This window comes from Dermacentor variabilis, chromosome 4 (genome assembly GCF_050947875.1).
Source record: "Dermacentor variabilis isolate Ectoservices chromosome 4, ASM5094787v1, whole genome shotgun sequence".
Taxonomy (NCBI): Eukaryota; Metazoa; Arthropoda; class Arachnida; order Ixodida; family Ixodidae; genus Dermacentor; species Dermacentor variabilis.
The window spans coordinates 84,321,759-84,572,215 of NC_134571.1; the positions used below are offsets into that span (position 1 = coordinate 84,321,759).

General features: G+C 47.8%; 2 protein-coding genes across 3 annotated transcripts; both read right to left on the reverse strand.

The window, feature by feature from the left end:
- Positions 1-212: 212 nt before the first annotated feature.
- On the reverse strand, positions 213-45,851 carry LOC142578263 (acid-sensing ion channel 4-A-like; the record flags this gene model as incomplete). Its single annotated transcript, XM_075687664.1, has 9 exons — positions 44,947-45,851; positions 42,012-42,124; positions 39,852-40,015; positions 38,120-38,248; positions 36,816-36,924; positions 36,213-36,297; positions 5,223-5,402; positions 4,175-4,250; positions 213-401 (listed from the first exon to the last, which is right to left on the reverse strand). Coding segments are annotated over exons 1-9 (1,950 nt in total), but the record flags the coding sequence as incomplete, so codon positions are not given.
- Positions 45,852-60,042: 14,191 nt separating this feature from the next.
- On the reverse strand, positions 60,043-171,410 carry LOC142579452 (protein croquemort-like). Of its 2 annotated transcripts, none has more exons than XM_075689629.1 (13): positions 170,814-171,410; positions 115,660-115,820; positions 109,632-109,773; positions 93,543-93,746; positions 91,343-91,434; positions 89,539-89,585; positions 89,320-89,392; positions 87,127-87,293; positions 84,800-84,918; positions 82,528-82,601; positions 73,284-73,338; positions 70,153-70,320; positions 60,043-65,784 (listed from the first exon to the last, which is right to left on the reverse strand). In XM_075689629.1, the coding sequence occupies exons 1-13, from the start codon at positions 170,988-170,990 to the stop codon at positions 65,740-65,742; spliced, it is 1,524 nt and encodes a 507-aa protein (XP_075545744.1). In that variant the 5' UTR covers positions 170,991-171,410; the 3' UTR covers positions 60,043-65,739. The 2 variants fall into 2 exon arrangements, with proteins under 2 accessions (XP_075545744.1, XP_075545745.1); XM_075689630.1 differs by having other exon boundaries at positions 70,165-70,320; positions 170,814-171,400.
- Positions 171,411-250,457: the final 79,047 nt, after the last annotated feature.

A 250,457-nucleotide genomic window follows, 5' to 3' on the forward strand; every position in this document is an offset into this window, starting at 1 on the left:
TAACCCAGATAGAGCGGCCTCCTCGTCGGAGCTCCGGCAGGTGGCGGTGCGTAATCTCTGGAACTCGAGTAAACGGTGCGGAAGAGAGGAGAGCGCGACGGGGGCCTGCCCAGCACGGGGTACTCCCGATCGCGGATCAGGAAGGACCAAGGCTTGCGCCATTGCTGTTGTTCGCCTCCCGTGCGATACTCGTCAGCTTTCTCGCCTCGCGCGGGCGGCGGGTGTCTCCATTCGGCCTTCGGACGCTGCGAGGCGCGCTGCCTCTTGTAGCAACCGCAGTGCTTCTCGCACACGTGGTTCACGAGCAGGAAGAGGTGCTCCAGGAACTCGAATATGGTGATGGCCGACACGCCGATGTAGAGGCCCAAGCATCCGCCCAGGTCGGCGAACAGCTGCGGCAGCTGCGGCAGCGAATGGCAGAGAGGCAGGCCATTAAAGGATCGCGTTCGAAACTACTGTACTGTCGTTGTGTAAAAAATGCGCGCGTCGCTGCTAGAGAGATTTATAGCCTATAGCGGAGGCGCACCAGCGTATAGACGCATACCAGAATGTTGACAGAGGCAGACGCGAGACGACGAAGAAATTAAATAAGATCTAGCCTTCCAAAAGCTTATAGTAATGGGCGATCGCGCGAAGCGCGCCATTATAATGATGATAACGAAGATGTGTTTATTCATATATTGTTGGCTCGGAGGCCCGTTATTTGGTGGTCTGGCAAAAGGGGAGTGCTCATGGGGTCGAGGTGCCCGAGGAACTGCGCGTCGATCCTCTTGGCGAAAACCAAGAGCGAGTCCCAAGATGGCCCCGACAGAATCCGCGGATTCGTTCGCCGGCCTAATCCATGCCTCGTAGGACGAGACTAGCGCGGCTTCCAGGGGGCGCTGGCGCAGCTGAGCGTCGCTAGAGTCATGTGGCGCTAGATTGGCGCTGGCACGTGCTCCCAAGAGGTCGAACATGGCGCGAATGTGCACCGGTTCTCCATCTAGGGGTGCACGAACTCTGTGCGTTGCGCGACGCGAATGCGACCGGACGGTGTGGACGTCGGGCGCCCACGTTTCGAGGCGTTGGTCTGGCGTCAGCGACGGCAGAGACATCCCACGGGAAATTTCGGGCGGAATGGAGGGGGAGGGAGTGGGAGGGCAAGGCCGATGTGTCCTTTCCCGTGAGTAGAAGTATGCTGCCCTGACTTATCCGATGAAGCACGTACGCTCGCCTGTTAGTCACCTTGCTACACTTTGTTAAGTATATTTATACTTAAAAACGCGGAGCCTTTATTGCAACGGCACTGCGTATTCTATTTATTCGCCGCCGCAAACGTGTAGAAAGAGGCAATGCCCAAAAATGGTTTTTAATTTAACAATTTAATAAAGAAAGACAGTCGCAGTCAAAGTTACTAACTTGCTTAGAAGCACTGTGCGCTGCTTCTCGCGGATACGTCCCGCTATTCTGGTTATTCGCCAGCGCTAGCGCAGCGCCATTATGCTAAATCTCTCCAGGGTTGTTCCGACTTATTAACTCCTGCCGGATTATAGTTTCGAATTTTATGTGTTAACCTTTATGTTAACCTTTATGGTAACCTTTAGGCCGCTGCTCAGCTTGCGTTTTTTAACAGAATCACTAAGTGCATTTGTTCACTGCTGGCATATGAATTTCGGCTTTAACTGTATACGTGTGCTTCTTAAGAGACAGGCCATGAAGGTGGCCCTGCATTTATGACGCAATTAGTATTGATACGCTTATGCATTTTTTTAAATATTGTCACGTTGTCGTGACGGCATAGAATAGCACACTGTGAAAAGCGCCACTTCAAAGCGTTAACTTTTTACTGGGCGAACTTGTGCCCAACAAAACAAATGGCACTCACAGCACAACAATAGCGGCCAGGATAGTCGGCGGTCGTCGAAATTTGCGCTGCGGGTCAAGCGCGTCGGCTCCTATACATGTCTGTAGTCGAAGGTTCCAGCGTAATCGCTGGCAATTGCATGCCTTAGAGAAAGTACAACACTGTTCGAGCCGCGCATACGATCTGATCGCACAAGGTTCGGCGAGAATATACATGAGTAGAACCAACGATAACATTCGAGTAGCTTTCCAAATAATGCAAACCGTCGAGGCTACTTAGTGGCTATGGTGTTTGGCTGCTAAGCACCAGGTCGTGGGATAGAAGGCCGGCCACGGCGGCCGCATTTCGTTGGGGGCGAAATGCGAAAACGCCCGTGTAATTAGATTTAGGTGCAAGTTAAAGAAACCCAGGTTTTCGAACTTTCCGGAGGGCCCTACTACGGCGTGCCTCACAATCACAAAGTGGTTTTGGCACGTAAAACCCCATAATTTTTTTGCCAAGTCATGCAGGCGCGTTTTGCACTGAGCGATAACTTGAAAATGTTAGCGGTTCAGATGATGTCCCCCGAAAAGTGGCAAATAAGTATACACGTGTTAATATACCGTTCTCCAATACGAGCTGTAGGTGTACAGTAAGCAGTCATACCACAAGGCCTGCTGAGAGACGTTGCGAAACGTTCTATAGGCAACCATGCTAGCTTCTCTCACAAGAAGGGCTACCCGTAGAAAAATCACAATTAGAAACTATTCATTAACGAGTGAAAGTGTTTGGCACTACATAGTCATGACAGAGTGAATTGCAAAAGTTCTATTTTTGTTTAATATATTTAATATAGAAGGACGGCTTACGTATTCCAGTGAGTTGTGATCGCAAAAGTTTCAGAACAAGTCATAACGTTGTCGTACAACTTTTGAAATGCGTTTGCATTTGTAGCGGCCATTGCCTCGCATCGTGTTCTCGCGCACCTGATCCTTGAGAAACGTTTGTAGAACTACAACATTTCAAGGTTTCGTTTATAACGTGCCGTTTTGCCAGGTATTAAGTTTTCGGGAAAGAACGCGCCGTTTATGAAATGAATCGTCGTCACTGTTCCCCAAATTTGCCACATAGGCTCAATAAGTGCAACGCGCATGCTGACGTGTACGTGACGTGTACGTGACGTGTACGTGACGCACGCGTACGTAGCAGGTATATGGCGGAAAATGGCCAGACGGAACTTACAGCAGACGCATCGAGGCTTCGTCTCCAAACTGAGTACCACCCACTTCATCACACGAAGAATGCGACGTTATTTCCCCACTAATAGTCAAGATTGCACACCCGCCATAGTTGCTTAGTGGCTATGGTGTTGGGCTGCTGAGCACGAGGTCGCGGGATCGAATCCCGGCTACGGCGGCCGCATTTCGATCGGGGCGAAATGTGAAAACACCCGTGTACCTAGGTTTAGGTGCACGTTAAAGAACTCCAGGTGGTCCACATTTCCGGAGTCTCCCACTGCGGTGTGCCTCATAATCAGAAAGGGGCTTTGGCACGTAACACCCTGTAATTTATCGTCACGGTTACCCGCCTTCATCATGTATATATAGGTCACTCCTTCTGCCGATAAGATCGCGAGACATGCAACTCTTTATTTGTTTTCTATTATTCTGTCCATATTCTACGGCGTTTTAATTCTTTCGCCCTATTATACCTTCAGATTAGCCAATATACACCGGCTCAGCATTCTGAGTCTCGATGATGATATTTCTCTTTCGTTCGAATGCCGCAGTTGAACTAACGGGTTATATGCTGCACTTTGCATGCGAGGCATTGATACGTTGAGTGCGGGACATTTAGCAAATACATGCGATAGTTGAGGTAGCCTAATATGTTTTGTCTTACTTGGGGAATTGGCCCAGGGGATAACGGTGAAGTGCGGCTCTTTTTTAGGCGGTCGTAAGTCACGAACTCGATTAACATAGCGGTGATAGTGCATATTTGTCTATAAAGTGTTGCATAAGGAATGTTGACCTCGATTGAGGCATTTAAATGTAAATATTATTGTATCACTGTGCGAGGATGTCACCGCTTTGCAAGAGGCGGGAGCAACGTCAAACCGCGGTTATATGCGGCTTTCTTGGTCTTCGCTCCAAACGTGACAATAAGCCTGAACTTCAGCTGACGTCTGCAACGGGAGGGGTTCTTCCTTTCGCACACGGCACGTCCGACATGGCCGACTGTTTAACGAGGTACTAAAATACAGTGCTGCAAGGCCCCAATACTACATTGTGCTTTGTGAGAGTGAGATGGAACTCTTTGCGAGATGGAACTTAGATATAGTTATTATCTTACGGGGTATGCAGGAAGATCGCGGACGGAGAGGTAGTTCATTTCCTGGATATATATATGCACCCTCATGAAGTTGCCCCTGTAACGACAAAAGCGGGAGAGAAACACTTCAAAACATACAGCCAAAATATTTATCTCACTGGTGATTATTCGAGTCCCCCATTCATGCAAGCATGAAACAAATAGCCAAACTTACAGTTCAAATGCAGGGTAGCTTCTCAAGCGATTGGAATTAATGGCGCAACGGTCTACAATGTTTGTGTGCTGAGGTTGCAAACAGTGCTTTTCAGAGAAAGCACGAAGCCATTTCGTTAAATGCCGCCACAGTGGCGTTGGACGTCCTGAAGATGGCTTTCTTTTCTTTTAAATCAGTGAGCACTTCTTGACGCCACCGAAATGTGAGGTGCGATCTCTGATGTCGTGATTCCAACTTTCCGACAGCACGGGCTTGGCGCGCAGCTATACCTGGCACGGCCCACCTGAGTCCCCGTTTTGTCGGGTTCTGGACAGACCATCGAGCTCTTAGAAAAAAAAAAATCCTATATAAGTATGGAGCATAGCGGAATACATTCCGTAGGTGCTTGATTTGCAACATAGCGCGCTTGACTAACTGCCAGAATGCGTGCTGTACCTTCTCTTGAGCAGACTATACGTGCACCCAGGAATAAAAAGAAAAAAGAAAAACCTAGTCATTATCCGCTTTTCGGACCTACCAAATTTGGTGACATCATTATTTTGTGAAAATTTGGTCCTTCACTGAGGGATATGAAGAGAAGTAAGCGAAGCAACCCAATCGAATGTGTGCGGTACACAATTCAGGATGTGGACGCAAAGTGGTTACAGCAATGTCAACCTTCGTCACACGTGTCATACTTCGTCCTTCTACCACATTTGCGCAGTGCCCCTCCAGTTCTTAAATAAAAGCAGGGTGTTCGAAGTAACTTCGCTCAGTGGCAAATGCTCTGTCCGACTTTTCTATGCAGATTTATGGAATTTTCAAACAGCGTATCATCGTATACCCGTCACCATACACGTCAGTCTGTCGACCGACCTGAAGGCTAGCAGTTCGTCCATGAAGGTGCGGTCATTGGTGGTGTTGAGCACCTCCTGCCAGCGGATGCCAGCGTCCTGCATCCTCTTGTTGAGTAGAGGCCACCTCTTGATGGCCCACGCCTGCTGCCGGAAGTTCGGCCACTCCGATTGGGAGGTCGTCAGGTCGTACCGCACCTCCCTGTAAGTGAACACAGCTCTCAGATATATATATATATATATATATATATATATATATATATATATATATATATATATATATATATATATATATATATATATATATATAGACTCTTCTGTCGTCGGCGTTAGCAGGAACTGTAGTACAGCTGTCGACCGATGCACAAGGAAATCTGCGCGCGGCTAGTACTCACAAACGCTCTGCGGGAATTAGCTATATGTGGCGAGCGCGTGAGACGGTTACCTTACGCGGTAAATTGAAGTTCGAGCTCTATTCTGGTTCTCCTCTCGAAGACGAAACAGCCTCCGTTTGAGAGCAAGACGATAGCCTCGAACATGTCAAACCACATTACGCTTCCGAGAAGGCGGTAGGACGGCATGAAAAAAGCCCAGGCGTATCCAGCTTTTCTGGACATGAGGGTTTAGTTCGCGTGAGTGCCACCACGTGGCGTACTAACCTTAATCTTTTCAAACTTCCCGCGGTGACGCGTGATGACGTCAACCAAACAAAATAAAAAAAAATAAAAGCTATCCCTGCGCATTGAACTTCGCCACAATGCTTGTCCCGCCGGTGTTATCAGTGCTCTTGATCAAGCGTATTCGCTCGTCGCCTAGAAATTACTCGTCATCCTAAGAGCGTTTAGTTGCGACGAGCAATAGTTGATTCTGGGCTTTTGATGCGGTTCTTTTTTTTTCTTTTTTTTTCTTTTCCTTTTCTTTTTTTCATTCTACGGAGTAAAGAAGCTAGCCTAATCGTCAGAAGTACTTCGGGGCAGCCTTTCTTCAGTCGGCATACATTGTTAACGTCCGAACATCGCACAGCGCCTACTAGAGACGCCGTCGTGGATGGATTTTGATTTTCCACTATCGAATTCGTTAAGGTGCACAAAATTATTTCACTAGCGACATTGCAATGCGCACACATGGGCCACCGCCGCAGCTGCAAATCTAGATGTGCTTAAGCATTAAGACATATGCATGGATAAGTTGGTTTTTCACCTTAACAAAAAAGTCACGATACAAGAGTTGAGCAAACTGTCCCTGTGCCGTCGCAGGCTGTGAGACCGGGCTAGTTGGTATTCCATGCTAAAGTGACTAGCGCAAGAGTGGACACGGGACACTAGAGGCGACAAGGATAAGCGCGCAAACATCCAACTGGGCGCTTGTCCTTGTAGCGTCTTTAGTGTTCCCTGTCCACTCTTGCACTAGTCACTTCAGTTTGTGTCGTTGTCCGTTAGCACGCTATAGCCGAAGCTATTCGCAATATTACGTCTCCATTTACTGGCCACCAGGCCAGGTACACCATTGGGTACGACATATACAGTACTTGCAGTTAGTTTCCATAGTAGTCTCCTATGGCGGTTGTTCACGTGCGTGAAGCAAGAACGATATTTAAAATTATTGTGCAGTAATATATGCGGGATTTGTGTGTTCTCCCCATTCTCTACCATGTTGCCGTTCCGCCTTTATTATATAGCCGCAATGTAGACTAGCAGCTATCGAACGCCATAGAGGCTATCCACATACTCAAAGACCTCGCGCACAACTCCTGACGCTTAATTGTATTCAAGAGTTGTGCGACTGCCCAGGACATCCTTAACGAATGTTACATAACACATTATGAGGTTTTACTTGCCAAAACCATGATTTCATTAGGAGGCACACCGTAGTGGAGCATTCGAGAATAATTTAGACCACTTGGGATCTTTTAACGTGTGCCTAGCCCTAAGTACGCGGGTTTTCGCATTTCACACCCATTGAAATACCGATGCCGTGGTTGGGATTCGATCTCGAGACCTCGTGATTAGCAGCCGAACCCAATAAAAGCTAAGCAACTACGGAGGGGAAGGAATGTTGGCAGTAGGAGAAAGGTGACAGCCGGAAGGTGAGACAATTTGTTCCAATCCTCATTACGCGAAAATCGGTACCATCTGTTTTGTCGAAGAATGACACCGTAGAATGCAATGTATTCAATGAGTGAAAAAATTATGCGAATCCTATGTATGTGCGAATCGATGTAAGCAAAGCTTTCTGCGTTTGATGTCATTGTCATGCGTAATCTCCACAGAGTACGCAGGCACTCTCTAATGAAATGCTGTCAATGTTTGCCTGGTTACGCCTGCCATTGTGATGCAAATAAACGGGCGCCTTCAACTCTTTTTCTCAGAAAGAAACGCTGAATGAAATGCTGACGTGATCCTAAAGAAGATCAACAAGCGCCGAAGTGCTCGATCTTATGACGCCCATATTCGTAAGCTTATATTCGTGATTTTTTTTTTTTTGGGGGGGGAGGTTGTGCTCTTGTACCCTAGAAATGTCCCTCGGACGTCTCTGACGTGCTCGTTTTTATTCTCAAGTACGCAATGAAAACTCTCATCACTGCAAGTTCATGATGTATTGGTGGCAGGCCACCATGGCGTGTCGCGCAAGTATGACCACGCTGATTCGTTTGGGTTGACATATACTATTTTGTGCGTCATACTTCCCCACATTCATTTTTCAAACTTTGCCAGAGCTCGAAAAGGGCGGCCAACTCACTACGTCCCTTTCCTCTGTTTACTTCCGCAAAATGTGTGTTTATCGCTGTGGTTACCAAATACGCCCAGCGGTATGCTACGACACAAGCCTTTCTGGCGGCTGAGCAACTGAAGTCGCAGGCTTTATTCAACATGGCATCGACGTTCTATATGGCTATCCTCAATTACTTTTCGCGGACTTCGCTCACCGCCTTCTCTCCAGTGTCATCTCTTACGCTACTAGCTCCTGCTAGACACAACACAAACACGCAACGACCTTAATGAAGTATCAATTACACGCTAATTGACACACTGTCGACGTATATTTCCGCTGAGCACCAGGATGGGAGCGTTGTCCTGTCTATGGTGACATTATCCGTCTACAGCCTCGCTCAACAACACCGCTCGTTACTCATCACGTTTTTTTTTTTTGTCGGCAAGAGTATAGTGTATTTCCTCCGAATGTGCTTTCGGCTTTAGACTTGACCTTGCACGCCCGCTTATTCTGTTACGTTGACGGCGACCGTTGTCGTCAGGATGCCGCCTCATTCTGAGCTTCGCAGTCACCAAAGACCACAGAAAGCTGTCTTCACAAACAAACCACCGAGATTCGAGCCCATCTCCCAAATGCTCCATCTTGCATTTGGGAAATGGGCACGCTAACCATTACGCTACCACCTGCCTCCACCAATTTCTGTTTATCTATCTGCCTGGAGCAATTGCCGGACTTGTTCGCCAGGCTAAACCCGCCTGCTGCTACAATTCACCACCACCACCACCACCATCCCACTTCACGTTTTTGCCGCAGACGCAGGCAGAATGGATGCAGAAACGAAAAAAAAGTAAAGATTGCTTGAGCGGCCAGCTGACACATGACCTTAACTTTGGCAGGTTATTCTCAGTGGAGCGCATGTAGGCTTGCGGCTGTGTGCAGATTGTGGGTCGCCTTAGCTTTATTGTAAATTTGCTTTCACCGACTCTTTTCAGCTAGAACTCAAATGCCGGACAAAAATGATACCTACCGTTGAATATTTTTTTCTTGGTTTCAACCAAAAACGCTGATTTACACAAATAGTGATCGTTTTAAGAAATGGCATAAGGATACTACATTTCGGGTCATGTCGTTGTGTCAGTACGGGCCGGCACCACGTATCGACGAAAGGGCATCACAATGCCGATGCACGCGGCAGGTTACTGAATGAAGAAATCAGGAAGCGACTGTTTTTCAGTTCTCGCAACACATTGTAACAGACACGAAAGGCACGGACAAGAAGAGAAGAAAGAGAGGACGAAGAAAACGAGGAGTTAGAGAGGCCGGGCTGCGCTACGATCACGCTACCATCATCGTCCAATTCTCCTGTAAGTAAAACCATTTCTTCGCAACTCCTCGTAACAGTTGTGGTGAAAGGTGCTGCGTAATCGACACCCGAAGACGGAGGCTGAACCACAAGTTCTTCGACGGAGCCGTCGCCTTGCTGGACTCCCACCGAATCTACCGGAGTTGAATATGTCCCACGACGCAGACGAACAGCGGCCCATTCCGACTGCTGCCCCAAGTTCTGCTCTGCAACTGAGAGATGCGCGTCCCTTCGCCGGAAGATCGGACGAAGACGTCGAGGAATGGCTCATCCATTATCACCGGGTGAGTGCCGCCAACAGGTGGAACAGCGCTTCTCAGCTTTCGAACGTCGTGTTCTTTCTAACCGATACTTCATTGGTGGGGTTCGACAACCACGAGGAAACATTCACAACATGGGGAAGATCTGTTTCGGAAATCAAAGAGCGATTCGGTGACTCCGCGACGAAAAAGAAAAGGGCAGAACAGACGCTACTGCAACGTGCGCAAGTACCAGGCGAAACCTGCACGACTTACATTGAGGCAGTAATAAAGCTGTGTAGAATGGTGGACTCTGGAATGTCCGACGAAGACAAAGTCGGGCACATCCTAAAAGGAATTGCCGAGGATGTTTACAATTTCCTCATTGCAAAAGACAGCCTGGCTTCCGTCGCTTACATCATTCGGCACTGTCGTACTTTCGAGCAACTAAAGACGAGGCGCATAACGCCGAAGTTTGGCAGGCTAGCCAATGTAACGACAGTTGCAAGCGTGGACAGCAACCAGCCCCTTGATCTTGAATCAACGATCCGACAAATAGTTCGGGAAGAACTCAGCCTGCACGCGCAAGTGACATATCCAGGCACTCGTAGCTTCCGCCTACCACCAGATTTTGAGCCAAACGTGGCATCCTTCTCCCCGTATCCTGCGGCAAGGGGCACTGAGGATTATGAACTCGCGCCCCAACGGCAGTCACGTCTCTACGACAGAGGCCCTACTTATGGCGCTCGGCCACAACAAGAGCAGCCGCGTTTTTACCCCCGAGGCCCTGCGACTTCTGTCAGGCCACGACAAGAACAGCACCGACCCTACTACCACGACGCGACTTATGAAAGATATAACGGATTTCAGCAAGCAGCAGAGACACGTTATCCACATGACCACGAACTTTCTCGCCGCCCGCAGCCGTCTACCATTCGTTTCGAGGTAGACGCTGTGAACCGCGACCCTCCCGTGTGCTACAACTGTCGTTCCACAGGCCATATAGTTCGGTATTGTCGCCAAGCCCGTCAATCACGTAGGACACCATCGATGTTCTCGCCACCCAGAACCCGTACTTCATATGACCTGCGGACGACCGATTTGCGTCCAAGGGATCACTTCTCACACGAGACCAGACGCAGCGATTCGCCAGCATCTGAGCAGAGTTTCACGCCTCCAAATAGCCGTCCCCGTCGCTCTGCGTCCCCTCGGCGCCGTTCTTCCTGACCGCCCCCGGGAAACTAGCATCCGCGGCCAGTGGATGTGTGGTCGCCGGACGGTCTTTGCAAGAAATACCTCTGCCTGTTGTGATGTTCAAAAACACAGTTAATGTCTCGATTCACGGAAGACCGACCATGGCGTTAGTTGATACTGGGGCGGCTGTGTCTGTGATGAGCCTCGCTTTGAAAAACCGGCAAGGCCACAAAGTTATGTTTTCTTGGAACGACGGTATTACCTTTCGTGGAGTAGGCGGCGAGTGGTTTCATCCCCTTGGTGTTTGTGCTGTGAGTGTTTTGTTGGCTGGGAAAGTGTTTGTGTCGGAATTCCTTGTTCTTTCTCGCTGTTCGCACGACGTTATTCTTGGTATCGATTTTCTTGAACAGTGCGGCGCTTCCGTGGACTGTGGTTGTGGCGAAATCTCATTGAACAAGTTATTTATATCAGCACATTCTGAACAAAGCTTGGGTAGTGAAGACAAGGACACAGACACAGTCAGTGTTCTTGATGAAGTGATTGTACCATCGTGGTGCCTGACGCCCGTTCGTGTTTCTACAACTACTGTTGATACTGATTGTGTTGACCTTGTAGTTAGGCCTTTCCGCATAAACGGTGCTAAAAAATATACTTGTGCCCTGCTCTGTCGTGTGAATGACGAAAGGAGTCGCCACATTGTGGGCGCTGAACTCTTCCGCCACGCCGGTTGTCCTTCCTCGCGGTATGAAAATCGCTCTTTTCGATGAAGCCGCATGTACTTCAATAGCGGCACTAACTACGGACGTTTCTACAGCTTACTTTCCTTGCGATAATCGCCATTCTGAAGAGCTAATGCTTGGCATGATCAGCAAGGCTCTCGGTACATCGGACCGGCAAGCACTGGTACAAGTCCTTGCCAGGCATGAGGCCGAATTTGATTTCACGCATGGAGATGCACCCCTTCATTTACCGTCATACCGCGTCCTGCGCTCGTCACAGAATAGATACTGGCTCAGCACACCCCATCCGCCAGAAGCCCTACCATGTGCCATCGTCCGAGCGCAAAGTTATTGCCGAGCAAGTCAAGGAGATGATGAACAAAAGTGTCGTTCAAGAGTAATCTAGTCCATGGGCAGCCCCAGTAATCCTGGTCCGAAAAAAAGATGGCTCCTGGAGATTCTGCGTGGATTACAGACATCTAAACGCAGTGACGAAGAAGGATGTCTATCCACTACCGCGAATCGATGACGTCAGTGATTGCTTACACGCTGCTTCTTACTTCTCAACACTTGATTTGCGATTGGGGTACTGACAAATACCTATGGACCCTGCCGACAAGGAAAAGATCGCTTTCGTGACTCCAGATGGCCTATTCGAATTTAATGTTATGCCTTTTGGCCTTTGCAATGCTCCTGCCACCTTTGAAAGATTCATGGACACAGTACTACGCGGTCTAAAGTGGGAGATATGCATGTGTTACCTCGATGATGTTGTAATCTTTGGCCGCACGTTTGAAGAACATAATGAACGCCTCAGCCTCGTTCTCGACTGCATTGAGAAAGCTGGACTGGTCCTAAACTCAAAAAAGTGTCGGTTCGACGAACGTCAAACACTGGTCCTGGGACACTTAGTCGACAAGGATGGCGTCAGACCCGATCCTCGTAAGATTGAAGCAGTGAGCTCCTTCAAGCCACCGCAGTCAACATGAGAACTCCGCTCATTCATTGGCCTATGTTCGTATTTTCGTCGTTTTCTTCCCCGGTTTGCCGACATCGTTTACCCGTTGACAAGTATTTTGCGACAAAATGCATCCTTCAATTGGACGCCAGAGTGTGACGCATCATTCTCTCAACTGAAGTTTATACTAACGTCAGCACTCCTCTTGCGTCACTTCGATCCATCTTGCCCGACTGAAGTTCACACTGATGCGAGGGGAATCGGGATAGGAGCGGTGCTTGTACAACGTCACAGTGGTGCAGAACAGGTTGTCGCATATGCCAGCCGTTGTCTGAGCAAATCTGAACGCAATTATACGGTCACGGAACAGGAATGCCTGGCAGCCGTTTTCGCCGTACAAAAGTTTCGATGTTATCTTTACGGTAGACCATTCAAGATTATCAACGACCATCATTCTTTATGCTGGCTGGTCGGTTTGCGTAATCCCTCTGGTCGCCTCGCACGTTGGGCACTGCGCCTCCAGGAATACGACTTTGTGGTGTCGTACAAGAGTGGCCGTCGTCACGCTGACGCAGACTGCTTCTCTCGGATTCCTCTTGCGACTACCGACTGCGATGCTGAGAATTTTGACGACTGTCTCGCTGCTGTTACTCCTACGTTCCCTGACGCGGCAGACTTTCAGCGAGAACAACGGGATGATGTTACCCTTGATCCGCTTTTTGTCGCCGCCCGTACTTCTAAAGGCAGCGGTGGCTTTACTGTCCGTGATAAATTGCTGTACAAAACTAATTACTCCGGGCATGGAGCGCGTTTTCTTCTTCTTGTCCCCGAGAGCCTCCGCTCCGAGGTTCTATGCGCCATGCATGATGATGTGACATCCGGCCATTTCGGCTTCGTACGAACGCTGCACCGCACGCAGGAGCGCTTTTACTGGCCCAAGATGTACGAAGCAACCAAGCGCTATGTCGCTATGTCGCTAGTTGTGAAACGTGCCAACGTCACAAGCGACCGACCACCGCAGCCCCGGGTCCCCTTCGGCCATTGACACCGCCCAGTACGCCGTTCGAGCAAGTAGGCATTGACCTTCTGGGTCCATTCCCGCCATCTAACAACAGGAACCGCTGGATAATTGTCTGCGTAGACCATCTTACACGGTATGCAGAAACTGCAGCCATACCGTCTTCCACCGCTGCTTGCGTGGCGGCCTTCCTTCTCCGTTCCGTGGTCCTTCGTCATGGCCCACCACGTGTTATCATCAGCGACCGTGGTCACCGTGGTCGCCAGTTCACGGCTGATGATATTGAAGAGTTACTTCGTTTGTGCACTTCACAGTTCCGTCATTCCATGCCATATCATCCACAGACCAATGGCCTCGTTGAAAGGACAAACAGAACGCTGACTAACATGCTTGCTATGTACGTCTCCTCCAATCATAAGAACTGGGACGACGTGCTGCCCTTCATCACTTATGCATACAACACTGCGAAGCACGAAACCACGAATTATAGCCCATTTTACCTCCTGTATGCAAGGTTACTGCGAAGCCCTCTGGACACTTTCCTACCCTTCGTTCTGCACAGTGATGATTCTGTATCGAAGACTTTGTCTCGCTGAAGAAGCGCGTCGAATAGCTCGTCTTCGTACTCTGGCCTCGCAAAGTCATTCGAAAGAGCGATACGACGACCGTCACGTACAAGTATCGCTGCAAAAAGGTGACTTATTCCTCCTTTGGACACCGCAACGCAAGCGTGGATTGTACCAAAAGTTCTTGTCACAATATTCAGGCACATTTGTAGTTGTGGACCGCCTGAGCGAACTCACTTACGTCATAGCTCGCCTCCTGTGCAATGGTCGGCGATCAAGCAGAACTCAGCTGACTCATACTGCTCGCCTGAAGCCTTTCTACCCTGCTTGTACATCCTGACTCGCCCCACGGGCTTCGTCTGCTTGCGGGGAAATTTAACAGATACGAAAGGCACGGACAGGAAGAGAAGAAAGAGAGGACGAAGAAAACGAGGAGTTAGAGAGGCCGGGCTGCACTACGATCACGCTACCATCATCGTCCAATTCTCCTGTAAATAAAACCATTTCTTCGCAACTCCTCGTAACAATATTGTACACAGCACACTAGGCAGCCACCACCATGACATTTTATTTTTGACAACTGCGACACCAAATGGCGGACTGATATACTTCCTAAAGGGGTTTAACTTTATTTTTTCATCGCAGAACCGCAAGCACAGGTTGCGTCGCGCGTATACCGCAGCCACGTACTGTGGCCGCACTCCTTTTCCTCTAACAATGTGGCCCCCGGCGGCTTCACGCGCTCCCGTAGGTGGCGGATTGGACTGTCACTCCAGAAGTTTAAATACACAACCTCTTTGCATAGAAACGACGGCATGATTGTTAACATATTGTTGGCTTGTATATGTTTAACACGAGGCCCAAGACCCTGTCTTCTAACACGTTCTTATGTTTGCGTTCGCGTCTCTGTCTTGAAGGGACTCACACCGTGACATGCTACAATGGTGCTTGCGTTGGGCGTATGTAAGGCGAAAAACGCGGTTCTAAAATGTCTGTTCACTAACTTGTGCAGTAAACCCATGTTTATAGTATTCGCGCAGTATAGTAGTAGTATAGTAAGAGTCACGAGTATGGCATCCGTAACCGCAAGTGCCACGTTATGGTCGTAACTTGTCGGGACAGCGTAGATGTAATCCACAGACCCTGCCACTAAGGAATACGTGGCTAGGCATGGCTGATGAATAAGTAATTGCGAAGGTTGGTTTTCAGTAAAGGTTTGTTACCAAGAACGGTGGGAGCTTATACTGCCGCAAAGGACGGATGCTGGGCGGTGACTCCAATCATTTACTCGGCACATCACACATCTACACTGGAATTCAACTGGTTTCGCCGACTCTTGCTTATATTCTCTCGCCTCTAAGCTGCGACTTCGCCTGCCACCCAGGCCCCAGCTTTTCCTCTTTGTCCCCCGCTTCTTTCCCAGTCTGCTGAGACGTGCTTCCACTGAGTCTTGCTCCTCCTTTTTCTCAATAAATAAAGGCATTCATCCATGCATGCCTAGGTTACTGCAGAAAATAGCGTGTCTTTATCTCCATAACCACCCCGTCTCTCACCTGGACTCTCCCATCGCAAAACAAAGTTGCTGTGTTCCAAATGGCTGGGCGTCACATATACAATTTTCTAGGAAAGGCCAGTAGCACGGCGGGCAATTTTCGGTGGGTGACGAGACATTATATAGAACACCTTCTCTGCCATATCCACACTCAGTGCTCTGCTTCGTGAGCTACTATTAGCCGCTACGACGATGTACGATATGAAAGAAACCTAGCTGGGCTGGTCGCGCGCAGCTCTTTTTGGATTCGTGATGCGTCGGTTTAAAATAATATTTCTTATGTAAGCCTAAATGACAGCGATATAGGCGAGGTGAGTTACGGTAGCTAGTTGGCTTGGACTAACGACGCTCTTCAAGCAGCACTTTCGTCTTATGCGTGTTTGCGAACGGGAATGAAAGACAGGAGGGTAACACGCCTTCCTGAAATGAAACATTCGGAATGACCCTTTCTTTGGCGGTTGGACATATGTCGAGGGTGCCCAATACGAACAATCTGCAATTCTGTATTACCTTGCAAGGGGGAACTCAGATGAAACGCTGTCAAACAGATAGGCTTTTATTTATCGTAAGTAGATCTTTATTGGAATTCTTTACCATGAAGTGAAAGCCGACTAATAAGCATTTAAATTTTCTTTGTTAATAAAACATCCTGTTAGTAAAAGGTTGCTGTGCTTTACAGCCCCCTAAATTAAAACGTAAGTTATGGAAAATAAATTGGTGTGGTTAATGTGTAAACGCATACGCAAGAAAAGGCCTAGTCCATTTCCCAGTATTCTCTCAATGAAGATGGAGCACCTCTATACTCTCACGTTGTAGTGATGTGAAGAACAAAACACTTCCAAAAGAGTCAGTCACGAATGTTACTCATTATAAGATGAGCTTGCGCTGGAAAGCAAAATAACACTCAAAGATACCGATGGCTGCGCGCAAAGTGCTTCCTCTGATTCCGATCTACGGATCAAGGCGTCGGTTCGTCAGATTGGAATGCTCGTACATCGCAGCGCAATCTCGGGTCGGCAAATGTGATGGAGAATGTACGCCAGTATTCGCTTCACGCGCGCAATCTGATAAGATAGCGCTCTTTCGCTATTTTATCTGTGCCAACATACTGGATATTAGAAACACATGCAGGCGCATCTTGAGCTAACTGATAACTTTGGAACTGTGGTTAGACGCTAAACCCCCCCCCCCCCCTTAAAAGAAGGAATACAGTTGCTTTCAATATTAGCTGAAACATAGTGCTGGTGGTATAAAAAGGGCCCACAACACTGCACAGCGGCGCCGATTGACATACAGGAAATTCAAGAGCGAACCACTTTACAATTACTGGTGTTTATCAAACCAGCATATCGTGGTTTAATGTAGCCCTGTATTCCAGGGGCCAGTTCCAACACGGGTACTGTGTTGGAGCTCATATTTCATGTCAGCATTATTTGTCACAAAATCAAAGCATTTTTTCTTTAGATCTTAACATTAGACAGCCAAAATACATGCAGCGAAACCCTCACCTTAATATTTCAGTACTTTTCGTTCTAACGTACATATCCGTGCTGATCCATATGTTACAAAGTGCTGAAAATGTACCCAATGCTTTCCTCCAGGAAGCTGTTTTTATTCCTTATGATGCCAGGAAACCGAGTCTGATGCCACCAACGCTCAGAAACCTAGTCGGGAGCGCGCACAATGTTCTCGCACACCTTGTGGGATGTACCGTAGCGCTGAGGTGCTTCTTGTATATTGTATGAGAATCGGTTGTAAAGACAGACGTGCAAGGTTGGGTCATGTGCTTAAGCTCATGAAGTTGATTTGTGCCAAGATAACCTGTCCAAACATTCACACTTACTTTATAAGAAGTCTACAGCACCATCAATATGCCGGCTGCTTTTAACTGCACAAAACAAAACCATTCGAACGATGCAAACAATGTTAACATCATTTTATCATTCAAGTGTTCAGATTGGTAACCTCTAGATGCGGAGTAAGTTGAGAAGTTGTTTGCGTAATTAACAAAGCTACGTAATTAAATTTTCAGTAAGGGTTTTTACGTGGTTAAAGAAAATGAGCAGTTTGGAGCCCGTCCTCGAGATTAAGCAGCCAAACGAACAAATTTCGACTAAATATGCTTCTGTAAGAGCAATGCGAACAAAAATTTTCCAAGTAAACACTCTTGGAAGACGTAACTGACGCAGAAAAAGAACATCTGTGAAGTCAAAGAAAGAACAGCACTTCACGACGGGACACACACAGGGGGAACCACACACAAACTGCGCTAACATTAAGTGCTGTTCTTAATGTGATAATGAAGCAACTAGCCCGTCAGTCTTTCCTTCAAAACCTGTAAAGTCAACCTGAACACATCTAGCCTTTTGTGGTGCTGTCATCAATAGTATGGCCCCGTGAACATGTTCCCCATGGTCACATAGTCGCGTTCCATTTTTATTCACGCTGCTTTCTCGAAGGCAAGCATTTTAAAGTTTTAGTGTCAATACGGCAGTGAACGTGTGCCGCCGAAAGCTTGCTTGGTCGCAGAAGCGATGCATGACGGAATGATGGTGCAGATTTAGCGTGTCGTCGGCATCAAGACAGTGCACTGCCGCCGAGCGAAGGAAGATAACGAAAGGGAACAGCTTGGTAGCTGCTCAGGAAGCCGTGCCGATGGTGGCGGTGCCATCATGACAAAATCTGAGGCGGCGATATTGACGGCTGAGGCGATTTTTTTTCTTTTATTCTTTTATTACTTTTTTTACAACGAAGTCGTTAAGAGTATGCTTTAACTCGGGCCCTATTCCGACGTGGCCTTTTCACATAAATGTAGAACGCCGAAACGATTTTCTGAGATAACCCCTGGGCCGATTTTAATAAATTTTGCTGGATTCGGGAGAAAAAGGTAAATTCTAGTGACTATTAGAAGCGCAAATTTCTATTTAGGGCTTGAATTCTGGTAAAAGATTTTCAAAAATTCAAAAGTGCGAAAAATACAGAAGCACGAAGTTTACAAATTAATAACTCCGCATCAAGAACTGATATCGCGGTTATGTAAACAGAATCCTTTAGACAATTCAAAGCGGACAAATCCAATATGCCGATTTATATCTTACGTGAAGTCGTTACGTTGTGAACAAGGGTTGTGGAAAAGCTGCATTTCCACATTACTGAATTTTTTTAGATTCATGCGTATTATATCAATTTTGTCCGCTTTAGATGTGCTGTTAGATGAAATGTTCAGAATTGTGATATCAGTTTTGATTGCCGAAAGACAGAGTTGTAAAGTTGGTTTCGTTTTCTAAAAATTTGTGATTTTTGCCAATTTTGAATAAACAAATGATGACCCAAATAAAAGATTTTAAACCAACAGTCACTAGATTTTAAATATTTCTTTCAAGTGCAACAAACCTTGTAAAATTTGATGCAGTGGTTGTGGAGAAAAACGAGTTCTCCTTTTACATGTATTTATATATGACCACCAGAGCTAAAGGTTCCTCTTAAGGGCTACTTTCCCCACTATCGCGTCCGCGTATAGAGCAAAATCCCGAAGATAGCATAATACCGGCCTGACCCGCAGCAGAGGTGCAGCAAACGTTCAGCTCTCCCCATACGTGGGCTGATCCCGAATGTAACGCCATGCCAGGCCGACCAGCGGCGGAGGTGAAGCAGGCATTAAGCACTCCCCATACGTGGGCCGATCCCGAAGACAGTGCAACGCGGTGCCGACATACGGCGGAGGTGCAGTTCGCCATTGAGGGGCCCACATACACAGCTTTGCGGGTCGTATTTCTTCAGAGAGTGGGAGGGCACTGAGATTTTTTACTTATCAAACATCAGGTCATCGACGGCGAAACTAGGGACACCAAAGCCGTCCTCGGGCTCCACCTAGAAAGCGCCTTCGACAAAGTTACGCACTCTGCCATCCTCGCGCAGGTATCGCATCTAAACCTAGGCGAGAGGTCGTACGAATATTTCAAAGGCATCCTCACCGGCAGATGGCGGAGCTCAGACTCGGCGACCTGAAGACGGACGAGAAGACATTAGGGAGCCAGGGCACTTCCCAAGGCTCCGTCATCTCACCCATGCTATTTATTCTTGCTATGATTCAAGTTGCCAAAAGACTACGCCAGCTTGAAGGACTGAAGCACACGATATACGCGGACGACATTACGCTGTGGGTGGACGGTGGCAGTGATGCCCGCACAAAATCCACGCCACAGACGGCAGTCGACACGATCGAAGAAAGCTTGGAAGGTACGGGACTGCGTTGCTCCCCAAGTAAGTTGGAGCTCCTGCTTTACCAACCGATCAAAACGCACAGAATCAAGAAGCAAAGGAAACACGAAAAGATCAAGATCCGCACCAGGGATGGTAACACAATACCGACGGTCAGCAAGATCCGAGTCCTGGGCATGACGATCGAAGTGCTCGGCAGGAACGAAGACACCATCACCCTCAGCATGGGTGAGGCGTCCAATGCCAGCAGACTGCTCAAGCGCGTTACCACCAAGAAGGGAGTCATGAAGGAGGAAAACTTCATCAGGCTTATACACTCCTTCGTACTCTGCCAGTGTACGTGGCAGCCTTCCACAAGTGGGTGAAAAGCGAAAAGAACAAGCTAGACATCCTAATCCGGAGGGCTTACAAGACACCCCTCGGTCTACTTGAAACTACCAACATGAAACGTCTCCTCCAGCTGGGCATACACAACACGCTCGACGAGGTCATCGAAGCGCAAAGAGCCGCTCAGTTGGAAAGATTGTCATCAACAAAGGCCGGCAGAAAGATCCTGTGCAGTCTAGGCATCGGTTATCATGAACAGCAGGGACCAAAATGCCCCGTCCCCGACCACGTACGATCAAACGCGCGGGTTGACCCCTTGCCGAAGAGCATGCATCCGGAATTCAACGAAGGCAGAAGACGCGCTATAGCCAAGGCACTAACGGACCTGCCCGCGGAAGACAGCGGTGCCAGGTACGTGGATGCAGCCGAATATGCCGGCCTCAACTGCTTCGCGATCGCGGTGGTCGACTCCGTGCGGGCGACTGCCAGCACATCGAGCAAGCAAGTGGAGGAAGCAGAAGAAATAGCCATCGCCCTGGCCATCGTAACCCGAGAATGCCACATGATCCTCAGCGACTCCAGACAGGCGGTGAGGAACTACGCCAAAGGAAGAATTGCCCCAACGTCGGCACGCGTCCTGCTCCGACAGGCATACCGCGACAAGAGGACTCGAATCAAGTGGTTCCCGGAGCACGCAGGACAAGCGTCGGAGAAGCATGCCAATCGCAACGAAACGGCACATGCCCGAGCGCGAGGATTAACCGACCGCGCCCAAGGCAATGGCTGCCCGCTGTGTTTCAGCGCCAAAGACCGGATGACCACCTATAACGAACGGACCAAGGCTTTCGGCTGCCCCGTAGACTTCTCCCGCCGCCCTGCAAAGGGCTCAGCAGGTCGCAGGCCGTGCTGTTCAGGTAACTACAAACGAGAACACTTCCAAGCCCGGCGCTATTGCATAGGATGTAACCAGAATCGCACCACCATGACAAGTGCAGAGCGTGCTGCAGGGAGAAGGCCACATTCGAGCACATGCTATGGGATTGCTCCAAACATCCAAGCCAAGCTAACTCAGGACATATACCGCCGCAGCTTGAGGAAGCAATGTGGAGCGAAGACCAAGAAATACAACTACAGGCCGTCGAGCAGGTCATCGAGGCGATGGCTAGGCAGGAGCCTGGTGAGCCGGCAACGGCGAGCGGGGATCCTCGCAGAGCACCCGCTGTAAGAGTCGGCAGTCGTAGCCGTAGGGAGGACCTTGTGGCGACAGGACTAGGCGAGCAGGATTTATTTACATATTAACATTTTAAGGAAGATACATTGGCAGTTTAGCGCGACTCCCATATGGAGCCCGCAAGACTATCATACAGCAAACAGCTTACGAGCACACAGCTCACTAGTACATTTCTAGCATGACAACGAGCACTCAGCTCCCGACGACGAGCACGCTCTAGCAGCCGGTAAACGCTGCTTATAAGCTCTCCGCTCGACGTCATAGTTCGATGTCCCCGTGGACCAGCCCTTCTGGCGGAGGGCTCACAAACACGTGCCGCACACACGCACAGGGGAAAAGGGTCCGGAGCCGACGTCAGAGGGCTTCGTAGAACTCTGCTTTGTCTCGGGTGGCGCAGCCGAGTACCACATTCCTGAGTTGACCGCGCGCCACGTGGCTGCCGGTCATCCGCAGTTCTCTGAAGTGCGCCCTGTCTGGTGGGATTGGAACAGGTGCTGCGGGCTGAAAGCTGGCACGTTGCCACCCCGTACGGCCATTCCTAACACCACCACGATGACGACGTAGGTCACGCCCGAAGCGCGCCTTCGCGCTTTACTGCAGGCTCAATAAACGTTTTCCCAATCTAATCCAATTACTTATCCGCGTTTGTCCTGCATGCGTGTGCAATAGAAACAAGAAGCAGGTATGCATAGAAAATCTGAGGTGGCGGCGGCGGGTCGTAGCGCAGAAGTTAGCATGCCCAGCCCCTCCAGGTACTTACATCTGCATTGACATGGGTTCGTGGTAGTGATAGCGACCACAGCTCTACTTTTTCTGCGCGCGATAGCCATTGTGGCAGCACGCGCAGAACTGGCAGAACTTTCGAAGTTAATCAACAAGCGTAAGACAGCTGACATAAGGAAATATAATATGGATAGAATTGAACATGCTCCCAGGAACGGAAGAAGCCTAAAAACAGTAAAGAAACTAGGAATTGGCAAGAATCAGATGTATGCGTTAAGAGACAAAGCCGGCAATATCATTACTAATATGGATGAGACAGTTCAAGTGGCTGAGGAGTTCTATAGAGATTTATACAGTACCAGTGGCACCCACGACGATAATGGAAGAGAAAATAGTCTAGACGAATTCGAAATCCCAAAGGTAATGCCGGAAGCAGTAAAGAAAGCCTTGGGAGATATGCAAAGGGGGAAGGCAGCTGGGGAGGACCAGGTAACAGCAGATTTGTTAAAGGATGGTGGACAGATTGTTCTAGAGAAACTGGCCACCCTATATACGCAATGCCTCATGACCTCGAGCGTACCGGAATCTTGGAAGAACGCTAACATAATCCTAATCCATAAGAAAGCGGACGCCAAAGACTTGAAAAATTATAGACCGATCAGCTTACTGTCCGTTGCGTACAAACTATTTACTAACGTAATTGCATATAGAATCAGGAGCACCTTAGACTTCTGTCAAGAAGGGACCAGGCAGGATTCCGTAAAGGCCACTCAACAATAGATCATATTCACACTATCAATCAGGTGATAGAGAAATGTGCGGAATATAACCAACCCTTACATATAGCTTTCATTGGTTACGAGAAAGCGTTTGATTCTGTCGAAACCTAAGCAGTCATGGAGGCATTACGGAATCAGGGTGTAGACGAGCCGTATGTAAAAATACTGAAAGATATATATAGGGGCTCCACAGCCACCATAGTCCTCCATAAAGCAAGCAACAAAATCCCAATAAAGAAAGGCGTCAGGCAGGGAGATACGATATCTCCAATGCTATTCACAACGTGTTTACAGGAGGTATTCAGAGACCTGGATTGGGAAGAATTGGGGATAAAGGGTAATGGAGAATACCTTAGTAACTTGCGATTCGCTATATTGCTTTGACTATTGCCTATTGACTCAGGAGACCAATTGCAATGCATGCTCACTGACCTAGAGAGGCAAAGCAGAAGGGTAGGTCTAAATTATAATCTGCAGAAAACTAAATTAATGTTTAACAGTCTCGGAAGAGAACAGCAGTTTACGATAAGTAGCGAGGCAATGGATGTGGTAAGGGAATACATCTACTTAGGGCAGGTAGTGACGGCTTATCCGGATCATGAGACGGAAATAATCAGAAGAATAAGAATGGGCTGGGGTGCATTTGGCAGGCATTCTCAGATCATGAACAGCAGGTTGCCATTATCCCTCAAGAGAAAAGTATATAATAGCTGTGTCTTACCAGTACTCACCTACGGGGCAGAAACCTGGAGGCTTACGAAAAGGGTTCTACTCAAATTGAGGACCACGCAACGAGCTATGGAAAGAAGAATGATAGGTGTAACGTTAAGGGATAAGAAAAGAGCAGATTGGGTGAGGGAACAAACGCGAGTTAATGACATCTTAGTTGAAATCAAGAAAAAGAAATGGGCATGGGCAGGACATGTATTGCGGAGGGAAGATAACCGATGGTCATTAAGAGGAAGCTTTAGCTCGGGCCCAACTCCGACGCGGCCTATTCAAATACATGTAAAACGCAAAAACGTTTTTATGAGATAACCCCTGGACCGATTTTGATGAAATTTGTTGCATTTGAAAGAAAAAGTTAAATTCTAGTGACTGTTGGAAGCGGAATTTCGATTTAAGGCTTGAATTTTTTTTAAACGATTTTCAAATATTTGACCGTTTGAAAAAAATAGAAGGACGAAGTTTACAAATTCATAGATCTGCATAAAGAATTTATATCGTGGTTCTGTAAACGGCATCCATTAGATCATTCAAAGCGGACAAATTCAATATGTCATTTTCCATCTTACGTGAATTTGCTACGTTGGTTACAACGGTTTTGCAAAAGTTGTATTTCCCTATGAATACATTTTTTTATATTCATGTGCAACATATCGATTTTGTCCGCTTTGGATGTACTACTAGATGCCATTCACAGAATTGTATTATCATTTTTAGTGGTTGAGTTACGGAGTTGTAAACTTGATAGTTTCGTTTTTTGAAAAGTTTCGGTTTTCGCCAATTTTTACCTAACTCGAAAATTCGAAACCAACAGTCACTAGATTTTATGTTTTTCTTTTAAATGCATCAAACCTCGTCAAATTTGGTGCAGTGGTTGCCGAAAAAAACGAATTCTCCTTTTACATGTATTTAGATAGGAGCACTCGAGCTAAAGCTTCCTCTTAAGGGTTACGGACTGGATACCAAGGGAAGGGAAGCGTAGCAGGGGGCGGCAGAAAGTTAGGTGGGCGGATGAGATTAAGAAGTTTCCAGGCACGGCATGGCCACAATTAGTACATGACCGGGGTTGTTGGAGAAGTATGGGTGAGACCTTTGCCCTGCAGTGGGCGTAACCAGGCTGATGATGATTATGATGAGCCATTGTGAAACTAAGGATGTAGTTAGCATGCCCAGCCGTAACTGCTGCAAATTGCAGCAGTTACGAGTGGTGGAACCCCGCTGGGGCTGATAGTGAAGAAAGCTTCCTTTCTCTGCGCACTCTCGCGATGGTGAAGCTAAAATGAGGAGGAGGCCACCATAACAGAATGGATGGACCACCTGCGGATAGGACGAAGCACACCAAGTTTTTAGCACTTGGCCTGGAGTCAAGCGCTACAATGGCTAGTATGGCCTCACGGAGATGATAGACCGAACTGCTTCGCACTGCTAACACTGGACTGATACTAAGAAAATACTCCGTTCGCAGACACCACGCTACACTGAAATTAGCAAAACAAAATCAGTTTATAAACTGACAGTGTCAATTATCTGGTGTCCTTATTGTGCGTGTGAATGGCATAAAGGTCCTCGCAATGAAATGGTAGTATCTTTGTTTTTGCTGCAGTTGCACACAAACAAACTTCGTTGAAGTCATCGGACAGCAATCTACCAGCAGGGAAGACCAACCCGCAAATTAAAAATAATTGCTGGTTTCAGATCTTCCAATGTACTTTGCGCTCAGCTACTACCTGTAATATTTTTTTTTCTTTTTGTGCTCTTATGAAGAGGAAAACTCTACATTTCTACAATATCAACAACAGTACACAAAATAGACTGGCTTTGAAGCTGTGACCACGCACCGCACTTTTCTACATTCAGCACATGTAGTATTGGGGCAACGCGTTTGAGCAAAATGATTAGGTTTTCGGTGAAAGCGCTGTGACAGGCGGGACGAAATCGTTGTCATGCCCGGTCTAAATAATACCATCTGAAATCTTATTTACCTAACATATTTTTTGAGAAATCGCTATAACCCTTTATACGTTTGATGATGATATGTGGTGTTTAATGGCGCAAGGGCCAGGTGTGGCCAAAGAGCGCCATGACAATGGCGATGTTGACGATGTATTATGGAGATGTGACTTGGCTGTAAAGTGGCCTAAATATAGTTGCTGTAAAGTGCATAAAATCTACGTGATATAAAATTATGGCGACGACTAATGACGAATACTGTGAACATTAAAATCCATCGTAAAAGAATGACATAGCATTGAAAATATATGAGATGGTAAAAATGGCTGGAGCACTGTTGCCTCGCCGGAGCCCTTGAAACACAAGGGCCTAGAGGCACGTGCTATACGAATGAGCTATCACAGCGGTATCCTCTGAAGAGAGGACCCGCTATGAACATGTGGGGCTAATAACATGCAGGACAACATCTTTCAGGAAACTTAGGACTGCGTTGGTATCAAATAGCGGTTCTGGGCCGAGTAACATTGCGGGATGAAGGGGGATCTGCTGCCGGTATGCTAGGGGAAAATGCTTCTTTCTCTCAGATTCAGCTGCCCGACACTCCAGGAGGACGTGGAGGACGGTCAGCCTCTCCTCGCATCTACCGCAGGTCGGAGGATCATTTTCATGGAGTAAAAAATTATGTGTGCCAAATGTGTGTCCTATTCTGAGGCGACAGAATAGGACATCTGTTCGCCGTGATTTTGTTACGGAGGGCCAAGAACCTAATTGTGGCTTTATCACGTGCAGTTTGTTATGTACTTCTGCGTCCCACTTACGTTGCCAGTGGTTTCGCAGTTTCCTTCTTAAAAAAGGCTTCAGGTCTGTGACAGGGACCGAAGCAGTAGGATTAGCTGCATGCAATGAAATTGATGTGGCCATCTGGTCTGCTAGAACGTTACCCTCAATTCCCCTATGCCCGGGCACCCAGCATATAATGACATGCTGGTTAGACATGTATGCTCTACAGAGAATGGAATAGAGCTCGATTATTGCGGGGTTTCTGTGTTTACAGGGTGACTTCAAGGCTTTAACGACACTTAAGGAGTCTGTAAATAAAATTGTTTTTTGAATATTTGATTTTCTGATATGTTTCACAGCCGACAATAGTGCATGGGCCTCAGCCGTAAATATACTTGTTTCAGGGTGCAGTACACCGGATTCCGAGAAGGACGGACCGATGGCTGCGTAGGACACCCCGGCATGCGACTTAGAAGCGTCTGTGTAAAACTCTGTGCACGAGTACTTGTACTGGAGCTCCAAGAAATGCATTTTGATATGTGTCTCTGGCGCATGTTTAGTGACCTCTACAAAGGATGTGTCACACTCTATCAGCTGCCACTCCCAGGGCGGTACTAGCTTAGCTGGAGGCATTAGGCGTTGTTCGAGAACTGGGACATCCTTTTCCGTGCTAAGTTCTCTTGCACGCAGTGAGAAAGGAAGTCTCATAGAGGGTCTGTTACGAAAAAGTGTTTCACACGTCAAGTCGTTAGCGATTGTGAAACACGGATGTTCCTTATTAGAGCGAACCTTGAGAAAATACGTTAAGCTGATGTTTGTTCTCTGAAGATGGAGTGGCCACTCATCTGACTCTACATATAGGCTTTCAACAGGGCTTGTCCTAAATGCGCCAGTGGCCAGACGGATGCCCAGATGGTGAACGGGGTCTAACATCTTAAGTGCGCTCGGTGCGGCAGAGTGATACACTACGGCACCATAATCTAACCGTGATCGAACTAGGCTCTTGTAAATATTCAATAAACACTGTCTGTCGCTACCCCACGTTGTGTGGGATAGGATTTTAAGTAAGTTCATTGTTCTAAGACATTTTTCTTTAAGATGTTTTATGTGAGGTATGAAAGTGAGCCTGGAGTCAAGAATAACACCAAGGAATTTGTGTTCTTTGTTGACAGGGATTGGTTGTCCGCCCAGTTCTACACAAGGATCTGGGACCAGGCCTCTCTTTCTTGTGAAGAGAACACAAGAACTTTTGTGGGGGTTGACCTTAAATCCGTTTTCGTCTGCCCACTTGGAAACCTTGTTCAAGCCCTGCTGTACCTGTCTTTCGCATACTGTGAGGTTGCAGGATTTGAAGCCTATTTGTATATCGTCTACGTATACGGAATAAAAAATGGCAGGTGGTAGTGAAGCACGTAGCGTGTTCATTTTAACGATAAAGAGAGTGCAGCTGAGCACGCCTCCCTGGGGTACACCAGTTTCCTGCGTAAAGGGACGTGACAGTGCATTGCCGACTTTTACTCGGAAGGTACGATTTGACAAATAGCTTTCAATTGTGTTCAGCATATTTCCACGGATGCCAATTTCCGACAGGTCTCGCAAGATACCGTAACGCCATGCCGTGTCATATGCCTTCTCCATATCGAGGAATATCGATAGGAAAGACTGTTTATGTATAAAGGCATCGCGGATATTTCCTTCCATGCGCACAAGATGATCGGTCGTCGACCGCCCTTCTCGGAATCCACACTGATAAGGATCGAGCATATTGTTGACCTCGAGAAAATGTATAAGTCTGCGATTTACCATTTTTTCAAAAAGCTTACACAGACAATTAGTTAGAGCTATCGGACGGTAACTTGCCGCCAAGGAGGAGTCTTTTCCGTGCTTCAGAACAGGGACTACAATCGCTTCTTTCCATGTGGATGGGAGGTATCCGGAAGCCCAAATAGTGTTGAATAGTGTAAGTAGTGTAACTTGTGTGTCAGTATGTAGGTTTCTGATCATGTCATACATGACTCTGTCAGGTCCCGGTGCAGTGCTTTTGCATGTGTTCAAGGCAGCTTTCAACTCGGCAATACTGAAAGGCCGGTTATACGGTTCATTCTGCCTGGATTTTCGTATGATTGGCTTACGTTCTATTATTTCTTTATGTTTAAGAAAGGACTTGGAATAATTGATTGAGCTCGACACACGCTCAAAGTGCTCCCCAAGTGAATCTGCCTGGTCTTGCAGAGTTTCGCCTTGTGTGTTTACCAAAGGGAGGGGGTATGTTTGTCGCCCTCTTATCCTACTAACCCTGTTCCAGACTTTCGCCTCATCTGTGTACGAGTTGATGCCCGATAAAAAGTTCTGCCAGCTTTCTCTTCTAGCCTGTCGGCGGGTTCGCCTGCCTTCGGATTTTACTTTTTTAAAGTTGATAAGATTTTCTGCAGTGGGAGAAGCGCGTAGCAAACCCCACGCTTTGTTCTGTTTTTTACGTGCGATCCTACAATCGTCGGTCCACCACGGGACGCGCCGTTTGCACGAGAGGCCATTTACTTGTAATATGCATTTAGAAGCGGCATCTATTATAAAGGCTGTAAAATACTCCACAGCAGCATCAATTTCTAACGAGGAGATGTTATGCCATGCGATACCAGTAAGAGTTCGAAATTTGTCCCAATCAGCTGTCTCAATCTTCCACCGAGGTGCCTGTGGTGGATATTCGTTTTCTTGAGGTGTTCTTAGTAGTATGGGGAAGTGATCGCTTCCATAAGGGTTCTTTGTAACTTCCCATTCAAGTTCAGGCAGAATAGAAGGAGAAACTATGCTGAGATCGATTGAAGAAAAGGTTCTGTTTGCTAGAGAGTAATATGTCGGGTCCTTCTTATTCAAAAGGCACGCACCACAAGAAAAAAGGAACTGTTCAACAAGACGACCTCGCGCATCTATACGAGAGTCGCCCCACAGGGAGCTGTGCGCATTGAAGTCGCCAAGAACAACATAGGGTTCTGGCAGTTCATCTATAAAGGACTGAAATTCATGTTTAGTTAATTTGTAATGCGGGGGTATATAAAGCGAGCAAATAGTGATGAGTTTGTTTAGCAGAACAACTCGCACCGCCACTGCTTCAAGGGGCGTTCGAAGCTGTAAAGGTTGACATGCTATACTTTTATGAGTGAGAATCGCAACACCACCCGATGATGCGATGGCATCATCGCGATCTTTGCGAAACGTAACATACGTACGGAGAAAGTTTGCGTGTCTGGATTTTAAATGTGTTTCCTGTAAACACAGCACTTTTGGATTATGTTTGTGGATGAGTTCTTGCAAATCATCAAGGTTTGTAAGGAGACCTCTAATGTTCCATTGAATGATTTGTGTATCCATATTTAAAATAAATTGGTGCTGTGTTTACGGAATCGGACGGGATGCTTTAGATTACAGAGCCCTTTCGAGGCCCTGTAATAGGGGTTTTGTTCTTTCTGGAGCGTTCGAGGGAGCCTCGCCGCTCCTTAGGCGCTTGGTGCGCCTTGAGGATGGGTGTAGTGTCCATTGCCTCTAGTGAGGCGCCGGACACGTGCTCTTGAGAGCGGGAAGTTTTCAGAGGGAGTCCCGCCTTGGAGGGCAAGACCCCTGCGCCCACCAGTCCGGAGGTCGATGGGGCTCCCAGAGGGATTTGGCTACGCCGGCCGTTGCCAGCACAGGAAGGGACCTGGGAAGTTGAGGCAGCCTCGGCTGCGCTCACCTTCGGGGTCGATGGTTCCTTCTCCTCGGTTGACGGAGCAGCGCTAGCTGCAACCGTCGCGGGGGCAGATGGCGTGACTGCCGACTCACTGCTTGTGGGTCGGACAGCCGCCGGAGTCCGTTGTGACGCTGCCCCCTGACGCGCCACTTCGGCAAAGCTTTTCTTTGGCAGGTATGCTACCCGCCTTAGTGCCTCTTTGAACGATATATTCTCTTTTACTTTTATGGTTACAATTTCTTTTTCCTTCTTCCAGGAGGGGCACGACCGTGAGTACGCGGCGTGATCCCCATCACAGTTTACACAGTGTAGAGAGTTCTTACATTCTTCAGTTGCATGTTCAAGGGCACTGCATTTCGCACATGTTTGGCGGCCTCGGCAGCTCTGCGAGCTGTGGCCAAAACGTTGGCATTTGAAACATCTCAAGGGATTTGGCACATACGGTCTTACACGGAGCTTGATGTACCCGGCCTCGATTGATTCGGGCAGGACACTTCAATTGAAGGTGAGGATTAGGTGCTTGGTCGCAATTTCTTTACCCTCGCGCCTTATCTTGATTCTTTTGACATTTATGACATTTTGATCGCTGAAGCCCTCCAAGAGTTCAGCCTCAGTGAGCTCAAGCAAATCATCATCTGACACAACACCACGGGTGGTGTTCATTGTACGGTGCGCGGTTACTGTTATGGGGGTCTCTCCAAATGATACTAGTTGCGGTAGTTTCTCATACTGTTTTACATCGCGGAGCTCCAAGAGGAGGTCGCCGCTTGCCATCCTCGACACTTTGTAACCTGGACCAAAAATATCAGTTAGGGACTTTGAAACAAGGAATGGTGAGATGTTTCGCACTACCTTGTTTGGCTTTTCGGAATGAATAACATGGAAGCGGGGAAAGTTCTGGGTTTGGCGTCCAAAAAACTTGAAGACATCTTCGGTGCGCCCTCGTTTCTGAGGGCGATCAGTAAGGGAGGGGAAATAAGTTTCCATGAAAAAGTGTATGCTTTCGGCAACAGCGCCGACCGCCCACCACGGAGCCCAACGAGGGGACGCGGCAGAGCTTGCGTACAAGTCTGCACGACGCCAGTCGTACGCCGTCACTATAACCGAATATGGTGTACCCAAGGTTGGATAGCCACACAGGGTTAACCCTTGCCGCCAGGAGAAAGGAAGTAAAAAGAAGAGAGAAGGAGACAGGAAAGGTCAAAAGTGAGAGATAAAGACGAAGGTTCGAGGAGGGAGCGACAGGAAAAGGCGACTGCCGATTTCCCCCGTGTGGGTCAGTCCGGGGGTGCCGTCTACGCGAAGCCGAGGCCAAAGAGGTGTGTTGCCTCCGCCGGGGGGCCTTAAAGGTCCGAACACCCGGCATCGGCTCAACCCCCAGGATCCCCCTTTCCCCGGACACGGCTAAGCCGCGCACGGCTACACGCAGGAGGGTCCAACCCTCGTGTGCTCGGGTCCGTGGTGTCGCAACACACCAAACGCCTGCTGACGCAGACGCCCCTGCGGGGCCTTTATACGTTTGCTTCGTATGAGTTATGTACTAGCTTGCCTCGTCAATCTCAAAAATGTATTGTCTTTGTGGGAAAGGCTTTCGTGAAAAACGGCCCAACATAACAGTGAAACATCCAGCATGGTTTCTATCCAGATGATTGACGAAATTCTGCACTGAGAACGTGTCGACTAGCGTGCGATTGAAAGTTTAATTATGATCGTTGTAAGCTTGTGTTGCGTCTAGCACGAGCGAGTAGTGTTAGCGATGTCATTGGTGTGAAAATGGTCAGCTCGGTCTGCGATTTGTTTTTGTGGATCTCCACATTGAACGTCGCAGTCGTCACGATGAGAGCACACCCATGACATCATTAGCTCAGTGGGCTGGGAAGGCTCGAGTGGTAGCTCACCTTGAGGGATATAGGTAACAAGTATAGACGTACGTACTTTGCGATGATGAAAAATATGCAGAAACACCACTGGTGTTGTCTAACTATTCGTAAACAGGCCCCCAAATTTCAATTGGCCCACCCCAAACAATAAGTAGGCCCACACTCAAATTTCAAGTTGGCACACCCTCAAATTTAAATTGGCCCACCCTCAAGTTTAGTCGGCCACGCCCTATTTTCTTTTTGCCCAGCCTTAAACCTCAAGTTGGCTTAAACCCGAATTTCAATTGGGCCACCCCTAATTTTCAAGTTGGTCCACAGACGAATTTCCATAAATCGTCCTCCAAATTTCGAGCCGACGCATCCCAAAATTTAGGTTGGCCCACCCCCATATCGCCCCCAAATTCAGATTGGCCGACCCCGAGATTGCTCCCACATTTAGGTAGGATCACCCCCAAATATAGATTGGCCCGCCTCCACAACACCACCAAATTTAGATTGGCCCACTCCAATACCAACCGAAAATCTCGGTTGGCCCATCCCCATATCAGCCCCAAACTAACGCTGGCGCAACCCTCGATCACCTCAAATTTAGGATGGCCCACTGCAAATCGCCCACCAACTAAGGTTAGTCCACCCATATTTTACCCTCCAATTCAGCTTGGCCCAGCCGCGCATCACCCCCATGGTTAGGTTAGCCCGACCCCATGTCAGCCCCAAATTTAGGTTGGCCCACCCCCATATCATCCCCAAATCCAGGTTCGCCCACCCCCATATCAGCCCCAAACTTAGCCTAGCCCAGCCCTCTATCACCTCAAATTTAGGATGGCCCACCGCAAATCACTCCCACATTTAGTTTAGCCCACCCCCGTATCACCCCCGATTCAGCTTCACCCAGCCCCATATCAGCCCCATGGTTAGGGTGGCCCACCCCCCATATTTCTCCCAAATTTAGGTTCTCCCACCCCCGTATCCTCCCCAAATCCAGGATGGCCCACCCCCCATATTCCCCCAAACTTAGGCTTACCCACCCCTATATCACCTCAAATTTAGGTTGAGCCACCCCCATATCAGCCTCACATTCAGCTTGGCTCACTACCATTTCACCCCAAATTTAGGTTGGGCCACTCCCATATCACTACCACATTCAACTTGACCAATCCCTGTATCACGGCCAAATTTGTGCTGACGCCACTTCCAATTTCAAGTTGGCCACCACACCCCCTTTTATAAAGACCTATGTATTCATATGGGAAATGCGTCAAGTTTTTTGGCGTTACAGACACGATTTCGCCCGATTTTGCTACCAGATCACTGGGGCACTCATCAAAGAATGCTTCGCATTAAAAGCAACTGCACCGAACGAGTGACGCCATATGTTTATCCTAAATACTGACGGCTAGCCAAGCTAGCTTCTCTGTAGAGCGACCGGGGCAGACACAGCACGGGACATTTATTCAAATTGTTTTTTTACGGCCACACCTACGGATTCATACCACTTGGCTGTAGGGGACACATTACCAGTAGCTATTAATCCACACGCTGCACATCTCCTATTTGGTGCATTTCTTAATTGGATGAATCTTTAGAAATAATTAACGTTCGGGCAGCGACTCAGCTTAGCAGACACTTTGTTCCGCACGAATGTTGCGTAGGAATGGCACTGGCCACCGGGTGGCATTGTGGCCCAGGTTGACCTCATTCGCTCGGAGTATTAAAGACATGGGAAAGTCGAAGAAAACGCACCTTCCAGAAGGACGCAATAAGAATGGCCATTTTGTTCTCCCAGGTGCCACGCTACAGAGCACGAAAGCTCTTTTTTTTTTTGCGTAGCACAAAGCTTTGCGCAAGCTTCTAGTTATGATGTCCAATGAATAAAGCCTTCATAAATGCGATGACCTAACAAATGAACACAACATTGCTGTGTTTTAGGAAGGAAAAATAGAAAACATAATATTTCAAGAGAACGACTGGAAAACCAGAACCGAAAGCAAATCATGAGTTTTGTGTTTCTTCCATCTGGTGGGAGACTATAAAACTAAGTCCTATGCGGCTGTAAAAAAAAACTGCGCCGCTGAAAAACCAGAACCGAAAGCAAATGTTGGGTTTTGTGTTTATGCCATCTAGTGAGAGACTACAAAACTAGGTCCTATGCGGAAAAAAAAGAAGACCGAAGCGAGAATCGAACCGCGGCCACCGCGAAGCGTGACTAAAGGTGCGCGCAATTCTACCGCTCGGCCACGGCTTCCAACGGTTCGCGCAGGCGTACGAACGTCTTTTTATAGACACCACGTAAATTTTCACGACAGTGTTACAAAAAACGCTTTTGGGAACAGTGTTACACCGTGTGTGGAGAGTCGAGCTAGGCATCAGTCGAAAGCTGAGTCTCCGGACTACATACGCTGCACTGCGTATTGCGATAGAAGCCGTAGTGTAATCACAGCCGCGGTTCTTGCCTCGAAAATGGAGTACAAATTTTCGTCGTTTCCATAGGCTTCCATTGCTAAATCTTTAACCGCTGTGGGAACAAAATTCTTACGTGCCATAGGGTGATCACTGCACTTGGCTCGTGTGGATTGTCTTCCAGAACACGTCTGTCAACTGCGTTTTTTGATAATCGACCTGCAGCTTTTGTTATTCGCGAAAAACCCGCTCGTTCCATTGAAAACGCGCTAGCTTCGTGCCGGGGCCGCTTGGGGCGCTAGTTGGTACGTGTCCAGAAAAGCTGGATATGAGCCAGCACTTCTCCTGCCTCTGCTATTGCGTACATTGCTTGATATTATAAGAGTGCACGATTCTATTGCGTGCCAGCTTTAGTACAATTCGGCTATAGAACGCACCGCTTCGTGGCTTTGCAAACATTCCAATATTTCATTGATATAATTTCTTTGAACACACACACACACGTGTGTGTGCGTGTGTGCGTGCGTATGTGCGTGTGCGTGCGTGCGTGTGCGTGCGTGTGTGCGTGTGCGTGTGTGTGCGTGTGTGTGTGTGTGTGCGCGTGTGTGTGTGTGTGTGTGTGTGTGTGTGTGTGTGTGTGTGTGTGTGTGTGTGTGTGTGTGTGTGTGTGTGTGTGTGTGTGTGTGTGTGTGTGTGTGTGTGTGTGTTTGTGTGTTATGGGAACTCTGGCATTGGAGCCAACAGGAAAAACGGACTAGGGAGCGCGAGCGGCGGTTCGAGGCTCGGCTGGGCGCTCTTGGGCGCGGCCGGCCAGGACTGGGGCCTGCTATCGAGACCGCACCTATTCCACATTGGCGCCCAAATTGGATATTGGAATTGGAAATTGGCGCCCAATTATATATATATATATATATATATATATATATATATATATAGGGTGTTTCAGCAAACACTTTCAAAAATCTTTTTAAAAAGTTGCCTGTGGCAGATTTCACAATTCTAGTTCATGAGCTGGTCTACTCGAAGCAGTGGACAATACCTGCACAAACGATTGAGATGCAAAACCAACGAATTAATAAACATTCACTTATTAAATTTTAAACTAATTACATTATGGCCCATATTGCAACTTAGAAATTAAAGCCGTGGAGTTCGCAAGGCGGATCCACTTGGGACGAATTTTCAAGGTGACACCAGTTTCGAGATAGAAATTCCCGAACTTTTCGGAGAAATGCATTGGCGTTCCAGTTGATCTGTTAACAAAACGCCGTTTATGCAATGTAGTGTAGTAATGTTATGCAATGTGTGTGTAGCCAATTTCTGCTCATTGATGCAGTATTCGCCAAATCTTGATTTCCACAGGAGAAAAATTTGTAGATTTTCGTAAATTCCGTCATGCCAAGTCCACATGCGTAGGCAAAATAATTCAATCGCAACAAACTGCCGCTGCATACGGCATGCGCCGCAAGCATGTGGATATCTGTTTCCTCGAATATGCTCTAGCACCTTGCTACTGCAATTAGATATTTGCGAAAGAACAGACGTTCAGTGCTTTCAGCTCCTGTTTTCTGATTTTCAGCTACTATAGAGAAACTATAGCTGCGCATGTAGCAACCGACCGCTTCCCTCGAGAACAACAGGGGCCTGAGTTCACGAAACGTTTTGGGCACTCCCCGATAAAGAATTGGACGGGGGGCTTTCAACGTTTAATGTTCTCGGAGGACCCAGAGTTGTTGCAAGTGCTCGATCTTCAACTCGTGTTCTTTCACGATGCCAATTTTCAGGTCACTTCGTGAATCGCGTTTGTGTGCAGGTAAACAGCCGCTCAGGTGGAACGACTTGCGACTCCCTTCTATATTGTAGACAAGCCTGTATAACACCCACCACCGCCATAGCCTGTAAACAATAAATATAGAGACAAAAAAAAAACGAGCGCAAAGATTCACTTACACGCATTCGGGAAGGCAGAGCGCCTTGCACTGCTGGCCTCCGCTGGAGGACGTGTAGGAACGCAGGTAACGTGTACGGCACCGAGCTGTAAACGGATTTGCGGCCCATTAGCTGGATTCTATGAAACGTAACTCAGAATAGTGATAACACGAAACGAGATGTGGTGGTTAACGTTCTAATATTTCCCCTTTCTGGTTATCCGTCACTGTTAGCGATCTAAAACTGCCCATTTGCTCTACGTTGTGTATAAAATCCGTGTGCAGGGAGACGCGGTTACGGAACATCACACTAATGTTTACCATGTTTGCGCGCCAGTGTGTCACGCAGTCGTAACTCAAGCTGGCATTTATTGATTTTTTTAAGGAAGGAAGGGAGGAAAAAGTGGAGAAGGAAGGCAGGGAGGTTAACCAGTTTAGTCTAACCGGTTTGCTACCCTACAAATGGGAGCGGGATGGGGGGATGAAAGATGGGAGGAGAGAGAGAGAGAGCACATAGCACAGCGGATTTTCTTAAGCAGCAGCAGATTTTCTTAAGAAAAATTGTGTAACGTCGTGCTGCGCACGATATACGCGCTGAAAGAAAATGATTATCATCGCAGCTTACCTTGAGTGACGTTGCAAAGGTCGCAAGGGGCCCTTCCCGAAGTCGAAAGTTCGTCGAGGCAACCGCATGTTCGAAGAAGTGCCGCTTCGCGGCACAGTGTCTGGCAGAACTGTAGAACAAGGAAGAACAGAAATCACAGACACTTCTGAAGAAAGAATACGCACACAGAGCGCTTGTAAAAATGAGCGGAAGACAAAACGGCAAGCTTTCAGATGATGATGATGATGGAAAACTTTATTGATCCCTCTTTAAAGGGAATGGGGCAGCAGAATAGAGGGAGATAGCATGCAGCAAGCTTTTCCGCGAGTGACAAATGTGTAGCACTGTTAACCTATTTATTTTTGCTTTAAAATCACGCACAACAACAACTTTTGCGGGTTTGAAGCTGTCATCCGATAGCATATGAAGAACAGAGCGTGTGTTCGGCCAGCACAAGCAAGTTGCCTGAAAATGAAGTTCTGTCTCAGACAAGTGTGTCCGTGTGCCTATTGCAAACCTGGGCACTGGGCGCGCTTACTATTGCGATATCAATTATACGGACACCACATTCGAGTTCCCGGCCGTTGCCATTGGCGCCATTTCGCTGTGCTGGATTCTACGGCGCACTCGTGGTTCACACACACCGTGTGTGTGAAAGGTCACGTGACCGGCTGCAGGTGCGAGGGCGAGCATGCGCGTCGTCGAGAGCGGGCCGATAAGGCTGGCGCCGCACCGTGTTTATGCGTGCCCCGTATTGGAGACCACGTGATGTGCCGAGTTTCGAAGGCGCGCACCAGTAAGGAGCAGCGGCAACACGGAACGCTCGACGCGAGCACGTGCGCTCTGCCCGCTGCCGACGCTTCGCATCACGCTGCAGTGTTGGGACCGCAAGTGCTCGCAGTCATCGAGTTCACTCTCTTCATGCGAGCCTTCGGGCACGAGGCGCCATGCGTTGGTAGGCGATATCATTACGTGTTGCAATTTATACTGTACATAAATCTTACCATTACTTCGTGTAATATCAAGTACCTTGCTATCGCTGTCAATTCTTTGAACTGCGACATTTTGTTTTTCGACAGTTACAGGCCTAACTAAAAGCCTGACCGAAATTTCTTGTCTCTTATTACAGTCCTTCACGATGATTGACATGCCCTTTGCGGCTCGACAGGGACACGTACGGGCCGTTCTTCTAAGTGCCTTTGATGTCACACATGTACTGTACGTCTGTGCGCACCCTCATATCGGTCTGCACCATTCAACCTTCACAAGTAAAGCATGAAACTATCCTGACAGTGAAAAGGCAACAAAATGAAATCCTTGTTTACGTCGAACGTGTAGATGGAGCGTTGAATCAGGTCGTCGAGGCCCACTCTGCGGAGGTACGGCGTGATCCTGCTATCGTCGAAACTCATGCTGCATCCACGATATGGTTCAGGCAGCCTCTCGATCTTGCGCTGCACACAGTAGCATGCAGTGAACTAAAAAAGAAGAATTACTCCATTCTTTTCACTGTTAAAGCGAATTAACAAGTCAAGTAGCCAAGCTGGAATGGCACCGGGTGGGCATTGCGGTAACATTTGATAAGTTTGGGGACTGTTGTCTATCTGTTCGTGACTGCTCAGCGCGTATCGTACTGCCCTCATACGTGCATTTGTTGAAGCAACGGCCATGATGCAATTTAAGGGAAAATAACTTGCTCGCTAAGTGAATGTTGTATCAATAGCTCGGATAATGTGTGTGTCATTAGGTGCGGACACTTATGGTCACATGCATGAACGAATTCTGGTGTTTCACGTGCCGAAACCACGCCGTAGTGGGGGACTCCGGATTAATTTTGACCACCAGGCGATCTTTAACGTGCCCCCAATGCACGGAACGCGAGCGCTTTTGCATTTCGCCACCATCGAAATACGGATGCCGCGGCCGGGACTCGATCCCGCGAGCTCGTGCCTATAGCAGAGCAACACTATAGCGGCGGGTTATGGTCACATCAAAGCATCTCTCTGCCCACAGCATACTCCCATAGAAATTGCGCGGGACAGACGCATATCGCAAGACATATACACGCATTTTACCCCACATGGCCGAACGAGCGCTCGCTCGCTCACTCGTATTTGGATCTCTCCAGGTATAGAGAGAGGTACGTGATTTCCGCAGTAGTAAAAAAAAAAGAAAAGTAAGGCGGGGCAGTGGAAGTTAGTTCGTTTTTTAACAACGACCAGAAACACTTCTACAAGAACAAACGAAATCTTTGATTGACCTGCTAGAAATCTTTGCCTTCACTCATACAAAAGCATTACACACTACTACATCGTGCTTTTTTCACCCGATACACTACTGAAGTCCAATTTCATAGTCTTGCTGGTCCCTCCGATGAATTTCAGTGATCCACAAAGTTGCATGGATAATTAAATCAGCGGTCTCAGAAAGCTATTCGCTTATTACGATAATCAGCTTCGATGGTTTCTGCATAATTTTTTGTTGCAGCTACACATTAACACCGTGACGAAACCGAGAGGCCCGTAGAGCCAGAGAAATGAAAGATAGGAATGCCAGGAAGGTAAACCAGACGAGCATATGGTTTCCTACCCTACACTGTGGGTAAAGGAAAATGGGAACAAAAAGAGGAAGAGAGTGAGCCCCAAGCACCAGTGATCGCAAGTCCGAAAACTGCAGCAGTAACGCTGGTAAGCACTCTCCTGTGACAATTTCTCTAACCAAAGCACGTTAGACACATTTTCGTGTTAAATGAGTATTCTTTTCGAAGCAGACAAAAATAAAAGAAAACGGAGGGCGCGTGTTAACGAATACGTCGCTGCCGAAAATTTACACCAGCAGCTATGTATAGAATATACAGTTACTGCAATAATAACTCTGTCTCTGCTTAAATTTTGCGCCATCGGGTAGCGCCACCAGGACGACCGCTCCCGTTTACGTCTCCAATAGCCCTGCGTTTCGCAAAGGGCTATACGTTTACGGACAAGCTAAACCTCCCTTAGCCATATGGCGCCAGAACTTTAGCTTGACGCGGTAAAGAAATGCGAGAGAGAGTAATACCATTCTTATGCTGATGTAGCTCTTGCTCCCAGGTGTCAGTGTTATTCCACCCCGTTCAAGGCTGGGCAGCGTGCCCAGCGGGTGAATCAGAATCCGAGCTCCAAACTCGGGCGAGATTATGTCCAGGTACTCGCTGCGCTCGATGTTCAGGGTTAAGCGCATTCCTGCAACGAACGTAACAAGAAGTCCCACATTAAGGTAAGCATGCACACTTACTTGGGTGTCATGTACTCCTCGAAGCTATGATACACCAGAAATTGTTAGAAACGAAATATTGCAGAAATTATAATAATTAATAAACTTGGATGAATATTTGCTAACAGCGAGCGGCGAAGGGCATTTGTTTTCCGCTGCCCCTTGAACCTTGTATGTAATGAATGCGCGCGAGCATATGAGTTACCATATTTACTCTTGTAAGATCCTCCCTCGAGTAAGACTCGCATCTCCGCCTTGCAGTGTGGAAAATATTGAGAAAAACCTTCAATGAGCGTCACGTGCATACCAACGTGCCGGTTTATTTCCCCAAGCCGCTACTAGATGGCTCTAATTTTCCTGCCAACTGTGGCATTATCGCCATCACCGAATCCCGTACGGAAGCGCTGGAGTAACTGAGGGCGAACCGAACCCAAACCGCAACTTTGGCCATCGACTGTGATGAACCGGTGCTTGTTAGGCCTAGCCGTCAAGTTGGGCGGACGGCAAGCCGTTGTGGTAAGTTCACCGTTAAAATACTTGTACCGGTGGTCGAGCACGGGCTGGCTTGGTGCCCGATCACATGCACGGTCAGGCTTAGTGGCCACGTTCGTGAAGCGGTGTTTGAGTTCGCGGGTGATCAACCAGCAACTATTGCGAACGCCTATACTAAGTTCGTGTGTACCCTCGTTGGACGGAACGGCGTAAGACCCCGGTGCGGGCATAAGGCCAATAAAGTTCCAAAGTGATTTTGCGCAGCACAGCCTAAACTGACAGTGTCGTTGGACCAAAAGCGTGTGCGTGGTATGCGCTATTTACATGGTGAGCTGCGACGAATATCGCGCTTGCGTGATGCGTGAACGCGAAACGCATCTGCGGCTTTCAAATTTCAAATGAATGTTATTTTAATGGAGCAGAACAGTGAACAAAAGTTTGTAAGCAAATTTTATGCTCTGCTGGCGCTCTAAAAACAATAAGATCGATTTTACCGTCGCAATTAGTTCTTTTTTTTTAGAACTACCTGGTTATTAAAACCTTGACAGGGGAACAGCAAGTGTGGGCCTTACACGAGTAAATATGGTATTTTAAAGTTAAGAACCTCTCCAAGTGCCACGCGGTGCCCGTTTATGACCTGGCACGGGCATGAGTTTTGAAGAATGTCAATTTTTCTATACGCGTTGTAGAGTTTGTCACAAGTTTGGCTTACGAAAATGTACAAATTAGATGTTGTCGCCCCAGTTAATCCGTATTACGTGTAATTTCCCTTGGCGATGCTACTTTACTTGCAGTTTCTTCTAGGAAAGAGTGAATGGTCTACATTTGGCATTCTATCGGCCATCTGACAAAATAAAATTTGCTGCTCTTATACGCAGAGAGAGGCTCTAGACACATTCGGGTTGTGAACTTCAGTTGTGTCAGATTTCAGGTGAATTAAGTTGAAGGAACTTCAATCGATTGTTTCTTTCAAGGAAACCACGGCATGCACAATTTGTTTATTCACAAAGAGGAGGCCCCGCCCTGCTGTAATATTTTGTTGAACTTGAGTTTCAATTTCAAGAATGCGTATGGCGGGGTGTTGATAAAAAAAAAAAAAGCTTTTAACTTGACAGAAGCGGAAAACCGATGCATAACAGCAATGCCCGCGTGAACACGACGAAGGGCAGAAAATTTAATTACAGGCGCAATAAAAAGCTCAGCAGCATACTGTGGAACGAGACGCTACGAAAAAAAAGAATACATTTTTAAAACTAGCCAAGGAAAGCAGTAGAAACCTATGATAAGGACAAAATGAATTTGAATGGTTCATTCAGTTGATGTTCGACTGAGGGCTATTTCCTTCTGTATAGTGCTCGCCATGGCTCCTACCCAAAGTCGTCGCTGGTAACACATCAGCCTTGAGTAACAGTCATGGGGAACGCTATAAGCCGTTTGTACAGGATAAAGTTAATCTCTCTCTCTCTCTCTTACCCAAAGTGGGACCCGTCTTCCGAACTTTTCGCATGGAATCATTGGCCAAGCGGATCGTCTGGCAGAGTCCGTATCGAGGTGAAGGGTACGCTTCGACACGCAGGATGGAATGGCTGCAAGTCCACACATTACACGGTCAGCAAACGACATCTGGCTTCTTGTTATTTGTTCCCAGCACCTGCCATTTCCTCGCTCGTACCCTGGCACCTCTTAGCAATGCTCAAAGGAGAAAGAAAGATGCTCAGGGTCAACTTAAGGAAAAATAGAGCTCCGGTCGACTTGGGGTGGCTTATCGCTTGAATGCTGTGTTAGTTACCCGCGCCAACAAACATTCTCGAAAAGGTAAGCTTTGCCGACTCCGAGACTTCACTGAGGAAACGGAACTGCAACTGAGAAAAGCAATAGCGCACATCATAATAAATTATAAAAACACTTCTGAATTTATCTCAATTCGTAGGAAGATAACAGCTCTTGTGAGGAATGTCGCCGGCTACAAAATGGGAAGGCGCTCACGGCATAAGCATTCCGCAGCACTTTTCAAGGTTTGTTATGAGCACACAATACAAGATAACCTCTTTTTTTCTTGTTCTATATGTACCGACAACATCAGCTATACACGCAGGGCTGGGGTTTCTGAGCTTCTATAAATATGTTCCGACTATAGCAAGAGAGCCCAGGTTTTGAACCAACAAACTTCAAACATACCGCAAGGCCAGTAGATGGCAGCGCTGGGCCGGATCGAATATGGTACCTATATGATCTACAGACGCGGTATTGAGACACCCTAGGATCGGAAATGGCAAGTGCTCGAAGTATATTAGTTCCTCGTAAGCCAGCGAGATACGTGCAAATAAATACTGTCATCGACCGGACAGTCAATTGATTAGGTTAAATTTAAGCAACAATAAGACTATGAGAAAGGCCGTGTATAGAGAGGAGGGTTCAGGAGTAATTTCGCCCACTTGGTGTTCCTTAAAGCGCCCCTCACCAGGTCTGGCCATTTTGAGCTGACAAGCGCAGGGCATACAATGCGCGCTAACGATCGTGTTTGCAAAGAATTGCATCGCTACGCGTCGCGGAAAGGTCTAAAATTTGAATCCGAACGCCGTTTTCCCTTTCCCCCACGGCGACCGCGCCCGAAACCGCACGGTGACGTAGTCATGTTCCTGCGCCTACGTAGTTGTGTCCGCAGTGTGACGTCACTCGTGGATACACGTGACTTCGAGAATTATTCAAGACAACAACCGCTATTTGTGTGTTCTGTTGCTTGAATTGACGAATTGAAGTTTAGAGAAATAATAAAACACACGTGTTTTTTGTCTCACTTCGCACCGAATCAAGAGAGATGTACTCCCTCTTCGTCTGCTTGTTCCCACCGACCGCGCTTCCTCTACAAGAATCCCTACGGCCACAGGGAGGCTCCCGCTACTCACAACGAGCTTATTAAATTCTTCTACATGTCTAGAAGTGTCTTTCCACCCCCTCACCCCAAGTTGAATAGGGCGCAAGCCGTTTCGCTTAGGCCTCTGCAGACCAGTACGTATCCGTGTCTGTCCGTTCTCCACGAGGCTTACCCGGACGTGTATCGCGACGACGCCTGCCCCTCCTGCGGCCAGACCTCCACTCTAGCGCACATGCTGTGGGAGTGTGGGTCGACATACCCCAAGTTCATCAAGGAGGAGTGGAACTCGCTTTTGCGTAGCCCCGCTCTAGAAAGGCATGTCCTGGCCGTCCAGCGTGCCCGCGACCGGGCCGGTGGGCTAGACCTGCCGGTCCCGACGTGGGACTAGCCGGGTGCGCGACGAGTTCGCGTCCTCGCCGGACCTACAATAAAGTTTATTCACTCACTCACTCACTCACTCACTCACTCACTCACTCACTCGCTCGCTCACTCACTCACTCACTCACTCACTCACTCACTCACTCACTCACTCACTCACTCACTCATTCACTCACTCACTCACTCAATCACTCACTCACTCACTCACGTGTGCATGCACCAAAACTATGCCATTTTCTACCGCGTTCCAGCACGTGATTATGCGCTGCGATCCGTTTATTCTGCCTCAGTATTCGTGTAGCACTGAATTATACCGCTAGCCATGTGTCCTTGTGCACAGCGCGCAAAATCGGGCGCTGCGCGAAACGAGACATCACAACAGCTCGCGCGCAACGCTATCAGCAATCGTGCGCAGCGCCGAAAAAAAAAAAGAAAACGAGGAGAAAAAAAATGAAGGCAGGGTCAGTGACGTGTGCTTCACGCGATCCGCGAAGTCCGGTATGGGAGAACGCAGGGAAGGAATTTCGCTTGCGGAGGCTAGACGGAGCGAGTGGAGAGAGTGTCTCGCTATGCAGTGGAGCTCGTCTTCTGAAATCATGGGTTCACGGCACTGAAATATTTCTAGCTCGGCTATCAATGAGCCGATTTGAAACATTTTTGCGGTAGAACACTCCCTAGAGGACACGTAACAAGTTCCAGCGTATAACCAAAATTTGCTATGGGGCCTGGTGAGGTCCCATGGGGCCTCCTAAATACAAGTATATTAGCGTTTTCGGCTTTCACCCGCATCTAAACTGCAGCCGCGCGTATCACGGGAACGCCATGTTTACTGATGCACCATGGCGGATGGCCAAGAAGGTAAAGGGTAGAGCTGAGGCAATCGCGCTCTATATAGTTAATTATGAATTCATATATTCAATGAGACGCATTGAGAAGTCATATTATGTATAATCGCATTGTTCAGACATAATTAACAGCTTGGTCTTAGTCTACTTTTGGTAGGCCCCACACTCTTCCTGTTTGGGCTTCTTTTGTGACAGTCGTACCATACGTCGTATAGCCGCATCTGGACACACCGCTCAGTGTACTTTACTAAAACGAGCTAATGCGAACGAAGTCACCGAAAAATGCGCTCTGAAAGAAAACCAGTTTCACCTCTCGTCGAAGCAGTTGCGTGCGTTGTAGGTGCACTGCACCACGAGGTCGTTGGCCTGGTGGCCGAACTTCTGCAGCTGGTCCTTGGTGGCGATGAAGTTCATCCACATGTCGCTCAGGTCCATGGTGCGGCTGCTCTTGAGGAACTCGTCGACCGACTTGTAGCAGACCTCCTCCTCGTCGTCGTCCACGCCGTTCCCGCCACTTCCACTGCCGGAGTAGCCCTTGGACGCGGGCGAGAACATGTCCCGCGTCTTGCCGTGCGCCGTCCTCACAGCGGCGCCGCCGCCGCCGCCGCCGCCGCCGCCACCGCCGTCCGGCACAGCGGTCGTCGTGGCGGCGATGCTTGGGTTGCCCGCCCGGGCCGCGATGTCCTTGAGGTAGTCGTCGAAGGAGCTCTTGCGCAGCAGGTTCAGGTTGCACACGGTTATGGACGGAAAGTGGAGCTCTTCGGCGTGCACTTCTTCGGTGGCCGTCATGATCGGGTACGAGAAATAGTTGGCGGTGAGGAAGCTGATGTGGTAGAGGAACCCACCCACCGCCACCACCACGACGGCGACCCACAGGAAGCGGCGCAGGTTACGAGTGGACGCGATGCGGTTGAATCCGTGCGCGGTGCAGCGCTCGGCGAACTGACGGTTCAGCGCGCCGAAGCTGCGCTCCTGCTCGTCGTCGCCTTCGTCGTCCGTCTCCGTGCGGTCGGCAGTCATCGTCAGGTGCGCTTTCGCCAGTTTGTCGCGTAAGCGCCGGACCGTCGACATGTCCGGCACGGCGTTCCGGGAAGCACTGGCGGTGGGGGCCGCGCCGCCTTTCAGGAACGCACATTTCAGGAACGGGTCAGCTCCGTGGCGTGCTCCAGTGTCGTGAGACTTGGCGAGCACCGTAATTCGAGTAATGCAGTCCATCTTCTAAGTACCGATGACTCCGCGACGGTAAATATTTGTTGGCTCAGGACAGCGGGGTCGTCATTTATTCGGTGCTCAGAAATAGGAAAGATCCGCACAGGAGCATGCTGTACCGAGTAGAAGCATAACGCATTTGAGACGTTGTTAGCGTAATGGGGTTCCCCTTAGAAATCAGCGGAGCCAGTCCTGAACCCCGAACGGGCATTCACGTGAGCTACAACAACGTGAGCTTGTATGTTGCAAGCGGCGTGCACTGAAACACTTAGTAGATGCAATGAAATGCGCATAAACTGGCGCCGTCGGAAGCGCTACTATTGCTAGAATACATTTATACGTCGTGCATCATGGCGCAGCTATGCCTAATTGCCGTATGTTTCGTTCTATGTTGCGCAGCCTATACATCGATTCATAAGTCTAAAGAAGAGGTGTCCTAGAACCGCTTTTGTTCCAAATGAGCCATAAACGCGTATTTATTTGCTTCTTAACGTACCTGTGAATGAAGGTTTTTGAATGATGGGGAAGAGATAGGCCATTTATTTATGGAATGTTTTCTTCAAGCTATACAGTTTTTTTTAGTAAGAAGGCTATGAGCGCAGCAAATATAACTTTGTTTTAGAGGTGCACACATACTCCATCTCACAAGTCGTTCGACGCACTGCTGAAGGTACGAGGCGTACACAGCTAATACCTTTGGGCAGTGCAATATAGTTCAGGGCTGTTAAGAACGGCCAGCTGCAGTGCAAGTTTTGCCGGCCAGTTGCGACTGTGGCGGCAACTTTCCTGGAACGTCGCCGCACACCTCTAGCCATGGCGTGACTAAGTCGACTGTGTGTGAACAACAACACGTGCGTCCTCGGCTCTCCGTCGCTGGAGCCGAGTTTGACGAAGTCGCCATTATGACTAAACGGGCTCGGCGGACCAACTATTGTTACTGAGCCGCGGGAACGTCTACTGACACCCGTTCCCACGCGCCGACCAAGACGCCAGACAATGGGCGGCCGGCGGGCGCGCTGCAGCTCGGGGAATAAATGCCCCTACGGTGCCGGGTCGACTCCCCTACGGTGCCTCGTATCCCCTACGGTGCCTCGTATCCCCTACGGTGCCTCGTATCCCCTACGGTGCCTCGTATCCCCTACGGTGCCTCGTCTCCCCTACGGTGCCTGGTCAACTCACCTACGGTGCTTGGACGGCCGTTTCCATCACCTGGGTATCGGGGGAGGACCGAGTGTTTATAAACTGCTGTTGTGCGGCTGCTCAGGACACTCTCTCTCAAGCAGTCATGTTAGACTGATGTACTTTCTCAAACAGTCATGTTAGACTGATATAAATACTGTAAATAAACCCATATTCCTCGTTCTCGATGAGAAGCAGTCCTTCCCTTCATAAACGTCCTCAGCGTGGATAAGTTGGACGACGGCATGGGCCAGCTACCTTCTAATTCATGCCCGACTCCAATCTTGACAACGGATCACGAGCGATGGGACTGAACCCCCAATCATAACAGGGCGCAACTCTCTTTTATTGAGGAGAATAAATAGTTTTATGTTTGCTTGGTACATGATGCGTAACAGCGATACGGGACATATTAAGATCTTGGCGCATGCGTGTCGTATACCGCGAATTACTGTGGCGGCGAGCGCACGACGTGACGCGGACAAAACATCTCGAGCTGTATTCGGCGTTCCTATAAGAAGTCCCGCAACTTCCACAGCGTTGCAAACGACTCTAGAGATTGAGCACAGGCGAGGCAGACATACTTTGCCGCTAGTAACGCGAGCTTCAGAAGAATAATTACCAAAAAAATTAATTACGTTTTTTTTTATTAGAGACTTGGGGGCAGTAGCTTACATGACAAATTTGGATGCAGTCCCATTTGATCATCATCAGCATCATTATCAGCCTGGCTACGCCCACTGCAGGGCAAAGGCTTCTCCCATACTTCAGCTACCCCGGTCATGTGTTGATTCTGGCCATGTTGTCCCTGCAAACTTCTTAATCTCATCCGCCTACCTAACTTTCTGCCGCCCCCTGCTACGCTTCAGTTCTCTTGGAATCCAGTAGGTAACCCTTAATGGCCATCGGTTATCTTCCCTCCTCATTACATGCCCTGCTCATGCCTATTTCTTTTTCTTGATTTCAACTAAGATGTCATTAATTTGCGTTTGTTCCTTTTTCTTATCCCCCCTTAACGTTACACCATCATTCTTCTTTCCATAGCCCGTTGTATTGTCCTCAATTTAAGTAGAACCCTTTTCGTAAGCCTCCAGGTACTCGGCTACGCCCCGTACGTGAGTACTGGTAAGACGCAGCTGTTATGCACTTTTCTCTTGAGGGATAATCGCAACCTGCTGTTCATGATCTGAGAATGCCTGCCATACGCACCTTAGCCAATTCTTATTCTTCTGATTATTTCAATCTCATGATTCGAATCCGCGGTCACTATCTGCCCTAAGTAGAGGTATTCCCTTACCACTTCCAGTGACTCGCTACCTATCGTAAACTGCTGTTCTCTTCCGAGACTGTTAAATATTACTTTAGTTTTCTGCTGATTAATTTTTAGACCCACTCTTCTGCTTTGCCTGTCCAGATCAGTGGGCATGCATTGCAATTGGTCCCCATTTTGTAGTACCTCCATTTTCAAGGGCCTTGATTATCGCCCCTAATTCGAGATGTTTATTATGGAATTTCAACGCTCAATCCAGCCAATATGCAAACCGAGTGCTCCGGGAATTCATACATAGCCTACCCAGTTCGCACAAGAGATACGTAACCTTTTCGTGGCGTTTATCCAAGACGATAAAAACTGTTTAAAGAAGACACGAATGAGAGAACTTCGTTGTGAAAACGTCGTATGTCCTAATGTCCGGCTTAATTATTTTTTGAGACGATCCAGAACAGGTCTTTAGGACGTATTCGAGAAGCTGGTCTAGAAATAGGATTGGCAAAAGGCACAAATAATCCCTTTGCCAAAGCTATTCATATCCAATTTCTAAACGTTTTGAAGACGTTATCAAGAAGCTGGTCTAGAAGTGGTCTTGAAAGGTTTACGATAATCTGAAGCTAATTTTCACGGTTTCCGGGGGCACGATTGGAGATTACTGTTCGAAACGCGCGTTCAGTTTCGCCTCACGCAAGTGGTCTAGGCCGCGCCGACGTCGTCAGCCGCGCCCGTCGGTGCGGCCTAGGCCAATCGCGTGAGGTGAAACTGAACGCGCGTTTTGAGCAAAGATCGCCGATAGCGCCCCACATGAGTGGAAGCGTCGGTGTTGAGTGTAACGGAGCCTATGGCGCAGTGTTGCCTGAATGCGTAATACCGCCTTTAGTACACTACAACGATGCTTACAACCAAAATGGGAATGACATCCTGCAAAGAAAAAATGGGCATGTCTTGGCAGGCGGCCAGGCCAAGGACTTCATGCCAAGAGGGCACGAAATGAGAACATTGTTAGCAAAGAACGCTTTATTAAAAAGTAATGCTTATGCAAGGTTTCGGCGAAATGTGTGAGAAATGCAAAGTAAATAGAAGTAGAAGTACATCAACAATGACAAAAGTCGCAGAAAAAACTCGTAATGAACTCGAAAGTGAACAACGTTGACTAGTGCATAAACAAAATTTCTAAGTACATGTTGCAACTAGGGGTCCGAACATGTGGGAATGTACTTTGCCCGTGGAGGTGTAAGGGAACGTGAGGCTGAGCCCAATATTCAGGACATTTGACAAACACGTTTATATTTACATATTTACAAGAAAATTCAAAGTAGTACAGAGAAAGTTTATGAAGAAGTTGTAGCAGCTGTTCAACTCCAGGCGTCCGTCGCTCCTTTCTTGCCCTTCGTGGTCATTGTTCAGTCATTTCCCCAAATACGGCGCCAGGAGACCGATGACGTCAGGTCCCGCCAATTCGGACGTCTGCTGCCCTTTCCCTTCGAAGAGAGTTTGTCGGAAACGCACGCACATCACTGGGCACAAATAGGGGAAGGGGGATCGTTCACTGACTCCGCTCGTCCACTGTCTCCGATCGTGCACCGACTCTGCTCCGGCGTGGACGTGCCAATTTGGGTGGCTGACAGGTGATGGCCGCATCCTTGCACTATTTGCCCAAACCTCTCCTGACCGAGGTGCTCCCGTGCTGGCTATAGACGATTTTATATAGGATTCATGGTCGCCGGCATCTTGGGCTGTTACACAAACAATGTCTGTTTTATCAGACGTAAACTGACGCAACATGGTCATGAAACGCTGAACGCGCTTATACAACCATTTTCATGCTTGTGAATCGAGTGTAGTAACGCACGCTTCGTTGTTAAAGACAGTAAACAGCAGTGTTAACAGCCCAAGATGGCAGCACCGAAACGCTTCCGTAAAATAGTAATCTTTTTTGAGAACCATTTTGACGAGGCCGTCGGCCCGTTTCCCATAATCGCGCTGTCCGTGACCGGAAGTAGTCGCGGGGTGAACGGCCGATCAGAAGAGTACACATACAAAAATGAACACGAAAACATGGAGCGTACTAAAGTTTCTTATTTAGCATAGTAAAGAGCACGTGCTATCAGATGAACAAGTGCTATTTAGAAGCGATATCGCAGCGAATGCAAGAAGTAGACTGAATATGCAAGAGTTTGAGTCACATGGTAACTGCCTCCAAGCAATGTTACTAATCATCTAGAAGCTTGAAAAGAACACAAAAAGAAATACCACTGCATACCATCATAAAACAATCCTGTGACGAAAACCAAACAATGCGAACGATTCAAGATTGAAAATATTGCCTTTAGGATATATGAAAGGATGTAATAGCGAGAGAATTAAAGAACCGTACAACCAAAAAATAACAATGAAGTCAAATTAGTATAGAATACTCAAATGGGGGAGTCAGTGTAACAAGTGAGCACCACTCTAGTACAGTGAACGATGAGAGTGAGTAATGCTGCACAAATAATCTTGGCTTTCCAGAACATGAGAAATGAATGTGTAAACTTCATATTAGAAACTTACATAAACCTGGAAATAAACTGGAATGCACTGGAAGCTGCATTCCAGTAACCAAGGAAGCAATGCTCATAATAAATACTGATTGGTTTATCTAAAAAGCCCTGTAAAGAGGCAAACACTTACCACTCTGGCAAAAACAAAGTTGCAATGAATAATTTGTAAACCGGCGAATACATTAATACACTGACATGTTACATTTTGCACATATCTCCAGTTTCCTAAAGTAAAAAAAAAGCACTCTGAATGACAAAAAGGTTTAGCACATGTAGCTTTACCAGTTCACCCCCACTTTCTCATCCAAAAATATTTGGCACACAGCCCAGGGAGAGTTTCATCGATGATAGCTTGAGAGCACACTACTGAATATTCTGCAGTCCCACTTGCTGTGGTTGCTTAGTGGCTATGGTGTTGGGCTGCTAAGCACGAGTTCGCGGGATCAAATCCCTGCGAAAACACCCGTGTACTTAGATTTAGGTGCATGTTAAGGATACCCAGGTGGTCTAAATCTCCGGAGTCCCCCACTACAGCGTGTCTCATAATCAGAAAGTGGTTTTGACTCGTAAAACCCCACAATTAAAAAAGAATTCTGCAGTCCCGCTGGCAATGGAACAGCCGGACATGCTGGTAGTTGAAATGGTTTCAGTGTAGACACAGTTGCTGCCCTGGACAGGTATGCCCTGATATCTGCACTGGTGCTCCATTTTGTCGAAGTGGACACGTTGCTGCACTACGCTGGTAGTTGAAATGTTTTGAATGTACTTGCAGTGGCTTCAACAGAAAGACTTGCCCATATACCACTGCTGGCATATATATGCACTTGCTCTTCACTGGGTATAACTGAACTTGAAGTGCTCCCTCTAGGTGCGCTTGCTAGGTAAGTGGGCAGGTCTACAGATTCTTTCAACTTAATGCAGTTTAATTAAACAAATAACATCACAATTAAGCTACAACGTGGAAGACATACTAGATTTTATTACGACTTATATGAAAGTGGTGTTTACACAAAATATGCAACTAAAACAATGTATCCAAATCATAAAAACAAACATAGGCAAGGCTACATATAAAGAAATTACTTCAAAAATGCAGGATGGTTAACGAAATGGGCACACACTATGTAGATTCTATCAGTGCGCTGTAGCGCGAGGGAAAAAAACAGGGCGGGCACTTGACCTCACCTCTTGTGATGTCGTGCTCGTAATGAATCATTAACAAAAAGCCCGTTTGTACCAGTTCTGTGGTCTACAACGATCTTGCTAAACGGGAGACTAAAATACCACGATTGCGGCTCTATTGCAAAGATCGGAAAGCTGCGCAGAGACAGTAATTTGCCCGCCTTTCTTCGCATTCTGCAAAATGCGACTTTCTTGATAGTTTCACGCATAGCAGCCGATCCCGACGCTAGGGACACACAAGCACGATTTCGTCCCTCTAACTCTCATCCTTGTACTGCTCTTAACGCCTTAATTACAGCGTAATTGAAAAGGTGCCTCACATAGCAACATGACAATGAGCCTGAATAGTATATTAGTGCGCTCTCAAATTGCAAACACTGCTGATTTCCAAGTTAACACCATACAAGCTAATCGCACAACCAAACTAATCACAAAATATCGTTTCCTTGACAGGAAAACGCTGCAACACTTACATGACTAATAATAATAATATTTGGGGTTTTACGTGCCAAAACCACTTTCTGATTATGAGACACGCCGTAGTGGAGGACTCCGGAAATTTTGAGCACCTGGGCTTCTTTAACGTGCACCTAAATCTAAGCACACGGGTGTTTTCGCATTTCGCCCCCATCGAAATGCGGCCGCCGCGGCCGGGATTCGATCCCGCGACCTCGTGCTCAGCAGCCCAACACCATAGCCATTGAGCAACCACGGCGGGTCACTTACATGACAAGGGGCAGCGTATATACGCTATCATATTGGACAGAAACACCCGATGAGGAATAAAGTCCACTACGTTTGAAACTGAACGTCGCTGCCTGTCACGGCAGGTACTGACAGGGCACGTTTGCCTGGCAAGCATATGTCGTGACATGCCGCAGCAGTATCTGCCGCGAGATGCCATCGTTAAAACTTTGCCACGCACTTCGTCACAGGGCGTTATCGTCTGGCGTAGTAACTGGGTACGCTCAGTTTCACTATTGCCTTGATTGAGCGTTGAAATTCCATGATAAATATCTCTAATCCGGAGTGATTTTCAAGATTAAGTAAGATCTTCGCTACCTTTCATTATTAGATGCAACGTATGTCCGCCTCGTCCAACAGCTCCTCTACAAGAACGCCGCGTTCGCTGCGCTCATGTGGCCTTTACGTAAAAAAAAAATGCTACTGATACTGATTCTGAGATTGTAGCTCAAGGAGCTACTGATTAGACGCAGGAATCATCCACTGACGAACGTCAGAAACATACGGCCTGTCGCCACCTGCTCAGAAGCCGTGTTGTCGCAGCAAGACTTATTGCCGCCGGACTTCAAACCCGCATGACGTACCAGAGGTTCCACACTGGACGATGGCAAAGCCAACGGTGAAACTCTCAATCCCCGGAATAACGAAGAAGTCGGAAATGACGCTTGCTATGCTCAAGCATTTCGCGTTATCCTACATTGCGCACATGTATGGGTATACCGAACATGTTTTTGCATATGGTTCTGTGACACAGACCTCTTCCGCACCAACTTACACGGTACCTGGAATGGGGACCGCTCAACGGTTCAAGATAGGACACAGAACGTCGTCTACAGCAGCTGAGTTGACCGGAGTTTAAGACGCAGTTCGCCGCATACTGCAACAAAGCCTCGAGAAATGGACAGTGTTCTGTGACTCGAAACCAGCACTGCATCATCATCATCATCATCAGCCTGGTTACACCCACTGCAGGGCAAAGGCCTCTCCCATACTTCTCCAACTACCCCGGTCATGTACTAATTGTGGCCATGTTGTCCCTGCAAACGTCTTAATGTCATCCGCCCACCTAACTTTCTGCCGCCCCCTGCTACGCTTCCCTTCCCTTGGCATCCAGTCCGTAACCCTTAATGACCATCGGTTATCTTCCCTCCTCATTACATGTCCTGCCCATGCCCATTTCTTTTTCTTGATTTCAACTAAGATGTCATTAACTCGCGTTTGTTCCCTCACCCAATCTGCTCTTTTCTTATCCCTTAACGTTACACCTATCATTCTTCTTTCCATAGCTCGTTGTGTCGTCCTCAATTTGAGTAGAACCCTTTTAGTAAGCCTCCAGGTTTCTGCCCCGTAGGTGAGTACTGGTAAGACACAGCTATTATATACTTTTCTCTTGAGGGATAATGGCAACCTGCTGTTCATGATTTGGGAATGCCTGCCAAACGCACCCCAGCCCATTCTTATTCTTCTGATTATTTCCGTCTCATGATCCGGATCCGCCGTCACTACCTGCCCTAAGTAGATGTATTCCCTTACGACTTCCAGTGCCTCGCTGCCTATTGTAAATTGCTGTTCTCTCCCGAGACTGTTAAGCATTACTTTAGTTTTCTGCAGATTAATTTTTAGACCCACTCTTCTGCTTTGCCTCTCCAGGTCAGTGAGCATGCATTGCAATTGGTCCCCTGAGTTACTAAGCAAGGCAATATCATCAGCGAATCGCAAGTTACTAAGGTATTCTCCATTAACTTTTATCCCAAATTCTTCCCAATCCAGGTCTCTGAATACCTCCTGTAAACACGCTGTGAATAGCATTGGAGATATCGTATCTCCCTGCCTGACGCCTTTCTTTATTGGGATTTTGTTGCTTGCTTTATGGAGGACTACGGTGGCTGTGGAGTCGCTATAGATATCTTCCAGTATTTTTACATATGGCTCATCTACACCCTGATTCCGTAATGCCTCCATGACTGCTGAGGTTTCGACTGAATCAAACGCTTTCTCGTAATCAATGAAAGCTATATATAAGGGTTGGTTATATTCTGCACATTTCTCTATCACTTGATTGATAGTGTGAATATGGTCTATTGTTGAGTAGCCTTTACGGAATCCTGCCTGGTCCTTTGGTTGACAGAAGTCTAAGGTGTTCCTGATTCTATTTGCGATTACCTTAGTAAATACTTTGTAGGCAACGGACAGTAAGCTGATCGGTCTATAATTTTTCAAGTCTTTGGCGTCCCCTTTCTTATGGATTAAGATTATGTTAGCGTTCTTCCAAGATTCCGGTACGCTCGAGGTTATGAGGCATTGCGTATACAGGGTGGCCAGTTTCTTTAGAACAATCTGACCACCATCCTTCAACAAATCTGCTGTTACCTGATCCTCCCCAGCTGCCTTCCCCCTTTGCATAGCTCCTAAGGCTTTCTTTACTTCTTCTGGCGTTACCTGTGGGATTTCGAATTCCTCTAGGCTATTCTCTCTTCCACTATCGTCGTGGGTGCCACTGGTACTGTATAAATCTCTATAGAACTCCTCAGCCACTTGAACTATCTCATCCATATTAGTAACGATATTGCCGGCTTTGTCTCTTAACGCACACATCTGATTCTTGCCTATTCCTAGTTTCTTCTTCACTGTTTTTAGGCTTCCTCCGTTCCTGAGAGCCTGTTCAATTCTATCCATATTATACTTCCTTATGTCAGCTGTCTTACGCTTGTTGATTAACTTCGAAAGTTCTGCAAGTTCTATTCTAGCTGTAGGGTTAGATGCTTTCATACATTGGCGTTTCTTGATCAGATCTTTCGTCTCCTGCGATAGTTTGCTGGTATCCTGCCTAACGGCACTGCAACTCGTCAGCAATTATATGAATCACAGAACCGCATATAAACGAGAAGAAAGGGTGTTATCCGAGGGGCCTGCTGACCGCATATAGTCATTTGGTTTATGATATGTCTCTACTTGCTGAGGCGTCTCAATCTGGGCTAAAGGCGCGCACTGACGGGAAGACTATAAAACTTAAATTTTCCCGGTATGACATCAACGCCTTGCTCCATAACTCCATGAAAACCTCTATGGCGCGACAATGGGACGACCCCGAACATCAAGAGGCGCACCTCCATAGACTTTAAGCTGGTTTGCGATCCCGGTTTCCACTTCGGTTGCGGAGAGACCAGAAAACACTCATCCGTCAATTACGGCAGGGTGTGGCGTATACACTCACGGATACCTTCACAAGATCAGACAAGACTGGGACCCCGACTGTAGCGTCTGTCACCCGCCGTGGTTGCTCAGTGGCTATGGTGTTGGGCTGCTGAGCGCGAGGTCGCGGGATCGAATCCCGGCCACGGCGGCCGCATTTCGAAGGGGGCGAAATGCGAAAACACCCGTGTACTTAGATTTAGGTGCACGTTAAAGAACCCCAGGTGGTCGAAATTTCCGGAGTCCTCCACTACGGCGTGCCTCATAATCAGAAAGTGGTTTTGGCACGTAAAACCCCATAATTTTTTTTTAGCGTCTGTCACAATCCCGGGACAATAGCTCACGTACTTTGCGTGCGCCCTCTATATGCGGCAGAGCGAAGAACACTTAAGTCTAGTGTTGACTGCTTGGACTCCTGTCCCTTTCGGAAGAAAAGATTGTAGGCGCGTTGAGAAGAGTTGACCATGCCGAACGTGCCATAAAGTCACGCTTGAACTTTCTACGTGAGACTGGTTTAGGCGATCGCCACTAGAACCTGTGAGAAGTGCACACAGTGCGAAATGCGTTTTCGCGATAACTTTTTGTGTGGACAAGATTACTCTTGCGTCTATTGTGTCTACATCGCGCATCCACGTATTGGACAACGTGTATATAGTAGCTCATTGTACCATGAAATAATCATCCGCCACCTACCATTCACTGTATTTCCCATTTCCCCTTACCCCAGTGAGGAGTAGCAGAGTAGAGACACGCTCTCCAGGCCGACCTCCCCTCCTTTCTCTTAATTAATATCTCCTCCCCATCCTTTACCAAGAGACGCGACACGTTTCGCCTAGTAGTAGTATAAAATTTATTTAGCTTAGGTGTATTGGGGGGTGGGTGGGTCCCTCAGTCCAAGGCTCCACTTGTCTCTGTGGATAGCAGGGCTTGATCGAGAAGAGCTCTCTGGCTCTCTGGATCTTCGCTAGTAACATAAGCCTCCCACTGCCTGTAACTCGGTATTTGCACCGTAATGGGCGAATTGTAATTTGGAGGCCCTAGTGTAGACGTCCACGTGACATGGGCAAGAGTTGGCCGCTCCCCGCACCAAAGACAGGTGCGTTTCGCCTAAAGAACTTGTAACTCACAAGATTAAAAAATATAGCCTCGTCCCACACCTTAGAGGAGCCTTAGCCCATTCCTATGCGCATAGTGTGTGCCTGTCCCTGTCGTACGATGGACAACGTAGTCCATCGGAAAGTGCTGCAGGTATACAAACCTTTCTTTGCCAGCTAAGATAGTGTACATTGGTGCAGGAGAAGCATTCCTTTCTCATCGCCCCAACCCAGATAATGTGCCATACGCGAAGCAGTCGACGCTGTTATTCGCGAGTGACTCGACGAGGTCGAACTGCGCTATGCTGCTCCATTAGTGAGATTTGTACGTTTTCGTGTTGCGTAGAATCAAATGCTAGGAGAGCGGAGTAGATACAGCACCCAGTAAGTAAATATTCGCAAGAACCAAATGGAATACAGGCTCTGCTTTTTTGATGGGGCCAGTCACGACAGCCACGTGTTCCGAGGCTCGGCGATGCGTATATTCCACACGCAGCCGCATGACCTGCGGCGTCTCTGCACAGCCCAATCGCTGGCAGCTCGGCAGTGCTGGCGGCTTTTTTTTCCCTCTCTCTTTCTTCTGCTCAGCGAAAGGTCGCGGACTAGGTGCACGGTCGACGAGGAAACTGGCGCCTGCGCCGAAGGAATGTTGGAAAGCCTGCAATCTATTACATTTCAGCGCCCGTTCTCAAGTGGTTCAATTTAAATGGTAAGCCATCATCCGTTGACGGTGGGTACACCGTCATCGGAGGCAACGGAAGCTGAAGCTTGACCCAGTGATGCAGGTTGTTTCTGACTCAAATATTATAGAGCCGTCAGACAATCGTACTTCTTACTGCCATTGCTAAACACAACTCGACTGCGTTAAGTCGTCTATACCTTGGCGCTTTATTGAGCGTCTGCACCACATATCGAATGGTCAATCGCTCTCTTGATCGTCTGATTCACCGCCCGTCTTCTCGCATGGGAAAAATGGCGGCATTATTTATGAACATTGCTGACATTTCTGAACATGCTGCTGCAGTTACGCCTCCGCCCCCGAAAGGTATCAACAAGCACTTATACCCCATTTACATCAAAGTCCCTGACAGACACAAAAAGTCTGGCATGACTGTTTAGGCAGTATTACAGTTGGCTCAGTCACACATGTTCGAAAGATTTCCAGGTTATCTTCAAGTATTCAGTGATGCATGTGCACGCAGTGACGGCCAAGACACCTCTGCAGCTTTTTTCTGACCTTCGACTAAGGTACGACTTATATTTCATATACCTCATTAAACTTCGTCAAGAACTTCGGAGCTAGCAGCGATTAATGTAGCACTGAAATGCGTGCAAGAGGAGTTAACCGCATCAAAGACTGCCATATTTACGGATTCCTGCGCTGCCCTTAGCAGATCACAAAGCAATCAAATTGTTTGCCAAGTTATGCGCAGTATTACTGACTCTGGAAACAAAATTTCATCACGTGGGGTACCTCTCGTTACTCAATGGATACCTTCACACTTAGGCATCGCCGGAAATGAAGAGGCTGATCCGCTGGCTTCAACTTAGGCTCATAACAACTGTGTCTGCCCTGAAATTTCGTGCAAGCTTGATATGACGCTCGTCTGCTGATTCGTCGCCACCTACTCAAGCAGCATGGCTGGTTCGCTTTGCAGTTGCCTGTCCCTGTTGGATATTTTGGGGCGGTGTCATCGTTTCACAGCTGGTCGCTGCAAGCCAAGGCATCCTCCCCCCCCCCTTGCCACCAGCCATCCTCTTCCTGCCCAGCGGTTATCAGCACTCGCCAGTGGAGATTTTCCGGGCCATGGAGGAGCTGTTACGATCGGCCTGCGGGGGCTGGCGATCTTCCGAGAAGCGACCTCTAAACGCTTCCCAGCCCACGGCGATGACTCGCTTTGTAAAGACAACAATGCCCTCCTCAACAGCCCAACGGCGCCGGCATGTCTAGCCACGTTCGGCGGACCGAGTATTGTTAGTTGATTCGCTGTCGCCTTCACGGTTTGCTTGGAGCAAGAAAACTCCTGGGAAAGGATGTTTTGCGGTGCTTTCTCACGGGCCCCAGAAGTCGTCACAGTCAATGGACAGACGCGGCGGCTACTGACTGCGGGGTCAGCTCTGGGATCAAGAGGCTAGACCCCTGTCTACGAGAACCCTCTCTCCTCGGTGTGTTAAGTGAAACCAAAGTGCGGAAGTATGTGAACCCTCCCCCTCAAAGGCGGGTCGAGCACGATGACTTTGGACGCTCCCGTTGTAAGAAGGTTGAACGGCAGTTTTCCCTCACCTAGGGATCTAGGGAGGACAGAGGGTATCTAAGCAGCCGTTGTCGGCTGTTCGGGCTGCATTCTCTTTCAGTCATGTTAGACAGATGGCATGTAACGTTATCCACCCTTCCTGTAGATTTTGTAAATAAATCCCGTATTCCTCGTTCTGGATGAGAACCAGTCCCTCCCTTTAACAACGTCCTCAGCGTGGATGAGTCGGACGACGGTATGGGCCATCTACTACTTATTTCATGCCCGACCCCAACTCTTACAGCCTGCGTTGTACGACACTCGACGAATGTCTGTACCCTAGTGGTTATGCGTCTCGACGCGATCAGGCTCATCGCACGCTCCTTACGTTTCTAGAATTTGACTCGGACACTATTTCTTCTATAACATTTTTGAGTAGCGTGACCTGCAGTGACCGGCCCTAATGTGCGTTACCTGTACTGTGTTCTACTTTATTCTTTTAGATTGGTCATTTTGCCCTTTCTTCCGTCTTTCCTCCCCTCGTTCCTATATCTTCTATTTTTATGTTTCTGTCCCTTCCTTTCTGAAGAGTAGGCAGGCGTTGTGGCCCTTGCGGTGACAGGTGCCAGCCTGATCCTCGCTTTGCCTTTCCGGTCAGATGTATATAAATTTTCAAAGCAAGTAATAATATAATAATTCCACTTTCACGCGCCGACAAAAGAAGAGAAACAAATAAAAGAAAGACACCGTACGCTGAACTCTTGAGCATGTTTTATTTTTATTCAGGTTCTAGACAGCACACAAAATGACACAACAAAATTGCCTCACGCGAGAGCTAACGTAACATCAAGGCAGTGCCAATGACAAGATGCGTGTATATACTTTCGGACATATAATACGTAGAACAGAAAAAACAACTGCATTATGCATGTTATCGGAGGCCTATGACATACGGCTCGCAGTATATTCGTGGGTCCATGGGCTTTCGCAGTCCTTTTTTTTCAGCACACCGACCAACGAGGGTACATGGAAAAATAATTGACTCTTTTTGGCACGCGTGTCCTTGCGTTGTGCAATTTGTGCAACTCGCACGTAACGCTACAGAATTAAACTAGCCTACACGTCGCGCCAGCTTGCTCACGATAACTGGCAGAGGTACGAGCACAAATAGTGCATTTTGCCAGAACAATGAATGGACAGCAGTAAGAGAGTCATAACTAAACTGTCCGTATTTGTTTTGCGTATGTACCGACAACACTTAGACTCCCTTGTCTGTTTTCAGGAAAAAATAAAACACGTTTCTAACGCAACAACGGCACGTGCCAAACAGAGCCACAGCATGCAGTATCTTTTGCGATATGGTGCAGCGCAGAAAGAATATAATTCGTCTGCAAGACTTTCCGTATACAGAAGGCACTGTGGGCACGACGGGACTTACTTTAGGCACACTTGTGTCACTGTATTCGTGGTATTGCGGTATATAAAACGGAGTATATTCGAGGTAGGGAGCACGACAGCCATAACATTTCTCCGGCTGCCGTGGTTCACACGTGGCTGGCTCATCGCACTGCGCCGATACAGAGCGCACACTGATCACAACTAGCACGAGTCTTATCGAGGCACTTGGTCATTGGACACTTTTTGACGCATGGGACTAGCGTGCGACTATACGTAAGCGTATAGCATAAGAATGCCCCTCGCAGCTATAAACGAAGGTTTGGCAACAAGCCTGCAGAGACGTACACACAAGGCAGCACCGACTGTTTCAGTCAAGGCTTAACAACACAAGAGTTCTCAATAACACTGCACATGATAAAAGGATAAAGCTGGCTTAAGAGTCTCACTTTGAGCGTCGCTGCGATGCTGTGTTGTATATCTGAAAAAAATTAAAGGACAACAAGGCACTGCTCCAATATTAGAGCAAATTTTTGGTAGTCGTGCTTTTCTACGCCATGTTGCTCGTTTTGAGCACATAACCTATTCTACTCTGATTTGCAATTGGCACCTCTTTAATTCTTTGCTTCCCGCGGCGCGTCATGAACTCATCCCAATGTGGCTCGTGTATATGTCTTCGTCTTAGAAGAGGTTCGTAAATTATTAATGAGCGGCAGGTGGTTCTGGTTGAGCTAAAGAAACCTCTCGGTTGAAGGAAACGTTTATCGTTATTTATCCGGCATCTTGGTCAATCGCAACGCTTACCCTCTCGCATAGATTCAAGCCTGAATCAAGAGGAACTACGTCAAAGCTGCAGGAAAGGAACTAAGAAGCACAAGAACGAGGTTTCCGTGAATACCGAAAACACGCCCTGACGCTTCAGCCGAACTGTTGAGAAGCCAGTGACACCAATTCTGACGGGGAAGAATTTATGTACGTCTACGCCTGTATCAGACCTTTCAGACGGTAAATAAATGAGAGAAAAAGATGGGATCAAACTAGCATATTACTTAATTGTATAAAGCTCAAAATGTTACCGCAGAAAGTACTTTCACAAACACCGAAATTGCTGGGGAGATCCCCGGATGACGTGCACGTCAACTTAACACTTCTGTGACGTAATTTATAAGCACGTCCAGAATAGAAGCTGTCGGATTATTTTCGCAATGAACTACGTGTGGATGACGAATCATAGCGTAAGCAACGAGCTCACTTCCTTGTGGCTATTCTAAAGCCAATATAGAAAGCTTCGAACTGAACGCTTTGTCGAGCAAATAGATTACTTAAAAGTAAATTGGGCTTTCGTACTTTATTGCATATAACGGCTTAACTCAAAAGTAAGTTACCCACACTCGGCCCGTTTGCATCGCGGGTTGGCTCGTTCGGGTAACTGTGGGACGTTGTGGGGAGGCTGGCGGCAGCGCGCCTCTTCCATTTCAGTTGTTGGTGGAAATAAATACCGCTCGTAACAACACGCACCATATTATATCGCTGCAGAAAGCCAGAAGAACACAGAAAGTACGAGTTCTTAAAACCGGCGCAATTGTTCTGGGCTGCCTTCACGCAGGCAAAATGTTGTTCGCGACTTGAGCACAAAATAGACGCACAAAGCATCAGTGATTGGGTATAGTCAGAGTGTGAAGTGCTGGAGACCATGAGCCGAGCATAGATTTCTGCTTGCGTGGCTGACTTTGGGCTCCTTAGTTCGCCGTGCTCGTATAAACCTAGAGTTAAATGTTTAACGCCTTTAATCAAAGCGCCAGAGTATAGGTATCACATGCATAATATACGACTGGGCTAAAAAGTTCGCGCCGCAAAAGGTAATGCCGCTTTAAGCAGCCTTCGCAACTTTATCACTTGGCATCCCGCAGTCTATACGGTGAGGAACCGAGTTGTTCACTTAGCTAAGCTCCCGGCTTTTGCCTTTCTGTTCTCCGTCTCTCAATACTCGAGTACGCGCCATTTGTAAAAGTGTTGTCCTTATGGCAATTTCCTAACATATTTATATTATTTTACTGTAATTGAAATAGAAAAAGAAAACATATTCTAAGGACTGGGTTGTTGGACATGTTTTCTATCTTGATCCCCAGACATATGTTTCGGAAATGGGCAAATAATGATAACTTAAACGAGAACCATACCCCAGGAATAAAAATTGCAACTCTGCAAAAGAAGTACGGATATAGCTTTGTGAGCGGGTCTATTAAAACATTTAAAATGCACAAGAACGATACACTGCACAGGATTATTGTAATTGCCAGCCTTTTGCAAATAGCACTTTCGCAGAGTTTCTCCTGACCAAACCAAAGAAGCGCTTTACGCAAACTTTATATAGTAAAAAAGTTGTTCGCATTAAATGCTGCATTTGTCGCTGCTGCTAAAATTGGGAGATCTGTTCTGGTTACTGAGTTGCGAAGTTGCAACCGCGCTGTTCAAATTTTCTTGTGATATTGTGCTTGTCGGGAGTTTTCGAGAAAAGAAATTTAGACCATTTATGGAAAACAATGCCTAGGATTATAATTTTTCAGTTAAGTGTCACCTACAACTTCTTTTGCAGAATCGGTTAACCGGTTACCTAGATAAAGCAGGCCGAATTCGCAAAGCTTTTTGTTCGTATCTGTTCTTTGCCAGCGACCAGCCGCACTCACCAATAATTTGTTCAACAGCGTAATTGGATGGCCACTTGCTGCTACGAACAACTTCGTCTGAAGAAATTCCTGGGGGGGGGGGGGGGAGGGGGGCATACAGGCCCTGATTTTGCTATGTATCCAAATGAGAAAGAAGAAAACTTCTAAAGCATCTTTTTTAAAGACTGCACCCGGTCCACAGTGGCACGATGAGTGCGCTAATAGCACTAGAAAGTTAACACAACGATATCTATCTAGGTGAAAATTATTCAGAGCGAGACCTGCATCGCGATTATTGGAAACAATGACGCCGCCCAATTCGCATGTGCCCTCTGCTGACTAAGTGCGCCTGCAAGGCAAGATAAATTTTACTCTCGCTAGCGTAGCATTAATCAGAATACAGAGATTTCCTCAAAAAAGCCTATATACAGCGCAGTAAGCAACAGCTTCTCTGAGCACGTGTTTCCACAAGCTTGGTGGAATAAATGTTTCTTTGATAGGCACTTGATCGCTAACGCTCGAGAGCTTTCCTGCAGAAAGGAAATAAGATGAGAAAGGTCAGCACTCGCTCCTACTACCGCACCATACCTTTTTGTAAATGCCACTAATTCTCTAAAGCTCAGTAAGAAACACGACATATGACCATGTGATAGCATGAATTTTTAAACTCAAGTTGAGAAACTCATGCGCGTTTCATATAAGCCAGCAGTAGTGGTCTTCCTATGCCAATAACTGACTGCAACGGAGGTTTGGACCTGCAAATGCAAGCTAGTTGTAATAGTTTTTCATTTTATAGAAAAAAAGAAATGAAAATACGCGCCATGTCGTTCACTGGGTACGCGTCACTGCTTGCCATTTAAAACGGCGTATATTAATATAAGCACCGGATAATTCAGGGTACTGGGGCGATAATACGGCAATCTTACTTATATCAGATTATCTGGTTTGTAAGAAAAGCGCGAACGGTATAAGTACCGTGCGTAGCGCAAGATTGAACTTCGCTTACGAAATACGAATTCTCAGAACAGGGCGCTGGATGTTCGAGGCCTTTAAAGAACTTATAAAGCCGAGGAACGGTGACACCTTGTGTATGACACATATCCAATCGGAAAGACGAAATTAGTTCGCATTGTCAAACCCTGCTTCTCGATTCTTGGCACACATAGCTCGTACAAGAAATAACGCCAAGCCGCAAGACTTCCAATGCTTGATACACCACAGCATGTGCGAAGCTTGAACTTTCGCACTGCTATTGGCCGCTTGCATACGGGAAATACGAGGAGCGTGATGAACATGATGACCCCTTTCTTCGCTGTGTAGGTCCTTAGTTGTATTTCTTTACATTTAAAAGCGACAAGCTTGAGCCTCTAGCGAGCGCATTTCTTGAAAAGCATAAAAACAAAAACCCCGACAAGCAAAAAGAAAGTGGCACACGCAAAAATGGAACCTTCGGTGACCAGTCAAATATAAAATCTCGATTTGTCTCTTGGTCACGTAGCCAACACAGTGAAGCTTACACAACTTTGCACAAACAACGAGCTTCACAAATACGCGGAATGCCAAAAGAATCGCCTCACAAAAGCAATGCAGTCTTGATAAAGTCAGAGACGAGTCGTGTTTTCTTTTTTTCTTTTCTTTAGCGACGACATCGACTAGACATTCACACATCGTTGCCCGATGTTCAATATCTCCGCTCATCTACGCGCTATCCCGTATGACGAAGGTGTTCAAAATAATAATGATATATAAAAAAAAAAGCAGACGTGAGCGATTCGGTATATACAAAGGGAGACGCACCACAAAACACACATAATTTCACAACAACGCATTGAGCATTCACAAACCGCCTCGCTCCGAACACGCATTCGCTGCTGTCTTCCCAGTGGTTAACCTTTCCTCCGGCGTCAGTTCCTGTCTTCGACCGGATATGACGTTGCGCGTGCGTCCGGCGCAACGCGCAGCTCAGCCCGAGCCCGGCTGAGCGGTTGACCGTGGCTTGTGATGAGCACATGTTGACAACGACTTTCGAAGTCGACCTCGGCACTGGTCTACGGTTCCCACCGACACCAAGCTAAGAACGTTCACAATACTCTTGGCGTGCGGGTAGGGGGGGGGGGGATCCAGCAAGGAGGAACAAAGTTATGGGAATGCTGACGTATGATCACAGGCTGGGCGTGTGTGTGTAACTTGTCCGGAGGGCTTAATAAACACGCTCCTTGCGATAGGAATAATGTCGAGAAGAAAGAAGAGGCCGTCTCTTGCGAGCAGAGTCCGTGCGCGCGCAGTTCTTTCGTCAATGGGAACCAGTCGGCACCGATCGAACCGGTGGCCTTCTTGGGAGTCAAGAGCGGTTGGCGCTGGACATCGTTATTTCGAACAGCCGGCCGCTTCTGCCTCACTTGAGCACGCGCACTGGAATGTATGTAGGCTGCACCGGTTTCTGTGTGGGGGAAAAAAAGCGAGGTGAAAAATGAATTAGATCAGCCAGTTATGCTTACGACATCCACCGTGATACTCCAGCTAGCTATAGCTGCAGACATCTTTGCCCATATAAAGGGTGAACCAAGCAGGCATTTGCTCTGGCTAACGTCTTTATATTTCACCTCCTATTCTGATGTAGCTAGTCTAGGGTTTGGTGGAAAGCCGTCCAACCAGGTAAAGCCATATAACCATAATAAATCTTGTCACTAATAATAAAACGATGAAATAGACGCATACCCGTAAGGCACCTAAACGTCAATTTCGTCTTCTTCTTGTTTATTTTTTTGTCAGTGACAATATATATAATTGATTTTATATCCATGTCTCCTTTCATCCGCCACATCTGCGCCACAGTTTGTATTATTTTACTATTTTAATTTTTGTCCCAAGAACGCGGATATCTAATCTACGCATGTGCTTTCCAAGACAAATCAGAGCGAAATCAAAGCGCCTTCTTTGCTTACACAAATATCACCAATGCCTAACCGTCATCTCCAGCCTATCTGAAGCTCCTTATATCTCATACAGCTTCCACCACGCCAGAGACTTAAACCCTTCATCCTCTAATCTTCAAGGTCTTTTTTAAATAGCCTGTTCTAAGCCATAACTTCTAGAGCACTTCCGCACTTCACAATGAAAACATGGGAACATGTACTGAAGCAAAGGCGTGAAAAAAGAAATGGATAAGATTTCTCAGCGTGCAGTTCACTGCACTTCCTCAAGCATGCCTCGAGCATGCAGTTGCACATGCACAGCATGCGCTGTCCTGCAAGTCAAACATGCGCGAAAAACAGTCAAGAGAGAAAACAAAGCGAACAGTTCTTGTTCTGCATGCGCTACTGCGAAGATGCAAGCAGTGTGTTGCCATTAACACAGTAAAGAAACTGATCAGAAGATTCGATGAGCGAGGATACCGGTTTTATCGATAACGTTTCCGCTGCACTCCTTCCTTTTGGCTCCTTATTCATGGTTTGTTCTACTCCTATCGGAGTGCCTCTTATATGCGGCGACATGTTGAATAATGCGACCGATTGCGACCAATGAGCGAGGACATTAAGATGATCCATGGGACTCGATTTCTCGTTGGTGGCAGCCATATATGAAGAAAACAGATAATGAAGCCAGAGAAAGGGAAGTGAAAGTGGACGAAAGGACAACTTGCCACAAATGGCTGCCGAATTTCCTATAACGTATAACGTGAATTTCCTATAACGTCCCAATTCTTGGGTATTTAATCTACTACGTGTACAAGATTTAGCTCCGGGAGTGTCAGCCAGCGCCGCTGTGGCGGCGCTACTCGCTAACGCGGTCACGAGCTACTATTTCGGACATTGTCAAATTCCACCCATATCCTCAAATTCACCATCTTGCCAGCTCTAATTGGCCTTGATGGCTGCTACAGCCTCTCTGATTGGCTCAAGATGCCGCCGTTGCAGAATTGGCGCTATGGTGGAATTTGGCGATGTCCTGAATGTAGTACCTACGGTTAGCCACCGCCATGACGACGCCGTCAGCAGCGCCGGCTGACACTCCCAGTGCAGGTCTTGTACACGTCGTACATAAAGACCTGCTAGTGCGGAAGGGAGGACGGCGCCGCGGTAGCTCAAATGGTAAAGCAAAGCACACGTAATACGAAAGACGTGGGTTCGGATTTCGCCTAGCACAAGTTAGTCTATCCGTCCACTTTTGTTTCCCTTTTCTTTACTATTTCTATGCATTGCAATTAAACGTAGCGATTAATTTCGGCTATGGTTTCTCTCGTTTCATTTCCTGTGTTCTTCGTATACTGTGGCCGAAGTCCATTCCGTAAGACAGTGAGGTGGTCCTTCCCACCCAGAGAAGCAGCAAGGTCTCGTTCGCAAACAACGACCCTCTGCTGTCTCGGTCATTTCCGCTCGCTCAGTCGCGCCGGCAGCGTCGCAGACAGTGGACGCGGTCGCCTCACAGGAGTGCGTTCGGTGGCCCACGGCACATTCCGGCGTCTGCTCTCAACGCGCCTGCCGTTATTTCTGTAACGCGCGCGCGGAACTTGGCACGCGACGCTGATGAACGGCGCACTATGCACGCTCGCGCCGGCGTGGCGCATTAGGGCAGGCGGACGAGTGCCTCCTGCCCTCTCGGCTAGCTGTCTGCCGCCGCGTCGCGAACAGTGAGCGTGGCGCGCCACAATCTACGATGTACGGAGGAGATGCCTCTTTGGCGTTACCGAGATATGCGCTTGCGAGCATATATCTTATGCGCTTAGTTATAAGGGGACACTTAAGAAAAATATTAAGCCGGGCTGATCGACAGAGTATTCGCGTTCAAGTCGATTATCATTTTTCTGTATCAGTTTCTTGCGTGGGAAGTTGCCATCGAAGGTCCCGCGGCTGCTCCTCCATTTGGACCACCGGCGCCATAACAGAGGACATCACTTCATCTCCACGTGACAACCCTTTATGGTGTTGTTATCTCTTTTGAAGACTCTTTATTGAGATCTGTGTAAGAAGCGTACTGCTTAACGGGGGCAGGTGTTCAGCTTGCGTGAACCACTCTGCGGCTCTGCTTGGGTTCAGGTTACGGTCAGTTGAGCCTCCGCGGCCGGAGCCAGCAGGTTGCTCAATTTACCACACGTTTCCGCCTCGACCGTTGTACACAGAGAAAAGCGACGCCGTTCGCAGTGGCGGGTCGCTTCCGCTCTATGTGAATCAGAGGTGCTTATGACACACATGAGAGGCACCACAGTCGACAACAGGTGGCGCTACTTGGATTTTCTATGTTCGTAATTTTTTCGCTTGCAAAAGCTGAGTTTTCGTTAGGAATGAATGATTTGTTATCACAGGAGCCCAATCTCTCAATATAGCTACACTTAACATTTGCGTTTAGCGCCCCTTTAAGTAGCGTGACTGACGACTGGGGCGATGGGCGCGTCTTGCTTTCACCGTCCCATTGCCATCAGCGTCACGGCAACGGCATCTGTCAAGAGAGGGAGTTTCCTCACCCTTATTGTTGTGCCTTAGCTATCATTCACCGCAGCAGTAGTCACCTCCGTCATAATTTTTTGGCCACAAAATAGCAATTGTTTAGCGTACACGACTCAATTTCAATGCCAAAAGGAAGGCAAAAAAACGATCGGCGAAGAAAAACAAGTTTTATAAAAAAGCGGACAGTCCAGTGCTAGGGAACTATACAGAGAAAAAGAGTAACGGTGACGACAATGACAAAAGCAGCACTGGAAGAGAAAGATTTCTGGGTACAACATTCAAGTCGAAGGTTCTAGCGAAAAGCGACTTCAAGAAGGCTCGCAGGGAGAAGATGGCTTCGCTCTTTCCATACACGACGTTGTACTTACTAGTTCCCGAGTTCATACGTGAGCCATCGTGCCGCCTTCTCCGACATTCTACTTGGGCTACGAGAAAAACGGAGGAACGAGCTGCAGACAAAACAACCTCTCGCGGCGACATTTTCGGCGCCTGTGTACAGAAGCTACAGCCCAGCGTCGCGTTTCCATAATGCAGCCAAAAACTGCATGGGCACTGAGGACTCGTGAAATTCGTAGTGTCAACTGGGATTCAGTCTCTACATGTGCTCACTGCGCGGTGCTATGCTGTGGCACATCAGTGTATGAGCTGGAACGCAGTAGCGTCGTGAGCGATTTCGAATCGTTGTGGCGAGGGTCGCGTACTCTGGCACCGCCTATTGTGAAAATTACTGGGTGGCTAAAGGAAACCCCAATGTCACTGGGCTAGTAGCGTCATGTAACGGCTGTAATATCTGTCAGCAGGATGTTTGACTCATGTTTGCAACGATACGAGATCTCTGCGCGCTAAAAAAGTGCATAAGCTTGGGAGTCGGCGAGCAAGGCACGAATACCTGCGCAAGGACTGATCCTCGAAGGATGATAAGCGGAGGATAACACAACTCGAACTCGCATGGCGTATTAGGTGCAAGGACTATTTCTTTGCAACGTGGTGACGATCCCAAGAATGCCTCTGGAACATCCCAAAAGCGCGTTTGCCCAAGCTGCAGCCACTGTTAACCGATTCCGAGTTTCTCGGGAATCATCGTCTGCATAGCCGAACGAACAATTGTTCGATATGAAGCTGAGGCCTCTTTTTTTTTTTTTTAGTAGCGCTACATAAAACATCGTTACCATGTTAGTTAACTAATGATTTGCGCTCGCTTGCTCACCGCTGCAGTATGGCAACCGCCAAGCCTCCACTGGACTCGTGTTCTCCCTCCGTTTTCGAACGCTGTCTGCTCATGTCGTGCGCTAAGATCTCTCGTTGCAAAATGCACTTCGTTGAAGTGGATTAAAGTAATGCGAGCGAACAAAGTTAGAACCAACGTGACTGCTTACCGGCCTCTTCACGTATCGGATGGCGTACACCAGCGTCGCAAGCAGGATGATGCCGCCAATGATGACGGCGCCGAAAGCGCCGACCGTGACGTACTGCGGAAGTTCCTCCGTCACGAGACGCAACCTGGACAGCATGTCCTTGTCGGCCGACGCAAGCTGCGAGTGCAAACACAGGGTCGTTAAGAGGACGCTTTAGCTCGGGCCCAACTCCGGCGCGGCCTATTCAAATACATGCAAAACGCAGAAACGCTTTTCTGAGATAACCGCTCGACCGATTTTAATAAAATTTCTTACATTTGATAGGCAAAATTAGATTCTAGTGACTGTTGGAAGCGGAATTTCGATTTACGGTCTGAATTTTGTTAAACTAATCTTCAAAAATTCTAAAGCGTGAAAAAAAAAGAATAGAACCACGAAGTTAACAAATTCATTGCTCGACACCAAGAACAGATATCGCGGTTCTGTAAACGGCATTCATTACATCATTCAAAGCGGACAAATTCTATGTGTCAATTTATACCTTACGTGAATATGTTACGTTGTGTACAAGGGTTCTCCAAAAGTTGTGTTTTCATATTACAAAGTTTTTGGACAGTCACATGTAACATGTCAATTTTGTCCGCTTTAGACGTACTATTAGATGTAATTCACAGAATTGTGATATCATTTTTAACTGTTGAGTTACAGAGTTATAAACTTGATAGTTTCGTTCTCTGAAAAATTGCGATTTCTGCAATTTTTAATAAAAAAATTGACCACTTACATCAAATATTCGAAACCAACGGTCACTAAATTGTAAGCTTTCTTTTAAATACGACAAACCTCGTCAAATTTAGCGCAGTGGTTGCCGAGAAAAACAAATTCTCATTCAACATGTATTTAGATGGGAGCACCCGAGCTAAAGCTTCCTCTTAACAACCGATTCCGAGGCAATAGCAGGTTTAGCGTCGATTTGACAGAACGCGGGCACGTATACTATGTTCACGGCAGAGTGGAAAAACTTGCGTAGTATGAAAGGCAAAGTTGTCACGATGCATCGAGAATTGTCGTGGTAGAGTGACCTCCGCGAATTAATCCCAGGTTGGAACTCCCCCAGACGGGGACGAATCTTTCAACTGCGAAGATTTCGGCTGGATGGTAATTCTTCCCTTTCAAGAACCTTCCTGCATATTTCAGTTTTTCCGCAGAATTGATTTGCTATACCTCCTATCCTGTGGACAAGAAGATTTCTAAAGCTTTAGCGGACACAACACCGTAACGGGAGGGGGGGCTTAGCATGCATTTTTCTTTTCTTTCTTTCTTTCTTTTTGGAAGTTGCCCTGAGCCGCCACATTATGGAGGATACAGCGTTAAAGACGCACCACATTAACTGTGAATTACCTTTAGTCGCAGCACACGAGCAACTGCAAGCTCCAAACTGTACAGTACAAACTGGCAAGCAACGTACAGCGACATTTTCAACGACTTTGCTGTTGCCGATTTCCTTTGCTCCATTAACTGCTTGCTCGAATCAAGCTCCTCTCTATGTCCTTTCATACTCAGAAAGATATTCAAGGGTATGGCCGGTGAACAAAAGGCAAAAGCCGTCGAGAATGCGTCTACATTCTTAAACTAAAAGACCAATGTGAAGTTTTCCTTCACTGTTTCTGTGGGCTGCATTTATTGGTTGTTCGTTTTTATTGCTCAGTGATAGTACCCAGTGCAAGTCGGTAAAAAAATTAAGTTTTTATTTGTTCTCTTCTATATAACGAAAGATTATTCTTTTTATTCGTGGTTCTGATGGACATGCTTTTCCTGTGTTGGTCTGTCCATGCGTGATTTTGGTATCTGGTTCGATCGCGTGTCACCAGTTTCTGAATGTCGTCAGGCTGCGTGATACGGCAGTGTTCTGCACATAAAAAGGCTGGGGCGCTATAACGTAAAACTATTCCAAATTTTCCCTTTCCAATTCTGCCATCAGCCCCCCACGATTGGTCAAACACCTTTTTGACCACCCCCACTTAACCTGTCTGTAACGCGACGCCACGAAAACAGCGATAGGTTCCCATCTGATATGACGTGTACACACTCATTATGCATGATTCGATCGAACAAAAGAGAAATAGTTAATTCTGATTCGACCCCTTTTCGCCATTAGCCCTCGGCTATTGGTCAAAAGTTTTTCGGGCTGCACCCACTTCACCTGCCTGTCACGCGGCGTCACAAATCCGTAAAAAACTCGCCGCGTGAAAGAGACGTGCACGCATTAAAGATGCATTAATATGCCGAACAAAACGGAATTTTCTTCTGAATACCTGCAGGCTGCCCCGTTCCGAAAGGAATAAAAGATGGCTGCCACCGATCGCTCAGGCACTGGCGACTCGCACCTGCCGGAGAGCATGGGTTTAATTGCGTATAGTAAAACCTTTTGCGTGGCCGTGTAACGTTTTCGAGCTCTTTTGGCACGTTTGCGACCTCGTTCTGCCAACTATTCTTTGCTGAGGATCTGTTTCAGCGTCATTCTTAAGCTTCTGTTGCATGCCGCCGCGATTTTCGACGAGCCACCGCAAGCTAAGTAAAAGAAAGCGGACCAATAGCAGACGCCGGCACCACCCTCTTCATCAGGTTATCGATATTCAGTGCAGTCGCTCGGCCCCATGAAATCCCTCTACACTTGAGCATGCTCCTCGCCTCTTGTGAGCAAATTATATAAGACAAGCCGCTCAGTGTAGGCAATGTTATTCGTTTTTCAAGCAAACAAAAGTGACCTCCTATGAACGAGGAAGGCGTTTGATTGGTCTATTCAGACAACCCTGCGGGTCACCGCTCGATCCTTGCGTCGGCTGTTACGCAAATTTGACGTCAGAAGATTGGAATAAAAACATATTGGAATAGTTTTACGTTAAAGAGCGCAATAAGAAAACATTTGTTTGTCAGCGTTCGCATGATGTTTCTTCTTTTTTTTTTCTTTTTTTGCCTTTTGCCGTCGTTCCAGTCGCACTGCATTTTAATCCAGTATAGACCTGCTCGCTCAAATCAAATTTTTACTGCAAGGCGCTTTGCTGTCGCACGCGGATGGTACCGATCGGACTACGACAAAACGCGGTCATTGAAAAAGACGGGACAGTACAGGAACTTACATTCTCAAACCAAAACACAGGGAAGAAACGCCGTTGCGTGATGTCTTCGAAGAATCTGCAAGAAGTGAAACAAAAGACACTGCACTCAGAAACGCTGTAAGGACCAAAGTCAGTTTACACTGTTGGGATATGTGACTATAAACGTGACGTCATTCGGGCGATTCGACAGTCATGCGTGTTTTTTGACGTATTATCAACGCCAGGCAGACAACGTTGTAGTCGCGTGGTACATATTTATTACTGCTGTCGAAGGAGTATATCCGTTGCCACTGCGACTAGGTCTCACTATTGTTCTTCTATTTTATTGACTAAAGAAAAAAAAATATCATAAAACAGGACAGGCACACGTTCTCAGTAGCTACCGCTTCACCCGATTACGTTACAACCACAGTTACTGCGCGGTTTCAAAAAAGGACACGACGGGGACGCGACGAAAACACGTTCAAAGTGCGTTCTATGCAGTTGACACCTTTTTTTGGAGGCGAGAAGATATCACAACTGCCCGGCCATGCTCTTTGGAGAGTTACGTTGCATCGAGGCGCGGCCTAAGTTATTCCGGACAAGTTTTATATTTCCGTAGAGAGAGAGAGAGAGAGAGGCAAAGGAAAGACAGGGAGGTTAACCAGAGATTATCTCCGGTTGGCTACCCTGTACTGGGGGAGGGGCAAGGGGATGCGATAGGTGAGAGAGAGAAAGATTTAAAAAATAGAAAATAAAGAAAGAAAACTACACACACATGCACGTACATACAAACTGCTCCTGTGGGCACTGTTACGCAGCCCGCAAAGGCGTTCCTAGTGTTATGCAGTGTCACCGTACAAGCCTGCGCCACACAGTGAAGTCACAATCTGTCAGAAGGTCCAGTGTCTTTTAAATACCGCAGCAGCGCCTCCTTAGCCGATCGCAATGATGTTCGCGTAGGCCTGTTTCCAAGTATCTTGTTTTCTGTCATTGGGCGCTTGTCCAGTTTGTCAAGGGTGACTGAGAGGACTGCTCTTTGCGGGTTGAAACGCGAGCACTGACAAGGAAGGTGCGCGATTGTTTCATAGTACCCGCAGAAGTCACAAAGTGGGCTGTTGGATATTCCGATAACAAAAGAGTACGCATTTGAAAATGCTACTCCAAGCCATAGACGAACTAGAAAGGTGCAGTCGCGTCGTTGAAGCTCGGGCGGAATACGGAGTTGTAAATTAGGGTCCAGGGTATGAAGGCGTGCACTTGTGAAATCGGATGAATTCCACTGAGCTAATGTCAGGTCACGTGCAAGTACGGCAAGTTTTTTCGCTGCGTCGGCTCTCGAAAGAGGAATGGCAACGCAGTTGACGCCGTCATGGGCAGATCGGGCAGCTGCATCTGCTCGATCATTGCCATGTATGCCACAGTGACTAGGCAACCACTCATATAGGATATCGTGTCCTCCGTCAACTATGCGATGGTGTACTTCTCTGATCTCTGCGACGAGCTGCTCATGTGATCCATGGCGCAGTGCTGAGAGTAAACTCTGTAGGGATGCCTTGGAATCACAGAAGACTGACCATGCATGGGGTGGTTCCTCCTGAATGAAATGAAGAGCCGCATGCAAGGCTACCAGTTCAGCAGCTGTCGTTGATGATACATGTGATGTTTTTAGCTTTATTTTGACGGATCTTGTTGGTATCGCCACAGCAGCAGCTGAACTCGCAGATGTGACTGAGCCATCGATGTAAACGTGTACGCGGCCACTGTGCACCTCATGTAAATGTTCTAATGTGGCCTGCTTCAGGGCAAACGACGGCATGTTAGCCTTCTTCGTGATTTCTGGGATGGTGAGGCGTATTTCAGGTCTGTGCAGGCACCATAAAGGTGAGGATGGTCTTGCTGCGGGCATGTAGTTCGATGGCAATGACGTAAAAGCTTTGCGTCAGCAAACATGGCGGCACCCATCGAAGCGACGGCTCTAACCTATAGCACCAAACTGGGTTCGATTCGTGGTAACGCGTGAAGTTCGCAAGCTAGGAGAAGTGACTGCGGTTATCGCTTTCTCTCAACTAGCGTGTGTTATGAAGATTGATTCATTAGACGCCGCTGATTTCGAATTCGATTGTGGATTTTATGGCTCGTAGGCCTAACACGGCTAAGCTTGGCTGGTGAAGGCACGTAAAGTTAGTTTGCTCAAAACTAAGCGCAACTAATTGTTTGCTGCTTACAGAACTAATCACGTTTAAATTGTAGTTAAACGCGAATACACGCAAGTCAAAATTACTATTCCTATTATAAAATGGTATATTTTATTTAATTATTTCTAAACGTTCTTCATTGACACCGTAGTGGCGCTGTCAGCGCAAGACGCTATTCGCAAACACAAAGCCCTATTCTAAGACTCTTCACTCCTGCGTGTCCCAACGCCCACACCCGCAAAGCTCTTTGGGGCCCCAAACTATTGGGGCCCCAATTTTAAAACTCTGTATTGGATGGCGCGGTATATCTGTCTCGTGCGACGCGTTGCAAACGGAGCGAAGTGTGGCGCGACTGCCTCGCTAATCTGTAGATCGAGAGAGCCAGCTCGCGGGTGACGCGCGGGCACGATCCACAGCAGCCGCCGCAGACGGACCCCCACGCGGCGCGCGCTACTCTGTCGCCATCTCGTAGCCATTGTCGCAGCGTTACGTTTTTCATCTCACGTTTTTGCCATACCCTGCTCCTCTTTTCGCCTCGTGGTTCCACTGCACCTTCCTCTCCGCTTTCCCCCTCGCGCCTCTTCCCTGTCGCCGCTTTTGACTTTTTCATATTTTCGCTGCGCTTGTTCGCTCGGTTACGCCGCCGCCGCCGCTCGCCGTAGGAACGGGCGCCTATGAGCTGCGCTGTAAAATTTTTCAGCTTTCTTATTTCTCAAACGTCGGATATTCTCTTTAAATATGGCGGCGGCGCTGATGATGACGATGGTGCTTCAGGTGAGGTTAGCGTAGCAGACTTGGCAAGCAAGTGCTTCGCCTGAGCGCCTCTTTCTGTGTCGTCAGTATTGACACGTGTACTTCTTTATCTTTATCGGGTGACCACGTTTCACCGCCTAACAAATGTTATCGCACAGCGCAGGACGCGTCTGCGTGTAGAGGAAGTTTCTGGAATGTTATCGATGGTTCCATCCGCTGTCTGTCACCGAACCTTGTGTAATCTGATTGCATGTATGTGCGACGCGAATAATGTAGAACTTTGTGGAAGACACACGGGTCCCAGCATTGGACACATTGGAACGTTCGACGACTGACGTATAAAAGCTGACGCGCTTGACCCGCTGATCAGATTTTCGACGATCGGCGACGGTGTTCGCCGCTGTCGCCGTTCTTTGAGTATAGCGTGTCTTTTGAGGGCACAAGTTCCCCCAATGAAACGCGAGTTTCGTCATTCCCAGTATTGTTGCTTTCCTCAGCGTCACTACTACGTGACAATATCTGTCACCATGAGTCAATGAGCCCATTCTCTAGCAGAAATGCGAGTAGAATGGGCAGCGCTTTCTTGCGCACTTTGACCGGTCCTTGGGGAAAACTGACTGTTCTGCATGCTCGTGAGGAAATCCCGCTTATTCTCATGCCGTCCAAAAGCTTCTTCCTTTCAGAACAGAAACGCTTGCAGGATCAGATTAAGTGCCCTGTGTAGCCCACTTCGTCGTACTCAGTGCAGTGTGAAGAAGCAGCACGGAGGACCTTAAAAGCCCATGCAGGAGTGTAGGCCGATCCTGTTCATACTCTGTATAGGAGCAGTCTGAAACCGAGAGCTACGAACTTCTTTAAATATGCTTTCGTGAAGAATTAGCAGTAATTTCCCCGACACACAGAGAGAGAGAGAAGGATAAACAGAAAAGAGGAAAGGCAGATAGGTTAATCAGACGCACGTTCGGTTTGCTACCCTGCAGTGGGAGAAGGGTATTTCCCAGGAATTGCACATTGCTTACGATCTTGGCCGTGATCTTCCCTAGAAATCGTTTATTCATCCCAAACTTAGCAGTGTATAAGTCTTTCCCGCAGCACGCTGACGGCAATCATTGGTTCGTCTGTGTCGCCGTTCGCTCCAGCATTCTTCCCTCCCAGCAGACTCAGCTCGACGCGAGATCCCACCACTGCGCCACCGCGTCGTCATCCTCCGTTTTCAAAACAAGTTGCTGTCCACAGACGGCGTTTCACGCCTTCACCTGAGATCAGACGCTATTGCATAAACAGGTGACAGACGCCAAAAGTCTGACATCGCCATAAGGTGACCGGAGCCTCCCGGAGGCGATGACGACCGTATAGAAGTCGTCCTCGCGAACACCAGGGTGGCAAACGCCCTTTCCTATGCCGCCACAATCACTCTGCTCTTGAAAGCGAGACAGGCACCACACAGAATTAGTACACACGGACAGCGCATTGCGAGTGGCTTGGCTGTTCTCCGGCGGCCCGCTGAAACACCGATTGTTGTTGCAGGGACTGCATCTGCGCCGACTTTCTCGTCCCGCCGGCGCAGGCGCCTGGACTTATGACGCCGCAGGCGAGTCCGCGCAGTCGCACTTTCATTCTCCAGTCTGCCGACCACTGTTTACCCCACTTCGCGGGAAGTTCGGGAGGGCTCGTTGTCTGTACCACGGCCTCTCGATGGAAAGAAGGTGCCTGCACAATGCGTTGGGCTTGACAGTGTGCTTGTTCAATGTGTCAGATGTACGGTCATTCCATACTCCACGAGCAGCGGCATCGGGTCATCGAGGTGACGTCATGCTGGTCTCAACCCTTTCAGCAACCGAAAGAAATAATAATTGATCTCTGTGAATAACGTCAACATATACCATTTGCGACGTTCTTACCCCTTTCCCAGAGCAGGGTTGCGGACTGGATATTTATCCACCGATTAACAAGCCCGCCTTTCGCATCTCACTTATCTGTCTCCGTCTCTCTCTCTCTCTCTGTTGTGCTTGGTATGTTTAGCTGCGTAACAACTGAATATAAAGGATGCATGTAAAAGAAGAAAACAAAGGGTACTGACGTGCAAGAACACGTGCATTCTTCCTTTTTTAGTTGGGGGGAGGGAGCATGACGTGCAAGGACATCCCAAGGAAAACACAGGGAAAGCGGGAGATGGAAATTCAAAACGACGAGCAAAACGAGAACCAGGTGAAAACAGGAGCCAACGTTTTTACAAGTAGACTTGTCTTCTTCACGGACACGCCCAGGAATTCATCTCTACAGTATACTGCTTTTCGTGCGCTGTGGGCACTTCGTTACTGAGTTACAGGCTACTGCAGAGGTTCAGTGACCGTATAATAAAGCTAAGCCGCAAGCAGAAGAAAACTTGGAACAATTCTCTCTCTCTCTCTCTCTCTCTCTCTCTCTCTCTCTCTCTCTTTTCTTCACTACAAGCCTTTACTTTTTCTCTGAGGAAACTTTATGAAGTTTCCTTTGTTGCAACATGTCACGTTCAGAAACACAACTATTTCCTAAATGTTGCGGGAACTTTTTGTTCGCAGTCGATGATCAGACACGGATGAAAAACGCGGCTGTAGGAACTCACGTGTTATCATGATCGTTCGCCTTATTCGCATGACGCCATTTAAAGCTTTCGTACAACCTTTTGTCGAAACACGATGATAGACGAAGAGCTGGCCAGCTGAAGACACGCAACAAGGCTGCTGGCGTCTTTGCTCAGCCGGCGACAGGCATTTCGAACAGGAAGTGCGCGCTCCATTTCCTTGGGGCGCCGCGTTTTGTGGCTATTTCTGGAAGGAACCGCCAATGTGCAGTTTGCACGGGCAGGCGGCGGCACACGTTTCTATAAGAACGGTCTTAGTCAGGCCGGTCAGGCTGTCAGTGAGGCCTTTTTATTGGTGAATTCATTTTCTTCCGAATGGGCTACCAGCGAACAAGCTCTGACACACTAACCAGCAGAGTGTTTTGCCAACGTTAGCATACCATATTTTCTAGAATCTAAGCCACTTGCTTCCGGTACATGACGACGGAGGTCCATACGGGCTCCACGATACAAAGCAAGTAAAACAGGCTGTCAACTCAAGAGTTGCCATTGCTTGTCGGTGGAGGATGGGAACGCGTCTTCCCTTATAACGCTGTTCCTGCTACGGTGCGGCATGATTCGTTTGATGACAACGTAAATGCCGGTCAACTGTGTCCGCTCGTCGGCAGCGACGTGAAAGGTTTCAGCAGGAGTGTAGCTCAGACTTTTTGAAGATCTTAAATAAAGGTCGTGAAACACGACAACCACTGAGGCAATATTTGGTGAGGCACAGCTTTACAGGAGCAAACATTCAAAGAAAGCACGTCTGGTCGGATTTCACTCATTTTACGTACATTAGCGAAATAAAGTACTGCTACTTCTTCGTCCGAAGGCGGTTATTGCATTCTCAGACGAATGTAAATGTTTCACCTTTTCCTACCTTTCACTTGAGCACATAGGCGACCGTAATTGTTACCTGTGATAATGGTAAAATGCCGGCAACGGCGGAGCAGCTACAAGTGGTGCCCAACAGTCTCCGCTACTTTAGCCACAATACGCGTCAGATAGCCTATAAATTTCTAAAGAGGGAATATGGCTTATCGTGGGACACTGTCATATATCTTCGCATGCCTGGCCGCTCCTGCTTACGCTATGAAGCACTTTAGTAGAAGATCGGATATCGGGACCTTGGCCTGGTATAATCTAAGGACAGGATTCTTCTCGCACGATTATATTCCTTCCTTATCACCCGTCGCTCACCGCTGGTTGATCCTGGCGATAAAGTAGGCGGAGCGCCGCTCACTCCATTGGCGAAGTGCGGGAAGGAAAAGAACTGGAATATAATCGTTGCAACATCCCGCGGAGCTTAAGCCTCATAAATGATTTGAATAGCAGTGCTTGAGCACTTATTTAACAACTCTATCTTTACTTTGAACCGTGTGTGGTTTTAAAACAACGTATTGTGGCCGTTGCCATGGTCAATCACAGCACGAATAATGTGCCTCGCATCATTCTACTGTCGGGGGATCACAAATTGCCGGTTAGCTACATGGAACAAGAGTGACGTTTTTCTTTTCTTTTTTTATTATCTCAAGATACACTAACCGAATCAGCCGTCTTCTGCACCGCAACATGTCAAATGACCGAAAAATGAAACACTGACAGCTAGCCCCCTCAAAAAAAGAAAAAAAGAGCTGCAATCACGCGCTGCTTTACCATTCCTAAAATGGCGAGCTTACTATACTAGCCCAGGTTCTGGTCAACCAAACGTACTGCTTCTGGTGTTGTAAATAAGGATGATGCAAAAAACTGAAGACACTCGTGAGTAAGTCATTTGATTTTGTGGGACCGTTCGACTGTCTCGCGCCCCCTGATGTTGTTGTCCCTCCTTGGCTCTCTCGTCTCCTAGAATCTGGCTTCCCCGCACAGCAGCTGCGGCACCTGTAGTCGGTAGTTGCGCAGCGCTACGAGAGATGGCGCAAGTGCTCCCATACTGACGCTACCTGACGGCGGGGATAATCGTGCGCGAGATGAACTATAACTTTTTTTATTATAATTGACTTATCTCCGGCTGCGGGAACTCGGCGCGCGCTCGTGAGGCAATCGGCAGGACCATCCTACAGACGCTTTGCCGTTCGCTCGTATGTGCCAGCTAGGTTGCTTATTACCGCGACAGCGCCCTGTGTCGCAGAAAATCCGGCGTCGGCGTCCAGCGTCGGACGTCGTTTCGGCAAACATATTTTCATACCACTCATACCCAGGCCCTGTGTGTGGCGCAAGGAAGCTACTGAAGTAATCGGATTTCTCAAGATAAAATACATAGAAAAATCGTAAAGTACGACTTAAACTCAACCTGCAGACATGATAACGTCGGACTGTAATTTGACTATACGGGAAAACATAATCCTGTTACGCGAAAATTCAGATAACCCTTTTCCAGCGTTTCTATCATTTATCGACCGGTCCCGGCGTCAGCCATTTGCGCGCGCCGGCGCGTGACTATCTCGGAGACCACGGAGCGGCGCGCCCGGTTCCTTGCAATACCTCCAGATGGCGCACGTCTCCGCCGCATCGCGGCCCATGCAAGAGGCCGCGTTTCTACCAGAAAGCCCGCCTTCGTGCATAGCGTTCGCGGCCAGCGTTTCCCGGTAAACATTAGAGTTACATACGCTCCAGTTGCCGGGAAGCGTGAGAATCAGTCAGGCATCTTTGAATGCTATCGCGTTCCACTATTAAAGGCGGAGCTTAAGCGTCATCCGTCTCTTTTTATAAAAGGTGCAATAAGGGTCTTTGGTTTGTTTCTACTACTATGTTGTTTTATTCCCAACAGCACACGTGGGACCCCACAATATTTAACGGGATTTTAAGGACAAGATCGCGGTAATTTCCTTAGGGAATATATAACAGCCCATGTTTTTTTTTTAGGACGTGGAAAGGATTCACGTGCGAGGTTAGGCATTAAATGCAAAGCGCGAAATAAGCAACGCATTTCGGCAAACAACCATAGAGCAATAATAACATGGCGGATTGAGTCCCCGATTTAGTCGGTGGACAGCCGTGACGTGGCTCAGTAGAATCGAATGGTGTCGGGCCATAAGGGTGCAGGCAAGTGCCCACACAGATACCCCTACGTTGTTCATATTACAGCGAGGCTGTATAGCTCTACCGTCCAAGGAAATTTTCGTGCCGTAAGCAGAAATCTCCCGTTACGTGGGCCGATCCCGAAGATAGTGCAATGACGGGCCGACCCAGGGCGGAGGTGCAGTTCGCCATTAAGGGGCCCACATACACCTTCGCTGGTCATCCTTCTTCACAGAGTGGAAGGGCACTGAGTTTTTTTTCAGCCGCTTTCTTTTTATTTAATTCCTTTCATTCATTTTTCTTTCTGCCATCTTCCCCAGCACAGGGTAGCCAACCACAGATATAATCTAGTTAGCCTTCCTGTCTTTAATTTTATGCATGTGTCTGCTCGCGGAACGGCTGGTGTAGCCCAGCCGCGGCGCTCTTTCGGTCGCCTTCTACGTCACAGTACATCGGAGCCGCTATAGTAAGGAATTTGAAGCATAACGCACGTGCGAATTACGGCACTTAATCACAAGACGCATTGGAGGCGTCGCTTTCAGCGGATTTGTGATGAAACACAAAACGTGGTAGATGTACTCAGAAAAATGGTCAACTGCATTAGTCCTCGATCGTGCCAGAGATTTCACGAACGTGAACATGCAGAAAGTGCGAGGTACAATGTGTTTGCAAAAAGACTTGATCATCAGAAAGAAAGAAGCTTCATTCTTACGGAACATCAGGAATGTGGTCGATCCAAACGTTGACTTGAAATTTCGCCACTGCGTTCACGGTAATGCCCATTTTCTGAAAGAAACGATAGAGAACGAGAGCGCTCAGCAATGCCCAGACATTCTTCCGACGACAGCTTATAAATGTTTGCGAAAAAAAAAATAATCGCCAAGAATTTGTCGACACAGCGCCGAGGCTGGCTTTCAACCTCTTCACATTTTCATTCCTGCTCCACGCCTGTGACTGACTCAGTGGTGCGCGCTTGTGTGCGTAACAGTGGAGAGTGTGACCTTATTTCTTCCTACTCCTCTTTCAATTCCCTTTCCCGCTTCCCCAGTGCAGGGTAGCCTACCGGGATCAGCCTGGTTAACCTCCCTGCCTTTCTCTTATGGCTTATCTCTCTCTCTCTCTCTCTCCACACATGCAATTTGCATGTGTCAATTGCCAATTTAGCTTGCCAATCGCGCTTGTTATGCTCTTGCATTTGCCGCCCGTACCACGACCACGTCAGCACCAGAAGTGACATCAATTAAAAATGTATGGGTAACCTTTAAGCAACTTTACAAAATCTGCAATTGCATAACGTTTACACATGGATTCAACAAACCACAGTAATTTAACGTGGAATGACTACGTTTTGCTCGACTGGCTCTCACTCTTATAAAGCACATAAGAAACAAGATATGCGGCTACTCACGGCGATATCAAGCTACTGGTGGCAGCGTCATCGCCGCATTATGTCAATAGGTGCTCGGCGGTACGCATTGGCATGTACACGTCGGCACTTCACTGCGAAAGATTTTATGGTAATGAACCATGCTCGCTGCAGTGAACTGATTACATACTGCCCTCCGATGCAACATATTTGCACGACATGCGCGGGAACTTCTTGCTTACTTGAAAGAAGCGCAAGCTGTCATTCAATGGGGGACTCGCGCTGAGCCGAACAATGTTTGCTTCGGCACTTCTTTGGGATTGTTTTTGTGCTTGTTTCATTGGCGTTCCACTCGGTTAATATTGATGTGCAACTTAAGTATTACCGCATTCTCTGCGAATATTGCACTGGTTATAAAGAAGTCAGCATCTCTCTACAGCGAAGTTATAGTAGCAAGGTAATGCATTTTACATCAACGATTTGAGGCATGTATCCATGTATTATTTTTTCTACTTTTCTTGCGAAATGCAACGACTTAAAGAGTTCACTTAAACAAGGTATAGGCCCCTTTGAGTGAAAACACGATAGCCGGATCGGTATAGTTTGCTTCAGACGAGAATATTTTTATCGCAGTAACACTAAAACCCATAATTTAAGCACAAAGCATCCTCACCATATCTAATAACCCTCACCAATATCCTATTTTAGCTTTCCTTCTGTAGCAACTAGTCAAAAAACGAAAGCTCACGCTTTACTTGCGAGGCAAAATAGACTTACCCGCGTGGCATCAGAACCACATAGGAAAAGAAAACATCAGAGCACGCCGCGTAATCACTAAGCGAGAGTTCTGCAATTTTCGCAGTTATCATAATATAAAGTCTATGACGCGATGATGAGTTCCTCACATTCTCTTTGTTCTTTTTCTCTCTCTCTCTCTGTTTTTTTGCTGCTGTGTGATATTCACGACGCCTTGTTAATGTTGCGTGGTATCACAGAGATCACGGAACGTTCACCACAGAAACAGTTCTGTATTGCGTGTGAGTGTTTTTTTTTAATTTACAGCGAAGCTGTTTATGACTAGGTTCCCGTGCATTTTTGTTCTGCGTTAACAAAAACTATCATCATCGGCAATGGCTCATACCCCTCTATAAGGAAGCAAAAGATGCAATGGCTCATCCCTCTCGTAATGCAGAGGATATATATATATATATATATATATATATATATATATATATATATATATATATATATTTATATGGCGGGCGTAACAGACAACGCGTGGCGCAATCCAAACTAACCGTTGTTCAGCCAGCGCCCGCCAGGCGGCAACTTTGCTCGATCTCACAGGCAATCGGGGCGGGCGTAAAGGCTGCCGGTGAGGGCGACCGTTTCCACCCTCCTCCAGCCCTGATGTTCCCGACAGGTATCCGATATCCGAGCTAGTCCAGAAGATTTCGCTACCTGAAAGCAACACCTGATGTGTTGCACCGATAATTTACCGTTTGTACAATAAAGTTCATCTTCCTATCTCTCTCTCTCTCGGAGCTAACAAACAGAATTAATTTTTGGTTGGAAGTTTCTAACTTGAATGCCATGAGAAGGAACGCTGCTCACTCACCGGCTCAATGTCCAAGTACATCTGATGCTTCTTTGGGTCCGGTTTGATTCCCTCCAGGCGCATCTGGTAGATCGGATGTGCGTACAGGTAGTGCGGGAAAGAGATGATCACCGGCGCTCCTGCAGGCGCGCGACAACATTAATTTACGAGTACAACTTCCCCAAAGGAATTAGGCTTGAAGATGATGAGGCGCATCAAACAGTGTCGGGCTAAATAATGCAATTTTCTTATCGAAAATGCACATGACCTGCCCCAGCCGGCGCCCATTCCTACAATTGATGCAGCTGACTGCACTCGACATCGTTTTTCGATGGGGCCGAAATGCGAAAACACCCGTGTGCTTAGATTAAAGTGCACGTTAAAAAACCCCAGGTGGTCGAAATTTCTGGAGTCCTCCACTATGGCGTGCCTCATAATCAGCAAGTGGTTTTGGCACGTAAAACCCCAGAATTCAATTCACTCGACATCGTTCATCCACGACATGATCGGAGCGCAAGTGATTGACACCAGCGTTGTCCCCACAGCTCTACTGCCTGGCGCATTAGATTGCCCCTACTCGTGCCGTTATTACATTGTCCTGTTTCGCCGTTGATTTTTATGCGAATCAAAGATTCTTGTGAACACCGCTGCGATCTACTTCTTTCTCTATACAGCACGATGATGAAAAACTTGTATTCCCCGACCTAACCGCAGTATGTCGCCTCCTAGGCGCTCCTGTGCTGGTCGGCGATACGCATACTTCGTCGAACCCTCAGTGGTATGAACTGGTCAGTATAGTGATACCTGAAGAGCGATGCAAACCGAACAGTGTCAACGCCGCTTGTCAACTGTCACTCCCAGTGTCCTTCTTGCCAACTAAACATCGCGCGTTCGCAGTCTTTGTCACGTCGACGGGTCTTCCAACGTCGCGACGGACTTGCATTTGTTTCAAGCTGTATGTGCGTGCCCAGATCCCGGTCACCCCATAGTTGGCTTTCCAAGTCTCCTCGACCATGCCGAGGGGGGTACGCTCTTTCACCATCCTGCGTTTATGTAGCCTCTTTGTTTGCCCGAGCTACTTCCCCCCCCCCCTAAAAAAATATTTCACGATTTCCATGGGAAACAGCTTACTGAACGATTCTCATCCGCCAGCATGGTACCAACCATCGGAACGTCCTTACGCGCATAAAGGCTCATTATAGAATTCGCGTAAGCGAGCTCAGTGCACTAGGACGCCCACGCCAAATGGGGATGCACCACCTCTGTCCAAGTGTCCCATGCAGTTTGCGCCAGTCAACGACGCCAGACCGTCTCGGAGTGTTCGTGGGACTTTGGGGGCTGTAGTGGTTTTCGCGGTGGGAGCGGTCGCGAGTTATTCTGCGCCGTGCGAGCTGATCGCACCATCATTCCTCCCTGCATTTCATACGAGAGGCGGGTTTTAACAGTTATAGACAAGCACGTACTTTTCTATGCCGTGCGGTGCCAGTAAAGAAACCAGCACGTAGGCCTTGTTTGAGTCACTTGTTCAGCCTAATATGTACGTGAGAGCGTTATTACGAAGTTGCAGAGGCCGTGTGGCAAATTATACAGTGATACCAGCAAATCACACTTCTATCACAAGAGTGCCACTTTCTCCCATTTGAGAATCGCCGTCTGCTGTTGAGTGGAGCGAATGACAAAACAGTTGCATCAATATGACGCCCATTCCCCGGCTTTAAATCCACTCCTGGAGATAATGCGTCTTGGACTGCCCGAAGACACGTGAACCCTTCTCGGCCTGGGATAGATGCGTCAGAAGAGGGCGAGGCCGTGAGTACAAGCGTTCGAGTCGGCCATACTGTGGCTTTATACCAGAACAAGGTGTTCGGCTACGATTTGTGGTGCGGTTCTGCAGAGGCATACAGCGTACGCACGAACGCGTCCAGGCCCCTTTGGGGACAAACCTTGCACACAAGTGCCGCCCGCACATACAAGGGAATTTACGTCCGCTTACATCGTGAATCCGTCTCTGCCACCCCACAGTGATGACACAAACATTGGCGTGTTTTTACATGGGGGGCACAGTTGAATCTGTACTTTTTCCTATTCAGGGCGTGCAGAAGGTGTGCAGAACACAATGAATGTCCAGAGGTCGTAAAGGTCACACGTCCCCGTGTGCCTGCAAATGCTTGAAATTCCGGGGAACCGACCCATGCGCAAAGTGCTATACCTCGAAGGACCAGACAGGTGAGTCTCGGTAAGCTTCTCGTGTTGCATTAGCAAGCTCGAGCGAGCTGAACACGGCAGAACACTGTACAGTAACAACCCGCGCTCCCGGAGAGCTCCCCGAAGGTCACGACCGCACTCACCCTTGACGCAGGCGGAGACGTTCAGGGCACCATTGGGAAGGCACGTGCTGTCGCAGAAGCAGTGGCTCTCCTGGGAGCTGTAGTTGAACATCCGGGGACTGGCGTAGTAACGACGAAGCTTCACGCCACGGGTCTCCACGTCACCCAGAAACTCCATATCGATGGACCTGTCGTCATGCACCGTGTTGCATCAACGTCAGTGAAGTGAAATAGTCGCTTTAATAAGAATTTCCCAAGCAAGACGTCCCAAAACGCGTTTGAAAAAGAAAAAACGATGTCAACAAGTTATAACACCGCGTAAAGTTGAAGCGCAATGGTTCCACGCTGAATGCTTCTCGGTAGGTGTGGGGAATCTAACGATTATGGGGCACGTAGAATAATCCAAGCGCACGGGCTGAATCGCTGAACCAACACCCACTTCAAGACGGGAACACGACGCGATGCCACTGTTTTCAAGTGACCAAGTTTAAACAATACCTCACATACAATACCATGCCGCTATGATGTACGTCACCGAAGAGCCAACGGAGAAATGGGTCGTATTTTGTGACTCTAAGGCAGCCCTTCACAGCATCAAGTCTGCATTACGTCACAAAACTTCCGAGCAGATGATATCTGACATCAGGGAAGTGCACCACCATGCTCTGGAAAGAGGGCACACCATCATATTTCAATGGATTCCTGCTCACTGTGGCATCGTCGCAAACAACCTAGCTGACAAGGCTGCCCGGTCGGCCCACGAAGATACGCATACGCGTTCAATACCTTTGGCGAGGTCGGACGCTGCCAGGGAACTTCGCCTATATGCACGCAAAAAGTCGCAAGATCTCTGGAGTTCAAGTGCCTTCAATTGCCGATTATATAACTGGACCCCACGCTACGGCTACAACTACCACCTAGCCTTTCCTGCGGCGAAGCAACCTTGCTGTACCGCTTGTGGCTGGGAGTAGCGTTCACGAACTCATACTCCTATCGTTTAGGAATGGTCGAGAGCCCGATGTGCGATTCCTGTGGGTGCGAGGAGACCATCGAGCACCTATTGTGTACTTGTCCTCGCTACGATGTACAACGACTCTCTCTCTGTGAGCAACTTTACACCGAATGGACTCAAGACCGTTCACGGAGTCAAAGATACTCGGACCGTGGCCACACCCGTCACTGGAAAGAAAAGCGAATCGTGCATTAGTGCAATACTTGAAGCGCACCGGCTTAAGAGATCGTTTATAGTGTCCCTGTGCATAGTGTGCCTCTCACACGCACTCAGTGCTTACTCTCTCCCTTTTTTCCTCTTTCTATCCCCCTTTCCCCCACCCCCGGTGTAGGGTAGCAAACCGGATGCTCTTCTGGTTGACCTTTCTGCCTTTCCTGTCCTTGCTTTTTCTCTCTCCTCGCACGCCGACAACTCTGCGCCACCTTCATTCTGATAGCCGCAATGTAACTGGAGTATAACTTCAACTGTTATGCCCCATTCTGTTCAACTGCACCTTTCCTGGTGTCCTTTGTAAGATTATCGTTGTAAAGAACACATAGGTGTTGGACTAATCATTTCGTTCATCTGTGAGCTACATATAATGCAACGACCCTGCAATCTATGCTACGCAGGCGTAATTAGTGACTATTCATGTGGTTTTAGACATTTCATAATGGATACTGCATACTAGAAAAAGATCAAAGGTTGAAAGAGCAGCACAAAGTCAGCCTTTAGAGTCAGTTTATCCCTGAGCAGAGAATAATATTCACGGGAACAATAATGACCGTACTAGTTAAATATCACAAAAGCCGATCTTAATTTTCTCAATACACTTGCACACACTATACAAGCACCATACCATCGCTAAATATTACGGAGACCTCAAGAGGTAATTGCCGTTGAGTATGAGCCCATAGCATGCTGATATCAAGTGCAACGGCTCGAGCGCGAATGCACTATACAGGATGTGCAATGCATGTCACGCGCATTAACTCACCTGACCCGAATAACCGGCCAGCTGCAAGGACAAAGAGCTTGTGCTTGTAAACGCGCGTGTCGCTCCCGACTACAAGCTCTGACTTTGCAAGGGCTCACTTTATCCCGCGCGCAGCACGTAACCGACCTTCTCCGTTTTCGCAATGGCCTCATCTCCATGGACTCAGGAAATATACGATACCGTCAAGACTCAGGCGTAACCCTGTTGTTAACTATCTGACACTTACCTACAGAAATCGGAGACGAACAGTGTTATGTTGTCCTTGTTTTCCAAGGCAACTGGGGGCCACATGTCTCCAACTGAGAACACATAAAAAAGAAAGAACAGGCGGTGTGTCATTATTTTACTCTGTCGTTGAAACGCTTTACTCATAAATATTTATCAATACATTCTTTCGACAAACGTTTGTTAGTATTCCTTCGAGGTTCGAGGTAAAGCGGCGTACCTGTTCCGTTGACCATGTTGCAGTAGCCGCGGTAGGCAGACGTCTCACTGGTGTTGGAGAAAACAAAAAAAGCGAAATTCGTGAAATTAGACAAGTGCGAGGAAAAATGCAATCAGTTTTGCTTTATTCCGCCACCAGTCTAAAGGCTTCGCCCAAAATCCCGGACTAACAACTGTTCACGCTTATCAAAACACGACGAGTTCTGCGTCGAACGAACAACTGGTGTCGAATTCACGAAACTTCACTTTCGTAAGTGAACTTTGCCATTGGCAGATCGCCTCTGCTAATAATACGTGTTCAGCATCAGGACTGGCTAGATTTTCTCTTATGAACAATTCTAGCGTTAAGAGCTTATACAAGTTCTGGCCTTTCTTTTTTGGTCTCTTTATGTACATCTGCTCTCTTGATCATGGTCAAGGATCACCAGCACACGACAAAATGTAAGAAACTCGCGAACACGCGCAAACTGCCTTTTGAAGAGCGTAAACAAGACGCAGCCACATTGGGGCGCATGGAATAACTTGCGCGAGTTACTAAGGGGTGTGCGGGCGCTAGGGTATAGCAATGACATTAAGCGAATGCACAAGCGACATTTCATCTCGAAAATTACAAAGCTTGCAGCCTTAACTTACGATACAGCTAGTAGGGGTGCTACGGTTTAACCTTGCAATCGTGCTCGCTCTATATTTGTAGTGGGCTCGCTGCGCGCGGACAAAGGTGGTGAGCCTTCCTACACGATCCTCTTCACGCCATTTCTGGACCCTGCGCGTGTAACGCGGGGGCGCCATAGCCGAGTGTGCCGTCAAAATCCTGCAACCAATTGCGCGCTTGTAAGCCTTACAACTTCTAATGAGTACGCAAGCTTGAGTTTGGTGAATTACACCTTCCATAGCAGAGTGAACTCCCTCACACGCTATACACCACGCCCGTTCGTATCGACAAACTTACTGCCGAGCTATTTATAGCACTCTTCTCTGAATGCCGAGCGAGAGGCTAAACGATGCTCCGATAGCGCCATGCGTGACGCAACATCGACGCAACACTTGCACGCGACACATGCATGCTCGAGTAATGGCTTCTTTCCTCTACACAATGATACCAACGTAAAGCGTGCGAGTGGTAGAGTTGCAGCAAAAAATATAAGCGATATTGGTGTTACATGTTCTCGTTACGTTTTGTTGTATGCCTGTAACGTCACATGCTGTGTCAGCAAGGCGAATCCCTATGCTGACAAAAACCTGACCGTTGTTTCAAAGTCGAAAACCACGGCTTCTCACGCTAGAATATTTCGTAGGAGCGAATTCCTGCCAATCTAGATGCTAAACGTATCGTCAGCGAAAGCGGCCGACCAATGGAAGATAAAATTTACGAACGAAAAGCTTTGTGAATTCGGCCGCCGAAGAATTGTTGTTTGTGGACACAGGAGCGCGCGCGCACGCACACGCATGCATGCACGCACGTACGAAAACACAGAGGCATCGTAAATCACAACCTTCTTTTGAAGTTCATTGCGATCCACTTATAAAGCACGTTAAAGAGGTCCAAGACTAATCTGAAAGGCGTGCTTACTTTAACTGCATTCTGCAAGAAAAAAGAAAAGCACCAGCAGGAAGAACTGGTTTCCGACATTAAGCAGCTTGAGCTGTCGTTTCAGCGTCAAGCTTACCTCATACATATACAGTACTGCCGCAGATAACAAACACTGAAACCCACCGAAACACGCCTGTCCTCTTTTTTCTGACGTTCAGCCAATTTATTTTCCCGCGGTCTGTTTCCCTCCGAGTTATGGCAAAAGAATGCTCACTCTCGTCCGTTGAATTTGTCCATCGCTCCGTAGTTGTCCATTCCTTTGGCACCCGTGAAGATGGTGTACTCGCCGTCATCGGTGTCATTTTTCTGCATTAAAAATCAGAGGTTCACACATCCCATACTGAAGCAGCCGGCCCCGTATTAAGACAGACAGATTAGCTCACCAGACTTTAATCGCCGAGAATAGACGAATTTTCCTGTTATTTTGGAGAGACTATCAATTAAGGCAAGTGCCTGCAATGTGTATTGTAATTAAATCATACTGAACTTCCAACTAGACAACGTCATTTTTAATGGAACAAGTAGAAATATAACGTTCTGTTGGATTGGTAGATGGCAGTTTTGACAAAACCAGATGTCTACTATAATATACTGTAAGCAAACATGTGGCCTGAAAAAAAAAAGGAAAGGGGGGGGGGAGCAGTTAGAAAGAAGAATGGCGAAATCCCCAAACCAGCACCCGGTTACGTCACATATTTTGACAGCGTCGTAACGAAGCTTAGTAAACTGCTCATTTCCGAGGCATTAGTTGGACTTGCTTCGAAACTAACCTGAACCTAAGCCTACAAGCTTCCTTTGTGAATCTTCATCCACCAAAATGGCTCAAATATATGAGACGGTGCTACGGCTTCGGCACCAAATAAAAACACCAAATAAAACAATATGGCCACCCCTAATTTTTTTCCTTTGATATTCAATTTTTTTCCCCGCCGAATAAACACTAGTTTTTTTTTTTCAGCTATAACCAATGTATGTGAATATAGTGTTCCTCTGTTTATATTTAGTGTCAACGTGCACCTTACAAATAACTGCGCGTACTTTGTGCAGGCCTTTCATTAGTTCAACAAAACTGATAAGAAACCTGTAGTCAGCGCCAACGGCAGATTCTCCCGCAAGGGTCATTCATCGTGATACACGATATCTCCTTGGTCACTAGTGTCATTTTTAGACACGCTATAAGATAAATCTTTACCTTGGGGGCAAACTACGATTTTCCTGTTGAAAAGTGGCAGCTTCACTAAAACGGCAATATTTTCCGACTAAGTATAACTCCTTTTTTTTTTTTTTTGTAATGAGGATTTCTCTTGCTAGCTATAGTCAGCGGCGGCGCTAAAGTAGAAACTTAGTAAGAAGCAGCTTTCTAATCAGACCTGCCGCAACTGTCATCTGCTGTTGATAATAAAGTATATCTTCCCCTTTTAAAAGAGCCCCTTGTGTATACCCTTGAGCTCTGTCTCTTGGTAGAGGAAGGTCCTGTTAAACGGAACTAATTTCTCTAGTACCTTGAGGGAGTTCCGTTAAACGAGAGTCCGCTGCAAACGTTATTTCCTCCTCCTCCTCCTCCTCCTCCTCCTCCTCCTCCTCCTCCTCCTCCTCGATGTGTTCAATATATACAGGACCTTCAGCCCTAATCTAGACGAGTTGACCGTCGTCTCAAGCGAAGATTTGTAACTGCCCGTCTGTGTTGCGCCACTGTCGCATTGTATGCAGACATCGTGGCCAGAAAAAACACGCGACATAACCGAGGCTCGGCACATTCATAAAGAAAAATACAGAACACACCGTTGCACAAAAAAGAATTTCTGCCTTTTTTGAAATGGATAACATCATTTCATGGTACCACGTGTTGCCATTATATTCTGTCTGTTACTCAATAAACCTTTAAGTTGAGAGTCGACGCTTGTGCACGCAACGTCTTTTTTTCTATTTCCGCCCTATTGAAAAACCCATATGCCCCATATACAATAATCCCAGGCGAACATGTGGGGCTCTCATATAAGAACCGGTAAGTTCCCATAATTATATCGTATGAGGCCTGTCCCATACGATCCTCATATCTAGTGCACGATCATATAAGGATATCCCATACGAAAACCCTTTATATTCTCATATGTGCCCCCGTCTGATGATACGAAGATCCAGTGTAAAAACTCGTATGTTCTTATATATTGTACGGGGTATGTGCCACGTGCACCTATGATGTATGGGAACCCTACTACTATATGATATCTCCACACGTTCATGCGGTATTATTAACTATGGGGCATACGGTTTCCTCTTTTCTTTTGGCAGGGCACTTACTTTCTGCAGCGCCATTTCAGCAGAAATGAACCCATACCAACTAGCCCAACTTTCACTTCCGCCGGAGTTATGCCGCAGCAGCCCCTGGCAAGTCGACGATAGCGCGCACTCACCCCGTGGAGCCAGCCGAAGCGTTCGCTGGGCACTGGGTACCCCAGACGCTTGGCAAACTGCAAGATGCTGTCCTCGTAACCCTCGAACAGCAGCTCCCGCATCGTCTTGCTCACGAACAACTTGCTTTCCGTGTCGCTGAAGATCTCCGGCAAGGCGTCCGAGAAGAAATCGTCCGGCGCGTGCCGCACTGAGTGCGCCGACGACTGGAAGAAAGGGGAGCGAAATTCGCCACGTCATTGCCTCGCGACGCGGACAACGGCACACATTTTTTTTTTCCTACTCGCTCGGACCTGGCACTAACGTCAAGCTTCGAGAGCGCGTCATGATGGACAATTTCTGGTAAAGTATGCCGTCGTTCTTTAGCTGGAGCCGTTTGCGCCGCGGATATGTTTGCCAGTAAGCAGCAAATTAACTACTGAATCTACGAGAAAAGAGAACGAGGAAGAACAAACTTAGATGAGCAATCTTTAGAGTGCCAAACGAAGGGAGTACTTAATAACGCTCCTGAAGAGGGACGCTAACGGCGACGAGCAAACTTTGACGTGAAGCCGTGACGCAATGCGCAGTTCAGGCATTAGATATGCATTTCCACGAAACATTTACCATCAACAAAATTATCTTTTATAAGTGCGAAATGTGCACTTTATGTGCCTCTCTACAAAAAAAAAAAAAAACTTATTACAAGCCGCCTTAAGTGCAAAATGCCACATGTTAGGCATGGGCGAATATTCGAAGTTTCGAATACGAATCGAATACTGCACGCTAACTGGTCGTATTCGAAAAATGAACTATTCGAAACATTCCAATATAAAAGCTAACCAAATATTTCGAAACAACCAACGACTTATAAATTCGGATTACTAATGTCCATCTGCTAAACAAAGCATAGCAAATTATTGGAAGTGAAACAACGACAAAAAGAAAAATCGAAGCAATGCGGAAACTAACTTGACAACGCTAGCTTCGTTTTCGGTATTGCGGCTGAAGCCTACATGGCAACCAGTGAGTTCTGCCTGTAGTCTGCCACTTAGTATTCTTTCCAGTCACGTCGTTTAGCAGTTTTACTTTTTACGCCAGAACGAGTGCAACAACAGGCCTTTCTACAATGTCCACGCCACACAAGTTCTTCAACAGCTTTTTCTTTTCTTTCTCCAGAACTTTTGTTTTATTTTTTTCAATAATAATTTATTTAGAGTTTACGGAAAGCTAGCGATACAGCAGCTCTTCATATTTGGAAAGCTTCTTTGCAACCAGGCTCTAATAATACTGAGAGGCTATTCGCACAATTCTTCAATAACAAGTGTTGATGTTTTATTTAAAACTGAGCCTAATTGTGCGCGATAGTTAACTGTCGCTTCTTTAATTAATCTGCACAAGCGTGGTACCTAATTATACTGAAATTTAGCTGTATATATATGCATGTGCGTTTGATTTCGATATCGCACACTTACCATTCGCACTCGATTCGTATTCGAAAAAAGAAACTGCTGATATATATTCGCTCAGTTCTACCACATACACAAAAGCACAGGCGAATTTATGAATATATAAAACGTAACAATGCGCTTGGCCTGATGTCGAACCTGGCGCGTTCTGACGTCTACAGTGTACCCCGAGCTTAACACGACGAGTCGGTACATCGACGACGCAGTTGATGGAGGCGCGTGTATCGGTAAGCGCGTACACAGATAATTTTTCCGGGAACAATTTTCAGTTTTCCAGGCAGCGTACAATTTACAAATGCAGCCTCCACATAGGAGCACGAATATCGCAAGCCACCTGTAGATGTGAAGCCACGTGCCTGAGAAAAGTTCGTTTACTCAATGAAATTATTACCTCCATAATTGCTCTCACTTGTATGATAACCTCGCTGTCATACAGTAAAGCGAGACATATTTGGGCTCCCAGCAAGGGCGCCTTTTTCCGACATTTATTTGCCATGCTCTGCAATGCGTACGACGACGACGACGACGACGAATGAAGAGGTGGTACGAGAGACGTATCCGTCTCAACCAATTACACTGAAAACTTACGGCTAACGTCTCTGCTGAGAATAAGACAATCATGCTGACTTTGATTTTCTTCACAGTTTCTCCGGTTCAACTGACTTTCGAGGAAAGTGCTTCTAATTTTTTTTTCCCTGGCCATCTAATCTACGGCTATCGGAGCGCAATCGAGAGCGGCCTGGGGAAGAAAGCATAATCACTCCGTGTACAACCATGTGCGAAGTATGCGATTGCCAGTTACCACACCACTGCTGTCCAGTTCGCCTTGCGCGCAAAGCGCCGGCACATGACGTGCCTCTTTATTTTCCTCGCAGCTTCGTCGTTAAAATTCGCACGTTTCGAGAGTCTGCATTCTGCGAAAGACGGGAAAGGAGGAAAGGTAGTGCTCACACGTGCACCCCCAGCATAGCATGACGTCAAAGACGTCGTCCCAACTTCCTGAAACCATGTGTGTGCCGCTTTATCAGCGCGGAGAACCTGGCCTCCAGGCATTCGCCACACGTGTGCTGTATATATCCACGCTTAAAGCGCTTAGTTGTTGCACACTCGGACCTTCCTGACTTACCAACGCAAAAACAGAAAACACACACACACACACACACACACACACACACACACACACACACACACACACACACACACACACACACACACACACACACACACACACACACACACACACACACACACACACACAGCAGCAGCAGCAGCAGCAGCAGCAGCAGCAGCAGCAGCAGCAGCAGCAGCGAAATGCGCAAAACTCATGAAGAACGACTGTCCCTAGCTTAAAGGTTAAAAAAAAAAAAAAAAAAAAAAAAAAGTACCCGCCGTGGTTGCTCAGTGGCTATGGTGTTGGGCTGCTGAGCACGAGGTCGCGGGATCGAATCCCGGCCACGGCGGCCGCATTTCGATGGGGGCGAAATGCGAAAACACCCGTGTGCTTAGATTTAGGTGCACGTTAAAGAACCCCAGGCGGTCAAAATTTCCGGAGTCCTCCACTACGGCGTGCCTCATAATCAGAAAGTGGTTTTGGCACGTAAAACCCCAAATATTATTATTATTAAAAAAAAAAGCACAAATGAGATGCGCCGGATGTGCACTAACTGAGCCGAGACATCGCTTTCGCATAAATTACAAATAGATTACATCTGCAAACATGACTGCTCGAGCGACTTTTAACCCTTCTACTGCCTGGACCGTAACCACAGTAATGGCAGGAATAATCTTTCTGAACATCGCGAGTTGATTGTTTGATATAACACCCGAGCTAGCAGTGCAATAGATGCTTGGACGGAACAATTCCCAGTCGCGATTTGATTATGTCGCGAGCTGATTGTTTGATATAATACCCGAGCTAGCGGTGCAATAGATGCTTGGACGGAACAATTCCCGGTCAAGAGCGCGAGGCTAAGCCCGCTTGCGGCACCAAGAACATCCTAGAAAAAAAAATCCTATAGTGCGCAGAAGTGTGCGAAACCAGCATGAATACTGACTCGCAAGAACGTGTTTGTATTGCAAGGGATGGAGGAAGTAATGGTCCGCGATACTCTCAAAGAGCACTTTCCTCGGCGACTTTCCATGGCCAAAGCTGACACACCTCATTAGGACGCTTGTACCGTGCGTTTCGCTCATTTTGTGGCGAATGTGACGTACGGGCAAACAACGCTGCGACGCCGACGCTATAGTCTGGTGCAACGGCCGCGATACCTATGCACACGGCCGCATTTGCCGCGTTTCCGTCAGATCAGAAGAGATTTATGCGTGAGCCCCGCGATTTCCCCTCCTGCTGAAGAAAAAGGTAGATCACGACAAATCAGGACGGCGCGGGCCCACACAAGCGTTTTAGCCACGTCGGTGCAGACGTATATAGTTTATTATTTGTCCTTCAGCCAGATAGTCAAGGTGCATCAAGCCTTTACCATAGGAAAATGCGAACAATACTGCCGTTGTTTTTGATGGTGTTTTCAAAGTTGCCCGCGTGGAGTGAGATATATTAGAGTCCAACTGATAGACGAACGTTAACTATATAGGGTTCTGATAGAGAGACAACAAAGGTGAGCGCTTGCTAAGCGGAAAGTGCAGGAATTGAAAACCGCGCGGCCAACAGCCGCGCTCAATTGGTGACTGCGAGAGACGGCGAAGCGATCGCAAGACAGAGGAACAAGGCCACTATAGCACCCTGCATCTGCGTGAAACCTCCGGTCACTCCCGCCGTGGTTGCTCAGTGGCTATGGTGTTGGGCTGCTGAGCGCAAGGTCGCGGGATCGAATCCCGGCCACGGCAGCCGCGTTTCGATGGGGGCGAAATGCGAAAACAGCCGTGTACTTAGATTTAGGTGCACGTTACAGAACCCCAGGTGGTCGAAATTTCCGGAGTCCCCCACTACGCGTGCCTCATAATCAGAAAGTGCTCTTTGGCACGTAAAACCCCATAATTTATTTTAAACCTCCGGTCACAGTAGAAGTGCCGGTTTCAATCAAGTTCGGTGCCCAGCGATACCACTGCGGTTTTCATACGCCGCTAAAACAAACGCTGACGGAGGCTTTTGCCCTTCCGAGTCCTGTCGTGGAAGCTAATGCACACGTACGACAGAGGCACGCGGCGTAGGAAGTACGTACGAGCGATACACAAAAAATGCTGAGAATTTCCGCCGATCCTCGAGTAATCGCCCATTATAGGCGCGGACTACTATATCCACCCGAGTGCGATCGCTCACCGTTAGCGCCCTGGATACTTGTTGCCGCTCCAAGGTCGCAAAACATCCGTGTCTACGGGTCCCCCGGGCCATAACGCATGCAATTACGCTTACGTAGATCATCAACGATGACAGCTCAGCGGGAAAAGATTCTCTGATGACATTATTATGGCGGCATGTAGCAAATGCAGATTGCAAGTACCCCGCCTCTCATAGTAGAGTCATAGCCGGCGTGGGCTTAGCGATATAGAGCAAAGTGAGGTCTTCATTATATGATTTTCCTCCTCGTTTGTGATATTGCTCGCCCCCGTCATTCGCATAACGCGGATATATTTACACGGCGCGCTCGCCAATCAAGAAAATACGCCACAAAATGCGGCGCACGCATTATCAAGGACGTCAGGGCTGAAAAACATGGCCGTTCAACACCGACCGCAACTTTTTTTTCTTCTTGAAACAGGCCTCACTAAGCTTCCCAGAGGAACCCAGACAAATATATATCTCATAGCTAGCGTCTGCGCAATCACTGAAGTATATGCCAACGGCGTACGCCTGGTGGTTTCGAGTTAACAGTCTTTTTTTTTTTTTTGTCAGTGTGCTATTTGCGCAGCGTTCTATCGGTGCTACGCACTTTGATTGTGCATTGCAGAAAGCCGTAAAAGCACTTGAGGCTACAGAACGCGCCACAAACAACGCTCTTAATGCAGCCTAACGCTAACGATAACGATTGCCAAACGCTATTACAGCCATGTCGACGTAAAAAATTAAGTGTAAAAAAATACGCAAGTGGGTAAAACCAACGCTTCTCTTGACACTTAGAGCCGAAGTTTCCTCCAGAGAATTGAAACATTCGCCGAGATAACGTTACGGTTCAATTCAACATATTTCCCTCTTCACGTTTCGCCAGCGCCTGCTGAATGTTTCTGCGAAGCCTTCTCAAAAAAATTTTAGAGGTCACCTGTGGAAGGTAGCACAATTCTAGTCCTGGAGCTGAATTAAGCAAAGGAGCGGACACTATTTGCAGACAAGAAAAGAAATGCTTAATGGACTATTTACTAAAATTCACGAATTTTTAACTTACTACCTTAGGCTCATATTTCAACTTACAAATTGTCGCCGAGGAGTTGGCAAGGTGGACCCACTTTGAACGAATTCCCAGGATGACACTGGCTTCGAGGCACTAATTCACGAACTTTGCAAATAAATGCACTGGCGGTCCATTTACATTTGTGCTTCAGTGCATCAAGGGGCGTTGTGTTAAAAAAAAGATTAAATGGAACGACAGCGCATTTTTCCCGCAAGTTTGATGCTGTCATCCCCAGAATTCTTTCAGAGCGGATATGCCTTGCAGACTGCAATCTCACCGGCTACAATTTGTAAATTGCGATATGTGCCGTAAGGTAATTAGTAAATAATATAATTAGTGAATTTTAGTAATTAAGTCCTTTACGCATTTCGATTGCTCGTACAAATAACGTCCGCCTCTGAGTAATAAAGCTGTAGCATTAGAATTGTGAAATCTTTCATGGGTGATTAAATAATTTTTAGCGACATTCGCAGAAACACCTACATCTTATCACCAGCACTGGCTGGCCATCAGCGGTAGGTGACAAGAAAGAAAGATTATCGACGCGAAAGGAATCCCCACATTATACCGGCCTTCACCTCAAAATGCTGGCTAAGCTGTCAGCAGTGTTTTGATTCCGACTCATCATGGCACAAATCTAAAGCGAATACTTTATAAATTAATACTCATAAAATAGTCACGCATGACTCGTCTGAAAAGAGCAACGCGTTGGTTCGGACTAGTTGATAATTCATACTTCATATTGTTTTAACACTGAATTTACAAAAACCACAAATGGACACGAGCCGGACAGACGCCAACTTCCTACTAACGTTTAATGCCAGATGTTGTGAATATATGCATAAAAACAGACAATAGAAAATACAGGAGAGAACATAACTAATCATTTGATCATACTAACATTTGTGCGTTACTGAGCACTTGTCACCAATTGCCCTCAAGAAAATTTATTTATTTGGCAAATAACAAAAAGAGAGAGAGAGAGAGAGAGAGAGAGAGAGAGAGAGAGAGAGAGAGAGAGAGAGAGAGAGAGAGAGAGGAAAGGGGAAAGGCAAGGAGGTTAACCAGAGAAAAAGATCCGGTTGGCTACCCAACCGAAGTACGGTGAGCTGACGGCCTCATAAACATCAATGCTCATTACCGCAGCTTCCACGATCTCGCGCGTGCACCGATCTTTGTCTCTAAACAACAAGACTGCAGTGTTGTCCAGATATGGCTTGCACTCGTCTCGGCAGCGTAACACCAAATGTCCCTGTCTCCCCTCTGTCACGTTCCTGTCGTGCTCCCTTAACCGCTCGTTTAGGCATTGTTCCGTCTGCCCAACGTACGTTTTGCCACACGATAGTGGTAGTCGACAGACAACACCTTCGGCGCATGTAAGGGATTCTTCTTTGTGCTTTACTTTGCACCCCTTCTTCTGACTTTTCACCGGCGATGCCATTCTGCACAACTTGGGTCAGTTTGTCTGGGGCTGGCATGACGACTTTCACGCCTGCATTTTCCCCAATCTTCACGAGACAACATGACATCGTGTGCAAACATAGAATGACGGCCACCTTCTTTCAACCAGACTTTTCATTTCCGTGCACCTGATGCAGCCACGCGTACTTGCTTCGTCTTGCGCAGAATAGCGACAGCCGCCGCAACTGTCAAGTTTGTAGGATCACCTGCTGAGGCTAGGCGCTGCATTTGTATTTCGAAGCTTTCGTTTACACGATGCACACGCGACTTCTTAAGTGCATTACGTAGGCACATCTGAGCGATTTCCCTTTTTACCAGCTTTGCGTAAGCCGTCAGAAATGGCAACAGGGGTTTCTTGCTCCTCGGCTCGTATGTCCAGAAGAGTTGCGATCTGGGTGGGGTCAGTTGCTACATGTTCTTGAGATTTAAACCAGTAAAAAGACGAATAACAGGAGAGAGACGCCTCTTAGCTTTTATCTAAGCAATAGCTCTCTTAACGAGTGATGCCCTATGTACATAAGGTCTCCCAAAACGCCAAAAAACGTTGCTGTGAGGCAGGGCATTAACGTCGTATTTTCTGCTCCATGCAAACTTTCAAGCCTTCCTTCATGCCTTACGCGTGGCAGCACTATAGACCCCCCGTGTGTACGACACTGCATAAAAAAGAAAAACGTTACATTGCATGTGCTACACGAGTGGCGCACGAGTTCCCGCTGAAATGCGTTTGCATCGGCCAAACAGGCCGGCGTATCAACGAGAGGCTGCGAGAGCACAACACTTCGAACACTTTTGATGGAGCAAATCTGCCTAGCCATTGTCGGGAATGTGGCTGCGTCCCGCTTTTTTCCAATTCTAAAATTTTTGGTGGAGGCAAGAGCAAAGAAGGGGCGTGAAATTCTCGAAGCGTATCACATCAGCACTTGCCAAGGGGATAATTGCATCCGAGAAACTTCTACATCACTGATGCAGAAGGATCTAAATTTCCTATCGAACTGGCGCTAGCTACTTGGCCTATCTTGCAATCAACGTTGTTTTGTGTGTGGTTTGGCTTTTCAGCTGTGCATGCTCGCCTGGTTTTCCTAGGAGACGCTTTTTTTTTTTTCAATAAAGTACAGTTGTTAGACCAGTCGTTGTGTGTGCCAGATCTCTCCTTTGTTCTTCGCCTTTTGACTGGTATAAATCTCAAAAATCGTATGTCCAGCAGGCATGGCTTGGGGGAAAAAACTAGCCTTAGGTCAAGAAACCTAGCATGTTGTTTTCAAGCGCCTTGTGCGTGATTTGTAGAGGCTGTAGGCACCTTTCAAATGTGCGGACAACGCTCGCCACGTCGCTGTCGATGTGCTTATCGTCACTTCTTATCAACACAAGGAAATCATCCACAAACCTGAAAATTCTTATGACATTGGAACGGGACAGCTTTTTGTTTAACTTTCTGTCGAGAGAGGCCAAATTTAGCTCGCCGAACACTGGCGCTATGCAGGAACCTATGCACACTCCTGTTTTCTGCAGAAAACACCTGACCATCCCATTGCACATAGGTGGACGTGATGTACAAGGACAGGAAATCAAAAAAACCGCAGTGGGGCCACCTTACAGTTGTCTTGAAAAGAAATAAATAATAAATTTATTCAAGAAACATGTGCCAAATAAATAAATCTTGACGGCAGTTGGTGGCAAGCGCTTAGTAACGCGCACTTGTTAGTACGATCAGATGATTAGTTATGCTCTCCCTTGTCTTTTCTTTCTTTCTTTTTGTCTGTTTTTCTGTAAATATTCATGACATCTGGCATTCAACGTTAGTTGGAAATTAGTGCCTGTCCCGTTCGTGTCCCTTTGTCGTTTTCGTAACCTGCGCTAGAACAGTACTAAGTAGTGTCTGAAAAGGGCAGCACTCTCTCTTTTTACTGCTGCGAGCAGAGGCGCTAGTCCGAAGGCCATTGAAGCATTCCTCGCTTGGGAAATTACGTATCTGCTGTCTACACGCGCTGTTGGCAGTATAGCGAGGGAAAAAAATGGGTGTGGGGTAGGTAAAGGGGGAGGGAGGATTACACGGCAACATTGGCGATGAACCGACGATGGGAAAACCCTTCGCTTAAACGCTCGCTTTCTTTCTCCACCGGAATACGTGCGACGCCTGTCCACGTTTACAATTTGATGCGCGCACGCAGTGTCGTCACAACGCTGTCAACACGTCGGGCACACCTCCGAGAGAAAAAGTATGAATAAATACAGAAAAGAAGAATTGAGGAAGAGGCTGGACTGCTCGCGATGAAGGGAGAAATGAAGGCCGTCGCGGTTCGAAGCAAATTATAATGTGAAGAATTGCTTCCTGGTTTGGTTTCGCTGATTAGTTTAGTGTTCTCTCCCTTTATACTAAAGAGCTAGGGCCGAATTCACGAAAGGTTTGTCGTTCGTGAGCGCTTTCTTCCATTGGTCGGTAGTCTTCGCTAATAATATGTCCGGCACTCGCTAGCGTTGCTTAAAATTTGGTGTTAGAACAATTCTAGCGTAAGAGCTTTCTGTGAAAACGGGCCTTGTAGTGCAAAGCTGATCTGCAAAGCTTCGGTCGCCTCAGATTCGTGTTCCGTGCGAGTGAAGATCGCGGTTCCGTGGTTTGAGAGTTAGGGGGCCCGGAGTGACTTGTCTTGCTTATGCAGGCGTGCAGCGTAGGTTAGAAGAGCAAGTATACACACATCACATTTAGTTGGCAATGCAATGCCTATGGCACCACGCGGTTTGTGGCAACGCTTGGTCTTGGCTACTTTGCAATGCACAGTAGATGGGGGACATGGTAATAGACGGCTTCAGATTTGTTTTTACAGCGAAAGCTGTATACGACTAACCTTGCGTAGTTCTTTCGGCGTCCAGCCACAGAAACGGGCTTGGCGATTTGTAACAAACCCATACACAATTGGTTTCATTGTTTGCTTTGTGTCTCATCACGTACGGGTGCATTGCAGCGGCGCAGGTGTCAAAATGCGAAACAGATTAGAACGCTCGCCGTGAAAAATAGCGGGACGTCAAGGCTACCGCAGTGTATAAGCAGGAGAGGCATCGGCGCTAAAAACGGCGGCGCTATGGATAGGGTGGACACGTATAGTTCGTACACCCGAAGAACAACATGCGCACGTGGAGCGCCGGAGGGAACAACAACGAGAATGCAAACGTCACGGGCTCGAAACAACCATCGACGAAGAACGCTCCCGCGATGCTGGACGAAAACGACAATCGCGAGCCCGGGCAACCATTCCACTCTGTGAACATGGAATGGCAGCGAAATCACTTTGCTTTTCGTTTGAGAGTTTTGACTGTCGTCAGCTTTCGCTGCCATTCTATCTTCACAGAGTGGAATGGTTGTCATTTTTTTACCACTACGGAGGCGCGCGGAGGGGGGGGATGCTATCAATTACGAGGTGCTATCAGTTCTTTAACGAGCGCCCAAATCCTATACCACAGGAGGGTTTCTGCATTTTTCGCAAAACTGAACATGCGGAAGCAGCGACTGCCAATCGAACCCACGACCTCGTTCTCAGCAGTAGAACGCCATACACACCGATCGACCCACCGCGGCGGGCGCAGGAGGCCGAATTCATAAAGAGCTCTCAAGCTAAAACTGTTTGTCAGACAAATTCCAGCCAATGCTGGTACTGGACATACTATTAGCGAAGATCGCTCGAAAAATAGCAGAGAACACTTACAAACGAGCGGCCCAATTCACAACGCATTTCGTTCGTAAATGACCTTTGCCATTCATCTGACTGGCTTCGCTATTAATATTTCCGACATCATTATTGCCTGGAATTTTATTTTAGCCAAGAATTTTGACGGAAGAGGCTCTTCTGAATACGGGCAGAGAAAATCTGTGAATTTGACCCCAGATGCGTACGCCCGTTAAAGCACAGAAGCACATGGCATGCCCACTTTGCCATCTTACTCAGATCCACCGGCAGGCTGGCGATATTCGCTATCTTTCTTACTCGCCGATAGGCTAGCACCAACGATTTCTAGAGCACTGCCACCCGTGCAACCTGGTAGATCTTTAAGAACACGTAATACGAACCTGGGGTAGAATTGGCGAAATTTTTCGTTTGTAACTGACGTAAGACATTGGCCGACCACCATCCCTAATAATGTGCCCGTCATCACGACTGGCTCGCATATGCTTTAGCATAGTTCGCATAGTTCTAGCTTAAGTACCTTCTTGCAAATATACGCGCCCTAATTCACAATGCTTTTCATTTGCAAGTACTTTGTCCGACTCAACGTGCGCCTTTGTGACCATTTCGTTCTTCATATCACGATCGGCCAAATGGCGTTCGAACGAGCGTAGTCTCTGGGTTCAGGCCCCGATGACGGATAACTCGAAACTATAGGCTCTCAGAAATCAGCGCACGTTCTCTTTCCCGTGTAAACTTCAAGATGAGTCAGCAGCCCTGCAGCGAGCCGATGCCAATCACCGCGAGGGTGTGACTCGCAAACTGCACGAGCATGTGACCAACACTACCACAAAAAAAAAGGGGGGGGGGGGGTTGCTGCTGTCGAATTGGCGATCGAAAACCACTACAGAACTGACAGGGGGACGCGCCGACGCTGGGCTATGTCACGCCGAAGATCCGTTGCGTGTAATGTCGTACGTCGTCATTGTGGTCTCGTTAATTGCAAACCGGTAAGGAACGAGTCATTGCTTAAAGCACTGCAACCGTAAGACGCAGCGGCAGCCCCACTGTAGCACTGCCGCAAGTGACACGAACGACATGAATGACGACAAAATGACATGAATGACACGAACGAGAACAGCGAGTGCAGACGACTTTCAAGGTCGACGCGCGGAGCACCAGGGACAGGTGCCGGAAGAAAGAAGCGTACATACTGAAGACGAGGGCAACGACTCTAAATAAAGCATAGATTGAATCGGAGTGCCGACTATGCATGCGTTCTGGGAACATATTTCATCGAAAGTTTTCTACTTCTAGTTTCAAAGATGGCACTGCATTTAATTCTTCAACGTGCATCACCAGCTATGAACCACTAAGATTGACGGCAGCCTAACGTATCGACGGAGCACTTGCTTTGCCTTGACTGATTTCCAGGCGCTTTGCTGCGTGCACAGACAGTGTTACCTCTATCCCGCTTTCCTCTTTCTGTTGCCCCTTTCCCTTCCCCCAGTGTAGGGTAGCAAACCGGACGCCCGTCTGGTTGACCTCCCTGCCTTTCCTCTCTTTGCTATATATATATCTCTCTCTGTCGGCAAAGGAAAACGCTCGTGTAACGAGCTTTTCCCTACGGTAACGGAACCTTTCGCTATACGGTGTCTCGCTCGTAGCCATAGGATGTTAAACCACATGCACTGCAGATCGCATTGCAGCGCGTATTCGAAACCAGTTCTATCTTCCTATTTTTCTTATTTTTCTTTCATATATTGCTGCCACCACTTCCAGGAGACACTCGCCACAAGAAAGGACACGCAACAGAGGCTGATATCTAAAACATGAAAAATACTAAAATCTGACGCGCTTTCACATACTCGCTTGCCCTGTGCTGGATCTCTTCCGGGAAAGCGCGGCAGACGCACGCTTCCCCCGCGATAGGCAAAAGACGTTGAAAAGTGACCGCGAAGCTTTCGGTGATGTGTACAGCACAGAACCCCGACAACATCTCAACGTTCTTAAAAACAGCGCTCCGACGGTAGTTCTGGTGCATTTCGCAGCCTTCCGCAATCGGCGAAGCTCGGTGGAGCGTGTCGTCACAGCGAGGAGGGCCTTGCCGAGTACACGGACAGCTAGGCAGACCGGCGAATTTCGTACCCACGGCGAAAGCAACGACGTAACGCCCTTGACTGGCGCACGAATCCGCCGACGGCTCCTGCCTTTTTTTTCCTTTCGGCTACCTTGGCGATCAAGGCTAACAACATGCACGTGCGTATACGTAAATACCGCCAAGAAATAAGAGGACGGCTGTGCAGTGACTTCCACGGAGGCCGGTATGATTCCGGCCCATGCAGTATGTATAGCGTGCGGAAGTCCACGAGAAACGCCCTTCGAATAATGTTTTGCCAATTTTTCAACGAGCGCCCGACCCAGCGGCTACAGCCTTTATAATGTTCGCTGAAGCTACCCGAGGTTGAGAGTTCGACTCCCGGTTCGGCGACCGCATCCCTATGTAATAAGCGAAATGCAAAAACGGCGGTGTATACCGTCGCATGCGCTCCGAAGAACATCGAGCGATCAACATTATTCGGCGTCGCCTCCACAGCCCAGGTGTTGCTTCGAAACGTTAGACGCCATCCCTCCCAATCAATCATTTCCCGACATATTTATACGCGCACACTGATGCGCATTTCGGCGATGAGAGTGCGTGGGCGCCGTCTACGGATACGCTCAAGGAATGTCAGTCTCCAGTTGTGACCAGAAATTGCGTCGTCCATATACAGGGTGTCCCAGCTAACTTTAGCCGGAGTTTAAATATATGCGAATGCCACGCAGCTGCACAGAACCAAGGTAATGTTGTTTGCCGTCGCTTGGTGATACTTAAATTATTATTTTTTTCACTGCGCTTAACTGGATAATTAGTTTTCATTAATCAATCAAATTCTTTAATATTATAATTAGATGAAAAGTGTCAATCAGAAAATTGTAGAGCGACATGAAAAACTCGCGATACAACTTTCTGTTGCTCAATACGTGCTACATAAAAGTATTTCACCGAGCGTGAAAGAATCCCGCAAATGCATGTAAAATTGCCGCGCGAGTGCATACCGCTCGAGGCGCTTCCCAAACTTCCTTGCAGCTTACAGCAGCTATAGTATGCGACCCCTTCTATGCCAGCAAACCTCTCTGCATTTCATTAAAGAGTTTTCTTGCGCGCACATAGACACTCTTAGTTAAAAGACGCCGACGAATTGCGTTTTATAACCGGGTTTCATCATCACCAGTAGCGAACCGCGCAGACACATGGCAAGAAGATGTTTTGAGTTTCATTCCTTTACTTCGACAATCAAGGTTGAAGCCTGCGCGTGACTCCCAAAATACCTCAACCGAATACGCGGCACACTTCCTGCTGACGTCATCAGCCGCAGGCCTGACCGTGGCGCGAGTGCGTATAGAACTTGACACAAAACAGAAAGAAAAAAAGAAAGAAAGAAAGAAAGAAAGAAGGAAAGAAAAAAGCACGAGAAAGAGAGATGTGGAGCTTCGTAAGACGCGCGATGGCGCCGCTGGAGGCAAACGGCCGTCCGACATTTTTTTTTCTTTTTTTTTTCCTTCTACCGGAATTACGTTCTTATTTGGACTCTGAACCCTTGTTCCTATATGCCAATGTCTGTTCTTATCGCTTAATTTTTTTTTAAGGTTGCAGGTAAAGTGACCGCGGATTGCCCGCTCAGACCATGTTTGTCCGGCGCGCGATCCAGTCGTTTTCTCGCTTCCTTGTTAGCTTTTCGTTTTCAAATGGTGTTTTCGAGTTCACCGCCTCCTTTCACTGCAAGGCCGAGACAGGAAAAGTGAACGAACACACGCACGCACGCGGGACGCTCCCATCTCACCTTCTGACACTGCGCGGATATTCTAAGCCAGCGGAGTAAAAAAAAAAACCTTTTCCATACAAATAGCCTAAAAATCGCTGCAAAAGGTTCGGGGAGACTAAATGGAAAAGTTCCCGCGCGCCGAACGTATACTTGGCCGAGGACGATTATATACGGACGGAACGAGATAAGACGAGAGCACGACGGAGTGCCTGCCTTCTTCCACGATTCTGCACGAGGTCACGACCGTGCAACCGGCTGACTGAGCTTCTCGTCTTTTACTTTCCTTCCCGATTCATTTTAACGAGTGCCCGAATTGCCCACTTGATGGCGGAGTTACCTGCCCGATTGCGACATGATTCCTCAGGAATGAAAGTTTTTTTTATAGAAGGGTCATCTACATTTATCTCTGTGCACTTTTTTCTTCCTTCTTTTTTTCTATCCGACACGCAAGCCCCCAACGAAAGGCGAACGAAAGTGCGTAGGTTTTCTCGTACCGTCTATAAATCACAGCGTCCAAGGAAAAAAGAAAGAAAAAGAAAGAACAACGCTCCGCCCTGACAACCATCTTGCCTGTGAGGAAAACCTGTTTCATAGGGCAGAAAAAGTGCACAAGCGTTCTAAAGCAGAGGTCGACGTATGACTGATTTCGCGTTGCTTACGTAATGGCAAGCCTGGCAATGGTCTTGAAGCCGCCGATTAGTTGAGAAACAGAACATCAGGGCTAATCGACGCCTGCTTCTGTAACGTGCCGTAATCCAAATGTTTAATGGATTTTCTGACGTTGTTGACAAGGGCCATCGACAACAGTTGGAAGCAATCCGCGTGCTGAGACCTTTACGAATTTAGACGGGAGCAGCAGTTCGAAACAGAAGACTGGAGGAAATAAAGAATTGCAACGAACGTTTCTCCAAACGCCAGATCTCTGTACTCGCTCCGTCCATTTTATTCATTTTTTTTTTCGCGCTACTGTTTTTTCTTCTCAGTTATGAACTAACTGGCCCAAGAAAATGTTTTACTTCTCCCGTGTATATTTGCAACGCAGCGTCGCTACGTCTACTTCACACCCCGGGACGTTTATGTCACTTCGACTGGCTGCCTCGAAGATGAGGGGGTGGAATGACTGCAGCGCAAAGGTAGAGATGACAAAAGATTGAAAGAGGAGACAGGGAGAACGCGAGAAAGAAACCCCAAACTCTAGTGGTTGTTTCACTGCCCTAAGTTAATTACTGCTACCAGCAGTCTCCTCGATACCTACAGAAAGTCCTGTGCCCAACCAGAATGGAGGAAGATAGAAAACGAGTACTTTCGTATACTCACGATCATGGGCATGTTGAGGGTGGTAATTACGTCATCGAGCGACCCCTTGGTCATGTCCGGCTGGAAGTAGTAGCGCTTCACTTGTCGGTACGAGACCGTGCCGTTCGGGTTCCACGTGATGTTCACCTTCTCTCGAGTCTCGCTGCACAAACAAGCGTTGGCAAGGTTTAAAAAAAGAACTAGAGCGGCCCGCAGCTCTGCCCTAGGGCAAAGCTTCTCAGGACCTTGTAATTAAAGTTCTTTGTCTGTCTGTCTGTAAACGCAAAGTTGTGGATGGAAAATCTCGAGAAGCCTCGACGACAACAGCAAAGGCGAATGCCACAGGATGCGGCTACGGGCACAGAGAGCTCGGACGAGTAAACTCCGCTGTGGTTAGTTGCTCGTAACATGTGGGTCACAAAGCAGTCTCGCGTTAGATGAAGGTCAGTTTGCGTAAGTGCGCTTCTAGTTGAATTTAACGAAGCGAAATACTTGCCTCCTAAGCGCAAACTTTCAGAACAACCTTCCACCGTCCGTGTTGTCCTATCAGCTGTAGGCGATGCCTTTTAGCTACAGGTCCTTAACCAGCGGTATGTCGTAAGAGAGGCGAAACTGAAATTCCTTCGCGAACGAATCCACTTGTGCTCCGCTGTGGGCTTCAGTGCAATGTAGCCGCACTTCGCTCAATGAACTGCAAGGAATTTCATAATGCCCCGCTGTAATGGTTTCGAAGTACGTCTCTCGTCGCACGAAGCAGTGTTCCGTAACTGCTTCTTTTCCTTAACGACGACGTCTGGCTGATAAGTACAGAACGCCGAGTGTCTTTTCCTGCTAAATCTACCACCATATGAAGCAGTAATTTGCAAAGGACTGATGAAATCGGCGTGCAAGGCTGCGAACCTCGCACTATGCTATGGACGCATGACGAGTACTGAAACATTGCAAAACACGAGACATTTCGCAAACGTAGCTGTGAATTCTTGCAATAGTCGTGGCATTCAGCAGAAAAGAAACAAAATAAGCCAAGAAAGAGACGCCATACTACAGCTTTTCCTTGTGGCCGTGCACGCCCCATGATATGTTAGTGCCCACCGGACGGCATCAGGCGCGGCACTGCGCTTGTCGCCAACTTGGTCTATACGCCGGCGCCTTTTCTCCGCCGTTGCAACACTGTTCTCATTCTATGCACAGTTACGGAATCCCGTAATCCTCAACTGAGAAGTTGCGTGACTCTAAAAAAAATTGTCCAAGAGAATTGTTACACTTAGTGCTAGAGCAGGAGTGTACAAGTGCGAGCACGTTTAGGCCACATGCTATCATTGCTCCCCTCGTGTGATCTCTGGAAAAAAGAAAAAAAGAAAAGCACACACCGAATGCAGCTGTCCCCCGACCAACGACCCGCCGAGTCAGTGCCAATCAGACTGCACCGGAAGCTCCAATGTGCACGGCGACGTCGTATACACGCAATTAATCCGCAGATATATTTGTTGGACCTACACAGAAAACATGTATGCGGCTTACAGTGCCCAGCGAAGAACAGAGTAAACTTTATTTCAATTTATTTTCCGTTCGGAAGAACGAGTGACCCGGCTGACGGCCAGGTTTCCGGTTCTTGTCCGTTTCTTCAAAGCAAAACCTCTCGCAATGCTGTTTTAGCAGCACATTCCAAGCTCACCGCAGGAGCCATCTTACACTTACTTTTACGAGAAGCTGTTTATGGGGACCCTGTGCCGTCGTTGTCGGACTTCGCTAAAAAGGGGCCACGTGACCTAGCCGCAGAGGAACAGAAGAGCTCAACAGGGGGAAAGGGGTTGGAGTGACCCCTTTCCCCCCGTGAGAATGCTATCTTAAAGGGACACTAAAGTTTACTATGAAGTTAAGTTAAAGGGATAAAGCGATGCTCTAGATCGTCTAAGGCGTCAATATAATCGCGAACAGTGCTTTGGTAACCGAGAAATTGAGGTAAATGCATGACACAATTTGAGACCCCCCCCCACAGCGACATTCCTGTACTAGCCCGATGACGAAGGCACTCCTCATCATAATTTATGTCACTAGTACTCAACTACTCGTATTAAAAAGAACATTTCATTAGGTTCTAAGACGGAAGGAAATGCTACTTGTCTACTTCTGTTCGATTCTAAGAAAATAACTTTTTGACGTTACCCTTCAGTAGTATGGTTGGTCGAAAGGTTTCGTTTTCGCTCGACTCTGCGCGCTCGACTTCGCGCCGCGCGCGCTTTGGAGTTTCAGTTGTTTCGTTATCGCGTCGTGCTGCGCTGGTTCTGCTGGCTCGCGAAACTTGTATTTGGAACAAGCAGCGAGAATGCCACGTCCATGTGATGTCATGGGATGCGCGAACGGTCCGCGGAACTTGGCCAAGGGCAGTTGCAGCGGTGAATCCGACGTTACTTATCACTGTGTGCCAACGAGTGAACCTCTCCGTTCGAAGTGGTTAAGTGCATGCCGTACCTCTGCCACAGCGCGTTGGCAAAGAGCCGAAAAATCACATAGTGCGCTCGCTGCACTTTCGTCCAGACGATTACGAGTTCAACGCCGTCTTACTGAAGTCGTGTGGAGTGCCTTTCAAAGCAATGCTTTCCCGTAGCGCTTCTCTCGGTCTTGCCTGCATTCTCCGAAGCGCAAGAACTGCAGGTCGATTCCGGGGCGGTGAGTGCGGCATTTGGTTTTCACGAAGGAAAAGCAACAAATGTGCGAATATGTACAGCCGTGACATACAGTTGTCGTCGTAGTAGTACGCAACGACGCCGGCAACGTGAGCCCTCAGCAGCAGGTCACGTTAATCAGTGCTTAAATCGCTGAAATCGAGCCCAGCAGCCAATGTGTTGTTGTCAGGGTCTTCCATTGCAACGAGCGTCAAAGTTGGCGTCATAAAATAAAGAACCAGCTTATCGTCGTGCGCTGCTTTCCTTTCCGCTAGCCACCATAGTTCCGCTTTGGCGCTGCTGTCGGCTTTGTCATGGCTCTGTTTCTGCCGCGCGTTTGCGTTTTGCGCAGAAAAGGCGTAGCGCAGTCTACGGGCGCCATTTCACTCACCGACGGCGCAACGTCACTATGAGACCATGACGTCACCACTCCTCGATAGGAGGGCGGGCGATTTAAACTGCGCTAGAGGTACGCGGACACTTCAGAACGCATTTTCTCTTAAAATAAGTCTCTTCTTCGCATGAAACAAGCGTTTCGAGGTTTATGGGATGGTATTTCAACAGTCCACGTTGAATTAATATTAACTTTTAGTGTCCCTTTAAACGCGAATCTTATACGGTTGTCACACGGTGCATTTTCGGCGATCCATCCAGATCGGCATCGAATTTATCGACGATTGATTCCACCCTGCCGCGGAAGAAACAAATGCTATGCTGGCGGTTTGCGGCCAACGAACAGTGCCCCACGATTCCAAACGCGATACTAGGGCTGTGTTCCAATACTCGCCGTAGACTGCAATCTAGACGGCCAAGTGGACAGCGGCCATCTTAAGTCTCCTTCCAATTCTCACGAAGACGTCAAAGTAGACAGCTTCGGGAAGACAGCATTGAAGTCAAAAACGATGCAGGCTACTTTTTTATCCAAACAAGGCGGCGGCTGAGCAGGAAGCTTGGAAAGCCGAAAAGAAGGTTGTCCGCTCACAAGAAAACGTAGACACGCTATCCTGCGCCTTTAATGTAAGCTAAATCGTGTTTTTCATAGGTTTGCAGGCGCAAAGACTTAAAATACAGAAATAACGCGTGCTTTTCTTAACTTTTTTTCTTGTGGCCGCGAGGTGGCGTCAGGTCGCAGGACCGTCTTCCGTACATTTTCCAGGTGGCTACAAACGCGTTCCATTACATCGCCTCGAAGCTATATCTCGGCTGTTCATTAGGAGTCTACGTAGACTGTCTCCGATGCTAGTCAGAACTGGAACACACCCTAGGAGCGCGTCCTGGCTGCCGGCACTTGCGCCAGCAAGAAGTGCTGATAGCCACGTCAATCGTCAAACCAATCCAACCAATCGTCAAAACGATTGCAGCGCCCGCATATCCAGTGGTGGGCGTTGCGACCAGTATACGGAGCTTTGGATGAGTGGTTCCACACATTCCATCCCAGCTACAACTATGGGGAAAACTACGAGTATAGTGCCTACACCTGAGGAAGAAGCTGCCTACCGCGAGCGTCAGCGAGAGTTGGCACGCGAACGGGCTCGTCGTCGTATGGTGTAACACTCGGTGTAACTAACACAGCTTCGCTGTTCGACCATCTTCACGGACTGGAAGGGGCGGTGATTTTTCTTTTTATTAATTCATGCGGCGGGATCCTGACATTTATACAGCAGTGCGAGTAATAATCATGGCTAGTATTCACAAAAACAACTTATGCTCAAATTGTTCGTAAGAGAAAATTCCGGCGAATTGTGATGTTGCACATACTATTAACGAAGGCGACCCGACCCCCCAATGATAAAGAGCTCTTGCGAACGACAAGTTACGTGAATTCAAAACCATATTTTGCAGCTGCCAAGTACAAACCGCGAAACTTCCAAGGAGCGGCAGGGGAACAAACTCTTGTTTCACATCTTGCCTGGCTATATTTCGGCGTGCTGTGAGCAGTGTGACTTTCAGTAAAAGAATCAGCAGAGTTATAAAGATGATTTGTGCTAACATTATGCACAAGGGGTCGAATTCGCGAAGCTTTTCGTTCTTAAGTGCTGTCTGTTATTAACTGGTCGCCTTCGCAACTATCATGTTGAGCATCAGGACAGGGTAGCATTTTCTCTTACGAACATTCTTGCGTAAGTGCTATTTTTGTGAATACGGGCGAAGGTTACGTCATGAAGATGGCACGGAGCTGCCGTGACTCGATGCGTAGGCAAATAGGGAGAAGGAGGTGGCACAGGGGGAGGGGCCAGGTGCATAAAGGAAAGCCAGAGATGTTGAACGTAAGGGAACGTGCGGTTTGCTAGCCTGCCCCAGATCATAAATAGAGTAGGACGAAAACTATGAGGAATGTAGAGTACGAAACGATTACGGAAAGTACCAACAAACAGTACTTCGGCCTATGAATCTGACACCAGGTGGGGAAGCGCATGTATCACTGTGCTTCCCAGGCTCAGGAGCGTATCGCAACGTGGCTGGCCTCATCCGAATGCCGTCGCTGTGGCCGCTTCGTCATAGCCGGCGAGCCACCATGGTTGGTCGATTATTCAATATCACCACCAGATACCTTACTTAACGTCCTGACGGTTTCATCCTAACAACAGCTAGGTCTTTTTTTTTTTTTGCCCTGCACTAACTGCACAAATAAATATCATTTCGACGACGGTTATTACTGGACTTTGCGGGGACGCACACGGTCGCGGCAATTTTTTGCTGTCGTTGCTGGCTGCAGTTGAGAAATAAAGATAGGTTGTATTGAGGGCGATGCAGACCTTCAGGAAAACTGTAGAAACTCGTTAGGCCCAGCCACCACACGCCCGACATGCTACCTCATAGCAACAGCTCGCAAGTTCACTTGTTGCCAAGAGCTTCGAAAACTATACTGCGTGCGACCTGACCTGTTGCCCGGCTTCGTATTCACGTCCTTCAAAAACTTTCGTTACTCTAAATCCCCGGAGATTAAGTGGGACAATGCTCCACATCCTCCCGACCTTTCGGAGCACTATAGATGCGCGACAAGCCCCCCTCTCCTCCCCCCTGCCACAGGAACAGGCGTTAAGATCCTAAGGGGTGATTTAAAAAAAACGTGGCGTCCATGACGTGTTTACGGCTCTGCAATCTTTTCCGACCCGTGCAGTCAGCAAGATCATAACCCTCGAGATTAGTTACTCTTATTCGGAGGGAGCCGTCGCTAGGCGAGTGAATTTTGGCAGCAGCTAAAACCGCCGCGAGGTGACTCCGAAATGGTTAGCAAAGACTGCAAGCTTCTCGTTGGCACACCTTGCCAGGCAAATGTTTTTTTTTTTTTTTTTTTTTTGCTCGTTAACAAGTGCCTGTTGTGATGTTCGGCTCCAGCTGGCCAGCGCTTGGTTCGCGCATGGCTCAGCCGAGGTACTCACAGGAATGTGTAGGGTCCGACCTCTTGCAGACGGGCCTTCTCCGTGCCAGCCAGAATCTCGTCCGGATTGGTCATGTTGAAGAAGTAGTACTTGAGGTAGATGGGTACAGGCGCGCGCTGCCAACTGCTGTACACTTCACTGCTGGGTTCCAGCACAAGGTTCTGCGTAGGCGCGAGAGAAAGAATGACGGGTCACTATCACCTGCTTACCAAGCAACAAAAGAAAGTTCAAATGCAGGTGTCGTGCAAGAGGGGTCACCCGCTTTAATGACCTTTCGCTTATCGCTCTAGTAGTTGAGAACAGTTCGCTTTGGCTCCAGTCACAAAACAATAACTGTAGTTTTCAAAGAGGCAGGAAGCGTCCTCGCTCTTGATCATTTTTCAATTCCCTTAAAAAAGAGCACCTCTCTTTACAAATTGGCCCACAGAAAACTATTCTGAAATCCGAAGCCTGACAGGAACCAGCTTGGCCGAGAAGATGAGCGTCGAAATACAAAGCAGAACCATGCGCTGACCAAAAACTGCCTAACTATTCCACGAGAAACGTTACATCAGCACACTTGTTGCTTACGACCGCAATGGACTTGTTAGCGTTCCTCGGTACTAAATATTTGCTCCACTGCATTGGACCATCTGCGCGACGAATGTCACTCTTGGTCATCCGTAGCTCATTGCCGACACTTCCGAGGTATATACCGACCAGACAGTCTTGCAGGCTTCATAACTTTCTTTTTTCGCAATATGCGGAAGCGGTTGCCGTGACGACGCTGAAAGCAAGACTCATACATTTGCACTTTACACTGCACCGACGTTGGCCGGTTCTAAAGCACCGCGTTCGTTCGGAAATGTCACATAAAATTCCAAAAGTGCCCCGCACTCGATAATGAAACATACAATTAGCGAAAACGCAAGCCACGCATAAGCGAACCCTCAATGGTATGTTTATATTGACTGAACTGACGTGACACATGAAAACACCCACGTCGAACGAAGAAGTACATGTGTAATCGAGCAACCTGCCCGAGATAAAAAATAATGAGCTCGTTCTTTTTTAACCACTATTACTGGCAAGTTCTGTGACAACCTAACAACCAGGAGACAAGGACTCTTTGAAGCAGTAATGACGCTGAAGGGCAACGCGCACAAGCGCATTTTTGTATCCGATCAACTATCCGGAACGAAGCGCCCAATACCGGTACGTATACATTCCTACACCGAGATGTCAATGTGCGCTTCCTCACAATATATACGAATCCGTGCACGCCTTGACTTCTTGTGTCGCGCTTCCTTTTGTCTCAAATCCCAAGCTCACACGTCATCAGTAGTAGCCACGCAGGGAATTCCCGAAGTCCTCACTCACCACTAGGAAGTATACAGAAATTTGACGGTCCCGTAGACGCAAACGGAAGCGGGAAGCGCAAAATATATATATATATATATAGATTGAAAAATACAAAAAATAAAGCAATGCACCATAAAAGTAGAGTCGGCACGGCACAATTATTGCGCTTCCGCTTGGGGTTTATCGCAGCTGAGCCACACAGCCGACGGCTCTCGACGCCTTTGTCTTCTCGGGCGCTGTACCCGCAAAGCGAGAGCGCTGTTGGCGCCGTTGCCAGGCGACCGCCCGTGCGCGACTGTATGTTTTTCTGGCTACCTGGTACGCACAAGCAGTTGAAAACGAATTACGGCTCGACCACTGTGCGCATCGGGGGGTATAATTGGATCGCGGACCTCGCGGCGAGTGGAGAAGAACGCGTACATCTGTCTCGGGGCAGCTTGAGCGCATGCGCGCGGCAACAATGGTTCACGCCCACCCGCACCTCCGCACATTTTCACCTGGTGCTTCAGAAAGCGTGTGGCCATTATACTTAGCGCTTTATATACACTTGCTACTCACGCACGCTCGCAACCTGTAAGCACTCGAACATAGGAAAGTTAGGTACATCTTATCAGCGCACCATTCGAGCGCCACCAGCCTAACTATAGGAACTAAAATCACGAAGACACTATAAAGAAACTTTATAATTAGACGAAAAAGAAATCTGTAACGGACTACGTAAGTATATATTATATAGTCAAAAGAAAGGAGGCCAGGACACCGACAAAAAGAAAGCTTTGATAGCGCTTTTAACGTTTTAGCGGGAGCCTTGTTGTTCACAACGAGTGAAAACCGACACAGTGCGCAGTTTTTATGCACAAGGCGCATGGCATGATTAAGGCATCTTGCATGCACGGGCGAAAGATTGCCGTCGTATATAAGTTTATATGTATATGTATAACAGTGACACCATATATATATATATATATATATATATATATATATATATATATATATATATATATATATATATATATATATATATATAAAGTTTGTGTTGTGCGCGCCCACTAGCCATTTACCGCTGTCGATAATATGATATGCTGGAGCCGAGGGTTGGCCATCTAGGACCCATCATAACGAGCATGTATACATTTGCGTAGCTGGCCCTTCACACTAATGCGGCGGCGGCAACATAGCATGTATTCTCGCCGTATATATTTACTTACACCTCGCGATATTATCTCTTCAATTGGCGGACGCTATCTGTAGATTCCACAAGAACGCTAGGTTTTAGTGATAAAAGCTAGAAACTGAAGTACAGTTGCGTAGCTGGTAGCAAGCAATCGCCATTGTCGCGCCAAGCGGTTGGACCAGTTGCGTAGGTGCGGTCAAAGTTATCTTCATTAGGACTGCGTCACTAGCACAGAACATTTCGTTGTTGTTGTTTTTAAACACCAAAGTTGTATTCGCACCAATGAAATACACAGCAGCCTTTCGAACGATGCTATAGGTAGCGTGCCAAGGAGCAAGCCGGTCCGACTCTAAACAAGCGGTTTGATGATGACCTTGGAGACGTTTGACTTTACAAATAAATGGAAACTTTCGCAGGTGTAAAAGAGAAAGAGTTGCGGCCGTCAAGCCTAACGTAAGTTAAGACAGAGGAATAAAAATGTTGATGGACAGCGCTGATAAAATTTCGCTGAACGCTCGCTATGACATAGAAACCCAATTATGTATCATTGCAGACCTTGCGGTACAGTAATAAAATTTCACTCTGGCAAGGACTGCAGCACTCGCCCGTTACCTTATCCCATTTTGAAAGAGAGGTTGTTCTTGATTATTCGAGACAAGCAATTCCCTACAGAAAGTGTGGCTGATTCCGTGCCTTATTTTTCAGATCCTCTCGGTTCGCTGTGAACGTAACGAGAGCGGTGGTGAGGCCGGGGCCTGCTCGCTTGTACCGATTACACTCTACAGCCACAGAAGGCAAGCTATGTACACGAAAGACTTGGACGAAACGAAAAAGAAAAATCAGATCGAACGCCAGCTGCCGATCTTTACGGATTAAATGTCGTTTGCCGTTTAGTTTCATGTTCACTTTATTTCAACACCATTGCTGGCAAGCCCTTGATGCACTCCGCAGCTCCGTAGCATTGCGCCCGCCTTTTTTTTCGCCATGTTTGAACATATATACAGCACCCCTCACGATGATCTGTAGTTCAAGCAAAAGTTCTGCAAGGACCCTGTACCGTCACGCCGCCTCACCAGAGCTGCGCGGAGGATTCGTGGAAAACTTTGAAGCACGTGCAACCCTCGTCGAAAGTAAACGGGGCAGCGCGCCCTTCGATGCCTGTGCTCGCCGGGTTTGTGATGGGAATTCTGTGTTGACGGCCTCCGGAAGCCTTTATGTAAAGTTAAAGCAACAGTCAGTCAGTATCTGTAGTACTTTCCAGCATTACCTGGAGCATGTTATGCAGCTACAGTAGGTGCGCCGATGAGAACTTCGGTGAACTGCGCGCTGGCCTTCTGATACACGACGCGCATGTCTTGGGCCATTGATCATTGCATAAGCTACCAACAAACAGTTTTGAGCACCGAAACGCTGCTGCACTGTTGAAACTTCAGCGTTGAAGAAATGCTGCGCTTCCGTGAGGAAACCGAAGTGTTGACTGTTTCCCCGGCGCTAAAATTCGGGTGTCCAAAAGGTGTCTCATTAACCGAAACGTGTCCGAAATTGAAACAAAAAGCAGCGGCGAGAATTCCTAAGCGTTGCTTATGAATTATATATATATATATAACGTCTCCGTCTCCGTAACGTCTCCGTCTCACACTCCGGAGACCCTGGTTCGATTCCCACCCAGCCCATCTTGCAATATATATATATATATATATATATATATATATATATATATATATATATATATATATATATTGTGCACATTTGGCGCGCTTCATGTACAATAAATATTCCGGCGCCGTGCACACCCACACCAAACACGAGCGCCGGCGTGCAAAAGGTGCATCATAATCCGTGTGAGCTACATAACTGCGCTTCTTCGAGAACTTGCTCAGCTGCGCGTTCCATGCAGCAAGTTCACTGGAAATCTAACCACCGTAGTCATCGCTTCTGCGAGCAACTCCGCTAGTCTGATTCTCGGCAGCCCCCGGTGGACGCGCGTGTATGCGGAGGAAGCAGATACGCAGAAGTGCCCATGTGGCGATGACGCTTTGGCAAACCACCGCGACGACAGACAACCGCGACGACAACACCGCCGCAAGATTTTGGCGTACCATGGAGGTTGCAAAACCAATGAACTGCTTATTACATTTTCTTTTTCTTTTTTTGACGCGGACGTAGATGTGGATACTGCCACTTCAAAACAGGTCCAGCTTCCCTCCTGCTCTCGTCGACACACAACCACAAAAAAAAAAAAACGATGCAATTGTCAAATTCAAGGAGAATTCAAAATGACTACACCTGAAGTCACGAGCGGACGACCACAAATTAATGAACGAAATGAAAGCATTTGGTGTAGGGTGGGAGCGTTCAATGTCCCAAAGACACACAGGAGCTATATGAGAGACGCCTTCTGCAGAGCTCCAGATTAACCGAGTGAGGGAAACTTTTTGTTTCTTTTTTGGGGGGGTGCTGGAGATGTGCGCCTCCAGCCATGCGCCTAGAATGTTACTCCAGGAGACAAGGGCGACACATGCGAAGCATGGAATGACACACTTATCCGTGTTACCCAGTCTTTTATTTCTTCTCTGCACTAATCGCTGGAGCTGCGTACCCGCGTAATGTTACAAACTCTCGTTCTATTTGTGTTCCAATGTCAGATGCACCCACTGGTAATACCTGCATAGTCACATCGTCATATGGCGCCGTGCCTTTTGCCAAACTATTTCTGAAAAACTTACAAGGATGGTGTGCTGGGGAATATGCATTCCATTCTCGAGGCAAGCAGAGCGAGAAAATGACAGAAATGAAGAGAACGCTGTGTCCGTATTCATCTCTATGGTACTAAACTGTATTTCTCTCTTTCTCTCTTTCTTTCTTTCTTTCTTTCTTTCTTTCTTTCTTTCTTTCTTCGCGCTGCGTGCCTCGAGAATCGAAACATTATTTTGTGTATTAGATGCAACTAGTGTTGAAGAGCAGGATAGCAATAAAGTACGATTCAGCGTCAACAATATTATTGAAGCAGATATTCACTGAAAAAAAAAAGAAGAAAGAAATAAAGAAAACTATAAGCTCGACGCGCAAAAATATCCGCTGAAAGAAGACGGTGAGATTTCACTTGAAGAAAAGATATATTCATAAAAAGAGAAACGTATGTTGGGTGGAAATAAAAACCAAGGACGTTGAACCCTATATATGTAACCAAGGCGTGCAGAAACTTCAGTGTTGAACTGAGGCGCGTTAAACACGATTGAGAATGCGTCCCCGTAGTTCGCCTGTGGCGCACGGTTCTCGATATTCTGTGTCGCAACGGCGGCAGTTAGGTGAGGGAACCGCGCGCGATTAATCGATCCGGCGGGGTATACACCGGTGGTATACCCGGGGGTTATAGGCCGATCTCCGGCATGGTATGCAGTATAACCACACCCTCTAACAGCCGACAATTTGTGCTCGAAACGGCACGTATGTAGGAAAGAGCTTCCAAGAATCGTTGAATGCTGGCGGCAACACGCGGCAATATCCCCCTCCATTTTTTTTTTTTTGTTCTCGTATTCGAGTTCGCAAAAGATTGGTTCACCTGTGAGGAAAAAGCCAGAGGCTCTGGCTGCAGGCAAGCAGGGCTGTAACCACGCACTGAAGTTAAATCGAAGCTCGACTAGCATGTCATAAGTCTACGATCAGCCACAATGGAGCCGCGTTAAGACCGTGAACACAAACAATTTCTTTCTTTTATTTCGTTTTTTTTTATCTATTTCTCTCAGTGTGCGTAATTCCATTTTCACTCAATTCAAGTTCATGTGTATAACTGAATCCAACTGTCGTATCAACCACTGTATGAAAAGACAAACGCAAAAGGCTTAAGCCATAGAGGCTTAAATTCCCACAAAAAGAAAGAAAGAAAGAAAGAACAAGGAAGTGATTTAGGCAGGAGAAAGAAGACAATTAAACACTGTAATCGTTGGAGTGGAACGGGATCGAAAGGAAATGCAGGGTATCAGTCAGGTACGCCTGCCACTTTTAAATTACGCCGCGATACCTTTTAGATTTCATTTCCCGACCCGACGCCGACATTCAGGCACGCACTTCCTTCCCTTATTGACGTCAGCCGACTGTTTACACAGGCCGAGATCGGCATGCTGGTTCGCTGCAGCTGCCTGCCGTCAGTCTTGTGCCAAGGCCGCAGAAGCAGGTAATGAAATGAGGAAAGAAAACGAAGCCATTAGAGAACCCGACTTCCCAGGACACGTTTCCGTGGCCTGCACGTTACGAAATGTTGCGCCATTGATTTCATCGGCTAAACTCATCCAACAGCCTAAGAACATTTCGTTTTCTTTTGAAGACGCTTCCTTCATCTATTTGTGCCCAGTCTGTCTGCGTCACTCCAAGTATGAGTCAACCGCTCGACCGGGAAGGGAGCGACACAAATTGTTCATACGCGCATACGATGTTTACCAGGCTGCTGTGATGGATGGCGTTTCGTGTGCGGATTGCAGACGCGTTAGAGGGTGCGCTGCGAAGATCCAACAGCCATTGCGAATCCGACAGCTCTGTCGATGCCAGCGCCAATTCACTCTTACATGTTTACCTCCGAAAATATATGAAATCAGTTCTCACCAAACCGTCTTCAAAGCCATTAAAAAACTAAAAAATAAAAGCGTAACGTGTTTAGTGCTGTAATTAGTTTTATACCCCTGTAATATCTCCCACAGCTACAAAAAGTAAACTGAAAGCTAATTCCCGCTTTGCGTTCCCTATATACTTTCATAAAGCGATCATGTTAACGTTCCCTCTAAACTTGCAGTCCCACTTCAGTTCATCGTAGGCCAGCCTCTTAGTGCAAGCCACAGATGGGGTCAGCTGGCGGAAACTGATGGAAAGGTCGGAAATAACTCCCTTTCACGTCTGAGAAAAGAAAACGCAATAACACCTACGCGCACTGACGCTAACCTATGCAACAGCAACAAACGTGAATTACGACCTTTTCCCAAACAATGACAATCCCAAACAATGACATAGTTTGGGATATCATTGGCCTTAGCGAGATTAGAAGAACTGGGGAGGCTTATATAGTGCTGACTAACGGCCATGTCCTCTGCTATAGAGGTCTCCCAGATAAGAAGCAATACAGGGTAGGATTGAAATATATAAGGACATAGCGGGCAACATTGACGAATTCTACAGCATTAACGAGAGGGTAGCAGTAGTCGTAATTAAACTTATTAAGAGGTATAGATTGAAGGTAGTACAAGCCTACGCTCCAACATCCAGTCACGATGATGAGGAAGTAGATCAATTTTATGAAGATGTTGAATTAGCGATGAGAAAAGTGCAAACTCGGTGTATAGTAATAATGGGTGATTTCAATACAAAAGTGGGGAAAAAGCAGGCGGGTGTACAGGCAATTGGCAACTACGGCGTCGATTCTAGAAACGCTAGAGGAGAGATGCTGGTAGAATACGCAGAAAGGAATAAACTGAGAATAATGAACACCTTTTTCGGAAAACGTAGCAATTTAAAGTGGACCTGGAAACGCCCTAACGGTGAAACAAGAAATGAAACTGGTTTCATACTTTCTACCGATACCAGCATAAGGCAGGATGTAGAAGTGAGAGGCAGGGTAAAATGCAGTGATTATAGGTGAGTGAGGGCTAGGATTCACCTCAATTTGAACAAAGAAAGAGTAAAATTTGTCAAGAAGAAACAGGTCAACTTAGAGGCAGTAAGGGTAAAAGCAGACAAATTTAGGCTGGTACTTGCAAACAATTATGCAGCCTTGGAACAGATAGATGACGATGCTGACATAGAGGTAATGAATGAAATCGTAACGAGGCGAGCCTCAGAGGCAGCAGTTAAGTGGGAGGCAAGGTACCAAGGCAACCAGTAGGCAAGCTCTCCCAAGTAACAAAGGACCTAATAAAGAAACGACAAAGAATGGAAGTGTCCAACTCAAGAGATAAGAGATAGAATTCGCGGAACTGTCAAAACTGATCAACAAAGCGAAAATAAGTGATATACGAAATTATAACGTGAGAAAGACTGAAGAAGCCGTAAAAGAACGGACGCAGCCTGAAATCAGTGAGAAGGAAACTTGGCATAGGACAAACCAAGATCCATTCACTGAAAGATAAGCAGGGTAATATCATCAGCAATCTGGAAGGTATAATAAAAGCAGCGGAACAATTCTATACTGACCTGTACAGTACTCAAAAGACTCAGGAGTACTCCATTCGAAACAATAATGAACAGGATACAGCAATTCCTCCTATAACTAGAGATGTGGTCAGAAGGGCCTTGCAAGACTTGACACGGGAAAAAGCGGCAGGAGAGGATGGAATAACAGTCGATTTAATCAAAGATAGAGGAGACATAATGCTAGGAAAACTGGCGGCTCGCTATACGAAGTGTCTATGGACAGCAAGGATCCCAGAACACTGGAAGAATGCAAACATTATACTAATACAGAAAAAGGGAGACGTTACAGAACTGAAAAATTATAGGCCCATTAGCTTACTCCCAGTATTACATACAATATTTACCAAAATAATATCCAATAGAATAATGCCAACACGGGACCTTAGTCAACCAAGGGAACAGGCTGGCTTCAGGAAGGGATACTTTACAATTAATCACATCCGTGTCATTAATCAGGTTATCGAGAAATCTGCAGACTAGAATAAGCCTCTCTTTATAGCTTTCGTAGATTACGAAAAAGCATTTGATTCAGTAGAGATACCAGCTGTCATAGAGGCATTGCGTAATCAAGGAGTACAGACCGCTTACGTAAATCCCTGGGAAAATACCTACAGAGATTCCACAGCCGCCTTAATTCTACACAAGAAAAGTAGGAAGATACCTATAAAGAAACGGGTCAGACAAGGAGACACAATTTCTCCAATGCTATTCACTGTGTGCTTGGAAGAAGTATTCAAGCTATTAAATTGGGAAGGTTTAGGAGTAAGGATCGACGGCGAATACATCAGCAACCTTCGGTTTGCCGATGACATTGTTCGATTCAGCAACAATGCAGACGAATTACAAGAAATTATTGAGGACCTTAACAAAGAGAGTGTAAGAGTGTGGTTGAAGATTAATATGCGGAATAATGATAAATAACTGGGCAAGAGAACAAGAGTTCAGGATCGCAAGTCAGCCTCTAGAGTCTGTGCAGGAGTACGTTTACCTAGTGTTGCGTTTCGCCTGCGACACGTGGTTTTGCCGGCGCGACTGCGGCGGGGCGGCAGACATTTTGGCCCGATCGTCGTCGCCGCAACACTCATCGCCAGGTGTTTCCAGGCGCGTCTGCGGCGATGCGACCGCCTAGGGATCTCGTTCCAGTCATTGTGCCCGAAACAGGCGATGCCAAAGCAGGGATCTCATTCCAGTTATTGGGCCCGAAACAGGCGATGCCAAAGCAGGGATCTCGTTCCAGTCATTGTGCCCGAAACAGGCGATGCCAAAGCAGGGACCATCTTCTCGTTACAGTCATTGTGTCCGACCGGCAGCGCCACGACAGGGTGCTACGAGATCGTGCGCAGCGCCACGACGGGGTGCTTCGAGATCGTGCGCAGCGCCACGACAGTGTGCGTCACCATTAGCCCATTGTACATTCACGTGCTCGTCTTTTGAGGGGTTCCTTCTTGCCCTCAACTGCGAGAGTATAAAAACAGCTGCCCCCGGACGCCAAAGGGAGGGCTCCGATTTCTTCTGTTGAGTGAAGTGCTCTCCCGTCTCTCTACTTCGGTCAAACCTGACCGCCAACTCTTTGCGATGTTAAAATAAACAAGTTGTTTCGTTGTTACCAGTCGACTCATGCTTTGCCGGGACCTTCGGATGCTTCGAGTTGTACCCCAGGCCGCCAGGCCAACGCTACCCTTGGGGCTTGCGACCCAGGTACAACCACGGGCGTCAGCGCCGAGTTCCCATCCGATCGCTCCAGTGTCGCGATCCAAACATCTGGTTGGCAGCGGTGAGATCGCCTACGACTCCAAACAACGGTCTGCCAGCGGCGAGATCGCGACAACGGAGGCCAGCAGAAAAGAGATGCAGTTGACTGTATGCTGAGCAGCTCAACGACGATCCGGGAGCAGTGCAACGAGCCCTGTGTGACGACTGGTTGCCTGCAGCGGAACGACTGCGCGGAATTCCTGCCTGCGAGGTTTGGTGAGTGCGGGACTTTCTTCTTCTGAGCTTTGCCAGGCTTTTGTTAGTGTTAGAAACAGAGCTGGTAATTGTGGTTGTCGTTGCTGCCGGGTTAGTTGCGGCAAGACAATAGTAAGCAGTAGAGAAAGCAGCATTCAGAGCAGCCATGGATTTGAAGTCGTTGCGCAAACCGAAATTGTTGGAGCTTGCAAGAGAGTTGGGTCTGGATGTCTCAGACAAACTAAGAAAACCGGAACTGATAAAGGCTATTCTTGAGTTAGAGGCTGAGGATGACGAGCTGTCGGAATGCCTTGAGACCATTGAAGAGAGGGAGACTGCAAAAAGACAGGAGCGCGAACTTAAAGAGCAAAAAGAAAAAGAAGAGCGCGAACGTAAAGAACAGAAAGAAAAAGAAGAGCGTGAACGTAAAGAACAGAAAGAGCGAGAGCAACAAGAGCGTGACCGTCAACACGCTTTGGAAATGAAGCGTCTTGAGGTAGAGATGGAACGCGCTCGTAATGGAAGTCAGGCACACGGTGCAGGAGAACGCGTATTGTTCAAAATGACTGACCTGATGCGGCCGTTTAAGCTTGGAGAGGACATTGGTTTGTTCCTGGTTAACTTTGAGCGAACGTGCGAGAAGCAGGGGTTCTCTCGGGAAACGTGGCCACAGCGCTTGCTCACTTTGTTACCCGGCGAGGCGGCCGACGTAGTCGCTCGCTTGGATAGAGAGGAAGCAGAGGATTTCGACAAAGTAAAATCGAGTCTGCTAAAAAAGTACCGGCTGTCTGCGGAGGCGTTCCGTCGGAAGTTTCGGGAAAATGAGAAAGGCAGAAGTGAGTCATATACAGAGTTTGCGTATAGGCTTATGTCGAACATGCAGGAGTGGCTCAAAGAAGAGAAAGCGTTTGGTGACCACGATAAAGTTCTGCAGTGCTTCGGGCTAGAACAGTTTTATAGTCGGTTACCGGAGAACGTGCGATACTGGGTCTTGGATAGGCCAGACGTTTGTACGGTGGCTAAAGCCGCTGAGCTAGCCGAGGAGTTTGTGACGCGTCGAGCTCGCGGAGCTAAGGACGGTCAAAAGGGTGAATTTGGCTCCAAGTCTGAGAGGCCAAGGTTCACGCCCATGAGATTTAAAGGGGACACGCGTAGTGCGGATGCGAGCGAAAGCAGTCCGACCAAACGTAAAGAGACGGCGGCAGCCAAACGCAGAAAGCGGTTCGAGATGAGGCGAGCGCGCTTGTGTTATACGTGCCAGAAGCCGGGTCACTTTTCGGCGCAGTGTCCGGAAACAACACCAAAAGTTGTGTTCTTTTCAATAGGCAGCACTGACGAGAACATGAAGCTTCTCGAGCCTTACATGCGAGACCTCCTCGTGAACGGGAAAGAGTGCCGAGTGCTTCGCGATTCCGCAGCTACGATGGATGTAGTTCACCCGTCTTACGTAGAACCCCATATGTTCACGGGCGAGGGCGCATGGATCAAGCAAGCCGTGGAAGCTCATAGCGTGTGTCTGCCGGTAGCAAAAGTGCTTATTGAAGGACCTTTCGGAGCGCTTGAGACAGAGGCGGCAGTGTCATCTATGCTGCCACCCCAGTACCCGTACCTATTTTCAAACAGGTCCGATCACCTCCTGCGCGAGAAGGGGCTTTTGTTTGGTGAAGCTAGTGTTCAGGCCTTAACCAGATCGAAGGTTCGGGAGCTCGCTGCAAAGGCGGTAGTTGCGGGGCCGACGTTATCAAACAACGAAAAAGGGTCAGAGGCGCAGCAAGCTGATATTCCGAGCACGCCCGAACTGAATAAACTTGAGTCTGTAACGTTAAAGGCGCCAGATACTGGAGAGGAAATGCCCGACACGGGAAAGTTAGAAGAGCTATCTACTGATTTGCTCATCGCGCCTACGTCAGACGGACTTGATAGGTTGCTAAAAGTCAGCCGGACGGCTTTGATAGCCGAGCAAAAAAAGGATGGCAGCCTGGAAAACGTGCGCTGCAATGTCAAAGAAGGTATCGCCAGGAAAACTGCGCGTTTTGTGGAAAGGGGTGGAGTCCTGTACCGGAAGTATCTAGACCGCCGAGGAGTGGAGTTCGATCAGCTGGTCGTGCCTCAATGCTATCGTCAGGATCTGTTGCGCTTGTCACACGGGGGTTCGTGGTCCGGACACCTAGGAGTTAAGAAAACTAAGGACCGTCTCTTGCAAGAGTACTATTGGCCAGGGTGTTTTCGGGACGCAGACCATTTCGTGAGGACATGTGACACTTGTCAGCGGGTGGGCAAACCAGGGGACAAATCGAGGGCGCCGTTGAAATTGGTACCTATCATTACGGAGCCTTTTAGACGGCTCGTTATTGATACTGTGGGACCTCTGCCGGTAACAGCCACGGGGTACAGACACATTTTGACTGTGATCTGCCCAGCGACAAAGTTCCCTGAAGCAGTGCCGCTTAAAGAACTCAGCTCAGTTGAGATAGTTAATGCACTACTGTCCATATTTGCGCGAGTTGGTTTTCCTGCAGAAATTCAATCAGATCAGGGCACAGTGTTTACTAGCGCTTTGACGACAACTTTTCTCGAAAGGTGTGGGGTAAAGCTGTTACACAGCTCAGTGTACCACCCACAGTCGAATTCCGTTGAGAAGCTCCACTCCGTCATGAAGCGCGTGTTGAGAGCATTGTGTTTTGAACATCGAACTGACTGGGAGCTGTGTCTGCCTGGGGTGATGTTTGCTTTAAGGACCGCGCCGCATGCGGCTACGGGGTTTTCGCCAGCTGAACTGGTGTACGGTCGCTCGCTTCGATCTCCGCTTCGCATGCTTCGAGAATCATGGGAAGGTAGGGGCGACGACCCAGTCGTGGTGGAGTACGTACTTAAGCTCCTCGAACGCTTAAGAAGGGCACAGGAGTTGTCAGGTGAAGCAATGGCAAAGGCCCAGCAGAGGGCCAAGGTTTATTATGATCGGACAGCCAGGGCCCGTCGTTTTGAGGTTGGCGATGAGGTCATGATATTGCGCACATCGCTAAACAACAAACTAGACGTGCAGTGGGAGGGCCCAGCACGAATTGTTCAGAAACTGTCGGACGTTAACTACGTGGTAAGTCTGCCAGGAAAGCGGAAAGCACAGCAAGTTTACCACTGTAATCTGCTCAAACCTTATAGACAAAGGGAAGCAGTGGTGTGCATGATGGTAAACGTTCCTGAAGAGCTTCCGATCGAGCTTCCGGGACTAGGCTCAGTGACGAACAGGGAAGACACCGGTCAAGTCATTAGTGACCTTATCAGTAAAGCACCGCTGTCGCCCGAGCAGAAAACCGAACTACACCAGCTATTACAAGAGTTTCAAGGTCTGTTCTCTGAGAGGCCTGGTAGGACTTCTGTACTTACTCATGATATAGAACTTACCTCCACAGAGCCAGTACGATCCAAGGCGTATCGGGTGTCACCCCGCCAGAGCGATATTATGGAGGCTGAGGTAAAGAAAATGCTACAGCTCGGTGTTATTGAGGCAGGTGAGAGTGATTATACCTCCCCTTTGATTTTAGTTGAGGTACCGGGCAAGGAACCTCGTCCTTGCGTCGACTACCGCAGGCTTAATTCCATCACTAAGGATCAAATTTATCCGATCCCTAACATCGAGGAGCGCCTTGAGAAAGTTAGTAGCGCTCAGTTTATTTCCACCCTAGATCTTGTCAGGGGTTATTGGCAGGTTCCACTTACAGAAGAGGCTAGTAGGTATGCGGCGTTCATTTCACCAATGGGAACATTCCGTCCTAAAGTGTTGAGTTTTGGTTTGAAGAACGCGCCATACTGTTTTTCAAGCCTCATGGATAAAGTGTTGCGGGGACAGCAAGCATTCGCTTTACCGTATCTAGACGACGTAGCGATATTCTCCGCATCCTGGTCTGAGCATATGACACACTTGCGGGCAGTGCTAACCCGCCTGCGCGAAGCAGGCTTGACAGTCAAGGCTCCTAAGTGCCAGTTAGCACAGGCCGAGGTTGTCTACCTCGGTCACGTGATTGGTCAGGGTCGTCGCCGCCCCTCTGAAATAAAAGTGGCCGCTGTGCGAGACTTTCCGCAATCGCGCACCAAGACCGATATTCGGTCGTTCTTGGGTGTCGCCGGCTACTATCAGAGGTACATCCCTAGGTACTCTGATATCGCGGCTCCCCTGACGGATGCTCTAAGAAAAACAGAGCCTCAAACAGTCGTCTGGGACGAGACAAAGGAAAGAGCTTTTAGCGCCCTAAAGAGTGCCCTAACAAGCCAGCCTGTGCTACGATCGCCAGACTATACAAAAGGGTTCATTGTTCAGTGCGATGCTAGTGAGCGAGGCATGGGCGTTGTACTGTGCCAACGGGAAAATGGAGAAGTAGAACACCCCGTCCTGTATGCTAGTCGTAAGCTGACCAGTCGTGAGCAGGCGTATAGCGCCACCGAGAAAGAGTGTGCATGTCTCGTGTGGGCCGTTCAGAAATTGTCATGCTATCTAGCCGGCTCGAGGTTTATCATTGAGACGGATCACTGCCCTCTCCAATGGCTGCAGACCATCTCTCCCAAAAATGGCCGCCTCCTGCGCTGGAGCCTCGCTTTACAACAATATTCCTTTGAGGTGCGTTACAAAAAGGGGAGTCTCAACGGTAACGCCGATGGCTTAAGTCGAAGCCCCTAACGTAGGAATCAGCCTCAAAATTGTTTGTTACTGATGTTTTTCTTCCTGAGGCAGGATTTTTTTTAACATATTGCTTTTGTTTAGTGTTTCAAAGTGATGATATGCTTTCTAGTGCAATTTTTCAATTTGTGGACGCGTTCTGAGTGATGCTAGACTACTGTAAGGAACTAGGCAGTGGTATAAAAAGGGGAAAGAGCCTGGCAGGGCTTAGTGAGGGTTGTGCCGTGCTTGCTGACTGAGCGGTTGAGTTTTCAGCGTAGTTCTAACGCTTGCCGGGAACGAGAACAAAAATGTGAACTCTCCCGAAGTCACTTTGCAGTGTCCCGTGCGAACCTGAACGAGAGAACGAGGCCTTCTCTGTGCGCTGCGCTCAAGAAACGTCAAGGGACGCCCGACTTCGGTTATGAGCATCATCGAGCGACATCCCTCCGGACAGCGGATGCAGTCCCCTGTCCATCGGGATCTCCTTCCCCCGGCGGGGCGGTCTGTTGCGTTTCGCCTGCGACACGTGGTTTTGCCGGCGCGACTGCGGCGGGGCGGCAGACATTTTGGCCCGATCGTCGTCGCCGCAACACTCATCGCCAGGTGTTTCCAGGCGCGTCTGCGGCGATGCGACCGCCTAGGGATCTCGTTCCAGTCATTGTGCCCGAAACAGGCGATGCCAAAGCAGGGATCTCATTCCAGTTATTGGGCCCGAAACAGGCGATGCCAAAGCAGGGATCTCGTTCCAGTCATTGTGCCCGAAACAGGCGATGCCAAAGCAGGGACCATCTTCTCGTTACAGTCATTGTGTCCGACCGGCAGCGCCACGACAGGGTGCTACGAGATCGTGCGCAGCGCCACGACGGGGTGCTTCGAGATCGTGCGCAGCGCCACGACAGTGTGCGTCACCATTAGCCCATTGTACATTCACGTGCTCGTCTTTTGAGGGGTTCCTTCTTGCCCTCAACTGCGAGAGTATAAAAACAGCTGCCCCCGGACGCCAAAGGGAGGGCTCCGATTTCTTCTGTTGAGTGAAGTGCTCTCCCGTCTCTCTACTTCGGTCAAACCTGACCGCCAACTCTTTGCGATGTTAAAATAAACAAGTTGTTTCGTTGTTACCAGTCGACTCATGCTTTGCCGGGACCTTCGGATGCTTCGAGTTGTACCCCAGGCCGCCAGGCCAACGCTACCCTTGGGGCTTGCGACCCAGGTACAACCACGGGCGTCAGCGCCGAGTTCCCATCCGATCGCTCCAGTGTCGCGATCCAAACACTAGGTCAACTAATCGCAGGGAAGCCTGACCATGAGAAGGAAAATCACAGAAGAATAAAAATGGGTTGGATCGCATACGGCAGACGTGGTGAGCTCCTGACTGGGAGCTTACCGTTATGATTGGAAATGAAAGTATACAATCAATGCTAGGCATAACTTTAAGAGACAGAAAGAGAGCGGCTTGGATCAGAGAGCAAACGGGTGTAGACGATATTCAGAGAAAAAAAATACAGCTGGGCAGGTAATTTAATGCGCAGATTAGATAACCGTTGGACCATTAGGGTGACAGAATGGGTACCAAGAGAAGGGAAGCGCAGTATAGGACGGTAGAATACTAGGTGGTGCGACGAAATTAGGAAATTTGCGGGTGCTAGTTCGAATCGGTTGGCGCAGGACAGGGGTAATTGGAGATCGCAGAGAGAGGCCTTCGTCCTGCAGTGGACATAATATAGGCTTATGGTGATGATGATGAGATAGATAGATAGATAGATAGATAGATAGATAGATAGATAGATAGATAGATAGATAGATAGATAGATAGATAGATAGATAGATAGATAGATAGATAGATAGATAGATTTAATATGGCTCTCTAATATATAGATAAAGTGTGAACACAAGGCCGAGGACCCGAGCTAGTCGAAAATCTGCGTTATTCGCCGCATCAGAACTGTCGTCGGACAAAAAAATCGTTCTCGCGCATCCGCGCCTCCCTGTTGTGCGTAAACACTCGCCCCTTGAGGTCGCTACAAGCGCGAAGGCACAACAGACAACGAGGCGTATCGGAGACCGATTGCGGCGAGCCCGAGGCACATCTCAAGGTTTCGATAAGTGCAGCATGTGGGGACAGATGGTCGGTCGCGACCGAGCGGCGGCCGCAGCTGCGAGCGCGGAGTGGCGCTCCGGTTGCATGTGAGTTAATGTGAGTGAGCGCGCACGTAATAGTCACGTCCCCTCCGTCTCCACAGGGGGGGGGGATACCTCCCCCTTCTTTCCGGTGCGCGTGCACTTGAGCCGCAGCATCACTCCTGGGTGACGTCACACGCTCGCACGAGTGCGCCTGCACCGAAGCGAGCGCGCGCGCGCCGCCGGTGCACGGACGACTGGGCGAACCCGCCGCCACCCCGGCTGCTTCGGAGTCGCTCTCCGCCGCCGCCTTCCGCGACTGCCGAGCGCCGAGCGGGAAGCGTTCAAGAAAAGGGCGGCAGGGAACGCGTCGGCTTCTGCGACCTCGATAGCCTGCGTGTTGCAAGTCCGCTGCCGTGCTACCGGGGGCTGGCCAGTGCAGATCGGGCGTGCTCTCCCTTGCGCGAACTCGCACGAGCGTGGACTAAAATCCACAGAAAAATCGCGCTTGTTGGAGAGACACTGAAAAGAAACGCTATGTTAATCCCAAACAGATATCTTTTTCCCGGCTCTATCTGAATCAATTCGACGGAGGCGCCGACAAAACGTGCAGGAAATGAAAGTCAAGATGTCCCTTTTTGAACCTCGCGCCTAAACAGAAACGAGGTACTTTACGTCAGACGGGTCGCCACAATGCATTGGCGTGACGTCACGTATTTGAAGTTAGTTTCGCAAGTTGAAGAAGCTTTCGTATAAAAATCAAAGAATTAAAAAAATACCGTATTGAGAGTTATCGCTTTTTTGGGAGCGCGATGAAATCGCCATTTCATCGAGATAGGCAGTTCGGCAGCCCCCTGCAGACACTATAAAAAATTGTGACGTCACGGGAAACTGGTGTGGGACCACGCAGACGGCGTCGGAAGGGGCCACTCGACTTTCGTCTTCTTGCGCCTTTTCTGATTTGCCAAACCTGAGAGCGACGTTGCTGGTATTCTAAAAGTGCAATTTATTCCAATCAATATTAAGTTACTAATCTTCCTTAATGTGATGGGAGGGAGACATCTCCTGCAGCGAACACCGCAACTGTCACGCTGAAGGTTGGCCCTTCGTTTTCTTTCCGCGCTAGAACAGAGAGAAATCGAGTAGCGGAGGTAAATTTGCCTCAAACTGACACAACACCGTATACTTAGCAAATATACAAGCGGAGCAGAAGCAGAGAAAAAAACGTTAACAATGAAGGCAGAGGGGTCGGCCTGAGGTACTAAATTCGTTCAGCCAGCTAGGCTGCAGGCGTGGGAACGGAGAAGCGGCAAAGAAAGAACAAGACGGGTGGCGGTAACGACAGAGGAAAGAGGCAAAGTACATAACGGGCAACTCCTAACCTGTGTCCTATAGTCCAAGTCTGTAGCTTTTTAAATCGCTAGACAAGGCCTGAACGGCCAGAAAGCTAGATTTATGGTCATTACAAAGGCCCGATATAACGTCATGTGCAAACGGTTGGCTGTCGAGACGAGCAAAGGCATCAGTGAACCTCGAACTTCCGTGTACTGAGGGCAGTCACAACGCAGACGCTTTGTGACTGCCCGTATAGTGAAAACACTACGTAGTGAAGACGTATACTCGTATGTAAAACATGAAAAAAAAACATAGTGTATGCTCATGTGTATTGCTAAAAAACCACACATCTCATGATGGAAATGCCTATTATATTGCGCGGGTTCCTCGATTATGCTGATAACCTATGATCCAGGCGTGCGCAATGTGCCACTGGACTTGCGGCCATGCTTGGTCGGTCCAATAGAATGGGTAGGTTCCCCTATGATAGAGGAGGTATTGAGGTCTTAACTGCATGCACGTGTGCGTGATAATGTCACACACAAAGTCACTAGAGTAAACAGCTTCTTTTGCCGAGTTATGCCATAAATCTTATGTAATATAATCTAGAAATTCCACGCCCTCTGTAATTTTTCTTGTTGATTATCTTGTACATTTTGCCTTCGACAACATTTACCTACTGGCTTTGTGCCTTGCGTGAGTGGAAGAACATAATTGTTACCGCCTAAACCGGCCTTGTGTGAGCGTATGGCCGGCTCACCTAAATGTCATGGGACATACCGGAGCGGATCGCGTGTTTGCTGTGATTTCGAGGCAATCAAACTGCACCTTTGCACCACGTAGACTCCTTGCGACAGCTGAACAAAGAACGTATTCCCGGCAAGATGAATAACCGATGGAATCATGTGATGACACATGATTCCAAGTCACAAGTAAAATTTTGTTAACCAAACGGCTGAAAATTTCACGACGAAATGACTCACGATTTACTTTAACTGATACTATAACTTTACTATACTACTGCGCAGAAACGTGAAGACGGAAGTTGAAAGGCGACCACGCCAGTGTTTATATAGCATAATATACATAGCCATCACCAATCAAGCTTCGATTCATATAGATTCCAACATGTCCGTTGAATCTGCATACCTTTTTAAAGCATTCTTGGCTATAATATACTTTGAATACAAATGTCAAATGTCAATTGTAGACAAAAAAAGTAATCACCATAGGAGATATGCGAAGTTTCAAGTGCGCTTGCTCGCACATCTCGTCTGACCGACACACGATGGCAGATGGCACCTAAAAAAATCAAGATGAACGAGGTTTGCAGGAGCTGGTGGTATAACCACTGTCTCTTCGTTATACTACATACACGCTGTTTCCTAGCCTCACGACGGCTCAAAGATGCCGCGAGCGGGAGGTCGGCCGTCTTGCGCACAGCCGCTGAATAGTGCGTAAAAATCTACTTCCAGTATTTCGCATATCTCCTATATCGTTACAATTGTAATGAAGTGACACAATTCGTGACTACAGAGTGCAGGCAAAACCCGTAAAATTAAGAGGAAAAAAAATGTAAGGGCAGGTTGTCGTGGAGTGTGCTACATGTACTTCAGCCAGCAGAGCTACACGAACTGTGTTCGTTATCTGGCGCGTACGAGTAGAGGAAAAGGAAAACCTCGCACGGCGGACAACTGCGTTCGGCCGCGTGGTTGCGTAAGAGAACAGAGTCGTTCCAGTTTTTCCACCAAGTAGTGCCGCCAGGAGAATCAGTTAGGCCACAGCACGTCCTTTTAACTATTTCAAATTCCTGCTGTACATCCGGGAGACAACTAGAACGAACAAAGGGGCCCCGTTCCGGCATTTTGCGCGCTGCTGTGGGCGCTTGGCTAAGTACGAATGTGTACAAAGGCCACGGCCATGTAGACAAGCTGTTTACATGCCACGTCTTATCGCAAACAAGCACACCTTCCGTGAGCTGCTGCGCACGACATCGCACGTTCCTCCTACACCCTCTCTGCGCACACCCCACCTCCGGCGCCGCCCCCAACGCTGTTACTTTTTTCTGCAAATATGCACCTAGTGATGCACCCTCCATACATACACTGATCTCTCCAAGACTGCATGCAGAGAGGTAATGGGCCGCCCAGTCCAGAACACGCTTGCGATAACTGCAAGATATGTTTGAAGAGGTGGCGCCTTATCAGATAACGCTAAAGGCCCAGAAAGCCACGAGTGGTGCTGACAGCGAAGGATGGCAGGAAGTGCGGAAAGGCCTGTCCAATAGTGGGACCATGTCGGGCTTGCTTCACTCATTGCCGTGCTACTATACGCTCACAAAAGCGCACGCAATATATCTATATTTCGCTTATGTGTCGAGGACTAACCCGAGTACAAGGTTCTCGTGCCAGCATCTCGTCATTTAGTCATGCTAATAGGAAAATTTACTTCGCAGATGTATCTCCAGCTGACCAACTGACACACCAAAGATAGCGACAGTGTACGGGTGAGTTCCCACACCCTTCGGACACGCTATATAGTCGGTGACACCATAAGAATTACAAATAAGCTCCACCCACAAAAGAGCAGTGCACCTGCCTTTCCATCTCTGAAGGACAGTCGAGCCAGCTGGAGTTCGCTCAGAGCTTAGTGACGTTGTTCTGCTAATGTAAATTCTAGGCTAATTGGAAAATAAAAGCTGGTTGTTTCAAGCTATAATGTTATACCTTTGGCTGAGAACAGATATCAGGATCACCCATAAAACTTGCCCTAGACGTCCACGTTTCATTCTTAAACCAGTGACACGAAGGCCAGTCTGTACAGAGAAAACGGCTGTTCTGAATACGCGAACCCGCTTGGCGTAAGGTAAATAAGCAAATCTGCATGGAAAAGACAGTTGTTATGAAAATACTCCAAACCGCTTGGCGTCAGGCAAATAAGCAAACCTCATCGGCTGTCGCAGCAAATTGTGTTTGAGTTGAAGAGCGTACATATTAACCTTTTAGCTCTTAGGTTGTCACCGACCATAGGGGCATGATGGATGGCTGCTCAGAGGGGTAATTTATTGCGTCCCGTAACATGTTTTCAGTTTACACACTCTTAATCTTTCGCGATGTTTGACTAAATATTGAACAATCATATCGAATCACATACGGCATTCTACAATTACACAGTATTCGTAGCACACTCTTTACATACTATCCTGTCTTCTATCAATTAGAGCACGACACAGTCATCACTGCTGCGTTTAGCATCACAGCCCTAGAAAGTTCTAGCTGGCCTCCAACACGGAGGAAAAGAAACGCGACGTGAAAAACTAAATTTACTGATTAGAGGCTAAGAAAAAAAAAAACCTCGTAAATAAGTTGTGTATTTGAATAAGGTATGCGAAAGGCAGCTTTCACTTTATAATTATTTATAATTCCCTTTCAAAGCAACACTTTTGATTGTGGCTGTTTCTTTTTTTTTTTCATTATTAATGCGTAAGCATTCTTGGAGAGTACCCCAGCATAATCTGTCTGTCACGCGAAAAGTGTAATGCCTTTTATCTGCACAAAAATGCGTAATTTTCGAAGTTAAGACATTTAATCGTTATAATAGTGTAAATTTAGATGATTGGTAGCTTTATAAGCGATAAGGAACAATTGAAAAAAAAAGAAAAGAAATTTGATCAGAGAGAAAACCGTTCTCGTCAGGCCGCCTTGAAAGCTTACTTTCCCGCATTACAAATATTTGTGCAGAGAAGCCTTGTGTGGTGCTGTTGAGTATAAAAATAAGAATAACTGATTGGTACACGTGATAATAGTGTGACAATAATAATAAATTATTGGTTGTGGTAAATAAAAACTGGTGAAGTCCTCGTGAGCGCATAAAGGTTGAAACAAAAAACGAAAAATAAAATTTTAAGAATAAAAAAAAGAAAAGCTGTTGTGAAACCGGTTGTGACGGCGTTCCGGTTCATTCGATGCAATCGCTTTGAAGCGAGCCATGAAGCCCCTGGCAACTCATCTCCACACCGCTCAGTACACGGGTTTCATTTCTTCTGGCATCGGAAAAGCGATGCGTAGACATGCATACGCTAGGAAAAGCAAGTGAGCAAAAATGAAGTAACAGCCGAGCCAAAGAATGCTTACGAATTAGTAGACAGTCCTCATAACTTCTGTAGCACGTTGTATTTATTATTAAAATTTCACACCAAGCACGCCGCGGCATCAAAACGGCTGTGGTGTTAAGCAGGTTCGCTGCGAAACATAAATGAGAATGAGGTGTGGAGTTGCACGTGGTTCATTGGCCTGAAGAACACACAGACGCGGGTTTGCGGAGAAGCACACTCCAGGGTTTCACACGACGGCATCTCGTGAAGCAAGCCTCCAGCGTTGTTTCTCCATAGCTCCAACGCCATGACAGTCCTGATCAATGGTGTACTGTAAAAGCCGTAAATAACTTTCAAACGACAACGGCTCCCTTTGCTTGCTCCTCTCCTTCATGTACACACCACTAGTACCGCACATCAGTTCTCCCGTCAACGTCACGTTCAGCAAGGACAGATACCAGAACCAGGGCGCTATCATATAAAGCTATTCCACATGTTTCTATTCCATTTCTGCAATCAGCAAAATTTTTCGGGCCACCCCAACTTCACCTCTGTGTTCCGGAACGTCACGAAAACTGCGAAAACTCCACATCTGATATGACGTTTGCACACTGATTATGCACGATTAGACGAAACAAAAGAAAAATAACTATTTCCAATTCTCCGCCTTTTTTAATTTTTTTGCCATTAGCCCTCCGCTATTGGTGAAGAGATTTCAGGCTGCGCCCACTTCGCCTGTCTGTCACGGGGCGTCACAGAACTACGAACACTCAGCGCGTCAACGTTAAGTGCGCCCATTAAAGATTTCCTTATTATGCCGAACAAAACTGAACTTTTTTTTCGGAATAGCCAGGAACTGCCGCGTTCCGGAAGGAATAGAAGATGTCTGCCTACCGCTCACTCAGGAACTGGTTACTCGGAGTTGTCGGGTAGCCATGTGTTTCTTTGCGGAATAATAAAAATAAACACTTTGGCGCGGCAGTATAACGATGTCGAGCCCTTTGGCACGCTTACGACATCGCTGTGCTAACTCTTCTTCGCTGCGCATCGGTTCTTAGCGGCATTTCTAACCTTCGGGTGCATGCCAGCGCGATTTTCGACCAGCCACCGCAAGCTAAGCAAGGGGAAGCGGGCCAATCGCACACACCGGCACCACCATCCTCATCGGGTTATCGACTTTCACTGCGATAACTCGGCCCCGCCGAAACCCTCTCCACTGCTGCGTGCTCCTCGCATTTTGTCAACCAATTAGGCAAGAAAAGCTTGTCAAGATAGGCAATGCTATTGGTTTCGAACGCAAACAAAGGTTACCTCCCACAAACGAGGAGAGAGTGCGATTGGTCGGTTCAAACAACGCTGCACGTTACCGCCCGACGATTGCGTCGCCGGTTCCGTAAGTTTACCGTCAGGAGATCGGAATAAAAACAGATTGGGATAGTTTGACGTCATACAGCCCGAAGTCTGTATAAAGCCGCCGGCGTCGATAACATAAGGTGCACCGGTCGGTATTTCTTAATTAAAACGAACAACCTGTATAACCAAGTGCCGGTCTTTTGCTTCTCTGCCGCCGCTTGCGCATTCCCAAATCCATTCGTCATGCAAAATCGGCGATTTAGACAAATTATTACAAAGCAGGCGTTAGCCTACCTCGGGGCTTCGCTCTCATTTATTACGAGCCGACTAACCTGTTTTTACTCGTGCCGTATGGGCCCCAATGACCGCTACAGAGTAGATATTAGCGTCGCCAAGGACACGTATTTCTCAAGGCTCGCATTAACAGACGCGCGAGGAAAATGCGCTGGGGTCCCCCTCAACTCGCTGTCTCCGCGGTTCTGCAGTTGCGCAAAGTTGTGCAAAAGGCGACAGCAGTGGCTGCCGAGCCCTGTTGACGATTCAATCAGGGCAAATGATGAACTCGAGAAATCATTTGATGCCTTTAGTTATTCGCTCCCTTGAAACGTTCGTCTAATGTCCAAGTTTTCCCATTTCCTGAAGGTTGACAGCAATCACCATGTGATTATTCCATGTGGTCATTTTCATTTCCTCCATCTTTCTTTCTTTCCTTGAGCACCGAGAACTTTTGGCGAGCCTGGATACTATTCAAGACCGCGATGCTACAGTTTTGTTCCGCCACGTCCGCCAAATTAGTCATGTCGGCGCTCTGAGCCAATCAGAGAGGCTCACTTAATGCTCACGTTCCCCGTTTTCTGGAGGTTGGCTGCAATCAGCGTGTAACTGCGTGTGGCGCTTTTCATTTCCCCCATATTTCTTTTTTTTTTAATAGACCTTTAGAGCCCAGCACCTGCGGAGCGCCTGGGCACTGATTCTCGACGCCGGCAAGTTCCACCACGTTGGCGCTTAGAGCCCATCAGAGCAGCCGCAGTAGCCATATGTGAGCCAATTGAAGACGACAAGATGGAAAGTTCGACAATATGGTGAAGTTTGACCACATAGTGTCCAGGGCCCGTTCTCAAAACAACGTACTTACGCTAGAGTTGTTCGTAAGAGGAAGTTGCCAGCCGATCGGTATGACGGACATATCATTATAGCTAAGAACGGTCAGCCAACAGCACACAATTAAGAACGAAAAACCTTTGTGAATGTGGCCCCTACAATATCACACCCCTTCTAAGCGTTTTCCGTTTGTTTTGTTTTTCTTCTTTATACAGAGGTGTGCTTTTTTTTTAATTCGGCGTGAATAAATAAGTAGATGTTGATGCCGAGAGGTGATGCCGGCTACTCCACCTCACACCAAAAAGCAACAACATAGAAATACTACATCCCACGAAAGTCGCCGAGGCATCTTAAAATGGCATTATGGCAATTCATCAAAGCACGAAATGCCCCCACAGAGAAACACAACTTACGATGTTACGATTACCACGGAATCCATATGCACTATGCAGACGGAGATGTTAGCGCCTTCAGATCCCGCAATGCACATACTCTTCGTCGCATGGTGCGAAAAAGATTATCAACCCGCCTTCACAGGGGTTTCTTGACAGCAAGACTATCGTCACATTCCGCGTCCATACAGGAAAGAGCACGCAGCTTCCAAGCTCGTCGTTGCGTATCCTTCATGTAATCGCCGAGCCGATGTAATATGCGGGGACCCTTCGGGGTAATGAGGCTCCGTTGTCTTGTATCGGCGCTCGTCGAGCGCTCTCCTATGGGCACGCGTGGACGCATGTGCTTGCAATGCGCGTGCGTATACAACCTAGACCTGACGAGAATTTACGCAGCCGCGGATCCTATAATGCGGGCTATTTCTTGCTTCGGTTCTTCTTTCCTCGACGCTCTCCGATGCAGCCGCTCCTCCCTTTGGATTTATTTTCCGAATAACCCGGCACAGACATGCATAGACACGACTGCTGGCGCGTGGTCGAACACACACGCGCCTGATCCTGGCTGCCGTCCCGCGGAGATCTCGAGATTTATCGAGCAGCTCGCGGCGATCTCGGCATCGCGTGGCACAACTATAGACGGATATGCACCGTGCGCTGAAAACGATACTACAGCACACGAAATATGAAACGAATGGAAGCGGTCTCCTCACGTATACTTCCTCATGTTTATGGCACGGCATATGCCAGCTAATATATCCCAAGCAGCTTTACTTGGCCACGTAGCAGTATACGACCCCACAGCGTGCGGAGAAAAAAAAAGCGAGCGGTTAGTGTTGCCGTTCGTTCCCGGAAATCGATAAGCGCGAAGTTGCAGCTTGTGGGACGCGGCAATTAGCGAGCTAAAGCCGTTGCTACGAAGATTAACCCAACCCCAATTAACAGCTGCGTTTATAGCGATAAGTTCGCACAGCTTTTTGAGGCAAGCCGCAAATACGAAATGCTTACAATGCTTTTAAATATATTGTTTGTCGGGGTGCATGTGGTGCCATTTCCTTCCCTATGACAATAAAGAAGCATCCACAGCGGCGATTTGTCTCCGCATGCTTATCTGGTTGATGTCGCGAGGGGCCTAGAAAGTCTCTCTCACGTTGTGCAAGTTCATCGTCAGAAAGCAATGAGCCGAACTTTTGTGTAAGTGGTTGAGTGAGGCTACGTCGCTTCAAAAGCGCACGAACGCGCGCAGGCAGAGCTGAAGTTACTCAGTCCATGAGTTATTTAACGTCTAGTCTAACTACCGCACCAACGACATTCCGAAACGTTGCCTGCTAGGCGACTGGTGAAGCATGACAGGAGCGCATCCCACAGCATTGCCTCATCACTGCAACCTATAGCTTGTCCCATACCCGCACGCAACGTTACTGAGTGTAAACAGTGCCAACTCATTAACGAAACTTAGCAACGGGTAAAACATTATACCATTAGTATATATATACCTAATGGAAGTAGTGTGCCCATCTACTAACCTTGAAAGATGTTGGGAAGCTTCAGTCAAGGACAGCATACAACAGCGGACGAGGAAACACCGTTTATATAACCGTTGACTTCGTGAGTGACCAGAAGCCTTTGTGCGTGCGCGTGCGTGCGTACGTTTGTGTGTGTGCGTGCGTGCGTGCGTGCGTGCGTGTGCGTGCGTGTGCGTGCGTGCGTGTGCGTGCGTGTGCGTGCGTGTGTGTGTGTGTGTGTGTGCGCGTGTGCGCGCGTGTGTGTTTCTAGCAGACAATTCTAACGAAATTCCGATGTTCGATACGAATCTACAGCGACGAGGATGCATCACGCTTCCGGAACTGTCCGAAATAAGAGGCGAAGAACCGGAGACCGTGATCGACACAATGGGAATGTACGGGCGACGTAGAGACGCAGGGATATGGTGCGAATTTCCACTGAACTCATGCAGCTTATACGCATCTGGGAAGTCCGTATAGGCGAAAATGTGAGAACACAGGACACGTATTAAATGCACGAAGCGCGCAGGGCGTCACCGCGAATCCACGGACTCTGGACATTTTGTTGAGTTGCCACGCCCTTGTTTCTATTTAGCGATGCTGTGACACGGTATTGCAATTTTCAGTTTCACCGAGCCGTCCACAGAACTTTTTTTGTGTGTGTTTGTGCTATGAAAAGGCTTCATTCTGTAATCTGCCGCTTGTAAGGCGCTATGATTCGCCACTTATTACGCGCGTGTCGTAAGAAAAAGCCTTGGCAAATTTTCATCGACAATGTTGACACCTAAATGAAACTTTATAGTTAATTTGATGCACTAAATTAGTGCTATTACGCGGCACTCGCCGTGGTTGCTTAGTGGCCATGACGTTGCGTTGCTAAGCACGAGGTCGCGGGATCGAATCCCGGCCACGGCGGCCGCTTTTCGATGGCGGCGAAATGCGAAAACACCCGTGTACTTAGATTTAGGTTCACGTTAAAGAACCCCATGTGGCCCAAATTTCCGGAGTCCCCCATTACGACGTGCCTCATAATCAGAAAGTGGTTTCGGCATGTAAAACCCCATAATTTAATTAATTTTTTTTTTTTTACCTGACGCGGAGAATGTCACGTCTGATCAATCCGATCCGAAACGCGTGTCGGCGCTGCAGCGTACCCCGCGACTGTTGACCTTGTTGAGACGCCGTCGAAGAGAGAGAGAGAGTAAAACATCTTTATTAATAATATTTGAATGGCGAGAGCAGTGTGGGAGGAACCCTCAGTCCAGGGTCCCTAAGATGATTCCGGCGATGTTTCGAGCCCGTTGTATCACAGCTCGGAGGACCTCGGGAGGTCCGTCGCGGAGGGCATCGACCCACAGCTCTTTGTTGCGTAGCGCGTAAAGGAGAGTTGGCGAGGGAGCAAAGAGGTTTGCAGCGCACTCAATCGTGACGTGGAAGATTGTGGGCGAGCTGCCACAGCCAGGGCAACGATGTGCATAACAGTGTGGGTAGAATTTATTGAGAGAGACAAGATTAGGAAAAGTTGCGGTTTGTAACTGGCGTAATGCCACTGCTTACTCCCGCGAGAAGGACGGCGGTAGCGTAAACATTCCGTGGCTCTGCACGAAACGCAACGCGTTTCATCGAAGCGGCTGTCTTCATCAAAGCAGTCGACAAGCCGATTCCACCCGCTTTCGTAACGTTCATGTTCAATGAATTGGTTCATATCAAACTGCACGTGCCACATATTTATTTATTTATTTATTTATTTATTTATTTATTTATTTATTTATTTGTCTTCTTCGCCGCAGATGCACTGCTAAATGTTTGCTTATCTTTCGTAAAAAGAATGTCAAACGCGGCCTCGATGTTCATAAAGGATTAAGTGTGATTAACGACGCAAAAGTCTCAACGAATGTTTACAGAGGACCGATATAAATGGCGAAGATCACGCGTTGCGAGAACCGCGAACTACACGGCACTTTGGGGTCGAGCTCACAGTCTTTACTTATTTTTATTTTTTCGCAAGAACTGTCCATCTTTGACCGGCGCTTTGACGCAAATCATACGCACGGCTTCGTAAATGTGGCCTATCTTGGCGGTCCACTTCCTGCGCACGTGCAAGGTCTTCGCGCTGTCCTCGAACTTTCAAGCTGGCGATTACAACGCTCGGCGAAGCTCTCGCCGACAGCAATCTGTGGCACTGAATTCGCATAGATAGCAGACGCTTGAAAACGAGCCAGCGTTCGGCTTCCAAGAAAGGCGAAGGGTCCATGACGCCACGAGGATTCGCGCATCGCCACGCGGTCTCGCACAGGTTTCCGCGTTCGACGATAAAAGAGAGGCGCGAAATTCGGCAAGGTCAACCGCTGTTCACGTGCCGATAGCTCGACCTAGAGCCGATGCAAACGCCGGCCTCATTATATGCGGGCAGCGGAGAAGTGGGCCGTGGTCGCTGACAGCTATCCAGCCGCGATCCACCATAAGATTAACGAGTTTGCTGTTGGTTTCAGGCGAAGGAAGAGATCAACAGAACGCGACGTTGTCGAGGCATACATGCTAGATACGCCCGTACGACTTAAACGGAGAAAAAGAGAAGCGCACAGTGGAAAGATGGTTATCCTTTTCTTTCTTTCTTTTTTAACTCGCAGGCGTCTGATACCGTTACAAGCCCCGCGCTGGAAGCTGCCCCGACGCCGTGTGCAACTGGGCTCCCACGTTTATCTGTCGTGGGCGTCGGCTAAACGTTCCACTTAAGATCAGACATCTAACGCTGCGTACTAGTTCGTTGGGTTTATCACCACCGCCGAGGGTACTGTAAGAATGAGTGGTTAAGGTACGTGCGGCCTCAACCTAGATCTCCATGCGCACCAGGCGATTTGGTACAGCGCGCAATTTGTCTTTCCATAGGATAATAGGATACTGTTGCTTTTTTTTCTTCTTCTTTTTGTATGTGCACGCGCGTATATCTACATAAAGTGAGAGTCTGCCGCCGGAATATATATATATATATATATATATATATATATATATATATATATATATATATATATATATATATATATAGAGAGAGAGAGAGAGAGAGAGAGAGAGAGAGAGAGTAAATTAACACTTCTTCAGATCATCAGTTCTGCTGAAGGTGTCAAGCTATTATGGCTTTAACAAAGTAAGCAACACGAACATTTTCACAATTCCATAGTTCCGCAAGAGTCGCACGTGGGCGTATCCCCCATTCCAATGCGGAACGAGTAAGCCTTCGTAAATGCCACCCCGAGCCAGAGGCGGCACAATACTGTCGTCCCAGAGCGGGAAACTTTTGATGGCCATTGTAGCTTTATGGATGTATCAAATCTATGAAGATGGCGCTTCGAGAGGTTGGGAGAAAACCAGTATTTGTGTGTCACAGCTTTAGCCACGATACGAAGCTTTCTTGCAGCGTCGGTTCTTGATAAAGGGATTGGAACCGTCGGGGCTTCCAGATGGGCAGACCGGGCGGCTTCGTTGGCGAGGTCATTACCAGCAATGCCGGTGTGTTCAGGTAGCCACTGGAATATAATTTAATGCTGTTTATCAATAGCTTGACGGTGGTCTTCTCTTATTTCATATGTCATCTGCTCCCGAGTCCTGTGATATAGGAAAAACGCAGACTCTGAAGTGCTGCCGTATACAGTTGCAAAAGATGGCCCACCTCTGAGCTTGTCGGTTGCAGGAAGTATTTGACGGCAGTACGCAGGGCTCTGCCGCCGTTGATGTTGCCATGTGTGACAGTCAGAATTTCATAGTAGTTTTCGTAGCCGGAATGATAACGGCTCCTAAAGAGCTGGTAGATGAGACCTAACCATCGGTATAAATTTGTATTCTTATGATGTGTAAATGCGAGCGCATTACTTGTCGCTGAGAGTGTCGCTGAGTTTAGTGCTACTGCGTCATGTTTCCGAGTGTAATGTTGCTGCTTATGAGACCGCAACAGCACAAGAAAGCAAACCAGCCATATTGCGATCTCAGCTGAGTTTAATTAGCGGAGTTTTCGTTAAAGTAGTGCTTCAAGCACATTGCATTGAGTGTTCTTTCTCGATGACACCACTTTCAAGCACGATATTTTGCGAGCGATGACAGTACTTTTCGAAGCGGCACCATGGTTTTGACACTGCATTTCTTCATCGGGTTCGTAGGCGAACTCCACCTCGTATACTTCGGAGAACGAGTTCTTGGGCGAGTTGGTCACTTATTGCAGGCATAACAGCAGCGCCAAAAAACACATGCAAAAGAAAGGAACTTTGACAGACACGGACAAGCGCAGCGATTGCCCGTGTCTGCGATTGTTCCTTTCTTTTGTGTGTGTGTGTTTTTGGCGCTGCTGTTATACCTCCACCTCATACTCTGGGGTGATGTCGTAGTCGTCGCCCGGCTGGTACCTGAAGCGCGTTGCATCTTATTCGTTTCCATCGTCGATGGGCTCCGGCGACGTCGTTTGCGGGCTTAAGTTGACCGACAGTAGGTAGCATGGCCTTGTGATCGGAGGCCTTGTGGTCGGCCTTTTGCGTTGCGTCCGTCTCGTACTGCGTGAGCAGACAACTGGCGCCTCCGGCTACGCTTTGCTGTCTCGCCTGATGATGCAGACGCGAGCGATTCAACTTGGGATGACGAAGACTCCATAGCGCCGTACGACGGACGCATTGAACGCAACATGGTTTCAGAGGTAGCATGCGCATATCTTACGTAGCACAATCCGAATCCATTCTATCCACAAGAAGCGTTTAGTTCCTCAGGACCGTGAAACCGCGGCTGCGCGAAGGCGAGCTTTCTGGTTCTTTTTTTTCTTTCCCCCAAACGGCCGGCGTCGCCGCTGCTGCGGATGCGAGCGCCATCTGGACGTTTTCTTTCAGTTAGATGAAGATGACGTAATTTGTGTGTCGTTTTTCTGCCACGGCTTTCTGACGACGGCGGGGTCGAACAATGAGCCAACTAATGCTCTCGCATTAAAAAGGGCATTGATGTTGTGAACGTGCGGCCGGCTTGACAAACGCTTCCTGTTTTGTTTTTTTCGATGTGTGTGCAGGAGAAAGGCTTCTTGTTTCTACGAACACATTGTCATTGATCGGGCACCTCTAGTATAGTGTCCACTGTCGCTACTGGCAGGTATTCGTTCTGAAGACCTGATCTAGGGTAAGAACTTTTTGTGAGTACGGGCTTCTTGTGGCTTTCACCGTGCGATTCAATTCGCTTGCGCATGATGTCGCACCCGCTTTATTTAAGCTTTTGTGTTAAATAGTACAGTATAGCTTCAATGTAGCTAGTGCTGATACCCCTACTAGCTCTTGCTATAGCCATGTAACAAGCATAAGAAGCGATGATATTCGGGAGAGAAACTCATGGAACGGGGCAGGTCACAAACCGGCGAGAAAAAAATATGACCGACCGACCGACCGACCGACCGACCGACCGACCGACCGACCGACCGACCGACCGACCGACCGACTGACTGACTGACTGACTGACTGACTGAATGAATGAATGAATGAATGAATGAATGAATGAATGAATGGTGTAACCGAGCTTGCATGAAACACAAGTCACAGGGTGCAGCTCCAATAACCACCTGCCTCGAAATTGCACAGCCACCGCATTTGAAAAGGCGCGTCCGGCATGACCTTCGAGTCGGGCGAAGGCGGAGGCGCATAGCTGGGGAGCAATTATGAGGCACCTAGCAAAGGAGTCCGCTAGCGCGATGCACCATTGTATACACGCGGACATCGCGGCCTCTCGGACACAGCGTGACGACGCCGCCTGCCCAGAGCATACCTCGAGCCGGTTCCCTTACGCCCAGGTAACGTCGTGGAGCCCGATCCTTCTCATGGCCTTGACTACACTCTCGGGGAATAAATCGCGCCGTGAGACACCGTCGGAAAAAAAAAAAGGGGGGGGGGAATAGGTAAACGCGTCCACACTGTTCACGGTCGCGTGGTCATGACGGCGCACGAAGGACAACTGCCGATTCTTGAGATGACTACTAATGGCGTATGCTGATGTCATAACAAGTAATGAGGATGACGGACCCAGCCCTCGACGAGGAGGGCGTACAGACGCCAAGGTCGCAACGCGATCGCCCCGAGCGCGATTTACAGTTATTAATTGCAGTTGTGTACTCGCGCTATAGTAGCAGTTCCTCGATAAGGTGTAGAGGAAAGCGGTGCTTCGTTATCTCGGCAACTGATGACTGAGATGACTCGCTTGTTCTCTCGCAGTTTCTTATCAAACCTACTTCCAGTAACCTCTGATAGTAAGTGGCCGATGCAATTGTGGTCTGCGTAGTCTTGTTAGCTCTAATCTTAAGAACGTGCAGGGCTGGATGGCATGGAAGGATATTACGAGCGTCCTCTTTGAAATGGGGTAGTGGCAAATGCCACTAGGCTCGTCCCTTTTACCTTTAATCTGCACCTACATTTTAGGGTTTTAGGATTCACAGTTCGTGTTAATAAATCATGGACCCTAAGGGAAGCTTACTGTGCTAAGATACTTTATCTTGCCTGACATTAGGCAGCCAATACTCCAGTAGTCTTGAACTATTCTCTCACCGCGGATTCAGTAACATTTACTTTACTACCACTAAATTCCATCGCCTTTCGGCGCCGCAAACATCGATACCACGCATCAGTTAACGCGCTGTCGATTTCACAAGGCGGTCGCAAGCAGCGTTTTTAGATCTTAAAAGGTTGGTCGCAAGCACATGTCGAACAACACAACATCCTGTGCCCCCGGTAAGCGACCGCGAATAACTTCGTCGAAGGGAACGCATTTTGCAATACCGCATGTTGAAAAGGTGGAAGAGCAACGTCGAATGCCGGATCCGTGCGATCTGGCAACCGTTACCGCGGGGCTCAAAAGAACCTTGACTTCTCAGACTTTTTTCTCTTCTTTTTTCGCCCAATCCTATCGTGTGATCGCCTGTTTCAAAGGGTAGCGGTTAGATCATCATAATCATGATCATCACGACGAACGGTGCCTCGATACCACTTGAAGACCGGCAGCCTTAATGCGGTGTCTGCTTTCGTTGCATGATGCAACCGCATGCTTATTGGACGCTTGACTACAGATGAATGAGAACGTGTCGCAATACAGATACATTCTCATTCATGTATTCGTACAGCCTAACCGTGAAGCCCCGTGTCGCCAAGCCACTTAAGGGCACGGAAACAAATGGATTCGGTCGGAGAAAGACATCCGACTGCACTGTGCTTACTTAGCCGTGAGGGCGAAGAAAGCGGGTAGCAAGAACGAACGCAACAGCCGCGCAAAAGCCTTTCGTTTTACTCGTTCTTTTGAAGTGAACCCTGCCAAATGAAGCAGACAAAATGAGAAATTGGACTTAATGAGAAGCGGAAAAGTACTGTCGAGAGAGATTTAAAAGCCACGAAGTGAGTTAACGGCAGGGCGAAATAAAAACGAAGCTATACCCATATAGCGACCATGCGTATAGACTGGACTCGGCTGAAATAAGAAGCAGCATCGAAAGGAGCACCGAGTAAATGGTGAACGCTGAAATGTGTGGAAGTGCATGGTGGAGCCTCACAAGCTCACATACAGTAAGCGCACTTCTCTGTTTGTGAGAACAGCCATGACGAACATAACGTGTACATTTCCTCCATATTTCATACGATTCCGCGGGCCCCCTAACATATTATCAGTGGAATTAACTCGAAGCATGTACAAACGCACGCGTCCTTCACGCCCTGGATCCTGTCTTGCAGCTTTGTCCTTCCGTTCGGCTTGTCGCCACGTGACTGCATTCTGCTCATCCCGTCCATGGCTCGAAGTAGCATATTCAAATGCGTACTCCTTTATCATCAGGGTTGCAATGTGGGCTTGTTGGTAATGCATCTTCAATGGGAGTATGGTAGCGCGATTCAAAGACGGGACAAGAGAAGACACAAAGGGACACACACAGCGCTGTGTGTGTCCCTTTGTGTCTTCTCTTGCCCCGTCTTTGCATCGCGCTACCATACTCCCCTTGAAGATCCTTTATCATCGGAATGGCCAACAGCCCACTTTGTGACTTATGCGGGTGCAGTGAAACGGTCCCGCACCTTCGTTTCTACCAGCAAAGAACAGCGCTATCCTCCACACCAGACCAGCTGGACACGCGCCTGCTGAAAGAAAGCAAAATTGTTGGACAACTGGCCTAAACGGACATCAGCGCGATGCGCTATAGGGTGCGCTGCCGCGTTACCTAAAAGGCGAAACTATACGCGTGTACGCTTGCCGGCGCGCGAAAGCTCGCGAATAGCGAGTAATTGCGGCTTGAACCTACTAGACGTGCGCCATCGCGCGCTCATTTGCCTCACTATTTTCGCCACGCGGTAGACATCGTTTCGCATTTTGGCGAAACGCATTTTGGCATTTTGGAGAAGAGAGAGAGAACGCTCTGGGGACCTGCTACTAGCTCGGCGTTGGGGCAAGGTGAAAGATTGTAGACAAAGAATATAGAAGACGTTGCTTATGAGGATGAAGATGGTGGCGAAAATCTTGCACGCTCCAAGGCTCGCGCCGCGCAGCGACGCGTGCGATCTGTCCCGCACCACCTGCGCATGCGTACAGGCGCGCGCGGGCGGGAGCTTTCGCTCGCCGGCAAGCGCACCCGTGGCCTTAAATGAGATACCGGACTGTGCGACAAATGTAGAGAGCGTGCGACACTGTGCACGGTGTAGCGTCGAATGCCTCGTCGGGACATTAACACTGCGTATGACTACGTATGCGTCGCTTTCAGAGACTGACAACGCCCCACACTGAGCTTTATAATGTTCGTTATTCCCTTCTTTTCCTCTCTCTCGTCTTTCGTGTCCATCTTGCCCTTGCCCAGTGCAAGGGGACCAACCGGTAATATCCCCCGATTATAACCTCTGTGTCTTTTCTCACCTTTTACCTCTGTCTCCATCTCTCCCACAGGGCTCGTCCGTATCGGATCTAGTTGAAATGCACGTCAGGATCGTCGTTCAGCGTATAAAGAGGAGACTTTAACAATGAGCGCGAAGTGAAGAGACAAACCTCGACACGGCTGTATTGTGCTCGTTACACGCAACGCTCGTGTGTTCGGTAGGAGTGCGGGTAAAGTGTCCGTATACGTGCTTAAATTGACTGCAAGCTTGTTACACGGATAAAATTACTCTGATTTTTAAAGAATACGGGTTCCCGCAGTGTTACCTGAGGTAAACTCAGGAAAAGGTCACCAGAAACTAGAGACGCTATGGGGCACACATCTTGCGCAGATGTAGGTGTGGAGCCTTACGTGCGCGTCTTCTGCAAAATTCTTCTGCAAAGTCTTCTGCAATCGCCGCAGTGCCCTGCGCGCAATGTGCGACGGGACATCGCACACTTAATCTGCAACTACAGCCTGTTGGTACTCCAAAGGATCGTTTTAATGCACGCACTAACCGTACCTCAGGGTTTACACCTTGAGCTACAACATGTAGTTGGACCCTGGGCTGTGCAGTATAGTGCCACCAGTGCGATACGCGCTACGAAGGCGCTTTTGGCTTTTTTGGTAGACCCTGTTCCAATGAGCTATTTTAATTTACATGTGGTGGGCGCTGTGTGTTTTGTTTTCGTGTTCTGTGTCTGTCGTACCTCGCATGTCCTGCGTGTGTCATTTCTCTTACCATCGCACTCACCTGGAGGCTTGCCACCAGGCATATCTCTCCGCATTTTTAATTGAGGAGCATTTCTCTCTTATACGTGCGTTTTACAACGCGGGAACGACGGACTTCGACTTCTTCTCTGGCGAGCCTCAATGCCACACGCTGTTTTGTTTTACTTAGCGTTCGTTGTGAAGGTTATACAGCTGATTACACCGCAACTATTGTGAATAATATTCAAAAGTAAATGCCACATAACTTCGCCGTAGACCGGGATTCTGGCGAACTTATTTTGTTGATCGGGCGGCGCACACAGTACATTCCTCAAGGGCAGAATATTCTCTCATTGCGCCACGCAAGGTAACAAGAGAGAGAGACTGCGCCTTATTGACTCCTTGAAATTGATCGAACAAATCGAAACAGGAATGCTAATAAATGGCGTTGTACGCGCAAACGACGCGGTAAAAACCCCGCTGCCTCGAGCGTGGAATTAATTGGCGTTTTTCACCGTCACGCGCGTATTAAGTCGGACGGGTGTTTGTTTTCAAGCAGCGCTGAAAGATACGAGATGCGGCCTCATGCCCATGCGTGGATGTAACAGCAGGTGCATGCTCTGCCGGTTCGACAGCGGCGTCGATTATCGATCGCGCGTTGCGATCTGCCCATCCGATAAGCTGATAACGTAGGTGTCTAGGTGTTCATCGTTCGGGCAACTCTTGCAGAGATCTGGCGTATGCAACAGTTAATGTATGACTACTTCAGCTGGTGCCCGTGAACTCGGAGTGAACTGAGGCAAACTGGACAAGTGCCACTGCCATTATTATTCAGACAGCGACTTCGCTAAACCATGCCCACTGATATGAACGCCTGCGTAAACTAGTCCTAGTTATCCTGTATATTGCGCCAACCTTCTCTCATTATTTTTCTTTTTTTTTTTTGCATTTAGGAGATGCAAACTCCGTGAAAGCGAGCCAAGCAGATAACGGTAATCTTCGGTGTTTGTTGCTGAGACACGTCCCCATAGAGAAGGCTATAAGTTATAGAAGTTTACGATTTAGAGGAGGTACTAAAGTATGCTGAAGGCCATGCATTTTATGCGCGATCAAGCACACATCTAAAAGTAGCTGCAGCACGCTGTCACCAGTCGCGCTTTCTCAATATATCTGCACTCGACGACAACCTCAGAATTCAGTGCAAGCTCCGCGCCTACTAAACAGCACAGCGCCCCCCCCCCCCCCCCCACCAGCGTTCTCTGCATCCACACTCCGAAACGTAGTACCCGAGAGGCGCCGGCAGTTTGCTTTCGCCACGACGTCACGGAGATGGGCGAACCTAATTGCTTTGCGCGTCTATAGAGATTTTCTTTGTATGGATGCGCAAAGATACAGCGCTGTTCGACCTAGAACAGCGCTGTATTTGCCACAGCGTTCTTACGTTGCCACCGTGGGTAACACACGTTATTGGGAGTACATCGCCGTGGCCATGTTATCGTAATCAAGCCTGTCGTTACCACGAGTGGCTCGTGCATCTACTATGCGCGTGAACACGGGTCACTGGCCTGTATTCACGGAAAAAGTACTGACGCTAAATATCTTCGTAAGCGCAGGCCTCAGCCAATCGCGATGCCGGATGGATCACCAGCATGGCCGGCCGGCCACTTGCTAACGCTTAGGAACGAAAAGCTATATGCGAATTCGGCTCAAAGATTTCGTTAGGCTCGTTGGTTGACCATGATGCGATAGCGGCGCTAGGGGCAGATAAACGAGGCGAACACGACGCAATACGCTACTGAGTTGGTCTGCGCCCCCTATAGCGCTAGTATCTCACATCTTGTGAGTTCGGCCCACGGTCCCTGGGCCCGTATTCGCGAAAACCCCGTACGCCATAAATGTTCGTCAGAGAAAATTTTAGCCATACCTCGCGTCGGAAGCATCGTTGGCGAAGGCGCGGCCTACCAGTGGGCAAAGATCACACGCGAAAGTAAACCTTTGTGAATTCGGTCCCGCGTTCTCCTAGATCGAGGGAAACGGCGGTGGCACTAAATGAGCGGCCTCGGACTGCCGATCGTTGCCGCAGCTAGATGCAGCTGCCCGACCTTTCGCCGCCATCACCCTTTGCGCCAGGCAGATATGGCGACGCCCAAGATCCCCAGGGTATTGCCCGATAAACTACCGCACGCGACGCGGCTCGTTCTCGACTTGAAGATGTTTGGCAAGCAGGAAGCACCCACTGTGCTCCAATCGGAGGCTTCTTGGAGGCGAGACGCGTAGCCCCAACTTTCGCCTGTTCCAAACTTTCTCCCGAGGCGGCCGGCTTTCCCTTGTAAACGGCGCCTCGATAAGAAAGATACCAGGGACTCGGACGCGCGGCAGAATCTCCATTCGTCCAATGCGCTCGCGCGTGACTGAACCTCGCAATTGGCAGATTTAGCTTTGCATAAGGCCTGTGCGTGTGGGCAGAAACAGTTCGCGCTTGCTATAGCGTAAACTCTGGCGGATGAAATATCGACGGGGACACTGCAAGGCTAAGCCACTTCGGCGTCAAAGGCGAAGCCAACAGATTGGCTCTAAATGCACTATATACGGGATCTTGTCGCGGACGGCGGTTTGAGCAATTCACTGTGCACAGTAGGACAAGCGCATTTTAATTTTCTTTTCTGTGTTTCCATTACTTGTAGCTTGTGCTGCTCTTGTGTTGTTACATATTATATTCTCCATGATGTATTGGTGCATGAACTTGCTCCGTTGGTGTTTTGCTATTTCGTGACATAGACTTGTTTTGACATTGTGCCGTAATTTGTTTGTTTTTGTTTCACATTTATTATTTCTTTTAGCTATATGATTTCACAACAGCCGGCCCTATCTGTCCCTAAACTTCCCATAATTGACAGTTAATTAAATATAAGGACTACCACTATACACACCGTTTAACGAGGCACTGCTTTTCATCCTTCTTTGTGCAATTTCAGGCAGAGTGTGCAGCCTCATGCCTGGCATCAGAATCTTAGACAGCACTCGTTGCAATTCATGGGCAGTACATTGTAAGGGTTTTTATCACCCGATTCTCTTCATATCTTTTATCATCCATGCCGCTGAGTGACCAATGATAAAGGTCAAGAAGGATGTAAAATGCAAAAAAAAAAACACATTATCAAGAAATACGGCCCCAGTACGCCTCGTGTTTGAATGCTTCCCTTTTAACATACGCTCAACTCGACGACGAAGGACCAGCAGATATTTGTCAATTCTGACTTCGCGTCTGTTTGTTAAAGCAATGGCGAAAGCTTGCCTATAAACGTTTTTTTTTTTTTAATTTATATCGCCTAAATGTGACAAGCCAGACTACAACTATATATGCGGGGAGTCGCCGTCGAGGTTTTACAGCATTAATTTTCTTTCACCGGCAGCACAGGACTTGAACAAACTTGATGGACGCGCGGCTTAGGGGGCGCACGTAAACACATTAACGGACCCGTGTCAGTGTCGCTGTGTGTGCCACCTGAGCAGAGCAACTTGCACCATCGAGTCAAGTGCCCGTCGGAGCGCTTCTAAAAAGGTTTGAGCTGCAGAAAGGTAAACGTTTACAAATAGGCACGAACGTTCTACCGACTGACTTCTTCCTCTCGACACCAATCGTTTGCATGCGCCCCACACAGTGTATACGTAGAGCCCGGACCGCCGCCCCTTTCTGTCGAACCCGCGTTCCAACCCTTACTCTTAATCTGGGGCTCCGCTCTGGTTTGTAATCTCTCTACTCGTGACTCATCGTCGCAAGCCGACACTCTCGCACACGCCAGGGAGTTCGACTGTTGCTGACTTTTCCTCGCTACAGGAGAAGCGGCCCATATATAGGAACGATCTCGGCCGTTTCCTCCGTTTTGGTTTCCTGCGTTCATTTGTCCTCATTTGCTAAACCGAGCCCCGCCGCTGGGCTCAGCGCCCGCCCGCATTCGGAAGTGCCCCCGAATAAGCGCGTTTAAGGGTCCTATCAAAGGCTTGAATAAGCTTGCCACGGGTGTTTGTCCTGCAGACGGTCCGGTTTCGCGGTTGGGCATGCAGTCGTCTGCCGTCGTCGGAACTTTGTAAACTCGGGGGCGACCGTGACACATCTAGCGCTCACGTTTCACATCACACGAACGGTTCTCGCTCGCGAGAAACTGAAATGCAGTGTATCTAAACTGTCAAATGTCGAATCGCTCGTGGAATGGCGATCAATATACGATGCGTAAGCCGGAGTAGTGTGCAGAATAAAGAGAAAAAAAAGGAGAGGCAGGCAGGGGTCAGCCAGGTTGGCACCCGGTTTCCAAGCCAACACCGGCGGAAAGAGAGAAGCGGGAAGAAAGAAAAAAATTAATAAAATGGAAAAGGGAAGGGGTAAGCAGTGATGCGCGCTCGGACACACACAGCAAGCACGTCAAACAGGCCCTGGTTGATTTCTGAGCGGATGACGGGCGACTCAATGCGGTATCTTCCGTGAACGCTCTCTCTCGTCAAGTCGGCTCAGTGTAGCACGCTAAGCGTATCGCGATCCACATTATGCCGAAAGAAGTGAACGACGTAACCACAAAAATTCCGTTGTCTTGCGCTGCTTCAATAATAGCATGCATCGCAAACGCAGAGTCTGCAGCCTTCGGGACAACAGCGTCGACAATTTGCGAGTGTATAGACGAATACGGGAGGAAAGTCGATCGGAGTGCAGGCGCTGCTATAGCCCGCGATAAAGAGAAGAGAAAGTGGACGGGTCGAAAATTACGGTTGAACCGGCAGCCGAGAAAGTGCAGCTGAGAGCAAACAGACATTCGCTGTCTTCTGACAACTGATACCTTTTCAAGGATATCTTCCAAGGAAATACGGAGAAGAAGAAAAAAAAAACATCTCGACACGGATGTTCACTTCAACTCGGGCTTGTATATTTCTTTCTTTTTTATTGAAGCACTCCAGCTTTTTCTTGTCAGCTCCCTCTCGACGCTCGAAACGTGCGACCAGCTTAACTAACACGGAAGCAATGTTGTTATTGCGGTAGCCTCGTAATAAGGTTAATCTCTTACAGCGTAAGTGTGACGCACTTCAGTCACTTTCGCAACTGCGCAGATGAGGAAAGCCGTCGAGATAGACAGCCGATATTGCGGCTGCAGTCCAATGCACGAGAAAATAGCCGTCATGTGCGGAGTATAACGTTGTCACAATGAAAAAAAAAGAATGGAGAGAGAGAGAGAGAGAGACGACGTCTCAGGTGATGGAAACTTCGCATTGAAATCCAGTATACTTATATGCGTTGCTGGAAAAAAGTGGTGCGTAAGCACGCGTGTGTTGAGCAACGGATTTGTTTGGGAATTCAAGTCGTGCTCGGCGACCTACGTTAGGCGTATTGCCGAGAGGACTCTTCCGTGTTGGTAATCAGGGTTGCCGTGCGGAGAGAACTGGCGCGGCTTTGCGATGAAGAGGAAGGGGCAGAAACCGGCGGGGATCGCCGTCGGCTTTGTTAAACCGATTTCATCACCGAAATGACGCGAAGTCTCTTACCGAAGCTGAGCGACCGCCAATAATGAACACCGATAACCTATACAGCCTGAATTCTTAGAAAAAAGCCGCGCTGCCTGCCACCACGAGTAATCCCATAGCCATCACAAGTGCAGACATTCGACAGTCTATTTCGCCGGTACCTCTACCCCACCCCCTCCCCTCTTTCTTTTTTCTTTTCTTTTAAACCACCGCGAACGGCTTATGTCCACCAGTGCGTTGCTGTAAGACAGAATACAAGTATGGTGCATCGCCATTTCAACCTTAAACTCCCAACGCGCATTAATCCGTAAATGCAACTGAGATTTCGTTTCGGTATAACTATTCTCTATTGCCCGCCGCGGCGACTCAGTGGCAATGTCGTCCTGCTGCTGAGCAGGGCCGAGGTAGCGCGTTCGAAGTAGCGCCTCCGTCGGCAACGTTATTCCATTGGGGGCGAAATGCCAAAACGTTCGTGTTCCGCGCCTTGAGTGTAGCACGTTAAAGAAGTCCACGCGGTCAAAACGAATCCGGAGTCGTCGACTATGGCGTATACCCGATAGCTCGTTAGGGAGCTTATAGACGTCGGAACCCGGCAATTTAACTGGCATCCTCTATCTCTATATAGCACATACAAATAGCAGCTGTCAAGAGCTTAACCGCATAACGTTTCGAGTAAAAAAAAAAGAAAAAATAGGCCGCAGGCTGTGCGACTTCGACAACGCGCGCGCGGCGTCGGCGCGGCAATCGTGCGAGGCGATACGCATCACAGGTGCGCTTACAGAACGCTCGGCCTCGCCTATCTGGCGGCCATCCGTTTGCCAGGCATTCCAGGTTCAGCATAAGTAAGCTAATATTGGCCCCGAACCCAACCGCTCTTCGCGGGCGGCGGTCAGTGACCAGCAGCCACCGAAGGCCAACTCCTCGATCACTTTCCCCCTCCTCCTCCGCACCGCTTAGCGCCTGCGACGGTATACACCTGTGCACACCCGCCCGACATAATGACTGGTCGGACCCATTACGCGGCCTCCGCGCATGCGCCGTTCCCGCAAGACTATACGCAACTCGCTTCGCTCGCGCCTGCGTGTACACGCTCGGCTTCACTAAAACCGTGCCGTGTTGTGTGGAAGCTAAAAAATTGGCGTCCAATTAACGATCGACTAGTCTTCGCGGCTGAGCGTCGGTTTCTTTCCGCCGCTGAGCAAGATGGAGCGAGCGAGGTATGATTCTCGGCCACCGAGGCCGTATACGCACGTCCACGGGCGGCGGAATGCAAAAACAAACGTGACCGGATGTGTAGCCTTGTGTGTTGGACACCACGAACCCGCCCGATAACTCGGAGAGCAGAAGTCGGTGTAACGCGGGGATCCCTTTCGCCCCATTCGATTCCTTTCCTGTCGTCTACCGTGCTCGTGACCAGCCGATCCTGGTGATAATTTGAGCGGAGTGCCGCACTGACGGAAGTGCGCAAAAGAAAACGATTCGAACGGAATCGTTGCGTTATTCTTGCCCAGCTCATGTGCTATACCGGATAGGTCGAAGATAAACTTCGCCTATAGGTGGCCGGTCACTGACAAGCGGCTCTCACAACGATACGCTTCCTGAGTTCAGCCTCAAATTGTCTTCTGTCGGAGCCCTCCGTCGCACAGTTCCTCATAAGCGCTCAAGCTTATGTGAACGGCCCATTATCAAATCAGAGCCTAATTTAAAAATGAAAATGTTTGCACGCGCAGAGCGGTCCGTAATAATTGTACGACGTCTTGCCATGTTGTCGATGCGATTGCCCCGAATGCAGAAATCACGAAACGTTAATTAGGGTGAGCGAAGCGGGCTAGAATCGTACACTACCCCGTTTCGCTCAATCTAATGCCTCGCGATTTCCTTTCATCGAGCCCGTGGACTCGCCGTTTGCTGACACCTGGCTGCTGACCGTGTTTGGTCTTGGCGCGGTTTAACGCCGATCACAACTCGCTGTTCCACGCAACAGCTTCGCGAATTTGTCTCCGCGTTTTGCGACGATTCTTTTCGCCTACAATTCTTTTTGTCTTTCGCCATAGGCTAGCACGAAGCCACGCGTGTGCTATCGTCGTGGTAATAAATGAATAAAATCGGAAGGAAATAAAATCTTTACAAAATACGGCCGCTCCTTGGCGCGGCATAATCTGACGAATCCTTCAGCTCGATTCCATTCCTTTCCTATCAAGCACCACCAATGATACGCCGATCCACTTAGAGCAATACCACAACGCGAAAAAGGAAAAGAATCGGAATGGTACCTTTACATGATTTCCGCCATGGTTCCGAATTCGCGAGCATGTTAGCGCGTCATACGTGACAGAGCCGGCATACGAAGCATTTACGTGACGTCACATACGCCATATTGTTGTGCTGTTCGCAGATTCTACTGCGCTGCTGGAGATAAGCGAATCGATATGACGCGTAGCTGTTTTACAGTGCTGGTTGCACAATAATATGGTGGCCTCCATGGCGTCCGTGCATGATACCTACGATTTCTACGCTCGATTCTATTCCTTTATTCTCATTCGCTGCTCACGATTGGCTCATCGTGGTGATAAAGTAAGCGGAGCGCATATATAGGAACATTGATGAATCGTGAAAAGAAAACATATAGTAACTAGATTTACGAGAATTGCATTGTCCAATTACATTATCGGGATTCACATTATCCCGACCTTGCGTTTCTTTCATCGGTTTGACATAGTGTGTGCACCATTTTTAAAGCTAGAAAGCGAGCTGCATGCTGTTGTCATGTGCACGTAATAGACAATATTAGCCCCGATCTCATTTGAAGAAACTGTAACAGAAGGATCAGCCTTCCTGTACAACATGGTATTTCCCTTCCGAACGGTCCTCATGGCATGCACACAGTCGACTTGCCAAATTCCTCCTGCGATTCGTTGACGCAGGCTGAGCGTCGACAACGATGCACGCTATTAGGGAGAAATATAGTACTCGGCGCGCGCGTTAAAGTTAGCGGGCACAACAATTCGCGAACCAGAACCGAAGCAGGGAGCAAGCCTTGGCCCCCTTCCTCTTGTCGACGCAGCAAAACCGGTGCTTCCGAGAGCGGGCGCATGTTGTCGTGTATAGAGCGTTGTCCGTACAGTTCTCTACTCGTCCATGCTCTCGCGAAAAAAAAAAAAAAAAGACGGAACGTGTCAAAAGGAAACGAGGTTAATATAGGGCGTCATTGCTGACTGCCGCAATTATAGGCGGACTGGAGACGGCGCTCGGAAAGGCTTGTCGACGACGCATGACCTGGCGCTCGCTGGGTGTCTCAGCGCGCGACGTTTGTTCCTGGTTGAAGGATCCAGGGCAGGTATCCACAGAAATATGCTTGTACGCTAGAGCTATTCGTAAGAGCAGCTGCCAGCCGATCGTATCTACGTTGGGCATACTATTAAAGAACCGCAGGCAAACGTCCGATGAGCCAACGGCACTTACCAACGACGAACTTTGCAAGTCCGACCCGAGTTTATTTGGGTGCAGCGCACTGACGCTACAAATAGAGCAAAGTCTATCGTGGCTGGCGCCTGTCTCTCTCTCTGGTTATAGTGATGCGGAAGCTGTTGCCTAGTCCGCGCAATGACCTCTGGGCCCGCATTCATAAAGCGCACTTAGATCGTTCGTGAGACAAATTTTTAGCCAATCCAGACGTTGGGCACGTAATTATTAAGCGAAGGCGGCTGGCCAATGGCAAAGATCACTTACGAAAGAAAAGCTTTGCGAATTCGGCCCCTGCAGCAAGAAACTTAAGCGAAAAAAAGAATTCAGTTTTCATCAGGAATCTTCCTTTACACTTTCAACATTCAACTGAAGCTGCCCGAGTTAAAGATAAATTTTCTGGGTTTTTTTTAGGATAAATATATATAGAGGAGTTGTCGCTGTCTGTTCGCGACGGCTACCCCATTACGCTGGATTGATATTAAATGATAAAAAATGAAGTAAATGTATACACTTGCATTAGGTAACACTTAAAGGAAAAGAAAGAAGGACCTAGCACATTAAAGAGTAAAAATCTATTTCGAGAAGTTCTCAATTGAAACGAAGTCCGTATCTGGTGTACACATGTTTTTTTTTTAATGCACGAATTATAGTATTAGCAGTAACGCATTTAGGGTCAATAACCGTCTCAAATGCCGGCGCCTTCAGATAAGCGTTAAAGTGCTTTCACAGCTTTGTGATGCACTTCTGATGGCCACGGGCCTAACACCTCGGCAACTGAAACGGGCCGATTTGGGTAAATTAAACGCTGACCTTGCTCAAGGCGCTGTCTCTGTAGATCGAGTTGCAGGTGGTATACATCTTCGTCGTCGTGGCCGCACGAACATGTTGGGGAGGCCACACGGTAATGTCTAAATAAAAAGTGCTTTGCGTAAGCAGTTCCGGGGCGGAGCAGATGTAAGATCGCGTCGATGCATCGTGGAAGCTGAGGGTTTATGGCGTACTCAAGATGTGGGTCAATTGCACATAATATTGATTCACTCGTGCTCTCTGCGAACAGTTCGACACACACAGTTCTCTATAGCTTGAGGCTTCGTCATATGCGCAGGGTGTCAGGGTGAGGCATTGGGAATAAGGCGGGTTTTTAAATGTTCGTGAGACGATTTTGCCGACGCGCATCCGCAATTTATAGTGTCCTTTGATTCCGCAGTGACTTGCAACTCACCGGAACATCACAAGTTGTTTTAACGCTGTAGGTCGAGTAAGTTCTTTAAGTAGAGCGTAGGTCCCACGTGTGTCTATTTGTCCCGGAACGGCATCTTCAGTGCATGTGATAGCCGCCAAGTAATCAGTGAGGACGACCCAATTTCTTGGCGCCTTTGACATTTTGATGAAGCCGACGGCTAGTAAAATGGATACAAGCTCAGACTTCGCTGAAGAGGAATGATAACCTAATCGACACGGATATTCTTCGTGCAACTCTGGAATGATAAATGCTGATGTCGAACTTCCTGCAGTAACGGAACCATCAGCGTACACATCAGTTTATAATAACGAATCGATAAGACGAATAAGCCGATAACCTTGATAGCGGCCTTACAGACAGAATCAAGAGACATCTCAAGTGCGAGGTGCCTAAGACGAATAAGCCGATAACCTTGATAGCGGCCTTACTGACAGAATCAAGAGACATCTCAAGTGCGAGGTGCCTCTTGCGATTCAAAGACGTGTCCCCATTTCGAGGTATACGACTGCGACAAGCGTCAGCAAGAGCGGCTGTCACAAGGTGATAAACGCGCATAGATCGGCATAAGCGTCATCCACTCAACGAACGTGAGGAATTCGACGCAAGAACAGTAAAGTTTTATCTATCGCTGGAGCTGCGAGGAGAGAGTGTGAATACGACATTGAGTGGTCTCTGGCAGCACAATACTGCCGCTATAGCAGGGAGTCACGGCAAGTTTGTGTCGAATTAAAGAAAATAGTAGTTATGAGTTGACTGCCACTACCTTAGCGTAATGACGTTGTGACCAAAGGAGCAATAGCGCGAAACGAAGCGAGTAAAGAGTGAATGATCAGCGGTCTCGGCGCAACTCGTGGCGCTGAGGACGTCGCTACATTTTCCTATCGCGTCTGCAGATTGAACTGCCGATTCGCGCGTGGGTTTTCTCTTTACCTACTTTTCATTTATGCCCTTAGGTGCCTACTAGCCGCGTATGACTTATGCAATGCGCTTGCCGCTTGCTAAGTGTCCGGAAACGAAATTACATTTATATTTATTCCATTGACGACGCGTTATTAGGATGACGTCACTCATTATGAAAAAAGTGTAGGGTACTGCAAGCAAAGCGTTCGCACCCCCCCCCCCCTCACCCCGCTGTGTCGATCACCGATTATATTTTCAGCCTCAAAAAGGAACAAAAAAGCATAATTTCCAATAAAGCATCACTTTGGTCGGGTCTCCGGCATGGCACACATGCGCCAAGTTACGCCGAGTCACCAAGAAACAGGTCACGTTACAGCGACGAATAGGCTACATTTCCTCAAGCACCAAGAATGTACTGTGCTGCACCCGACGTGCCCTTCTACATTGAGCGGACAGAACGCCGCCGTCCTTCGCGTTCGCGGCTTATCTGACGCTTTGTTGCTTGCGTAAGCGCGTCAGCGCACATCGAAGCCACTTACGCGCGAGTCTGGAGGTCACGACGCGCTCTCGAACCCGGCAGGCGGGCCCGCAGCGACGTGCAAAATGGAGACCAGAGAGAGAGAGAGAGAGAGAGAGAGAGAGAGAGAGAGAGACGAAGAGGGAAAGGTGGGGAAGTTAACCAAGGACGTGCCCGGTTGGCCACCCTACATTTGGGGAGGGAGAAAAGGGAGGAACAGATAAGGAGAGAAAATACAAATGATAGTCGTTCACAGTCAGTCGCAGTGGAATCTCCACTCTCACAAGCGTTCATACAATCCAGTGTCCTTCAAGAAACAGCAGAAGGGCTTTTGTGGCTTTTTGCATGCGAGAACGCATAGGCCATGGTCCGAGGATCTTTTTTTTCCCGAGACCGCTCTATTGTCTAGCAGGCTGAGTTCGTGATCCAAGACCTACGGAGTTGGAGAAGTTTGTCCTCTTCGAGTGAGGAATCTCAGCCGACTTCGCACACGCGCTATAGCGGAACGTGATAACGCTTTATTTGCGAGGCTGACCATACTGCGTTGCTATATATGCCCGATTTTCGATGCCTTCGATTGAAATGGAGACATTTGAGATTGCAAGCATGTGACCAGTATTTTGTAGGAGTACTCAGTGTCCTCGTCCAGAAAGATAGAGAAATTCAAAATGAAAGGTAGGAAGGGAACGAGCTTTGGGCTGAATTCACGAAGCCTTTCTTTCGTAAGTGATCTCTGCCGCTAATAATATGTCCAACGTCAGGATAGGCTGAAATTCTTTCTTACGAACGATTCTAGCGTAATAGTAATTTATGAATACGAGGCCTCGGGCCGCATTAACAAAGCTTTTCGTTCGTAAAGTGCACTTAGGGGCGTGAAGCTAAGAAACGACTAACCTGCGGACTATATACAACCGATGGCTTAGGGACAATACATTTCATAAATCGCTGTTCCAGCACGTGCATGAAATGAACCGCTGTGCTTTTCATTTCGACATAATGTCGCGTGGCAACCCAGGCCAATAAAAAAAAAAGAAAGTGCTCTCTGCGTTCAATGGCCGCCTTCGCTAACTATATATGTCCCGTATCAGGATTGACTGGCATTCGCTCTTACGAACAATTCTAGCGTAAATTAAGTGCTTTTTTGCGAACATAGGCCCCGTTGGGCAAGCCTGCATCGAGGCCAGTGGTACGTCAAATCAGCTCTGCAGAAGCTCGGAAGGTTGAGGAAGGTTCATGAAAGGGAGAACAGTTATCCGCCCGTCTAGACCACGATGCTACAAAGTAAACCGATAAGGGGGTTTCTCAGAAATTAAATTTTCGCTATTGAAGAAAAACTTCGCCACGGTCAGGGGGATCGAACCTGGGACTAACACCTTTGTAGCTTCGTGCAGCACCGAAGTATCTGAAGCTTCGTGTTATACACTCGTGTGGATGACAATTTTCCGTTTCACGAGGCCATATAGGCACCTACATTCGCACAGTGGAAGTTAGCCCAGCTTGTCGAAAGACTCAGGAGACCGCCTCTCTCTGTTCCCAAAACTGCAGTGAGCCACATGTAGGTTAGACGTGAAATTCACTTCCGCGCTACGACTTCTTTAATAAGAGCGCAGGACTTTGTGTGCACCGTCATAAAATTCGAATACCGCGAGCAACCTGAGCACCAACCTAAGAAGAGGCGTCTTGCTACAAGAGCATCAAATACTGAAACAGACCTGCTTGTCTATCTCTCTTCAATATTCAGGTGCGCCGGGCGCAGTAACTCGAGGAGTGGAGTTGTCGCTCGAGGAGTGGACTCGAAACATCTGACAGACTGCACTGGTTGCATATTTCTCAAATAAACTTCATACACAACATATATATCTATGTGTGTGTGTGTGTGTGTGTGTGTGTGTGTGTGTGTGTGTGTGTGTGTGTGTGTGTGTGTGTGTGTGTGTGTGTGTGTGTGTGTGTGTGTGTGTGTGTGTGTGTGTGTGTGTGTGTGTGTGTGTGTGTTTGTGTGTGTGTGTGTGTGTGTGTGTGTGTGTGTGTGTGTGTGTGTGTGTGTGTGTGTGTGTGTGTGTGTGTGTGTGTGTGTGTGCGCGCGTGCCACTAAATAGTATGCGGTGGTTCCAGTAGCCAAGCGAGTTGAATCTTCGGCACTCGCTCTATACAGCGCGTTTAAGCGAACACTTTCAAAATTTTTTAAAGGTGCCTGTGGCAGATATCACAATTCTAGTTTATCAGCCGGTCTACCCGAAGCGACGGACACTACTTGCACAAAAATTGAAATGCGAAGTTGACTAATTAACAAGAATTCCCTAATTAACTTTATAGCTAACTATCTTATCCCCCGTATTGCAATTTACAAATTATAGCAGTGGACTTCGCAAGGCGGATCCACTTCGAACGAATTCTCAGGACGACACCAGTTTCGAGGCATAAATTCCCGAACTTTGCGGCGAGATGCACTGGCGTTCCAGTTACTTGTGTGCTTCAGTGCATGAAACGACGTTTTGTTAACAAATTAACTGGAAGGCCAAATCATTTCTCGCAAAGTTCGGAAATTTATATCTCGAAACAGGTGTCCCCTTGAAAATTCGTTCCAAGTGGATCCTCCTTGCAAACTCTACGGCTACAATTTGTAAATTGCAATATGGACCATAATGTAATTAGTTCAAAACTTAATTCGTGCATTTTTTATTAATTAGTTCATTTTGCATCCCAATTTTGTTTGTTCTTTGTTTGTTTTTTGTTTTTTTGCAAGTACTGTCCGCCGCTTCGAGTAGACCAGCTCACGAACTAGAATTGTGATATCTGGAACAGGCAACTTTTAAAGATTTTTGAAAGTGTTCGCTGAAACAACCTGTATACTGCAGTCCTGTGACAATCTCCGATCGCCAGCCTTTGTCGCTAAAATGTACAGATGAATAGCGCAATTCAAAGCAATGACGTCTGTCCAACAGTGCCCGAAATGATGTGGATAGTCGCATATCCACTCGCCTTCCTGGCGCCCCGTGTTCAGGAAATCGAAAAAAACCCCATACGCGCTCGAAATCTATATTTAACGAGTTTCGGGCGCCATATATCAGTACAGCTGTCGCAAGTGTCAGTGCCCCCTCTTTCCGCAAGGAATTAATGAAAGCCGCAATAAAGGGTCGCGATGGTGTTTTATACACGCGATGCATAAAACGTTTCCTCTCTCTTTTTTATTAACACTGCTCTTTTTTTTTATGCAGTCCTTAATTTGCAAAATGATTAAACGCTGTGATCTATCTTGAGGCCAGTAGCGCCTAGAACTGACACGACAGAAAGAAACGAAACAGAAAAGAAAGCGGACGCTCACTCTTGCCTTTAGGACGAAATACCAACTCGCCAAAGAAACCGTCCTCCTGAAACGTGCCTATCAAGTTTCTTTTTTGACTTGTTATCCCTTTCCTTGTTCCATTCCTTTCTTTTTTCTGTCGGCTTCCCCTTCTTTCAATGTAAGGTAAGGACCAGGTACAACTTGAATAACCACCTTTCTCTTTCGTTCTCTGTCTTGTGTAGAAGTCAGCAAAGTGCATCTTTTTAGCTTACAGTAACGAATAATTCCAATGTGTTGCGTTCGTAAGCTGCAGCTGTGGCTACGAGAGACTCCAGAATGGAAACAGCCGAGTAAATTTAGGCCATCTGGATTCGTTTAACCGTAACCGTGCAGTTCAATCACACTGCTGGAAAGCACACGCGCGCACGCGTGTGTATCGTGCAATCGTCGTCAAATAGCGGCGGAGCAGCAGTGGTCGGGAATCAAACCGGGGACCCCGTGGTTGGCAGCACAACCTCCCCATAACCATACGTTACTCTTCAAATTGGGATCGCCTTTATGGTATAGCGGAGTCATCACCAACTTTGTCTTCGATACGTTCTAACATGTGGTCTTGGGACAAAAATTGGAGGCTGGTGAATCACTGTTGCCCGTTTGATTCGAGGACGTGTACTGATATTTTGGAATGTCCGCTTTGGTCGAATCGAAAGAGTATTAGTCTATATGCAGATATAGGAGGCAACGAACTTGTGCTTGTCTGCGGGGCGCTCGAAATGTCCACGAACGCTTCAGCCAGACTTGTAAGCTTATTAGCTACTCCAGTAACTTCTTTTTATACAGCAGGACTTAATTTTTGGCTGCTGGATTCGCTGCTGCATACAGAACCAGTCACCGACTAAAACCGCGCAAAAGCGGCTATGTTCTTGCAGAGGATGACTTTCGGTGAATCGAAAATACCTCGACCTTTCTTTTGTGAACACTTACATCGAACCGCGTTCGGCATTCTCACGGTTTATTTCGTGCATGTTGCCGTGCAAGAGTTACACGGCCACGGTGTCACGCAGTTACGTCGCGCGGTATCACATCGGCACTGACTTTCTATGCTCAATTAACATAAAACTAACAGTACAATCAGCACACGTGTGAATGCGTTTAGTTCCACTGTCAGGGCCGCATTTCCTTGCGCACATAAATGACCTTGTGCGTCGGAAAGGGCGTAATTCTGCGTTGTTATGTATTTTAGACGCCTTCATCGCTGCATTGCCTTAATCGATTAGATATTCAAATGTACTGTAATTATATATATATATATATATATATATATATATATATATATATATATATATATATATATATATATTCACATCACATTCTTAGATTTTTATCTTACAAAGTTGTATTTTCCTCTTCCCCCCCAATTTTTTTTTTACTCAAATAAAAGTGGCTCTAGCCCTCTTGTAGCAACGAGCTCCTAAATGACAATTATGTCAAAGCAGATCTTGCTATGCAACATTTATGTTTGGCAGTGATATATGTACCACGTGCTATTTTCACTAGACGACTACAAATCTGTACGTTTCAAACTACGTAAGTATAATGTTCACGGCGTTAACAGACGAGGGCGGGCAGTCGACACGTACGCTTCCTGTGGCATCGGCAGCGGAAAAAAATAAAGGAAGCATGCCCCGTTTCAACATCGCTCATGACTCGATTAAGCAAACACGCCTCGCTGAAACCCCGCAAGAAAACGTGGCTTTGAGTTGCATCACGAGCTTCTCTTTCTACACCATTGCACCCTGACCGCTATGATGAAAACGACAGCAGCAACCTTGACAGAAAGATTCTTTGTTAATGGTTTTTGTTCCGTCCTGTGGGGAGTGGAAGACGCTGCGACATCCTGACAAGGGTAATTCGTTTCTTCACAAAGACCTGACGGAAAGTCTTATGGTTGAGATTTAATAAATCGACAGCCATGAGCATCATAATAAACGCTATATCAGCCAAAGAAGACATCTCGGGCCCGATTTTATGAAGCTTTCTTTTCTTTTTCGCAAGGGAGAAATATTGCACATCTACAGCATAGCGTACTGTCATGTTTGAATGCACGCGTAATATGTACATGTGCATGGATATGTTTATGTGCAGAGAAGTATACATATGCCACGAAGGTCTCATACGCTTTATATACTTAACGAACGCAGTACTTCTGTGTACTTTCTGTTCTACGCCTAGCTCCCTGCTGTTACTACTTGTTAGTGACGCCTTGGCACCGTCCACATGTATTCTTAATGTCTGGCCAGGGTGGCCTTCGATACTGTGCAGTGTTTACGTTGTCCGAAATAAATTCCAAAATATTATTCGTACAGTGTCAAAGGAGTGACAGTTACGCGAAACATCTTTCTTTACGTTAGTAGCACGACTACTGACTGACCCCTCTGAGATATATATGCAAGATGCTTTTATCCTGCGGAAAAACTTGCCAGAGGATAAAGCACCTCGTACAAACGGCCCCTAGAACTCACCAACGTGGAGACTGTGACGTTAAGATTCTTTTTCTTTCTTTTTTTTACATGTTGTAATGAACGAGTATAGACCATAACACTGGTGCCATGTGCTCAAGTGTAAGCGCGAACAACTCACGAAGTTGAGGCGAGTGTGTGCAGAGTGACCCGAGCTCATTCAGCGACGCACAGAGCCTCGATTGTACGAACGGGCTATACGCAAGCAATGCAAAAGAGAAGGCTGAAGGCCGCGCGGTTACAGCTCGCAAACACTCGTGTACACCAAGCGACGTTTCGCGGCGGCAACCTTGGTGTCGCAACAGCGCGGAAAAAGAAAAAGCCCCGAGGCCCGAGTGCGAATAGAGAGAGGAAGCGAAAATGCTGAATGCCAGAGAGCCCTGAAACAGAAGGAAAGGGGGCAGGCAAGCCGAGTCAAAACGCGCACTCGAGCAAGCTCGAGCGCGCGGGATCGCACACACACCCCTACAGAACACACTCATCGAAAAAAAAAAAAAAATAGACGAAGCACGAGAACGAGCGATCAAGTCCGGGAGTTGCCAGCGCGGCGCGGCCGCATGAGTGTTCCCGGAAGAAAGAAAGGACGCCGACGACTCGCGCGGGACGCTTTTCCAAGGCGAGAGGCACATCCTCGCCACTGGGCGACGATCACTCGCCAAGAGTCAAAAACCTCCCCGCCTGGATCGGCATGCAGGCCGGTAGGCGCAATGCGCCCTGGAGAATTTCGCCGCGCGCGAAACCATCCCAGGTAGCACGCATCTAGATGTCATTTCAGAGCGGGAGAAGGGAGCCAGAACCACATGACAGTAGTAAAAGTTACGCTGCCCCGTAAGGAAGGAATGAGCCTATCGTCTTCCTTATCCATGCACCACTTTGCGTCGCTGGCGTGCGCTGGAAAGAGAGAGGAAGCTTGACGGTAAGGGTAACTCACCAGCTCCACCTGGGTCTTGAATATCGCAGGGAAGAAGACGTATGTGGCCAGGCCAGACAGCGCGAGGAACAGTCCGGCCAGGACACCGACGGCCGCCTTGACCAGCGCCATGTCCGGTCGCGACGCGCGCTGGCCGCAGCAACGCGTCGTCATCTTCTCGATCTCGGGCCCAGGCATCGCGAGCAGCGGCGACTGACCTGCGTATTCTCTGCGCACGCACACACGGAACAAACGCACTCGCGCGACAGCTACACACAGCACGGGACGGCTACGGAGACGGCTCTTGGTATGTAGCAAGGGGGGGTGGACGGACGGAGTCCCGCGATCGAGCCCAAGGGGAACAGAAGACAGCCGTCAGCGGCCCCGATCAAGGAAGAAGACGCGCACAACCAAGCCAACACCGCCAGCTGCTCGATCGCGCGCGCACGTTGTTCCCGCACGCTCGACAACGGGACGCTTCGCGTTGTGTGTCTCGCGTGCGCTCCCGCTCGCGGTGCCTCTCAGAAGGCAGAGGGGAGGAGGCGGCGTGCTGGGACCACGTGGTGGGCGAGGGCGTAACGGCGGCGTGAGAGAGTGGTCACGTGGCAGGCCTTGTTGTTACCCGAGCAGCAGACCCCGTCGCCGGCTACTGCTGCTGCTCAGCTGAACTTCGGCCCTCGGGGCTGAGTTTGCAGGAAGGCGCGGCGGCCTAGTGGAGAGAAAAAAAGAAACACCTGAGAGGACTGCCGCCTCCGGGCTGTTCGCAGCGAGTGCCGGCGAGGCCCACCTCGCCTCTGTTTCTCTTTCCTTGACCACGCTCGCAACCGAGAGAGCCCGGAACCGTGGCTCCGTGGCTGAGCCTTGCTTTCTTCCCTGCCCGCCTGTTTCTTGTTTATTCGTCTTGAGCGGAACAGAAGCACGTGAAAGGAGTGTCGGATCCTCCCCAGATGAAAAAGGAAGAAAATAACGGTGTTCACCGACATGCGACTGCTTTAGCGCGTTTAGAGCCATAGGTTTGGTAAAAAAAAAAAAAAAAAAAAAAAAAAGTTATGAGATTTTACGTGCCAAAACCACAATCTGATTATGAGACACGCCGTAGGGGAGGGGGGGGGGGGGTCTCCCGGAATAATTTGCACCACCTGGGGTTCTTTAACGTGCATCTAAATTTAAGGAGACGGGTGTTTTCACATTTCGCCCTCATCTAAAATATTGGTACAATTTGCTTAGCGCTTGACGTTTTTGTCAGCCGAAGAAATTTGGAGTAAGGTTGTTGGCTAATTGTAAACGAAAGTATGCAGTGCAAAAAATTAATAAAGTCAGCTGAGCGTCGGCTTAGGGCATAATGCCTGATGCGCGGCCCGATTAAGAAAGTAGATCGTTGATCTCGTCGCATATTTTACTGAACTGCCCTTGATTATTCTTTGTTTTTTTTTACAACCCAGTCATTTCTTTGCGACTTTCCGAAGCTTGACACAGTATCTTCGATGTTTATCTCGTCGCAGTAATTTATTGCAAATTGAGGGGAAAGAAAGTAGTATAAAACCGAAGGCCATGGGCATCGTAACTATTTCCCTTTCCAGTGGACGCATGAACTGGCTCGCGGTCACGAAAAAAAAACATGGAGGAAGGAAAGCGTAGGAGAGGCCCCAGCTAACACGGGCGTGTTGGAGAAAGTGTGGCGGAAGTCACGCGCTGTTTTTCGCAAAGGAGCACTGGGACTAGTACCCCAGACGTCGACGTTTCCATAGCAACCGCACTCCTGAAGCTGTCGCCGCTGCTCTAGGCCACTGAAAAGTGAGGGGGAAGAATAAACTTTACTTTAGGACAGCAGATTGGAGACCTAGGCCTGTCGACCTAGATGGCGGTCTCGAGCCCTTGGGCCCTGGCGGCATCTTCGGCCTGTTGCATTGCCTTAAGTTGGTCTTCCGGTGCACAGGTGAGCAACGCGATCTCCCGCTGCTCTCTGGTCTCGTGTATTTCATTCTGTGTGGGTGTCCGAGGACAAGCCAGAACCATATGTTGCAGGTCCACCCTTTCTTGACAGAATCTGCATCTATCCGTGTAAAGGTCCGGGTTATTTGGATCGCACCGCTGGCGCGATCGGTTGTTGGGAACTCGGCGCTGACACCCGTGGTTGTACCTGGGTCGCAAGCCCCAAGGGTAGCGTTGGCCTGGCGGCCTGGGGTACAACTGGAAGCATCCGAAGGTCCCGGCAAAGCATGAGTCGACTGGTAACAACAAAACAACTTGTTTATTTTAACATCGCAAAGAGTTGGCGGTCAGGTTGACCGAAGTAGAGAGACGGGAGAGCACTTTACTCAACAGAAGAAATCGGAGCCCTCCTTTTGGCGTCCGGGGGCAGCTGTTTTTATACTCTCGCAGTTGAGGGCAAGAAGGAACCCCTCAATAGACGAGCACGTGAATGTACAATGGGCTAATGGTGACGCACACTGTCGTAGCGCTGCCGGTCGGGCACAATGACTGGAATGAGAGGGTGATCCCTGCTTTCGCATCGCCTGGTTCGGGCACAATGGCACATACACTCACACACGCACATGAAGACACGTGGCATCGGAACATGCCTGGAAACGCCTGGAAACACCTGGCGGGGAGCGTTGCGGCGACGACGAACGGGCCAAAATGTCTGCCGCCCCGCCGCAGTCGCGCCGGCAAAACCGCGTGTCGCAGGCGAAACGCAACAGACCGCCCCGCCGGGGGAAGGAGATCCCGATGGACAGGGGACTGCATCCGCTGTCCGGAGGGATGTCGCTCGATGATGCTCATAACCGAAGTCGGGCGTCCCTCGACGTTTCTTGAGCGCAGCGCACAGAGAAGGCCTCGTTCTCTCGTTCAGGTTCGCACGGGACACTGCAAAGTGACTTCGGGAGAGTTCACATTTTTGTTCTCGTTCCCGGCAAGCGTTAGAACTACGCTGAAACTCAACCGCTCAGTCAGCAAGCACGGCACAACCCTCACTAAGCCCTGCCAGGCTCTTTCCCCTTTTTATACCACTGCCTAGTTCCTTACAGTAGTCTAGCATCACTCAGAACGCGTCCACAAATTGGAAAATTGCACTAGAAAGCATATCATCACTTTGAAACACTAAACAAAAGCAATATGTTAAAAAAAATCCTGCCTCAGGAAGCAAAACATCAGTAACCAACAATTTTGAGGCTGATTCCTACGTTAGGGGCTTCGACTTAAGCCATCGGCGTTACCGTTGAGACTCCCCTTTTTGTAACGCACCTCAAAGGAATATTGTTGTAAAGCGAGGCTCCAGCGCAGGAGGAGGCCATTTTTGGGAGATATGGTCTGCAGCCATTGGAGAGGGCAGTGATCCGTCTCAATGATAAACCTCGAGCCGGCTAGATAGCATGACAATTTCTGAACGGCCCACACGAGACACGCACACTCTTTCTCGGTGGCGCTATACGCCTGCTCACGACTGGTCAGCTTACGACTAGCATACAGGACGGGGTGTTCTACTTCTCCATTTTCCCGTTGGCACAGTACAACGCCCATGCCTCGCTCACTAGCATCGCACTGAACAACGAACCCTTTTGTATAGTCTGGCGATCGTAGCACAGGCTGGTTTGTTAGGGCACTCTTTAGGGCGCTAAAAGCTCTTTCCTTTGTCTCGTCCCAGACGACTGTTTGAGGCTCTGTTTTTCTTAGAGCATCCGTCAGGGGAGCCGCGATATCAGAGTACCTAGGGATGTACCTCTGATAGTAGCCGGCGACACCCAAGAACGACCGAATATCGGTCTTGGTGCGCGGTTGCGGAAAGTCTCGCACAGCGGCCACTTTTATTTCCGAGGGGCGGCGACGACCCTGACCAATCACGTGACCGAGGTAGACAACCTCGGCCTGTGCTAACTGGCACTTAGGAGCCTTGACTGTCAAGCCCGCTTCGCGCAGGCGGGTTAGCACTGCCCGCAAGTGTGTCATATGCTCAGACCAGGATGCGGAGAATATCGCTACGTCGTCTAGATACGGTAAAGCGAATTCTTGCTGTCCCCGCAACACTTTATCCATGAGGCTTGAAAAACAGTATGGCGCGTTCTTCAAACCAAAACTCAACACTTTAGGACGGAATGTTCCCATTGGTGAAATGAACGCCGCATACCTACTAGCCTCTTCTGTAAGTGGAACCTGCCAATAACCCCTGACAAGATCTAGGGTGGAAATAAACTGAGCGCTACTAACTTTCTCAAGGCGCTCCTCGATGTTAGGGATCGGATAAATTTGATCCTTAGTGATGGAATTAAGCCTGCGGTAGTCGACGCAAGGACGAGGTTCCTTGCCCGGTACCTCAACTAAAATCAAAGGGGAGGTATAATCACTCTCACCTGCCTCAATAACACCGAGCTGTAGCATTTTCTTTACCTCAGCCTCCATAATATCGCTCTGGCGGGGTGACACCCGATACGCCTTGGATCGTACTGGCTCTGGGGAGGTAAGTTCTATATCATGAGTAAGTACAGAAGTCCTACCAGGCCTCTCAGAGAACAGACCTTGAAACTCTTGTAATAGCTGGTGTAGTTCGGTTTTCTGCTCGGGCGACAGCGGTGCTTTACTGATAAGGTCACTAATGACTTGACCGGTGTCTTCCCTGTTCGTCACTGAGCCTAGTCCCGGAAGCTCGACCGGAAGCTCTTCAGGAACGTTTACCATCATGCACACCACTGCTTCCCTTTGTCTATAAGGTTTGAGCAGATTACAGTGGTAAACTTGCTGTGCTTTCCGCTTTCCTGGCAGACTTACCACGTAGTTAACGTCCGACAGTTTCTGAACAATTCGTGCTGGGCCCTCCCACTGCACGTCTAGTTTGTTGTTTAGCGATGTGCGCAATATCATGACCTCATCGCCCACCTCAAAACGACGGGCCCTGGCTGTCCGATCATAATAAACCTTGGCCCTCTGCTGGGCCTTTGTCATTGCTTCACCTGACAACTCCTGTGCCCTTCTTAAGCGTTCGAGGAGCTTAAGTACGTACTCCACCACGACTGGGTCGTCGCCCCTACCTTCCCACGATTCTCGAAGCATGCGAAGCGGAGATCGAAGCGAGCGACCGTACACCAGTTCAGCTGGCGAAAACCCCGTAGCCGCATGCGGCGCGGTCCTTAAAGCAAACATCACCCCAGGCAGACACAGTTCCCAGTCAGTTCGATGTTCAAAACACAACGCTCTCAACACGCGCTTCATGACGGAGTGGAGCTTCTCAACGGAATTCGACTGTGGGTGGTACACTGAGCTGTGTAGCAGCTTTACCCCACACCTTTCGAGAAAAGTTGTCGTCAAAGCGCTAGTAAACACTGTGCCCTGATCTGATTGAATTTCTGCAGGGAAACCAACTCGCGCAAATATGGACAGTAGTGCATTAACTATCTCAACTGAGCTGAGTTCTTTCAGCGGCACTGCTTCAGGGAACTTTGTCGCTGGGCAGATCACAGTCAAAATGTGTCTGTACCCCGTGGCTGTTACCGGCAGAGGTCCCACTGTATCAATAACGAGCCGTCTAAAAGGCTCCGTTATGATAGGTACCAATTTCAACGGCGCCCTTGATTTGTCCCCTGGTTTGCCCACCCGCTGACAAGTGTCACATGTCCTCACGAAATGGTCTGCGTCCCGAAAACACCCTGGCCAATAGTACTCTTGCAAGAGACGGTCCTTAGTTTTCTTAACTCCTAGGTGTCCGGACCACGAACCCCCGTGTGACAAGCGCAACAGATCCTGATGATAGCATTGAGGCACGATCAGCTGATCGAACTCCACTCCTCGGCGGTCTAGATACTTCCGGTACAGGACTCCACCTCTTTCCACAAAACGCGCAGTTTTCCTGGCGATACCTTCCTTGACATTGCAGCGTATGTTTTCTAGGCTGCCATCCTTTTTTTGCTCGGCTATCAAAGCCGACCGGCTGACTTTTAGCAACCTATCAAGTCCGTCTGACGTAGGCGCGATGAGCAAATCAGTAGATAGCTCTTCTAACTTTCCCGCATCGGGATTTTCCTCTCCGGTATCTGGTGCCTTTAACGTTACAGACTCAAGTTTATTCAGTTCGGGCGTGCTCTGAATATCAGCTTGCTGCGCCTCTGACCCTTTTTCGTTGTTTGATAACGTCGGCCCCGCAACTACCGCCTTTGCAGCGAGCTCCCGAACCTTCGATCTGGTTAAGGCCTGAACACTAGCTTCACCAAACAAAAGCCCCTTCTCGCGCAGGAGGTGATCGGACCTGTTTGAAAATAGGTACGGGTACTGGGGTGGCAGCATAGATGACACTGCCGCCTCCGTCTCAAGCGCTCCGAAAGGTCCTTCAATAAGCACCTTTGCTACTGGCAGACACACGCTATGAGCTTCCACGGCTTGCTTGATCCACGCGCACTCGCCCGTGAACATATGGGGTTCTACGTAAGACGGGTGAACTACATCCATCGTAGCTGCGGAATCGCGAAGCACTCGGCACTCTTTCCCGTTCACGAGGAGGTCTCGCATGTAAGGCTCGAGAAGCTTCATGTTCTCGTCAGTGCTGCCTATTGAAAAAAACACAACTTTTGGTGTTGTTTCCGGACACTGCGCCGAAAAGTGACCCGGCTTCTGGCACGTATAACAAACGCGCGCTCGCCTCATCTCGAACCGCTTTCTGCGTTTGGCTGCCGCCGTCTCTTTACGTTTGGTCGGACTGCTTTCACTCGCATCCTCACTACGCGTGTCCCCCTTTAATCTCATGGGCGTGAATTTCGGCCTCTCAAACTTCGAGCCAAATTCACCCTTTTGACCGTCCTTAGCTCCGCGAGCCCGACGCGTCACAAACTCCTCGGCTAGCTCAGCGGCTTTAGCCACCGTACAAACGTCTGGCCTATCCAAGACCCAGTATCGCACGTTCTCCGGTAACCGACTATAAAACTGTTCTAGCCCGAAGCACTGCAGAACTTTATCGTGGTCACCAAACGCTTTCTCTTCTTTGAGCCACTCCTGCACGTTCGACATAAGCCTATACGCAAACTCTGTATATGACTCACTTTTGCCTTTCTCATTTTCCCGAAACTTCCGACGGAACGCCTCCGTAGACAGCCGGTACTTTTTTAGAAGACTCGATTTCACTGTGTCGAAATCCTCTGCCTCCTCTCTATCCAAGCGAGCGACTACGTCGGCCGCCTCGCCGGGTAACAAAGTGAGCAAGCGCTGTGGCCACGTTTCCCGAGAGAACCCCTGCTTCTCGCACGTTCGCTCAAAGTTAACCAGGAACAAACCAATGTCCTCTCCAAGCTTAAACGGCCGCATCAGGTCAGTCATTTTGAACAATACGCGTTCTCCTGCACCGTGTGCCTGACTTCCATTACGAGCGCGTTCCATCTCTATCTCGAGACGCTTCATTTCCAACGCGTGTTGACGGTCGCGCTCTTCTTTTTTCTCTTGTTGCTCTCGCTCTTTCTGCTCTTTACGTTCACGCTCTTCTTTTTCTTTCTGTTCTTTAAGTTCGCGCTCTTCTTTTTCTTTTTGCTCTTTAAGTTCGCGCTCCTGTCTTTTTGCAGTCTCCCTCTCTTCAATGGTCTCAAGGCATTCCGACATCTCGTCATCCTCAGCTTCTAACTCAAGAATAGCCTTTAGCAGTTCAGGTTTTCTTAGTTTGTCTGAGACATCCAGACCCAACTCTCTTGCAAGCTCCAACAATTTCGGTTTGCGCAACGACTTCAAATCCATGGCTGCTCTGAATGCTGCTTTCTCTACTGCTTACTATTGTCTTGCCGCAAACTAACCCGGCAGCAACGACAACCACAATTACCAGCTCTGTTTCTGACACTAACAAAAGCCTGGCAAAGCTCAGAAGAAGAAAGTCCCGCACTCACCAAACCTCGCAGCCAAGAGTTCCGCGCAGTCGTTCCGCTGCAGACAACCAGTCATCACACAGGGCTCGTTGCACTGCTCCCGGATCGTCGATGAGCTGCTCAGCATACAGTCAACTGCATCTCTTCGCTGCTGGCCTCCGTTGTCGCGATCTCACCGCTGGCAGACAGTTATTTGAAGTCGGAGGCGATCTCACCGCTGCCAACCAGATGTTTGGATCGCACCGCTGGCGCGATCGGTTGTTGGGAACTCGGCGCTGACGCCCGTGGTTGTACCTGGGTCGCAAGCCCCAAGGGTAGCGTTGGCCTGGCGGCCTGGGGTACAACTGGAAGCATCCGAAGGTCCCGGCAAAGCATGAGTCGACTGGTAACAACAAAACAACTTGTTTATTTTAACATCGCAAAGAGTTGGCGGTCAGGTTGACCGAAGTAGAGAGACGGGAGAGCACTTTACTCAACAGAAGAAATCGGAGCCCTCCTTTTGGCGTCCGGGGGCAGCTGTTTTTATACTCTCGCAGTTGAGGGCAAGAAGGAACCCCTCAATAGACGAGCACGTGAATGTACAATGGGCTAATGGTGACGCACACTGTCGTAGCGCTGCCGGTCGGGCACAATGACTGGAATGAGAGGGTGATCCCTGCTTTCGCATCGCCTGGTTCGGGCACAATGGCACATACACTCACACACGCACATGAAGACACGTGGCATCGGAACATGCCTGGAAACGCCTGGAAACACCTGGCGGGGAGCGTTGCGGCGACGACGAACGGGCCAAAATGTCTGCCGCCCCGCCGCAGTCGCGCCGGCAAAACCGCGTGTCGCAGGCGAAACGCAACAGGGTATATAGTAGCGGTGGTAGGCCACCGGGTTCAGATATGTATGTTTGTAAGCGGCGCCATGCCGTCGCTTGCCGTCTACTTAGGGAGGAGTGTGCCGGAGTGAAATGGTCCCTTCCCAATTTATAGTGTTTGGTGATCTCGTTAAAGCTGGCCATCCGGTCTCTCTCCGTTCCCACTATTTGCATGTCACCTGCTCGGCCCTTCAGTTATCGAGCCAGGTTGTGCGCTATGTCGTTCCGAGGAAAGGAGGAGTGTGCGGGTGCCCATACAGTTTGAACGCTTCAATCTTCACGAAGGTTGGCCAAAATTGCCAGTGCTTCCGGCGAGATTGTTCCTCTGGCATAGTTCTTGACGGCTGTCTTGGAGTAGCTGACTACGATGTTAGCCTCCGTGGAGGCTATTACCAGTGCTAATGCAGCCTCCTACCGCCACTTCCGCCTTTCCCGTTTTTGCAGTGCCACTAACTCTGCAGTCACCCTCTAGACTCGCAGCAACTATCGATATACTCTGTCTATTTGCGTACTCCGCCGCATCCATATGGAACACGTCCGTGGCACTATACGGAATCTTTAGTGGAAAGCTCTCGCTCTTGCGATTCTTCTATCTTGGTGAAACTCCGGGTGCATGTTTTTCCGGCCCGAGTCTTTCTCGCAGCAAATTACGTTCGCGACGCAAGCTGACTTTGGAGCGTGGTGTGCAAGCTTGACCACTGTGTTTTGCGTCTGTGTATGTGAGGGTCAACAGGCAACAGAGACACTCAAGCAATCACGCTGCGCGCGCCTACGCCGTCTTTTTCAGCGTGTCACGGAAAAACACAGGAGCGCCGCTGCTTCGCTAAAACTGTTACAGAAGTTTCGTAAGCTTTTTTTCTGACGCGCGACGGCAGCACACCCTTCTTTCGGCTCGTAGGAATGCAAGTTCAAAGCTCCCGCCTATCGGCTCCCGCGAGCTGATTGGAGGCGCAGAGAGAGATGGCACACCATCTGACGTCAGAGCCTCACCTATTTTGTTTCTTCCCTCCATGGAAAAAAAGATAGAAAGTAACAGGAATGATACAGAGGGACACGGAAAAGTTACAACAAATGCGGTCCTACCTTTGATGGCTTCTAACATCTACCATTAAAACTATTGCTTTCTTCTTCTTCTTCTTCTTCTTCTTCTTCTTCTTCTTCTTCTTTGAGTTTATAGAACGACACCAGTGACCTTAATCGCCCCTCCTTTATATATTCTTGCTTTATGCGACAACATTCATCGTCTCTTCAGTACCGTACTTCACTGCAAAGCCCATTATTTACGTCAATTATGTTTCATTTCTATAGCCATATATTGAAACCGTCCACCAGGCTAAAGACTGCACTCAGGCTTATGTAACTACTATGTATGCCGACCGACAAAGAGTGGAAGTAAGCGCACCTATGCTATGCGTAATAATAGACAGTTTTACTATAGCGTAAAACGCTCGCGTTAGCCTTAACGTGACGCGCAACGCTAAGATAGGCTGCATCGCGCACCACAGACTAGTCTCTTAGAACATCGGGACGGAGCAAAACGCTAATGCAAACATGTACGGCGCCGCCCGTATCGACGTCTACCCGAATGGATTCAAGACGAACGCCTCCTTCACGAGGTCCATGTCTTCTTCGTTCGTAAAGCGCACACGCATCGTGTTCACAGCACCGACCACATTCCAATGAAAACGAATTACTGCATAACAAAATTGAACGCATAGTGACGGCTAATAGGTATCTCTGACGCACACCGATCGATCTCTTATCGGAATATCGCGTTATAATAAACGGATTCCTTGATTTACTTCATCTTCCTCGATTCATCAATTCGATATGTGGGCCACTGGTTTGTGTGCCCATCTTTAGCCACTCCTGCAGAATGGGTATGGGCCACTGTGACACACGCGTTATGCGAACTACTCAAATGTAGCTGGATATGTGTGATCGTACGTGTCTGTGCCCACCCACCTTTCATCGCCATCCTTCCCTCGGCAACTCGCCACATATCGCGTTCGTCCTTGCGACATCACTACGTATACGTCTCAGACTGTATTACATCTACCTGGTTTGGGGGTTAGCATCTTTAGCGTAGCTAGCGAACGGGTTAGCAATGAACAGGAAAAAAAATTGCAAGAGATTAAGGTTGTGAGCTTCGTGGTGAATAAGTTTGAACGTTGCACGGGATTACACGTTTCAAAGGTTGAAAGTAATAAGGACAATTGTACGCATAGTCATTGGTTGTATAAGGTTTAATTAACCGCTTTACTAACTTTACGTAGATTACAACATCTTCGTTGAATCTGCATAATATCTTCATTATGCGAAAACAAGAAACAGGGGAAAGCGGAAAGCGCAGCAGCCAATGGCAGCGTGAGATGGCCAGTTAGTTACGCAAACATTTTCAGCTGTACTTTTAATGCATAAACGCAAATCTCCTGCGCAGTCTAACGTGTAAGGCGGAATAAATCAACGCTAAGAGATAAAGCCGACTTTGAACATTATGCCGGGGTTGATTAAAATACCAACTGTACACTTGCCTTCTTGTGTCGCAGTTTTTCTCGTGCTCCTGTTTCCCTTGGGCTAACATTATATAAATCGCTCGAAAGATCAAAACTAGTATGCCTTATAAATCTCAGATCCGCATGAAACTCACCTAACATATTTCCTCGAAAGCATTCAAAATTACTCCGCGCGTTTCATTTTGTCAAATTATTTCCACAGTGCAAGTGTTTCTGCCATGAAAGTTCAACTCAACGTACACCTACCAGAATTGTCATTTAGGAGGCAGGTAGCCCGTCTATGTCTTTTCCATAAGATATATTTCACAAACCCTTAGCTGGAACAAGACCTGTTCATCCCAGTTTATTGCATCTCCTCACGCGTACGCGGCCCACCAGTTCGAAGTGCACGTGCCGAACTGCCGTACTAACATTTATTTAAAATCGTTCCATGCCGACGACAGCCGCCGAATGGAACCACCTTCCCGCCTCCGTCGTCAACGATCCTGACCACATAACTTTCCAAGCAACAATCTCTAGTATTGGATAACGGAACTGCCCACACCTCTCTGTAACGTCAATATGCATTGAGAGTATTTTAAACAAACAAACAAACAAACAAATAAAACGCGCCGGGGATTATAAGTAGTAATAAAGGTGTTTTATAGAAGGTAGAATGGAAGACGGTTTATGGCAGTGTCCACCTAGTGGACATGTCCATTTCGTCTGCTGCTAAAGTGCTGATTGGCTGGCAGCGTTTGTCTCATTCTGACGCGTACCCCAGCCCAGCCAATCAGAACGTCAGCCGCAGACGAAATAGACATGTCCACTAGGTGGACACTTACAGAAGACTCTCCTTTCCACCCTCCTGCTGGTCGATTTGTTAGCCCCTCTCTCCACCACCAGAGTGTAAGAAAGTCCGGAATTCAGGTGTAAAAAATTAAACCAAATGGGAAATGCCATATTCACGTTAGGTTTTAATCGCCCTGTATTTATAAAATACGCCCCTGTAGTCGGTGTTCGGTCGCTCATTTGCCACTGTGACACTCTAGACGCGCCCTGACACGGGCGTAACGCCTTTACTTAACTGTCTGACTCTCCTGAGCCGAATAAATACTACTACCCCCACACCACCAACATTTTTCGGTTGATATTGTTGCGTGTGGAAAGACACAGATGAAAGAGGCTATATTCAGACTATTTACACTGGAGCCAGACCACCAGGCCGACACTCGCTCGCGTCGAGGGCACAGGCCCACTTCGTCGTCGTTCTCGCGGCTGCCCGTTCCTTGAGCATCGCTCGATTATATCGTAATAATATCACAACGAACCTAGTAACGGACCTTCTCTGTGGTGGCTCAAACTAGGCGGCAGTATAGTTCATGTGCACACTAAAAAGTGGGTGGTATAACATAAACCGACGCGACATTTCTACAAACATCGGGGAGCTCACTGTGCGGATAACTTACGAAATCGTCCAAGCGACATCTCAAACGGCGTTATCACTTACAAATTAACTCTTAACAGTAAACTGTATATTATAATCCAGTTTAATACTTTATTTAAAGCCCCCCAAAAGGCGCACCTTTCCTTTTGATGGATTCTGTTTCACTGGCAATTCGACTGGGACCATCCGAATATTTTACTTTTAGCTTAAGAGCATTCAGCTTTTATTTCTTATTAAAAAAAATTGGACTGCGTCACCGGCATTCACAACAAAATAGGAAAGTATGAGAAATTTTCTCAGTGTCATATACGTTCGAGAACAAAAAGTGTGTTAGCGACCCTTTTTGTGAAAGTGGATTCTTGTCCGACATTTACCTCAATTTTCGAGGGCGTCCTCACACATCCCACCTTCCTCGTCCCAGTGCGCCGCGTCCTCACTTGTTTGGGCGTAAGCAGCGAACTTATTGCATCGTGTTGTCGGGGCCACATCACAAACGACAAATACATCAGAAAGAATCAATTAGTTCTGCCAAGAGTAAACATGTGGACTTCCATATCCAGAAATAATTTCTTTCTTTCTTTATGTAGAAAAATGTGAAGGTGTGCTTCTTTAGGACCGGTTATCGTGACATACCAATTAGCTACTTAAGCTAGAATAATGAAGAGAAAAAAAAAGCAAAGAAAAAATCTGAACACGCACTAGACACACAAATATGTTACAAGCAGACAAACAGTGTCACTATATACGCGGTCGTTTGCGTAGCTTATCTCGCACTGTACCGCTCGCAGGTGCAAGGTGGCCAAGGTGGCAATTGTGAAAAAAGAAAAACAAAGCGATACAAAACAGAGAGAGAGAGAGAGAGAGAGAGAGAGGAGGCAGCGAAAGAACGGCTCTTCTCGCATGGTGAATGGTAAATACATGGTAAGGATCTCCGGCAACTTGCATTCTGTTGCAAGAGGGGACAAATGAACACCTTCTTCTGGTTTTTAACGCTTCCTGGAACATCTGCAACTATGGCTTCTATTTAACTATCGCGGCGCTCTGATACATTGTATATTTGCGCAGTTATTTTCGAGAGCGACAGTCTCTTAAAAGATCCAGCTATGTGAGCGTTCAGGTGTTATCCGCCCGGGACCCTGGAAGCACAAGTGAGCAAGCAGTGAGACGTGGGCGAACACTCGAAATTTCGAACACGAATAGAACAGTCGTTGCTATTTGATTCCTCTTCGTTTTCTTCGTTTCGAGAATTCAGTACTCGATGGTGTTCGTTTCTTTTTCTCCGAATATAAGAGATAACGAAAGTTATAGCAATCTATAGAGGGAGACAGCCAGATGGAAGTGGCGACGTTTCCGAATCTGACAGAGGAGCGGCGGTCGCAGCGAAAAGGCACCACTTGCCGAACGAGGGCATGTGTACATTTGCCGAATAAGTACCAGTCGGTCAATTAGGATGTACCGCACCTTTAGGCAGCTACGACTTTGTTCAAACAGTTTAGGCAAACCAATTTATTAGTTCGGCGATCTCATCGTGTTTGCCTCCATTCGAGTACATTGCACTTTGCTCCAACAAGGTCCGGTGAACTGCTGTTCCTTCGTTTCGCGGCTGTCATCGTTACGTTGATCTTGGCAGAACTGGCACAAAATGAGACGATAAATAAAGAGTATTAGACGGCAGGACAAGTGCCGCTAACGACTTAATTCTCTGAATTGCCGCGGTGCGACACTTCTGTAATATGTCTGTCGTCTTGTTTAGTGCCACTTCTTGCAAGACGAACCTGCATTAACCAGCACGTCAACGGACCATATACTGAAGCGTCGTTGTTATGGTGTGCCGGATACGATAAGCTTTCTGTTATTTCTCTTTAACAACGAGTGATGCAAATACGCCCTATTCTTTCTTTCTTTCTTTCTTTCTTTCTTTCTTTCTTTCTTTCTTCACCCAGCGAATCCCAAGCAGCCTTTATATGTCGGTTCGTTCAGGGATGATAAATCATTCGTTATTCGATTCGCGATGTGCGAAAGTGATGCTCAGCGGCTAATGGCGTTCTGCAGCTAAGCGCGAGGGCGCGGGTCCGATACGCGGCCGCGGCCGGCGCGGTCGCATTTTTTGATGGAAGTGAAATGCGAAAAACGCTCGCGAGCTTTAACTCTGTGCCACTCGTTTGGCCGAAATTAATCCCGCTCCAATATATGCAGCGTTACGCTATGCGGTATTCCACTATGCAGCGTTCCTCGTTGCTCGTGCGCTCCTTTGGAAGAGTAAGCCCCCCAAAATTCGTTTTTGACATTCGAAAGTCGTTTTTCCCTATTCGATTCGGAAAGGAAGTTCGTTATTCGAACACGTCTACGTGAAGTGTGCATTATGCGAACAACGCACGAACCTTCTTTCACGTCTCTGCGCAGCATTGTTTGGCTTAAATATTTTGACACGGTTGGTACTGAATTTTGTGCATAAAAGAAACAAAACGTTCTTGAGTGTTTGTTTGATTTATTGATTGTATGATTGATTGAGTGATCGATCTCAAATGAACAGCAATTGTCTTTCCGTCAGTTTTTTACTAAATGCAATAAAGTTCTTCCCCGCTGTAACGAATCTCTAAGCTATTTAGTCACATCCGTCGTCGGGATTCATTATCTTAAGATCATCCCGAAAGTTAAAAAAAAAAATGGCCCTCATGAAATGCTAAGTAATTTCGATAAACGCTATACGGAGAATGTTGCAATAAATAAGTGACCCTGGTTTTCCGCAAACAGCGTGCATCATTTCGCCTAGAGGACGACCTGGAAAAAGGCAGAACTATAATATTCATTCGCAAAGTGGGAGATACAGCAACGGATTCGAATTAGATATTCACTTTACTCACTAGAACATCATGTTGAATTGCTAAAGCACAGTAATGCGCATTACTGTCTTCCTTGAAAGCGAAGACCTGCTATCCACTAACCTGCAGCTTGGCTTCTGATTTGGCTTCTCAACAGACACCCAGTTAACAAAGGTTCTTTATGACTGCGCTTAGCGTTGACTGCCAACAGATTCAAAGAGACGGAATTTTACTCGATTTGTCGAAAGAATTCGATTGCCTAAGCCACGTGAAGCTAGGAAACAAATACCCACCTGTATCAAGGTCTATTTAAAAGATAGATCGCAGATCTCATTATTAGTCAAACTGACCTACTTTTACTATCATAGGGTAATGCAGGGCCTGTTTGAGCAGGGACGAGTGCTGCTTTTTACCACGTATTTAGCCGTTTTTCACCATGAGCGCAAACGAACTTTGCCAATCTTTCAGCCTTGCTACTATTACTAAATTTCAGTGAAGCAGTTGATTGTGTATATCATAATAAACTAATTACGAAAATTGCGGCTATGATTGGAAATGGCAAGAATATTTTTTTTTATCTCACCAATCGCAATTTGTCGTCATCAAGAACATATACCATCTGATTTTGTGCCCGTTACTTCAGGAGTCCGACAAGGCTCAGTACTAGGACACCGCTGTTTTTTTATAATCAGTTATGTACATTAAGAATACCATTGATTGCGATATTCAACATTTTGTACATTACTGCATAATCTACAAAGAAACAAGTAATTACGAAGGCTGCTGTATTCAACATAACTTAATAGTGCGATAAGTAGCAAATGTTCATTATTACATAGAGTACGGTTTACTTTACAGTAACGACAAAAAAGTACCCTTCATATTTTTCAATACTTTTTCTTAATTTACTCTGGGATTTCCGTGGCTGCATCGCACGCTTTCTTCGTACGGTCATAAAAAAAAAAAAAAAAGTCGAGCCCCTCCGTTGTCTTTATTGTTCACGCTGATTTTTACACCGTACCGGCGACGTGACAAACTGCACATCTACAAGTTCAGCATCAACTGGAGTTGTAAGTTTTAGAACCGACACGCTGACACTGCTAATTCGAATCGACACTGCCTCGCTCGGAGTTTAAAGGAATGAGCTTCTTAAAAGGGGATAGCAGAGGCGAGCGTGTAAAAAACGCTAGCGTTAAACCCCTCGGCGAGTGTCCATTCTGGCGTTAAAAACAAAAGAGACAACGAAGTATAGGAATCGCACCGTGAAAAACAGAAGCCAAACACTACCCGAGTTTCGTTTTTCTTCTTTTTTTCCCCACTTTTTCTTTCTCGCGGCTCCACAGGCAATCACGTGGCACGGAAGGCTCGCAGTGCACACCGCACAGTTCCGGACGGCGCTCGAAGTGCGTGGAATCAATAACAGAGACCACGCGCCGTCGGCAGTGCGGTTCCGGTCGCAGCTGTGCTTCGCGCAACCAAGTGGTGGCGCGTGTCGTTAACCGCAAAGCACCGGCAGAGATCGCCGTTTCGTTGGGACGGGGTTCAAGAACCCCTCGCAATATCTGCGACGATCTCTTCCCCTCCACCTTGGGTATGACGTAAGCGCCTGCCCGCTGCTGCTGCCTGTCTGCCTGCCTCTGGGACCGCGTCATTTGTAGTCGGAAAAAAAAAAAAGCCTCGTTTCGAATGGAGAGGACGAATGGAGGAGAGAAGGCGACGACGCGCCTATGACTCGCTCCGCCGCGAAACCAGAGATCCGGCTCTCTGCGAAACCGGAGAAACAGTGATCAGTTGAAGAAGGGGGAAAAAAAGAAAAAAAGAAAAACGAAGGGTGATATGCTATACACCGTTGACGGTGCGGAACTTGTACCCAAAGGAGCGTAGAAGAAGAAATGCTCTTCCGTCGGAGCAAATTTAACAAAACGATATGCTGTATATGCCCGCGGGCTCTCCTGGATTCCCTCAATTCGATGTGCTGCGAATAACGGTATATACGAGGCGTCCCCTCTTCACCTCTCCCCCCGGACTTGCTCCACAGCAAGAGCTGTCCCGTCCGAACACGCCCGGGCACCTTGCTCTGGGTGCACCTTACAGAGACCCCGGGTGGTCGAAATTGATCTGGGGTCCTGCACTACACGGTTTTCCCTCACGGGGTCATAGTCAAACTGTTCGGTTTCGGGAAGGTAATACGCGCAGTTTAATTTCGAGAACGCTACGCGATCGCTGCCCTGTAGTACGCCAGTCAACGAAGCAACGTTTCCGCCGTCATGCCGCCGTCGTAATATCGTCGTGTCATCATCGTCATACCGCAGTCAGCGCTACTGCGTCGTCACTCTCGTGCCTTTGTAACCGCTTTCTTAAAGTCTGTGTCTCTTGCGCGGGCCGCGTCTGAACCACAGCGCGACTCAGGAGCGAACTCGTGTACGACCGGGCCGTTTCCTACAGCTCGTGTAAATGCCACTCGAAGTAAAAGGATTCCGAACAAATTGTGTGCTTTCTGTTCGGGGTAGCTCGTATCGTTCGGTGTAGGGCGCTTGTTTGCAAAGCGGTTGGAAAGCACTGCATACTAGTTGTAACGTGGTCCTTTACGTCAATCAATTTACTGACAAGCTTCACTCTATAACGCTCCCGGACAACTTGTCGGAAAGGGGAGAATGTGTGCATGCGAGTTCTGCAGATTATGTCCGAGAATATTGATCTGATAGCAAACATGTCTTACAAAACTTTTTATTTATTTATTTATTTATTTATTTATTTATTTACCATCAAGGTATGATGATGGAGCAACATTTACTGGGCCCGAAATAAATCAGTGGTGCACGCAGGCACCAGACGGGGTGGTTCCCTAGTTACGGGACCCATATGTTCCCAGCAGCTCCTGGCCCCTGTCCGTCAGTGAGAGCTGAATCGGTAGGGCGGGGCTGGATAACAAGGTCTCCCATTGCTCAAGGGGTTGGGGATTGGGGGTGTTGGTGGGAAGGGGAGGAGGGGGGGTCTTGAGTTCTGTGCACTCTGCCAAGACGTGCGGCGGGGTGCCCTTTTCTCTTCTGCAAAAAGGACAGAGCATATCGTATTCCGCAGGGTACATGCGGTTAATGAGTACAGGATGCGCAAGCGATCCCGCCTGCGCTCGACTCAGGATCGTCTTTTGTTGCCTGGTGAGTTCGGGGTGCGGTTCTGGCAGTCTGCACCTTTCCTCTCGGTACATCTGGGTAATGTCCCGAAAGCTGGTAACCGGGTGCGGTAGCTCTTCCGGCTCGTGCTCGGCCCGGATTGACATTTCTCGGGCATGGTAGTCTGCTACCTGCGAGTGAGCGGGGACCTACATGAGCTCTATGGCTCTTCCCGGAGGTTTGTGCTTGGCTAGAATGGCTCCGGCCGCCGAGGAGATTACCCCCCTGCGGAAGCTTCTGTACGCTGTCTTTGAGTCGATGACTAGGGTGTCCACGCTCGGCTGTGCGAGTGCGAGGGCCACGGCCGCTTCTTCGGCAACTGTGGGGTCTGTTGTCTTCAGGGACGCGCTGACGATCAGCTTGTCTTTTGATGTAACCACTACCGCTGCACGGTCACTGTGTGTTCGGAGCGAGGCGTCCGCGTAGAGGACCCTGGGGTTCTCTTCCAGCTTCCGGGCTAGGGCTTTGGCCCGCGCGGTGTGCCTCTCGTCGTCCTTGCCCGGCGTCATGTTCCGAGGAAGGGGTTTTGTCTGAATGAACGTTTTCCAGTCTTCCGGATGGGCCGTCTTTATGGGTACTGGCTCGATCTGCCATCCTATATTGCGTAGGACGGCTCGTCCGTGTTCCGTGTGACTGAGCCGGATTCTCTGATTAGAGAGATCGATGATCTCGATGATCTCCTCCACCGTGTTGTGGGCGCCCATGTCTAGCAGTTTTTGCGTGGACGAGTAAATGGTCATGCCCAGTGCTTGTTTCGTTGCCTTACGAAGCATCGTGTTTAGGGTGTCCCTATTCGCCTTCGTCAGCTGGAGATACGGGGCGGAGTAGGTAACCCGCGACACGACGAACGCGCGTACCAGGCGCATGGCATCGTCCTCTTTAAGGCCTCGGTTTCTATTAGATACCATCCGAATTATACCAAGTATCTGTCCGGTTGTAGTCTTGATCTTTGTGATGGTGGCCTGTGCCTTCCCGTCGCTCTGAAGTAGTAGGCCGAAAATCCTAATCTGCTGTGTGGCTTGATGGTCGTTCCGGCGATGCTGATAATCACGTTCGGCGGCAGCTCCTTGTTGGATTTTCCCGGTTGGATCATGAGCAGCTCTGATTTCTGGGGAGCGCAGCTCAGTCCGCACGACTTTGCGTACTCGTGCACGGTCGTTGCCGCCCGCTGCAAGGCTTCCTCCATCCAGTCATCGGATCCGGCTCGGGCCGTCCACATCGTAATATCGTCGGCGTAGAAAGCGTGGTCCACGCTTTCAATTAGCTTGAGTAGATCGGGCAGGGGCAGCAGGGCCAGACTGAAGAGCAGGGGCGACAAGACCGATCCCTGAGGGGTGCCCCTATCGCCGAGCTCGACAGGGTCCGACTTCTCCTCCCCTATCCTGATGGTCGCCGTTCGGTTTGACAGAAAATCTTTTATGTAGCCGAATGTCTTTCGGCTAAACCGGGTTTTGTTTAGATTCTGCAACACGCTCGCGTGGGACACGTTGTCAAACGCTCCCTTCATGTCGAGAGCGAGTATACCGCGCGGCGCGTGCCTCGTTGCCGGCTTGCCGACCAGTTTGTGGAGTTGGATCATCACGTCTTGGGTGCTGAGATGTTGCCTGAAGCCGTACATTGTCTCTAGCATCTGATCCGTTTCTTCGAGGTGCTTCTGCAGCCGGCGAAGGACCATGCGCTCCATCACCTTCCCCACGCAGGATGTGAGGGAGATGGGCCGCATGTTGTCTATCGTGAGGGCCTTGCCGGGCTTCGGAATGAAGCGGACCTCGGCGTCCTTCCATTCCTTCGGCAACTGCGAGCTCTCCCAGGCTTTGTTAATGTGCTCTAGGAGGCCGCGGGCCGCTGTACCGCTCATGTTGCCGAGTAATTTGTAAGTTATGGCGTCCATGCCGGGTGCACTTCTCTTGTTACTGTCATCTATCACTGTCCGCAGGTCCGTCATGGTAAACGGCCGGTCCAGTTCTTCGTTGTCGGGTCCTTCGAAGCTCTCGGGCACCGGGTACTGGCCCTTCTCTGTCTTTAAGTACTTGGCCTTCAGATCTTCCAGGAGCCTGCGGCCGTCTCCCTTGTACGTGTTCAATACTTTGGTGAGGTTGCGATTGGTCGCAGTTTTGCTACTCAGCGGGTCGATCAGATGCCTCAAGAGACACCACGTCTTCCACGTCGAGAGGTTGCCCTGTAGGCCGTCGCAGGTCTTCAGCCAATTTTCCTTACATAGTTTGGCCGCGTGCTCGGCGATCTGTTTGTTCAAGACTGCTATTCGTTTGGCCAGCTTTCTGTTGTGTCTCTGACGTTTCCACCGCCGCGTTAACGAGTGTCGGGCCACCCACATGTGGGTCAGTCTGGCGTCCACGTACAATGTATGCGACGTCGTTGCGATCAAGGTACGTGCATTATAAATTAAACTACGATATATTATATAGGGGAGGGTAAAAAACAAGAGGTTGGAACACATAATGAAGGACGCAGCATTGAAAGCAGGAATGCAAAATCAATGGTCTACAGTAAAATAAAGACGCATTTAGGGATAAATACATTAATGAAACAAAACATGCAATAATAGGAATAAGAACGCGTTGTTTTCAATGTTCGCAGATGTAACTTCCCGAAGCGCCGTGAAAGACATCGTGCTGAAGAGACCTGTTTGCTTAGCATTTATAGGGCAAACTCGTTTAACGCACGCGCGCAAAAAAAAAAAAAGAAATCTAGGCACTCCAACTTCTTTGGCATTTCGACAGTATCGCACTTCGGCTCCTTACAAGCCGACGGGAATCGAAACCTCTGCTCCAGTGCTTAGCAGAGAGATGCCATACAGCGGACGAGTCGCTGCCTCGCTGCTGGAGCAGGCGCCAAAAAATGTTCGAGCTGCAAGCTTCAATGCACGGCACGACGGCGCTTGCGACGATGACAGGAGATGACCGGAGATTACATGAAAGAAACCCTGAAAAAAAGAACACGCGTAAGCGGGTAAAAAGCGAAGAGAGACATATAACGAAGCCAAATTAAGTGCGCATCAAAAAAAAAAAAAATGTCAAGTTGTGTCTAAGGAAGACAGACCGGCCTTCGAAAGTGTTAAAGTCAAGAAAAGGGTCAGTGCGCGAGCGGATCAGCATATTAACTCGCTATTCAGTGAGCGAGCTTGTAAACAAGCGGACGCTCGATGGTGAGAAATGTGAGGTTGCTCGAGGCTTACAAAAAACGGCGTGTGCACAACTCAGGTGCCGGGTGGGACGAACTCCGATGGATGCGATTACGGAAGATAAGGAAGGAGGGCCCCCATCCTGACAACATTCTTCCCGACACATACGCCTCAGCGTGCACCGGGCTGCACCGAATGACCTGGCCGAGCATCCGACGACAAGTCAAGGGCGCACCCACCGGGCACCGGTTTTCGAGTATGTCTTCCCGCGACCTATCAACTCCAGATATCGTTTAACGATCGATTCTGGACCGGAGAGAGAAGAGAACGAGAGGGGATAGGAGGGGGGTGTCTCGAGGAGGCGCCTAGCTACGTTGCCATCTCGATCGCTTTTGGTGTCCAGGTCGTGCGAAACACTTATTTTCGCAGCCAGGCTATACCGCGAATCGTCGATACAGAGGCCAATCTCCGTCGGATGCGAGCCTCTGACCTCTGCTAGCCAGGTCTGTTTGTCACGGTTCAATGACCGGGTGGCATTTAAGTATCCTCTTTGTTGCTTTGTGTTGTTGCCTTCGACATATCGTCGTTATACTTACAAGAGCAGTGGCATGCCGCCTCGGTGTAACATTTAGAGCTCTGATGGACGGTTCTCTCTTCAAATAAGAGGCGCAGGTGGCGATGGCCGTATAGTCCTCCGAAATTATGTGCCTCAGCTACTCCCTCTCTGTCTGTGTTACAACAAAATAAATTAAAGCAAAACATATAACGAATGCAGTCTTGGCCTTCTATTACATCCACGACAAAAGAAGAAGCTCGTCGCCCCATATAGAGGTGGTAAAGTCGCAATCGAAAAATGCCTTATTGCAGAACCCAACATGCAATTAAGGGCTTCGGGTGACTCGACGACGAAAACAAGTGAAATTCGCCCACGCCAATGCGATGGGCGTCTCGTGCACAACTTCCTCACAACACTGGTTATGACGGCGAATGCGGTTTCGATGTCGTGAATCCAGTTCCGTTCTTTAGCTGGCCAGGAAGCGTCTGGAAACAACACTGCGTGTATAGATACGTCGCAAATGTAACTGTTAGAAAGTGCGTTTTTCTTTCTTTCTTTTCTGGCTCTCTGTATGTCAAGTCGCACGGCATCCGCTAATGTTAGCAATTTAAAGAGTAATTACTCATATTTACTCGACTAGAGATAGTATATTAACTAACACGGGCGACACAATCCCATTGCTACGAAATTAAATTCCTTTGATGAACAAGAAAAAAGAAAGAAGTCATTTATTTATAGATCACGTAAAGCATTTCTCGAAAAAAGATATTTCTATTATTTTGCATAGCAAAACCACGATAGGGTTAAGGCACGTCCTAGCGGGGGACTGCGCATTAATTTTGGCCACCCTGGGGTTATTCAACGCACGTCTAAACCTAAGTACACGGGCATGTTTTTTTTTTTTTTTTCCATTTCGCCGCCTTCGAAATGCGGCATCTGCGACCAGGATCAAACCCGCTATCCTTGAGTTCAGCAGGGCAAAACCACTATAGCCATTGTTGAAACGCCATGCTTGATGTCTTGCTTACAAACAGTAACCGTGAACAATTATAATAGTCACATAGCTCATAAAGCCGGGTGCGCTTCCACGCTGCACGTTGTTTTGGCACCCGATACCCGAAACATAGGAAGCAACGTCGTGCTGTCAACTGCTGCAACCGAGACGAGACGAGCAATCGCGGTATAACGAGACGCTCAGCCCATCGTTTGCTAACGTCTTGCGATCAAGGTGCACCATCCGCGTAGAGCATCCAGTAACTGAATCTCTGGCGGAGGTGCTACTTCGAAAGAAATAGCAGCTGTGTCAAGCCCGCGAACACACGCAAAGTGCCTCGATCCTGCCAGTCGCGCGGCAATGTGGGGTGCATCGGCGGGCTTCTTTCACGCTCGGAAAAACACTTTTATGTAGCACGTATTCAGCAACAGAATGCTGTATTGGGAGTTTCTCGTGTACCTCTACAATTTTCTCATTGACACTTTTCGTCTAATCATAATAATCGAGAAGTTGATTAAATAATTGAGACTAATCGTCTAATTAGGCAGAATGGAAGAGATATAACCTGCAAGCGACGGCAAACAGCGTACCCTTGGTTCTGTCCGGCAACGTGGCATGAGCATATTTTTCAACTTTGGCTCAAGTTACGTTGGACACCCTCTATGTATAACACACGTGACCGAGCAGAAGCTCACGGCATCGTGTCCTGCGTATCGTGAGGCTATAGTATAGACCGCCGGTGGTTGTGGTTCAGTGACGACGATGGTTATTAAAATCTAGCAATGGCGTAACAATGACGACGACGAGACATGCACCAATATCAGTGCAAATTAAACGAGAACCTCAAAAAGAAACAGAAAGGGAACACCTGCTATGCGTGATAACATCGGAGTGCACTTTGCGATTGCTGCCGTATATTGCCGATATCTAAGCACGCTGCGTGTCCTGAATCTACGTTTCGCAGCATGCATGAGGCGACTGTCAGAAATGTAGGTGAATACGGAAACGAAACAGCGCATTCCAATCGCTTTCGAGGCACTCTATAGTATGATTTATTATGCCGATAGTATATGTACATGCATTTCTGATGTATCACCATTCATCCTTATACCATTTCGACTGTGGCGTGCGAAGCATCTGTCGAAAGGGTAACATTTGCTGTCCGCATGAAGCACTCGTACTCCCATATTTTCTTCTTTTTTATTACGGACCTTCGTATACGCAGCAAAAGAAGTCAGTTTTACACGCATGTAAGCATGTGTTTCATTTTACCAGCATGTTGACAGAACGCCCGCTCAGTAGCAGAAGCAGTAGAAAAACATTTGGAGGACGCTTAAGCTTCGCCTTTAAGAGTGGAATGCGATAGAATTCAAAGATCCCTGACTGCTTCTCACGCTTATCGGCAACTGCAGCTTATGTAACCGTAACGTTTACCGGTGAACGCTAGACTGGGCGGCGAACGCTACGCACGAAGGCGAGCTTTCTGTTAGAAACGCGGCCTCTTGCTTGCGCCGCGGATGCGCGCTGGCGAGCGCCATCTGGATGGTGTTGTTGCATCCCAGACGCCTTCGCCGCCATCAGTACGGTCAAGAAGCCCAACGCGACGATATGATGCCACTAGACGTTATAACAAAAGGTCAGTCACCCGGACAATGCACAGACAGGAATCAAAGTCAACAGCACCACAACAGGAAGCAAGCATCATCCACACAAAACACCGAGCAGGCACCGCAGTCCGTCAAATCAACCGAGACAACCTCGCCAGTCACTATCCAAGTTTGACCAAGCCATAGCCAAAGCACAAGCCGATCTAGAGAAGGCACGGTCCTTGATGCATACGACACAACGTGCTTTCAACGAGTTACCAGAAGAAAAGAAAAAAGTCGAAAGCGCAGAGAAGTTTCAGAAGGCGTCAGCTAGGTTCTGGGCCGACAACCCCCTGACCAGCCCTTCTACTCCTCCAATGCCGGATAACACCTCTGCTCCTCCAAACCCTCCCCACAAAAGGTATGCTCGCCGCCCACATCGCAGTCGGCATCCGAAAAACACGATATGCTTGCGAACGAAAAGATCACGGCAGCATTGGCGAATATCGGGAAAATACTTGACGCCCAAGAGGAGACGCAAGCCGAACAGACCAACGTAACTACCCAACTGGCCACAATCATGACGAAACTGTGTGCACTAGACACGATTAGCAACCAGCTTAGCCAAGTTCATGTAGAGGCTCCGCCTTGAGCAAGATTACATTATACAGCGCCCGGACGCCCTAGAAAACAAGCAGCCACCCCCAACAAAGCACGTCTCCGCCGGAAAGCAAAGGTCGGTCCCCTAGTAACAGCATAAATATGCCGCCTGTTTCCCCCGAAGATACACCGGACATCCTAAAGTGGAATTGTCGAGGTCTTCAAGCTTGTGCATCAGAATTGAATCTTCTATTCGAGCGTATAGGTTATCCCAGCATTCTTCTGCTGCAGGAGACCAAGGGAACATCTTCGGGTCTTCACCACAACAAAGCTCTGTTTTCTCCCAGCATCACGCATGCTCATTATGGACAGGAGAAAATACAAGCACAAGCCGCCATTTTTGTACATAAAGACACACCGCATGCGCAGCTGGACACCGCCAGCTTCTGCACACCACATCAAGAAATTGTGGCAGCGAGAATACGTTACACCATCAAGCATATAGTCATCGCTAGCGCATACTACAGGCCATCGGCAAAACCACAGGGTACAAATTATGATTGGTTATGGCAGTTGAAACACGCCTACCCAAGGGATGCCATTCTGGCAGGTGGGGACTTCAATGCGCCGCATGAAACATGGGGCTACTGAAATTCAAGCTCAAAAGGAACAAAACTTCATGCAGCCACGGAAAAGGCAGGGCTTTTATTGGCCAATGATATCGACTATACCACGCGACGCGGTATGCAACCTGGGTAACGTGACACGATTCCAGATCTGACCTGGCACTCTGGCAACATAATTAAGGATTGGTGGTCCGGCCATGAGACAATGGGTAGTGATCATTACCCAATTTGGATTGAGCCGAACTCGTCTCTTAGAAAACGAAGACGCACTACCCAAACGGTCAATTGGCAAAAGTTCAGAGAGGCACTCGATGAACATCTACAGAAACTTCCTGTTGAGGACCTCCTACGCAGGGCCAAAGAACAAGCCACCACTACCACACTGGTGACAACAGATGTCCCCACACCAGATACCCACCTCCTCAAGCTCTGGGAGAGCAGGAAGCAGGCAGAGCAAGAATACCTATTATCAAGAAAGGATTATAAGAAACTGCTGACTTTGCGTAAAAGAACAGCAGAGGTGAGACGATACGCTAAGCAGCTCACCCGGGAGAGATGGCTAGACTTCTGTAGCACTCTGTCACACCGTTCCGGTCCAGGGCGCTTGTGGCGCACCTTCCGAGCTATGAATGGTCAAAAGAAGACTAGGAATAACATAGAGAACATCCTGATCCGCACTGGTCAGACCATCGACGAACTAAAGCATGAAGTAGCATACACCTTTTTCCTGCAGCCAGTTCATTTGTTACCATCCGATATCTACACCCCTCTGCCGTCTGAGAACTCCGACAGCATCAATGCTCCATTCAGCCTGCTTGAGTTGAAGCTAGCCCTTTCGCAAGTGAAGCGGAACAGTGCCCCAGGACAAGACGGAATCTCCTGGAGCATGCTCCGCAACGCAGACGCAGCTACTAAGCAAAAGCTCCTAGAGTTGATCAACAGGCATTGGCAAGACGGCTCCCTGCCTAAGCACTGGAAGCATTCCGTTGTCATACCTATACCGAAACCTGGCAAGCAACCGACGCAACTCGACAATATGCGACCAGTCTCACTTAATCCAACCATGTGTAAGTTAATGGAAAAGATGGTTACCATACGCTTCTCCGGCCCACCACCTCGAGGAGTGTGGGTACTTCCACCCCTTCGAGACCGGATTCCGGCCGCAGTTGGGCACACAGGATAGTCTCTATCTTTTGCATACCTCCATCAACCGCGAGAGAAAATTTTGCAGAGGACGACCAGACATTCTATTAGCAGTTGACTTGAAGAAAGCTTTTGATACCATTGGCCACCCTGCTATCATCAAAGCAGTCGAAAGCACCAGATCAGGCACCAGAATTGTAAACTTCGTGAAAGCATTCTTAAAAGACAGGACATATGAATTTCAGCTATCTCCCGGTCATTAAGCCAGGCATTTCACCAACTCTGTAGGAGTCCCACAGGGGTCGGTCATCTCCCCTACGCTCTTTAATGTCGTCATGGCCAAGATCGCGTGGAAGTTAGACGCAGTTGAAAACCTTTGGTTTACGATGTACGCTGATGATATAACCCTGTGGACGACCTATAGGCTCAGTTCAGCTGAACAAGTAACAACGCTACAAAATGCACTGGATATAATTGATCAGGAGCTGAAGCCAACAGGCATGAGGCCCTCGCCGGAGAAGACGCACTACATCACGATACATGACAAACATGGAAGGTCCGACCTAACCCTTTACTTCGACGGCCACCAAATTCGCCAACCGGAAGAGGTATATCTCAGTATATTGGCCATCCCAATCAACAAGGACGGCACGGCAAGCACATGGCTGCAACATTTGAAGCAGCCATGGAAACCAACAGTGCACCTTATCAGGAGTCTAACCCACCACAGCGGAGGGGCAGGAACAGAGGTTGCACGACGGCTTACGGTAGCTGTTCTCATCGCCAACATAAAGTACGGAGCCCCACATTACGACCTGAAGGCTGCAAACTACAAGCAACTTGACAAGCTACACAACATGGCTATGAGGGCCATCACCGGCCTACCAATACACGCAAAAAAAGAAGACCTGCACAGATGTTCCGGCCTCCCGACGGTGGAAGCAGTGGTTAAGACCCACAAGAATAACCATGAAACGAGGCTGAAGAACACGTGGAATGGTCAGCGACTGCTATCTGCACTGCATGGCACCAACCTGCACCTGTCGGAGCTGGATCACCGCCTTCCACCCTGGGATGAAATAAGGGTTACTGAACTCAGACCACTACCTACGAACACCAAATGTGAAGGCAGGGCACACCGACAACAAATTGTTGTAGACGCGCAACAAGAACATGAAGGAACAAAAATATATACTGATGCTGCCTTACAATACGATGAATATTGAGGCAAAATGTATGCCGCTACCGCTTTTTACAGAGAAAACGGGCAAGCACACACCGTGAGACACAGCGGCCATGCTTACTGGACATCCACCGATCTTGAACTACTGGCCATCGAAGAAATGAGAAGAAAGGGGGTTAACCGAGGGGCCCAATTTTTATTAGTCATATCATAAGAAGCCAACAAACACTGACATCAAGGACAAAACAGGGGAAATTACTTGTGCTTAATAAATGAAATAAAGAAACAATAAATTAATGGAAATTACTAGAAATTAATGGAAATGGAAATTAATGGAAATTGTTTTTTCATCCACTTTAATTACCATTAATTTATCGTTTCTTTATTTCATTTATTAAGCACAAGTAATTTCCCCTACGTTGTCCTTGATGTCAGTGTTTGTTGGCTTCTTATGATATGACCCTCTAAGAAGCCATTCAACTCTGTGAGGCGCGCACAGAAGGCACGGTTCACATCTACACCGACAGTCAAGAGGCCCTCAAGCAACTGAACTCCCGATCCTACACGACTACCATAACGCAACGCATAAAACAAGCCTGCCGCCACTTGCGGGACAATACACATGCACGCATTTTCGTACACTGGACACCGCGTCACAACATGAGGGGAGCGGGGAACAGGGCGGCCCATGAAGCTGCAGGAGAGAAAACTAGAAAAGACCGCCATCGCAGCCGTGAAGTGAGCCTGTCCCTGCTGGACCACACCTGTAGCTCCCTGCCACACGTCGTTGTACCAGATCACCAGATTGCCCGGTTGAAACACGAGAGGAAGGCTCTACTACGGGAGTCCATTCCTAGCATCCTTCCTCCCGTTCCCACTTGCCTTCCCAGAACATCCCAGGTTCTCATCCACAAAGCAAGAGCTAAGGCGTCTATTACACCGGATGTTCTGAGCAAGTGGAGAGGAACAAAAGTGGAATGCCGCAGCTGCCCTGCAATCAACGTCGATCTCAAACATCTGATCTGGTCGCGCCCTGCCACAGCCAACCTCAGGAACAAGCCCACCCGACCTCTAAAGGTGGCATCGTACGAAGACTGGGTCGCACCGCAAGCAGATGCCACCAGAAGAATTAACGCTTTGCTGTCCTTTGCGAAGGAGGCAGGCATCCTTCCTTTCACCTGATCCCTTACCCCTATCTTAGGCCATGGGCCATCCCTTCTAATAAAACTTTCAATCAATCAACCAATCAATCAATCCGCTCCATGAATGGTAAAAACGCTGGAAAAGGAGTTTATCTTTAAGTTTCCGCATAAGAGAATTACGTTTTCTGGTATATTCAAATTGCAATCCGACGCTATCATGTCTGCAGGTTGTGTTTAGTTGTACTTTACGATTTTTCTGACGCATTTTACTTTCAGGAATTCGATTAGTTCTGTAACGCCACTGCGCCCCACGGAGGGCCTGCGTGGTTGTGCTTCGACATGTCTTCTCTTTTTCGCTATACGACGCAAAACGCCGACACCGGATATTATGCGACACGGGACCCTTAACGCTACCGCGTTACTGTCCGCATCCAGAGCGGAAGGACTCGCTCACTCGAATCGACACACCGACGCGCCGCGTGCGCTCGTTGATTCACACCTATTTCTTAACAGGAGATTCCCGGGGTCGACGTCATTTGGGGCCGTCGTGGTTGTGAGTCAGACGCGCGAGCTCCTCGAATGACACCGCCGCACTTTGGTTCTATAGCCTCTTGGCCATACGTCGCTCATGCCACGCTTCTATCATATAGCTGCGTTTTTTTTTTCCTTTCACGTCATTAAGAAAGAAACGTTTTGCGTTTACCGCGCTGCTTTGTTCTTGGTCAAATATTTTGAGGCAGCAAGATCACATTTTATTGCTTATGTCATTCAGTACAGCACTTCACACTGTTGCACCTGCCTGGTACCATCATGTAAAAATTACAGCTTCACCCATAACGTGAAGGGTTGACGCGATAACTGATGCTACAGTATAATTAGTGCACAGTAAGCCTTAGACTGCCTCGTGCAGTGTTTGTTGAAGTGACCGTTCTCAGCGTGCGAGCGAGCAATGTCTTTTCGAAAAGTAAAAGAAGTGCACGCGAATCGTAGCCGTTCGTGAAAGCTGCGCCTCCCTGTGGTGAAGCAGAAAGTACTCGGCTTTTCTTCCCATTTTTACGTATCCGTACTTAGCCACTGACTTCTACTAAAACAACCCTTCAGATTCCGATTGCTTTTCTCAGATATCAATTTAGGCTGCCCCTTTAATAGTCCTCGCGATATTCTCGAAGAAAACGGAACGACGTCAGCGCCATCCAGAACATGGCGAGAAGCCTAGTGCTAGAAGAAGAATACTAACGAAGCCACAGTTGAATTCTCTAAAACTATTATGGGTACCTGGACATTGTGGCTTACATTCAAATGAAATGGCAGACGCATTAGCGCGAGCATCCCTGAGTGGACCTGTAATGCCCGTTCTTCCTTTGGTGGCTCACATAACAGCAATCAGATATAGAAAATATTCATTTCATAGAGATATCATTGAATCAATAACAACATGGACAGAATATCAGCACCTCAAATTTCCGTGGAAAATCCAGTGGTGTCCATCAAGACAATCAGAAGTAGCAATCACGAGATTACGCTGCCGTGTCCCTCCATTAAACCTATATTTACACAGGACTGGTCTGACGCTATCACCTCTGTGTCCATACTGCCAAGAAACAGAATCACTAGATCATTATTTTTTGGTGTGTCGACGATACAAATTGTTAAGAAAAAGACATCTAGAACTTCCGTTCGCAAAATCAGGGTTAATGTTATCAACAGAAATTATACTATCTTTCGGTGCGTCAGTTATAGGGGGCAGCCACAGGGACGTTTTTGATGCCGTTTGCAGTTACATCCAGTCAACAAAACGAATAACTTTTTAACTTTGTCTTGTATTTTGTTTGTTTTTGTATGCTTTCTTCTCTCTTTCATTAAAATTTTTTTTCTCATCGAATAAGTGGCACTTCAAAAGAATAGGTGAACGTTTCAGCACCCAATTCTTGGCCAATCCCCCAGTGTGGGTATGAGCCATAACATGAGGCCATCATCATCATCATCACCAAAGCAGACTCGCGCAATCACAGTCATTACATGTAGAAGAAGAGAAGCCAATTTAGGACCGCCTCCTCAACACTTCTTTCCGACACGCCACCGTTTCATTATTCAACGGAAGAGATCTTTAGAAGAACTCTTCCAAAAGCATGGCTTGAATTTGACTCTTCCTGTAATTCTTTCCTTTGGGGCTACCGTACTGGGTCGCAGCCACAGGAACGTTTGTGAAGCCCTTTGCATCTTTCTGCGTGAGATAAAAAAGAATTGCATGCTAGAATTCTTCCAAGTACTTATTATGCTCACAAAATTCTTTTTACGTAATACTTAGATAATTGATTATTCATATCTGTAACAATAGACACTTTAAAACCAATTTGAAAGATACGTATTTAATTTGACCCTTATCTATGGGGGGAAATGATAACTCTTTCTTTACCGCCCGATTCATGGCCCATCCCCCCAGAGTGGGCTGCGCCATTTCACTAGGGAAAAAGAACTTGAGAAGGCGACTTGCTAGAACACGAAGAATGCGTGGACGCCAGCTCCATCCAGTATATACAGTTGTTGAGCGAGCGCGAGCCAATCATGGCAGTGGCTGACGTGATCGCGCTCTACAGGATCAGTATTACCCACTACTGTAGCAGCGGCAAAGTGGCTAAGAAGTAGAATCCTGGTGGAAGACTGCGAATGTGCTCACGTCTTGAGAACGTTAACGTATTATCGTGTCCAGACACGCCCTCTTGTAGGTACGTGACACCTGCACTGACAGTGCCCTGGCACCCGGCCGATCAGATTAAAGATTTGCAGAAAGGCTGTACTGAGGTCAGATGTACCTGAAAACTGCCCCCGTTGGATGACGGACAATAAGTTTGCAGATATATTGCTGCAGTTCCCGCATGGTGTAGAGTGACAAGCTTGTATCTGATTTTCTTTTACCCTGCCCCCCCCCCCCTCCCCCATATGCCTTGCGGCAAATCCTATACCGCGCGCGCGCATCGGCGAATTTTCGTGCACTGTGTGCGGGATCCGTTGTGTACAGAAGTCGCCGGATGCGCCGGCGTCCTTTTGGCCAAAAGGTTCGGTCCCGTGTAAGGGCCGCACCTCGTCAAAATTGTGAAGAAAAACAGTGCAGCCCACACGAGTCTATACATGGTGTTTCACGTAACTTGAGCGAAACCTAAAAGATATGCAAGCGCTATGTAGCTGGACAAACCAAGGTGGTGATGTTTGCCGTCGCTTGGAGATACACAGATTATTAGTTTGGTTAATTAATGAACTTCTCGTTTATTATAATTAAATGAAAGGTTTCAGTGAGAAAATTGTAGGGCAACATGAGAAACTCCCGATACAGCATCTGTTGCTCAATACGTGCTGCATAAAAGTGTTTTCCCTAGCGTGAAAGAAGCCCGCGAATACTCGAAAAATTGCCGCGCGACTCGCCGCTCGAGGCCCTTTGCGTGTATTTATTCCCAAATATTGCGGAGAAATACATTGGGGTTCCGGATACTTTTGTGCTTAGATGCATAAAACGACATTTTGTTAAGAAAGTAACTGGAAAGCCAATGCATTTCTGCACTAAATTTTGGAATGAATATCTCGAAACTGACATCGTCCTGAGAATTCTTTCCGACTAATCGATCCGCCTTGCGACCTTCACGACTAGAATTTGTAGGTTGGAATATGGGCCATAAGGGAATATGTTAAAAACTTAATTAAATAATTTTGTGAATTAGTCGGTTATGCATTTCAGTTTTTTGTGTAAGTAATGTCCACCTCTTCGAGTAGACCAGCTCATGAACGAGAATTGTGCTATTTGCCACAGGCAACCCTTAAGAAGTTTTGAAAATGTTCGCTGAAACATCGTGTATAAGGATTGCAGTCGCTATTCAACCGACAAACAATCTCTGAAGGTTGCGCTGCATTTGTTCCGATGCTTAAGCTTGAAACTGCGACACATTTTTGGCCTTTGAATAATCATTGGTTAAGCACTGCGCGGGAAAAAAAAGTTATTGATATCATTTTGAAAACTGCAGGCACTTATGATACCTCATGAACAGTCTCAGGGTGCGTGCGGGTGGATGAATGTGCCCTTTTTTGTGCTTGTGTCATTAATGCGCAAAGCATTGCTTTCCAGCACTGGGAGCTACGTGCATCAGCCAGGCAAACACCTCCAGTTTTTAATTAAAAACATCATCTCTCTCTCTCTCTCTCTCTCTCTCTCTCTCTCTCTCTCTCTCTCCTTCTCTCTCTCATACATAACAGTTCTCACCCCCGGTATCTAAACTACAGGTAAAAAAAAGAAACAATAAAAAGACCAACGGTCATCCCACTAAGGCAATGGCCATAGTGATACGACAGGTGCAACGTTATTGCAGAGCAGAATAACAATTAACATAGAATGAGCATCTAAAGCGAGTAAATAGTTTAGCTAATATTAAGAGACAACAGATATGAGTTGAACATCTTCTATGATACCGTACACATGTAGCAGGGGCCTACTAAACTAGCGGCATGGGCGCCATGGGTATAAAATCGTAGTCAGGGGCGTCAGAAGATTAGATATATTTGGTGTGATGGCATCAGGAAGCATGAGGCTAGATAACAGAATTGTAATGCGAGCGGAACATGGGAAACAGAGACCATCTGAAAGGGATTAGTGAGGCTGTCGGCTTAATTCTCTTATGACGAAACGACTTTCAAGGCTCCATGATTAGGCTGATGAAAAGCACTAAGACATGCCGCCATGCACTTTGTTTCGTTCGCGGACGGCACTCAAGAAACGACGTCTCTTGCGCTTCTGATGTAATTCCGTTGTAGGTGCACAATAACTTTTTTGCTTTTTTGCTGCATGTTTAAGCCACACCATTCTTTTCTCCCATACCCAGTACGATCAGGCTACAGGAAACATTCCTAGCTGCCTCCTCACCAATAAATCCGACCGTGCACCTGCACAAAATACATTAGTCAAAACGCTTCATTAGTGATTCTCAACGCGAAATTGTTTGAGCAGGCGACTTGGCACCCCGTATAAATTATTTGCGAAGCCAGGGTTCTGCAGCTTCAGCCAGTGCGATATTGCCACACTGATTTGTTTTCTCTCAATCCTTCCACACATATAGATCAACTTCATTTGTACTCACATTGAGTTCAATTTCACCCGCATTCTTGCACATCGGTACCGAGCACACAATGATAGCTGCTTCCCCTGATCGACGATGCCCTCATTGCAGGTACCAACAGGCGCATTCACTGAGGCATAGCCAGAGCTACTTTGCATGCATATATGATGAACTGATCGATTATTGTGACTGCGCACCCGCTGTCCGGAGAACGTTTAGTGACTGATAGTGTCATCATCAGCCCCTATTTATGACCGCTGCAGGGTACATATTCTCAGACGGTCGCTTTCCATGACGTCACTTTTGTTGCGCGCTTATTGGTCGGATGAGCAAAACTAACCGACCTTGTGCTCGCGACCTTGTGCTCATCAGCCGAAAGCCATATCACGATCACTAAGCTACCAAGGCGGCTGTGGCAGGAGATTATCGTAGTCGCCCAGCAACAGATGACTATCACTTTACGAATCGCGACACGCTTACAATTCTTACAATTCAGTTCTTACAATTCGTTCATTATCAGTTTCAGTTCATTATTCTTTCAGGATACATAGTTGGTTGTCGATAGCATAAAGGCGAGGGTCCCAAAGTCAAACTACTGCAGCGGGACCCTCAGTTAACAAGAAGATTGGTACAAAATGATTAATTAATACAGCAGTGCAAAATTATGCAATATATAAGCAAATAAAAAGTGAACGAAGTATAAACGCCGTATAGCATCGTATAAACATTTCGCCCTATCCGCATGTTTTTCTTTAGCTTGAACAGGTTAAAAAAATCTATATATCGCCTGTGACAGATATCACTGTTCCACCACTTCATGTGGTTTTGTGGAAGAAATGGCAATAACCTGTATAGGAAACCGCCAAGTCTCAGTGGCTAATTAAAGAGAGTGACTAATGAACTTCTTATCTCTTGCCTTCAGGACACATATTGCAATAGCGAAATTGAAGCAGAACTGTATTGAAATAGAAGAGGATCCAACCGCGTGAAAGAAGGGGAGAAGTGAAAACGACAGACACATCGCTCACTAACAACCAGTGTTCATGGCGTGTCACCTGCCATACATATAGGAAAAGGAATCGGCGCAGATATTAGAGAAACACCAATTCATCACCAGCCACTGCTGTCGGCACCAACGCCCGTCACGGTGGTTTATCGGCTATGGCGTTGCGCTGCTGAGCACGAGGTCGCGGGAACAAATCAAGGCCTCATTTCGATAGGGGCGAAATGCAAGAGCGCCTGTGTGCCGTACACTGGGTGCAGGTGAAAGATACTCAAGCAGTCAAAATTAATCTGGAGTCCCCAACTACGGCGTGCCTCATAATCAGATCGTGGTTCTGACACGTAAGACTCTAAAATTTGGTTCATTGCAATCAATTGTCGGCACCAGCCCCATCAACATGCACCGACTAGCCCAATTAGGCACACTCCTGCAGCTAACAGTTTCCCAAAAGCGTGCGTGAAGCAGTTGGCGGCGACTCCAACTAGAACGTCAATGCATACCTTATCAGATTTTGATAATAGACATCTGGAAAGTGGCACTACAGTTTTAAGATTCCTGCTAAACAGAGAAAGAGAGAGGAACCAAGCGGGAAAGGCAGAAAGGTTAACCAAGGACGTGCCCCACTGGCTACATTACACTTGGCGAGGGCTACCTTACACTTTAGGCTATTGACTGTTAGCGAACAATATTCGCGAACAGTCACATGCGTTCGTAGACTGCAGTCGCCTTCATGTGTAGTACACATGCCATGACTTCACTATACCGGTCGGTATCGCTGTCGCAGTTGGAACATGTGGATGGATGGATGGATGAAAAACTTTATTAGGGTCCTTTAGGACGCGCACTAGCGCGCAGCGGGCCGCTCCCACGTCGGGACAGAGAGGCCGAGCCTCTCCGCCGCGTCGCGGGCCCGTTGGACAGCCCATAACTGCTCTTCGAGGTTGGGACTGTGTAGGACCACATCCCACCGTGAAGCAGTGTTGTTTTCATCGCCGCGTAACGCGGGACATCGCCAGAGCATGTGAGGTAAATTCGCTAAGTCATTGCATAGTGCACATGTATTTGTTGTCTGAATTTCGGGGTACACCTTGTGATGAAGTAGGGGGTTTGGGTAAGCCCCCGTCTGTAGAAGCCTTAGTGTCAAAGCCTGAGGTCTATTGAGTTTGCAATGTGGGAGGGGGTAGATCCTCCGAGCGAAGTAAAAGTGCTTAGTAATTTCGGTGTACGACGAAGGAGAGTCCCGATTGTCAGTAACCCCAGCGTCACGCTGCCCGGTAGCTACGCGGTTGATGATCCCTCGCGCAGCTCCGTGTGCCGACTCATTGAGGTTGGGCGGGGCACCCTCGATCTGTCCCATGTGGGCTGGAAACCAGATCAATGTGTGTGGCTTGATCTCCTTGCTTCCTACTATCCCTAGGGCCAGCTCGGATATGGTTCCTTTGGCAAATGCCCTAACAGCTGATATGGAGTCACTGTAGATTGATGTCCTCTTGTCGTCCAATAAGGCCATCGCTATTGCAGCCTGCTCTGCGATCTCAGAGGACGTCGTCCGAATCGAGATTGCGTTCTTTATTTGCCTTTCATGATCTACGCTAACTACAGCGAAGGCCTGTCCGTCGGCGTAGCGCGCTGCGTCTACGAAACTTCTCCGAAGCCCGTTCACAAGCCTTTTCCAGGAGAGCCCTCGCGCGCGCCCGACGTCTTCCCACGTTGTGCTCTGGATGGACGTTTCGTGGGATCGGGGCGACAATGATGCGGTCCCGCTGCTCTCGAGGGATGCTACAGAACTTTGTTTTGATTACTCTGGGAGGAACGCCCAGCTCCTGTAAGATGTGTCTTCCAGTTTGTGTGGTAGATAGTCTGACGAACTGGGCCCTCTCCTGTGCTTCCGCTATTTCCTCTAGCGTGTTATGCATGCCAAGTTGAAGTAAGCGTTCCGTGTGAGTGTATATGGGGAGGCCGAGAGCTCTCTTGATTGCCTTCCTGATTAATATGTTGAGCTTATCCCGCTCCGATCTTTGCCAGTTGTGCATAACCGCGACGTAAGTGAAATGACACATTACGAACGCATGTACCAACCTCACGAGGTTATCTTCTCCGAGGCCTTGCTGCCGGTTGGCCACTCTTCTGATTAGTCTGATGGCATTGTCCGTCTTCTTAGTGAGTCGCAGCACTTTCTGGTTGTTTGAACCATTCGACTCTACCATCATGCCGAGAATCCGGATAGCATCCACCCTCGGAATATAGCCTCCGTCGTTTGTGCGCAGTTTTATGTCGCATTCGGCGAGTGGTTTCCACCCCTTTGGTTTCGGGCCTCTGCGCTTGGGTCGATAAAGTAGCAGTTCCGACTTGTGCGGTGAGCACCCAAGGCCCGTGGACTCAAGGTATCTCTCGGTAGCATCAATCGCCTCTTGCAGGGCCGTCTCTAGCTGTCCGTCACTACCTCCCGTACACCAGATGGTAACGTCGTCTGCGTATATGGTATGACTGATACCGTCGATAGAAGAGAGTGTCCTGGATAGTCCAATCATGACGAGGTTAAAAAGTATTGGGGATATGACTGCCCCTTGTGGCGTCCCCTTAGACCCCAGCTTGATCATGTCTGAAGTCAGGTCCCCGATCTTAAGGGTGGCTTCTCTGTTTGATAAGAAAGATCTCGTGTAGGAATGAAAGTGCTTCCCCAGGTTAAGGCTCGAGATTGTGTTTAAAACGAACGAGTGAAGAACATGTGAAGAATGTAGGAACATGTGCTCTAAAGTGTATAATTAAAACGTTAATTTGTGAATATTCTTATTTAGCCACCTGGATGGACACTGAGGTTTGTCAGGCAAGTAGCGTCCGCCTTTACAGATAGGTGATCCACCTATGATCACACCGAATCGCGCTATACAAAGCATGCGAGTAAAAAAAAATTTTTTTTTGAAGTATAACCATAGGAGCACTTAGCATAAGCGGTAAGTATGATCTCCGTTCTACTAAATATGCACCGGAGTCAAGAAAAGGCGAGTTAACAGCGGTTGGCATCGAAGAAAGCGAAGTTCTTCTTGGGCGCATAAGTGTAGCATTTGGTTTGTTGTTTATAGACTGAGGTCAGGCGGGATCCAACTCCGGCCGCAGCGGCAGCATTCACACGGGGGCGAAATGCAAGAACGCCTGGGTGCGGCGCATTTGGTGCAGCTCAAAGGTACCCAGGTGGTCAAAAGTACCCCGCTACGACGTGCCTCATATTCAGAACATGGTTTTGGCACGTAAAACCGCAGAAGTTCTTTTATTATTATTATTTTTATAGACTTCACAACCGTAGAGATTGGCCCACATTCTTACACTGCGCAAACTCCGGGATCGGCCCAGATTTTTCGTTGAGTAATGCCGCGCTCCCGTGGTTCCGGTTTTAGGCACGCGCTGTTTCGACGCGCTCATCTAGGCTTCATTTCAACCTGTTTTCACTGGTTATGAAATTATTAATATACTCCGCGTATATATATCTCTACGCTAACTTAGTTGGTGCGTTCTTCTCGTTCCAAGCTTCATTTTGACGACTTTTATCGTCGTCCTGCGTGCGCTGGACGGCCTCAAATGGTCTAATTTGACTAGACAAAACTGGCCAGATACCCATATCCCACGAACTCCGCAACTATCTGAAGTCTACGAAGAACACCTCGTTTTTTCGCACGGCTGTATGTTTAGTGGAGAGTCCACCGCTTGCCAAGGCGGGCAAGTCGTCTCATGCACGACGACCCTGACAACGTTGGTCAGCTGCTCAGTTGTGCGAGGCCACTCCTTGCAACTACTGACCTCCTTGTTTAAAGTTCAGAGTCCCGTTTTGAACTGATACTTGACAGCGATATCAGCAGCAACGGAACTGCTAAAACCAGACAAAAAAGACGCTGATTTCATGACTGAGAACGAAATAGCACATTGACGGGCGTTGATTTAGATTTCCATGATTAGTGATTAGTGATTAGGTCCATGATTAGTGCCCGCCTTCGCGGTTTCCTTGTCTTATCGGGAGTCTATGTGTCTTAGAAGAAGAAATAGTTTTATATATTCGCAAAGCCTTTAACCTCGAAGCTGCGGAAGCGGTAGACGAGCGGTACTGTCGTCCTGTGACTTGAATGTTTCTACCGATCGACTTTTGCTTCCACTGTTACATTTGAACGTTTGAATGAAATGCGCCACTGAGACCATCCTGATCATTTCCTTTTAACGCGCCGGCGGCGTTTCTCTGCATGCTTCCTCCAAACGTTTCCTTACGAGCCATTTTCTCTATAACCACTTCCTCGGTTAAGGACAAGATTCCCACTCTCTTTAGGGGTCTCCGAATATTCGCGCTATCTTATACGAATCAAATGCGGTCGTTCGCTTGGAGCTAAAGTATATGCGATGCTAAAATTCTCTATTGGATTTCTTCGGATATGCTGCCCGACTGAAGAGCGGCGACGTGGGCAAGTTGGTCAAGGTCCATGATTAGTGGCAGCGCAAAAGACAAGGACGAAGCGAGACTACAAACACCGCTCTGAACTGGCAACTAGAAGTTTATTAAAAAAAGGGGGGAAAACATGCAAACATAAGTAGACAGTGCGCATGTCACATGGTTTGAAACCAAAACGTCATCAGCAAGAAGTCACTGAAGCGATTTCAGTACATTATTTTTCAAAAAAAAAAGTAATGCAAGTAGTGGATATCAGCTGGCCACTGAGTTTCCTTCGTTAAAACGGCCTGGTCAGAAATATTCCGCTGTTCCGTCAATATTTCTTTCCTAGCGAAGTACCATTGTTCGTTACATAATGCACTGTTGCTAAGGGAAGGGAACAATTCTTGTGCGAGCTTGCGTGAACTCGTGGAGCAAATAATTTTGTTATGTTCATCACAGGTCGCACATAAGTCTCATACTGGAGCAAACATTGTAACAAAGGGCCTCGTCTTCGTCAGGTGCCCCTGCCTAAACGTTGGCTCCAGCATGAGACATCCCTTGTTCGACTACTACCGACTACTTCCGTATCCATACTGTAAACCTCTATCTTGCTCTCGCTCAATTCTCCCTTGGTATTTTTACGGTTGCCGTGGGTATTTCTATAGATATTATTTGATGCTCTTATGATTGTGAAGAACTTTATTATTGTTGAGCGTGCTTTATGTTTTTTGAAGTTCTGCGCAAACCAAAAGCATTCCGAGGTACACCAATCTGCAAGTAGATTGTTATCTTTCAACAGAGGAATGCATTGCACATTTTTAGTTCGCTTACAATTTCACACTGCCACCGTGTCCTGTTCCTATCGCTGTCGACTCCGCTGCTCCATTCTGGTATCACTATCACCGCCCAGCATGGGTCCGTTCTGAATACTATTTTCAATGACACTGGCAGGTTCTCGAAAAATGGTCTTGAAAGTGCCGCCAGCTTGCCAAGTGCAAAGCTCCATATGGGAGAAAAGGACAGATATGTCTGGTTGACACGAATAACTTACGTAAGCTGCCGCGCTGATGACCTCTCCGTGGAGTCATGAATGTCGTGGCATTTTTACTTATTTTCTTCACATCCTCACAAGGAAAAAAGTCCCGCAATAAATGTTGTTCGCTCGCTCTCTTTTAATGAACGTTTGACTAACCTCAAGGAGGCACTGGGAAAATATATGATATCAAGGTGGCGTGGCCAGAAGTATCTTGCGTTTGGAGTTGGTCTTGTGCACCAAGTCTTCCCTTCACTACAGCGCTCACATATTTGCCATTTCGGAAGCGTAAGCTTTCCTATCTGTGGCGACTTAGTGTCCCTTCGAAAAAAATCTGAAAGCGAAGCGCTATATCAGCGCGGCTCTACCGGCAGACTGGGGCACCCTCCTTGGTGTAGACTTTTCACCGAGAGCCATACCTATCAACGCCACCTACAGTCACCGTAAGGCGCAGTTTTATGGCAGTTAAATCTCTAGTTAATACACCACGTATCCGGGGCTACTTCAGCAGGATATGTCGAAGGAAAATCCCAGTACGCAAGCACAAATAACGGCGTTATCAGCATTTCTTTCATTTGCATCCAGTCGACTTCCGTGACGTGTTCCTATTAGCCATTTCTTTTTGGTGACACGCTGACACAATCACCGGCGCTCGCGAGCGTTTTCTTATTTTTATTTTTTATTTTAAACAGCAGAATATCTTCGGCGCCGCGTCCTTATGCGTATACATACGGTGGACTTCCGTTCGCCGCCGTACATAAGTGTACACCACGTTCTCACGTACTACCAATACGTCTTCGCTGTCACGCCTCGTCGATCCTTCAATTTCACGGTGTATGCTTAATGCCCCGAGAGAGGCGTACATTGGGCGCCTAATTAACGCGACACATTGTGCTAATGGCAGCACAGTGGGCGCTGGTCGAGGATGCTTGCTCGCTTGCTTGCTTGCTTGATTGCTTGATTGCATATAACCGCTTCTGGATATTTCCCTATCGAGTGTAAACATCCGCCACATTGTGTGGCGTCTTCACTTGGCAGGCAGAAACGTGATAGAACGTGTCGCCTAGCTCGTCCTTCCATTGGGACTGCCGCTGATAAGGTATACACCTCTAGTTATCTCCGTAAACTTCTCATCGACCACTTGTTTGCTACGTGCGTCGCGAGGGAACGTCTAGAACACCAGTAATAACGAGGCACTTAATTATTGCGAGCCAGCCGAAGGTCGACTTGTCAGCCTTCGACTCCTTCTTATTGTGTTTTACAGCCTGCATTGATTTCCTTTCCTCGTAAGCGTAGTTTCATGCAATATCCGTCATTCTAATTACTCATTCTTAAGGTATTTCTTTGTCTCAAACCGTATACAATTCTGCTTCCTGTCCCCTGAGAAACCGGAAATACACAGAGTGTCTTATTTTCATATACCGTACAAATGTTTAATAAAGAGAGTCTATGAGCGTAGGGAATAACTTCTTGCACATAATTTACTCAGTGAGACGGACATACTTAGCGTGCGTAACAGAAGACTCATTAGAATACTGATCGGAAAACTAATAATAACGTGCGTATCAGAAGACTAGTTGCGAATGAAACCTTAAACAGCGCATTTATTAGAGCCTGGGCGCAGTTGCGTAAATGACAAATTTGGAGGCGGTCGCTTTTTAAAGCACTTAATGATGTTCATCATCGAATTTCGAAGCTCAGTCGCAAGCAATACGAAAACCGAGCGCGTGCCGCAGCTACGTCGGACGGAAACGGCTCGTGACGAAGTGCGAGACGAAGTGCGAACCATGGCACGCCGCGGCGAATCCTGGTTCAACACGTCGCCTCAGGTTCTTGCAAGCAAAACGTGCCGCATCGGTATCTGCCGCGACAGCTGGCCGCGACGTGCACTTTCAGGCTTGACCGCACTTTTTTTGTCACTGCGCGCTTCCATCTGTTACGATGGCAGGGCTGCCTTTGTTTTCGATGGAAGGGCATTCAAATGCGACTGCTTCCAAATTTACGATTCGAACAACTGCCCCTCCGAGGTTCGAATAAAAACCCGTCGTAGTTGCTTAGTCTCTGTGGTGTTGCGCTGCTAAGTACGAGGTCGCGGCACCACGGGGGCTGCTTTTCGAGGAGGGTGAAATGAAAAAAAAAAAAAAAAAAGTCGCCGTGTACTTCAATTTAGGTGCGCCTTAAGGTGCTCAAAATTAATCCGGAGTCCCCCATTACGGTGCACCTCTTAATCAGATCGTGATTTTGGCACGTAAAACGCCATATGTTTTGTTTCAAATAAAAAAGTTAATTATTCATTTTCTGCTAATTAGTATTTTGATGTTCATGTTGCTAGCGGCAAGGCATGTCCTCCTCGACGAAAAACTCACTGCAAAAACACCACGTTCGCAACGCTCACAACCATTTTGTTAAATATATGTACGCCTTAATCAAAAAAAGAAAAAAAAGGAAAACCTGCATTGATGTCTATCCGAAAATGGACTGATACGTATAGTACAATCAATTATAGACCCATATTGTTTGTTTGCATATTAAATAAGTGTCATGCAAGATAATGGCACGTGGGATTTCCTCTCTGTCAACTGTCACGGTGGCAAAATATACATCGCTCTCTCTCTTTTTACGTGTAAACACAAATTTTAAAAGCTTTCACCTTCCTTAGATTTCCGAAGGCACTCGGCACTTAACGAGGAGGAGGAGGAGGAGGAGGAGGAGGAGGAGGTAAAGTAAGAAGGCAGGGATGTTAACCAGAAATGCGTCTGGTTGGCTACTCTACTCTGGAATACGGGAAAGAGGGAATAGAAAGATGGGACAGAGAAAGGGAGGGGAGAAAAGACGCGGTGAGCTCGCGCAAGTACGCGGAGTGCATGCGCGAGTCAAAGACGTTCACATAGGCCAGTCGCCCTGGCTGTTGCAGAAGCGCATATTGCTTTACAGCTTAACTTAGTATTTCTATTCAGTTTATACTTTTAAATTTGCAAAGCGCAGTTTTCAGAACAAATGCCGACATTTTTGGACATGTGCTTGGGATATTGATAATGTATGTGGGACAAAGACACGAATAGATGTGTTCTTTTGTACGTAAGACTCTGTTGCAAGTGAAAATACTTACAGCACAGTTCCGTATAATAGAGAGCATATTTTTGCAAAAGAAGAAAAAGGAAATTCCTTTTAGCTGGAAGCTACTAAGAGCGTAAGGACGAATGAGTGTTGTTGCCGGTAACATACTGCAGGTATGAAGTGAGAAGGCCCATCTTACCGGCCAATCTTAAATCAGAACTCTCCGATCGCGGCAGTAATCAAACAGTTGCGCGCGGAACTACATTCCGCTGCGCAAGGATATTGCCTGCGCAAGCCTCGTAAATTCGGCGGTGCTGCAAACGACCTGTGTGGTGGAGTATAGCTGCGCCTCCCTCTTGTCCTCGTCTGAGCGCGCTAAGATGTTAGGCACCCGAAAGCTTCTTCACCAGCTTGCCATGGCGGCGTGGATTGTGGCAGAGCCTACTCCGGTCTGTATAGTTAATCCTTTATCGGCAACGAAGCACCGCGCTGATCGCGAAGAGAAACTAAAGGCCAAACTTTTCTTTCTTGAATTCGGCGACCCACTCTATAGCCTCGTATAACGCCAGTGCGACGTCGCGGTTGTTAAATATTTTGTTTTAATATGTTTCGGCCGCTGTGACACAGTAAAGGTTACCAGCCTTGGTAAGTTCTGTTTTGGATCCTATAGAGCACAATGTATAGGCCATGTGAAGCAATAAAACGTTGACCATAGGCTCGATAAGGCGTCGTAAATATCCATGACAACATCAAACAATCAATTCAACTAAAGTAAAAAAAAAACTGCACACTGCTTTTTCTTCTTCCCCTCGCGTAGCTACCAACCTCTTCTCTCGTTACAGTCTCGTTGGTCAACCTCTCTTTCACCATGCGTCAAAAGCGTGCGAAACGCGACACGAATAACGACACAAAGAAAGTCCTCAGATCGGTAGCACCTGACCGGTGGAGAACAGAACGCTCTCGACGCCTGCTTTTCCTGCATGTATTTCCGTGCGTACTGCAGGGAGCCTCGAAAGACTACGGTTGGCACCCATAGCAACTCCTTTATCGTTACGCCAAGGTTCCCTTTCCTTGTTTACTCTTTCTTTCCTTTTTGCCCAGCGCTGGCACGTTACGTTCCTCCGGGAAACTGAGTGCGGACGTACCTTTCTCCAGGGCACTCTACCGGCGTCGGAGGTCGAGCCTAACGCGTGCATATCGAGGGAGCACTTTCATTGTCAAGGACACGCGCTGTCGCCGCTTTGCATTGTACGCCGCCGGAGTGGTGACGGGGATTAAGCAACGCGGTGATCGCCCTTTCGCGTGTTTGCACTGCAGGAGTGTCCGCACCTGTGCTGCTTCACCGAAGCACGATAGGAGCGCGAAAGGGAGAGTTTGGCTTCTGCATACACTCGAACGGTTCAGTGCTCACTCGGTGTGCACTTCGGCCGCATGCCGCGCAAGATAAGAAAACGAACATGCACGGTGCTTCGAAGCAGGGGAGTGCAAGCGGATCGAATAGGAAACAGGAAAGGAAGCCGCTAGGAGGCGGAAATCGTGCATCAAAATCGTGTGTGAGCAGAGTGGCAACGACACATCTGAACATGCACACGAGGTGTAGCACATGTGTTGTATCTATAGCGTTACGTCTGGATGAGTGTATATTGGGACAATCAGGACGCTGCGTCAATGACAGAATGCGCGAACATGATTTGCTACCAACACAGGCACCGACCTGCCATTAATATATAATATTTGGGGTTTTACGTGCCAAAACCACTTTCTGATTATGAGGCACGCCGTAGTGGAGGACTCCGGAAATTTCGACCACCTGGGGTTCTTTAACGTGCACCTAAATCTAAGCACACGGGTGTTTTCGCATTTCGCCCCCATCGAAATGCGGCCGCCGTGGCCGGGATTCGATCCCGCGACCTCGTGCTCAGCAGCCCAACACCATAGCCACTGAGCAACCACGGCGGGTACCGACCTGCCATTGCATGGGGAGCAGTGTGCTGGTACGTCGCAGATTGAAAACGCATAAATTATTGGAAATTATTTAAAAATTATTTCTATTCTGAATTCTTACTGGCCAAAATCATAATATGATTATGAGGCGCGCCGTAGTGGGTGACTGCAATAATTATGACCCCGTGTGGTTCCCTGTAAACGGCCCCTCACCAGGCCCCATAGCAAATTTTGGTTATACGCTGGAAGTTGTTACGTGTCCTCTAGGGAGCGTTCTGCCGCAAAAAAATATCAGATCGGCTCACTGATAGCCGAGATAGAAATATTTCAGTGCCGCGAACCCATTAGTTCAGCAGGCGGGCTCCACTGCCAAGCGAGACACTCTCCCCACTTGCCAACCCCGCGTTCGTTTTTCTCTCTCCTCGCGTTTTCTTTCTTTTTTCTTTTTTTTTTCTTTTTTTTTTTTTTTTTGCGGCGGAGCGCACTTTCACTGACGGCGTCGCGCGCGAGCTGTTGTGATTGTCTTGTTTCGCGCAGCGCACGACTTTGCGCGCTATGCACGAGGACACCGACTAGCGGTGTAAGTCAGTACTACACGAATACTGAGGCAGACACAAGTGGATCTCGCACGCGACTGCATGACGTGGGAACAAGAAGACGAAACGGAAGTACATCTCTCTTGCTGCGACGCGAAGTAAAACGAAAACGCGAAGACGTTCGGTTTTTGTTTTATTATTTCTCTAAGCCTTAATTCGTCTATTCTAGCAACATATTACACAAACAACAGATGTTGGCTTGAACAATTCTCGAAGTTACGTGTCCCCACGAGTGACGTCACAGTGCAAACGCGTGTACGTAGGCGCACTAGTACGTGTACGTCATCCTCCGGCTTGGAGTGCGGCGGCCGCGAGGAGAAGGGAACACGGCGTTCGGTTTGAACTTTCAGGTCTTTCCGCGGCGCGTAGTGCTGCAACTTTGCAGAGACGATTGTTATTGCGCAATGTATGCTCTGCGCTTTTCCGCTCAAAATGGCCAGACCTGGTGAGGGGCTCGCTAACGTGAACCTAAATTTAAGCACACGAGCGTTTTTGTAATTCGCCCCCGCAGAAAGAAATGCAGTTTTCGATGGGGGCGATTTGACTGAAGAAAATCGAGTCCCGCGCAGTAACTGCATGAGCACCGTATTTGTGGCGCATTTTGTACGCTCCTCCGGTACTACATTCTTGTGCCTCCTTGCACTCTAGCACTCATCGACACCGTGTGCGTACTGCACTGCATGCGAACGTGACACTCCCTGCCCTTTTGCTCCCGCTTTTTTTTCAATTGCACATCCGCTTTCCCGCGTGCAGGGTAGCCAACCGGACGTCCGTCTGGTTGAACGGACACTGAACAGGATCACTAAATAAGTTTAGATTGATAAAAATATGTATTTGAAGAACTCTGTTCGTGCTGATTATGCGCTAATAATTTGATTATTAGTTGAGAAAAGGAAGGTTGAAGTTTCTGTTTCATTCTTTTTTCTTTTTTCGCGCCGAGACTCCAGTCCTGGTACGTCAGTGTGGTGTCACTGATTTCGAAGTATATATTCTCGCATTTGGTTCACTGCGGCTCAGCAAAATGTTCTTGAAACTTCCTAAGTTTGGTCATTGGCTTTTTTAGAACAAAATGCAGTTCATTTTAACCGCTAAAGATTAAGCTGTAGAAACGAGTATACGTCGTCAATATCAATGACGTCATGGCAAGCTAGCGCGTAAGCTTCAAGGCGGCGTGAATGACCGTCCATCTTTCGTTCTTGCATCTTTTCTCGCTTGCGAAGCGTCTTATCTCGCGTTAAGACTGGCTTTTTTTTTTATTGTAGAAGAATAACCTTTTCAATATGTCCCTTTAGTCTGCCTACTTTTTTCTTGTTTTCTATCTCTCTCTTTCTCTCTATGTTACGCTAGCGCTTTCTGACCGCCGGCTGACGGATACACAGGGTGATAATTTTCAAGTTTTGTGGTATCTTAAGAAATCGCCTGTGCCAGATAACATAAATCTTGTTTTTGAGCTGGATTATTCGACGAGGCAGTCATTGCTAGCACGAGAAATGGAAGCACACATTCAACTAATTAACAGAAATTCAGTAATTATCTTCTTAAGTACTTACATTATCGCACATATTGCAATTTACGAATTGCAGCCGGTGAGCTTGCAAGACGCATCCACATGAAATGAATTTCCAGGATAGCACCAGTTCTGAGATATTATTTCCCAAAGTGTTCAATGAAACGAATGGGTGTTCCAGTTACTCTTGTGCTTCAACTCATAAAACAGCGTTTTGTGTAAAAAAAAAGTAAGGGGAAAGACAGTGTTTTTTTTTATTTTTGCGGCAAGTTTGATGGCGCATGTCTCCAAAGTGGCGTCGTTCTGTAAAATTCATTCCAAATGGACGCACCTTGCAAACTAAACGGCTACAATTCGTAAATTGCCACAAGTGCCGTCAAGTAATTAATTCGAAATATACTTAGTGGATGTTTGCTAATTAGTTCAATGTGCGTTTGGATTCCTCGCGAAACTATAATTGCCGCCTCACTGAATGATCGAGCTCAAGGACTAGAATTATGTTATCCGCAACAGGTGGCTTAAGTTCTGCGAAACTTAAGAATGGTCACCCTAGCTCTATACGTCCCTTGCCACAGCTACGGCGCTTTCGTTAACAATTACACCGTGCACGTGGTCACTCGGAGGCCGATATCTGTAGCTCGATGATGATGATAATGATGACTACTTTATTGAGAGTACAGACGAAGTTGTTCGCTCGCCTTTGTTTGGTATGGTGCGTGCGTTCATGTGTTCGTGCGTGTGTGTGTGCGTGCGAGTCATATATATTGAAATTCTCTGCCCGGGGTTGGTTATTTGTTTACGAATAATTAACAAAAAAAACGCGATTCCATAGCATTATGAAGTCGTTTCAGACCATATAAACTTGGCTTTTCCATTTATATATTTTGTTTATTTATTTTCTTTTGTGCAGCAGGGTTTAAATATGAAAAAGTTGACTGAGCTCCGAAACATAAGAGGCGTGACCAGCACCAGGGTACTTGAGGTTATATTGAAGAAAAAGAAAGAAACAAAGAAAAGAAAAGAGAATCTAAATGACGACATCGTTTTTCTTCGTTCATCATAAACCGTTTTTCATGGAAGAAATAGCTTCTAAACAATGACCTAAAAGTGCTTGCTTATGAATACTTTCTGGCAACGTGAAAAACTAGAAGTAAACTTCTTTCATGAAGCGAATTTGTTTCAAGTGTAATACCGGCTCGTGATCACGTAAGAAGAGAATATTGCGAAGCGTAGCCAAAGAAATGCAGCATCACAGTGGCACGATTTCAGTGGCGGATAAGAAGGTAAGGTACGGTTAAGTGGGGCCTACCTGGAGAGCTTGGAAGCAGTACGCCTCCAGCTACCACCCAGTTAACTTCTATAAATAAAACTAAAAACTGAATTAACTTGAATATAAATCAGTAAAAAATCATACAAAAAGGGACACATTAGAAACACTGACACATTAATCGTCCCTAATATTTCGAGCCACGCGTTCGTGCTTTAAAAAAGAAAAAAGAAAGCATTTCACAGCGCTGAAAGCCAATCGCTCAAGGCCACAAAATGGCGGAACGTGCGTCATATATTCGCCGGTCTTTGATCAATGCTGCAGAGTAGCATATAGGGCCACTCGAGAGAGGGGCCCGGGAACCGCACTGCGCCCTCGAGCTCAGGAATCTCGGAGCTTATAGGCTGGACGACGAGCGCGATGTATAGAGATACCAAGGCGTGTGTGGCAAACGCGAATCTGCACTTTACCTGGTTTGCAGTCAAGGACAGGGCTATTCGTCTCCGCCCGCGCACTCCACGGGCGTGCGGCGACTTCTGTATCCATTCCGAACTATTCGCTCGTGCAAGGAGTTGAAAAATCAATCTTCCTTCCTTTCTTTCGTTCTTGAGTCCCACCGCCAACTTGATATGAGTGACCACGACATGATTGGGTTTCACATTGGCCCGACGCTGCTTCATTTATTTCATGTTTATATTATGGGGTTTTACGTGCAAAATAACCACGATATGATTATGAGACTCGCCGTAGTAGGGGATTCCGGAATAACTTGGACAAACTAGGGTTCTTTAACGTGCACCTAAGTCTAAGTACACCCGCCGTGGTTGCTCAGTGGCTATGGTGTTGGGCTGCTGAGCACGAGGTCGCGGGATCGAATCCCGGCCACGGCGGCCGCATTTCGATGGAGGCGAAATGCGAAAACACCCGTGTGCTTAGATTTAGGTGCACGTTAAAGAACCCCAGGTGGTCAAAATTTCCGGAGTCCTCCACTACGGCGTGCCTCATAATCAGAAAGTGGTTTTGGCACGTAAAACCCCAAATATTATTATTAAGCCTAAGTACACGGGTGTTCTCACATTTCGCCCTAATCGAATCCTGGCCACGGCGGCCGGGATTCGATCCCGCGACCTCGTGCTCGGCAGCCCAACACCACAGCCACTGAGCAACCACGGCGGGTATTTATTTCATCTTTATCTGGCGCTGTTTGCCACAGCGCGTGGAGCGGGACGTCGCACGATGTCAACGCTCCTCAACGTTATACGCCAATTCCGTTCACGTCCAAGCTCTGATGCGTGGCTAAGCTACCGGGAATAAAAAGCGGCCGTGAAAGGCAACCGAGATGCCAACGTGTGGACACCTCGAGATGCCGGCTTCGCCCAAAGGTCGATAGAATCGGTCATATCGCTCTTTCTATTAATTTACTTAGTCCATAAGCCCTGAGGCCACGCGTACGTTTATTAATGCGAAAGAATTATGTGCCCCATTTCGCGAAAATCCGTCGGCGTAGTCAACGTGACTGACAGATGGCACCAAAAATGGCCGACGGCGCAAAGAGTAAGAACACGTCACAAAAATGCTCGGATTGACGTCAAATTCCTCAAGGAGGTTCCCGTCAACAAAGTACATTAATGGCCTTGAAAAGGAAATTCGGTAAATTTCAGTCTCGGTGGGAATCGAACCCGCGCCTTCGGTGCCCCAGACGAGCACGCTTCTCCGACACCACGGCGACTCCAGGAACTGGTTGACTGAATGTGTTCCTATTTTTTTATACGTATATAAATAGTGCGTGCGTCACTGCACACGTCACATGCGATTTAACGCCGCTGAACGATCCTTCGAGTTATGAACTCCTCGCGGACAAGCGAGCGCGTTGAGACGCTTAACGAGTTTCGATTTGGCCTTACCTATAGGCGCAGTTATAAAGCAGGAGAGAGCTTGCGCGTAAAAAAAAAAAATATCACCAATGCGACTATAACACTTTCGAATTCCCACACGTAAGCAGTTTTAGGTGTCCGTGCCGAAGTTCTTTTTATTCAGTTAGTTTTTTATGAAAGAAGTTTCATCCCTCACTCTGCCTTCGTATGCGGCATAGTGCGAAACCATTTGCGGCAAGGTCACGTCATGCTGCAAGGATACGGGGCTTCTCGTGAGATCACCGAATATAAACAGCTCGGTGGAATATCGACAAAGTAAAAGCGTCGACTGCTCGTGGCTCTTCTTTTGCCGAAGTGTACAGTCTAGCCGCCAGTATATAAACAACTTTAATGTCCTTGCCTCCCCCACCCCCCTGCCCCCACGTGGCAAGGTATCCCCACCCAAACACCTGGAACACCTTCCCTTCCCCCACACACAAGTTTTGTCAAAACAAAGTGGTCTGGAGCTCTGCGAAATGCGAAAAAAATAATGTAGAGTGCCATACAAGAAGATCCTTTGTTGTTGTTTCGTATCAAGCATGTGGTTTCTACCCACTATGGGTGATTGCCTGAGAATCTGCTGGACTATTCCAATTTATAATAAATAAATATTCTGGATTTCTGCTATTTGTTCACACGTATGGGTGTACATCATCTTCGTTGTTGTTGTTGTTGTTTACTCTGCACAAGTGACACATACCCACCGTAGGAAATCGGCCAAGAATTGCGCCCAAAATGCGTTGAAGAAGTTTAAGAAATAAGAGCTGACTTGGGGAGAGAGGTGCTACTGAACGGTGCAGCTATATTTGAGATATCATAGTGTAGTGAATGGACAAATACGAAAAATTAATATGTAAATTTACATAAGTTGTTAGTTTGGCCTTCTCCCAAGCATTGTTCATACCCACTGCGGGAAATTAGGAAGAATCGAAAGCTATTAGGAAGGATAGTTACTTATGCCTAGAAGGGGACAAAAAAAAAAAGAAAAAGAAAAGCTAGTTAGGAACGAACTTAGATAAAGTAAAATAACGTAATAGTCCATGAGCATAGCAAGGAAATCGTTTTGGATCAAATAGAAGTTACTGTACCTCTGAGCAGACATCCCTATCTTTATGTCCAATAGAGGAGGCTCCCAAAAACCGAATATTAGGATTGGAAAGCTTCCATCGAACACGGCGAAACAGTATTTGTAAAATGACTTTCGGTGACTCCGTGAAACGCCGGCATAATAGGAAGCAGTGGTCCGCCGTTTTATTGCCATCGCAGTGTGGGCGCATAGAAGAGGACGTCATAACAGCTCTTTGAAGATAAAAGCTGAAGGCAGGTACTCGACAACGCGATTTCGCGAAAACAACTTCAGTTATTGGAGTACGGCAGAAATTTCCGCTCGAAGGGAATGGGAGGTTTCGGCGCTTAGATAAACTTATTAAGTGCGGTATCAAAGAGACTAGCATAACAGCACGCGGCCTGATCATATTGCAGCAGCTATGCAAGTTTACCTAGGAAGTATCGGTAAAACAAGACCACAAAGCGTTGCTCTCGCCAGGCTATCGGCTATTTCGTTCCTAGATAATCCCTTATGACCAGGTAACCGGATCAATCTATAGCTTAAGCTTTAGGGAGGGGGTGCTGGAGCATTATATGTACTACGTGAAAGGTGAGAGCTATCATTTGCAGCAAGTGGTGAAGATAATGATTCAAAAATCCGTTATTATACTTAACAGTATCGAGATTGATTACTTCACTTTTCGTATTGGTCTGGAACAACCATTTAATATATTGTAACAGAGGTGCTTTGCTTTGTGCGGAGGGACATTATGAGAGATTATCTGGAGGTACTCTTGCTCACCGAATGTAGGCTTTGTCTCACAGATTCGTGTATCCAACGGGCCAGCACCGAAGACCACCTGTCACGCATGAAACCGAGGCCAGAAAACTAAATATGACACAGGCTGAGAAATAAAAGTGTTTTGTAACCTTGCAGGGGATTAATAGTGTTTGGAAAGTTCACCCTACGTTATCTTCCTCTATTTGTCTTTTTTTTTTCTCTGCCCCCCCCCTTTTTTTTTAATGATACGGGCGTTTCCGCTTGGAGATGTCAGTGACGCAAGTGTTTCAAGGGCGTCGTATCGTTCTTCGAATGCACGCGAAGGTCCTGAAAAATCGACGGTCCCGAAGAGTAGACTGTCTTAATGATAAGCTGCGAAGAATATTTATCGGCTCGCTCGCACGAGCCTCTTCATATCGCTCAAGAGCCGACGTAAACCTCCATAAAATAAAAATAAAAATGAAGAGAGAGAGAGAAAGAGGAGAGTGCGATACGAACATCTGCGAGTGTTTAAGTGACGCACTTCCGCCTGGGGCGCAGCGAGTGAACTTGAGATCTGTGTTGTGCCACTGCCAAAGAGGCGCGCGCACAAAACCGAATGGTAGCACGGCATGGGGAAAGGGTCGGGGGAAGAGGGAGCCTCGTTCCAGGCGACGGCGAGAGATAGGCGTTCGCGAATCCGCTCCGTCTTTGACCTTCGCCCCTCGCGGCAGGCGAGGCTTCCCCCAGTAGTGATACGTGTCTTTGAAGGTGAAAGTACGAAGAGAGACGTACAGTGGCCGTAACTGCGCCTGCTGCTTGGCACGTGCATGGTTGGCATCAACGCGAGCTGGTAAGCGTTGCCACTCGAGTCACGAAAAAGTAGATGCGGTGTGCCGACGGGGAAGAGAGGGGAAGGGACGGACTGCGAAGTCCGACGTGCCGGACTTCAGACAGACTTCAAAGTCGTAGTTTATAGCAACTCTTTCGCCTCCTTCCCCGTCTCTCGACTTTCCATTACTTTCTGCTCTTTAACAGGGGTAGCCAACCGAACGTTTTTTCCGGGCAGCATCCCTACCTTCATTTCTTCATATTCTATCTCGCTCTTTCTCTAGCCGACCTGTTTTTATGCGTTCCTCTACTCTCTGCCACCTACGATCCAGAATATACATTCCAAGATACGCTCCAGCACGAAGTTCCACTGTGTTCGACTGAAGTGGACACTGCTTCAACGGCTCTCCTTGGCGATACCCGAACTCACCCATGGTAACCAGGCACCGTTACAGCCTTTTAGCATCTATGCTCCAAGGCACCACAGAACCTTTCCTAAACGGTACCGCATGTCTGCAGGGCAATGAGTACAAAAAATGGCCATGGATAAAGGAACGCAAAGATAAACAACTCGGTCGCTATGAAATATGAGAGGCAAAGAGGGGGGTTGCGTTTATCAAAAGTACGGTGAAATCTGATGAGGGAGGAATGGGAGCTAAACACGACGTTTGAGGTCACTTCCGATGGTCAGCGCTTTTCGTAACCTTGTCTAAACCGTCACAAGCTTCTTATTCTTTTTCTTTTTTTGAGGATTATTCTTCATTGAGAATATGACGATGACATAAAAAGAAAAAAACTACGAGTGAACGTAAACCACCGTCGTAACAGTTTTGACAGTAACGTATTTCGCTACGCCGCATCCACGAACAGAGAAGTATACGTAAGGATGCGTGTCAGTTTGCTTGCAAGAGCTTAAACAAGGGTTTCTTTCTGGGCCACAATTTCCCGGCTTGCGCATCGTGTACTTCGTCTATAGCTTGTTTTGTTTTTTTTCACTGGCATGAGTTTTCCGTTTTGTCTCATGTTGAAACAGCGTATACGTGCGAGAAAACGTCCACGATTCACTGTTATCGTACAGGAAAAATACAAAACAAAACAAAACAAAAAAACCGAAGGACGGCCACTGAGAAAACGAACACCGCGCTCTTCTCCGTGGTTGTTTTCTACACCGTCTCACGTTACGTATCTGCACTCTCTTTCACAATAATGTCGGCCCCCGGCGGGTGAGCTACACCCGACGTCACAGCCACTGCATGCAGGCGGCGCATGTTCCCTCTGGATCTCCAACACAGTCTCGCGCGAATTATCGGGCGCCTGGGCACGCTTCGCTGTTTGTGGCAGTGTCACATTATACTGACGCTATACGTAGTACATGAAGTATTGCCCGTGGTGTTTATTTTATGAACATTTTGTGTAAAACTCTTTAGTAATAACGCCGGTATATAAAGTGGTCCCTGCCAACCATCGGCAGCAGGCTGACGCCTCTACCTCCCTGATCCATTCTGGCCGAGCGTCCTAGACATAAGGCAACGAGTCAGGTTTACCGGTTTCGACTGGGTGGACGCCCTGCGAAGCGACGTCCACCAGACCCAGCTCCGGGCCGTCCAGAGGGCTCACGAAAGGGCGGAGGCTCACGGGCTTCCCGTCCCAACGTGGGTGCGGCCCGCGACCCCTGCCGACCACTAAACCAAGAGTGGGTGGGAAGGGGTTCCTCAGGACCCAATAAAGTTCTTTCCTCCTCCTTGTGTAAGACTCTGTTGCCGCACTTACGCGTGCACTTCCCGCCGCTTCCCCCGCCCCTCCCCACCCCCCCTTTTTTTTTTCTTTTTGAACCCCTTGAAGCGCTCCAATAGTTTCGCCACGATGTATTGGCACCGCCATGATTTGCCACCCCCTATCGTGCATACATGTGAGCTAAATTTTATGAGCTCGAAAATGCGCTATGCTTCACGTTGTGAAATTAAATACAGCGACACCTCATACATAACGGAATGCCGGAGAGAGAACTGAAAAACAAACCGAAAGGCTCAATTTATCGTCGCTGCCATATATAAAGGCGAGGAAAGCACAGTGAAAGCTAACTGCTTTCTTTTTTTTTCAGTTTAGATTGACTGCGTAATTAAATGTTATTGAAGAAGGCATTTACGATTAGTAAATAATATGCATAATATGCATAACGAGAAATGTAATTGAAAGGGGAAGACAAGGCAACCTTGCCGTCGGTATAGGATCAGGACTCGCAACCTCCGAACGATGAGGCGAGGTGCTGTGCCGTGAGAGGGAGGCGGCGTGTGTCTCGGTTCATTTTATTCGGTATTCACGTAGCACTGGTAGCCTTCACCCCTGGGAGTGTTAGTCAGCGCCGCAAGCGGCCGCGGTGGCGGATGTGTTACACCTGTGGAACCTCCCGTATCACGTAGCAAGTGAAGTTATGCAAAAGACACGCGCGCTTTCAGGCATCACGTCAGGGAGGAATGCCTAAATGAAATGCCAAGAGCTAAGGAATAGTAATAATAATAATAATAATAATAATAATAATAATAATAATAATAATAATAATAATAATAATAATAATAATAATAATAATAATAATGAAAATTATTTGCGTTAAGCGTCTATTAGGTCCTCAACTGGAATGTATTTGCTTCTTTCGGCCTTCCTGCATAGGTGACGTCACCGCTCATCGGGCACTGGCCCCATGTCAACTGGCAGGGGCCGATGGAACGCACCCTAGGTCTCCTCGATTTGGCTGCACTTTTTGCACTAGTTCAGAAAAGTGTCGTGCCAGTGCAGCGCCAGTTCTTCAAGTGTAAGCGTAGCGCGACACTAGCGCTCTCAGTGCAGCGGTCAAATCGAGGACAAAAGTGCAAGAACGTACAGGCCTTCGTCTGCTGCGACTGGGCGGCTGTGGCTTTTCTTTTGTTGGTGTGTGCCGCTAGCTTAAACGTGTGCGCAATGGCCTTTTTGGTCCTGTGGAAAGAATTTATGTATTAGTACCTAGAAATTAGTTCAACTTCGGCATCATTATTCAGAAAGCATGACCGAGCGCGGTTTCCACACATTTCTGAATCATATATGGCACAACGTTTCAAACGACTGACCGATGTGGTTTTCAACGTCGAGGTAGCGGTAAGCTCGTGAAAATTAATACAAACGACTGTGACCTGAGGGAAAATCCCGGCCTTCAGTGCACTTAGCAGCAGCTGAACCCGGAAAGCGCCCTTAACAAGATGCTGCGTACACATCCTGAAGAAAACTGGCGTCCGTACTGCGTTACTAATAACAGGCGCCGTCGATGCCTTCTACCAACACCCGCATGGCCACGGAGGCGCATGTGTCGTCTGCTATCAAAAGCCTTGCACTACGCGTGCGCGAGAAAAGAACTTGCGGAGAATCTAGTGCTGAAGTGTACATGAACTCGTGCAGCACGACGTCAAATCGAGTGCCAAAGTGCAGGTGGCGCTAGCTGCACTGGCAAATCGAGTGCTAGAGTGCTGCACTCCCTGAACTAGTGCAGAAAGTGCAGCCAAATCGAGGAGACCTCCTATATATGTGTGCGGGGGAGGGGCGGTGAGTGGATGTCTGTGAAAGAAGTGGCTCTTAGGATCCGGTGTTTAATAATTTGAAAAAGGTACAGGCGCACGTAGCAAAGCAAAAAAAAAAAAAAAACGTAATTGAGCCATTCCACTCTACAAAGGTGGATGACCAACGAAGCCGTAGCACATGACACATGTTAGACAAGGGCAAATGTATTTATTTTGACCATTTGCCAATGGCAGTGACGATAGCTTTGTGTTTAGTGTGATATGCACTTATTCAGGTTCGGTTACAGCCCTGTAGACTGAATTTTGGTCAAAGTTAAATCTATACAAGACCATTGTTGAGCAGTTGAGTGACTTGAATTGGTGTGGCACTTCAAACCAAACTTTTCTAGGACAGATTGAGTGAACCATTTTTTGTTTGATTTTGAAATGTCCAATTTGAAGTCTCCAACGATAACCACAGGGGTAGTGTCATCCCGGCTAACCCATGCAAAGTGCGTGGTCATGAAGGAAGGAAGAAAAAAGTGGAGAAGGAAGGCAGGGAGGTTAACCAGTTTAGCTTAACCGGTTTGCTACCCTACACATGGGAGCGGGATGGGGGAATGAAAGATGGGGAGAAGAGATAGGGAGCACATAACACGGCACACACATTGTTAGTTACAGTCTGTCACTCTTGCGCGGTACGTCACATCACTGTCACAGCCGCTTGTCCAAGCCTGTCTCCTTCATAAACCGAAGTAGTGCCTTCGTCGCCTTCAGCTGCGATGTCTTCTGTCGGCGATATGTGAAAATAGTTGCAACTGACAATGGTCTATTGTCAAGATGCGCTAGAACGGACACCAGGGACTGTCTCTGAACATTATGTTCAGGACAGTCGCACAGAATGTGTTCCAGCGTCTCCTCGCAAAGACAGGCATTACAGAGAGCGTTGTCGGCCATTCCAATGCGAAACGAGTAAGATTTCGTGAAGGCCACCCCTAGCCATAAGCGATCAACTTCTCGATATCACACTTGGTTGTGCCAGTCATAAGAAGCCAACAAAGACACCGATGACAACATAGGGGAAATTACTTCTACTTACTAATTGAACTAAATAAAGGGTAAATTAATGGAAATGAAAGTGGATGAAAAAACAACAGGCTACAGGTGGGATTTGAACCCACGTCTTCACATTACGCGTGCGATGCTCTTACCAATTGAAGTACCAAACAGTGGATATCACAATTCCTTCTTTCGTTTGTGCGGAACAGACATCCATCTCCACAGTCGCTGGAGTTGTCCTATTGCGAGTCAAGATGATAAATGCACGTACATTTCGACGTTTGCATATATGGCAACGCCTCCTGCTAGTGAGTCCATGTGCTGTTCACAAACGACTTGAACCTTACGGGGCTATGAGCCATTGCTTCCGCGAGTATGAACCATTGATGATCAAAGTTTTCGAAATGCTTTTCACTAAGTTGCGTGCATGGTCAGAAGGAATGTAAGCATCATTCGCTTCACTTTTCTGAGTGCTTGTAGCCTCTGCCTTACGGGGTTCTGAGCCATTGCACTTTTTGCCTGCTTACGGGGTTATGAGTGCTGACGGATTTATGGGCCATTGATGACGATAACTTTTGTTGACGCACACGAAAAATACATGGAACCCTAGCCACATACAGCCTCGGTGTAAAAGAATCCGCCTCCACTCGACGCTGCGAAAGTGGATGCGCAGCGAATCTGTCGCCAAGTGCCACCACCACCACAAGCGACTTATACGTCAGGCGCGCACGCACGGGTTCGGAAGTGCAGCATACGCGCTCATTCTTCTAGGCCCTCCGCCGAGCGCAAGTGCGTTGTGGAACTAACTGAATTTCTCAAAGTAAAATGCGTCAGAAAATTCGTAAGGTACGACACACGCACAACCTCCAGACATGATAGCATCGTAGTGTAAATCGTATATGCGAGAAAACTTAATTATGTTGCGTGGAAACTCTAACCCAAAGCCTTCCGGTTGCCGTTTTTGTAAAAGAAATATTTAATTTCGACGTTTTCGCTGCGGTCGGCCTTCTTCAAAAAGTATATATATATATATATATATGAGAGAGAGAGAGAGAGTTCCGCAATGATTTAATGTCACTCGCCGTCGGCTATCAGAAGAAGCTTCCCGCAACGTCACGAAAACCGCGACAGCTCCTCATGTGATATGACGGGCACACACTGATTATACATGATTTGCCCGAACAAACGAAAAATGGTTCATTCTGATTCGACGCCTTTTCGCCATCAGCCATCAGCTGCTGGTGAAAAGTTTTCGGGCTGCAGCCACTTCACCTGCCTGTCATGCGACGTCACAGAACCACCAAAAACTCACCGCGTCAAAGCGACGTGTACGCGTTAAAGATGCATTAACGTGCCGCACAAAACTGAATTTTCTTCTGAATAGCCGCAGGATGCCCCGTTCCGAAAGGAATAAAAGATGGCTGCCGCTGATCTCTCGGGCATTGGTTACTCGCAGCTGCCGGAGAACATGGGTTTATTTGCGTATAATGAAACTTTTTGTGTGGCCGTTTAACGTTGTTGAGCACTTTTGGCACGTTTACGACCTCGTTCTGCCAACACTTCTTTTCTGAGGATCCGTTTTAGCCTCATTCTTAAGCTTCCGTTGCGTGCCGCCGCGATTTTCGACTAAGGGAAAGCGGACCTTCTTCATCCGGTTAGCGATTTTCGGTGCAGTGGCTCGGCCCCATCGAATCCCTCTCCACTTGAGCGGGCTCCTCGCGTCTTGTCAGCCAATTAGATAAGGCAAGCCGCTCATTGTAAACAATGTTATTCGTTTTTCAAGCAAACAAAAGTGACCTCCTATGAACGAGGAGAGCGTTTGGTTGGTCTGCTCAGACAACCCTTAGGGTGACCACCCGATGCTTGCGTCCGCAGTTGCGCAAATTTGACGTCAGGAGATTGGAATAAAAAAACATATTGGAATAGTTTTACATTATAGGGCCCCAGTTGTAACATGTATCTTATTGCGCGGAAAATCACTAGAGAACATAAACATTTCCATGTTCCTGCCGGTCACCAACATGCAGCCGTCCACAGAATACAGTGCCATTATAACGCTTTTTTTCATGATCCTGATATTTTCATAACTCGTTGTCATTGTTCCCTTCCGAGCTTTGCGTTGCTGTGTCACAGTTTCACATATTGCTCTACTGCCTTTCTCCTAATTTTTCTGTTGTATTGATTTTATGCCTTGTTTATATTCCCCTGCCGCTTTTTTTTCAATGTATGCGTGAGCCAGCAATTAGACCTCGTGGTCGTTCTGGGCTCTGGAAATGATTGATTGATTGATTGATTGATTGATTGATTGATTGATTGATTGATTGATTGATTGATTGATTGATTGATTGATTATTGTTGTTGATGCTGATGTTCTTGTTGAGATGAATAAAATAAAAATAAAAAGGAGTCTTTTTCGCCGTATGCTTGCGTCGGTTGCTCCAGTTCACTTAGTTGATGAATATGAGCGACATACTTAGCAGTTTATGTGAACACTCACGTTAGTTGACACTCAAATCAAACATAAGAAAATTTAGCGACGCAAGGTTGAAGGGCTTCCTGAGGCACTCGGAGGTACACAAGTACATTTCACGCAGACGCACGAAAGCACTTGCTGTCATGCAGTCAATTACGCGAGCATTTTAAAGCACACTCGCTGCTGTGCGATGTACTGAACCTTCGAGAAACGTTTCTGCCGATCTCTCTCCCGCTCCCGTTTGTTGTTGTCCTGTATTTGAGAGACACAAATATCTGTATGGCAAGGGCCTCGTTGCTGCATTGCCCCGCGCCATGCGAAGAGAGGAGAAATGTCTCAGAGGTAAATAAACTGCAACTTCAGAGAAAGGCGTCCCAAGGTCTTCGTATTCTCGCAGAGACGAACAGAAAGAGGCGCCCATACCAACGCTACGGTGGCGTGCTGTTATTTGCCTCAACGGCACTGTTTCTTTTCTCACTTAGGGGGATTGTGCCTCTACCAGTGCCCGCATGCAATGTCACACCCGTGGTAAATTGATGCCTATGCTGCTGCGGCGTTTCTACTTGAAGGCCGCGCACGCTAATGTACGTGCTCAGCTGTTCCGCAATAAGCCTCGGAGCGTGACTGCTCATCAGGAGCAGTGTATACCACTTGATTGAGCTGCGAAACGTGTGAAGGACACGCATCTGCTTGTCTTCTTCTTTATTTCAGTTCAATAATCTATAGGACTGTAAACCTTAGGAAACAACAGTACACATTTCTGTAACCTTTCTAACAAGAACTGTTATACTAAGAGACATAAACTTAGTGAGGCGGGCATCCGTCCGCCATTTATTCTATTTTATTGCGACACCAATTATTCGGGCATTCGAGGCGTGTTAGCGCCATGCCGTCCGGGCACCAATGCGACCGATGGAGGGAGGATTTGAAGGTTTCCGGAGATGCAAGAGACTCACAGTGCGTTTGCACGAAAAAAAAATAGAATAAACGAAGCCAAGGGAACGCACAATCGCGCCCTGCTCAATCGACTCGGTGACTGTGCCCGGACAGCGTTCCGCCTTCCGTTGCTGCCATGAAATTTGTGCTCACGAAGGCTCTAGCGGTCTTGTTGTGCAGCTGTGTTGCATACCGCACTGCGTACCCTTACAGTGGTTCTGAGCGGAACGGAGAGTAAACTTGAACGCAGAAACGCCGCTGGTCTTATCTTCTGTTTCATTGCTTGAACTTTGTGAAATCCGCTGCACCTTGCTCTCTGTAGGCCCCCAGGTTCTCTCAAGGTGACGGCGAGAGCGTTTTGCCTGGGGGACCTCCAACTTGTGTGTCGGTAATAAAGTGGATTCGGATTAGTTTCTCGTGCGCCACTGATCGAGGTGCAATGCCTGAAACGCCGCTGGATGCGCCCCTCATCACGCCAACGTTTTGAGACGCCTTGAAAGCTAGCAAGCTGGAAAGAGTGAGACGGCTAGAAAGACGCCGATAAAAAAAAAATCGCAGTTCCGCCGGAAAGGCGAAGCATCGATTGCGATAGCAAATTAGTAGACAGCTGTACGAAGTAAGGATAGTAGCTTTATGGGCCGTATAAACTTGTACACATTCGCTGACTAACTAAATTTACAATGATAGAATGTGTAAGCGCGACTCCTCCTCGTTCGTAGTTGTTCAGTCGCGCTTACACATTCTATCATAGATTCCAACCAACTAGCCCGTCAACGTGTTTTAACTAAGCTAACCAGCACGGTGCCACGCGCGCACAGGTAAACATGAACACATCTCGCTCGATGAGCGCGGAAACCCGCCGTGAAAATTCTGGAGCGAGGAATCGCGGCAGCAGCAAGCGAATTGACCTCCATGCATGCCTCGCTTCAGCGCGAACGAAGTGCCGAAAGCACGGCGCATACGAAGCTACCGGCACTACGCGCACTCTGAAAACATCGCAGATCGCTTTGAAGATGAGGGCACACGCATCCGGGCCGCGTTCCTCGCTCGCGCACGCGGGATTCAACCGCGTTCGCCGGCTCACCCTCACACGCTTTCACTCATACGGAACCTCACGGCGACGGCGGAAATGGGCCTGGAGTGTCCATACAATTGCTATCGCAACAAAGAAAGCTCAGTGCCTTTCCACTCTGTCAAGAAGGATGACCAGCGAAGCTATGTGGGCCCCTTAACGGCAAACTGCACTTCCGCTGCGGGTCGGCCCGGTATTGCACTACCTTCGGGATGGGCCCACGTATGGGGAGTGCTTAACGCCTGCTTCACCTCCGCCGCGGGCAGACCCGGTGTTTCACGACCTTCGGGATCGGCCCACGTATAAAGAATTTGTTGGTCTACGCGCGAACGCGATCCGCCAGCTCCTAGTCCATAAACAGCTTCGCTGTAAAAAAGAAAAAAAAAATAAAGAAAGAAAGTAAAAGGAAAGAGTCAAGAAGTGTCTTGCGGCGGCGAAGTATCCGTTTCTGGTCCAACCAACGCAGTGAAGAACTTATTCACTTTGGTAAGGTTCTCGCCTATGTTCGCTACAATCATCAGATAACTTCGCGTTACTCATTCGTTTCCAAAACGACGAATAGTTAAGACGCATGTGAGCACGGAATGCTAATTCCGTATCATACTTATTTTTACGTTAGACGTGCACTACAAGACGAACGTATTTTTTTTATTTCGGCTGCGAGACTTGTTTTCTCGCTAAGTCTGTATGCGAGCTATTTCTTACTTATATGTACATATATACACAGCCTTGAGTGAAAGAAATTAATTATTCGGCGCAGGCTTTCGAAGCTCGTCTGGTGATGTTTTCTGTCTTTTTTTTTTTTCTGCTTGTTCCAGAGGCCTGAAGCATTGAAGATCCTGTTCTTAACAGTGCTTTCGTGAAAAGGCTGTTTCACATGCTGCGACTGGAACGACGAAAATCGGTGCAGTCGCGCGCGTCGCATTTCACATGATTGCGATTTCAGCAATGCGACTGGGGTTGCTTACTGCCAGGTTTCGTGGCACACGCTACATAATTATTTTATTGTACGTAATGAATAAAGCGTTTATACTATAACATTGTTGACTTTTCTTTATTAGGAGCAAATAATATGCGTCTTTTGTAATTTAACAGCGTGCTGAAGTTAAGATTTGTTTTGTAGTGCGCAACGGAAGTTTCTGAAGTTCAGTGCGATGAGACACGGCGATCGCAAACAGCGGTTCACAGCTGGTTCAGCGTTTTGTGTTGTCTCATCTGCCTTCTATGACCCTTTCGTTCTACCTATGACTCCTATCGAAATGCGACTGTCATGGCTGGCAATTCGACCCCTCGACTTGTGTTAGCAGCAGAATGCTATAGCCACAGTGGCAGGTGAATAAACTGAACAACAATTTTGTTCTCTACAGATGTTTTTTTTTCTTCTTGTCTGTATGTAGGTAAAACTCGGAATAAGCTGGTCATTGCAAAAAAAAAGCAGTTTGTGGTCATTTATTGAATAAACCTCATATTGTGTATAGTTGAAACGCATAAATTTCTTTAAAAATCCCAGGCTGATATGTTCTTGCAAGTAGCATGGTATTTCATTACCTTAAAGGTAGTAATCACAACGGATATCAATATATGGGTTTACACCCTCATATATGTGATCACAAACTTATTAGAAACTGTTATTTAAAAACATGTAAGGCATGGATGTTTCTGCGCACTTGATCGCTGTGAACGTGCAAGAACCGTTTGTACCTAAAAGATTCAAAGATTCACATGAATGGATGCAACTCGCTGTCTTCACTGCACAGTTCTGATTTACTTTTCTTTAACGTGTCGTCTTCTACTGTCTAATTTCCACAAGAACAGGCTATTTGGCTGCTTTTCGCATTGTTGTATGAGTTTTACATGACGGTGCAGGAGGGTACGTTGTTACTGTGCCACTATAGCAGGCCAATAATTTACTTAATTTACTAACTGTGGAGTTAAGTACGGTTCAAAGCAAATGTTTATACAGGTGCAGTAAGGATACAAAGTCCGCCACATATTCAATGTTTATTGGTTTCTGCGCCAGATAAAACGATTCTCCAGAGAAGAGATGAAACTTAGCGTACATGAAATATTCGAAAACAAATAGACGATGCTGTTTATTCAAGTCACGGAGTTAATGCTATCGTAGAAAATTCGTTACGATTGTTCTTCATTAAGAAGAAAATAAAGCTAGCTTTTTCCTTGTTGGCATCAGGAGTGCTGACGTCTGGTCACTTCAGCCTACACGTTTGTTCTGTCAAATTTAATAAGTAATTGAGATAAGATAACCTTTCAAGATGCATCGGGAAATTCACGCTTGAAAACCGACAAGAAAATGCAACTGAACGGTACCGTGTTCAGCGCAACGTTGAAACTTCGGGTACATTGCTGTCTTGTCATTTGCCCTTGCCGAGGTTGAAATTATGTAAGCTGCTCCGTACGCGCGATTTTTGTGTGCTACTCAACAAAAGAAAATTGTGACGACTCCAAAAGGCCATGTCGTCTCGTTCGAGAATCGAACACCTCGCAGTATTGACAACTCGCAAAAGTGTACGAAGCGAACGTGAGAACGCACTTCATTTGCTGCGTAGCGTGTCAACGAACGCATAGAAATGGGAGAATGGAATCTGCGGTACAGGTTTTTCATTCTCCCTTTGTGTAAGTGCCGAATTCGGCAATCCACATCGCCGCACATTGCACTTGTTGAGCGAGACGCCATTTCCCAAAACAAACCGGCGAAATAGCTCTCCGCGAAATTTCGACGGAAAATCGCAGCGATCGCTGCTACGGCGCGACTGTGCGACCAACCGGTTGGTCGCAGCCGAAAATCGGGAGGTCGGCACTGCGACTGCGATTTTCGTCGCAAACGACGGAAATCGCACTTCAGGTGTGACGAAAATCGCATCATGTGAAACAGGCTAAAGCCGGTAAACGACCAGTGCTTCTAATAAATCATCGTTTGCTGCCGCTGTGGCCTTGAGGTTGGCCGGTTATAGTTAAACAGCCAGTTACACGTGGATTATTCTTGCAGACTTACCACATTCTTCAGCACTTTTCGCTGACAACGTGATGGCATACCATCGCTCTTCTGTATACAGCAGAACGCTAGACTAGCACTGCCCGCATACATTTCCAGTAGTACGGAGAGCACCACCATCTCATGCCCTCCGGAGCCCTTGCTGCATGCGACACACGTGCCAAGGATCCTGCGACTTTTCTGCGTTACAGCGCGTTCAGTAAGAGGCGTGCAAGGACGAGACTTGTCAGTGCCCTCACCAGTATACTGGAGTGTCGAAGCCAGAACCATTACGTGGTAAAGAAAAAAAATGGCCTACGATTACGCTTCTTGGTAATGTGATCTTTGAGGGCAGCTGCTGCTATATTTCAACAACAGGCATCCGCATACAGAACACGCAGTGCCGAACGGAGGCGGTTCTGCGTTTCGGATTACGCAGCACACACCGCGATCCGCCGCTATCGAGCTGGCGCTCCGGCGACGCGCCTTTGCGCCATATTACCGCCGCGAAGAGGTGGCGGGGGAGATTAGCAATTATTATTTAATGTTTCTTCTGAGGGGGGATGAGGAAACGAGTAGAGAACAGGGGTATTGAGTAGAGGTCACACACTAATTCACTCACAGACAGGCCTCAATGAGCCCGCACAAGGTTGGGGTGAGAAGTAGAAGTAAGGGCACGAAACGCTATAATTGTCTTTCGAATCACAGCAACGGCACTGCGCCAGATAAGGCGAGCTATAGGGCAAGAGTGGAGGCGAGAGAAGGACAGCCTGGCGCAAGCACTGCCAGAGGCGACAAATGCCACTGAGGAACGCGCCCCGCAAACGGGGATGCGAGAGACACGGCTGAGCCGTGCAGCCACTCGACGCGGCGACGGAGGAGCGGAGAGCCGTGGATCACGCGTGAGGCGGCAAAGAGAGCCCACCGCCGGCACCGCGGCAGTGACGCGACAGCGGGAGAAAGGACGGTGAGGGCGGAGTGGATGGTAGCGGCGAGAGTCACCGCAACGGCGCTGCGCGGAGGAAAGGAGTGAGAGGATAGGCGAGAACACGTGATCTGGCTTTGGAGGTCAAAAGTAGAGCAAGAATCGCGCCGCGCGCGAGAGATGGCAGCAGGAGCGCGCGCAGCGCTCGGTATTGCGTACTCCAGGGTAGCGTACCGTACTGCTGCCGAGAAGTAGCGGCGCCTGCCTAACGAAGCTCGACCGACATTACTTATTGGGTAGCGTGGCGTTGTCGGCGGGCTGCAGGCATCCGGTAGATCATGGCGACCAAGCAGGGGCGAGACGATTTGCTAGTGCGAAACTTGCACGGTTTATTCAAAGGTAGTTGAAAGAAAATAAGAAAAGCATGAAGTATGAAGTCTCAAGTAAGAAGTATCTCAAAGTACATTTCGGAGCCCCTTAAATAGCTCTCTACAAGTGTGGGCGGGATCTTGCTTCCATCGATGACACGTGACAGGCACGGAGAGAGGGCCCCTCCTCCTGCAATACCAAGCACGGGAAGGAGAGGTCGACCCTCTCGGCGACGAATCCGGTCGGGTGAACGACCCCTCCGGTGCACGTGGGCTCCGGTGCATGGAAGGTCGGGTGAATGACCCCTCCGGTGCACGTGGGCTCTTGTTCAGAGAAGGTCGGGTGAATGACCTCTCCGGTGCACGTGGGCTCCGGTTCAGGAGGGTGAATGACCTGTCGCCACGTGGTGTCAGACGCCATCCCTAACATCGGATGATGACCTTGGCTTCGGCGAGGCCGACATGAAACGCGGGAACGGGCGCCAAAGAGCTGCGCTCTAAAAACAATACCGTGTAAAGAAAACCTCACGGCCGTGTTAAAATTTGACACTGTAACTAACACCGAGGATTGGTAAAGCGACGACCGCGTAGAACGAATTATTCAGCGTGCTTTCAGTGTGGAATCGCCTGTCATTTTCCAATGATGACCGTGATGCCATTCCGGATAGATGAAACAGGCGTTCTATGTGGTTACGATAACTCGTAAGCATTTCAGCAATAATAACTGATGCGCACGATGCAAAACAAATGCGTATAGACGCCGGCTGACGCGACATCGCATATGCACCTGAAATTCGCGTCATGCGGTTGCCACTCCTGCAGGAAAGCAATAAGTGAGGTAGACTTTTCCACACAGATACTTTCACTGTGGCAAAGCAAGCTTTGACGGGCATTATGAAACATCGTTCCAGCGCACAATTGAACACGGACGAGAAGAGAAAGACAACACGCCGGCGTTCGTGTTGTCTTTCTCTTCTCGTCCGTGTTCAATTGTGCGCTGGAACGATGTTTCATAATGCTAATCATAACCAACTAGCCCAGCTGTCCATACTTAGCAAGCTTTGACGAACGGTTCTTTAGCTAGCTGCGCATTGCATGCATGCACACATGCGCGCAGAGAGATGTCTCACCACCCGTCACAACTTTGTATATATTGCATCAAGTCTACGGGGTTCTTCAAAGTTATCCGCTTTAAGTCCAAACGCAACTGGCGTGCTATTAGAGACCTTTAGCGTGTCCGCTATTCCGGCAAACTGGGGCGGTTTGGGCGGATTACCGCACGGTCGGAGGTGTCGTCGACAAAACGTCGTTTCATGCACTGAAGCACACAAGTAACTGGAACGCTAATGCATTTCACCGCAAAGTTTAGGAATTTATATCTAGAAACTGGTGTCGTCCTGATAATTCGTTTCAAGTGGATCCGCCTTGCGAAGTCCACTGCTAGAATTTGTAAATTGCAATATGGGTCATAAGATAATTAGCTAAAAGTTAATTAATGATTTTTGTTAATTAGTCGATTTTGCATTTCAATTTCTTGTGCAAGTAGTGTCGGCCGCATCGAGTAGACCAGCTCATCAACTAGAATTGTGATATCTGCCACAGGCGGCCTTTAAAAAAATTTGAAAGTGTTCGCTGAAACCCCCTGTATATATGCTTGCACGACGAACGAGGCAAACCAACAAGAAGTAACGAAGAGATGAGCCGATTGTACTCGACGTGTACGACAGGCGGGTTAGTATAACGACGGACATTCGGATGCAAAGCACGTGTGGCACCAAAAAAGAAAAAGAAACGTTGGCTTAATGGTTTCGATCCTACTGCATCTGTCATGCAGCTAGTCCGACGACGACCTCACAAATTACCCGCGCGCCCGTGGGTATGCGTGTGTGCGGTTTCAGTAGACAGAACTTCTTTTTTCTTTTCCCCTCTCGCACTTGCTTTATCTCTAAATTTCGGCATTAAACAGTACGTGTCTCTTCTCTTTCTCGTCTCTCTCTCTCTCCATCAGATGGCAGCCACACTATCTGTAGCGACGTTTTGCGTGCGTCCTTTTTCTGTTCCCCTTTCCCTTCCTCCAGTCTAGGGTAGCAAACCGCACGCTCGTCTGGTTGACCTCCCTGCCTTTCCTCTCTTTGCTATCTCGCTCTCTCCTTGCGTGCGGCACGGCGCCATCGTTCTTAGGGCAGCTCGAGCCGCCCATCGTCTCAAGCCGCACCGCACGCTTGCGGTCGCGCGAGAAATTTCACATATCCAGCACTTGTGCACAAATTACCATTTACACTGTGTGCACAGTGTATACCTTAAACATTGTAAACCGAAATGTGTGCACAAGTGTTTGATACGTGCAATCTTTCGCGCGACCGCACGCGTGCGGTGCGGCTTGCGTAAATCGTAAATCGGCCCGTAAATCTATTTAATCGGCTCGTAAAAGCGTAAATCGGCCCTTAACGAGAGAAATGTAATCTCTACCGTGTACGAAAAAAAAATTATGGGGTTTTACGTGCGAAAACCACCTTCTGATTACGAGGCACGCCGTAGTGGAGGACTCCAAAAATTTTGACCACCTGGGGTTCTTTAACGTGCACCTAAATCTAAGTACACGGGTGTTTTCGCGCCCATCGAAATGCGGCCGCCGTGGCCGGGATTCGATCCCGCGACCTCGTGCTCAGCAGCCCTACACCGTAGCCACTGAGCAGCCACGGCGGGTAGCCCATGTAGGGAGGTGGCAAGCATATAATAAGACAAGATAGCACATTGCCGCAACTTCTCATTCGCGCCATGTTGGTTTTAGGCTGGACAATTGTCCTATATATATAACGTGTGACTGCGGACAGGAATTGTCACTTTCGGTGTTTTGCACACTGTGCCCAATGAAAGACACGTTTGACGGTGGTGATAAAGAAACTGGACGCAAAGGCAACTGTTCAGAATTTATTTTGCTTCCTTTAAAAACCATTACAATTGGACGAACCTCAGACACTTTGTAGGTATCCGTTTGACAAAGACGGATACCGATCCCGAAGGCCGTGCATTCTAAAAAAAAAATGCGGGTCGATCCCGAAGGCCCAATACAGCGTCTCAAAGCGCTATAGCTGTCACGAGGCAGTAGCGCGAGAAAGTGGCACGTAACGCACGCGCCTGACGTTTCAAAGAACGACTCTGTCACGTGTGAAACATACGTGCGATCGTGATCTAATGCATGGTTAGAGAATTACGGCTGATGTGCAGTAAGGCGGTGGTTTGACCCGAAATCTCAAAAGAGAGAGATCTACGGGGTACATAGGAACGTCACTTCGATAAATGAGCGTGTGCGAGGTCGCCCGTTACGCGCGCGCGCGCACGCACAGCTGTCGAAAGTTAATAGCAATCTAAGCTTGCTATCGCATATACTTAGAGGGCTACAGCAGTGCTAAGTTCTGACCTGTTTTTTAATGTAAATGCGCACTTGCGTTTCAGGATGACGCAACTGCATCCCATTAGTGGTGCACTAATTACAGTAGGGCGATGTTATAGCCTGTTACGATCGGCCTGCAGGGTTACTGACCTGCAAACCTTCCCCACCCCACTGCAGTTGTTTCGATCGACCTGCGGGGGTGGCGACTTTGGAGAACCGACGACTTCCCGGCCCGCTGCGACAAGTCGCCTTGGGAAGCCAACAATGCGCCTCCTTCGGAGAAGCGACCTTCGAACCCTTCCCGGCCCGCTGCAGCGAGTCGCTTTGTAAGGTCAGCAATGCGCCTAATCGGACAGCCCAGCGGCGCCAGCAAGGCTAGCCACGCTTGGCAGACCGAGTATTGTTAGTTGGTTCGCCGTCGCCTTCGCGGTCTACTTGAAGCAAGAGAACTCCCGTAAAAGGGTGTTTTGCGTTGCTTTCTCACGGACCCCAGAAATCGTCACAGTCCATTGACAGACGCGGCGGCTAACTGCGGGGTCAGCTCTGGAATCAAGAGGTGCCTGCTTGGGTCAAGCGTATCAACCCCTGTCTACGAGGACCCTCTCCACTCGGTGTGTTCAGTGAAACCAAAGTGCGGAAGTGAGTGTGTGAACCCTCCCCCTCAAAGGCGGGTCCGTCCAAAGCGTCAAAAGACTACGATGACTTTGGACGCTTCCATTGGACGAAGGTTGAACGGCAATTTTCCCTCACCTAGGGATCTAGGGAGGACAGATGGTTTTAAAGCAGCCGTGTTCAGCTGCTCGGTGTGCTTCTTTTTCAGTCATGCTAGACTGATGAAATGTAACGTTCTTCACATTCATGTAGATATTGTAAATAAATCCAATATTCCTGGTTCTCGATGAGAACAAGTCTCTCCCTTCCACAGCGTCCTTAGCGTGGATGAGTCGGACGACGGCATGGGCCAGCTACCACTTATTTCACGTCTGACCCCAACTCTTACAAACCACACAGCTGCGAAAATTGAGCCTTTCGTACACAATTTTATAAGGACAAGAAGAATAACGTTATGCACCATTTGAGCGCCGACTTAATTCGGCACAGCTCTCATAAAAAGGAGAACTAAAGCGCTAGGGAGCTTACATTTCCTCTCTACTCAGAATAAGTGACGTCAAGCAGAAGCACGCCATTGCGAGGGAGCGCGCTGAAATCGAAACCTCCAGCTTCCGGTTTCGTCGGGGCGCTTACGGCTGCGGGACGGCGTGCGAACCAGAGCAGTCATTTCCCATAAACATCTCCGTGTGACGTCCAGGTCTGCCTGTACTATATTCCTGGTCAAACCTATAGCATAGCTGCCTACTCTATTACGTAGCATAAGCAACGGCAAATAATTTGTACGTTATTTTTATCGAAGTATTCGTAGTACCTTATTCCGTGTTCATTTACATAAGACTTGTTGATATGCAAATCTGGGATCGAATTCACAAAGCTTTTCGTTCGTAAGAGGTCTTCGCTATTGGCTCGTCGCCTTCGCTAATACTATGTCCAGCATCAGGATTTCCTGGAATTCGCTCTTAAGAGCAATTCGAATAAAATAAAATCAAATTTATTGAGCATCGATCACACGGGCGTCTCGGGGCGCAGACAAAAAGCCTATGCAAAGGCTTGACTAGGGGCCTGCGCTGCCTACAGAAAACTTAGAACTTACGGACAGCATATGTATAAACTAGAAAGAAAAAAAAAAGCAACAGGGTCTATACATACAGCTCGAAAACAGAAGTTTACACAATAGTTATCGACAATAAAATGCAGTAAAAACGAAAAAATTAGTGCACATGAGATGTGCACCAAACAGATGTATACAAACGGGTGGTGATGGAGAAAGTAAACGGAGTAATGATAGCTAGAAAGAACATCATTAAAAAGAAGAAAAAAATTACAAGTACCAAAGTTATTTACTTAACCTGTATATGATTACATAAATAGATATAAATAAAACATGACAAAATATATAACACCAAGCAGAGCCAATATTTTCTTTATTAAACATAGGTATTATTTAATTGGCATAGCAAGGTGTGAGATAGTTTCTGTCGGCCATATTCTGTGCGAATTTTTGGTAAATACCAGTTGGTGGCAGTCCATGTGTCATGAGTGTGTGTTGTTGCCGTAGATTGCCAAAGATAAAAGAAACGCACTGGCTGCTTTTACATACGACCCGTATATATATATATATATATATATATATATATATATATATATATATATATATATATATATATATATATATATATATATATATACATACGACCCGTATATATATATATATATATATATATATATATATATATATATATATATATATATATATATATTGAGGCATCATATATCGCAACTTTGAGAGAGTACACCAGCAATTTTCGATATACTTTTTGTGTAACCAGCTCTACTTGAAGATTCCAGGATAATGGGATATGATCCCGAACAAGGACGCATTTTCCCTCAACTGCTACGCGTCCATTTTGAGAAACCCGTATTCGTAGCTTCGTTCGACATTCGGCTGGATGACAAATTTTCCCCTTCAAGATACTTCCTCCACCTTGCGGGATTCCGCAGAACTGACTGGTCAACTGCATAGTCTGTGCTGGACATTTTCCTTATCAATTTTAGAGCATTGCTCTTCGGCGCCCGTCCTGCGGCGAGCGTCGGCGTGCCTCGGCGTCGTAGCTCGGCGTAACCGAGCGAACGAGCACAGCGAAAGATGAAAGCGAACGCGGAGCGCAGCCAATGTTGGCGCAACGGGGGGTGAAAGACGCGAGGAGTAAAGCGGAGAGGAGGGTCGGCGGAACCGTGAGGCGGAAAGCGGAGGAGAATAAGGCGTGAGAAGAAAAATTATGCAGATCCCAAGCACTGTGGGAATCGAACCTTTCCGTGCTGGATGCTCCGATGGACGATAATTAGTGGTGGTGTTGATGGTTAAAGCTTAATTTCTTCAACGTTTAGGCTAACACGAGAGTGGTGAGTTGATGTTAAACGTTACCTTGCGTGCACCACTGCTGCTTGTCTGCGTAGTACGCGGAACACACAGGGAGAGACGTTTGCTTGAGGCGTTGTTGTGCGCCATATTTTATGACCTCTGCAAAAATTGAGCGTTGCCATTGCCTCACATGACACATCTCATTGTGGCAGAAGTATTAAACTTGATTTGGACTATGCGGCTGTACGTACCAGAACCACACTCGGATTATGAGGCACGCCGTAGTGGAGGACGCCGGATTAATTTTGACGCCATGATGTCCTTTAACGTGTCCCGAAATCTAAGTGCACGTGCGTTTTCTATTTCACCCCCGTCGAAATGGGGCTGCTGGGATTGGGATCAAATCTACGACTTATAGCGATGCCAAAGCCGCAAAGCTGACGCGGCGGGCACAGAAGTGTTGATTTTACGGTCGACCGCTTCCGTAGTGAATTCTGGACCCTGCGGGGCGCTTTAATTAATGCGGCTCTGCTTCTGCGCGCCCTGCATAAGTTGCTCGCTTGACATATTTACATGGCGTTTATTTTTCAGAAATACCAGCAACGTACTGTACGGTACCTTAAACTTAAGCTTATCCTGTGTCCCCGCAACCGCTGTGGTATAGCAGTGGGGTTTCCTTGCCTTCTCACGTCACCTCCCCCCCCTTCTTGTATGGGAACTGCCTTTCTTCTCCTCCTTCTCCTTCTTCTACTCTCTACAGTTCTATCTGCGCCCCCTCTGGCCTCGCACGTTAGTAGAAAGGGGAGCGCTGGTTTCTGCAATGCTTCTTAGGGGAGTCACGGATAATTACAGCTGTCAAGCGGCTAATGACGCGATGGCCAGGGAGCTCCAGAGGGTATTGTGCACATTTGACGCGGTGGGATGAAAACGAGTTTCTCCCGTCGCCTTTCCTCTCTTACTCGGGCCTGTCATCGCTCTGAACCACCCCTCGACGCGGTGTGTGGGACAGCAGCAGTGGAATAGTCGAAGGAAGAGGCAAAGAAAGCTTCGCTTAAAAAGCGTGGTGTGGCGACGGTGAATACGAGATGGCGCCAGAGTAGCGCGCGTCGTCTAGGGGGTCTTTCGGTGGCTGCGGCTGGGAATCGCGCTCACGCGTCAATTTAGACAGCTTTAGTTTAACGCACGCAAGTATAGCGGACGCTATACGCTATAATACAGTGTACGCTAAGCAGCGCACGTTTTTCTACAGGCTTAGTAGGCCTTAGAGATCTTCGGATCTCAGAGGCGATACGCCGTCGTTGCGGCTGTCTCCCGACTGTAGCGATAGGTGGCGCAGACATCTCGAATGTTTCTGTACATGGTGAATGTTTGATGTACATGATGAGGATGGAGAAGGCGCTAGAGGGAAGTAATATCGGGTTTAATCTCTCATGTAGACAGGCGAATACAGTAGTAGAGCAGCAGCTTCCAGGTTTATTTTATGCGGCCGACATTGTGTTGCTAGCGAACAAGCAAAGTGATTTGCAACGTCTGGCTAATATCTGTGAACAGGAAGGCAAGAATTTAGGTTTGAAATTTAGTGTTAGAAAATCAGGTGTTATGGTATTCAATGAAAACAGTGAACAGACAGTGGCAATACAGGACCAGGAAATACCTCCGGTAAGAGAATATCAATACCTCGGTATATGGATAAATGAAGGCAATAGATATATGGAAACACAGAAAAAAAAAACAATAACAGTAAAGGGGAAGAGAAATCCAGCCATAATAAAGCACAAAGCGCTATGGGGATACAGTAGGTACGAGGTGTTCCATTGTATGTGGAAAGGTGTAATGGTTCCAGGGCTTACTTTTGGAAATGCGGTTGTTTGCTTGAAATCAGAGGTACAATCAGGACTCGATGAGAACCAAAGATCAGTGGGTCGCCTCGCATTGGGCGCGCACGGGAAGACTACAAATGAAGATGTACAGGGTGATATGGGCTAGACTAGTTTTGAAGTGAGGGAAGCTCACAGTAAAATTGATTGTAAGGGACGACTGAGGAATATGGAAGAAAGTAAATGAACTGGGAGAGTGTTGAGGTATCTGTACAGGAAAAACCTTGGTTCACAGTGGAGGAAAAGAACTAGGAAGCTTACCAGCAAGTATGCGGCCTGCAGGGTGGGCAACACAGCAACAAAAAACGTCAAGCGTAAAGTCAGAGAAGCTGAAATAATCTCATGGGCGGCGGCAATGGAAAAGAAGCCTGCCATTTCCGCCACTTAAGAACCAAAGAAACCTTAAGAAACTTAAGAAACGTGCCACTTAAGAGGAAAAAACGAAATCAGGAAAGAAACAATTTATGATGACTGAAAGGGAAGCTCATTACTTTTCGAAGCGAGATTGGGATGCCTTAAAACACGCACCTATAAAGCGAGATATAAGAAGGAAGAAGAATCATGGGGTTACTGCGGTAAAGCCATATGGAAACGATGGAGCATATTTTATTACAATGGAAAGATATCTGCCCAGCGGTCGATTTAGGCACCGCTGGCCTCCTTTAAGCCCTTGGGTTCAGCGAGAACAGGGGAAAAGTAAACGTGTCCGCAATATAGATTAGTACGAGGCAATTGGAAGATAGGTGGAAGAAAAGTAGGGAAACGACAAAAAAAAAAAAAAAACGGAGACGTACAAAAGCAAAGTTCGCAATAGGGGGTCAGAAAATTTACTTGTTAAACGTACGTATTCTTTTCAACCAAAATCGTGAAAACGCGCGTAATTACACGGATCCGTCTTGTGGTAACACCCTATAGAAATTAGGGAGTACTAGCAACTCCTTTTTGCGATAGTAAGTGATTATCTCTTGAGAGCTCTTATAGAAAGCGATTTTCGAGATCTGCCCTGCCCGCACGACCTATGCAGTATGCAAATAAAAATTTCCGCCCCAAATATGCGCATTTCTTTTCTTCAAACGCTGCATTTCGGGTACTTCGAGGTCGCGAATGGTATGCACGTATCATCCTGACGTAACGTTCCAGAAGGGAGAGTATATAGTGAGCCAAGCGTCTTAAAGAAATGAAATGTACACAAGTTAGAGGGCAGTTATTCTTTCGCGGACAAGGTACACTGTAAAATAATTTACACCTTTAAAAGTGAATAAGGGTGTAAATGTGTCTCTTACTCACACCTTTAGGGTGTGATTTATATAACGGATACCCCAAAGGTGTGAGTTGTAGACACATTTACACCCTTTTTCAGTTTTAAGGGTGTAAATTATTTTACAGCGTAAGCCCCGAAGGGAGCAGAAATCGTTCACAGGGTGGTATAGTCAGTGAAGTTACGGTATACGGAGTAAGCGTGCTTCATCGAGATGTCGAAAAGCGCTCGAAAAACCTAGTTAAATATGAGACAAGCGCTATATAATATACAATGCATGGCAGTGTAATATCCCCCCCCGTACCCCTCCACTCCCCCCCCCCAAAAAAAAGTTGCGCATTCCTTTTTTGAGCTTGCGTAGTATTCTACATTGTTGTAGTGACCACAGCGTAGTGACCGTAACACGGAATATGTACAACTACTAATGACCCAAAAGAAACTCTAATATACGATATGGCTTTGTTTGTACGCATACTAACGAAATCTCTAATTTTGTTAATCTCTGTGATGATTTCAATTTAACCCAATTAGCAAAAAAACCTTACGCGAGTTACTACTACCTCGTCAAACGTGCTCGATTTAGTCCTTACTTCAATCCCAGATGTGTTTTCAGCATTTACATATTTGCCTGGGCTAAGCGACCATTGTATCCTTCACTTTGCAACTTTTATTTCAATTGAGCGCCAAAGCACAGCAAAATCATAAGAGGTTATGCTAGAGCGAATAGTGCAGCTATTGACGTCGAAATGCAATCTTCTTGCGAATCGTTCCCGCGCTTCTACACGTATAATCGTGTAGAAGAGAACTGGGCAATTTTTAAAACAAGAATGCTTTCGCTTATCGAGAAATATGTGCCTTGGCGTAAAATTCATTCCAAGTTTCACTCTCCTTGGTTCTCTCCACTGCGCAGCCGTCTACGAAACAAGAAAAAAAGAATTTACAGAAAAGCAGTACCAAGTGATAAAGCTGAGCGCTGGGTCGCTTATCAAAATTGCGTCTCTTATTACAAGCGTGAACTTGAAGCGGTCAATCGCAATTTCTTTTCAAACTCTTCCTTCGCTGCTTCAAAATAAACCGCGTAAATTTTGGGAAGTGGTTAGCGGTAAACCGAAACAAGATATCCAACTATTTGACGAAACGGGGAACGTCATACCATTTGATATGTGCTGTGTTGCTCTGCATAACGTATTTAAACGTTAGTTTTCTGATGATCAGTCTTTTTCATCACCCGTATTTAATAGCCCCTTGTTTCCCACGATGGATCCCATAATCATTGACTGAGTTGGAATAAGAAAACTCATAGAGAATCTAAAGGTGCCTGCACCCGGCCCTGATGAAATAACTGCTCAGTTTTTTGAATGAACTGTAACCCCTTCATCCATTATTTTATCTAAACTTTTCAAACAGACCTTAGAATGCGGCGTGCTGCCAAACGACTGGAAGGCGGGGAAGGTGGTGCCTATTCCAAAACAAGGTAACGCTTCATGCGCTATCAACTACAGACCCATCTCGTTAACCAGCATTCCCGGGAAATTTCTGGAACACATTTTCTCTAATCTCGTGCTTTTCCTTGAATCTAACAACATTTTTAGTAAGTATCAGCATGGTTTCAGAAAAAAATGTTTCATGTGAGACACAACTAGTTATGTTTACTAATGACCTGTTCTCATCTCTAGACCAAGGTTCTTGCATTGATTGTATCTTTTTAGTCTTTTAAAATACCTTTGACACGGTATGTCATCGTCTCCTTCTTCTGAAATTAAGCAGATGTAACATTGGCCCCTATTTACTTAAGTGGATTGAATGCTTTCTCGACAAACGAACTCAGTTCGTATCTGCTAACAATTCCGTTTCACCAACCTATTTCGTAACTTCTGGTGTGCCACAAGGCTCAGTCCTTGAGCCACTTTTATTTCTTATTTACATTAACGATCTGCCGGTGAAATTGACGTCTAACATCCGTCTTTACGCTGATGACTGTGTTATTTATCGTGAAATAACTAACCCAGATGATTCCTTTTTGCTTCAATCTGACCTTAACACCATTTCTTCGTGGTGTAACCAGTGGTTAATGAAATGAAATATCAACAAATGTAATTTTCTCTCGGAGTGCTGTTTTTACATAGTCATAAAAATTAACAACTACATTCTGTCCTTTGTCGCTTCCTATAAGTATTTAGGTGTTCACATTACTAACAATCTATCGTGACTAACTTACATTGAATATGTGAGAAAGTCTGCCAATCGAACACTAGGTTTCTTACGTCGCAATCTTTCTCGCGTGCCCTCTTCTCTAAAACTTACATTATATAAAACATTAGTAAGCTCTAAACTAGAGTATGCTTCATAAAATTTGGGATCCCTCTACAGCACAGCTAACATACTTGCTTGAAGTCATTCAGAGCCGCTCTGCACGTTTCATTGTATGTAATTATTTCCGCGGTGCCAGTGTATCCGCCAGCAAAACTAGCCTTCATCTGCCAGACTTATCATCAAGAAGTAAACTCGCCTGGTTATCACTTTTTCATAAAATGTACTATACTAACCCAGAATAAATAAAAAAATGTCCTTTTTATATCACAACCTTATATTTCATCGCGAATCGACCCCAACATAAAGATACAAGTACCGAGTTGCCGCACAAACCTTTTCTTCAATTCATTCTGCCCAAGACAGCATCCGAATGGAACCACCTCCCCGCCTCGGTCGCCAGCTATCCGGTTCATTCATCCTTTC

Bases quoted from the DNA above. Each gene is read 5' to 3' on its own strand.
- LOC142579452 (XM_075689629.1), bottom strand. From the start codon at position 170,990: ATGCCTGGGCCCGAGATCGAGAAGATGACGACGCGTTGCTGCGGCCAG. The intron at 89,393-89,538 runs GTACGCCGCTTT...ATGTGTTCTCAG, and splicing joins CAACATGGTCAACGGAACAG to TTGGAGACATGTGGCCCCCA. The intron at 65,785-70,152 runs GTTGGTTCTAAC...TCCCCCACACAG, and splicing joins AGAGGCCGGTAAGCAGTCAC to AAACCGGTGCAGCCTACATA.